Here is a 257,399-nt window from a genome sequence, read left to right as displayed (position 1 = left end):
CTCAGGGGCTCAGAGGGGCTCTGGGTCTCAGGGGATGTCCTGGGGGACTCAGAGGATGTCCCATGGAGCTGAGGCGGCCTGAGGAGCTCACAGGGGCTCTGGGTCTGAGGGGATGTTCTGAGGGACTCAAGGAATGCCCCATGGAGCTGAAGTGGCCTCAGGGGCTCAGAGGGGCTCTGGGTGTGAGGGGATGCCCTGAGGGGCTCAAGGGATGCCTCAAGGGTTTTTTTGTCTAGGTTCACCTAAACAAAGGTGAGCTGAGAAGTTTGAGGAACGCACTGTGGGGATGAGGGGCTCAGGGGGCTGAGAGTGCTAATTACCAAATGCTCCTTCCCTGGTCCCGTGTGGGTGGGTAATTGGAAAAGAGATCAAGAGAAACCCAGTGAGGTTTGATCCTTCACCAGCTCCTGGAATTATAAAATTGTTAAGGTTGGAAAAGACCTTTAAGACCATTGAGTCCCTCCATCAATGAAGCACCGACAGGACCAGCACATAAGCTGGGCATTCTTCAGCAAGCTTTTCTCTGTCTGAAGTTGTTGTAGGGTTTTTCCTGGAGAAGGGAGATGTTTTCACCCAGAGCTCCCACCAAAGCAAGGGGAAAACTTGGGACACCCCTGGGGGAGCTCTGGGCTACTTGAGAAAGAAGGGGAGATATTTCAAGAGCAGGGGGAGGAAAAAAAAAAAAAAGCCAAACCAATAAACCACTGTCTGTTGGAAATGACAGATTGGAGAGATATTATGAGGCAGGACAGCAGGATGCTTGGCTAGATTAAATTAGCACAAGGATTCTTTTATTTTTTTTTCCCCCTTTATTTTAGGAAAGTGAGTGAGAATGTGGCAGCAAAATCTGCCTGCGGATGAAAAACTCGCTCAGCAGCCTTGAAGGCTGAACATCAACTGGGTGTTTCAAAAGCGAGGGGGAGCAGGAAGCACTTCATCTCAAGACCCCTTCCCAGAGGGGGTTCACTGTGTTTTCACTGGTATCAAAGCCACACGCCTCAGCAACAACACAACAAAATCCATGGATGAGGCACAGACATGCACATCTCCTTCTGCTGCTTCACTAACAAAGCCTTTTGAAGTTTGTGGCCTTCCCGTGGCATTTCAGACTTCACTTATCCCAGCTCCAGCCTGCAGGCATCCCCCTCCCAAAATTACCACAGGAATAATAAAACAAATACTTTGCTGATAATATTCTCAACCCCAGAGGAAAAGATGTCACCTTAGTGTTCGGAGCCTTGCTAACAGCCACCCCAAGGAGATGCCATGTGAAACCTGTGACCTCTGAATATGAAATTTAGGGGGCTGAGAGTGGGGATAACAGCCCTGCAGCAGCCAGGAGGAGGAGGAAAAGGAGGAAGAGCCAAGCCAGCAGCTCGCTGCTGCACAGTAAAACCACCCCAGGATTTCTCTGCCCAATATCCTGTTACCACTTGAATCAAGACCTGGATGCCAAGCCAGCGTATTTTTAGCACATTTTGGACTTAAAGTGAAGGGAATGCTGGTGAAATACGCAGTACTGACAGCCCTGGAAAATCTTTATTCATCTGCAGCACAGGCAGCGGGGAAGGCTGTGAGGAAGCAGAGCAATCCAAAGCTGCAAGCTGAGCCCACTGGTCCCTCCAGCACAGCCTGCCCAGTCCTGTGCAGTCACCAGTGGCTACTGGAGAAGAGGCTTTTTCCACACTCTCTCAGAGTGGACAGAGCACGGTGGGGAGGAGCGTGATGTGCAGGGCAGTGTTGTGCTGCAGATTTGGATGGCCTGCAGCCTCCAGATGAGCTCTCTGTATCCCAACCAGGGCAGCTGGTGACGGGGCCATAGAAGAGGGGGAGAAAACTCAGAAAACACAGAAAATCTGAAGCCCACTGTGCTGGCCCAGGCCTGTGCTGTGCTTGCTCTGCCAATGTAACACTGGATCTGGGCAATGTGGGGAGCCCAATGGCACCAACATGCCTCATCCTACCTCCAGCAGTGACTGAGACCCATTGCTGCAGCAAAGGACTGCAAAGAGGGTACTTACACAGAGAATCACAGAATCATTAAGGTTGGAAAAGACTTCTAAAATTATCAAATCCAACCATTAACCCAGCAGTGCCAAACCCACCACTAAACTATGTCCCCAAGTGCCACATCTCCATGATTTTTGAATACTTATACGGATGGTGATTTCACTACTACCCAGAACAGCCTGTTTCAGTGCTTGACAACACTTTCAGTCAAGAAATTTTCCATCATATCCAATCTAAAGCTCCCCTGGGACAACTTGAGGATGTTTCCTCTCATCCCATTGCTGGGAGCAGACACTGACCCTCACCTGGCTGCACCCTCCTGTCAGGGAGCTGTAGAAAGAGAGAAGTTCCCCCCTGAGCCTCCTTTTCTCCAGGCTGAGCCCCTCCAGCTCCCCCCAGCTGCTCCTCATCAGACTTGTGCTCCAGGCCCTTCACAAGCTTCCTTGTCCTTATGAAGCAAACCCTGTGCAGAGTTTTCCTCCTTCCGCCCCCCTCACTTGGGACCTCACTGAAACCCTCCAGCACATTTTGGTGCCTCCCAGCCCAGAGCTGGCTGGGTGGATCTGTGCTGCCTGTGGCTGGCTGCTCTCTGAGGATGGGGCCGCACAGGGGAAGTGAGAGCTTTCCTAGCAGCAGAAGGTCCCTTTGGCGTTCAGGGACCAGCCTGCCAGAGAGCTCGCAGGTCCCTGGATGTGTGCCTTGGACAGTAGCTGGAGTTGCTGGGAAAGGCCAAGGTGACCACAAGAGATGTTCCCCACATCTCTTGGCCAGGAGGATGCACAGACAGCGTTCACATGCTTGTCATCAACGAGCTGGAACCCCAACTGCAGGAAACTTGGGGATTTTACAAATTTTTGTCAGCCTCGAGACAAATATCTCATCCTCCCCCCCCCATCAGAAACTTGCTTCTCTACTGCGCGTGTGTTTCGAGTTTCCTCATGCAAAACCTCGCGTGGGCGTTTGGATATGTAATGAGCACATAGTTCAGGATGAAAACAAGTTTCGTGGAAGAGCCAAGTAACGCCAGAAAAATGAAAGCAATACAAACAACAACATGGCACACAGCCATACCAGCCAGCTCGTGGGCCAGCCGGATCTCACGTCCTCCCCGGAGCTGCGGAGCCGATCAGCTGTTGGAAAAAGAGACCTTTAAAGACAAGCGAGAGAGGAAATAGCATTGGCAGCACAGGCCGCTGCATGTTTCCTTCCAAAGCAGGACAGAGCCAAGGACATTAGGCAGAGCTGTAACATTTGGGGTCTCGTTGCTCAGCCATGAAGCAAGGCAGAAACCTCAAGTGGGCTGCAGTTGTGTAAACTCCCATTGTTCAGGGAGCGGAAGCGGAGCGCTGGCCCGGCGGGGTATTGTCCTACCAGATTTTGGCGGTGCTCACCTAACCGAGCTCCTCCTTGCAAGGCCAGGGCCTCGTTTAACTCATGGTGCAAAGGGAATAAAACCTCCTGCCTGCACCAGACCCGAGCTAAGAGCTTCCTCCCAAGCCAAACACCTGCTGCCTCCCATAGCACCTTCAAAGAAAAATGTTTCTAACCTGTGGGCAAGGCTGGAGCAGGACCAGAGGGAATTCCAAAAGCTCCTCAAACTGGCCTCACTCATCTTCATCTCTCATTTTGATGACATGGTGGAAAAAAGTGGCAAAGCTCATTGAGACCCATTTCCTCTGGGGCTGCCATGCACATCCACACCAAAAAGGGATGAGAACGAGCCTTAAAACCAGATGATGTTTTATTTCTCCTCTTACAAAGAGGGATCATCTGTGCCTCCTTACAATGCAGTAAAACAACACCTCCTTCAGCATAATAAAATACCTCTTCTGATCTAGGCCCCAATCCAAGCATCTGCTCCTGGGCTAAACACTCCAGTACCTGCTTGAGTCCTCTTCACTGCCTCTTGCAGCATCCGTCCTTTGGTTGAAGGCTTAAATCAGTGAAAGACCTCACTGACAATCCAGAAGATTGAAAAGGGCCCAAAATGCCAGCGCCTCCGTGCACACATTGGCATAATTCTCTGCATAAAAGCCAGCTTTAAAAGGCTTGTTTTGCAAAGCACAAGTGTGCATTTTTTTCAAATCAAGGTCAGTAACTCAGCTTCATTCACTAGTCTCCAGCTGCAAAACAACATGCCCCAGACAATGGAGGAAAGTGTATCTGAGTCAGAAGATGCCTTTTAAGGGATGCAAGTGGCTCTGAGCCACACTGGGGAAAGAAGATCTCCTTGGTACCGTGGCATGCTCAGCCCTGTCTGAACTGAAATAGGGCACCTGAGGGCAGGGAAAGACAGTGAGATGGGAATGGTGGCACAAATCACACTCATACTCTCCATCCTTTGGTAAAATCACAGAATGGTTTGGGTTGGAAGGCACCTTAAAGATCATCTAGTCCCAACCTCACCTGCCATGAACAGGGATACCTTCTACTAGGTCACATTGCTCAAGGCCTTATCCAGCCTGGCCTTGGACACTGCCAAAGTTGGGTCATCCACATCCTCCCACTGGTGCACCAGTGCCACACCACCATCACAGTAAAGAATTTTTCCTAATATCTAGCCTAAATTTCCCCTCTTTCACTTTGTACCCATTACTTCTTGTCCTATTACTACAGTTCCTGATGAAGAATCCCTCTCTGACTTCTCTGTAGGCCCTGTTTGGATACTGAAAGATTGCTATGAGATCTCCACACAACCTTCTCTTCTCCAGGCTGAACAGCCCCAAGTTCCTTAGCCTGTCTTTGTGAGGGAGGTGTTCCTGTCTTCTTGCCAGCTTTGTGGCCCTCCTCTGGACTTTGCTCAAACACCATGTCCTTCTTTTTGGAAAATGCAGTTTTCCAACATCACGCCCATGCCACTCCCTCTGTGCCCACCGATGTGACGCGCCACCACGCTCAGCTCCACTCCACGCTCAGCACTCGTAGGAAGCAGACTAGACACTCCCAGCTGTGCCTCAGGCTAAAAATATTTACTCATCTCTTCTCCCCCAGGCAGGTGTGTTAATCCCAGGCAGGACTGCTCCCACAGGGATGCTCTTCCACGGCAAGCACTCGCTGCTCATTGTACACTGCAGAGCGCTGGGGTGTTGTGATGATTCCTCTGAATCACCCAAAGAGAGCTCTGTCCTGTGTTTCAGATGCAAAATGTGCCTTGGAATTCAATAGTTGCTATAGTGCCTAATTACACATTTTATGGCGTACTTAGTCACAATGGCTAGAGCTCTTGTTACTAGACTTGATCTCCTTCTGTTGCTAAAAAGCTCCTCTTTTTGCTAAATGTTTTATCTCTGCATTAGAAACAGTGTACTGCAGCGTTTTCTCCCTCCAAAAATATCCCAAATTCATGGAGCACCGGTCATCAATTTGATAGTAGCGAGCTTGCGGCCCTCTTTCTGTCTGTGGTGCTCCACCAATGCTCACCAAAGTCAGCTCAAATGACAGCAGCAAAACATTTCCCAGGATCCAGGAGCTCTTGAGCACTGGTACTGGCAGCACTGCTGTCTGTGGTTTGGAGACAAGTCACATTGTCTTCTTGGGGCATCCACACCTTTCCCTGCAGGCTTACAAAGAAGGGGGACTCCTTGGGTGCTCTTCCCGGAGGATGATTCAGCCCACCATAGTCGGACATGTCTTGTGTGAAGCTGGATCACTCTCCTGAGGTGCTGGTCTGTCTAAGCACGTTCTAGAAGGGCTCAGCTTCATTGTAGATGGCTGAGATGGGTAAGACAAGCCCCATGCTCTGCATTCCTACTCTAAACTGGAGGAATTCAATTGGAATTCACTGGAAGGTCACACCCCACCTAAGGTACTATGTTCATCTCTGGAGCCCCCAATATAAGAAGAACATGGAGCTGTTGGAGCAAGTCCAGAGGAGGCCATAAAGATGCTCCAGGAGCTGGAACAACTCTGCTCTGGAGCAAGGCTGGGAGAGCAGAGCTGGCAGTGTTCATCTGAAGAAGACAAGGCTATGGGAAGACATTAGATCTCCTTCCAGTGCATAAAAGGGCTCCAGGAGAACTGGAGAGGGACTTGGGACAAAAGCATGGGGTGACAGAACAAGGGAGAATGGGTTCCCACTACCAGCAGTCAAGGTTAGATGGGATATTGGGAATAAATTCTTCCTTTTGAGGGTGAGGAGGCCCTGGCACAGGTTGCTCAGAGAAGCTGTGGCTGCCCCATCCCTATAAGTGCTCAAGAAGAGGCTGGACAGAGCTTGGAGCAACCCAGCGGAAAGTGTCCCTGGCCATGGCAGGGGAGTTGGAATGAGATGATCTTCAGGATCTCTTCCATCCCAAACCATTCTCTGATACAGGCACAGGGATGTTCTCCACTGTATAGGACAGGATTGGTCTGTCCCCTATTAACCTCTTTTTGTGCCTGGTTTTCTTCACAAGGAGAACCAACCGAAGCACTTAATTGCCTACTTTCTAAGGAGTCAAGCAGGATAATTAACCAATGTTTGGGTAATGTGTCATAGGGTAGGAGTGCTAAGTAGTGTTCTGTCAGCAGCACAGTGGGAAAGTGAAGGACTCAATCCTGTTTTTCAGCCGGGAATGTCACGGTCTCCCCTAAGTCCATTGTTCCTCTTGACTGGTTTGCTGAGGGCAGGGAACTTGGGCAAAGTGTTTAAAGGAAGAGGATGTAAGGGGACAGCAGAGAGCTGTTTGTGGTCCAGAAGAACAGTCAGAAAAACTGGGTGAATTTTGGGAAGAGAAAACTACCAATGAAGCCAAAAGCAGGAAATATGCCTGAGACTGCACAGAAAATCCTTACGTTTATAAGTGTAAATATTCAACAGCAATATCCTCTGAGTAAAAAAAGTGCATCAGAGAAACTTTTCTTGCACTGCACTTATTGCACACAGGCAACACAGTGGGAATTATGGTACAAGGACCCATCTAACTCACCCTGGAGATTGAAGCAGACTCAGCCCAGCAGAGATTTCACATCTTTAATTTTTATTACTGTGCAAATTACGTTATGGATGAACTTCAAGCCCTCCTCATGTCCACTGATCATAATTGATGAGATTTCAATCTCACCTCCTTGAAGTTAAACATCTGAGAGACACTTTGGTTAATAGTTTGCCTTTCAGAGCAGTGCATTAGTTCTCTTGTGCTCCTGTCTGCTTAATTTAGAGCGAGTGGCAAAGAGTGGTGCAATTAAGGAAGGAGGAATCTTGGGCTGAAGCTCTTGGTGCTTTCAAATGACCAGCAGAACCTTCAGTGCCAGCTTGTTTTTTTACAGTAGCTGGAACAACATTTTCCATGGCTTACTGCTAATTATGCTCTGGATTTGCAAACAAAGGTTTTTAACCTATTCTGATTTCATATGAAAATTATAAAATTCAGTGCTCTCCCAGTGCTCTCTTAGGATATTCTGAACTACATCTGCAAGCCTGACTCTTTCCAGGCCAATCCAGGGAGGCACATTCTCCCTCTGCTTCTCTTTTAAACAGCCCAAGGTTTCTCACTCTCTTTAGTTATTTTCTCCTCTTGAGGACAGTCTCATGCTTTGATCTGTGCAGAAGATGACTTTTCCAGGGAGGCTGTTGGGCTCTCCCTGTTCACTGTGGCCACAGGCCACGTGGAGATGATGCCAGCTCCCATCCCTTTTCCTTGGAGTGGCTTAGCCAGCTGCAGACCATCTCAGCAGCTTCTGCCAATGCTCTGCATCCTGTAGAAACTTCTCACTTGGAATCTCCACAGTCAGGAATCCTCTCCACCGTGGGTGTTCTCTGATCTGTCACACAGAGATCCATAAGGAGCAGTAATGCCTGACCTCTGGAAAAGGAAAGCCTTCACTTTCCTTTCACTTCCCAGGCTGACAAGATGCAATTAAATGGCCACGCACATGAAACATCCACATGCCAAACCCACCAACCCATCCCAGCACTTCCTGGGGAGAGGTTGTGCCCAGTCTCCAGTCTCTGAAAAGCTGCTTTATTCCAGAGCATTGCTTCCTGTTGTGTCTGTTCCTAGTTTTGTAGGTGGAAATACTGGCAGCAGTTCTGGGAAGGGCAGGGCTTGGGGAAGGATATTCTTGTTCACCAAGGTCACCCTCCATGGCCATAGATGCTCCACTTCAGACTCTCTTTAGCACTCAGGCACTAGTGGAAAATAAGGGGAACATATTGCTCCCATGAAGAGAGAGGAATTTTTCTTTCACTTAAGAGAGAAATCATGTTCTATGGAGGAATAAGCATTTTCACTCAGTACAGGTCATTCAGGGATCTCAAGCTGCATTTTACTGTTGCCCCAGCAGCAAATCCACCCAAACAGACTCCTCAGTTCTGTCCAGAGCCCAACCCCACCCTCACCAAAAGGCTTTTTGGGAGGGGCTGGGGTGACACATGGTCCAGAGCTGATTTTTATCGACAGATCCAGAAATTCTCAGTTCATTGCAGGATAGTGCTTCCATTTTTTTGGGAAGAGAGGAGAGCCACATACCCAGCAGGAGGCTTGTTTTTAACCAGGCTCAGCTTCTCCTGCCTCATCAGAAGCAATTTCCCAGGAGCCACAGACAGGCGTGGACTGATGCCTGAACCCTCCACGCTCTGCTGATCCCTGTGGTTACATGGGTTTGCAATTTGCTTCCTGGGAAAAGGAGGGAGGCAACAGTCCTGTGAGTGCTGGAGGCTTGGGATGGACTCATGCTCACAGGCATCATCCCTGTGGGCTTGGCAGGTGGAGCTCAAAGGTTTGTGGGATGTGGGAGGGCCATCCCTGCTGCTTTCCTGACCTGGCCCCACATCCATGGATTGACTGTGGGGCTCAGGGGCCTCCCTACGTTGCTGAGAAGGAGGATGCTGTCTACAGAGATGCCAGAAGGGAAGGATACACAACACAAAGTCAGAGAAGAGAGACAGAAGTATAGCCTAAATCACCACATCCTTCAACATGAGCACCTGGAAAAACACAATCCAGGGAGTATCAGCCCAACATGTGCTGGAATAAAACAAGCTCCCTCCTAACCCCATTCAGGACAGGTTTTCCCTTGCTGTTTTAGACTGGGACACAGAACAAGATTCGAGTTTTGTCCTGAAGTGGTGATGCAAGCTAGGCAAATCCCAATTTCTCCTGGTTCTGGTGTAACAGGAAGGATACCAAAAGGCAGCTTTCCCTTCTCCAGTCTTGACACTTAGCAAGAGACTTCTCTTCCTGCACAGGTCATCCCACATCACCTGCTGGTGTATTCCTGTTTGCCCAGAGTTAGGTGTGGAAATTCAAGCTCCTTGGTCACTGCAGGGGGTGAAGGAGTTTGCTCTGCATAAGCCCCAGGTTAAGAGCCTTTGTGCAGACACCTTGTTCCTGGGATTTGTCTCAATGGGGCCTAAGTCTGGCTGTGTCCTTCTGCAAGGTGAGGCCCTGATCCCATGGGAGCTCTCCAATTCACCCTCTTATCTTCCCTGAGACCCTTAGATCTGCCCTTGGCCTTGAATCCAGTCATCTTTAGCAAGGATGAGAAATTTGGCTCCATGCAAAACTGAAGGAAGCTCAAGAGTGTGTTGTAACCTCGTGGAGTATGTTCCTACACATACCCCAAAGCTACAGATTTGCTTGTGATTCCCAGCTTGCTGTTTGTCCTGGATGTCTGGGGAGTACCTGTCACCCATGAGAGCTGCAGAGTTCTGAAAATGAGCCCTGGAAAGGCAGAACAGCCCTGCTTCCTCCAGCAGGACAGCAGCAGCAGACATGCCCCCCCCAAGAATACACAGCTCTGAGAGTATAAAAAATCACAGGTCTGGAAATGGAAAAGGGGAAAGCAAGCAGGTTTTCTGGAGAAAAGGGAAGGTAGGGGGATGAGCAACAATACAATTCTGAGCTGGGGGTTGATCCTACTGAGCAGTTAGGGAGCATTGAGGCTCAAGAAGTACCAGAGACACGGGTCTGCCTCTGGAGGACAAGGATTGGCAGATGTGTCCCTGCTCTGGCAGTGCTGGTAGGGGATGGCCACAAAACCCACATTCCCAGGCATGCTCTGAGCCCGGTGCAAAGCTTTCCCCTCACAGCACCAGCCCCACCAAGCTCCTCCCCAGCTTCCACATGTGTCCTTCAGTGCTGCCCCATCTGATGAAATGATGAAGATCACAGCACTGGGCAGAACTGAGGTGGCAGACCTGCCCATGGTGGCTGAAGTACCTCATGTCAAGAGTCATTCCAGCCTCCCACTGCTGCTGCCTGCTTAGACCTCGGCCTCCCCTGCTGCCGGCGAGCAGCAGTCACGGCTGCGTGGGCACCCAGAGTGCGCGGCTGAATGTGGAAGCAGTGAGTGGTTAAAAAAGAAGGTAATTCCAAGAATATGCTTGTGTGTGGTAAGCAAGGACAATGTGTACTCCAGACTGCTGAGAGAGTGACCTTTTAGAAGTGATGGAAAACCAGGCAGATAGCTGGGAACTTGGAAAAGGGAACGGAAAGAAGAGCAATCTTGGAAATTTTTACCTGACTTCGGTCTTGAGCACAGCAAGGGGGAAGGCAGGGAGTGACATCAATCTCTGACCAGTGAAAGGACGATGGGATAACAAAAGTTAAGGAGTAGGGCTATTGAGAATGCAGAAATTGAGAGATTTCTTATCATTTTGTGGAATGAGTAGATGTGGTAACACCGTAAGGCAATAAATCAACTCATCAGTGAAGAGTTTGATGTAGCATCTAACAAAGCCTTTTTATTTTTTATTTATTTTTAATTAATTCCTCTTGGCTTGCATCTGAACATCACCATGCAGGCTGAACATTGCAATCTGAAGGCCCTTTTGGGTGGCCACGCAGAATCTTGATTCCTCCCAGAAAAAGTTTGGGTGTTTCTGTTAAAGACCCCACCCCTCCACTGAGGCCAGCACTCTGCAGCCATGAAACCACTGCATTCATCTGCTTCCTCCAACCTCAGTGCAGATAAGACTCGACAAAACACCGCATCCTGCAGGATGGAGGCGGGAAGCGAGAAAGCCAGCGAGTGACTCATCCCAGCCTTACGGGCAGGAGTTGCCTGGGATCTGCGCTGTGCAGGAGGAGATCTGTGCTAGGGGCTTGCAGGAAGCTGGTGCTGGTCCTGCAGGAATCCTGGACTCTTCCCAAGGATCACTCTGTACTAGCATCATCATCATCATCATCATCATCAAGAAAAATCATAGAATTAATCATAGAATCATAGAATGGCCTGGGTTGGAAGAGATCTTAAAGATCATCTAGTTCCAACCCTGCTGCTGTGGACAGGAACACCTTCCACTATCCCAGGTTGCTCAGAGCTCCATCCAACCCAGCCCTGAACACTTCCAGCACCCTGGGCAGCCACAGCTTCTCTGGGCAACCTGTGCTGTAGCCTCCCCACCCTCACAGGGAAGAATTTATTTCTGATATCCAATTTAAACCCACTCCTGACAATTTGAATCCACTCCCTATTGCCCTGTAACTCCAGGTCATTGTAAACAGTCTCTCTCCATCTTTCTCGTTGGTTCCTTCAGGTACTGGAAGGACACAATTAGATGACCCCAAAGCCTTCTCTTTTCCAGGCTGAACAATCCCAACCCTCTCAGCCTCTCCTCATGGGAGAAGGCCTTCATCCCTCTAATCAGCTTAGTGTCCCTCCTCTGGACTTGCTCCAACAAGTCCATGTCCTTCCTGTGCAGCATGCAGAACTCAGCAAAACCATGTGCCAGTCACCACCATGTCCTTGTCTCCCTCTCTTCTCCTGCAGGACCAGAAGCCATCTCTGCTGGTTTTCCACCCGGGAAGAAGTGTCTTCAGAGAGGCTGCAGCAGTGGTTTGTGGCCAAAATCCTACGGGGTGTAAATATAGGCCACACTGCAAGAGAAAGTGGCTTTCCAACTGTGTGGCAAGAATGGTCCCTCATTAAGGAACCAAAACACGATCCATCAAGGCTGTCTCTTGCAACATGCCCAAGTCCTGATTATGGTCATTTTCCTCCCTGCTTCCACTGCATGCCTGGGAAAGGGCCGCAGTAATTAAAGTCTGAATCTCATTAAAACCCAGAAAGTGCTTGGCTTTCTGAGAATCCAATTATCACAAACGCTACGTAACGCCAGTCAGGGCACGGCTTGTTTTTGGTGTTTGGAATTATTTTTGTTAAACATACAAATATGGTGTGAAATCAGATTTTCCAGAGGACATTGCGAATCCAAAGAGAGCACAGTTATAAAAGAAAAACACTTTGGAGAAGGAGGGAGAGGCTGCAAGGAGGAGGAAGTGGGGGGAACATAATGATGCTGCTGAAGAAGGACAGAGCTGAGGTGCCAGGCAGCAAGGATGATGCATATCCTGTCCAAGGCCTCCAGGGACAATCTGTCTGGGTCTGCATCCCGTGGATGTGGCATGTCCCAGCTCCTGGCCGGTGACTTGAGGCACAGAGCAGTGGCCTGTTGTGGCTCAGCTATGTCCCAGCTGTCCATACTCGCAACACAGCTGCTTGGGTTTCACAGGGAAAGTCCTTGAGTCAATGGGTGCAGCAGGTATCCATGGCATGGGCAGGAGATGGGAAATTGCATGAGCTGGGCAGCAGGAGATGAAGCTGCTCTTCCTCTCCCTCCTCAGTATAGCAAGCCCTACAAAAATGAGTTGTGGGAAGCAGGACTCTGACACTTTCCAAGGAAATTGGTCTTTCTCAGAAGAGCTTGACTGTGGAAAAGGAAGAGATGGGGTCTCCATCCTTCACTAGGATGGGAGCCTTTCTAAGCACACAAACTGTTCATGTCAGCACACTGAGAACCAGTCCCTGTGGCCGTGCACCAACTCTGTGGGCCTTTCCCCAAACTCTGGTGGGCTGCAGCATCTCCAGATCCCATCCAAAACATCCTTCTCCTCTGCTCCCAGCTGATCCCTGCACTGTGACCCCAGGGTTTTGCCAACAGTGTGTGGCAGCATCCATGCAGCCAGAGGTTATGGAGCTGGAATTGGCAGTGGAATTTGGAATACCTGGCTTTGCTGCTGAGTCCCCAGGGGAAAAGGCACTTCACTGTTCTGTGCCTCCGTTTTCTCAGCTGTAAAGATGTATTAAAAGAATTTGCTAATTTGTTGGGTGCTGACAACCTCTGGCATCAACAGTGAGGAGCTCTGCCAACCTGGGGAAAGGTGCTGGTTTGGTGCAGAACAGTGCCATGGCTTTCATGGCACACTGTGTCTGCCATACATTGCACTTATGTAACATTTCTCAGCACTCAGTCAGCACTTCACATCTTTAACTAATTACACACACTCAAACCATTTACCAGCGTGAGCAGAAAAACATCCAATAATGACTGATCTGGAAGCTTTGGACTGATTTCCAGATTTCTTCAAGAATGAAAATTTGCAGAAGGTGAGAAATAGGGTTTTTATAAAAGAAAGATCAAACAAACAGATGTATTAAAAGAGAAAAAAAATTGTACAAAAAGTGTGTCTGCATGGAAGGAATTGCAGGGTGAAACAGCTGACTGCAATTCCTCATGGAAACACCCAGCCAGACCTCAAGCTGCAGCATCTCCAAAGTGCATTTAAAATTCACCTCCTCCTTCTTTTTGCAATTAAACACATATTCTTATGCACCTCGACATTTAAAATAAATAATGACAATTTTTAGCGCTGGCAATTAAAAGCAACGCTGTTTACATTTTAATGAGCTCCTCGAATGTGACTAGCTCAGCTTCTTTCAATCAGAAATGGATGGATTTAGAAACAAGACATCTTTGAATTCGCTTCAGATTTCTGTAAACAGTAGCCCAGCTCTGCTTTCAGGTTCTTGGGGTGGAGGGAACAGAGAGGCAATCTGCTGGATAGAGAACTCTGCACAGCTTTTCTTCCTGGTGGCAATTCTCTGTGGGAGTGCAGAAAAGGAAGTTTGTTTTGGAAGTGAGAAAAATAAAGCAAGGTTTTGTTCCAGGAGAACACAAAAATAAGTAGCATCTGTGCAGCTGGAAGTGCTGCATGTGGCTGTGAAGCCCATATTTACAGCTGCAAAATGCCAGGTACATTCTCACATCCTGGTAAGACTTCAGAAGGCATCAAAGTGCTACCAAGCTGGTTTCCAAGATGTATTTTCCACCCACCTTTGGCTTGCACTTGGAAAACCATTAATCATGTTTCGGCTCAGTGCCATCCAAGGGTCTTGATTCAGTCTAGTGAGAGTGGATGAAAACTTTACTGCTGATTTCAGTAGAAATAATTGTGTTGTTCCAGCCTGGGTGATACAGGTGGGGTACACTGAGCCCTAGGGCTCGACAGATCAACGCTGCTCCATCTGAACCTCCTCCAACAATTCCAGGGCAGCAAGCAGCCAGCTGGAGCTGGCACATCTGCATCTCAGATGCAAACCTCTTGGAGAAGAGGTGGACGTCAAAGAACCACTAGAAAACTTTTGCTGCTAAATAATTCCAGCATAAACAGCAACTGTGAATAAGTTGACAAAGCGGGCAAAGGAGAAGCAGGTTCAGAAATCCAGCAATAATAGGAGTGGGGTTGGATTTAGTGCTGCTAAGCAATATTCTCCTTCCTGCACCCTCACGCTGCTCAGTGACAAGGTGTCAGCATTTCTGACTCACAAAGAGACTCCAGCTTGCACAGGGCAGCAGGAAAGGCTTTGGAGGAGGGATGAGGATTTAATGCTCTTTTGGGGAAAGCTCTCATAGAATCATGGAATCGCCTGGGTTGGAAGGGACTTTAAAGATCATCTTCTTCCACCCCCCTGCCATGGTCAGGGACACCTTCCACTATCCCACGTTCCTCCAAGCTCTGTCCAACCTGGCTTTGGACTCTTCCAGAGATGAGGCATCCACACCTTCTCTGGGCAGTTTGTGCCAGGGCCTCCCCACCCTTATAGTAAAGAATTTCTTCCTAATTTGTAATCTAAACTTGCTGTCCTTCATCTTAAATTCTGCCCCAAAATCCCTGTTTCCCAGTGATTTCAGCCCTGGCAAGCTGGTAAGGGAGAGATCAAGAGGCACTGCAGCTCCTGAGAGATCTAGCTCTGAAAATTGCATTTTCTTTGTCTCTCTGCTTTAGTTTCCTTCTACAAGCAGCACTCCTTGGCATGGGGTTAATTTAGGGAAAATGCCCTGTAAAGACCAAGCATTGTCATGGGTTTGGGAGAGAAAAGACAAGTCCCTGTGATTTGAAAGATAATAGAGCATCCCTGCCATGGCTGAGGGTGTAAGGAGAAGGAATGAGGTATTTGGGGGTGTCTGGGGTATTCCCATGGGGAAATGACTCCTCTGTTCAGGAGAAAAAGGTTGTGGAGATCCTTCCTTGGGTGATTCCTGGTGATTCCTCATGGGGATGGCCTCTGGTGAGTGAGCCTCCAGGCTGGTCCCTGCCAGCCCCAGCATCCCATAAACCTGAGACCTTCCCTCACTGCTGGTCTCCTCCAGCCTCACAATAAGCAGATAAATTAGTGACACCTTCAAGGGCTTTGTGTTAACTCATGGATGCCGCGGGCTGGGATCTGCTGGGTGCATGCAGCCAGAATCACACCCTGGTACTGAGTCACTTTCAGAGAAATCCATCAACAGCCAGGCTCTGGGAAAGCAGAACAACCTGGAGAGAGCCAGTCCATAGGGAAATGCAGTCTGCAGGCTGACATCACTGCTCCTGTTTGTCCAGTGAGGTGATGACCACTGAGTCTGTGTGATTTAGCAATTATTCCCCATGGCAGGGCTGAGTTCTGATACTGAAATCTCAGTTTAATCATCACAGTGATTGGAGTGGGACATTTTTTCCCATTTTTTGTGCTTTCTGTGTAGCAGGGGTGGTATTTCAGGCAGAGATGGGCATCCCTCAAAATGCTTCTGCATTTGGAACTCTCATCCTTTCCCCTGGGTGATGAGTTTAGAAACAGTGGCACGAAACATGTCCCCCCACCTAGGCCAGCACAGGGGACATTTTACCCAAAGCCAGGAGCCTCACTGCTATTTTGGGAGCAGCCCTTGCCTGTGTCTCTCCTCAAGGCCCCATGCTCCTGGCACCCAAGGTGAGGACGCTGCCAGCAAGGACCAGTTCTTGGTGTGATGGGGCAGAGCCTGGAGGCAGCACGACAAGTGCAGGAGAAACCAGAGCTGTCACAGCTGGTTACAGCTGCCTGCCCTGAGCTTGAGTTGCTTTGAATCTTCCTTGGAAGTGGCTCATTGGGTCCTATTGTAAGGCTGAAGGACCACCCCAACCTCCCAAAATTACTGGGTTGCTCTGTCTTGCTGCTTCTAGGCTGCACTTTGCTTTTACATTTTCTCAGCCAATCCTCCACCCAGTCCCTGCTTCTCTCCAACTCAGCTGCTCACCCCAAAGTAAGCATCCAATGCAAGGATCCAAAGCATGCACTCATGTGATGAGTTACACTTTGGAAAACCTTCCTAAGCCTGCTTTCATCCAGACTGGAAATGGATGGGAAACCTTGGACATGCAGCTTGTGAAAGGAGTTCAGCTGGGCCACAGTGCGGATTGCATAAAGAAAGAAAAGAAATAAAACAGGGATTTGGGGGGTTTTAAGTCTCTGCTTGAAGGGACAGTAAAAGCCAAAGGTGAGGGAGAAGGCTGGAAAATCCCAAGAAAGGTTCTACCCAGGGCTGCAGTCCAAGAGTTTGTCCAACATAAAAGTTGTCCAAGGCTGAGTCTCAAGAGGCTCTTCAGGGATGGGGAGCCCTGGACAGATGTGCACTCCAGGATCCAGCTGTGCCACTGGACATGCTCCTCCTCCAGCCTTTCCTCCCCACCCCCCAGCTGCTCCAGCCCTTTCAACACAGAGCAGCATTGCTCCTTGGAGCAGATTTGGGGGCAGAATGATACAGCACAGACACCGTGGTGCAGACTGTCCTGTGCTGCTGGGGATGGTAACAATTACCCAGGGCACAGTGACGTTTCCAGCTGGCACAGCCCTCTGCAGGGTGGACATCTGCCTGTGGATGGAAAATACAGGGAGATAACCACATGGGAGCCTTTTGAGGCAGCTAAGAATTGCTGGGAGGATGACAGTGAGCCAGGCAGCAAAGCAGGTTGGTCTTCACTAAAGAATTAAGAGGGGATTTACACCCAAAAAGGAAGTAGGAAGGTAAGTGAGGAAGAAAAAGTCATTACTGACAAGCCAAAAGGGCCAATATTCTGAATGATCCTTAAAATCCTGTTCTCCAAGTGCAGGGAGAAAGAGGAAAAAGGCATTCTTGAGAAACTTTATATTTAATAAACCAATCTGTGTGGGTTGCAGACATTCAGTATTTATTCTCAGTTGCTAACAAGAGGTTTCTTCAATGAACATATTGATCCTTGGGTGGTTGCATTTTAAAATCCTTGGACAATGTGATCCTGAGAGGCAGAAGAAAGGAAACGAGGTGGTGATTTAAAACAAAGAAAGGGAGAATATAATTCTGGCAATCATCAGCCTATAAAAGTAGCAGAACAAATATTCTCTAAAAAATCATGATGAAATATTTAGAGCTTGGTTCTGTCCCCACAATAGTGTCAATGGGGAGAAAATTTGCAGAAGCCAGATGCTGAATAAAATTACCATGAGACAACAGTCAGACTCAAGGGATGATGGGCACAAAAAACTGCCAGTTTTCTTCTTTTCCAACTTTTTTGGTGCAAAGAGAAATGCTGTTAGAGAATGGCATGGCCAAAGGATGAAAGCAGTGCGGCCTTTTATGAACATGTGTTTTTATTTTGACTAATGTATTTTGCTCCTTTGTCTTAGGAAATACAAAAATTAGGGGAAAAAAAGCCTTGGTCTGAAATGTGGTTTATACAAACTGAAAACACATTGGGATGCAGTCAGTAATCCTGAACAGGAGTGGGCTACATGGAGCAAGTCCCAGTTACCAGGGCAGAACAAGAGTCAGGGCTAAAGATCAAGTTTCATTAACATCTTTGCTAATGATCTGGAAGGGCAATGCATAAAATGAGATACACAAAGGATGGTAAATTTGAAGCAGTTTGGTAAATAATAAGGAGTTGTCTCTGGTTTTCTTGAGAACACCTGGAAATTTCCACCCAATATCAAGCGGTGTTGAGCGCGCTGAAACATCTCCTCTCTCTGAGTGACATCTCCATTACTCACCACTTAGCCCACTCAGTGTCTCTTTTTAACCCTCCCAATTTACTTATGGGCATATTTCCCAGGTCTTGCTGCAGACCCAACCCTGGGCTGATATTTAGAGAGACATTTCTGGAGCAAACAAAGCAGCCCAGCACACGCAGCCGCCTTCTCCAGGTTCATTCTCCTTTCCCCACCTGCAATGAACACTGCTGGAAAAGATGATGATGATGAGCACTGTGCCTTCAAACATGTGTTCCACCCCGCTTCTCCTCCAGTGCTCTGACACAGCGTGGCTTAAACTGGTCCCCCCCAGCTGCCTCAAGGTCTGTGCTGGCCTCATGTTCCTCTGGCTGCCTCCTCTTTGCACTATTTGGGTGATTCATGGCTGTTGCTCAAGACCTTTCCATCCGTGAGGGCTTGAGCAACAGCCGTGAGTGGCTGGAGTGGCCTGATCCAGGTCCCTGGAGCACTGAGCCAAGCTCTCTGGGCCATCAGGAGACAGGGAGCAGCAGGGGACAGGGAGCTGGCAGCATCTGTGTCCTCTCTAAGCAGGGTAGAAGGACACAGGATGTTTCTGGGGAGGATTTCATGGCTTTTTTGTCTTTTCTCACAGAACAAGGTGGAAGGGAATCAGAGAATGCGTTACTCTCAGTAAGAGAACCAGGAGTCACTATGGGAAGAGACTCCTTCATCTGTCAATCTCCTGGTAAGGGAGAGAGGGAAGAGGTGAGGATTGCAGGAGAAGTGGTTTTCACCTACATTTTCTATGGTCCCAAAACCTCATTCTCTCTCCTGGCTGTGTCTGCCTGTGGCAGATGCCCTGGTCAGAGCAAGACCAGTTGTCCTTGGGGCTGCAGCACCGTGATCTCAGACACCAGCAGCATATCAGGAGCAGAAGGCCTGAAGAAGGGAGGGACATAAAACTTTGACACCCTCAGGTCTGCAGGTGTGGTGGGATCTGCTCCTCAGTAGGTGCATTTTGCAATTCCAGAGCTTTGATAAAACTTTGAACAGGAGGTAGGGGTTGCAAACTCTATCATCACCCACTGGAATTCTCCTGTGCCCCTGAGGTGGAGAAGAAAGAAACTTGAAGAGAGCAGAAATAATGGGTACAGTGACTGATATGGGGACTATGAGCAAAATTACCAGGGCTGGGGTCTGGTTGGGTCAGCTGTGGAGGCTGTACCCTGCACAGGGCAGGAGCAGGCAGTGTGGGGTAAATCTTTCTGGAGAGACAATATTTATCCAGTTTGGTTTGAGACTGTTTGAAGCCGCTGGATAATTTGCTCCCAAACAACCAAACAAACAGAGGAAAAAGAAATGCATGTGAATAGATCCAAATGTCTCCTTATGGTGTGGGGTTTCTTCCCTTCTTTTTTTTTTCTTAATGAAATTTGTGGATTTTATGTTTGCAGCACGTCAAGGCTAATTTAGGAATTAGTTTCTTTTTAAAAAATAGACGAGGGGGTGCGGGGGGTGTGGAAAAAAGATAATACATGGTCTTCATCCCAAAAGGCTGAACCTTTGGCTTTCCTGCCAGAGAAGCAGCAATCCCTAAGGTGGGAGGACAGGCTGTCAGCAAGGCCCTCCAACCAAGCCATGATCCTTGAGCAGGGCAGGAGACCAAAGAAAAATTCTGCCTCCAAGCACGGGAAGCAGGGTGGCCTTCCCAGAGAAAGCAGCTCTGGGATTACTGTCTGGTACCTCCTTGTCCCTCCCAGCCTCCAAGGGAGCTCCTGGCTCAGCAGGGACAGCACAAAGTGCAGCTGACCCTGTCCCCTCCCTTCATGCTGCTCCCCAGGCCATTCTGGAATTGGCCACGGGCACCTCGTTCTCTGACTCAGCCCTTATATTAAATTCCCCTTATATCTGGGGAATTTATGGCTTTTCCTTCCTGCCAGCCCTGTGATCTGACTGGCTTTTGGGAACCAAACAGGAGCAGGAGCCTTGCTGGCAGGCTGAGAGAAGGAGCTGCACCCAAGCAGGAAGCAGCACTGCCAGAGCTGGGGGTCCCCAGCAGGACTCTCAGCTGTGGCATCACTGTCCCCTCCACTGTGGGACTCTCACCATCCCCTTACCTATGGCATCACCATTCCTGGTGGGATCCATGGCATCAACATCCCCAGCAGAATGCAGAGCCAGGAGCAGGGGGTCTAACCCAAAGTGTTTCCCTGCTCAGGAAGGGGAACACTGGGCACAGCTGTGCTCCCACACCTCTAACACCTGGCTGGGATTTGGCTTTTGTTTTCCTTTTTCTTGGAACATCATCCATGAAACTAGAAGGAGGACAGGAGGCAGTGGGGGGATTGAGGCCATGGAAGAAGCAGATCTCCATCAGCCATGTGCTTCAGCACTGCTGGTACCCCCTTTGCTTCCACATTCACCCAGTGGGAATTGCTCAGGGCATCCCAAAGAGCCAGGGGCTCCAGTGGGCTGAGCAGAGCAGAGAGACCCGGGTTCTGCCTGGTGGACATCTCATTGCTCCAGGACAGATCCAAGTCACCTCCACAGATTCCCTAGAGCCAATTTGGGCATCCTGGCTTGCCCCCTGGAGGCGGCCCCAAGCACTTGGATGGAGGCAATGAAAACGATGCTGGCAGCAACAAGTGTGAGGATGAGCTGATGGAGAAGTTTTATCACCTTTGAAGGGAGAAATATGCACTTTTGGGATGTTGAATCAGCTCTTTTGGATAGATGGGACCATGCTGGACTGGGGATGGGATGAGCCAGAACTTAAATCCAGTGTCTAAGCCAAGGCATGTCCCAGGACGGATGCTCATCCATCCCAGAGCACTTTCTCCCATTAGGCACTTCAAAGTTGATGGGAATTTGGAGCAGGAACATCAGAGAGGTATTTTAACTCCCTGTGGTGAGGGAGGCCAGGCTGAGCCTGCTGTGGAAACTGCCATCCCTGTGCCAGGAATTATGTGCTGCATCCTCCTGGCATGGGCGTGGGGAAATGCCTCTTCCTTCCTGGCCTTCCTCTCCCCTGTCACCACCTCAGCAGGCTTTGAGGGCTGCTCCAACACGGGGTCTCTGCTCCCTGTGTCATTGCTGGAGCCTGGATGCCAATGAAATGCCATCAGGCAATGAGTTCCATCTCTCCCCTTCCCATCCCAGGAGTTTGCCCTTTGGAGGGTCTTGTAAGCAGCCCCTCCACACAAGAAGACTTTTCCCTGTTGTCTCCTGCACCAGTCAGTTCTCCCCAGCATCCTCACATTGCCTGTCACCAAGGCTGCCATTCTCTATTTAACAGCCCCACAGCCCCCAAATCCCTCTCCTCCCTGCCATGGAGCTGTACAATGACCTCAGTTGGGGAACTGATCCAGCACAGAATAACCTTGCCAATATATAAAACCCCTCCCCAGGCCCTGCTTGGACAGCACAGCTGCTGGAGAAATGCTCCTGGATCCTTTAGGAGTGAGGCTGGCCCATCGCTGCATCCATAGAATCACAGAATGGTTTGAGTTTGAAAGCACCTTAAAGATCCTCTGATTCCAACCCCTCTGCCATGGGCAGGGACACCTTCCATGAGAAGCAGCCCTGTGCTACTCCTAGAAGGCTTCAGCACACAGTGAATTGGAGGAATAGCATGGAACAAGAGCTGACCTCCAGACCCTGGAGCACCTGTGTGTAATCTTGGGAGCTGGGCTGCACAAGGTGTAAAATATCCTCTGTCTCATGGCTGAGCATTATTTTACCTTCTCGTGGATGCAGAGCAGCTGATAGTACATAATTAGTTTCCTGTCCAGTGTGCACTTATCGTGTCTGTGTGTTCTCTGCATTGGGTGGAGAGTTCATAAATCAAAAGCTCTCGAGAACTCTCCTGTCCCAAAGTGCTTTCGTGGGCAAGCAATCCCCAAGAGGCCCCAGAGCAGTGATTAATAGCACCCACCTCTCTGTTTGGGCTGGTTTAGGGCAGCCTGAGTTACTGTTCTTGCTGAGAGATTCGTAGGTTGGCACAACTTCTCACCCCCAGAAAGCTCAAGGCAGCAAATCCTGGTGAAACACCAGAGTCAAAAATAAGTGAATAAATAAAAAGTGCTGCCGGGAGCCTGATGGAGACCCCGCAAGACAAAAATTGTAAAGACAATCTGCAAATTGCCACTCTGGACCAAGCTGCGGAGGCAGCCTCTAATCACTAGCCTGATGTAGGGCTGCCTTAGTCATCCTTTATTGATTCCCTTTTCTGTGAATCATCAGCTCCTCGCGGGGAAGGGCTCTCCAGCTCCCCGGCTCGGAGAGACACAAATTACCAGGGGGCAGCAGCACGTAAACAGGAGCGGGAGAGCGGAGATGCCGACGGAGATGCCCTCGGTCATGTGCCCGGCAATTCGGGAAGGAGATTAGAGCTGCTAACCAGGGGGAAAAAAAAAAAAAATTAAATTTGAATTTTCAGTGGGAAAATGAGCCGGGTGAAAGGTAGCAGGCACGCAGAGGAGGCTGCTGGTCTTCTCCACGAGAGAAAGTCACCTCCTGTTCACTTTCCAGGGAGCAACAGGGAAGGGGTTTCTCCCTTTGATCGAGCACTCTCGGTGCTCTTATTTCATCAGGTGAGAGGCTCCTCGAGTCTGAAGCAGCGGGAGCACGTCGGGAGCAGTGATTTGAGGTCACCTACATCTCTCCAACCTGCTCTAAACCCCGTTGAGTCATCCACGCCCTATCACACCTGACCCATCCCTTCCCCTGCCCTTCCCAGGAAATTGCTCAGCCGCGAGAGCCGAAATTTCCTCTGCTTGCTCTGACTGTGCACGGATCAAGGGGGGCACTGGGGTGGGATTTGGACCTTCTGGGGGGGATCACAAGGAGAGCAGCCCTCGAGGCAGCTCCGGTCGGCTGTGCTGGCTCTGGCACTGAGCACAGCTGGCCTCGGGAGCGGCTGCGGAGCATCCCTGGCGCTCTGCAAATACAAACTGCAGCACCAGCGTCGCGGGGGGAGGAACGGCGGGTGCCAGCCAAAATCCGGGGTGCCTTCCTAAACGCCGAGGGCTGTGTCCTCGCGATTAACCCCCGGGACGTGGGAAGGGCTGGAGTCTATCCCTGCTCCAGCCTGGGTTCATTCTGCTGCCTTGCCGGGGAGGCAGATGCCGCTGCAAGAGCGAGGCAGGCGGCTCCCCTGCAATCCAGAGCACAGCGAAGGCGAGCAGGCGCTTCCGCTGCCAGGGAACGAGCTTGAAAGGGATCCAGCGGATAAAGAGATATTCAAAGTTCAGCTAATGAGTGAGATGAGTCACTGGCTCAACGAGACAAAGGTTAGGCTGGAAAATAAAAGCCCTCGCTGCAAGGAGCGGGGCTGGTGGGGATGCAGAAGGCAGAGGATGGGGCGTAGCTAAAAGCAGCAAGTGCTGACAGGGGCAGAGGGGCAAAGCAGCGGCCGTGGCTTTGTTGTGACCTCGAATTTGCCCCAGATTTGGCCCAGAATGAGTGTGGGGAAGCTGGGAAGGTGGCCCTGGATATTCAGGCACATTTCAGCTCCCTCCAGCAGTCAGCAGCCACTCCAGCCCCTCTCTGGGGTGAAGCACAGCTGTTGGGGGGCCCAAGTTGTTTGCAAACGAAACACAACAGCCCCTCCTTCACCACCCAGCCCTGATGAGATGGGACAGGGGATGGTCAGACCTCAAAAAACACTAATTAATCACTGGGAAGCATCAGTCTACTTCCAATGCTCTCATTGTTACCACTGTGCCCAGAGAAGAGAAATACTGTGGTAAATGTGGGTCCTGCTCCAAACCATCCTGAAAATGAGGACAGGAAAACCATCACCTTCCTGCTCCTTGAGGGTGGTACCCAAAATCCCTGTTAGAGCACCCCTGTGTCAATGCTGAGCAAAAGAGAGGAAAAGATCTTCTCTCCCCATGGTTTTTTACAGTCCAAAACCCAAAAAGCTGCAGCTTATAGACAGCACAGAAGGGATGTGTGTGGCATGGGGCAGGTGCAGTGCTGAGGGATTTGCTAGAGATCTTAGGACTTCATTTTTGGATGGGCTTTTATTTCCTTCCCAACTGGGCTCAGCCCGGGCCAGCTGAGTTGCCACCTGAACTGCTACAGTGAAGAAACATTCCCCTCCTCCTGAGAAAGTGAGAAAAAGAGAAATGGGAAAGGATGTCATGCAAATATTAAATTGACTGCATTAGGAAATTTTTATGGTCCTTAACATGCTTTGGAAGCCTTAATTAATCACACACTAGTTTTGCACACTCGAACTGGCTCTGCTTTGCCAGGTCACTGTCCCTCTGCCCACCAAGACCTGTGGGACAGGCTAGAAACAGTGGGATGCACATAAAAATTCCTGGCATGAGGGCTGGTGGTTTTAAACTGGAGGAGGCTTGATTCAGATAAGTCGTAAGGAAGAATTCTTTTACAATGAGGGTGGTGAAATATTGGCACAGGTTGCCCAGAGAGGTTGTGGATGTCCCATCCCTGGAAACATCCAAGGTCAGGTTGAATTAACAGGGACATCTTCAAATAGATCAGAGCTCAGAGCCCCACCCAGCCGGGCCTTGAGTATTTCCAGAGGTGGAGTCACCTCTCTGGGCAGCCTGTACCAGTGTTTTACCACCCTCTTTGATGTCAGAGCTAAATGTGCAACCTGGGAATGAATGTCTGAGCTGGGCTGCCCCTAAATGCATCACCTGCACTGGCAGTGTTAGAAAAGCCAGCTCAAAGAGGTCCTCCTGCAGCCCCAGGTGCTGTCACTGCCAGGAGCTGGACCTGCTGCTGTCACCAGAGCTGATGGAAGCACCTCTCAAGATGTGAGGAATTGGGTGGGTTGAATAGAGACAAATGGATGGAGTCATCAGGGAGTTCAAAGAAAATGGTGACAACTCAAATTGTTCTTAAAAATTATTTCCACTCTAGTAGTTGAAGGCTGCCACAGATTTCTCTCAAAAGCCCTACTGATGGAGAGTGACTCAAAATAATGCCTTCTGGTAATCAGAGTGTTGGCATTCCTCAGGCTGCACAAAGAGGCCATGAAAAGATTTCGATTAAAATAAAACAACCCCATGACTGATTGATGTTTACAAAATAAAAACGTGGTTAAAAGGTATACATGTGGACAGAATAAGGCTCCTCACACCAAGAATCCTCAGAGCAACTGCACCTCCTCAACATCATCAGTGGTACACAGGGGAATCCAGCCTACAGCATGGAGCAGCCATATCCCACAGGCTCAAATCCTGCCCCCACCTCTGCTCCTGTGCCCCTGTGCTGTGATCAAAGCCCTCCAACAGCTGCAGACTGTAATGATTTGGTTATTTTGGTCACTGTCCTACCCAGGGCTTAAATAATGTAGTAACAGAGTAATTGCCCAGAGAAGCTGTGGCTGCCCCATCCCTGGAAGTGTCCAAGGCCAGGTTGGGTGGGGTTTGGAGCAACCTGGGATAATGGAAGTTGTCCTTGCTCATGGCAGGGGATTGGAACTAGAGGGTCTTTAAGGTCTCTTCCAACCCAAACCATTCTGGGGTTCAATGATTCCATGAACGTGCACAGGGGGCTTGGAGAAAAGTTTCCTTGCAACAAAAAGTTTTGCCTGTGCATATTTTCTTGTGCATCTTGAGCTAATCCTTTCCCAGGGTGTTGCTGAGGAGCTTAATAATTTTATAAGAGTGAAAACCTACCAAAATACCCTATTTGTTTTCAACCATTGGTCTGAAGTGCCCGTAATTAAAGTGGAAGGGAAGGATCTTCTGCACAAAAGTGATGCAGCCAAGCCCTCAGCAGCTCTTGGTGCTGGAACAGCATCATCCCAGCTGTCCCCTGGGAACACCACGGACAAAAAACACCTTCTGAAAGCTTTGAATAAAACACCACTTGTAAGGACGTGAAATACAAATGGGTTTGTGTCTGTACAGCCAGAGTTAAAATGAGACAAGGAGGCAAATGAAAATAAACAGATCGGGGTTGAGAGCGATTTATGCCCAAGGGATGAGGTGAGGGCTGGACTTTGAGAAGTCAGCACTGTGTTTTTGCCATGGGCTTCAGGGCAGTGAGTGTTTCAACAAACATTTACCCTTTTGCATGCTTTTATCACACTTTTTTCCACCTTCAAGCACAACCTGGAGGAGACTGGCCTTTCTGATGATGGATGAAAATCCTACATTTGTGCCAGAGAGGCGTGAACAAGGAGGGGATCTGATGCAGGGAATCCATTCTGCATCATCTCAGGCACCTGGGAGCATTTAATTCACCCAGATGATGCTCCCAGGCCAAACAGGCTCATCCCTTTAACGTGACATTATCTCGTTGCTGCTGTGACTCCTGTTATTAGCTTGGAAACAAGCTTTAGGATGGATTGCCAAGGAGATAAATGGGAATACAGGGGTGAAATTAGCAGAGGGAGTGTTTAGGTTAAATGCTGAATTTTCTCCTGGTGGAAATACAGTAAGTTGCCTCCAGCATGTACACTTGGACAAGGCTGAAGATCAGAAAATAAATAGAACAACTCTACACTGGCAGGGATGAGGGCTGGGTGACCTGACATATCTTCCCTCTCTCTATGGTCAGAGCAAAGATTTTGCTTTAATTGGCTTTAAACCATCCATCTAAGTCACTCCCAGTACTCCAGAGCCTGAACAACAGCCAAGTTTTTAATATACTCATCCTCATGCAGCTCTGCAGGGATAGGAAAACACCCAAACCTGTTTTGTACATGGAAAACTGAGGCAAAGAGAGACCAAAAGCCTTAACCACAGCTTGCAGGGTGGGATGGCTTCACCACTGGGTGGGATACAGTGTCCTTTCCCAAGAAATGGCCAAAAGCATCATACATCCCTTAGGATGCAGAGAATGGCACTGACTGTGACCAGCTTGAGATGCTGGACCACCGTGTAGAGCAGCATTTCTTGACTGAGCTGGGTCTGTCCTGGCCAGATTTCAGGGGAGAATTTTCAGGTGCTGTCTGCAGTGTGAGTTCACCCACAGATGCCACATGGGCTAGAGTGTGAATCCTCTCTCCAGCACCTACACAACTCTGCCATATTCCAAAATCCTGAAATGTGCTCCACTCTACACAATGAACCAACCACACTCCAGCACTGCAAAAAAATACTGCTGGCAACTTATATGAAACACCTGGATCTCCTGTGAGTCACTTGGGAAGCATCTTCCTCTCAGTGGTGTATAGCAGGTCTACAACTGCTGGATTTGATGCCAATTTAGAGCTTGTGTGAGCCCATGCCCCCCTCAGCAAGGCCATCAAGGGTATTGATCTCCAGCACCTCCAGCAAACACCTGCCCAGAGATAACGACATCCTTCCTCCTTCCTTCAACAGAGCAGCTCTTCACTTGGATGTTCTGCATGACTTGATCCACTGCCAGGTTTTGAGCTTTGGTCTTCATCCAGGAGAAGCAGCTACCAAATTCATCAGCTCTTGCCTCAAAGTGTCCAGGCACAGGTTCCAGTGTTGAGCTGACGAACCGGTGGGACCCAAGGTTGGCCAAAGGTGACTCCATCATTAGCAATGATCCAGAGTGATGCATCAGCTCCTCTCCAGCCAATGGCACAGCAGAGGGGGGATCCCAGTTTTCCAGGCTCCTGCTCCACTGTGGAGTCGCTGCTCCTTGTCCCTCGTGGCCTCTTCCTTTGTGGTCACATGAAGGTGATGCCTTGGTGAGACCCCAAGGCGATGGAGTCACACTGAGCAGGGGAGGACTTTACTCCTGCCCTGTCTTTGCAGCTCGTCCAGGACAAGGGTCAGTGTCTAGAGATGAGTGACTGGCAACAAAACAGGATCATTCTGGGCAGTCTTTGCAAGTCAGCAGTGCCTGGGTTTTGGCAGGGACAGCGGGGACCAAGCCTGGCGCGGGAGCCGGCGGTGACACGGTTGGGTGCCATCCGCTGCAGCCCAGGGGTTGGACCTTTTCCTCTGCACAGTGAGGCAGGACTGTCCTTCCTTGTCCCAGCAGGACTGTGCCAGACTCCAGGGGAAGGGACAACATCTTCCCTGACTTTGGGGGGCAAACAGGAGCCTTCTGCTGCTCTCATCAGCCTCGGCTCCCTTCAGTCACCCGCTAAGGAGAGACGCAGCTTTACCTGGAGGCTGCTCTGTCACTTTTGAGGCCAACCTTAAAATGAAGCAAATCAGCCCCTGCTGCTGCAATTGGCATTTGTAATGTTATGATCTTTGCTTGTTGTGAGTTATAAAGGGGGTTCAGTGAGACACCCCACAGCCCACCCACAAAACCTGACCTTTCATGTAAATGGTTCTGTTTGTCCTGCAAACATGTCCGGGTCTTTTAACATGTCAAAGCCTGGCATCCATTCATAGGGTACCACACGTTGAGTTCACAGGGTAGTACAAAGTTAATCCCTACAAAAGCTTTTCATTCCTTGGGGAAGTACCTTCTCTCATTTCTTGCAATGGTCAGCTCAGAATCTGTGGCTATGGAGCACAAATCAGGAACTCCATGAGCAGTCCTGCCCTGGCTCACCAGAGAGCTCTGTGCAAGCCAAATCTCAAGGTCTCATTCTCAGTATTTTGCTCCAAATACTTCTTACAGATCTTGAACATCCTTCAGGGCTTTGTTTTTTGCCTCTGGCATGGTGGAACCCTGGGCAGTGGGGAGTCACCAAGGAGATGGCTTTGTTGGCAGATGCTCTGCTGCCAGCTCTCAATTTGGCCAAGGCATCCCTCTCTGTTGCAGTGATGTTGGTCCTGCATTTCCACATCACATGGGGAGGAAAGGGGTTGCAGACCTTGCAGGACTCTCAGGGGCCACATCTGACATGCTGGGAAGTACAAAAAGATGATGGCTTTTATTATCAAATTTTAGAGCTCTGGTACCCTCTAAAATGGCTTTATTCAGGCAATCTATAAAACATCAGGTGCCCTTTTTGTTCAGTTTTGTTTCCCTTAGTTAATACATTTATGAAAGTTTTTCCCTCCAAAGAGAGACCCTGCACTGGTGGGATTGCAAGAGGTGTGGAAAGACACAAAGTGTTTCTGTGCTTATCATGGGTATTTCTAATTTCAGTATTTCCTCATTGTCCTTCATCTTCATCTCTAAGATTATAATTTGTTGTTAGTTCCATAATTATTTTTTGTCTCCTGAACTCTTCAGAAACCCTAAGGAAACTAAATGGATTTTCTGGTATCTTTGATGGCTTGTTTGTTTAAAAGATTTTTTGGGGAAGAACAAGCAAAGCATGGCTGAATCTAATCTGGAAATTGGATCTTTCAGATTGTTCCCCTTCCTGCCTGGCACTCAGCTGAGCTAAGCTGCTCTCTGGAGCAGTTAATTCCACTGAATGATGGAGACATATGATTTTTAACTTCTAGGTAGCACTCCAGGATGGGTTAGTAAATCACCCAGAGCTTCCCACCAGAAGATGTATTACCTTGCTTTTAACACTGTGAACTCTGGAACATTCGGGCAGAAGTTTTCTGTGCTGAATGTTTTGTACTAATGCTGAGCCTTCAGCCAAAACCAGGCAGCCATTTCTAAGACCAGCAGTAGGGAAGAGTAAGATGTTTCTCCCCTTTTAAGAAAATATCTGTGGATTTCAGCTGTGGAGTGGGATTGATTGTTCTTTGGATTCCATCATCTTCAAAAATGGCCCTAGGCCAGCGTTCAGTGACAGCCACTGAAATCCCAGAGCACTCAAAGCCCACCAGGTGCCTTCCCTGCACCTGCAGAAAGAGCAGGAGTATCCCTGTTCCACCGGGGCTGCCAGGTCCATCAGCTCTGCGGGGCTCAGCCTGGAGCAGCCAAAGAACAACACTGATTAGCTGCTCATTAACTGAGCACAGCACATCCTGAGCACTAAATGAAGCAGCAGCTCAGTGCAAAAAATAGCTCAATTAAGGGCCATCAGGACTCACCCACACAAGGGGGATCGTTGCAGGTTGCAGGGATATTTTTAAGCCAGGGTCTTCCCAACTTTCATTTGCTCATCTTTGCTTGGCGAAGGTGTCTCGCCACAAAAGTGCATGGAGCCTTTTCTGCTGAGCTTTTCATCTGTGGCTAAAAGTACTAAAATTGAGCAGTGATTTCTTCTTTCCCACGCCCCAAAAGGACCTTGCATCCCCATGTAGGACAGACCCAAGAAGAGCCACACTCCTTCACCCACAGGAGCAACCACTGTCATTACTCCCAGTGGGCACCAAGGCAGAATAAATGTTCCAGCATCCCAAGCGCCTGCCCCGTCCCACCAAATATTTGTCACAGGTCCACCCGTGGTGGCAGGAGTAAGGTGACCCTGCCCTGGCTCTGCAGGGTCCCTGTGTCACCTCCCCTGCTCCCGTTTCAGGGTGGTCACACGGTGCTTACTCAGAGGGGCTGAGGTAACACCTCTGTCAGCGTGACGCCATCGCCTTCCCCGTAAAGCACCCTTCTTATCGCCTTCCCAGTCATGTTTTCCTGGCTGGCAGCCCAGCCAAGGGATATGGTAATCTCCAAACGCTATCAGGGCGATCAGCTGAGGCTGGGATATCTCCCTGTAGTGTTTGTGCTGATAGCATCCATCCCCGTGGAATCAAAGAGTCGTTCTGGCTGGAAAACGTCCTTAAGAACATCCAATCATGCAATCATCTAGGCTGGAAAAGACCTCTTGGACAATGAAACCCAATCATGAACCCAGCACTGCTGTGTTTACCACTAAACCGTGTCCTCAAGTGCAAACAGTCTTTTGAACACTTCCAGAAATGGTGATTCCACCAAATCCCTGCTCCAGTGCTGGACACCTGTTTCAGTGAAGACATTTTTCATAATACCCAAGCTCAACCTCTCCTGGTGCGATTTGAGGCTGTTCCTTCTCCTCCTGTCCCTGTTCCCCTGGAGCAAAGGCCACCCTGGCTGTGCCCTCCTGGCAGGAGTTGGGCAGAGCCACAAGGTCCCCCCTGAGCCTCCTTTGCTCCAGGCTGAGCCCCTTCCCAGCTCCCTGAGCCCCTCCTGATGCTCCAGCCCCTTCCCCAGCTCTGTTCCCTTCTCTGGACACGCTCCAGTCCCTCAGTGTCTTTCTCATCATCAGGGCCATCAAGACAAGACAAAGATTTCTGGCTCCCTCAGGCTCTCTGCCTCACCTCCTGTCATTCCCTTCCTGCTCTCCTCATGGCTCTCTCCTTTCCCACCACGCTCTGTCCCTTTTTGGTCTCACCACTGCAAATGGAACCATCCTGCTGCCGTGTCCTGGCCCTTCCAGGGTGGTACAGATGGGGTCTCCATGGGGTTCTTCATCTGGAAATGAATCCTAGGTACCAAGTGTGTTGTTGTCCTAATGCACAGCCCAGGGTTGATTTTAGAAATCCACTTTTTTCCCCTCTGGATGGCATTCTTGTTTCTCATGGGAGGTTTCAGTGTTGCTGACTCATGTAATTTTATTATAAATCTTGTGATATTTCATGCCATTGGTGACGCAAGGGTGGCCAGAGTCACATGGTTCTGTGACAAGGAGCTTTTATGAGGGGCAAAAATAGTCTGGTGTATTTGTGCCTCTCATGCTATGAGGGAAGCAGGAAAATATGCCCCCTAAAGGTTTGGAAAGCAGGCACAGAAAGGAAAGAAAAATCAAAACACAGCCTAAATCTGGATGGTCATTTAAAAAAATGCCATGATTTTTAACCTGCTGTGATTTTTCCTGGTGCTGGTTCACAATTCCTGCTCTCCCTAGAGCAGCTGCTGTGCTGGCTTCCAAGCTGTTCCCTGAAATGTGGAAATCCCCCTTACACAAACAATGGCACTGTTAGTCTTGCTGATTTTCTGGAAGCACAAAAACATGTTTGTTTTCATGATCCTCTGAGGGAATTTCCTCCCTGATTTGGAATTTGGGATTTTTATTTTTTTTTTATTCCTCTGAAAGCCATTTTCCCAGTTTCCAAGATCCTTAATAAACTACAATCACCAAGATTAAGAGCATTATGTGGCTGGCATCAGGCACAGAAACAGACCCTGAATTGTGATAGTTTTGGTGGAATCTGGCAGGAATTACTGAGTGAAATGATCCCTTCTCCTGCAGAGGGTGAGGGTGTGGAATTGATGTGCTCCTGTTTGGGATAACAGGTTGCCTGTGGTGGAAATTTTGCATCCATGGAAGCTCAGGCACCTGCCCCAAGTGCTGAACTGTGGGGGAAAGGCAGGGAGGACCTGCTGGCAGCATCAGAAGGTGCTGCTGGGGAGTTTGCAGGTTCATGGAAAGGAGGTTCAAGGGCTTTTCCCAGTCATGGCAGAGTCCCTGGTGCTGCTGGTGGCCAGCACATCCTGTGTGTTCTCTCCCATGGCAACACTGCATGGCTCTCAGCAGGAATTTGATGGAGGGGTGGATGAAGGGGAGGGCAAAGGACTCAGGTCACCACGTGGCTGGGTGGCAGGGAGGAACACGCTGTCCTCACGAGGAGCATGAGAGCATCACCCCTGGAGCTGGTGCTGGGTTTGAGGGCACAGAGCCCGTGGCTCCTCTGAAATGATCCATCCTGACACGTGGAGGCAGGAGGAAGAGCCCCTCCATGGGAAGAGCTTCTCCACTGGCATCCCTGGCAAATGCTCTTGTGGTTCCTGGAGCTTCCTGCTGCTGTTGCTCCAGCTGCTTCCGTGCCCTGGTCTGGGGAAATATCGGCAACACCAAATCCCGCCCAGAGCTCGCAGGGATGGCCGAGTGCCACCATGGAGAACAAACCCTGACCCATCCCAGGGAGGCTTTTGGGAGCCAGATGAGCTGCAGCACTTGGAGCTGCCAGTGCCGCCCTTCCTTCCTTTGTGTTTCACTGCCTGTGGCCACCCTGTCCCGGTGCCCCGAGCCTGGGTGGCACCTTGAACCCTCTGATCTGTGCCACGAACTCAGCAGGGCTGTGCAGACACTGAGCAATGCCCAGCCAGCTTTGGGACAGCACTGGGTGCCTCAGCTGAGGGATCTGGGCAGATCTGAAGGGAGGTTTGACCCTCCTGAGGGCTGCAGAGGTGGGGAGGGCCACGAAGGCTCCACGCACGTCCCTCCTGTGGGAGGAAGAAGCTCCTCTGCCAGGTGCACTTAAGATCTTCCCAGTAGGGAAGACAGCAGTTATTCAAGGAGGAAGTCTTTGAAACTGTACTCTGCTGCAAGTAGCTCAGACATCCTCAGTGACCCCAGGATGAGTAAGAAAGGACCTTTTTTTTTCCTAGAAGAGGTTGAAGGATATGTGGGATTTCCTAAAATCCTCCTATTTATGTGGCCATGTAGCTTTGATTCCAAGCTGCCAGGCACTCTAGCAGCTCAGCACATCCTTTGGAGGACAGAAACTGCTGTTGACCATGGTGGATCTTTCCACCACAGGTACTCAGTGGAGACCCAGGTGATGCCAAACATTTGCCAACATCCATTCTTAATCAGGCACCCACATCAGGCTTTACAAAACCATCCAAATCAGCCCTAAAAATTATTCCAAGGGAAGTCATCTCCTGCCACATCTGCAGCCTGATGGTGAGATTGCAACCAGTGCAGGAGGATGAGGAGCCCTCACCCCTTTTTCTGGCTGACCCTGAGGTGCTCAGCGCTGAACTGGATCCTGTTGGGCTCAGGAGAGCATCCCACAGAGGGAAGTGCAGCAGCAGCTGTGCCCTGGTGGGCTCAGGAGAGCATCCTGCAGACAGACACGCAGCTTTTCCCACGGCGGCTCCCCTGCAATGCTCCACCAGCGAGAGAGAGCTGCGAGGGAGGCAGGACTTAATTAGAGGAATCTGGAGAAAGGCAGATTTTGTCATGTAAATGATTCCTGTCATAGGACACGTTCTAAATTTGGATTCTGAAGCTGGGGCTGAGCAGAACAATCTCTGCCGTAGCGTGGCAGCTGTCAAAGGTAGGGAGAAGAGTAGAATGCCTACAGGAGTGATGGCTGGTGCCTTTTATTTCACTGTGGGGTGCTTTCAACCTCTGAGCACATCAAGTGATTTCATATTGCTGGACAGGAACGATCCTGGGAGACAGCTTCCATCATCCCCACTCCTTTTAACTAAGGTAGCCAAACCCCCAAGTCCGTGTGGGCAATAAAAGGAGTTGTTATCGCAGACATGATTTGATCCTGGATTTCCAAACCCCCAGGCCTGTGCTGAGGCTGTCAGCCAATATCACAGCCTGTTTCTGTTTAATATTTTCTTTCTGGGTTGCTCAGCCCCGCACAGCATCACAATGGGAGGCAGCACTCTCTGCTCAGCTCCACCTGCTAATGGTGCCTCTCACTGTGTTTTTCTTCTGATGCTGCACCACAAGGTACTTATTCCTTTAAAATAACAACTTTTAAATAAATTTTAAAACTCCCCAAAGTGGGTATGGTAGCAACAGATAAGGTTCCTGATAAGGATGCCTCCTGAGTGTGAATACTCTTGTGCCTCACAGGGTTGAGGCTCAGCTTGCTTGCAGGCAAAGGTCTGACCAGAGTTCATTTCCCTCTGGATTCCCTGGGGAGTCGCAGTCAGCCTGTAATCTTTCTTTTCCTTGCTGCTCCCCTTTGCTTGCTTTCATTAAACTTCCAAAAATGCTTGGAGAATCACAGAATGGTTTGGGTGAGAAGGGACCTTAAAGATTCCAGCCCCCTGCCATGGACAGGGACACCTCCCACTAGACCAGGTTGATCAGAGCTCCATCCAGCCTGGCCTTGGACACTTCGAGGGATGGGGCAGCCACAGCTTCTCTGGGCAATTTTCACTTCTCCATCTGTTAAATTCAGATGAAGATGCCCACCAAGTTCAGCAGCTCTGAGAGGCGCTGCAGAGGCAGGCGTGGAAGTGTGGCTCCAAATAAACAGTGCTCAAACGCTTCCCTTGCTTCCCTGGGAACCCAAGCTAACAGGGAACAGTAAAAACTCTCCTTGGAAAACAGCTGGAACAAATCCTGCTGAATGTATAATGTGGATAATGTTCCAGCATCTGGGAGAAGCGCTGAGAGAACCAGAGCAGAGCGGTAAGTGCATCATTCATAAGCACCAGCTTCTTTAACAAATGTGGCTCCTTATTATGCTCATGAATTATCCATGGAGGAATCACAACTCCTGATGGTGCTGGGTGCTTGCAGTCTCTGGGCTCAGCCGCGTGACCCTGCACGGACCAGGCACCGGCGCCGCTCTGGAGCTGATTCCATTTGGATGGGATCATTCTGGCTGGCCAGAAAGCATGGCTGCTCCTGACTGGCTGATTATTCCAACAGCTTCAGCCTCCATGTAAATCTCTCAGCTGCGAATGTTTAGTTGTAAATTTGATGTACAGTTTCTGTAAGCCGGTAAAAGTTCACCCAGACTGGCAAAACTGTTATTGAGCTAAAAGACCCCACCCACTCAAAACACAAATCTAGCAAATCTCCTGGAATATGGGAGGGAATAGAAGCAAAACACTATTGGCAGCATCTGCTGAAGGTTCTGAGAGGCAAAATACTACTGGCAGCATTTGCTGAAGATTCTTTGACAGATATCAGTTCTGTGACCCATAAAGCACATCCGTATCGTATTAAATCAAACACACCATCCTAATAAATCACTTTCAGGAGTAAAGCCCCTGAGGGAGAGGTCCAAAAGTCAGGCTGCTTGCTATGCCATCACAGACAGCAGCAGTCAGCCCTCCTCCTGCCCTCTCCATCTGCAGGGAGCGAGAAGCAGCAATTAGCCAGCCTGGGGGTGTGTTCCCTGCTTGGGCTGAATGACTCCCTGAGCCCAAAAAGTTCAGGTGTGACCCTGTTTGGTGGCAAACCTGGCTTGGGTTCAGGCAGCCAGCGGTGAATGGAGCTCTAAGGTCAAGCTGAGTTCGCAAAGTGGAAAAACCCAGCGGGCAGCAGCCTGAAATCACACCCCGAGTGCCCCAGTCCTGGAGCAGACATGTGCCAGGCTCAGGACACCAGGTCCTGGGCTCTGGCTCATCTCCCACTCAAAGACGTGGTCCTTATTTTGGAGACCTGATCCTGAGCTTGGCTCAGCTCCAGGATGGAGGAAATGACTCAAGTGACTCTTTAGCAGCAGCGGTGAAAAGGAAATAATAAAGAAATCCTTGAAAATGAAAATATACCATCATTAGCAAAGGACAGTGAAAATCCATCAGAGTTTTTGTGGACTTTTTCCTCAGGTGAACAACCAAACTCAGAGGGAAGCAGCAGATGGTTCAGATTCTTCCTGTACCTGGGACTGTAGGTATGGACCAGGATGGGCTGTGCAAGGAGTACAAACCCAGAGCAAAGGACTCACCTCACCCCAGGGATGGCTTCCACCTCCTGTCCTTGGCACAGGAGACAGCAGATGGACTCAGATCGAAGGACACATAAATGAATATGAGATCTCAGTGACAAAGCCATCTGTCTAGCCAAAGTCACCCACTTTTGTAGTCTGTGAGGCTTGGATCCACCCACTTGTGCTGTGGAGCCAGACTCTGAGCTCAGTAATTCTGCCTCTGGTGGAGTGTGGTGTCTCTTTTATGGGAGATGGATTGTACCCTAAGGGTTTGAACTTCTCTGCATTTACTGCAAACTCAGAGCAGGATTTAGCTGTTGTTTTGTCATCTATAGCCAACACATCCCAGGCAGACACTCAACAGCTCAGCTCTTGCCCCGTTAGAAATAACTTGCTTTAGTGTCTTGGTATTTGGTGCTTAAGTGATGGACAAGCAAAGAACTTCAGGATACTCTGATGACTTGACCCAATAGCAACAGGATTTGTGTTCAGAATTCTACCTCTTCTTACTCACTGACACCTGAACACCTCTTTTCCTAGACTAGGAAAAATTCATGAAAAATTTCACCACCAAAAGGCTGTCAAGCACTGGAAAAGGCTGCTCAGGGCAGTGGTAAAATCATAATCCCCAAAGGAATTTAAACTACATGTAGATATGGCACCTGGAGGAGTGGTTTAGTGTTGGCCTTGGCAGTGCTGGGTTAATGGATGGACTTGATGGTCTTAGAGGTCTTTTCCAACCTCAATGATTCTGTGATTCTGTACTCAAAGAGCTCTGTAGGAGCACAGTGAAATAAAGCCTTTGATATTTTGATGCAATGATCTGTTCCAGCTGGAAGAGAGGTGAAGTTCCCTGCTGTGCCACGAGTTTGCTTTTTTGGTTTTGTGTGCTTGGACGTGAAGAACTGACTGCTCACCCAGCCATTCATCCCAGCTCAGTGTTTCCTTTGAGATCCTGCACACTGGAAACTGGCAGGAACACCTTGAGTGCACTCGGGAGCACGGGGCTGAAGGGAGTAAACACCTTTTGGGGCATTAGAAAGAAACCAGCCAAGAAAACTCCCATTGTCTTTGGATTAGGCTGGCTTTGTGCAGCTTTTTGTGCCTGCATTGGCCCCACAAGGCTCCTGTGGACCAAACCCAGAGCCCCTGGTGTGGGGCTGGCTCCCTCCCTTCCTCCCCACCCGTGCTGCTCACAAGGACCTGCCTGACAAAATGAAGCTGCAATGTCTCCACCTCCATGAATCCCTAATTTCTGCTTAGTGAATAGCCCAGTGGGTAATAAAACCAACCACTTCTGCTGGTTTGTCCCACTGCATGGAGGGGGTTTCACTTGCTGAGGGATCTTGGGGCTCGGTAGGATTTTGTTTTCGTGTTGTTATTTTGAAATGTCAGGGCTACTTTGCATTTTCCTGCTTCAGGACACCAACAGGAGCCACCCCACCACCCATATGGGACAGGACAGGGAACAGGGAGCTGGCTCCAGCCCTGGCAGAGCCTCAGCCTGGGAGGGATGTGCAGAAGCCAGCACAGAGCCCGTGCAGAGCCCCAGTGCTACAGTCAGGAAAGGCGGCAGCTCTGCTTCCAATGTGTTTCCTCTGCTGTCCTCCCACCCGAGCTCCTACGAGCTCCTCATCATCATTTTTACAGCACAGCTGACAATTCCCTCCCATATTTTCTGTCCCTGAGAACTCTCTGTTCAAAGCACCAGCAAGAGCTGCCAGGTATTTAGACCGAGGGCTCACACAGGTTCCCCCTAAGAGCTGTTTCTCCACTATTTACCTGCTTCTTTTCTTGTGCAGTCTGCAAAGTACTTGAGGGAAAGACATATTCACCCTCTGGGCTGCTGGGCTTTTTGTGGAAAGAGCATCAAAAGCTCCAACCCTTCCAAGTTGTGCTGCAGAGCTTCTTGCGGAGTCATCTCTGTCCTCTGGCAGCGAGTGTCTCGTTAAAATCCAGGTTCCCATTATCTCTGCCTCGGCCAGCAGTGCTACAGGTGCCTTGCCAGTCCTGCACGTGTTTCCCCTGCAAATGCATCACTTTCCTCTGGCCAGGCTGATTTTTCCAACCCTTCCCACAGCCACTCATTGATTCTTTCAAGCAAATTGCAAAGCAAAGAAAGAAAGAGAAACGAACCACACCAAAACCCCCCAATACAATACAAAACACAAAACAAACACCCCAAGCCTCATCAACCTGTGTAGTTTGAAGCCAGAGAATACATTAAAAATTTCCATCATGGAAATTTCCTAGCTCAGCATGGAGATTTCCCAGTATATTAGACTCTTCTGTTTTTCAGGGCTGCAAGCAAAGAATGGAAATTTCCAATTACTGCATCAAAGGCTGCTGCTCTCCTGACAGTCTGCTTAGCAGGGGTCATCTTCTGCTCCTGTAGGACATTAAATAATTGAAGGGAGGGACAGGGAGGGTTTGCTCAGCTGCACCATTTCCTGCACGAGGCACGAGCATTTCCTCTGCTGCTTGGTGGCAGGGAAGGACCTCGGCAGCCGAGAAGGACCTCAGGGTCAGGATTTTGGGAAATGCTTCTCCCTCGTGCTGGCAGACTGGTGTGCAGAGGTGGGACCAGGGGAGTCTGGTCACCTTTGCCTTGACTGGAGCTGTCCAGCCCTTAACCTGTTGCACAGCTGAGTTCCCACCACTGGGATGCAGAGGCAGAAAACCTCTCTCTGCCAATGGATCATCACTTCTTGCTCCTCTCAGAGCACTGGACTGGGAGCAGAAGGGAGGGGGGGATGTGCCAAATCAAGAAGGGATCATACAAACCCCCCACTCTGCAGCTGTGCCCCACCAGCACAGGCTGCAAAGAAGCCTCGCTGGCCATTCCCAGCCAGGGTATGGATGCAGGGAGTCAGAAAGGCAGGAGAACCAGCCCTGCTCTCTTCTCCCGCCCCACCGCGGGGCCAGCAAAGCCCACCCAGCCCTGGTGCGGTGCTTGGCAAAGGGGGGTGATGCACTGTGGGGTTTAATCAGTTTGTGCTCGAGCTCCCAGCTGCAGGTCCCGCACACAAAAGTGCCAAGTAATGCCATTACACGGGGATTTTCCTTAACAAGTCTCGGTGCTGCAACACGAGAAGCGCTCCTCGGGATGATGCCATTAACAGTAACCAACTCATCTCCTTTGGCAAAAGCAGCGGGGAAGGAGGAAAGGGAGTGAGGGAGGAGAAATGAATACATATGAGTCCTAGGAGAATTGAGATTTGAACCCGGGGTCTGATTTTTCACAGGCCGTGTCTTATCTGTCTTTGTAAATCTGGCTCCGGGGCATTTAAAGGAGCTCTTTTGTACTAATGCTGCTTCTGAGCTCTGGTACTTACAGTGTGTTTTCTGTAGGTCCCAGCTCATTACAGAGGTAATCATGTGAGCCTCTTTATTTAAAAGGGAAGCTAGATCTGAATGTTCTCCAGACCCAGAACACCTTTTACGAGCACGAGTCTGCAGCAGTAACTGCCTGTACTTCTGCAACCTCTCCCATCCAAGACATTCAGAACCCTTTAAAAGCAGAGCTGGTGTTGTTTCCCTTAGAGTGACAGAGAAATGGAGAGAAAAAGGGGCTCCTCTCAATGTTTCTTTCTGATTTATTGGTAAAACATGATTAGAAGCTTGGTCTTGTAGGCTCATATAACTTCTCCACCCTCTCAGTTTTCAAATCAAGCCAGGCTGGCTGTAGTCAAGCTCAAGAGCTGGTATTTGTAGCATCTGAGAATCAACATGGGTCACTCAGTTGAAGAACAAAGTCAAATTAAGTTTTTTACGAGTTCATCTTCATAACACATTACAGAAAATGCAACTGCTGTTAAGGGGAACGTCAGCATGAGTCAGGTATAAGACAAGTTTCCTGCAGCCAGCAGAAAAAAAAAAAACATCACCAAGCCTTCTCAGAATTAAAGGAGATCATTTCTGACACAAATGGTCCTGCACCAAATGTGAGCCAACTGGTTCAAGCCTCATTATGACAGATAAAATTATATTTATCACGGGGCTGGAAGCTGGTGGCTGTTCACAGCCTCGTGAACATCACCTGCAAAGGCATTTGGTATGAACTAAGAGAGAACAGACCCAAAGAGAGACACAGCAGCTGGTGGCACAGTAGGTTTCCCAAAGCTGTGGAGAGAAATGGGATAAAACATTGAGATAGAGCCCCTTGAGTGGAAAAGGCAAGGTTGAGAGGAAGAGGATGTTTTAGGATGTCCAAAAAACTCAAGTGTTCAGCGTGGTGCTCATCTTGGGTGAATAGCCACATGAAAGCAGCAAGAAGAAATAAAAAGCAGAATCCAATCAGCAAAAAGCAGGGGTAGAAGGGGATATAGACACTGGACAGAAAGTGTCATGCACAAATTAATTAGGGGAACTGTAACTGTGAGAGGCAGCACAGGAAGGGCTGGGCTGGGGGGCACAAGAAAAACAAGGAGAGGCACTCAAGGGCAATGAGGAGCAAAGGGAATTCTTGCAGTGCAGGTGTTCAATCACTGCCAAAAGGGAAGAGGGCCACCAAGGCTCAGTGCCTGATGCAGCCGCCTGCTTTGCCTTTCTAAGCAGCTGATGGAGAGAGAAACCTCTCCTGGAGAGTGATTCAGTCACTCCAGAGATGGGTGGGATGAGTTGTTCTAAAACTGCTTCCCTCCATTGACTAGAGAGGGGGAGGCCAGACTTGGCTCACGCCGAACACCTGACGTTTTGGCAGCTAAAATTAGGTGAGATGAGTCTCATCTGGTGGTGGAACCAAGGAGGATATTGGATATCTACTACAGACAAATATTTTTAGATTAGCCATTGAGGAAATTTGCATCAAGTGGTCCTCAGGAGCTGCCTCCATAGGCCTCTGGATTGATTGTGTTGATAATTCTGCAAGCCTTGGCATATGGAGGAGCTCCTGAAGGCCAGGAGAAGGATAATCATGGAATCATCAAATCCTAGAATGGTTTGGGTTGGAAGGGACCTTAGAGATCATCCATTCCAGCCCCTCTGCCACCTTCCCCTGGGCCAGGTTGCTCCAAGCTCCATCCAGTGCTGATTGATGACAAGGCAAGCAGGACAGCACGAGTAATTATAGGCATGACAACAGTCCCATGCAAAACAGTGGACACACAATTCAGTCCATATGGTATAAAATGACAAGAATATAATCAGCATCCATCAAGTCAGTTTTGATAGAAAACCAGCATTTTTAACTGAGTTTGGCTTAGCATTCTTGAGTGAAATTACAGGTTTGTTTGATAGAGGCAATGATGACAGTACAAAATGCTCAGACCTTTGTCCTTGCACCCCATACTCCCTCGTTGGGGATATATTTCCATTAAAAAACTGGCACTGGAAATGAGCACAAATTATTATTTGCAAAATGGATTAAAAAGTGTTTGCCTGGCAGACCTCAAATTCCAGCTTTGGCTGGGAATTAGCACCAAATGCAATTTGGAAGGTGAGGTGTCGCAGGGATGAGCAGTCTGGTGGCAAACACAGAGTCACTGCTGCTGATGTGCCTCTTTCTGATCACGCCTGGTGGGATGGATGGATTGACTCGGGCTCCCCAGGCAAACTCTGCTCATTTAAATACTTGTTAGTGGCAAATTCTCCACCCAGGGAGAAGGATGGCTGGCCATCCCTGTCTGCTGAAGGATTATACTCTGAAAGGTGGGATCATCCAGGAGAGAAAGAGCTCACTGTGGTCTCCCAGTGTGAGACTGGTTGAAATGGTTGATGCAAACCCTCTGTAAGAAGCAAATCCTCCTTTCTGTGCACGGTGGGGAGCTCTGTCCTGCTCGTGGTTGTGAGAGGATGGTGGAAAAGAGATAAAAGGATCAGGAGAGAAATATCACACCCAGAGTAAGGAATGGAGCTGGGAAGGGTCTGGAGCCCCAGGAGGGGCTGAGGGAGCTTGGAAGGGGCTGAGCCTGGAGAAAAGGAGGCTCAGGGGGGACCTTGTGGCTCTGCACAAGTCCCTGCCAGGAGGGGACAGCCGAGGGGATCAGGCTCTGCTCTCCAGGAACCAGCAATGGGATGAGAGGAAACAACATCAAGTTGCACCAGAGGATGTTTAGATTGGATATTAGGGAAAATTTCTTCACTGAAAATATTGTCAAGCACTGGCACAGGCTGCCCAGGGAAGTGGTGGAGTCCCCATCCCTGGAAGTGTTCAAAAGGCATGTGTACATATCAGCTGGGGATGTGGTTTAGTGGGGAATTTGGCAGTGCTGGGTTAATGGTTGTATTTGATGATCTTAGAGGGCTTTTCCTGCTGTCATGATTCCCTCATTCTGTGATCAATGCCTTGGGGACTGGAGGCAAAGTTTTTGTGGGAATGGTCAGGAAGTTCTGGTTTTTTGCTACTGATAAGCTGGGCAGAAGTTTGCCCTTCCACAGGATGTGAGGGAGTAGGCTCTCATGTGCTCTTTAAACATCAAACAGTCCCAGCAAGACCCAATGACTCCAATGACAAGCTCAAAGAAGAGAAGAGCTTCAAAACCACAGAAGGAAACCTGATCTACCAGTGGTGAAGTGAGTGGTGTCTCCTTCCCTGTGTGATGCTTTTCTGGAGCACATGGGCATGTGCAGGGACCCCCAGGCTGGGCAAACCCAGGAAATGCAGCAGCTCATCACCTCAGAAGGGCCCAGCCAGATGATCTCACACCACTCACGACTCTGATTTGAGCCCCCCCACATCTCCTCCTTGCCAAGCCCATCTCCCCTCGAAGGAGAGCTCTGTGTCAGAAGGAGGAGCCCTGCAGAGCCAGCAGTGCCTCCTCTGAGCCAAGTGTGCAGCACTCAGTGCTGGGATTTGCTCCAGCCCTTGGGGTTGCTGTCCCGTCCCCGCTGCCGGTCACACGGCGGTGACACAGCCCTGAGTCACGCTGGATGCGCTGTGCACCCATGACTCCATCTGCCTCCCTGACCCACTGCTCCTGCACCAATGGGGATTGCAGGGTCTGGATGTTTTCCTTGCACCAGCTCAGATGACTTCAGCCACAATATTTCCCCAAATGCCCACGGCTGCTTTTCCTGCAGACACTTCAGCAGCTGTTTGGCAGCATTTTGTGCTGCTGTGTTGCAGACATCTTTTATGAAAAATCCTTTCCTTAGGATTTTTCCTCCTGAGGAGCTGAGAGGCCTCAGGAACAAAATGTAACCAATGGTTATCTGCTGCTGTGGAATGCAACAGGTGCATCTGAGATTGGTCTCATGTGGTTGTTTCTAATTAATGGCCAATCACAGCCCAGCTGGCTCGGACAGAGAGCCCGAGCCACAAACCTTTGTTATCATTCTTTGCTATTCTATTCTTAGCTAGCCTTCTGATGAAATCCTTTCTTCTATTCTTTTAGTATAGTTTTAATGTAATATATATCATAAAATAATAAATCAGCCTTCTGAAACATGGAGTCAGATCCTGGTCTCTTCCCCAATCCAAGAACCCCTGTGAACACGGTCACACTGCTGCAGCTGGGATGGTGGACAGTGACCACACCAGCAGTGAATTTTGGGGTTTGCAGCCTGTGGCAGGGGTGGTGACACCCCTGCTGGCACTGGTCTCGTTGCCAGCCAGGCAATTCCCCGTGACTGCTCAGCTCAGCTCAGCTCAGCTCAGCTCAGCTCAGCTCAGCAGGGATGAGCCGCGCCACCCACGGCCTGAGCGCAGCCTGGGGAGGCAGAGCTTCCACACAGGGATCTGCCTCAAAAAACACCTTCTCTCCCAGGGGTCTCCCACCACCACGTGGAGAACAAGACAGCTAGAGGATGGTGGCTTCACCAGGTGCATCTTACCAAGTGGGATTTGGCCTCCTCACAGCTTGCGAAGGAGACTTGCAAGGAAAAGGCAGGTGCTCCAGGAAATGCTGTGTGTGAGCTGGCAGTGATGCCCCTTGCCTGTGTGAGGGGGATCTTATAGAACACACCCTCCATTCTGTGTCCAACCTGGTTGGTGATAGCAAATCTGTGCACTTATTCCCCTGCACGTGCCTCAGTTTCCCTGTTTATAAAACCCAACTCCATAACCTGAGCAATACAATGAACCCCAGCTGCATCAGGTGGGAAAGAAATGTCCTGGCTGTGGACCACTTGTTCTTCCAAATCTTCTTCTTGGCTGAACCTACTCATTTTCTTAAAAATTGTTCCCTGTGAGGGTGGTGAGGCCCTGGCACAGGGTGCCCAGAGAAGCTGTGGCTGCCCCTGGATCCCTGGCAGTGTCCAAGGCCAGGCTGGACAGGGCTTGGAGCACCCTGGGACAGTGGAAGGTGTCCCTGCCCATGGCAGGGGGTTCAAACTGGACGAGCTCTAAGGTCCCTTCCAGCCCAAAACATTCTGAGATTTCTTCAGGCATCCTTTGGATCCTTGGCCACCCAGGTGGAATTTCTCCTCATCCTCCACAGTGAAGGTAAGGGGATTTTCCCCCTGCCCCATTCAGACAGGTTGTGTGTTGTCTCATTGGAGGCACCACCCAGCACTGTGGAGGATGCACCAATTTAATCCCATCATTAACCCCTCTAAATAATGAAAAGATCACTGAATAATTCAGTCTAACCTTTCACACTCAAAGGACAGTGTTTTATGGACTGCAACACATTTTCCAGACGGGCCATACTGCTCTCCTCATACCACTCTGGACTTCCAGGGACTAATAAATAAATGTGATATAACATAGGATGCCTTTGTGCCAGCCAGAGTCAGAGATTTAAACAGAGTCAGAGATTTGCCACATGAGTTGGCAAAAATTACTCCAGTAGCCCAAAAAAAGCATTGCCAAGGCTTTTTTCACGGGATGCCCAGGCAATGATGCAATCTAATGCTTCTTGCAGCTTCACTATATCACGCAGAGACAGCAAGAGAAGTGTGCAGAAAGTATCCAAAAGTCCTGGGCTGAAATCCCAGAAAATCTGGTGGCAGGATTTCCATCCATTTCAGTAGAGCCAGGACATCTCCCCTGAGAATTCCTGCTGGCTCTGCTGGGCTGTGTGTCCATTTCCAGCCTTTTTTTCTTTTTTTTTTTTTCTTTTTGCTGTTACCAATACAAAGGACACAGGAGCCCATTTTACTCATAGGGGTGTTGGGCAATGTAACTCACCCATTTTTGCATGGTGGGTGGGAATTACCTTTTTGAAGGGTCAAAATGACCTCATTATTCACTTTATTGCCTGAATTTCTGCCCGTGCTGAAGGGCAGGAGCAGATTCATGCTCCCAGGCCATGCTGTGCCTCCAGATGTGAGGTTTGTTGATGGAGTTCTGCTCCCTCTCCCCATCCTCCCTCATTACAGGCTTTAAACTGTGGCAAATTAATATGGATAATGGGATCAGAGGTGGGTTTCCCTGGTGTTTCCTCTTTTCTGCCTGGGGCACAGGTGAAATCCAGCCCAGTGGGATGCCTGGGCTGGGAACTGGACTAACATTGTGCCATTGTCACATAGGGCTCCATCTGTCCATCCATCCATCCATCCATCCATCCATCCATCCATCCTCTGGACAATTCATGGGTTCTCCTGCTCCACATTTTCTGGTCCAAAAGTAAAGTGCAAGCTCTGTGTATTTTTTTTTAAGATACTTCCATCATGCCAGTCGCTTTTGCTCCATGTTCATCCTGGACCTTGGGTTTATATCCTTCAAAAAAAAAAAAAAAAAGCAACAAAACCAGGGCTCAGACTGTGCTGGGGGTGGTTTCCTCCAGGAAAGACTCACAGATTTTCATTGCCAAAGTTGGGCTCTGTAGGAAAGAACCATTTCCAGGTGGTTTGGTTCCCCAGTGAAACTGGTGGTGGTTGAAAATCCCATCAAAACACAGAATTATAGAATCATAAGGTTGAAAAAGACCTCCAAGACCATCAAGTCCAACCTTTGACTGAAAAGACCAAAGGATGGTGGGGTGTCCTACGTCTTCTCCATAGGATGAGTAAGGGTGAGCCAGCTCCTCGTGAGTGTGTCATGCCCACATCTTCCTGAACAGCCAGGAGATATTTGTGTTTAAAGACTGAAATTTGTTTTCCTAAGCAAAAGAGAGCTCCTGACACAGCATCCCTGTGATCCCAAGACAACGGGAGAGGGCTTGAAGTCCAAAGAGGCAGAAGCATGGGAGAACTTTTGCTGCTGGATGTGTCAAAGGGGGGTCAAAGCCAGGAAGAAGGTGACATCACAGGTGCATCACACTGCAGATACAAGTCATGGGTAGGATGGGAAACCAGGGGATGAGTCAGAGCCAGCTGCTGGGAAGGAGACAACACTGGTGTGTGTGGCATTCACATTTTCTGGAAAAATCCCTTTGCCCAGGATTTTTCTCCTGGAAAGCTAAGACGCCTCAGAGAAAAAAGAAAAACCATAATCATCTGATTTGCTTCTCTTGTGTTTTGCTCCTTTGGAATGTGTTTGAAGATTGTTTACCACAGGTGATTGTTTCATTGGATTTCTGCTGTGCGTTGTTTTGACTCAATAGCCAATGAATGCCAAGCTGTGTCGGGACTCTGGAGAGAGTCACGAGTTTTCATTATTATCTTTTTAGCCTCTGTAAGTATCTTTTCTGTATTCTTTAGTATAGTTTAGTTTAGTATTCTTTAATATATTATAGCATCATAAAATAATAAATTAACCTTCTAAGAACATAAAGTCAGATTCATCATTCCTCCCTTCGTCTGGGGACAACTGCAATTACAATAAGTGTGCTTTGTGCTGGCTCTACATCCCCTTTGCTGTCTCAGGGGACTGCCTTGCTTGGGTTTACAGCTCAGTGTAATCACCCAGTGAGGTCCTGGAGCATTCCCTCTGGGGATGGACCCCTGGAGCAGGAGGCTGCCATCCAGCCCTGGTGGGATCTATCCCAGCCTTACCTGTGTGGTATCCTGTGTGTCCTCCAAGGTCCCATGTCCAATCCTCTGAGAGCTTCCACATCCCAAGTGAAACATGGGTGGTTTTCTCAGGAGGATCACAAGGGATCTGTGTGAACCCAAGGAACCAAAGGGAACCCCAAAGAGCTCACCAGCAGACCACTGCAGCGTTTTCCTGGAGAACATCTTCAAGGCTTCCTTACTTCCCACGTGCCAGGCAAGCCCTGGGCTGGGAAGTGCTCAGATAAGTTGCTGCAGCCCATCAGCTTTTTCATGTGGTGGTTCAGATCCCTTGTGTGGCTTCACCCCGAGCGCTCGGTCCTCGTGCAGCGCGGAGGCAAACACTGCCAGGAGTTTGTGAGTTTGAATATTCCTGGCTAGCAGGAAGCCAAGGCTTGGGTTGTTCTGCACTCAGGAGTGTTAGAGGAGCCCTAAATGGCCGAATTGTTACTTGTGCTGAAAGAAGCAGGCATGGTGTTTCCAATTATTCTTCATTTCAGACAACAGCGAGCTGTTTTGGTTTATTGGAGCAGCAGCTGGGTAGAGGAACAATATTGAGTAAACGATGCTGAAAAAGGCTCAGTGTGAGGCAACAAATTTTTCTGACACAGACCCAACCTTACTCTGGAATATTGCTGGCAAGTCAATAATAGGTAGGGCAGAAATCAATCGGGAATAATGTTGCAAATGAGGCAGGGAGCACAAAAAGTTCTTTCAGCACCGTAAATAAATCCCTGTTTGTTCGAACAAGTTCGCATTTATGACATGATATGGAGCTCCCAAAAGCAGAGATTTGGGCAAACAGGGGAAGATGTTGAGTTTATTAAGCAACAAGAAGTAGGCAACCTAAGCAGACAAGAAATAGGCAACCTCTTTCTTCTTTTCCTCCCAACAGTGTAGAGATGAAATATTAGGAAAAAAAAAATGCAAGCAAGGGTTCTGGAGCTAAAACATCTTAAAGAGAGATTCAGCTGGGGGGAGGCAGTCTCCTGCTAGAGACGATGCTCTCTGGGGCATAAAATTATTTTTAGGTTACAAACCTATGTTAAGATCCTATAGAATTTATCAGGAAATTATACCTCTCTGTCGAGCTCTTAGCTGATATTAAATCAGTGCAATAGAATTTTAGAGGTTATTAAAAACTCGGTAAAAATTAAATTATTCTCTGTTTAACTCTGCAGATTTTAAAATAACTTCTATAAAACTGAGTTACATTTCTATTGACTCCCACTGCTTTCTTTCCTTACCCAGTTCTACGAGATTTTTTCTCCATAAAGCTATATTACGTAACATTAAAATTGCAGTTGATTTTCACTTGTGAGTGGACTGTCTTTCAGCTATTTTAGTATTTATTAAAATGCACAACTTGATAGTACTAAAAAATCGGTAGCATGGCAGAAAAATCGCATTAAATATCCACAGATACATATGAAAAGAAACGTGATGTTAAAATCACTTAAAGTATATTGAAATTGTGGGCTTTAAACCTTGGAAGGTCTGGTATCATCTAGATACTGAAAAGACTAAGGGAGAATCAAACTGCAAACAAGGAAGGGCATTAGAAAAAAATCAGATTTTTTTTTAATGCATGAGACAGAGTAAGGAAACCTGGAAGGAAACTGGCAATCTTTCAGATCATCAGAGAGTAAAAGGGGCAATTAGGATGTTGCAGAGAAGAGAAATGATTTCTTTGTGTCTGTTTCCAATCCAGAGGTTGTCAGTGAAATACTTGTTCTGTGCTTGCTCATTGCATGTAATAAATCTGGGAATATTGTCAAAGAATTAGGCTAAACTCATACTTAAACATTTTGCTGGAATAACTGCGTCAGCAGAAGCCCATGTGCTTTTTATATTATGGCAGCAAAAAAGTCAGCATAATGCAAAAGACAGCTTATTCTGCTGGAGGGAGCCTGTTTACCCAAAATTAACAAAAACTGAAGTGTCAACAGAAGATAAGTGTGTGTAATATCCCCACTGAGGCTGCACAGCCCCGTGACTTCCAGGATGGGTCAGGAAAGACCTGCAGGCTTCAGTAGCTCCTTCCCCACAGAAGTGTCCCAGGCCAGGCTGGACAGGGTTTGGAGCAACCTGGGACAGTGGAAGTGTCCCTGCCCATGGCAGGGGGTGGAGCTGGATGGTCTGGAATGTCCCTTCCCACCCAAACCATTCTGGGATTCTGTGATTGGTGGCTTAAGGAGCAAGGAGCCAGCCTGGGAGTGACAGGAAGAGCCAGGCAGGAGAGCATGGGTAGGGTGCCTCAGGTCCCAGAGGTGCTCCCTCCCTGTGCTAGCCCTGGTCCTCTTGCTCCAGGGCTTGTGCTGTGGACCTCTCCTGGGGGCTTGGGTGTCCTTGGCACACAGGACAGGCTGGTGCACACTGGTCTTTCTTGGGTACAGATTTAGGACATGGCCATAGAATCACAGAATCATTAAGGTTGGGAAACACCTTTAAGGTCATCCAGTCCGACCGTTAACCCAACACTGCCAAACCCATCACTAATCCATGTCCCCACCTGCCACATCCACACCTCTTTTAAATCCCTTCAGGGATAGGGACTTCACCTCTTCACTGAGCAGATTGCTCCAATGCTTGACCACCCTTTCCATGAACAATTTTTTCCTAATATTCAACCTAAACTTCCCATGGTGCAACTCGCTGCCATTCCCTCTGCTCCTGTCCCTGTTCCCTGCAGCACAGCCCAACCTCCCTGGCTGTCCCCTCCTGTCAGGGACTTGTGCAGAGCCACAAGGTCCCCCCTGAGCCTCCTTTGTTCCAGGCTGAGCCCCTTCCCAGCTCCCTCAGCCTTCCTGGGCCTCCAGACCCTTCCCCAGCTCTGTTGCCCAGCTCTGGACACACAAAGAAGGCCCAGGAAGCAGGGAGCTGTTTTCTCAGTATGGGCACTGCTAATGTCCCTTTCAGAACATTCCAGGCCAAGCCCCATCCCATACAGTGGATTGAGAGATATAGGGATCAATACAGAATATACACCTGTAGTGCCTATTCCTGGTCCTTAGTGGACATTTTTGGATGTTCTCATGCAAACCACATCAACAATCCCCAAGAACAAGCAGGCAAGTGCCCGGGGCAGTGTCCCAGCCATGGTTTGTATGTGCTGGCTGTGCTGCCAAGTGCTCTGCTTTGGGACAACCCCAACCATTGAGTATTTCCTAGCACCTCTCTGAAGTGTTTATCTGGAGAAGTCATATGAGGGCACAAAGAGATGCTGGAAAAATAGGATGAACTGAAGAGCAAGAGGTTTTTAGGACTATTTCATGCACTTCCACATATTTTGGGGAAAATTAGCTATGAAGTATTAAAGCCATTAGGAAATACATGTGTTAATTGCATTAAAAGCCTGTGACAAACCAAAGGCCTGGAGCACACCTGGGTAATGGTGTACTCTGCTATGAAAGAGCAGAGGAGTATCAGCAATACTGGCTGTCTTCTCTGGCCCTGAGTCCAACTGGCAGCATCTGACCACCAGGATAAGCTCTTCCACCCTCCAGAACAGAGACCTCATAGTCCAACTGCCCAGCAGAAGAGCTCAGACTCGTGCCCCCACATGATCTGGGAGAGCATTCATTAGCCTTGGCCAAAACTAGACCAAGGACCACACTAAAAATTTAACAACGTGGGCAACGCTTGTCCCTGTGCCCTGATCCTGGTGTAGATGTCACTGTTGGATCAGACCAAGCTCCAAGCAGTCCCACAGACAAGCTCCTGCGATGCTCCCACACCCATGGGGCTGTTTGCAGCAAGCAAGTCTCCACCCAGGAGGAATTTGTGACTGTGGGATCTGTCTCACGTCCTGCAGCATTGCGCAAAAACAGGAAAGCCGTGCAGTCACCGTGGCTAAAAGTAAATTCATGATGAGCTAATATGTTTTGCTCTAATAGTAACATAGTGATGTCTGGTGCTAGCTCAATAGCCAAAAATGACTGGTGATAGTTACACCCTGTGCTTTGCACAGAACAATAAATAAATGATCCAACAAAAATGCCTTGCTCGGCTTGTCCCGTTTCCTCGCTAGGGTGCAGGCAGGAGTGCCAGTCCCAAGCTCCTCGAGCCAGGAGTTGTCATGTTTTAGGCTGAGACTTCCAGCATCCTGCATTTATCACTGTCCTCAGTAGTTTTCAAAAATCTCAGCTATGAAGCAACTATCCCAAGTGAAGATGACAGCAATAGTTGTGCTGGTGAAGGCTCAGCTTGTGCCCTGCGTGGTCACTGTCTACAGCCAAAGAGCTGCAGACATGCAGGGGAGACTTCTCTCAGGTTCATCAAGGCCACAGCACGTGTTGGGGACAGCTTGTGTCCCCCAGGGCTGCTGCTGAGTGGCCTGGTGAGGGTAGAGAGGCGGCCTTGAATTCCTTCAAGGAGCACCATGTCCATCCAGCAAGAACAGCGTGGTGGGATCCCAGCTCTCTCCACAAAGTCGAGTTTGTAACAGACTGGGGCTGCCCCATCCCTAGAAATGTTCAAGGTCAGCTTGGATAGGGCTTGGAGCAACCTGGGATAGTGGAAATGTCCCTGCCCATGGCAGAGGGTTGGAACTGGGTGATCTTTATAGTTCCTTCTAATTAAACTATTCTATAAAAGGGCAGCAAGCACCTGCTGAACTTTTTTCCCTTTGATTTCCAGCTGCAGAGCACTTCCCAAAGGAGCCAGGCAGGATCTGGCCCAGCAGGAATGATGTGGCTTTGAGCTAGTGCTTTTCACTTGTGCCTCCCAAAGCATTTGGCAAGGGGCTCCCCTCTCTTTCCTGTAATTGCAATAATCTCAGCAATGCACATAATGAGTCAGAGGTTTTATCATTACATACCTTTGTGCAAAGGACGTGGCACAAACCCGCCTATCTGCAACTCAAAATAATTTTCCCTCGTTAAGGTTGCAGTCATGAGTTAATTGCAGGAAAGAAAATGCAGAAGACTCCAGATGCAATCCCAAGAAATTGTTGCTGTCATTCATCCAGCTGGTCAAAATGTGACGATCAGGATCAGTTACTCAGCAACTGACCTGGCATTGGGCTCCTTTGATTTAAGGTCCCGTAGACTCACTTGAACTTGCAGGCAGAAATGAGTTCCTCTGAGGACAGATAGTCTCCTCTTGGAAACCTAGTATTTCTTGTGAATCCTGGAATTCCTTTGAATTGGAAGGGTGGAGTTTTTTCCACAGGGGAGCTGACTGCTTGTGAATCAGACTTCTGAAGAAAAAAAAATTAATTTGGTGATAATTTAAGATTTAGCTAATGCACAGGATGATCTTTTGGCAACAGTGTGATGCAAGCTTGACGTTTTCAGGTTATAAACCTCAAGCAAATAAAAAGAGAGAGAAGGATGGCTTCGGAAAAGTTCCATTGGGCTGTAAGTCAGAGGCTGTTCCACAACATTTTATCTCTGAAATGTCATGCTGTACTGGCCTCAAAGCAAGAAGAACAGACGGTTCATCTAATACAATTATTTTAGGATCCTTTCATCATAAGCAGTGTGCATGCCAAAATGAAAACGTATCATGGGAAAGCATTTCTCATTGAAGCCTGAATCTCCTCCCTAATGTTTATTCTATGTCATGGAGAACACTAGGGGCCAAATACACTCTGGGTTAAAAACGCTGGCATCAGTTCTTGCAACACAAACCTGGCAGGGATTCAGGATGTGACAGCTGAAGGAGGCTGCAGCCTCTCTTGTACCAACAAACCACTTGGTGCCCAGGGCTGGTCAGTGAGGAAGGGGGAGGATGAGGAGAAATCTGAAGGTTTGGTCCCCTCTGGAGCTGCTGGCTGGCACCCTGAATCATGGCCGTGGTGTCCCAAGAGCCTGCAAGGTGCAAAGTAGGTGGGTAGCAGCAATATCCTCCTCCTGTCTTGATATAAATCCCTGTGTGGTGGTCAATGTACCTCCTGGCAACAGCTCTTTGAATGCTGTCCTGGGTGGCAAATCAATCTCTTCTTCATCTTCAAGAACATCCTGAAGTCTTTTTCTTGGAACAAAAAAACCCCAAAACTTTGCTTGCTGTTAGTTGAGTTGGGGCACTGCAAAATTTTCTCAGCATGTTCCCATTTAGTGGATTATTTGGGCTGTTTTGTTGTTCCCACATTCTGGGCTGTTGTCTTTCTTCTTGCCAACACAATCCACCCATTTAACAACAGTGACACTGCACTTTGTTGCATTTAAATTCACCTTATTTCCTTGGCTTTCTCCTGCCGTGAGTCTGGAACTTCCACGTCATCTCCAAGTTTATCAGTGATGATTATTATCATTTCCTCTGGGTCAATCCCAAAGACACTGAGCAACCCAGGCTCCAAAATAAATAAATGGAAGACTTCAATATCTCCAGTCTAATTGAATTTCAAATTGCATTATAAGATCTCTTGCTGAAATAGTTTTTAATCCATTTAGTATCCCAGATTAGGTTTTGTGCCGTTTTCCTTTAATTGGGACTGTGTTCAGGAACTGTTCAATAACTTGCAGAAATCTAACTAATTTATAACAGGCTTATCTTTATTAACCAAACTTACATTCTCATTAAAAAAACATTCATTTGTTTGACATGACAGACTTTCCATAAAACTGCTCAGGCATATCAATCAGGTTAGGATCCTTTAATTCATTACTAATCACAGCCTATATCAGATTTTCTTTGATGCTTTTGGGATCAGGTTTAAACCAATGAATTTGTAATTACCTGGGATTTTCCTGTTATACAGTCTTTGGATTCTGCACAGAGTATCCTTACAAATTTATGCAAAACAGAACCAACATGCTGGGGCAGCTTTGTAATTTTGTTGGCAATCACCTGGAATGAGCAGGACAGCAACAGGACTGCCCCAGACCCACCCATACAGGATTTCAGCATCACAGAGATTTGGGGAGGGAAAGACCTGCAGGGATTTCCAGGCTCCTCTTTCACATCCTCCTTCCATCAGATTTCCCAGAGCCTTTTCCTGGAAAAGGAGAGGATAGAGATCCCAAAAGCTCTCTGGACTCCTGTTCTTGTTGTTAACTACTTTAGTTGTATTTTTTCCCCTCCTAATATCTAGTTTTAACATCATTTTCTGCCACTTGGGCTGGCTTTTTCTCATCCTATCACTGTGCAACTTCAAGAAAATCTGGTGTTGTCTTTTCCATAATTTCCTAGAGGCAGGTAATGACAGCAATAAGCCTTTTTATTTTAATAAGTTCTACTCTTCTGGGTCCCACCAAGTGTTCTCTGTGGGCCCAGGGCTGCCTCCAGTGTGGACAATTGCCCATCTTCACCAGTAGCCCCTCTGAGAGCTGCTTGTTTAATGCTCTCTGCCAAAATAGAAGATCTATTCACTCAGATATACTCACCCAGATATATTCACCCAGCCTCAATGCTCCCTCAGTCCTTGGACCTGCTCAGTGGAGAGTGCCCATGAGCCTGGAGAGCCTAAGGAAAGCCTTGAGCAAGAGTCAGCTGTGTGCAGTTAATGAGAGAGAAGGGGCAGGTGGATCTACATGGAACTGCAGGTCTCTGTGACCTTGCAGCTTTGTGTTCTTCCTTGTTTAGAGATGTAATCATTTTATGAAGAACAGTGACCCAGAGAGCTGGGGACTTACTTTAATATGTTTCATATAGGCCTGGGTTTGTTGTCTGATTTATTAAAAGATAGCAGCACAATTTTTGGTGGGGAAAAAAAAAAAGCCATCTCTGTGCTGGACACTATAAAATCTGAAAGGGTAAAGGGATGCTTCAATGCATGGTAAACTCAGACCCCTTAATTGCCTTTCCTAAAAGCCTGCTTGGTCTCACACTGAGCTGGAGAGGGGAGCTTCAGCAGGCAGGTGATCTCTGTAGGGCTTGCAGGAGCATCATCCTCATCCACCACCTTAAAAAGGGTTTTAATGAAGTCTCCTAGCTCTAAATGCATGCCCTGGGAAGAAGAGGGAGAGAGATGAAGGGATGGGAAATGTCCTCTTCCAATCCTTCTGGATGGAGAAAAAAGACAGGGCAAGGACTGGCATACTGCAGAGGTGAGCATGGGCTTAAGAGACAAACTCATTATTAATTAGATCTGCAATAATGAGCTAAAATGAATAATGGTGTCCTATCTGACAAACGAGCCAAGGGTGCTCTGCAAAGAGAGACTGCACAAAAACTGCCTTGCAAGCCCAGCAGGAGGGTGTGAAACTGTGTTTGGAGGCAGCAGAAGTGCAAAGGGTGGAGCAAAGTTCCTGTGGGACAAGGACATTGGAGCCCTCTGGGATTGCACTGACTAAAGGGAGGAGATTGCTGAGGACAGGAAGGTGGGGGTTAATTACGTTGAGAGAGAGAAGAAAATGATGGAACATCTTCCTCCAAGAAAAGGAAGGGGTGAGGGAAGCAGAAAAAGGAGGATGAACATCAAGCTGTACAAAGGTGGGAAACAAGACTAGGAAAATTATGTGTGCAAAAGAAGAGTGTGACTTTGGAGGACTAAAATGAGAAAGACCAGGGGCAAAATGGGTTTCAATTAGGAAGGGATATAGAGGGTGATAAAAGGGTGCTCTGTAAAGGTGTTGAAATAGGAGGAAGGCAATGGAAATTATACATAACTGAATTAATGGAAAATGAGAGAACAGAAATAACAATAGAGAAAAGACTGGGGCATTCATTAGTTTTTATGCTTTAGCTACGGAGGGAAATAAAATATTTAAAAAAAATATTATGAACTAGTATTTATCAGGACCACTTTTACTGCAGAGGGTAGGACAATCCAAACTAGCAAATAAACACCACTAAAATCATTCAGAGAAGTTCAGCAAATTCAAGTCAGCAGGACTGGATGAAGTTCCCCCTAGAGCACTTCAGGCACTGGCCAGAGCAATCTGACTCATTAGTAATTATCCAGGAGAGCTCATGGAGAAGGGAGGAGATCCCAGAGCAGGGCAGAAGGGCAAACACAGTGCCTGTCTTTAAAGAAGGGGAAGCAGGACTTGGGGGATTACACAGCAGCCAGTTCAGCGTGTAATGCAAAAACTGTAATACAATAAACTGTGCAACAATCTCTTTGTGAGCATTTGACTCACAATAGAAAAACATACAGCCAGTCAGACTGGATTTGTCATAGAGGAGTGATGCTAAAACCATCCAGACTCCATCTTTGAACCCAACAACTGTGTTGTAGAGTAAGGAAGATGGAGCATATGTCACGTATTTTCAAAGTAGCAGGGTTTTTAACACCATTTCACATGACATTTCCATAAGCTGACCAGGAACTATGATCTCTGTCAAATCATCTTAAGATATACTTAACAGAAAATAAATGTATTCACACAAGAATTACTAATTCCTTTCCTTTGGATTTAGAAGGTTTTCCAAAAGGGCTCCCTCAGGGTTTGCTCCTGGACCTGATTCTAATATTTTCATTAGTTATTTGGATGACAAAATAAAGACTATATAAATACTCCAGAGGATGTGTTCCAAAAGGTGGCTGGGAAATCAGAGTAACAGCATAAAATCAACCAGATTTGATTTAGTAAAGTAAAAAGCAACAAAAATATGTCAATGCAAAGTGGCAAAACTCTGGTCAAGCAGGCATTCAACAGAAAAAGAGCTGTGAGAGAGGCACTGGAGAGGACACAGCTGTTGCAAAATAAGGCAAATCTTATTCTAGGATGTATGAACAAGAGTGAAACATCAGAAGCAATGATTCCACTCTAACAAGGAAACACCAGGTGTGGGTTTGGATGCTGTGCTAGGAGAAGGTAGAAGAAGGTCATAGACAAATTGCACAGGGGCTGGAGGAAAGCAATGAGAATTATGAGTGGTTCAAAAAAATTGGAGGATCTTCTTTGCTTTTTCCAGAAGGGGAAAAACGTGTGAGAAGATGAAAACTGCCTTCTAAGGCAGCAGATACTTATAAAAAGGTTATTGACAATTGTTGTGGGTCCCACAGAAATAAATTGGCAAAGATTGTTGTTACTGGATATCAGGGAAAGAAGAAAACCCCACAAATTAAACCTAAAAGCTTTCAAATTCAGTGCAAATTGATAGGAATTAAAGTTTCTAAATTGGTTTGTAAGCATTCCTCTCTGGAAGTTGATTAGCTTCTCTCAGGGATGTTTGGATCCTGCTCAAGGCACTAAGGAGAATTCATGGACTTTCTCCATCTCCCCTGTTCCATGGCTGTCTCCTCAAGGCATAACAGGGCTTCCATCTTCCCCATGCCTGGCCAGAATGTGAAATATCGACACAAATCCTGTGTTTGCACTTTAGCAGAGCTTCAAACACTCTGTTGGTGTTAATTAATTATCCACCAACAGCAGGAAGCCAGTGATACCAAAGGCAGCACAGAGCTTCCCTGATCAATAACAAAAGCAATCCTTCCTCCTGTGCACTGCAGAGCTCCACCAATTCTCTTCCCTAATGCACCACAAGCAGAAAGAAGAGCCTCCTCTTCTGCAGACCTCCCACAGACAGCGTGTGGCTGCTGGGGATGGATGTGGTGCTGAGGTCCTCGCTCCCGAGGGCTCCAAAAATTCAGGAGTGAGCTGGAGGGCAAAGCAGCCCTGCAACAACACCCATTGCATGTCAGAGGAACAGTGTGTTCCTCATTTTCCCCTAAAATGAACATCTAATTTGTGAATAAAGGAATAATACATGGATAAAGTTTGCCAGAAGTGTTGTTCAAGAGGAGCAGGTGGTGAGGAAAAAGGAGGAGGACGTTTGCAGGCTATATTCCTATCTGGAAGAAATATACTTTCTCTGAACTCTAAGAAGATTATGAAACAATCTGCTGGATGTCTCTGGGTAGTGATAAAGAAAAAGAGAAATCAAACAAAACCAGGAGCGGTCTCATGGTAGAGTCCATTGTACTTCAACTAATGAAAAAAAAGGAGATATAGGAGCAGGTTTTTTTTAAAAAGAAACAATTATGTAATGAACAAGTGCTGGTGGACCTGAAGGAAAATGATACATCAAGAATATTGGGAATTTTAAAGTGAGAAAAAAGAGAGGGGAAAAAAAGGAAAAGAGACTAAAAAGGCAAGAGGAGGAACTTTAGATTTTGACTGATGTGCAGCACAGCCCTCGGGATCTTTGGGAATTTTCTGGTACTCTGAACATGTTGCCTTCTTCCTTCTTAGACTAGCACCAAGTTCTGAATGATCACATGGCAGGGATGGGTTTCTGTGGGCACCTTTTTTCTTGCAAAGCACTCGGCTTCCTCCATAAAAGTAGCATGACTGAAGACTGAACTTCTCAGTGTAGATGTGCAGCATGAATTTGAGGAGGGAAAGATACCCATTGATATTTTTAGAGAGGGCAACTAGTCAGTTCAGCTGGTCAGGCAGCATGGACAGACCCTAGGGCCTATGAATTTGCTGCTCTATTTTACCTTGAATATTTAACAAAGCCACGGTACCAAAGGTTTTCAACTTAAATATCACTTTATGGATCTTGTATGATGCTCACAGCCACGACTGTATGCTGGATAATTCCTGTTTCCAGGAGGATGACCAAGAATTCAATATTGTACATTTGGCAAATTTGATGCTCCTTAAAGGTGGGACCCCTTTGTTCACTGGGGAGATGAGGTGTGAAATCAGTGTTCTCTGTTCTCTGCACCTCTCTGCTGGGTCGCTGGGGTGGCTGCAGCTACTGCACTTCTCATGCTGCTGAGGAGGTGGATGAGGAAATGATCAGGGAGGGTAGGATGTGGTTAAAGCCTCAGTTTGCTAACTGGGGCTAATGTGAGGGAAACACACTATATCTCACATCCATTAAGGCCTCCAGCAATCACCTCCCACGAAGGCAAAGGAGCAGTGGAGAAGGAATTGTGACTTCCTGAGTCCCAGCAGCTCCTAGAGCTGTTCCTGTTAATATTCAATTATGTGCTGCCCTGGACTTAGAGCAGCTTAGAGCTGAACTACGTCTCACTCCAGCCCTGAGGCTCAGCTGCAGCAAACACAGCTGCAGGAGGCTGAGCCACGGAGAGAAACAGCCCCAAAACAGGGTTATCACACCTCCAGCTGCCTGTGCGGAACCAGCGCGTAGGAGGAACTGCTCCGTCCACCCCTGCCCTCTCCAGCTCCCCTCTCCAGGCTGTGAGACTTTGGGGAGCTGGTTATTCTGTGAACTGTGGCCAGGGTCATCAAACTCTTCCCCCTGTTTTTTACCCTAGGTGTGCCTATTGACCACAGAATGCTCTGCATGTGCTTCCTCTGCATCTCACACCACGCAGCTTCTGCTGTGGCTTTTCCTTCATCTCATTCCCACCCCCCCCTGAAGTGTGTCCCATCCTCATTGACCCACCCACCCTCTGATAAGCCCCTTCCACTTCCAGATCATGGTATTAACTTGACATTTGCAAAAGGTCACCATGTTTGCTCTGCCTGAGTGTTATATTGCTCACTCTTTTGTTGTTCTGCTTTGTAAGCTCTTCAAGGCAGAGGTTATCTCCTTGGGTGTGACTACACAGTGGCCAGGAGAACGAGGCCCCTGGTGTCAGCTGGTGTCTAACAGCTAAACCAAAAATAATAACTTGGTCATCGATGTGGAGGCTGGCTCCAATTTTATAGATTATTCATCAGAGGATAATGAATCTTAATTTAAATGCAAAACCCTTCCTTCCAGAAGAGGTCCATAAGCAGGATGACAACTAATGTCTTAATTTCAAAGACTACCAGCGTCAGATCCCTGCTGCATTTCCAGGAGTCCATTCGGACCGCGTGGTATTGCTGGAGCATATGCCATTTGCTGCAGGAACAAATGTGGGACATAAGGGAGGTGACACACAATACATACTTGGTGCATCCAGTTTATGCAGATGAAGTCCTGGCTTTTTTTAGCCTGGAGTTTGTCATGCTGGAGCTGTTTGTTGCATCAAACTAATTGCAATGGAGATGAGCGCGTGTGGTACGTACAGCGCCAGTGTCCCCCCTCCGGTGGCTGCTCCCAGTGAGATCAGCTGGTGGAGAAAGGACACATCAATGAATCCTTTGCTCTCAGGTGGGAGTGGATCCGATCCTGGCTGCAGTCCTAACCTGACCAGCATTCCCTAAGGTGGAGATGCAGGGCTGGAGCGCTCCCCATCTCCGTTAGGCAGCCGGGAGGGCTCCAGCCAAGGTAGAGACCCCGCGCCACCCATGAGGAGACACCCCAGGCTCGACTCTTCTCAAACACAAACCAATTCTGAACCTCAGCTGCAGCCAGGCTGTGCCAGAAAGGAAGATGGGAGAGTGGGGCTGTCAGATGCAGTAGCCTAAAGCCTGTGGTTGAGGCTGCTCTTCACCTGATGTTGGCATTGCAGAGGAAATGCATCCACGTCTGGAAGAGGTGCGCGTGGGGGATCTTGGCCTTTAGCTTAAGTGCCAAGAGCAACACGGCACCAGACTGACAGCTGTGCTGGCTCTAGGAACAGCCTGACCTGCTCCTCTGCCATGGTTTGTTTTGGGACTGACACAAAAGCTAAATCATTCCCACAAACAATACACAGCCAGCCATTCCCAGGTATTAACTTTTCCATTGCTTATAGTGATACTCCTTAAATTCCTCTATAATTTTGCCTTGAAAACAGCTCATTCCCTGAGTTAGCCAAGCTCTTCTGCTTCTCCCTGATATCCCTTGCCAGCCAGAGAAAACTGTACTGGGCAGGGGAGGGCAGTGCTGTGGCTCAGAGTCACTACACAGAGATTAATTGCCTGCAAGGGGTGGCTGCGTGGCTTGAAGGTGGATGCCAGCCTGGAGGCGTTAGGGCTGAGTTCTGCTTCAATTCCTGATCTGAGTCTCTCCCTCCTGCCCGCGTGCATCTCGCAGAAATATAACTGAGTTGGAAGTATCTGTTTCCTCCTAAATTCATCTGGAATTCATTAATGGGTTCAGAAGCTTTTGGGAGAGGGGGATGGACACGTACCTGCACAGAAAAGCAGCGCAGCAGAACCTTTATTTCCTTAGGGAGGCAGCCTAAAGAAATATTAGCATTTATTCTCATCTGTTGCTGAGCTTACGACCCACACAAATAACAGGGAATAGCGAGTGAGCAGCCGGCTGCAGAATGGGAACAGGGAAAATGACTCAGCAAGCTTGGCACCAATCTGGAGAAAATGCAGGTACATTATAACCTTGCTTGAGCATCAATCTCATCCGTGACATGACGTAGAAACAGCAGCCAGTGGAGATATTTGGATCTGATGGAAACATTCCTTCTGATAAATGATTTAGCTCTGCTCTTGCAAGTAGTTATATCCAGGAGCAGAGCAGGTGAGAAGCTGCCTTCATATATGTCAGCAAATGAGAGAAAAAGTTCAGTGAAAACCTCTCACTGCTTTATAAATATGCTTTTATTCTTCTGCTATCAGTTGACAAATAGCTGCTGAATTATAGTTTCATGCTTTGTTCATGTCATTCTCCCCAAGAACAGCATTTCCTGCTACATCACCTTAGAAACTCGATCAACAAACACTCTGCTCTACACGTAAACAAAGCTTTATTTTACCCCATTTTTGACAGCAGACAGCATTTTAGAAACCAGAAAATTTCGGGTTCTCTGGGCTATTTGCCTCAATTTCACAATCTGATTTTGGTTTTGAGGGCTTGTCAGCATTGTTTATTCCTGTATCTGTTGGAGTAGTGATGTTTTTGTGTGAGTGGCAAGGAAAAATATATTGCTGCAAATTGCTCTCTGGAATCAGACTTTCTTCTCTCAAGAGTCTAAATGAAACTGCACTTTCTAACACGTGGGAACTAAAGAGTGAAATGAATAGGAAAGAGAAGTGAAACAAGAAAACTCAGTGTCAACACCAAAAATGAATAAAAACAAAGCAAAGACAACTCTGAGAATTAAGCAGGATGAGCTTCAATACTCACCCTCCAATAAAATTTAGAAATGTTATCTCCAACAGAGCACCTGAAGAACTCTGAAGCAGCCAACTTCAGCCATTTCCTTGTGTAATAACATCATGTCCTGACCTCATGACAAGGTCTTTCTTTTTAACTGTGGAAAAACAAGATCAGAGCCCTATAAAGTTTTCTTACTTGGTTTCACTAGATGAGCATTTCCCAGGTAGCTGCTGTGAGCAAACAAATTAATACAACAGCAAACAGGGGATTTTATCTGGCAGTTTTTTAAAACCTGCACAGGAGCCCCAGCTACTGAGCCTCCTGTGATCTGCCACCACAGAGAGTCCATCAGTTAGGGATTAATTTTAAGGCAGATATTAAAGCCTATCACATGATTAAGGATTTTCCTATATGTGGACTTCAATGGGATGCTTTAAATCCTGTGTGTGTGCATGGATATGCACGTGTATGTGCACGTCGGTGTTTATTCACGGAGAGATGCAGCCTCAGGCTTCTTCAGGCCTTTCCAAGGAACATAAATTTAGGAGAGGGGACAGAGAGAGAAAGAAGAGTCATCTTTAAACTTCACATTTTTGAAAGCAAGTTTTTGAAGGAGACAGGCTGAGGGGGAGAGAGCCAAGATTGTAAAGATTTTATAACTAACAACATTTTTTAAGAGGAGACAGAATCTGTGCTCTTTTTTCGTGCAAGATCTTGCAATAATTTAAAGCAAATTTGGGAAATAGCTCTCTTTTGACAGAAATGCTTCATTTTCTTTTTCTGCTGGGCTGTAACCTAAAGCATCTTGGCTCGAGAAAATGAAATAAAGCTGAGCGATGATGCGCTGTCACTGCTGCCGCCGCCGCTCTGCCTCCTGCAAATCTCCCAAAATCGTGCACAGCTCTCCAGGTCAGAGCCCAGGAAGGCAGCAGTGCCTTCCCCTTCCAGTCTCAATCCTGCACCAGACAAACTTGCCCGGGGCTTTGTAAAACACGGCCAGGGTTTGCAGCGAGCGGCTCTGCCCGAGGTGCCGCTTCCAAGGGTTGGTGTGGAGAGGAAACTCTTCCCATGACACAGCAGAACAGCCACAGCAGCAGCAGCAGAGTAAAACAGATCAGTTCTGGCAGTACTCCTAAAGGACTACTTTAAATCCCAGCTCCAGCCTCTTCCTCCTTTAAGCATGATCGGAAGAAGGGAATGCAGAATAAAAAGAGGCTTAGTGAGGCAGGGAAATGAGGCCCAGAGATATGGGAAGCAAGGCAAATTGTAGCTAGGCTCCACAGCAGTGGGACAGCCTGGATAAATGGCAGAAAGGAGCCCAGAGAGGAAATTCCCCCAAAATTGGATGGGAAGGAGAGATAAACATAAACAGTGTGGAGGGTGGACGAAGGGAAGACTCTGAGAAGAAGTAAGGAAAGGAGGATGAACTGCTCCTCACTTCGTTAACTCTTTTTAGCTAAAATCATTAGGAATTTTTACAAAACTCAAAAAAAATTTAAAAACCAAAAAATAATACTAGAGATATCTGAAACATTGATCTGTTAGATATACAGCTCATTGCACAGGCACTGGAAATGAGTGGGGCAGAGAACAGGTATTCCAAGTCTGAGGCACAATTGGGAGAGCTGCCGGAGATGATCCACGGTCACTGCAGGACTGGGCCTGGGCTGGGGGGCTCCGGTCCCCTCCCGTGGCTGACAGCCATCAGCACCAACCCAGCAGTTAGGAAAAAGTCGTTTGTATGACTCCCTTCAAGAAAACGTGGTGGGACACTGAAGAAATTAAATCCCCAACTTAAAATTTACTGCATCTGTGGATCGGGTTTTTTTCATCTGCTGAGGGGCTGCTGGAAGCTGCAAAAAAGGAGTGAATGCGGGATTGCTCTTCCTCCTTCAGTTTTTAACGACAAAACTATGTCTCCCTTCTCAATCTAGCCCCTAAAGCCTTGCACTTGATCACCAACACTGACATGATGCCGCCAATTTGGGAGCAGAATTTGGGGGCCTCCCACAGGAGCCTTCCAGAGGGAAAACCCCAAGAGCCCCCTGCGCGTTGTCAGCCCGGCGGTGGGACCGTGGAGCTGATGGGCTTCAGCTCCTGATCCCAATTCCTGGGGGCTGGTGGAGAGAGAGCAGGGAATAAAACCCACTTCAGCACCGCAGGCGGAACAGCAGCCGGAGGAACGCGGCGCTGCCGCCGGCCGGCCCCGCACCCCCGGCGGCTGCGGCCGGGCAGCGGGATGCGCGGAGAACCGGGGGCTGCCCGAACCACGGGGAATTGTCGGCATCTTCCCTTTGCCTTTCCGTGAGGGCCGGCTGCTTGCTGGTAGTGTTGCAGTGGCCAGCGCACATCCCTAGGAGCGGCTCCTTCCAGCAGCTCGGCACAGAGCCGGCTGTCGGGAGCCGGCGGCGCGACGGGTCGGGACGGTGAAATCGCTTCGCTACCGACTGGCGGAGTTAAACGCGGCGGTAGCGACCACCGCATCCACCCCGCACGGGCAGAACCGCTCACATCTGCTCCTCCTCAGTCCGACACAAACAAGGGGTTTTCTTCGCCTTATTTTTAGTATTTTTATTTTTCTTTTGGTTGTTTTGGATTTTTTTGTTGCTGTTGTTTTTCTGCCTCTTCCAGCACCGGAGACCCGCCGCGGCCGCAGAAGAGCACCGGATCCCGCAGCCTCCAGGAGCGGGGTCCATCCTTCCGCACGGTGCCTGCCCGGCCGGTTATTCCCCCGTTATTCCTTTCTGCAAAAAGAGAAGGAGAAAAAGAAAAAAAAAAAAACAACCCAAATCCAAACATCAAATCAACCCGTAATAAATAATAATAGAAGAAGCAAGCGCAGCAACTTGCTTTAAGCAGAGGGCGGTAGGAGCAGGGAGCGCAGCCCCCCGGGGAGGGAAGGGAGGTAGCGAAGGGAGGGCAAGCGGGCACCGGCGGGGCTCGCAGCCCCCCGGGGGTACCGGCGGGTCCGGCGGCGGCGGACGTGAAAGTCCCCTTTAAGTTTCCATAGAGAGGCCTCCGGGTGTCACATGATGGACATGATATAACGAAACAACATCGTGGGGAGGGACGGAGGGAAGCAGTGGGGGAGCCCGGGGAGGCGTCGGGGAGGTGGCGGTGCCCCCCGACCCGCCCGCCGCGGCTGCACCTGTCTCGGCGCGCCGGGAGCGCGGTGTCCGCCCCGCTGATGGGGCTGCGGGCGGCACCTTCCCCCGGGGAGGAGGAGAAGGAGGAGGAGAAGGAGGCGAGCCGGTGGCGGAGGTAAGTTACCGGCGGGACCGGGGCGGGGGGCGCGGGGCGCGGGCGCGGTGTGTGCGCGGAGGGGTTGCGGGGTGTGAGTGCGCGGGGTGTCCGCGGTGTCCCCGCGGAGCGCCGGGCGTGTGCGCGCCCTCCCGCCCTCCATGTCCGCATTCCAGCTCATGTTGCGCAGATAAAATTCAAACTTGAGGTAAACACAAGCGGCGGGGGGGGGCGGACGGGGAACTGGGGGGGAGGGAGGCTCGCTCCATCCCGGCTCCATCCCGGTTCCATCCCGGCTCCTGCCGCCCCCTCCCCGCCGCTCCCCCCGCTCCGCACCCGCGGAGCCCCCGCGCACCTGGGGGAGCGCCGGCATCGCGCTGCTTCCCCCAGGGAGGGAGAACCGAACGTCCCTTTCCCCGCACCCCCGGTAGGACACGGCGGGTCGGGGGCGGGGGGGGGCCGCGGCGCGGCAGGTGCGCGGGGCGCTGTCGCGACATGGCGGGGGGGGGTGTGTGCGTCGCGACATGGGGGAAGCAGCCAAGTGACAGCGCGGAGTGGTGTGGGGGGAGAAAGAACGGGGCTGCGCCGCGTTGTTTTCCTCCGTGTTGCGTGGGTATCCCGATTAGAGCGGGCATAACAGCGGTGCCCCCCCCCCGATCCCGCTTTTCTCCATACGCATTTCCAAGTGCGTATGGAGAAAACAAGATGCGGAGCGGGGCGGGCCGGGGGGGGGAGGCGGGGAGGGCCGCACTGGCGTTCACAGCCCCGGTCCGTGACACAGGCGGTGTCGCCGCGGGGATATTTAAGCGCTTTAAGCGGGGCGATGATGGAGGCGGCCGAGGGCGCCCCACAGGTGGGTGCGTGCATGGAGAGGGGCCGAAGCGCTGGTCGTGTGGGGAACGCCGGAGCGGTCCCGCACTCCGCGGACTCGCGGCGGGCGGCGCTGCCGGGACTGAGAGTAAAGTGGGGTGCGGGGACAAGACCTGGCAGCCGCGGGTTGCTGAGTGGCGCAGCTCCGGGTGCCGCGAGCGGTGCGGGGGTGACGGCGGTGCCGCCATGGCGGGTGTGAGGGAGCGGCGCCCTCAGGGGGGTCCCGCGGCCCCGCCGAGGGCGGGAAAAGCGCGCGCGGCCCCCGCCTGGCGCCTCCTCAGCACTGCACCAAGGCGGCGGGGCGGGAGGGGGGGGGGGCAGGGGGGGAGGTGGCGGCCACGCCCACCGCGCCCCCCCGCCGGCCAATCGCCGGGGCGGCGCGGCGGGGACACGCCCCCCCCGGCGCGCTCCGCGCCCTTCCCTCCAATCGCAGCGCAGCTCGCCCCCCCTCCATCGCCCTCTTTCGCCCACCCGCCTGTTTGTTACGGTCGGGGCCACGTGCCGGTGCCTCGGGCCGGTCACGTGGCCCCCGGGGCCGGGGGGTCTGAGGGGGACCGTGGGGTCTGGAGATCTCCTGTGTTTGGGGGTCTAATGGGACCACGGGGGTCTGGAGCTCTTCTGGCCTTGGCGGTCTGACGGAACCGTGGGGTCTGGAGCTCTCCTGGCCTTGGGGGTCTGACGGGACCGTGGGGTTTGAGGGGACCGTGGGATCTGGAGCATTCCTGTCCTTGGGGGTCTGACGGGACCGCCGTGGGGTGTGGAGCTGTCCTGTCCTTGGGGGTCTGATGGGGACCGTGGAGTCTGGAGATCTCCTGTGTTTGGGGGTCTAATGGGACCACGGGGGTCTGGAGCTTTCCTGTCCTTGGCAGTCTGACGGGACCGTGGGGTCTGGAGCTCTCCTGGCCTTGGGGGTCTGACGGGGACCATGGGGATCTGGAGATCTGTCTTAGGAGGGGAGTATCTGATGGAGACCTGGAGACGTCCTGCTATGGGATCTGACAGGGTGACACTGGGGGGCCTGTCCAGGGGGGAGTCTGAATGGGTGGTCTGCAGCTGTCCTGTCCATGGGGCCTGATGGGGAGCAGGGGGGTCTGCGACTGTCCTGTCTGTGTGGTCTGATGAGGAACAGGGGGGCCTGCAGGTGTCCTGTCTATGGGGTCTGATGGGGAACAAGGGGGTCTGCAGCTGTTCTGTCTATGGGGGAACAGGAGGGTCTGCAGCTGTGCTGTCTGTGGGGTCTGATGTGGAACAAGAGGGTCTGCAGCTATGCTGTCTGTGGGGTCTGATGGAGAGTGGTACTGGCTGCCAGCTTGGGAAGAGCGTGAAGCCCCCCAGCCCAGAGGAGTCTGACTGGGCCTGACTCTGGCTACCTGCCCATGGAGCCTGAATCCCCCCTGGCCAGGGAATGTGGCCAGCACCCTCATGCCATTGCCCCCGGGCCCTTGCTCACCATGAGCGTCCATTCGGCCCTGGCCCCATTAAACCTTCTCTGAAGGGCCTGTCCCTGGCTGCTGTTCCTGTCATGGCCGAGCCGTGACAGCCTGTCCGTGGCTGGCTCTGGCCTCCGGAGAGGGAGGTGTTTCTCTCCCGAGGAGAGCTGTTTATGCCCAGTGATTTTTTTTTTCTATTTTTTTTTTTTTTTAAATTTCTTTCCCCTCCCTCCGTGCTCTCCTGCGTAAGCCACAGCAGCAGCTCGGTGTCTGCCCAGCCCGGCAGTGTCACGGCACGGCTCTTATGTAGGTGAAGCCGGGGAACGCTGCAAGGATCATGTGGAGCTCTCAGTCTCCTGAGCCTGGAGCTTTGAGCCTATTTATAGGTGGGTTGGGCAGTGTTCTGTGTGAAGGACTTGCTCCGTGTCCGAATCTGTGGCAAAACGAGGCGTCCTTAAGCAGTGGTGTTTTGGTTTTGGGTGGTTGTTCCTGGGCATGGGGTTTTGTGAAAGGCTCTGGAGCACGGGTTGTTAGTCGGTTATGTGGAGGAAAGGCGAGTCAGTTTGGAGTTAAGGAACGTGATGCCATTTTAATGCAACTTCTCGGGTGGCAGAGCAAACAGTAAGGGGATACTCGGTTCTAGATCAGCAGCTTTCAGCTTTGCAGGCGGTGGACAACTCAGGGTCAGTGAGAAGCCACAGAGGAAAGGACGTTGTGTTTTCTGTAGGCTTACGCTCATTATACTGTTTTCTGCACTGGATTTTGTGGCTGACAGGCTGGGAAAAAAATATGGAAATCCACTATTCTAGATCCCTGAGATGTTTTGGTTTAGAATAAGTGGAGAAAAAAACCCTCAACTGTGTGTTTTGTTGTGTATGTTCCTATTGTACAGCTCAAAAATGTAAAAATTCAGTGTATTTTTAAGAGTTACATAACCTTTAGTAACGTAGTGAGTCTCAAGTAGCCTTCAAGAGTTAAATAACAGCAGATCAACGAGGCTGGGTTGAGAAGAGGAAGAGAGGGTTTTATAATGGTGAGGACTATACACAGATATTTAAAACTGCTTTGGTGTTGCACTAGAAACAAGTCTTTGCTTAGGAGGAGGAGGTTTTTAATAACCTATAAATACAGAACATGAGAAGGAGGATAGAAAGATGAGGTTTGCAGTTTTATGCTGCTCTAGTCCGGTAAAAGGATCAGGAATAGTTTATGATATTTCACATTCTTAAGCTTCCCTACCATCTTGACTTTTTCAGTACAAGTTTTTGCAATCTGAAATGATGAGAACTTCCAGATATTGACCACTGTGGGTGAAGAAGGAAATCTGGCCTGAAAATAACAAATTCCAGAAAGGAGTAGGGGCACTGTAGTGGTGAAAGAACTGGGGTGGTGACACATGTCCTGAGAGAGAGAGAGAGAGAGAGCTGGTGCTTTGTGTTGGTTACAGGAGTAATTCGACACGGTGTTACCTGCAGAAAGATGTTTATACAGCCGGGGTGGTTCGTGCTGGCATATCCGTGTTATCTTTGTATTTTTGGGGGCAGGGAAAGAGCCCTGCCTTAATAGAGAGGAAATTGCTGGGGAGCAGTGGATGTGCTGGAGATGTGAGGATACCTGGAGGTGCGCACGCCTCGGAATTTGGAGCGTACGTGGAAGTGCTGCAATGGAATTGATGCAGCAGGAAATTGCTTTCTCTGTTTCTGTTGGTGAGATGCAGTTAACGTAAAACGAGCCCTTTGGATCCCCTATCCCATTTCTCTTTAATATAACTAAGATCATTTATCTTGTCGGGTGGTGAGAAGGGGGGAAAAGAAAAATACTTTTGTTTTGTAATTTGGTTCACCTTCTCTTGATCTGCTGTCAGCTCATGACAAGGCACAATGTGTGCTGCACACTGTGTTCCACTGAGCTGTTTTGGTGACAAATACAATGTATACAAAAAAAAGGGCTATGAAAAATAGGTATATTGTCAGTTTTTATAGAAACAATCCCCATTTTTCTCTAAGGTACACAAAAAGTGTCATATTAGGGTCTTATGCCTTGTCAGTTTCGGTGGCAAAAAGGTCGATGTTTTAGTCTTCGTAAGTATTCAAAATGCAACTGAAAAGGAAATATTTAAATGAGTGTTTGTATTGGTTTTGCAGTAGGAAGTAATAAAAGCTTTTGTCAGTTTTAATAAAAAGGGAAATGCTGAACTTACTTTAAAAATGCGATTGTTCATGCTTTATGAGTCTGTTATATTGTTAAAATTAAGAGGATTTCTTTAATCCAAGTTAGATTTTAATTGCTGTAATCAAGTGTTTACTATATTTCTTTTGTGTTTATAGATAAAAACACAGAATCATGTTTTTTTGACCTCGTGTATAGCATGACTGGCTGTAGTTCATGCCATATTTGCACGGTTTTTTTCCATAAACATCTTGCTCCTGGGATTATTAGTAGCACCAGAATAAGAGCTTGAAAATACTGTCACATAAAGGGTTAGAGCACTTGCAAACAGGAATGCTGAAATTCAAAGTTAAAAAAAAAAAAGCAGCCTCTCCCCAGCAGTTCTTTTTAAGTCAGTTTGATGATAATTTTTAGATCCCGACTCGTGGGTTTCTAAATGGCTGGAGATGGAATTAATGGGGTTGCAACTCTTTGTCACGAATTTCAGCATAAACAATATTTTTCTTTCGGCTTTGGATTTCATTTGAAATGCAGTGAAAAATCCCCTGTCCTTTTCCAGTCCCTCAGGATGCTGCACCTCAGCCAGCAGACGTAGTGTTGTTGTCTAACAGCGAGGCTGGAAATGGGAGTTGTTTGTGCTGAGTTTTACCCTTACCAAGGTCAGAGATTTCATCCTTCCTTAGATTCCTCATCTGGGAATTTAACACTTGCTCTGGGTCCTGATTTAGGAATTTTCATGAACTTCTTGGAGCTCTGGAAGGAATTTAAATGTCCCCATGTTGTTGTGCTTGTTCCCAAACGTAAGTTTGGAAATGCCTGAAATGGTGACGTCTGTGTGGCAGAAATATTCATGATGGTAATAAAGCAGTCAAGCTGAAAATCCAAGTTTCTTACATAAAACTGATTTAATTGGCAGGACAAACAAAGACGATAATTGGAATAATATTCCTGTTTTAAATAATTTTGGTCAATATGGGCATTGAAGTTTTCTTTTGACAGTGGTTTATGACTTGTGGGGAGTATTTTGGATGAAGAGAGGTGGTCCTACTCTGTCTCTCAGTGGTCTGAATTTCTATGCACTGTTACCTGAGAATTAGTTTTTCATAATTATGAAATATTAGTGAGCCCATGGTAAATGGGTTGTTTGGGTTTTTTTTTTTCCCAATTCTTACTGTGATAGAAATTTCTTACTTAAATATAAGCAAAGGAAATGGAGAAACAAATGCTTGAGAGGGCATTTATAACACCACTTGTAAGCCCTGATTTTCCAAACACTCCTCCGAATGTGTCTTGTGTAAGGAGCAGGTCCTATTAGGGAACGTAATTTGTGCAATTGTGTAGAAAATCAGCAGAGTTGGTAAATTCTGAAGCAGTTATCCTGTTTTTTCTGTCCTATATTTCAAATCCTTGCTCTCTTGCAGCCAAGCCCGGTGTGTGCTTACATGTGCAGAGTGCTGAACAGTAGTCTCATCTAAACAAAAAACTTGTGAAGTCAGCCTGCCAGTAATAGTGACGTGATATTATTATTTTTTTATTTTATTTTTCATTTGTGCCATCTTGCCAATTACCAGAAGCAGCAATTAGTTGTCTGGGGGGGGGGAAGGTGAGGTGAACAAGATGGGGGGGAGAGGGAAACCTTATAAACATAATTTTCTGGTGTTACAAAATTCAGTTATTTCTGCCCCAATTTACCTGTGAGCTACACCAAGATGTACCAGTTTCACTGTGGAGCCTGAAGTAATCCTTGTTTTTTGTAATAATTATTAGCAAAATAATAATATAAATATGATAATCATATTATTATATTATTATAATGAACATTGTCCACAGAACTTCTGCTACAGGAGGAGCATGTTTGGATCTCTCTGGAAAATATAATTTGAATTTGTGCTAATTCTTTTTTTATCTTTGTTGTCGTTGGGTATATTTTTTGGTAGCTTTCAGATTTTCGGAAAAGCAAGATGATTTTTGTGTTCATTTAATAGCATTGTGTGTGGAATTCCCCTGAAATGAGCTGTTTTGAATAACACCTGCATTATACACAGATTGCTGAATTTTAACACAACTTCAGTAGCTTCTCCAGGAGCTTCTGCAAAAATAGAGTTGTAAAATGAAGGCAGGTACTGGCCTTGAATAAATTCCAGCGTGCTGAGGAAACAAGGCAAAATCAAACCGAGGTTCAGCAAGAAAACAAGCATTTCCCCGGGTTTTATGCCGGTGATTATTTACATCAGCACAGGAGGGTGTTCACCGCTGATCAGGTGCTGCTGAGACGTGTCTGGAGCGGGAGGGATCCTTGTGTTTGGATTGTTGGAACTTGGGAGATTTCTTGCTACGCAGCAGCTCATGTGAGCAGCTGTCAGCTCTCCTGGGAGGGAGACGGAGCCTCCAGCCACCGTGTTTACTTCCAGCAGGAGGAGGAAAAGGACATTTCTGCCGATTATCTGCCTGTGTTTTGTAAACTGAAAGCGCTCTTAATGCTCCCGAGCAGGCTGTAGTTGCTGTATCATTCTGCAGCGTCGCTCCCCACCCCTTTATTTATTTTTGGTTTTAATTTTAGCATAACTTCAATGTTCGGCTGGCTATTGATGGATCATCCGTAGCTCTTGGGGCGGTCCTTACATCCTAATTTCTCTGGCTTCGTGGCGGTGCTCCAGGACCCTGGAGCGGTCGGGATTACATTTATCCCATTGATTGAGAGCAGGATTCCAAGTGTGGAAAGCAGCAGGTTTATTTTCCGCTCTGCTCGGGAGATCCGAGGGGAGGAGAAGCCGCGGCCGCGCTGGAGCCGCGCGGAGCTGCGGGCGCTCCGAGGCAGATGCCGGCGGTGCCTCGCTCGCTTCCATGGAATAAATACTCCGCTCCTTCCCAGGCGATTTTTCCAGCGTTGCCCTCTGCCGGAGGAGACCAGGGATTGCTGTGTGGGCTCCCTGGATGGAGTCCCTGGCGCTTCCTCGGCAGCTCCAGCTCCAAGAGCCCACCTTCCTCCTGGAGCCCCTGTTCCAGGCAGAGCATCTCATTCCTTCTCTTCTTCTGGAGCCCCTGTTCCAGGCAGAGCATCTCATTCCTTCTCTTCTTCTGGAGCCCCTGTTCCAGGCAGAGCATCTCATTCCTGCTGCTCCCTCCTCATCTCTGTCCGTGGGCATCTGTTCAGGGTGGTTGTTTGGATAAACTGAAAGCCAAACGCTGGATCCAGCATTATGGGATCAGCTGCTTCTCCAAAGGTTATTGTCCCGTCGGAGCCACAACTAATTCTGGCAGGGAGCTGTGCACCTTTCCCATAAAACAGCTTGCCTTTGGTAATCCAGATGGTTTTAGACCAATATTGATCTAAAAGTCAGTGTTTTGAATGTAAATGCATTTAAATTTGCTTTAAATTTGTTTGGTGTTGACACAGGATGAAACAATAATGAGGTTGGAGCAATTAAATGTACAAAATTTCACTAACACTGCCTGTATCTGCTGTTCTGATCAGCACAGCTATATGTTGTGGGTTTTCTTGGTTTTGGTTTTGTTTTGTTGTTTTTTTGGTTTGTTTTTGGTTTGGTTTTTTTTTTTTAGGTTTTTTGTTGTTGTTACTTGTCTGGGTTTTTTTTTTGTTCTTGGGGGTTTTCTTTGTGGTTTGTTTTATTTGGTTTATATTTATTTATTAATAATGATAATTATTATTGTAAGTTTTTGGGGGGGGTGAAATTTTATTTTCCTTTGTGTTTTTGTGACTTAGGAAAAGGCCTTCTTATTGTTTTTCAAGAAACTGTAGGTTTCCTGTATTGCTGGTGTTGATGGTAAAAGGAGTTAAGCAGGGCAGAGCTCAGCTGTACTATTTCAGTGGGATTTGAGTGGGGACCTCTGTTCTCCCAGTCCTTGTTAATGGAAGTGCTGACATTCACAGGCAAGTTCTTGCTGAATAGTGGAGCCAAAAAAGGCAGAGATGGTGACTGTGGAGAAGTAACCAGGAATTGTGAGCTGAAATGCTATTTATTTATTGAATAAAACTGAATTCCTCAAAAGCAGCCTTACTTCAGCAGCGAATGAGTCACATCTATAAGCAGCAATAATTTGTACTGGAGCCCAAAATTGTGTAATACAGTGGGGGAAAAATGCTGGTAGGGACGTTTGATAGGTTAACCCAGGCCTCCAGCATTGTGATGGGAGAGCAGCATCTGTCAGAGCACTCTTTCAATTACAGAAGCATGGAAAATAGATCCTCATTGTGCAGCCTGGATGGCAGGATCCAGCCCTTTGCTACTGCAGGCAGATGTGCAGTGTGATCCTGCAGCAGATTTCAGGCTCCAAATTGGAGCTCTCATTGCTCCATTTTTCAGCTTTTTTGTGCCCTTCCCCCTTTCCAGGATATAATGCAATCCCCTGTCATTTAAAGACCACTGGTTTCAAAAACAAGCTCTTGTAGCCTTTTCCTGTGAAGCAAATTTTATGTTCCTGTGGGTAAAGTTACTCTGAGAAGGTTTATGGAAGATTATTCTCCTGGTTGCCTGGATCAGGTAAATACTATAAACATAATTTGTCATGTCTAATGTTCTCCTGGTCAAGTTCTCTGTAGGATATATCTGGTTGTGTTTATCAGTTTTGTTGATGTTCTCTTTTGCAATTACAAAGTACTCCTATATCATGAAGAGGTTTAATTCTGTTCCAGATGCTTTGGGCTGATAAAGTGCTAATGGGTCTTCTGGCAGTTTCTTGTGAGATCAGTTTCCATGAAAAAATTGTATTTACCCAAAGTAAAGTCTGCTTTGGAACACAGGTTTGTGATGTGTGCACAATTCCTGGTAGAAAAGGATTGTAATTTGTTTTTTTTTTTCTAATTCTGCTACTTCAGAAAAACCTCCCTGGCTAGATGAAAACTGTAAGTCAGCTCTGAGATGCAGTCTCTTTGGTAGCTGTGTCAACATTAATTATTGTATAGCTCCAATGTGACGTATAAAGTGACACCTCTTCTGGCCTGCCACATTTCTCCTGGGCAAACTGTGCTTGGCTTATTTAGTTTTCATATTTGATACTTAAATCTTTGTAAAGATCTTAAACAATGTTGTTCAGCTGTTCATTGTTCTTTCTGGTAACGTGGACAGATATGCATCATGTTTTTGAAAGAGATTGCAGTGATTCTTTCCCAGTTCATGACTTTTCCCTTGAAATGTTCCTTCATGGTTGTGCCTGCAGTCAGTGTCTATCCTAGGACTTGTTTTCAGGCTGCTGCTGCCTTCAGGAAACAAAAAGGAGGTGACTAAGTCTGTCCTTTCCCTGCAAGTGGCATTTGTGATTTGTCTGTTTTCTTCACTTGTTTTTCTGTGTTTCCTGCAGCAGAAGGAGACTTTGCCTCATTCCTGAGTGCTGGGTTATCTTTGTGGTTTGTTGATTCTGGATATGCAAAGAAAGAATCTGCAAGAGCAGAAATTCCAGCAGGGAAGGACAGCAGTAGGGAGGTTCTCTGTTCATCCAGTTGCAGTCAGACTCCTCAGGTCAGCTTTCCATCCTGATGAGTGTTTTGTGCCCTTCTGCCCATCACTGCCACCAGGTATCCAAAGCACAGGGATGGGCAAAATCCATCCTGGGCTCTCAGCATGGGAATCCAATGTTCCCATGGATTGCAGCAGTGTGGCTCATAACTTAGGGGTTTCTGGAGTAGGAATGGGATTGTGGAGTCATAAAATGGTTTTGGTTGGAAGGGACCTTAAAGATCATCCAGTGCCACCCCCCCTGCCATGGGCAGGGACAATTTCCACCATCCCAGGCTGCTCCAAGCCCCATCCAGCCTGGCCTTGGACACTGCCAGGGATCCAGGGACAGCCACAGCTTCTCTGGGTCAGCTTTCCATCCTGATGAGTGTTTTGTGCCCTTCTGCTCATCACTGCCACCAGGTATCCAATGCACAGGGATGGGCAAAATCCATCCTGGGCTCTCAGCAGTGCTTAAAGCAACGTTCCCATGGATTGCAGCAGTGTGGCTCATAACTTAGAAGTTTCTGGAGTAGGAATGGGATTGTGGAGTCATAAAATGGTTTTGGTTGGAAGGGACCTTAAAGAATCATCCAGTGCCACCCCCTCTGCCATGGGCAGGGACACCTTCCACCATTCCAGGTTGCTCCAAGCCCCATCCAACCTTGGACACTTCCAGGGATCCAGGGGCCACCACAGCTTCTCTGGGCACGCTGTGCCAGGGCCTCCCCACCCTCACAGGGAAGAATTTCTTCCTATGAAATAATCCTTCCAGTTTTTTTCTCTAGGCCAGGGCCTGTAAGTGGGTGATTTCCCATCCTGTGGTTGTAAATAATGTTTTCCTGGTATCCCTACTGTGTATGGTAGATGGATGAAGGTTTTCAGTATACTTGATTTTAAGAATGATTTTCTAGCAGCCTTTCTTGCATAACTGACTACAGAATGAATTTCCCTGCTAGCATTTAGTTTAAAATGGATGAAGATTATAAATACATGTTTTTTCAGCTAATCTTACTCAGCTGACCCCTCTACTTCTACATTCTGTGTCTCTCAAGGGTTTTGTTAAGTAATATTGATATTAATAGTACCATCTACTGCTGAATCCCTCCTGTGGTTTATAAGAGCATATTTAAGTATTACATTATGTTAACCAGCTTCACTGGTAGCTCAGAATTCAAGCTGTTTGTATTTGCAGTTCTGCTGCTAAGTCCCTCATCTCCTGTGAGTGTTGTAAATAAGATTTAGACCTGTACAGAAGGAGGCCTGGGCAGCAGGGGCTGGGATTGTCCAGCCCTGCAGGGCAAGGGGATGTCCAGAGATGCATCCACAGCCACCTTTGCTCCTGGGGAGTTTAGGGTGTGTGGGTCACTGTCACAGGCACTGCAGAGGAGATGGGGAGGGGATTCTCTGTGAGAATCTCTGATGTCTGGGAGCACAGTGTAGAAACACAGAAACCCCAGCTGGGTAAGATTTAAAAGTCAGAGACTGTGAAGAAGAGACAAATGGCTAACATAGGGAGACCAGAGTAGAATCATAAAATCATTCAGATTGGAAAAGACCTTTAGGATTGAGTCCAGCCATTAACCCAGCGCTGCCTTGTCCACAGTTTAATATAAAAAGTCAAACAGAACTGTTTCCTCTGTACACAAAAATCAAATTTGAAGAGTTCATTGAACTTCTCTGTATTATATCTGCTTATTACTAATTCATGTTCCTAGTACATATTATTAGGCATTTTTGCTAACTTCAGGAGCCTATCAATTGACTTTTAGAAACTCTGTGTTACACTATTATATAATTATAATGTTATATTACCTGCCTCTTGGTGGGGAAGATAGCATCTCATGCTCAGCTCCAAGACAAGGCAGCAGTTCTGAGGCTCCCACTTTGCTGTCTCATCTTCCTGCATGTTGGATTTCTACTGGGAGCTTCCATAATCCTTCCAGCTGGCTGTGCTTCCTGTTGATTTGCTTATTGCTCTTCCTAATGAGTGCTGGTGTTCAACCTGGTTGTGTAAACACAGAAGGGTTTGGTGCCTTTTATTGAAAGAAACTTGGAATTGATGGAGGAATTAACTTCAGGGATGTCAAATGCCCGGAGCTGTGGTGCAGAAGTTAGTGCAGGAATAATGCATGGATCCTGAATTTAGATTTCATGGAAAGATATGTCTTTGTGTTGCTACTAGATTAATGTGTTGGCCCAGGATAATGCTGTCTTTTGAAGAGCTTATCTTTAAATGTTTAAAAATCTGTTCTTGTGTTTTACCATAAACTGATGTGGTCCAGCAGTCATCTGGCTCACATACTGGAAATATTTTGTTTTTCTTTTAACATGACTCATTACCATGCATTGGTAACTATGGTTATTTTCTCTTAAAGGATTTGTTCTCCCCTTTAATTATCATGTTTTGGGGCATTCAGGTTTGACTTATTACTAACGTAGAAATTCCTCCAGGGACTTCTAGCTTCCAAATAAATGTTTTAGGCTGCTTGCCCATAAAATTAGCAGTCCTTATTACTTCTCCTTAGTCTAAATTAGATCTTCAGTGAGGTTATGTTGCCCTAGTGCATGTGTGAATCTTACAACTTATTTAAGGTGTCAAAAGTGTTGCTTTTGGTGTGTTTGGGGGAGTTCAGCTGCTGGAAGTGCTCTCACTTGCTCAGTAGCAGTGGTGTGTGTTTGTACTGATGAAATAACAAGTGAATTATTGTGGCAGATGTTATTACTGATCATTTGGACTTGAAAAAACATGGAGAAGGATTGTCTATGTATTCCTGTTCTCAATAATATATTCCATTAATAGCTAGTGACAATTTCCCTTTCTCTGTGTATTATTATGTGTGTTCTTCTGGTTTCTCTTAAGAGAAGGAATTCTTAAGAAGAGGAAACCTATTTTTTTTTTGTTACTGTCAGAGAATTACAATATCTGTTTTTGTTTGCTTTCTGAAGGATGATCTTGCAGTTCCTGTTCATTTTTTTTTTATTGCTAAAGGGGTTATTTTAAATAGCAGAACTTTTGATTGGGTCAGTTTTGTTCATTATTTCTTCAGTATTGGATAATTCTCTTTCCCTACCTTGGTTTCCTGTCTGAGACACTTACTGCTGATGGTGTTTGTGATATTCCTGAGAATTAATGCTAACTGCTAGTAAGAATATTGAACTGGAAATGGTTTCCTAGGATTCTAAGTCTTGTCACTTGATATAGGAAGCCTGATGTTGTATAATTGCTGTATAATTTGTACTTTAAAATAATCAAACTCCATCTTAAGGATAAGGTTTTTTACTTCCATTATTGGAATTAGAAGAAAGACTCCAATTTTCAGAGCATCCAGGACCTTAAATGTCTTCAAATTGCCAGCCTAACATTTTGAAGAGCCATTTCATGCTCACTTTTTAACGATAATTGCAGAGTTTGCCTTATGCCTCTTTGCCTATTTATTACTCTATTGCTTTTATGACCAGGAACTATATCAGTTACTACCTCTTCAGTCAGGTAAGCAAACAAAGCCTCTAGTCTACCTTCAGTATTGAATTTTCCATTCTCCCAAACTGTGCCTGCTCTGCATTCTTGGCTCAGCTCAGAGCTGGCCTTGCACCTTGCCTTGCCTGCAGCCAGAACAGTTAAACCAGCATGGGGACACAGTGTCCCTCCCTGAGGATCTCTGGATTCCTCCAGAAGGTCTGTGGGGAGTTGAGCTCGCCGTGCTGGGCTCTGACACGCACTTGGAATGGTTCATCAAAGCACAAACATGATTTCAGGAACTGTTCCTAATCGTGTGCCTGTTGTTTGCTGCAGCTGAGGCTGCACGGAACGAGCGCTCGGCTCGCCCTCCATTTCCTGCCTCACAAACCTCATGGCCCTGCCTTTCATTTTGGAGCTGGGGCTGCCCTGCTCTGTCCCAGTGTGGAGGCTGCAGGTGCTGCTTCTGCTCTCTGCCCTCAGCTGATTCCTGCATGGAATGCTTGAGCACAAACCATGGATGGAGCAGGGGATGGCACAGCAGGAGCCTGTCCTCCTCCTTCAATTCTGGGAGGCAGCAAGGACCAGCAGCCACTGCCCTGTGACTCTGACACTGATCTTGGCTGAGAACTCAGAGTTCTGGGTCTAAGGCTACAGCTCTTGGTCAAACAATGTCCTTATTTCTTCGTTTTTGTTTTTGTTTTTTTTTTTTGTCCTCTTAAACTTGGGGCCAGTTCAATCTGCCAAGCACAGAACTTGCATCTGCTGCCATTCCTGCTACCTAAAACCACCCTTCTTTCCATGCTCCAGTGTGAATCCAGTTCCCTTAGGCAGGGCACACACAGTAATTAGGTGAATTTTCCAGGCAGCCATAAATTGGGGTCATGGCTGCTTTATTTAGCAGGTGTGTCACTCTGATGATCCATGGTCACGTAGTAATGGGCTAGGATTTTTCCTCCTTCACAATTTCCAAATTAAGGAGCTGTTCACCTGGTGGGAATATGTATTTTACCCAGGTATATGACTCCACATCTGCTGCTGTTGAAATTCAACCCACTTTTATTATCTAAGTCTATTTTTTAAGTTCTTTTTGTAGATTTTCCTGGTTCTCCTTTCCTAATTCAGTTTTATCAAAAGCCACAAACAAAAGCCAGGAATACTAGTGGGGGGAAAAACTTCAAAGCTTACCCCAACCTGGCAAATTTATATATTTATATATTCTTAGCCTCTAAACATATCCACCAACCAAGACCAAGACTAGTTACATGTGAAGAACTTAGTGCAGCCCATGTGTTGAAAAAAAATTGGATTTTTGCCTATTCTTTTTTAGCAAGATTCAAAACTGTCCCAGGATATATGGGTGGATTTAAAAAGCAGATCGTGAGGTCCAGTTCTTCTTGGAGGTGTTGCAGCTCACTTGGAAATACCCTGCTCAGTGAGGTAAACCAGAACAGATCCTGCAGATTTGAGAATGGAGAAATGTGGGATGTTCTTCTAATCAGTGATATAAGAGCTCATAAGAGAATGGTTACATTTTTCTGTTATTTGGGTAGAAATAATGAAGGCTTCAAATCCAAAATGCTTGGCTAAGTTCATTAAAGAAGGAACAACATAAAGAATGGAGAAAGGATTAAAACTGCTTTAAAAGATGAGAAGATAAGTAGATCCTGAAAGCCAGTCTAACACATGTCAGACAAAGAGAAATAAATTTCAAATAGTCTTCAGTCAATTCAAATCAGCAAAAGAACGGGGAAACATTGCTCTCATTGCAGATGATGGCATTTAATAGTTGGTTCCATCCTTTGTAAGGATGAGGAAGGGGTCATTAATGGACATGATGGTCCATTAATTACCCCTTCCTCATCCTTACATTAATTAGAATTAATGTAATTAATTAATTATTAATTAGAAGGTGGCTAAGAGGTAGGGACAGGTAATTTTGGAAGGGAAGGAAAAGGGTGGGTTGGTAGAGAATATATGGATTTTTGGTGGTTAGTGTGGCTGTGAGGAGTCACATCATCTGCCTGTTGGGGCTTGGCACAATGGAGTTAATATTCAAAATGTAAGAAAATCATTGAAAGGTTGTGATATTACAGATATTTAATCGTGTTTAACTGCTTGGATATGGCACGAGTGTTGCATTGATCTTTATTTTTAGACCTGTAAGAACCTGATTCCTTTGATCTGCAGTTTTCATTGTTGAGTGGCGTTGAGTGAATAGTGAACATGCTAAAAGAAAGAAGCAGTGAGAAAATACTGCTCTTTTTCATGTTGTCATTGTGTGGTGTTTACATGAAGCTGTGAGGTCACTGGCTTCCGGTACGAGCCGCTTCCTGAAAACCTTCTGCATGGTACATCTAAAAATGTACTTCTTAGAAAAACTCAGCTGATTGCTGTTTTTCCTTCTCATGCTGCTGCCTGACCACCTGACTTTTGTTTCTACTCCACAGTTTGTACAGCAGTGCAGGATAGAGATCCCCTGGAATGGAGGGTGATGCTGCAGGAGGCACAGGATGGGCTGGAGAAGGTAGCACAGAGAAATTGGGCTCACAAAAAACCCAAAGCAGGCAGTGGGAGCATGGAAACAAACACACAGTCTGACATGGAGAAAGTATTGACAGGCTCAGGCTTTAGCAAACTGTGAGTCATTCATTGGCAAGTGATGCAGTCAGGTTTGAAATAACGAGGTAAAACCAGCATCAGCAAAATTGCTCCATGTTCCTATTTTCCTGTTGAGTTTTAAGTATGTAAAAAACAATTAGTTACTTGCAAAACCTGTTGAAATTAAATCTTTTTTTTAATGCAAAGTTCTCATGCTGTTGGTGGCTTCTAAACCTGTATGTTTGGGAATCATGGAATTATTAGGCTTGGAAAAGACCTCTAAGATAGGAAACACAACCATTCCCTCAGCACTGGAGAAAAAGGGGTTCCCAAATGCCATATCTTCATGTTCTTTAAATCCCTGCATGGGACTCTAATATGTCCTAGGCAGCCTGTTCTAATGCTCAACAACCCTTTTGGTGCATAAATTTTCCATAATATCCAACCTAAACCTCCCCTGGTGGAAATTGCAGCAGTTTCTTCTTGTCCTGTCTCTTGTTGCTCAGGAGATGGAAGTAGCCATCAAATTTCTGTAAAACATGAAGGATTTGGCAATAATAAAAAAACCCCCAAGGATATATATGTGTATGTGATAAAGGAAACAGGCAGCCAAGCTTTATTACTCATCACATAGAACACAGTTTTGGATTGTATGACATTTATAATGTAAAAGAGTTGATTCCAACCAAAATGCCTTCTTTGAAGTGAAATATGGTCCTCATAGAGCAATATAAATTAACTAAACTGTGGCAGGTCAGCATGTGTGGGAACCAGGAAAGATGAAAAGCACGTCTGAAGGAATAATTAGAATTCTGAAGTAGTTTTAACAGAGTTATGTCTGTGTTTTTAATTTTTTTAACCAGATTAGAAGAAGTGACATATTTCAAAAGTATATGTATTTTTTTAAATAACAGTATAATCCTAAAATGCCTGGATGAAATATTAGAGTTGAATTTTTTTTCTGTTTTGTGGGGATTTTTTTCTTCATATTAATGAGCTAAAATACTACCTAAGGCTAATACCTAACCTAGCAGAGTAAAGACTAGCTAGAACAACTTTAAAGGAGTGCTTTTATTTATAACTGATCTAAGTGTTGCAGTATATGAAAATACAGATGTTCTGCTGTGAAAATGAGTGTTTGAACATCATGTGGCAGTTTGCAGGTTGAAGATAAATGTGAATCATTAATATCAAATCAGGTTATTTTGTTTGATGACCATGCACAATATACTGCAACTTGCCAGACTTCACAGATGTGATAACAATGGGAAATTCTTAAATACAAATAGTTCTTAAATTTACGAGCACTTTTAACACTACTGTGGTTTTAGCCAGTCGTCATGCTGTTTTATAACAGCTATAAACTCTATTTCCAGAAAGACACACTGCCTGTCAACCTAAAGTTGGCAACATTCCTGTGAATTTCCATGGTAATTTTATTGGTAATTAGCATTTGTCAATAGCTTGTCTGTCATAACCCTTACATTCTCAAACCTCTTCTATAGCAGTGAAATTCCTAAAATTCAGCTTTGTGGCTTTTGTCACTCCTGTAAGAAGAACCAGGGGTTTAAACTCCCTCAATGTATTCGTGTTCACGTTCTGTTATATTGATATTGTAGGGTTTTTTTTCCTCTCATTGTCTGGGTTTAAACTTGTAGCTGTGGCACCAACATCCTCATCTTCTGGTGTGTATTTTCTTTTATCCTGGGTCTTGGAGAGGATGCAGTGTGGTGGTCATAAGAATTGCAGGTTATCCCAAAAAGTTGTACTGGCTTGAGGTCCTGGTGAACTTTCAGTCTGGTAAAGCCCTTGATGATTTTTGCATTTCTCTGTAGGTTGGTGTTGTCATTCATCTGAAATAATCTGGGAAAGCCTCTTTAATTGGGTTTTTTTTTCAGTTCTTGGGTGAGTGCATGACCAGCTGACAGGTGGGAAAAAACCTCAGGTAGAGTTCTGTTTTGGATGAAATGCAATAACCTGTGATAGAAAAGGGCTCAGATAAAGTGACCTAAAGCCTTTGGCCTGCAGAGGTGTAGTCCAGCTGCGTTGTAGAAATGAAGTCCATGAATCTTCAGCAGTGATCACACTGGAGGAGCATTTGGGTTTATTCACATTTTAAAACTTTTGTCTTTGGGTGAAACTGTGACACATAGACTTAGCTGAAAATTGTGTTGGGGTCACTTAGTTTTCTATGTTGCTTAAAATCCTAAATCTTGAAGTACTTTGCACTTTGTGTGTTCTTCTGAAACATTAAATTGTTTTGTTGGCTTTACATTTGCTGTGCAGTAGTTACTAGTTATCTTTGCATCTTGATTTTATCCCCAGCGAATCCCTAGCATGCTGAGCTTGTGGGAGCTTTATTTGGATGAGTAACAGGGAGCAGTATGTGGCTTGGCAGCTGGAATTTCCCAAAATCAAAGCAGAATGAAGGAAATTAAGAGTTAAAGCAAGGACAGGAGCTTGCAGCAGTGGATCAGTGCAGTTTCAGATAGTTATCACTAGGAGGACACACAGACCGTGATATTAAAGAACTAATTGTTTATCTTTTCCTATTAACTGGTTTGGTACTGAAAAATTCTGTCTTGAATGGGTGCCATATAGTAATGTGTTAATTAAGATACTTGATTTTACTAGAAATTAAAAGAGGGTTGGGTAATGGGCAGAACTGGAGTGTGATGACATGAGGAAATCTCACAGGGATTACTTTGGTGGTGAAGCAGAGCACAGATTCTCGAGGGCATTCACCTGCCAGGAATAGGTGACATTTAGGTACAAGTGATCCCTTTTTTTACCATTTATTTTACAGCTTTGTGTTGCAAGGAATTCCTTACACCTTTCTGGGCAATGTTTGTGGTGTTTTCCTGCTGGTCAGGACACGGAGTGAGGTGGATCAGTGGCTGGGATTTGATGTGGTGTTGGCTGTAATCTTCATTTAATCTGTTTGTTGGTGTTTCACAGTGTTTGCAAATAGCTTTTCTTTTACTTGTCTATATGTGTTTACTTAGATTCTGATGTACAGTGTCTGTGTCAGGTTGAGTAATATGGAAATTAGTCTAATTGATTTAAATAGTTTGTAGACTGCCCATGTTGCTGAGGCAAGCTGTTACCTAATAAGGACTTTGGAATCTGACTCTTTCTGTATAGAATCATTATTGATATCACACATGCAGACAAAGATGATAACTGAAGCATATGCTTCAAATAAAATGACACGAGAAAATGAAAAATGGTTTCAAATTTGAAGTTACTGAAGGATGCACGGAAATAACACCAGATGGAGAGAAAGAGAAACTAAGACAGAGATTATTAATAAGCGTGGTGTGTTGCTGTGGTATAGAATAGAATCCTGCAGGCTTTCAGTGTAGAAATCTTGTTGTTACTTTGCTTAGAGTCCCTGTGATGTGTAAAAGTGAAAATGCATCATTTCACTCCTCCAAAGTAATAGTCCCTGAGGCTACAAAAAGTAGCACAAGCCAGTTCAAAGTCACTTTGGAAAATGTACTAATAGTTTTGCCATGGTAGATGGTCAAGATTGAACTATATCTTCCTGAAAAATAATATTTCTGGAATTAATGTGATTTTATATCTCTGGCTTCATGAACTATCACTGGGGGACATTTTCCTCAATATTGAAACTTGTTTCTGTAGTTCCATTTTGTCAGACTAAAAAGCAGACCACTGAATCTCCCTTTGATAAAACACATGGTCTGGAACTGTTGCATTGTTGCTTTGTCAAAATTTCTGTGTGTGAACGCCCTGGTTCACCTTCCCCTCAGCATCTGTGTCTAACACAGTTTAATTTTTCATTCATTTCTTTCATCTTTGCAGCAAATCCTGCATTTTACTTTTCCTGCAGGCTACAGTTCCTGTCCATCCATTTGTATTCCCATCAGTTCAGTTGACTTTATCATTATTTTTCGCGGAATCAGTCTCTACCTTCCAACAAAAACTTGGTGTTCTGTATGAGGCCCTCAATTGTTGGAAAACAAGGATCCAGCCTGGTTCCAAACTCTTGAGTTGAGGATCTCTTCTGACTCTATGCACAAGACTGGGAACTCTGTAGATCTCAAGCTTCAGCCTCCTGAGTCAATTAATTCTTCATCATTTGGGCTAAATTGTCAGGGTTTGTCAGGGCACTGTTGTATTTTCTGACCCTGCAGAGATTTTCTGTATTTTGCAGAACTTTCTGCAAGTCTGGAGTACGACCTGACTCAGCAAAGTAGTTCAGGTTCTTTTTGTTTACTGCAAAAGTTTTAATGACTGAGACTTCTCAGTCTGTCTTTCTGATTTTTAAAAAGACCTTTTAATCACTCATCCTAAAAATAGCCTGGAATACTCTAAACAGTAATTGATGTATGAGCAGAAACACTGTGTGATGTCATTAGAGGTCTGCACTGGTCTTCTGAATGATCTAATTTGAATTTTGGAAAATTCTGAGCATGGAAGGGGAAGATGAGACCTCATATTACTACCCAGAGGAAAGATGAAGATTCTTTTTAATTTTATGGGGAGAATGAGGATGAGGCTGTAACACTGAATCGTAGAATGTTAAAAATAAGGGTTGGGTTTTGTTGGGGGGGTGGGGGTAGTTTGTTTTGGGTTTTTTTCCCCAAAAGCTGTGTGAAATGCTGTGTGCTGAGGAGTTATACTAGATTACTGGAAGAAGAGAAGTTGATTTCAGGATGAATAAATATTGAAGTACATTTCTTGTTCATACTAGGGAGTAGTTGATGGTTCTGTCAGAGTGTTAACACAGAGAATAATTATAGTAACACAGAATATTTGCAGTGTTGTAGCAAAGCAGATTTTTGATTATTCAGACCCTTTAAATTAAAAATTGCTTTGTAAGTTTACATTCAATTACACACATCAATTTGATCAGGTTTTTGTTTTACAACAGAGATTCTTAACCTTTGACTAAAAACAAGTCCTGTGGAAGTCATTCAAGATAATCATTCAGATTTTGAGAGCAATGAAAACAGATCAATACTGACTTCTTGTTCTGTGAGTAGTAGCAAATTAAATCCTCATAAACTCAGCTGGGAGACTGAGGGATGGCCAGCTGGGGAAGCAGAGGCAGGATGGAGGGAGGCAGGAGGTGACAGCAGAGGGGCAGACGCTCCAAAAGGAGCAGTGCAGGTGGCACCACTGCCAGGAGGTGGAATTTGAGGTGAGGATTGGTATTTGTAGGGTAGCACATCAGGATCCTGTGTGCATTTACCACTAGGAGTGTACTCACACGTGAAATCCTAATTTTTGCAGCCTTTTGGCTCCTCTGTGACAGATTTGCCAGACTTGGTGTTTTGCAGCCCCGTGAGGTGTTGCAAGGAGCAGATCAGGGATGAATGAAGCAGCTTTGTGCCTTCATCCTCCCAGGTGGATACTGTGAGATGGGGAAAGGAATTCCTGAACAGGGGCAGGGACTGAGGAAGCTCTGACATGCTGAAATAGAGCTTTTCTCAGCTGGTTGCCAGAACTGCAGTGCTTTTCCCAAGTTCTTGTAGGTTTATTTCCAGAATATACCAAAGATGAAGCATCTATTTTGCTCTAATCAGAAGATCCCCCAGCTAATGGGGAAGGTTTTCCTTGTCTGCACAACTCTTTGGGATTTTCATGCTGTTGTTTCAGTGAATAATCACATTTGGTACTTGTTTGCCTTGGTATAGAAGTGCATTAGTGCTGGTGAAAAACTCTGTGTTTGGAACACTGTCTTGCCAAGATTGGCATCTTTTATATGGTAAAGGTGGACAGGATCAGGTCCTGTTATTGTAGCATGATTTGTTGTAGTTTCTCTCTAATTATGGCTGATTCCTGCTAGTCTGAGCCTAAAAGTAAGAAACCACTTTGGCATAACTAACAAAATTTTCAAGAAATCATCTGCATTTGGATTTCTGAAAATTCTAAGGATAAAGCAGAAATTCTAGAATTGATTTTACCAGCATAGCAAACAGTCAAAGGGTTATATCAACTATTCTCCAGTAGTAAATGTACTTTTTTGCTGTACTCAATATTTGGTCATTTTTACCCTCCTGCTTTACATTAAAATCTTTCTGTCCTTTTTTTGTTTCCACCCTTAAAGCTTTTTTTTTTTAAACTAAAAATGGTTTTAGTTGCTAAGTGGGTTTTCTGATTTTAAGTGCCACAGGTGGCAGCAGGACTGGGGTACTGGCTGAGTTTGGGAATGACAAAGAACTGTACATTGTGTAGTTGTCAATGTTAGAACGTGAGCTTTTGTTTTGACCTGAAGGATTTGTTTTTACAGTAAAGCAATTTCTGTGTCTTTTGTGTCTGTATTGTCATGTAAATAGTTCTGGGAGCTGCAGCAGAGGAGTTCATGCTCTCAGGGGCTTTACCCAAATCCATCTGTTGTTTTTCTTACCCAAATCCATCAGTTTTGATGGAGATGCAGGGTGCAGGAGGGGAGATCCAGGGTGCAGCAGTCACACAGAGTGCCTTGGGTGGCAGAGGAGTGTTTTTACACTTGTTTATTTAACTGTCTTACGGGAAATGGATGCTGCAGCCCAGTGGAGTTGGCTTATTGAAGATGAAAGGTAATTGAACCAACATGGGATTAAATAAGGCTTTTCCATCTCTCCATGTGACCTGTCTTAACAGCTTTTAACCAAACAGTGGAAAAGTACAGAGTGTGTCCGTGGCCATTTGGCAGTCAGTTTCTCCAGACACAATTTCCAGGGCCTTTGGTTGTTCCCTTCATTTGCTTTAGTCAGTTTGTTGAATTTGATAACAGTATTTGATGTTATTTGATAACAATATTTGATGTTATTTGATAACATATTCTTCAAGTTTGAATCGAAACAGAGAGTGGCAGAACAGAGAAGAATGAAGGAAGGTATGCACTTGAAAGAATAGAAATAAAGAAATAAATCACATAAATTCTTGTGTGAAAATGGTGGCTGGGGTCTGCTCAGTGCACAAGGGCTGGTCAAGTGGGGCTTTTTCCAACAAAAACAGTGGAAACTGATATCCAGAGAGAGTTTCCCAACTCCATTTATTCTCAGTTATCTCAGAGCTGTTGGCCACTAAGGGTGAAGCTTGCTCAGCTTGTTTAACCACAGGACTGATAAATTCCAGTGGAATTATGGCTCTGTGTGTCAGAGGATGCCTTGAAATTTCTTGGGAGAGGAAGATGACTGACAGAAATGGATCTGAACAGGAAAGGAAGGATGTTATTCTTGGTATTGTTCAGGGTGTTTTTCTCTTCTGTGGAATACAGTTGAATCAATAACAGGAATGACAGAGTTGGAGGCTTGGAAGGGAGTGCAGTGATCAGACCTGATAGTGCTTGCTTAAGGAATCAAACCCCTTGCTGACACCAGGTCTGTGTCAGTGAAGTGCAGGTTAAAACAGCCCAGGAGCCTTTCTGGATCTCAATGTGGCAAAGACTCAGTAATAGGTAATTTTCCTTTTGGGTTAGAAAACTTAGGAGTTGATTAATCTTTTTTTATTTTTTTTTTTTTTTTTTAGAGAAAGCATTGAGTTTGCTGGGCATATTTTCATGTTTTTTTTTTTTATTTTTGTTTTGGTGTTCTGCTTTGGTTTTCTAACCAAATGCTGAGTAAAGTAGTATTAGGTGTTTCAATCTTTCAATCTTGCAGGTTGTGTTATGTGGGTAACAATATTGTCTAATTACAAGACATAGGTCACTGACTGATGTAGAGATCAGGTGAGGGGAACTGCTCTATATTGTGAAGGGGAAAAATTGTGCTTTGCTATCTCCATTTAATTTCTGTTTCCTCCACTCACAGCATTTCAGTGCTGTCCATGTGTAGTCAGCATTGATCAAGCAGGGATCCCTCCATAGTGAACAGCTCAGACCTGGCTTTTTAAAAAGAGAAGGGATTTTCTTGTTTTTTAAAACATGTCCATTTAAAGAAGTTAAGTTAAGATAAGTTCTTGTCTATGTGTTGCATCCTCTCTAGGTATAAAATACTGAGCAGTTTCAGGAAATAAAATCCGATGTGATGGTTCATTTCTCTCATAGAAAGATGAAGAATCATCTTGTCAACAGAGGGAGGTTGTGGTCAGAGCAGGAGGGCAGAATGTCTTTGTCCTCAGTGTAATTTCTTTTGCTGATGACCACGGGGTCATTGTGTCTTTAATTAATATTCTGGGCTGGTGCATATAATTTTTGATACCAGAAGTAGAGATCTTGAAACCACCTAGGAGAAACTTAGAGTTGCCAACAAGATTAATCCCTCCAGACTCCAGGAACAGCCTGTCAGGGAATGACTGATCTGGGCAGGTCACTCTGGACTTTACAGTCAGTGGAGGGCTACCTTAAGAAGTTTAGGATGGGATTCCTCATTTTCTCATGGAGAGAGCTGGATTTAGTGAAGTGAATCATAATGAAAGCTCTGCTAGTTTAGGACCTCCTTTACCTACAGGGGTACCTGGACAGCTGGTACTTGGTGTGAACAATTGAGATAAATCCCAATATTCCGTGATTAGATTGCTGTGCTTTGTAAGAAATAAGGGTTTACTACAGATGTGGTGCTTTTCTGTGAAAATCTGTGGAATCCAGGTCTTTTGTCTCTCAAAATGAAGACAATATACGCCAAAATACACTTTTGAAGGCACAATTGAAAATTATCAACATCACACTTCTCCATTTTTAACTTATGTGTTGATTTAGAATCTTTCTTGAGTTGTAAGAATTGAGTCAAGCAGTTGGAGGGGAATGTACTGGGTTAGAATAAAATTAGTCTGTCAAGTGTGGATACATAATAGACACCATGGTGCTACCTTGGCCACTGTGTCATTAAAATCCCAGAAATAGTCCTGATGAGTTTTATTCTGCTCTTGTAATCAGACTCTGCAGTGCAGTTGACTGTAGTCTTAAAATACTTGTATAGATTGAATAAGAGGTGCAGAATTACAGGGCTGTGCTCTGATGTTCCCAAATGATTTCACCATCTCTGGACGTGTCACCTGCTGTTCAAATAATGGGAGGAAAACTAACAATTGAGTCATGTTGGTGAAATTAGAGATTTTATTGGAAGGTTTGGGTGGGCACTGAGTGCCCTGCTGAAAGGATTAGGTGGGATTTTTCCCACTTGGTGCTTGCTTTACACCCAGGTGTAAATGTTAGCATGGAATAGAACATTTCAGTTGGAAGGGACCTAGAGTGATCATCTAGTCCTGAGCAACTCAGGGCTTGCTGAAGGGCTGCAGCATCCAGGTCATTGATAAATACATTGAGCAGGGCTGGCCCTAGGGCTGATCCCTGGGGAGCACTGCTGGTGACAGTCCCCAGGCAGCTGGAACCTCTTTGGGCTCTGCCCTTCAGCCAGTTTGTCACCCAGAACTTGCTCACCCCACAGTGGGACAGCTTACCCAGAAGGGTGCTGGGAGTGCCAAAAGCCTTACTAAAATCCAGAAAAACTAAATCCCATTCATTCCCTGGGCAGTTGACCTTATTATATAGAGATATCAAATTAATTAACCTTGTGTTGATGGTGCCTGGCAGATGTATCCTTCAAAAGACCCTCAGCAGCACCCAGTATAATCCTCTCCATATTTTTTTCCAGGAATTGAGGTCAAAGTAAGGACTAACAGGACTAAGTCTTGTCCTGGTTTTGGCTGGGATGGAGTTAATTTTCCCTAGTAGCTGGTGCAGTGCTGTGTTTTGGATTCAGTGTGAGAATAAATTGATAACACTCTGATGTTTTTGGTTGCTGCTGAGGAGTGATTATTCCAAGTCAAGGACTTTGAATTTCCCAGGCTCTGCTGATGCAGACATGAGTGGGACAATGGCCCTGGACTGGCCAAAGGGATATTCCATCCCATGGGGCATCATGGCCTTGTATGTACACTGGGGGGTGTTACCCAGGAGTCAGGGGTATTTTGGGATGTGCTGGGCATCCAATCAGTGACTGCTGACTTGTGCATCACTTGTTGTCTCTCTTCTTATTATCTCCCTTCTCATTATATTATATATATATTATCATAATGATATTTGACTTAATTTAAATTATTAAACTGCTTTTATCCCACCCCATTTTTTAACTTTTCCCAGTTCTCCCCATCCCCCTGTGCTGGGAGCAAGAGGCTGTGTGGAGCTTAGTTCCTGGCTGGCATTAAACCACAACACTTTTTGGTGTAAATTCTTCTCAAATTCTTTTCTGCACAAGTGGATGTCTCTTGCAGATAGTTTAATTACCATGGATTATTTTAGGTATCATATTGATGACATGGGTGAGCAGAAGGAAAGGGAATGGGGTTGTCATGACTACTGTGATTTTTTATTTTTTTTTTAATTTTTGCGCTTCGATTTAAAAATATTTTTATCTCTAAATTTTTAGGGATAAGTAATATCCTTTGCTGATTGTAAATTACTGGTCATACTTCAGATTCCAGTAATTCTAGCAGAAGCAGTTTTTCAAGACATTTTTTCCTGGAAATCAGAAAAGGGTGAAGGGAAAAGAGCATTCTCTTGGCAACTTATATAAAAGAAAACTGGGTTAGCTTAATACTCATGTAATAGTTGAGTATAACTTACTGTGGTGCTCACAAAAGGGCTTGATTTGTTTCAAATCAAGTGATTTTATATAGAATTTTTACAGAATTTTTTTTAAATGCTGGCAATTTTTGCTTGAGCTAGTAAATGCCTGCAAGCTTGCAGCTACTATTACTAACAATAATTTCATTGTTTTATTTAAATCAATGTAATTATTTTTCCACGAGGAGATCTTGCAGAGCTCATGCCTTAGTTGTGGTCAGGAATGAGTTTCACTTGTGGAACTGCTTTAGGCCTTTAATTATTTTATAGCAGAGGGAAAACTGATGCAATTTTAAGGTATTTTCAGTCATTCAAAGGGTAAATGAACTTCTTCATGACTAATTAAGTAAATATTTCTCTAATGCACAAGAGTGGGTGTCTTTTCTCTTCTGGGTGTGTTCATTCTTGACCTTTGCATTACTTGGACCATGAACATGGTAATTCAGGGACAGAATTTCAGTGTTTCCAGCATTGATCATGCAGGGATCCTTCCACAGTGAACAGCTCAGGCCTGGCGTTTAAAAAAGAGAAGGAATATTCTTGCATTTTTTAAAATATACCCTTTAAAAAAACAACAAATAAATCCAAAAAAACCCCAAACCTTGCTTAGATTATCCCTAAACATACATATTGATGTGATTATTACCTACACAGTTCCCTCCTGAATTTGAGTGATGCCTCTGGCCTCCTTTATGTGCTTACTCAGCGACAGCAGTGTCTCTGCTCTGATTCCCAAGCTGCTTTTAGCTCGGGTTGGTGATATAACCAGATCAGTCCAAGCTGAAAATGGGTTCATTTGTCCTGTTTCTCAGCCCTTGCTGAATTTGCTGGTACATGAGTAGGCTGCCACTTGTCCCCCTGGCTTGCTCAGTCTCGTTCTTGAACAGTCTGGCTGTCAGTGTTGGAATTAAATGCAGAAAAAAATGATTTCTCAGTCATGCTTTGGTTGCTGGTATCTCTTAACTGGGTGGTTTTGTGCATGTACTGCAGGCTGATAATTTCAGGTATTAATTTTCTGAAAGACTGAAATGCTTTTTTTTTTTTTTTGGGAGGTAATTAGAAACAACATTGAATTTTTTTGGTTTTTTTGTGAAACCTAGTTAATATTATTGACTGATATAAATTATAGGATGAGGAATCTCCAGCAATGGATTTTTATGCTGACTGTGACAAGCAGCTCACTCAGCTGAGGAGCTTGTCTTAAATCCCACACCTGAGCTACTTAAAGGAGCAGATCTAAGCTGAGGCTGTGAATTTGCAGGAAGTGTAAAAGGACTTTAAAGCCTTGTGTTGTTGAAGATAATTCTGTGCAGTGTCTTCCTTTACAGTTGGTTTTTAAGGTGTGTAAAGCCAGAAGCATCAGGTGTGAGAAGTGATAGGTTTGGCTCTCCCAGCACTGCATTCCCATCCTGTGTATCCATGGCTGTTCCTGACCACTCTTCCCCAATCCACAAATACTGGATTTAAAAGTACAGTTTGCCCATGGTGGTGACAAATGCCACTTTCCTGGTCACACTGAAAGCAGGAGAGAAATGGAAAAAAATCCTGATTTTTTTTTTTTCCTCCCCCCTGCTTGTTTTATTTCTACTTCTCTGACAGGTGTTGCTATGTATGTCAAGGATCTTGTAGTTAAACGAGCACAGTCTTTATTTCAAAGTGAAAATAGGATTTTGGCAGAAGTTGGAAAATGCTCCTACTTGCCCTGGGCAGATTGTTTCTTTCCAGGGGGGGTGTGTGTGACAGAGGCTGGAAAAGAGAGGGATAAATGTGTGTGGGCACTGGCAAGAGGCCACACTGCTCAGGCCATGCTCTGTATCATCCCTCCCTTCTCCCATTGCCTTGCAGAGTGTACAGGCTCAGCTATATAAAATAATACATTTATTTCAAAATTGTGTTAAATGAGCTCATCTCAGTCACTCAGCAGTTATGAAATCCTGCCAAGTGCTACACGTCTTGTAAATTTAGAGGGTTGTTTTTTTTTTTTTTTAATTTGCAAAGGATGAAATACTACACAAGTTACTGAGGCAGAGAGAAGGCATCTTCCTTCACCCATAACATACTGAGGCACGAAGAGTGATGCTGAGAGCCAAGGTTTCTGATCTGACCCTCCTCCTCAGAGCTCCTGAACGTGAAGATTCTCAGCTCAACAGAGGCTGCCTGCTTGTGGCAGGCAAAATTATCATTTGCACTCACAGCTGAGGGTTTTGATGGGGTTGGTGACCAGCTCTAGCACAGCACAGCTCCTTTTCCTTCTCCTTTTCCTTCTCCTTCATCACCAGCTTGGAACCAGGAATGGGTGAGACTTCTGCTGCTTCCCTCCTAACGAGGTATGAATTCCAGATCAAATGTTAAGAGCTGCTTGTTTCTACGTGAAGAAATCAGATTCAACCCCTGGATTTGTTCCAGGCAGGGATAGCATTACATGTGACTCTTGTCTTTGAAACTGTTAAAGCCTGCTGATCTGACACAGCTAGGGATGGAATTAAAATATATCAGCATTTCAGAGATGGGAGGCAGAAGGAACTGTTGGGTAATTTAGTCTGACATTTAGGGTGTTGCAGGTCATTACATGTAACTGTTACTCTCTGTTTCGAGCTCAGTAGCTTATGTTTGACTGAAAAATTGAAAATTAACAGGCATCTGCTGAAAATGCTTTTCAGAAGGGCGGGCTGGCTTATTTGGGAGTTACTTAGAAATGAGGATTTCAGTATCTCTCTTAGTAATTTGTTCTATGGGACAAACAGTCTGTGCTTGCTTCTTTCTCTTTTTTTTTTCCCTTTTTTTTTTGTGTTTTGCTGCATTTCTGACTTGGATATGCCTAATTCTCTGTAGCTCCATGGGGATTTTAAGCTGGCATAAACCAGCAGAATTGCTGAAAGAAGCAGTTAGCATCCCCCAGTTCCTGCTGGATACCAGCTGGACCCTGGTCCTGGCTTGGTGCTCCTATAACCATGGGTGAACCCACTGCAGAACCAGGCACAAAAGCAGCAAAATCAGATTTCTCCAAGGTCAGTTCCATGATCTAGTTCATGGCACAGCTGCATGAAGGGGAATGAACAGTCAGGGATGAGAAATGGGTAAAGGTGGCTTCAGCAGCAGGTGGTGAAGCCACAGAGTTACTTTCAGCTGTTGGTTCTTGGCCCTTTCCTGATGGGAATAGTGGTGGTTTGTGTTGCCCTGCAGCCAGCAGTGTCTCTGGGTTCATTCTTCTGGTGTTAAACACCAAAACTTCACAACCAGGTGTGTGTCAGAATGCTGGAATGAAAAAAAATATTACAGTTACTTGATGTAGCAGAAGCTGTTCAAGTGTTATCTAGGTATTAACATTTACCTTGCTGTTGAGTTTTTAGTATCTGTGTTGTAGTAATTGGTAGATATACACAAGGGAAAAGGGCTTTGGATTTACTGGAGGGCTTATATGAGGCAAATTAGTCTGAGTGTTGGCAGGTAGAATGTGGAAATTCTCAGTATGTGATGACTGCTTTTAGTAAAGATTTTTTCAAAAAATAAACTCTGCTTTAAAGACACAAATTGGTGTTTATCTTAAGACCAGATGTTGAACAGTATTTAGTGCTAAACCAGGTGACCTTCACAATAAATAATTTTGTTCTCTCAATGGAATGATTATTTCTCTTAGGGAGAGCATTTAGTAAGAAATCTCTGTGGCAGCTCTCATGCTTTTAATACTTTATTGTGGTTTGTAATAAGAGGAGAGCATCTTCAGGCTGTATAAATCTGAGATTTGCATCATACTAACATGGTATCAGTTTATTGTGCTTCTTCTGTAGTCTGAGGAGGAGGAGGTTTTCTGAGATAGAGGAAGAAAGAGCTGAGACTGTAAAGACCAAGATCCAAGGACAGCTCAACCCCAGCAAGAGAGGATTGTGCAGTCCGGGCAAGGGAATGTCTATCACCACAAAACACTGTGGAGTTACAAACTAGAAATTCAGAATATACCCATCTCCTGGAGCATCACATACTGATGTTTTCTGTATAGATGGAAATAGATTTTTTTCCAGATACTGCTGAAAGTGTTGACTGATCTTTTTTTTTAGTACTGTCAAAATAATTTTTGTTGTTTTCATTTCAGTTTACCAGGAACTCTTACTGTAGTGAAAGTTGTTACATAACATTGGCCTGTATTTTCTTGCCAAAAGACTCCAGTATTGTTTAAGCAGAGGTGCTGAGTGGTTGATTCCATGTTTCTCCTGGTAGCACAGAGCAAAACTTCCTTGTATTTAAGACTGAAAAGTATTCAGTTTTCTTCTGAGATGGATTTGGTTTTGGATAATTTGTGAATTCTTTCAGCAAGAGTTCACCTTCACAAGTTTCAGCTGGTGCAGGTCTCACTTTACCCATGGGAGCTGCAGAACTCAGCTGTGCAGCCTTGTTTGCAGAGGAATCTTCTTTCCTCTTCCATTTTTATTCAGGAGCTCCTGACAGCCCAGGTCATCAGAGCTGTTGCCACCACTTGTGTGGGAACCCCTTTTTCCTGAGATCTGACCCAGTGTTATTCAACTCAAAACCATCTTTTTAAGTGACCATCTGATTTTGGACTGCCTTAATTGAAACTTCTCAAAGTTGCCTGGCCACACTTGTGCCAAGGATGCTCTGCTGCTGTACCATGACAGTATTGGGTTCATGGCTGGACTTGCAGGTCTTTTTCCAACCTAAATAATTCTGTGCTTCCCTTCTTTAGGTGTCCTGCTGCTACTGACTGAGCCTCCAAACTTTGATACCTTTCCTGCCTGTTTTACTTCCCTCTATACTTAATTTCTGGTTGGCATCTGATCCTGAGTAGTCTTGTCCCAGGCAGTGCCTTGTGACCTGTATTTTGTAAAATCTTCTGGTTGAATCTGTGGAAAAGCTTGCTTGGCTGAAACTTTTCTGGCAACCTGCAGTTTTTATAGGGGAAATTACCATATTTCTCATTTAAAATTCTTACTTTAGGTTTTTATTGAAGACAGCAAAGAGTGCCTTTTATGTTTTTGTTTTTGGTTGGTTTTTTTTTTGTTGTTGTTGTTGTTATTGTTTCTTTTTAAAAAAATATTTGTTTCAGTATTCATTGTGCAGATGTGTATTACCATAGTAAAGCTGTGAAGTAGCCAAGCTGTACTGATCTTCCCTGGAGGTGGAATAGTTTAAAAAGAAGGTTTTGTGGTCTGCTTTAGTTGTTTATACTTCAAAATAATTTAAGAGAAAGGTGCCTTTTTATTTACCAAGCATTTGCAAGTAAACCTTAAAAACCTATCACAGCAAATAGTAAATAATTTTCTTTACAACACAGGGCCTCTTTTTTCTGAAGAGATGGGATTCTTCCCAGCCTTCAAAGTTTTCAGAAGATTGCTCCTATTTTCTCCTTATTATGTGTCAAATTGTAAAACATAAAAAATTGTTGACAAGCTTTTTTAAAAAAAGATATCCAAGATTGACACCTTTTGCTAAAATACCATTTAACTTCTTTTCAGGTAGAAAATAATGGCTGTTAGAAGAGAAGATCAGTAAACAATGCTGAAATAAAAGTTGTTTGGGGTTTTTTTGGTTTTGGTTTTTTCTTTTTTTAATTTTTTGTTTTGTTTTGTTTTGTTTTTTAAGAAAGAATCTTAAATTATTAATTGCTTCTGAGACCTTAATGCAGTGGCTTTGGAGTTTTCCAAAAGGGGCAGTGGGACTTACTCTCAATGCAGTTTCAATCTGCTGTTGTATCTATAACTTATTACTGCATATATTATATATATATTATTATATATAATATAATAATATATATATTATATAGTATTTGAAACACTGAATAAAAATGAAGTTTTGTACTTGGTTCAAGCTGTCTGGGTGCCCTTTGGGGATGTAAAAGTACAGTTATCAAGGAAACATCAATTTTCTCGTTGGCTAAAAAAGGTGATTGTGGTTGTGTATCACTTCTATGCATCAGTTCTGAAGAATTAAAAAAAAAAACAAACTACAACTAGAGAAACCAAAAGCTTAAACTAATGGTCATCTGTCTCTTCATTGAGCTGTGACTGAAACCAAGAACAGGGCAAAGAGCTTTGCCCTAAGAAGTCGTGGCTAAAATGTACCAGACATGAACCAAACAGGAAATTCTGCAGAGAAAAAGGGGAAATAAGAACTTGGATCTTGTTAATGAAAGTTTTGGCAAGCTGACCTTTTGGGCCTTTTTGAAAACCCCAGTGTGGGATGCATCACGACTGGTGTTGGAGTTTCTTGGGTCTTTTCTCTCCACAGTGGGGGGGAAAGTTCCTTTTTGTGCTGTGTTTGCCATCAGGTGCAAGGCTCTGGCAGGAGGAGATGGAGCATTCCCTGCAAGTGTCTGAGGTATTTTTGGGAAGCAGCTTTTTGGAGGATGGGATGGAGACTGGTCAGAAAGGAGCCTTTGACAGGAGTGGAGACTGAGGAGGGCAAAACCAGCAGTCTCTGGAAATGTTCAAGCAGGGAAAGAAAGACTTATTTCAGGGATGCATAGGGATTTGTGAAATTAGGTTTTAATGGATTGAGAAGAAGTTTGGAAAAAAAAAAAAAAAGAAAAAAAGAAACCACAATGGACCAGGGGAGTTACTTAAAAGTCTTTTATTCATCTTGCTTTTAATTTTACTATTCACAAGTCCCATGTTTTATGTATTTTACTAATAACTTGGAGCTCTGGAGTTTACAGTGCTTTTAGTGTTTAATGATGCTCATTCTGAAGGAAGGAGCAGAGCTCTTCCATCACTCTCTGTGACTCAGAGTCCCAGAGCAGGGGTGGGAGAGGCAAAATGTGAACCTTGAGGCAGCCCTGGGCCAGGAGGCTGGAAATAAACCAAAAAAAAAGTGTCCTCTCAAGGCTGAGACAGAAGGTTTTATTTGTATTTTGAAGAGTCAGTAGAATTCTTCCACACAGGTTTGGAAAAGAACTGCAGAGTGAGACCTCCCTCTGTTCCAAGGGTTGGTCAGGAACTCAGCTGGTGGAGCTCCCATGTTGATCCAGGTGTGAGATGGATGAATGTTACAGAAAACAAAAGAAAACCAAATCTTTCATGGAGTCCATCCCATGGCTCCCATGCATAACCTTTATATAAAAAGAGAGGAAGTCTGAGCCCAAGAACCCAGACAGATCACCAGACAGGCAGAGATTAAATTGGGATTAAGAAGTTTGAGCAGGAGGAACATGGCAGAGAGAAACCAATGCACAGGTGGGGTCACTCACAGAAACAGAATGTCTGAAGAGTATGTGTTAAAATGAGCATATTTAACATAAATGCATTGTCTAGAAGTTTCCAAAATACATAGGAAAAAAGGGAAAAAAGCTAGCAAGAACTCTCTTACAGTCTTTAAAGTTATTTACTTAGTCTGAGATGACAGGATGGGGGGAAGAGATGCAGTGGTTTCATCACCTCCTATAGGTGAAGACTTCAGAAATCAGCTTGTTGAGGCATTCCTGTAGAAAAGTACAGGATTTAAATCAAGTTAGAAGAAGACTTGCAGCACAGTTTTTGACTTAATCTCAGGATGATATTGCTCTGAGAATAAGGCAGATGAAAATCACAGGCACTGGTGCCTGCTGAGAACTGGATGCCCTGGTTTTCAGAGCATCTCAGTGGGTTGGAAGGACTAACACTGGGAAATTGGTCAAGCAGCAGATAAAGTTCACCTGTGTGCCCTGTGAGAAAAAACCAAAATGGGATCAGGAGTGCAGAGTGAGGATGTGCTTGAGAGTACTGTTGAGATGCCTGAGGCAGGGATTAAAAAATCCACTTTTCTTCAGAGGAAAGAACCATCTGTGATAAAAGGGTCATTTTGAGGCTTTGGAGACTTGGTTTGCCAGAGACTCTTGAGGGAACTGGGGCAGAGGAGAGGTTTTCTCCTGCATTAGCAGGACATGCAGGAGGTGATAGCTGTCACTAGGAAGAGGAGAACAGAGAAAATGCTCTGGATTTTCCACAGCGTTTTAGAATGCCACTTCTGCAGGGAAAAATCCCCAAAAGATGCTTAAACCAAACCTGATGGGCTGAAAAGGAGGAATATTTCCCTCCCAAAGTATGGAGGTGGATGGCTGGATGGCAAGTGTGCCCTGGGCTAGTGGGATGAGGGAACTGGGGAAACTCGTGTTCATCCTAAATTAAATCCAGACAGGATTAAACAGGTCCCACTTCTGGAACTGCTGGGAACAAGGGAAAGAAAGTGCCTGGGTTTGTCACAAACTTTGTTCATAAATGGGAAAATGAGGTGACTGGAAGAGGTGTGGAGAGGGAAGCAAGAAAGGAAAAACTCTGGAACCCACCAGGATTTGCATTGTCCTTGGTGGGATTCAGTGACAGAGAGAAAGAAAATGGTTTTGGATTCTAATTTTTAAGCAAGCAAGTGACTGAAAAAGGCAAGAAAGAAGGAAGGACCTGCCCTGGAAGGGCAAAATGAGCACTGAGGAGATGGCTCAGAAACAGTTTCATTTCTCTTACTTCACTGTAGGTTTTTTTTCTGTGCAATAAATGTATATTTTGTCTAGTTGATTCTAGTAAAACTCAGCTCTGGAATTAACAAACATGCTCTTGTGTCTTTTGGGTGTCTCATCATGAATGGGTGGAAGCAAATCCACCTCTTACTCTTGAGGTGCTGCCAGGCAATTTCTGATAGCACAAATCCAAGCACTTATATATGAGTGAGGTCTCCAGAAATCACTGACTTGGACATACTAATCATATCAGTAAAGAGAGGTGCAGGAATGACCATTTCCATCATGGACAGTTCTAATGAAAATGATTTTTTTAAGTCTTATGTTCCCCTGTTTTTTGTTTAAAAAATAAAAATGGGGAAACAAAAAAGATTTTTGAAAATTTGAAATTTACCGTTTTGACCAGTAGCAGAAATTGTAAGAAGGTTTTGCTTTGGTTTGGTTTTTGGTGGTTTTATTTATATATTCATGTGCAAATTAGCAGCTTTTGAAATGATGAGAAATCAGAGAAAGAAAAGGAAAGTCTTTTGTGCTTTTAGACCAGCAACCATCCAGAGCTGGATGCTTTGCTGGGCTTCTAGATGTGTTTTAATAAAGAGAATTTTCCCAGTTTTTCAGTCCGAGTGAAGTTGGGAGCAATTTGCTGTATGATACGGAATACAGTGAATCAGCATTTGCAATGGCAGCTATTTATAGTCCCTCTATTTTTATTCAAAGCAAAACAATAGCACTGAATTTCAGGCAGTTGGACCAGACACTCAGGAAGGTCTCTTTGGAAGCTGAGGGGGGGAAAATAATCTCATCTTGCTGGATCTTGAGGGCTGAGCTCCGCCGGCATCTCCATTTCAGTGCCGTCCTCCAAAGGTGAAATCCGGGGAGCTGTGCTGGGGAGCTGCAGGAGCAGATGCCTCTAAAATGTGGGTTTTATCCACTCTTCAGGGGCTATCAGCATTCCTTGCATTTTCTGCTCGAAGGACTGAGCCATGTAATTAATGCCTGTTAATTTTAACCATCTCTTCCAGGTTTTCTGTGACTCTTCCACGTCCTCCTGCTGCTGCTGCATCCAACGTGGATCTGAATGCTGTGGCTACAAAGGCTTGTCACTGTCTCATGCTGGGTCCCTCACATCCAAGAGCTACTTGGCAGTTTCCAAGGCAACCACCTGTGGAATAATTAAAAAGGATGAAATGTTAGCGTGCCAGATCTAAGGAATTCTTGCCTGGAGAGAGCGTTTCACTTTCTTCACGTCTTGAAGAATCAAAACGTGCTTCTGCCAGCAAAGTTAAGGTAGTACAATTAAAAAGTAATGGTTTATTTTTCTGGAAGTTTTGAGGTGGAGCAACAAGCCTGATATGGCTGTATGTTGTACAGAAATGACCATGATTCCTTCTGGGTTAATATTTTGGGTAGGTTTAAATGGAAAATGCACAAGAAAGGTGGTGATGGGAAGGCAGTAATCAGCATTTTCTATTAGTAAAACAGTTGCATGGAGTGTTTTGCACTTCATGCCGTCTTCCCTCGGATGATTTTAAGCTGGGAAGGACTAAAATGGAGCATACATTAGTTGGAGCATAAATATAGGAAGTGCAGCCTTCATGCCAAGTACACTGAGATTTCTTTGGCATTCAGTGCAGTGATGGATATAAAAGGAATCTAGGAGTGGGCTCACTGCAAAATGACAGTCGGAATCAAGGCTTGATCTTTATCCCAGAGCTTAAAGGGTGGGCAGTGCCTAAGTCCATGCTGAACCAAACTGATAATCAGGTTTAGCTGCTTCAGTGAAGCAGCAGCTCAAACCATTTTGAAGTCACATATTCCCAGATTCAGAGCTGAAATTGCACGGTGGGGAAAAAAAAAACCAAATATTAAGCAAAAGAAGCCTGTCAGAATAACAAAACATGGCAAATTTGTTTCTGAAAGTTTGAAATGTTGCTTCAGAAATTGATGGCAGAGGTGTTAGACTTCAGATAACTGGAAAAGTTCTTCTCCAAGTATTATATGTTACTGGATGCATTTGCTTGTTATATCTTCCTTCTCTGCCAGTCATTCAAATATAGTTGAATAGAAAAATATTATTCATTTCTGACAATGGATAAATGGAGAAAAACCACATTCCCATTCTTCCCATAGTCCAAATAACTGCTCAGTTAAGTCTGGTTACCTTGCCTGATGCTCTTGTACAGTTAATTTTAGGCGTGATGCTTTTGTGTAATTTATTTTAAGGGGAAAAAAAAAGAGTCCTAAATTTTGAAGTAGAAATATTTGGGATGCCATCTGGGCTTTACATAATAAATTTTTCCTGCCAAAATGTTTGTGGGATTCTGTTGGGATGTGAATGGGATTTCACATTCCATCCCTTTCCACAGCACAAGAAGATCATTGTTTTTTAGATATGGTGGGTCCAAGAAGAAATAGGAATTGTGTGGTAGCAGCTCTGTGATCTGAGGGAATACAAATAGAATATATCCAGTAAGGACCCTCTCACCTTGTTTAGATGATACCTAATTTCAACAGCAAATATTTGCAGGTACCAACTGAGTACAGCTGCAGTTTTCCACCCTGATGCTTGATTTCCTGTCCATTGGTTGATTGTCACCACATCTTGAATGCCAGAATGGTTTTCTTTCTGCAGTAATTCTTCAGCCTGTTAATTCCTTTCAGTGTGGAGCTGAGGAAAGTGGGTTTTTTTTCAGGAAACGCTGTTGTCACATGTGGAAGGACTGTGCTGGCAAAGTGTCTGCAGCAAGCACAGTGAGGAGGATGCAGAATTGAGACACTCTGTAGGTAGAATGAAGGTAGTTGGTGTGTGTGGATCCAGATCCTTGATCTTTGCAAGCAGCATCAGTAACTCTCAGAGATGGAGTTGGGTACTTGTGAAGGAGCACCTGAGTGTATTTGTGGAAGCCTGATATAGTAGCAATCAGGCACAATAATGCAGGATTCCCAGGAGTGTGCACAGAGGAGTTTCAGCTTAGATGCTTCTACAAAACATCCCAAACTCATACAAATATCTCCATTTTTCTGTTTTACCTCAAATGCTGTGAGTGAGGTTTTTCTCATGGAGCTTCAATGTCCAGGTGCTGCTGAAGCCATTGGGAGCAGCTTCCTGACAGTTCCTATTGCAGACCCCCTTGAAGGGGATGACCTGTCTCTAAAAAGGTGCCTGTAGAAATTAATCCATCTTTTCCATGGATAGTTCTGCCTGGATTTAGATGATTTAGCCCAGGTGGCAATCCTTCCAGGAGCTTCAAGTGTGCAGTTAGATATATTTGTATATAAAATTAAGATTTTATATATTATTATAAATGAATATATAATTAAACCAATATATAATTAATTATAAAATTAATTCATCCATGCTTGTTTCTTTATATTCCATTCCTATTCCAGACTTTCCAGGTCTGAGTGGAGTTGCACTTGATCACTGGTACAACCCCCTTAATCATCCTCCTCTTCCCAACTCCGATATTCGACCCTGACAGTTTTCCCAGCCTTCATCTGCAAGCCTGTGGTTCAGTGTCAGGGGTAGTGAAGAGCCCCACAGAGTTTGTTATAACATAGTTTGTAAGAGAAATAAAAACAGCCAGGCTAAATTTAGGCAGCTGTGCTGTGTGAAAGAAAATACAGTAACAGGCAAAATTGATTTCTGATGTTTTTTATGTAGGTTACGTTCTAACAATCTTTATCCCTGGGAAGTTTTACAAGACTGAAGGGAGGGAGTAGGTGGTTAGAGGCAGTGATTTGTTCAATAATTTTATTTCTTAAAGTGATTCAGTGCCTGTTGACACAGAAGTTGTTTCTTTAGCCTTGGTTATTAAGAATTGGTGCTATATGCACCCAGAAAAGTAAAATTTTATTTTGAATTCTCTTTTCTGTGGCAGAAGAGTTGTTTTGCTCCATGCTGGAGTAACTTGGTGTCTTTTTGAGAAGAAAAAAAAAAGGGAAATAGTGATATAGTAACTCTTTCAAAGATTATTTTGATACAGTGGTTAATATTTTCCTATTTTTATACCATCAGGTCAACTGCATCAAGAGTCAGTTACAGTGTGATAGTCTAAAAGTGTCATTAAAATACCCATTAATTTTGTTAAGTGAATTAGGACTGTTTCCTGGAATAGGTAGGACTTTTCATCTTGTTGCTTGGAAATCCAGGTGATTTTTTGAAAGGGAGTTTTTCCTTCTAACAAGAAGGGGATATTCTAACAGTGTAGGGGAAGTTCAGGGAAAGAGCAATAAGCTCAAGCCACCTTTGTGGAAAAGGGAACTCTAATAATGCATGGACCCTTTTACTTAGGCTTGATTTTCCTTTGAGTATGAGGGAACTATTTTGCTGCACTTTGGTGGGTGGATGTTTTATGGGCAGCAAAGCTGCATTGCAGCTTTGATGCAAACAGAATTACCTACAGGGTGACAGACTTTATGTTAGACACCTGATCCCTTTTTCCCCTCCAGCTGCTCCTGCTGGGCATTTTGGATATGCTTTTCCAGCATAGTGCAGAGGATTTTCCCTGATAGACAACACAGAAAGTCTAGAATAGAATAAAAAAGAATAAAAAAATCTGACAACATGCAGAGGGGTACTGAAGGTAGGAGGAGAGAAGCATCTCTTGTCATTTACTGACCTAGAGCAGTGATTTGTCTCCAGCAGTGGCCACAGGTGGGTTATGGAGGAGCAGAGCAACAGAATGGGAACAGGATCCTCCTTCTGCACACCCTTCACTCTCCAGACATCTGTAGGACAGGGATGGACTGAGCTGGATGTTTTTTGGGGTTTTTTTTTTTTTTGCAGTGTTTACTGGATTTGTCTTTTGGACTTCATTAGTGAGAAGTAGTGGGGAGTGTAAAGCTCTGTGGTTCTCCAGCTTAACTAACACATCAGCCTGTTCAGTGAGGAACCATCTTCTTTTGTTAAATTTTGAGCCTGAACTCCATTTAAAATCCACTTCTTTCACTGGAAAAGGCTTAAGTAATTCATACATAACTATTTCCATTACAACCATCATTTTCTAGAGCTCTGCCTGCTGCAAGTGTTGAGTCAGTTCAAAGCCTGCTGACCTATATACATGAAATAGGGCCACTTGCCCCACCTCCACTCATCCTACTTCACACTTAATTTCATTGAGAGTCCTCATTAATTTCACTCCTGAATTTCATTTCAAGATTTTAATGTCCTGTGAGTTATCTGCACGCATTTCTTTTTTTGTTTTTCCTACTTATTTACTGCCTTTGCTACTGTGAATAACTTTACTATCATCAGCAGATGTTGTCATCTCACTGTTGAGCCCTTTTCATGTCATTTATGAATTCATTGAACAGTGCTGGGAACAGATCCCAGCTCAGATCCCTGTGGAAAGAAGAGCTGAAATGGCACCAAGTCCTGCCAAAAGCAGGGTGGGTTTGCCCACTTCTGCACGTGGCACAGCTGAATTTGTGGTAAAATCCCTGTCCTGTTTTGGTACACTTGTAGATGTGGAGTCACTGTGAAATACTTTGTAGGGATATATAATAATATTTAGGTTCAATGTCGTTCTTCATCACAGAATTGTTAAGGTTGGAAAAGACCTCTAAGATCACCAAGTTCTGCCCTCAAGCACCACCATATACACCACAAAACCATCTCCTCAAGTGCCATATCTATCCATGCATTTCTTGACTCCACCACTTCACTGGGCAGAGTGTTCCAGTGCTGCCTATTTGTTATTTCACCTTTGAAATACAGGGTGGGCAAGGGATTTAACTTTTTGGATGACTGAGGATGATGTTTAGTGTTTAAAAGGTCGACTGCTGCTTTGTTCACAGCATTTTTCATCTTCTGAGTTTTTAGTCTCAAAACCAACTTGGTTGGAACCTGCTGGTTTGTCACTCTCTGCATTGCCAGAAAATATTGAATAAGGGAAATTAGGTAACAATCAGAATCAATCTCCACAGTCATAAATACACACTTGTTTCAGATATTAGGTGTAGGAAATTGCCTGAGCAGTAAAACTGCTACTTGCTCTTGTTTTTCAACATTAACATAGCAAACATCTTTAATGTTAGTATAACTGGGCCAGTTTTAAAGGATCTGTAGAATGAAATAACTTTTCCAATGGTGTCCTGCAGCTGCAGCTTAGGGAAGTGAGAGTTGAGGACATGAAGAGTGCAGTGTTCCAATGTCCCACTGCTCCTTCCTCTTGCCACCTCTGTTCATTCCTGATTACTTCTGAAATTCTGTTTGCTTTTTCACTGCTCCTGTTGTCAACCATTCTGAAAACTGTATTTTCACAAAGCTATCTGCAGTGACTTCAAGGTCTCTCCTAATCAGGAAAAAAACTAATTTAGAACCCCTCATTTTCAGTGTGTAATTGGCTGCTTTTTTTCTGTATACAGGGCCTTAGAATTAATCTACTTGAATTTCATCTTCTGTTTTCTCTCCCAGTCACGCTGTATAATAACTAGCTGGAAGAAAAGACTGAGGATAACTGCTGTGATGCATTTACTGGTTTATCTGTAATAGACCTGTGACCTCACAGTGTGTCCTTTTCAGCATAATTTATTGTACAGTTAAATGAGAGAGGTCTAACTCCAGACCTGTACAGGAGTCTGGTTTTATGTGTGTGTATAAGGGTTTATGTTCTCTGCATGTAAATTAAGTGCTGATTAATAAGATCTTTCCTCCCTTCTGCTCTACAGTTGAGTTTTCTTCAAGCTTTTGTGAAGTTGATAATTTTTAGGGACTCCCAACATCCACAGAGCTCCTTCAGAGCCCTCCTGTCTGTGACCTGCAGACTGCAGTGCATCAGTTGGGATTTTTAATAATTTGGTTTCCTTAGAAATCTGGCTGTGTCCACGTGCTCCTGGCTGTGTAATTCCTGGTAGGCTTTGGCAGTGAGCAATGCTCAACTTCCCGCACAGGATCCTCTTTCCTGCTCCTCTCTGCAGGCAGGGGCCAGGGCTTGGAAGTTCCCTGAACTGTTCTGTCCTGAGCACTGAGTTCATCTGGGTTTTCATGTGGCAAAGAAGCATTTCTGAGGTTCTTTCCCCCTCCCCACAGCATTGTCCTGTAAAGTCTTTTATCTTCTGTCACCTACTGGCCTAGCAGGCGTTCTCATAAGCTTCGCCCTTCTGGTGCATTTGATAAAATTTCCTCTTAACACATCAGTTCTCAGTATTTTTTTCAGTTTAAAATTTTGCATTTAGTTTGTTAAAGTCTTTTTTTTTTTTCCTGGAATCACAGTATGACTTCTCTTTTTGAAGGACATGCTTTTGAACACTTTCTTAATATTGTTCTTCATTTTGTTTTAAGTTGCACTTACTCTATTCTTCCATATGCAATATGGGGTCTTTACCAAGCTGTCACCCCCTTAATACCTTCCCCTTTTTTTGCCTATTCATTTTAGTTTTCTTCATAGCAGTTTCCTTGTTTTACTATCACAGAATGCCTGAGCTTATTGAGGACCTGACTAAGGTCACCTAGTCCAACCCTCAGGCTCAAACAGGGATTTTTTTTTTAGTTGCACAGCTAAAAATAGAGAAAACTACTGTTTCAAGTACTGAACTTGAGTGCTTTGTAATCAGTAATGCAGCCACTCTTCAGCAGTGAAGATCCTGTACACAGGTCAGGACTGGGTCAGCTTCTGCCTCTGATGTGGGTTTTTGGAGTTGTTTGAAGGAGTGCTAATTAATGGTGTCTAAAAATGCAGTGTTTACATTACAGTGACTACACTGAGAATTTATCCACCTCCAAAATCCTGCAGTTTGGCCACTTTAATTTCAAGAGGTGATGTTTGATGCTGATAACTGTCAGGTACCTTCATGGGGCTGGGAAGCTCCAGAACCACAGAATGGTTTGAGTTGGAAGAGACATTAAAGACAATCCAGTTCCACCCCCTGACATAGGCAGGGACACTTTCCACTATCCCAGGTTGCTCCAGTTCCTGTTCAACCTTGCTTTGGGCACTCCCAGGCATGGAGCATTGTGTGGAACTGGGAAGTCTCTCTGTGCTGCTGAACTTGGTTTTGTGTCTTTTCTTCCTTACTGTGCTTTTGTTGGAAGGGAGAGGTTTAGAGCTTCATGGGCTCCCATGCACTTTGAGGTGCTCTTGTCAGACAAAAGGACATGAGAAAGTTTTTACCAGAAAACTTCTCCTTCTTGTGGCTCCTATCCTGCTGGAATAATTGGAGGATGCTGCCCCAGCCAGTGAAGTGGAATGAGCATTTTGGTTCATCCTTCTGTCACCATCTCTGTGTGGTCAGATGAGCTGCTGTCTGCATTCCCTGAGCTGTAGTGAGGGATTTAAGATACCCAAAATCCTCCTAGACCCTGTGCAGGTATTTGAAATGGAGTGAAATAAATCCCATCCTGGTACTTCAGTGTTCTGAACTGGCCAATGCTTTCACTTTTGGAGAGTTTTTTCAGTCATGATGGTTAAGAAAGAGCAGTTTGATGCTTGATTAAAAGCAAGGAGAAGGCTTGCAAAGTCTTTTTGGGTGAAATAAGTTACAGGTCTGTGGGTGACCTAAAAATATAAAATATGAGTGCAATTTTAAATCACATACAAAGGTGTTACAAAATAATGTTGATTGCAAGGAACAGCTTGATGTGACTTGGGTGCTTGATAGTTTCACCTGTTTTTCCTCATTCTTACATAAGTGAAAAGTTTGCAACTTGGGGATATACTCAGATGCTGTATTTCTAGCAGTACATATTCCATTTCAGAGACTATTTACAAAAGCATGGGGTGTCAGGAAAAGGGGGAATGGCTTCAAACTGAAAGACAGCAGTTTCAGATGAGATATTTGGAATAAATTCTTCACTGTGAGGGTGGTGAGGCCCTGGCACAGGTCACACAGAGAAGCTGTGGCTGCCCCATCCCCAGAGTGTCCAGCCTGGGATAGTGGAAGATGTCTCTGCCCATGGCAGGAGGTGGGACTGGATGGGCTTTAAGGTCTCTTCTTACTGAAACCATTCTGCAGTTTTGTGAAATGAGGAAAAACCCCAGCATACTCAACAGCAGAAACTGGGTGAGATTAATCTGCCTTTAAAGGTCAGGCTGAATTTGTGTTACCACTTTCTGTTCCTTCCGTATGGTCAGTGGCAGCATCATTTGAGCTGTTTCTGAGTTTTTAAGATGAGTTTCTGTCTGGACTTATTCACACACTACCAAGAAAAGGAAAACCCAAACCCAACCCTGAAGCAGGTCTTTTAAATTATTAGTTGTTAGTGGTTGTTCATCCAAATAAAGGACTGATCTGACTTGCTGGAAATTTTGTGGTGCTTTACCCTGGTTGTTACAAGATTGCAGGGCTCAGGTTTGTGTGGGTGAGTGGGCAGTCCTGCCTCAGTGTGCAAATACAGACTCCTCAGCAGCCTCTGCGTTGATGAACTTTTTCTGTTCTCTTTTGTTCTGTCTGTAGCTTCCTCAGTTTTGGGCTCTGCAAGAATGCAGACTGGTCGAAAAACTATGTAGATTACATAATGTAGGGCTGGGGTTTCTTCCAGCTGAGTGTTAGCTGATCTCAGTTTCTAGCAGGTTTGAAAAACTCTTCTGCCCACCAAACCTTAGAGCAGGTGTTTGCTTCAGCAGTGGCATTTGCTGATCTCTTTGTTATGTTAATTTGGGGAAAGACAGTGTTTTCTGGAGGTCTGAAGGATGCTGAGAGCTCGGTGTTTCTTTGTTCCCATCAAATAAGTGTGGATTGAATGCAAATGTTCAGGATGGTGTCAGGACGGAGAGGGGTGTTTTCAGTTCATGGCTGCCAAGAATTAAGGAAAATTAACACAAAATTCTTGTGGTTTGGGACAATGCTCACTGGAGGAATTGTCTGCTCCACAGATGGGGCTGTACAGAGTACTTGGGATAACTGGTTTGAAGCAAGGTTTGAGTACAATATGCAGGGGGATGTTTCACCTTCTTTAGATACAGCAGTTTGTAGTTACTTGTTGAGCACTTCTCAAAGGAAGGACCCCACAGTCCTTGCTCAGGCTGAAATCTGACTGAAATCACTGGGAAGATTTTGTTGGTATCAAGGCCTGAAAAAGCCTCTGCAATCAGTGAATAATCACCTTGGTGTTTACTCAGAGAGTTTGTTTCCTTCAAGTTGTCTATTTTCACCTTCTGTAAGGTCCCAAAGTTATTTCAGGAATGATGTTTCTGGTGTTGTCTATTTTAGGCACTTGATGTGGGATTTCAGACTCTGCTGAGGTGTTGGCAGGGGTACAACATGTGGCTGGTTTATGGTGACTCCTGCTCAGATTTGTGATGCAAATACCATCTCTTCTGCAGCTTTTCAGAGCTCTGTTTCCCCTGCAACTGAGGGTTTCACCTAACCAGCATTGTGAAAAGTGACATCTACGTTATCCCACTGGATTAAGATTAATCTCACCTGCATATCTGATTTTTAAAGTGAGATGAACTTTATCCAGAGTCTCCTAATTGCTGGAATAATTCCAAACAACAAGTAGTAAGATCTTATCTCCTTTTTATCATCATGGTTCTAAAGAGGGAACTTGAGCTTCCTTCATTGCTGTTATTTCTTGGTGTTCTGCCATAAAAAGCCTGTAACAGTCTAAAGATAATTGGGCAAAGGAAACTTAGTTCTGGATATGGAGGGTTTTTTTTTTGTTGGTAGAAGAGCATGAGCATCCTGAAGATTTAAGTGAAACTCACTGAAAAAAACCAACTTGATTTGGTATATAAGCAGTTTTTTAGAATGATGCTGCTGCTCCTCCTTGAAGCTCTTCCAACTGAGATACACACTGCCATATGCTGCTGGGATACCAGCACACGAGCTGGATTCAAATACAAATGAGCAGAACTGCAGTTTGAGGCGTTAGTTCTGCACAGGGACCCAAAATGGTTCCCTTTGTCACTCTACTAAACACCTAAAGTTAGTTTTACAACATGCCTGTGCAAAACATTTCGGAGGCTTTGGGTCTGAAATGAGGATGAAGAGGTTAAGAGGGAGTGAGAAGGAATTTTTCCAATTTTCTTGTCTTAATGTAGGGACAGGCACAGGTGATGTGATGCCACTGTACCACCTATAGCAAATAAAGAGAAAAGGGAGATTTTGTAAGCAGCTCAGAAAGCTTGGATACTTCACTGGGCATCCAGCTATCCTTTTCCATGGATAATCAGATTAATCAGATATTTGGTAGCTTGCAGAACTGTAGCCATAGCTCCACACTTGTCTCTACTGCTGCTCTTTACTTAAAATAGCTTTAAGACACCAATATTTAAGTGTTAGCTAGGATTTGGACTTTTTAATGTGTGTGTTAATCTTTTAAAATCTGCTTTTGTACTGTAGGAGAATTTGTGGATCATATAAACAGTTTTGTAATTGGGAGCAGATAGTTTACATACCTCATTTTTATGTTTTACATAGATACTTGCTAAGGAAAAATGCAAAGTTTCCCAGTTAGTCCTCTCCTGAAAGTTGTTTTGAGCCAGAGTAATGATGAATAACAATGAGCAATACATTAACAGAGCTGTATATTGCTGTCATTGATGGGGAAGTGCTCCTGCTGATTTTATTCCAAATGCTGATCCCATAGTGGTTGATACTGTGATCCTGGAAGGAAACATCTTACTTTAATTCATGTGTTTTATTAAAGCCATAGATACTTATTTTAATAAAAACATCAGGTACTTGTAATGTTAAAAAGGCTGGAAAACTGTGATGCAAACTAGTTCTCTTCTCTCCTCTCTTCTCTCTTCTCCTCTCTTCTCTCTTCTCCTCTCTTCTCTCTTCTCCTCTCTTCTCTCTTCTCCTCTCTTCTCTCTCTTCTTTCCTTCTCCTTCTTCCTTCTCCTTCTCTCTTCTCCTTCTCCTTTTTTTTCCTTTCTTCTCTTTCTTTCCCGGGATAAAGAAGACCTGACAGGAGTGCATGGAAATTATCAACAACATTCCTCTCCAAGTATTCAGGAGCAATTGGGCTACTGGTATTTCAATAATTGATAATTAATGAGAATTTATAAATAACACTTTGAGTTCTTTTTACGTGCCTGCTGGGTTTTTTTTTGGAAGGGGGAGAGGAATGTCAGACAAATTTCTGGCGTTTCTGTGCTACCTTGGAGACTATAAAATGTTTCATTATTGGCATATGAGATTCTTATGTAACTTGGTAATTCTGGGAACAAGAATTTTCAGAAAAATGCTGAGCAGTTTGAATCTCCTCGTAAAATTAGAAGATTTAAAACCACTGTGCTAAATACTTCTGTGATAAATTCCCCAGAAATACGAGTATTCCAAGCTCCTGGAATGCATTAATTTCTCTAGGATCGCATCCTTAAGGAGTTAAAATTCCAAATCCCAAGGAGTGAGCGACACACAGGCAGTTATTACATAAACCCAGTGTGTTTGCTTGTGCAGAATATTCAATTGGGATGCAGTGGAAGGTGAGGAATTGCTGTCTTGTGGCATCAGGAGCAGAGCTGGTGCTGTTCAGGATGTGGTTTGTGTGTGCAGCCCCCAGCACAGGGCAGTGGGCAGGAGGTTGCCCTGATCTCTTACTGCTGTCAAGAAGTTTTTTATTTGTTTTCTCCAAGTTCAAGGTCTGTAATTCTAGTGGGACGAGCTAGGAAAGGACTTGCCCTACTTTTTTTTGTGTAAAACAGCCTGGCTTATCTTATCCACTCTCTTCAGAACTCTTGTTATATTCCATAGAGAGGGCTTGATTGAATTTTTTTTTTTCAGCGTAAAGTGAAAATAGTGGTTTGTTAGTGTTCACACCTGCTGTGTGAATTTCCTGATTCTTAAGTGGATTAGAAATTGCCCTATTCCATTACCTTCTTGGGGGCACAGATAGTCTGACATAGGAATCCACTGATTTGGGATGACTCAGAATTAAAAATGAGTCAGTTATGCCTTACTCGGTTTAATTTTTTTTTTTTTGACTTACAGAATTAAAAATAAACAGAAGTTCAAAATCTATATCCTTTATTTCTTGTGTCAGGAAATGATCTTCTTCATTAGATAATTTCCTTTGGTGTTTTTCATTTCTCAGGGCTCATTTGTGGTGTTGGCCAGTTTGTTCTTTGTTCCTCTCCCCTCACGGAATGCAAGGTGTTGGTAGAACAAGTACATCTGAAAGTCTTATCTGTTCCTGGATGACTGAACTGGGTGTGCTGTGCACTTTGGTGCCTCCAAGTACTGTCTAAACTTCAGTCAAAAATTCAGGTTCAGGAGTTCCAGAAGGGGTGGCAGTAAAATGTGTTTGGATGATAGAAGGGCTGGAAAGAGAGGGCTGTGTCATGCAAGCAGCAAGCATGTCTTCAGTCACTTCTGTTAAGTGCTTTTCTGGCTAAACCAGTGTCCTCTTGCATAAATTCTCATCATATTCTAATAATACACAATCAGAGTTACCATTTACTTTCCCCCAAATTAAGGTCACACACTCTCTTTTTTTTTCCTCTCGTTATTTTCTATGTTACTTTTTGAGGTAATGAGGTGCAAGAAAAATAGCAAATCAGGTATTTTCCATGCCTGTATTTTTGCAGATAAGTTTACCAAGGAGGAAAATAATCTATAAAATGCTTCTTTCAAGGCAAGGGAGCACAGTTGATGTTGAGACAGCATAAAGCAGTAGGCATTATGTAGCAGTAACAATAAAATTAAACATGAAAATTAACTTCAATACTAACTTCAGGATTTTTATTTTTTAGTTAAAGGCAAGCAGTGTTAGGACAAGGGAATGGATTAAAGCTGAAGGAGAGTAGGTTTAGATTGGATATTAGGCAGAAATTCTTGGCTGTGAGGGTAGGAAGGCCCTGGTACAGGTTGCCCAGAGAAACTGTGTCTGCCTCACCCCTGGAATTTTTCAAGACCACGTTGGATGGGGCTTGGAAGCAACCTGGGATAGTGGAAGGTATCCCTGCCCATGGCAGGGGGTTGAAATTGGATCCTTTACATCCCAAATTATTCTTTGATTCCATGGAATTTTTAGCTTCATGTCTCTGTATCAAGCCTGCATGGTTCTCTGTGAAAGAAGATAAGAACTTTTCCTCAGAAGTGCATCTTGGAGTGCTCTTAGAAGCTCTGCCACCCCAAAACACCAATGAATGCTAAATATTTAGCACTGCTGTTGCTAAAAAGCAAGAAGTTACTTCCAATCCAAGCTTGTTTCCCTTCCAGCTGTAATATCTTGCTGTGCCTTTCTCTCCAAGGATGGAAGAGCTGTTTGTTACTTGTCATATTCACAAAGTACCTATGAAAACAAGGTCAGGGACTCATCTCCCTAATGCAGGAGACGTTTGGCCTGGCGTCACAGAGTCTGTATCCCAGCCAGACCCACTATTTTCCAAACTCTTCCCTGAACTCTTGCCAATCCCTTGGCGTCTCCTCAGCGTGGGTATCAGAACTGGACATGAAGTTCTAGCCTAGAACTCAGCTTGATTTGTTGCACGAGAACAACAAATCTGATGTCATCAGCCAAGCAAATCCAAAATGTGGATTTGCCCTGCACTGGCTGTCCCTACCAGGGTGATTCAGCCCTTTCCTGGGAGAAAGTGTCCAGGTCATGAAGGAGTAGCCTGAACTCCTTCAAATCTGGCTGACAATGATTTGTTTGGATTAAAATCAGTTGTTTGGATTAAAATCAGTTGTTTGGATTAAAATCAGTTGTTGGGATTAAAATCAGTTGTTGGGATTAAAATAAATTGTTAGGATTAAAACCAGTTGTCAGGATTAAAATCATTTGTTCCCTCAACCGCTGTCTCACTGTGGAGTGTTTACTGTTTGCCAATTCTTCAGTTATCCACAAACTTTAATACTTAAAAAGTATTTTTATTATTAATATGTAGATTGTGGAAACCCAGGGCACTGGGAATATTTCTGTGTCTGCTCTGGGGTACCCTGACCCCCAGGGCAGCACTGACTCTGACCCTCATTCATGGAGAAAGTTTCCCAGACTTCAAGGTAGATTGGAATCCACAAAGGTGTGAAATTGATTATAGAGAGCAGTGCAGGTGTATCACTTGGTGAGAAATTAAGTTTTTGGGATTTTTAGTCTGTTGTGGATGGAAGCAAGATGGAGGGCACAGGGTGTCATCCTGGGTTTCTGCTTCATGCTTCTTCCTTCTTCTTCATGGGTTTGGGTGGCATTTTGTAATTGGGCAGAAGAGTCCACATTGCAGCTCTTTGGGATCAGTTATTGGGTTAAAAGGGAAATAATCCAGGTGTCAGTTCTTAATTGGATAGTTTAGTCTTAAAAGCCCTTGTACCAAGAGATTGTTGGCCATTTTGTGCCTTCTAATGAAAAGCTGCTGTACTCACAGCAGTGAGACTGTTTTACTGATAAGAAATAATAAACACCTGTGTTGGAACACAAATTAATGTCTCAAATCCTTCAATCCAAACCCAGAAAAACCAATGACTGGTACCCCCACAGTAGATGGTTTACAAAATTTCCAGGGCCCAGTCCCAGGTCTGTTTCTCCTTCATGTCACCCATTGCTCTCATGGGGAAGCCACCATCCTTTGCAAGAAAAAACAGTTACCAGCTCTGGAAAAGATGAGAGGACTTGGGTATCCCAGGTGAATATTCTTACGGACAGAATGAGTCATTTTTGTGTGGACTTCTAACATGTGGGTGAGTGAATCATCAGGTGTTGAACAGATTAATTTTTTTTAAATAGGACATGCACAAGATAATGTTTTTTCACTGAGACAACTTGTAGCTGCCTAAAGCCAGTATTGCAGAGGCAGAAATACAGTGATGTTGTGTGCTTTGGAGCATGGTGCCTTAAGAGATGATCCATGAAACTTCAGCCCAGTGTTGCTTTTCATAGCTCTTGTTGTGCCTTAAGTGGCCTTTAAAGAATTGTAAAGAATAGAAGATTTTTGGTGGGGGGGAAATAATTAAAAGTTGACTGATAGTTGCGTAAGAAACTGAGCAAGAGTTTGTGATGTGCTTGTGTTACAAAGCAGCTGTAGGTGGGTTGTGCTTGTCTTTTCCCAGTGATAGGATGGGAGGAAATGGCCTCAAGTTGCACCAGGATTTTAGTAAAAGTTTCTTCACCAAAAGGGTTGTCAGGCCCTGTCACAGGCTGCCCATGGCAGTGGTGGAGTCCCTGTCTGTCCCTTGCTGTCCCTGGAGGGATTTAAAAGATGTGGCACCTGGGGACATGGTTTAATGATGGCCATGGCAGTGCTGGGTAAATGGTTGGACTCTGTGATCTTAGAGGGGTTTTCCAACCTAAGTAATTCTGTTTAAATTTGCACACCTCATGATGTTGATCCAGCATGTATCAAGAGCATGTGGAAAAAGAAAACCATGTCTTTGGTGAAGAGCTGTGCCCAAGGCCCATTTCAGTAGGAAAAGAAAAAAAAGAAAAAAAAAAAGCTAAATTTCTTAGATTGTCTAAATGTTGGGGATTTTTTTTTCAGTCCACAGCCAAGTTCCACTATCCAGAATTGTGCTTAGTGCGGGGTTTTAATGAGGTCTGAAAATGACAGAGCAAAACCATCTTCCTGTTAATGGCTGATTTAGGATAGGAAATGAAGTATGACATTTAGCCATGGGTTGGCAGGGTTGAGGGCTTCAGTGAAAACTCACCACAAGTTTACGTGAAAAACTGGTGGTTCTTTCCTAGAACTTCATTTAAAGGTTAGTTTTGTACCAGCACTGTGAGCTCAGGCAGTTTTCCTCAGGTTTCATTGGAAAGCATTTCTTAGTAGGTGTCCTTTAGAGGGTTTTGAAGGGATAAAAATTATTTTGGAGAGCATTACATGGGCAAAACAATTTTCTGAGCAGCACCACTTTTTACATGAGTCAGGACTACAGGCTAGAAACACATATTTTGGTCACCAAAGTAAATTTGAAGAGAGATTCATTCATTGCAAACAAGGATGCAGATGCTTTTAGAGCCTGACCAAATCCTTGTACGTAAAAGCATCTTCATGCTCCCAGACTTCTGAATATGGATTTCGTATAGAGTAGAAGGGTTGAACACCAGAAGTGCAATAATAATAAAAAAACACAACACCACCCCCACTCTTCACACCCCCCCCTTCCCAGCTGTCTAGCTCAGTGAATTTCACACCACGGTTGCAAGGCCAGAATGATTATGAATTAGGGTTAGCACAAAATCTAGCTATTTGAAAATTTTACAGCATTTTACTGTAATGTAAAGGCTAGAACTTCTCCAGAAATCAAATCTGAAAAAAGCACAAGGGCAGGGAGGTCTCACTTTGAAAACCCAATTCATTGTGACAGAAAATGAGATTTTTAACCTTGTCTTTCAATCAGAACAAATTGTGCCTTGTCCCCTTGCACTTTGCCATTTGAGTTCTCATCTGTTCTGCACTCCTTCAAGCCAAGATCCACATCCCCATTTGAAGCACATTAAAAATCTTGGGTATAATCAACATTTTTTGACTACTGGTTAATTTTTGATCTTTTTTTCTGAGTGTCCTTGGGCAAGGCTCCAGGCTGTCATGACCAAATTCACAGAAGGTGCAGGCTATGGTGAGGTTTTTTTGAAAGCATTACACTGTGAAGAGGCTCTCTGAGGGAGTATCTTTGTTGTGGTAGAAGTCATACAGCAGGTTTTCACTGTGATTGCAGCTTCAGCATAGCTCACTCTAATTTAGTTAGCCCAAGGCTATAACATACTGCTTTTCAGGATTCTAGAATGGCCATTAATGGGAATTTGCTGAGAGTGGGTGTGTATGCCTGAAGGGAAAGCGTGCATAAAAAATTAAAGCCTCCTGCTTATGATGTAGTTGGTATGTGCTGTTGTCCTTGATCTAACTTAACTGGGTACTGCAGGTGAGAGCAGCACAGCAGTTCTCTAAATAAGTCACTTCAGCCTTGAAGTCTGCATTTGATAAGATTTTGTTGGCCTCAGTAGTGTGCAGCTGGTTCTTACAAATGAGTTTTCATCTGTGTGCTCCGTTATTTACATCCCTGCATACAGAGAAGTGTCTTTGCTTTATGGATGGCAGAGCATACATGACTTTCAACTATCCTGTGGTTTTCAAATATCCTTGCCTACAGGTTATATTTCATTCTATCTTACAGTAATTGGTGATTAAGATAAAAGTCCAGTGCCCAGTGCATGACCCCTTCTTGCTCTGGCCAGTGTCACCTTTCCTTAAATTGGCTTTTTTCTTTACATATGAAAAGAAGGCAGGTTTAGATGGGATATTAGGAAGAAATTCTTCCCTGTGAGGGTGCTGAGGCCCTGGCACAGGTTTCCCAAAGAAACTGTGGCTGCTCCATCCCTGGAAGTGTTCAAGGCCAGGTTGGACAGGGCTTGGAGCAACCTGGGATAGTGGAATGTATCCTTGCCCATGGCAGGGAATCTGAACTAGATATTCTTGAAAGTCCTTTCCAACCCAAGCCATTCTGTGACTCTGTAATATTTAATAATACTTCTTTTTTCCAGACTGTTGCTATTCATGGCAATATCAAGAGGTAAAAATTCTTTTATTGCTGCGGAGGAGTATTTATAGACATAAGCTCCATCCCAGCTCCCTGCTTGCTGCCATGTTTTAAAGGAGGTGTGAGAGCTGTGAATGCATCCTTCAGGGTTTCAGGAAAGCATTGATGCTTCAGTGTGCTGAGCCAGAACACCTCATTTGTTAGGATTTAGTAACATCTCCTAGAGAGAAGTCAGAGTTCCCCAAGAAATCCCAGACAGAAAGGAAAACCAGTGTACATGCAGGAGAAATGGGGTGGTTGCCACTGTAGGTTTAACAATCTGCCTTAACTCTCCTGAGACAAAGGGAGGTGGCTTGGTGGCTCTTCTTCTTCCCACTCTTTTAGCACAGGCTATTCCTGTGGGATTGTAGGACAGGAAAACTGCTGTGTTCCACAAGGCACTTCCACACAGGGCTCTCTTATCCCTCTCTAATTATGCTCAGTGGGGCAGCTACTGCTGTTAAGGACATGCTGAACTCATGGAGAAAAAATTGCTAGAATTTAGCTTTTAATTTATTTGTCCTCCCATTTGGAGAGAACACTTAATGTGATTTCGTGTAATAAAGCAGCCACAGAGGTGATTTTTCTAAATTTAAGGTTTCCTTTGAATTTATTCTTATCTCAAATAGATTGGATTACTATAGGCTGTGTCAGCGTGAGTCACTTGTAAGTGCCTGTTAATCCAATAAATCTGAGTGGTTTCTTATGGAAATACTATTTTCTGATTTCTATTTATATGATGGTCCCTGGTCTTGTTGAATCCACACTGACTTCACTGGAAATATCTCTTTGGAAAAAAATGGTACAATTCCCCATGCTAATGGAAATTGCAGTGAAGCAGTAAAATGAAAAATAGCCTCAAGTAATTAATAAATGGTTTAGAAGTTCTTTGCATCACCTTGATTAGGTATTTTGTAGCAATACTGCCTGAGACTAAAAAGAATCATCAGAGGGTGTTGTTTTGTTGTGTTTGCTTTATAGGTTTTCCTCCCCAGTTAATAATGCTGTTCAACTTTCCATACTATATTTTTACATTACCCTGCAAGTTTTTTTCATTCACTTGTTGCCACTGCCCTACTCAGGGGTATTGGTGTTTGCATCACTTTGGGCATTAATTTCCCACCCATAACATAGTCAACTACTGAAAACTAAATACTTAAGTAGAGAAAAATAGCTGTTTTAAAATAACTTCAGCCTTTTTCTGTTTTACTTGTGCAGCAACTGGTATTCAGTGGCAGCAGAAGGCAAAAGCTTTGCTATGGTTTGGAATTTTTGCCTGGAATAAGAAGGAAAAAATCAGTATAAGATACGTTTTTCCAGCCTGAGACCAGTGTGCTTATGTACCAAGAGAGAGGGAGGGTCTAAACACTCCTAAAAGCTGTCTGGTAAAACCTGGTCCTCATTTGAGCTAGAAAGTGCAGAACATAACGATTTATACCATGCACTGGGAATTTCTAGTGCTGAGGTGGGGGGAAAAAATGCATTTACTGGAAATAGTTTGACAAAATTCAGTGTTTGTAACGCGTGTAACAGCGCTGCTACTGTAAGGCATCACAATTTTCATAATCTTAAATTTGCTCGTATGCACCAAGTTTCCAAATACCTTCCTCCTCTCTCTGTCTCTGCTGTTGAGTACGAGGGATGGGATGCTGAAAATCACTGGATCTTTGACGTGTTAAGAGAGGCTTCTGTGGATGTTCACTGCCTGCTTGGTGACACATGGAATGTTTATTGAGCCTGTGCAGTAAAATGCTGCTGAGGCAGCTGGGGCTGTAGTGGAGGAGATGAGAAATTTTAATCCCTAACTTGTGGCATTTTGCAGAGGCAGCTCAAGACTGTGAGGTTGAGATTTTGGATCTCTTAGTGGTAGTTGTTAATTGGTAGTGACTCCAGATCCTGGTTAATTGGGATGTCAGCTAATTCTGCCAGCTAAACATGTGACCTGGTCTAGGGGAAGGTCCTGGTCTAATGCAAAGAGTCCTCCCCATGGCAGGGGTAAGAAATAGAGGATCTTGGAGGTCCCTTCCAACCCAATCCATTTATGATTCTGTGATCTCTCCAGAAGATGCTTAAAAAAAATACAGATGTTTGAAGGTTTACAATGTCTAGAATAAAATCCCAGGAGAAAAGGGAAAACAAAGCTGTGAGTCACATTGATATATTAAAGAGAAGTCATTGGAAAAGCAGATACAGGGATACAGTTTAAAATCAGTGTAAAAGCATATTAGAAGCACAGAATGGTTTGGTTGGAAAAGACCTTAAAGACCATCTTGATCCACCCCCTTCCAGGGGCAGGAACACCTTCCACTATCCCAGGTTGCTCCAAGCCCCATCCAACCTGGCCATGGACACTTCTGGGGCTGGGGCAGCCACAGCTTCTCTGGGTAACAATTAGATAAGGTTTATATGAAATTCTAAGGTACAGAAAGATGGATAACCAGCATTGCTAAGGAACATGAAAAAACCCTTGTGAATACATTGGAAATTGGAACAAGTCGAGGGAAAACTCAGGTCTCCTTAGCAGAGTAAAGATAATAAATCAGAGATACCACACTGAATAAAACTGCTGAGTGTAACTATGTTTAATCATGGATCTTCTGAAGGAACCAAAATCCCTTTGGACTTGCTGTGGGAATAATTTTGGTAATTAACAGGTTTCTTTTGAAAACAGTGAATTGTGATTTTTCCCATCTGAGACCAGTGCAGACTCTGACATTTTACTGGAGAAACAGGTGTGGGCACTGTGTGTGGGCAGGTTGACTGAGAGGCTTGGATGCCAAATTTTTTAAAACACTGGTAGTTTAGGAATAAGGAATTTATAAGTATTTAAGTAAATATATTTGTTGCAGTGGATTGGACAATTTGGGTAAGGCCAAATTGATGCATCTGACCCAAACAGGCTGCATAGCAAAAAGAGCAATGTATGGAGAGATGCAAAGAGTAAAGCTGTGGTCTGAAACAAACCTGCTGTTTCCTAGATAAATCTGGTTTCTAAACCCAGCTTTTATTTCATACAGAGGTTAAAATTAAGTTTTTTCATCTAATAAAAGCACAGACCTGTTTCAAAAAAGGATTCTAAACCAAGAAAGGAAGGGCACAAATGCTTCCAGTACTGGGACAAGGAAGCATTTTTGAATTTGTGGCCAGCAATGTGGCAGAAATTGCCATGACGTGGGTTTGAAAGTACTGTTCCCTTCTAAACACAGACAGTAACCATAAAACCTAAAGAAGATAATTTTTTTGTGGTTTATGACCTTGTTGCACTCCCACAGGGTGGGAGAGGAAGGACTTTCACCCCAGGTACTTGGGCATGTGAATAAGGAAGGCCGAGTTCACCCTGTAGGTTTGCTGGTTTATATGGAATTACGGAGTTCTTTGGGTTTGAAAAGACCTTTAAGGTCACTTAAATCCAACCACCAGCTTACCAGCACCACCATGTTCACCACCACATGATGTCCTTAATTGCTAAATTGCTGTATCTTTTTTTTTTTTAACACTTATAGGATAGTGCCTCCACCACTGCCTTGGGCAGCCTGTTCCAGTGCCTGACCACTCTTCCCATGAACAAATTCTTTCTAATATCTAATGTTAACCTACCCTGGCACAACCTGAGGTCATTTCCTAAAATGAAAGGTTCAGTTAATAGGACATTTTAACAACAACAGCAACAACAAAATTACAGAGTCCGTTCCACAGCCTTTGTGCAAACCTGGTGTTCCCTACGTGTTGCATACTCAAATGGAATGATGTATTTCCTTTTAAGAGCAGGAGATCCAATCCCTGTGCCATTTGATGGGTTAGGTTTGGTGCTGGCTGCTTAGCAAACTTTGAGAGCACTGCAGAGAGGGAAGTAGGGGGAAGAAAAAACAAACCAAAAAGTAGTAGCAGAGAAGATGTTTTGGCAGTTAAGTAGTTCTCTTGTAGAAGAGTTGTTTCCAGGACAACAAGGTTGATGGAGTTACAAAGTGAGGTTGTGTTTTCTTTCCTCTTCAACTGGTTAATCAGTGAGGTAGGAAAACTTGCTTTGTAGGTGAGTTGGGTTACATGAGTTATATTTAGTCTGCACTTGATTGTCCATGTGGCTCTTTTCAGCTATTTAGGAGATAACTGACATGCATGGAGTCACATTTGCTTTGGGTTTTTTTTTAAGGTCATACGGTATTTTTTAAAATGACAATCTAGACTATTAACAGCTCTTTTTGGTATTTTTTTATGTGTTTGTTTCTCAGAGAAATAAAACAGCTTTGTTGCTTCAAGTTTCAAGCTCATCTCACTGGTGGGATGTGAGTTTCTTTCACTGTTTGCACAGAATTTTTCCTCTGTTGGTATAATACATATTTTTTTGTATATACTAATGATATACTGTCATGCAAATGAATTTGGAATAAATTAAAGTATTAATTTTCTCCCAGAGTATATTCAGCTGTAGGATTCCATTGTGAGATCTATTTTCAACTGGAGTTTGGAACTTGGAATAAGCCAGCACTGAATTAAATGTAGTTGCCAATTTTAAAGGGGCACAGCTCGCATAAAATCACACCCATCTCCAAAATATGTTGATCTATTTAAAATCTGGAGGAGTATGATGAAATCTGTACTTGTGTGGTTTTCCTTTGTATATTTGATTGTACTCCGGGTTTATTTTATTTTTTTTTGGTTTTTTTTTCCTGCACAACAACGTTTTAAGAAAGAAATGCCCTTTTTTTTTTCTTAAAGCCACAAATATTGGCTGTGCATTTTAGAGGCAGAAATAACAAAAATAGTGTCCAGGTCATTAGTGAAAAACACACTTCATAAAGCTCTATTGTTCTGCTAAATTAAATAGCTTCAAGTTTGACTGTGCCCCTTATAAATGAGTTGATGAGTTCATACCCCCTAATGATACATGTATTTATTTCATATTGAGATTTTAGAATTTAGGATTAAGAAAACACTTATTGTGCATAGTTTTCTGATGAATCAATGAGATGCTCAGCTTCATTCTGCATGTGTTGAGGTTCTTCTGAGGCTGAAGGTTGGATGCCACATGCTAAGGCCTGGTGGTCACTTGAGAAAAATTAAGTTTTATGCTCGAAATCCATGATCCTTTGTGGTTTTGGGAGAATGGCATGGCATAAAAGAGGCCATGCTCAGGTGATCCTGGTGATCACTGAATTATTTCTGTATCTTGGGGCTTTCTAACTTTTTGGAAAAGGAAGGGAAGCAGTTTGACAAATCCACGCTGGCATTTACTTGTTGCTTTGTTATCCCTTCCTGGCAGCAAACTGTAGCCAGACTCAGGATTCTTTCTGACTGGTGTCCTCCTTTTTCCCTCTTTCCATCTCTTTTTTTTTTTTGGCAAATACTTTTTTTTTTTTTTTTCCCCTTGCAAATTACCATTTTCAGCAGAACAAGAACTGCACTGACCTTGAGCGATGAGATGTTCTGGGCTTCATTTTCCACTCTGTCCCCAGTTATTTAGTTATTCCATTATCTGGAGCAATCCAGTTCTTCTTCATGGAGGTTTGAGTAGTTCTTCCAGGTCTCCACTTGGCCTAGTAAGGGAATGAGGAATTCTTTTTTGCTCCTTCTGCTGGAAGTTTGCTAATTATGTGGTTAAATAGAGAATGTAGCATCAGAGCATTCTTTTTCAGGACAATACTCTCATAGCTCTACTTAGATTTTTCTGTTTGTTTTTCTGGTTGCTTGCTCTTCTTTTGCTTCAATTCCCAGTAAGGTATGGATATAGTTTTTCTATTTCTGTAGATTTCTATAGATTTTCTATAGATTTGAGTCCAAAGCACAAAGCAGGACATAAGGAACAACCCTTCCAATATTCAACTCCCACTGAAGTGTCTTAGGGTGCCTGGAACACAGGGGTACCAGGTATGACCCCAAACCAAGAGGAAATCATCACCTCTCTGAATTAGGTGCTGGAGGCCAGCAAAGAACACTCACAGATCTGAGAGAACACCACAAAGATATCTTTGAGCAATAAAATCCTTTAAAAAAAAATGTTTATTCACTTTATCTGTGGCTACAAGGAATTTCTTTGGTCAACTCTGCAGTAGGTTTTGGAATTTTATTTCTAGTTTGTCAGTGTTATGCTCAAACCACCAAGCAGTCTCCAAGGTTCATCTTGATAGAGCAGTTTCAGGAATACTCTGGCAATCAAAATCAGAGAAACAGTCAAGAAGGATGGAAATATTTTCCAGTGTTGACTAAAAGCAAGCAGTAAGCTTGAAGCATTACTTAACAATGTAATGAGAAACGTCAGTTCAAGCAAATACTTTTATTTTTTTTAAACAGAATTTGTTTTCTTTGTTGTGTTGCAGAAAAAGAAACGGTGGCTGAGTTGCACAAGTGAACCAGGACGACGCAAAATTAAGTCAAAGAGGAATGCTCATTTTCCTATTTTGTAAGTCTGTTGGTCAACTTTACTATAAGGCATCCATTTAATTATAGAGGCCATTAGTTTTCCTCATTTCCTGGTTTGTGAGTGCAGTTTGTAGAACTGTCTGGGTTCCCTGTTTTTGAGCTCGATGTGAGGGGCACAAGGTGGATCTTTTCTCTGCCTTTGCCATTACTGTGTCAAGGCACAAAGGAGGTCAAGGCTGGGTTGTGTCTTAATTATTGTTGTAGCTGTGCTGATCCAAGGATGTGGAGAGGAGAGGTTTGAAGGCAAGAAGGGCTGGAAAGGGATTTTGGCCTCCAAAAGTTGTATTTGGCCTCCAAAAGTTGTATAGTAGTATTGTCTGTAATATCAGCTGGTGTAAGAAGAGTTTGGACCTTACTTTGAAGCTGTTGTATTTTGGCTGAGTATTTTGGAATACATTTAAAATGTTCACTTGGGTACTGTAAGAGTTCATGGTTTGATGGGGCTTGGAGCAGCCTGGTCTAGTGGAAGGTTTAGCACAAGAGTTTTTCCATTTTGGTCAAAAGAGCAGCGTGTTCTTCAGGGGTATTTTGCATAGCAAGCCTTGCAGACCATCCTTGTGATTCACTTGCAGTATTCAATAGCACATTTTAGAGAGAGCTGCCTCCAACTGTCTTGAACAGAGCGTGTTCTGTGTGGTAACAACATCTACCCTGCAGTTGTAATAACAAAACCCAAGGTGCTTTTACTGAATCTGGTTTCACACCAGCTAACAAGTGGACTCATTATAAGATGATGTGAGGTTTTCTATGTATTGACTCAATTCTAAAATACCTATAACTCTGCAAAATGCGTCTCAGCTTGTTTACTAAGCGAGAAGTGTATTTTTAATGCATAGGTTTTGAAATTATTGGTGACTCCAGTTTTTCCGACAGCCTTTGTGGGGTGTTTTAGTTAAAATTATTTTGTACTTTTGTGGATACATTTGATTTTATACCTATATCTTTATTTTTTATTTTTTTCTGTCAGAAAAGTTTTTAAGTAATTCTGCAGAGTTGCTTTTTATAGACACTCAATATTTAAAAAAAAAGAAAAAAAAAGTGGTAGAACATGTGTCAGGCATCTGCAATTCCTTCAGCATCATGTTTTCCACAATGATTTAATAGCTATTGAGTCTCCTCAAATATCTTTGTTTCCAAGACCTATTTTATGGTAATAAATCATCTTGGCTGTTAAATTCTTGAAATGATTCAGTAGGACAATCGTTTCCTTAGCACATTCCCTGAGAGATCATAGATAGAAATGGAAAAGTCTTTAACCAGGTCAGCTTTTTCCCTGCAATACATGTGGTCAGTGCTGGAAGTGATAATGAAGTTGCCAGCATTTGTTCTGGTGAACTGCAGTTGTCCAGTGTTCCCTGTTCATTTCTTGCTAATTTACAGTGAGTTTTCTGATAGAGGTACTAAATTGCATTGAGAAATGCTGAGCCAGATACAGAATAAGAGACTTGTCACGGTGTGGTGGAACTTTTAATTTTAAAAAAGATCTGTCTCAAAATTCATATAAAAATACCAGTGAAATCACCCAAGACTTCCTTAATTTCCTCTTCCATTTGCACCTGAGGGTGGTGCAGTCCTTGGGGTAGAGATTGATTTAATAAATTGTCAGATATGTGAGCATGGTTAAGTCATGATACCTGGTCTGTCAGTCTCTGTGGGGTAGTCATGCATTATGTAACCCCTTGTGGCTTTCTGACACCTTGAAAAAAAGACTCTTTAAATTGGTTATTGCTTACTGGGGGCAGGCAAGGAGGTAATTCAGCCAAGAGTAGGTGAGGAGTTTTCTGTACTAAGTAGCTCATCTGGAACATCACGTCTGTAAAGAAAAAGGATGTGTGGTTTTGGTCAAAACTCTGGGCATCTGGAGTTCAGGGAGAGAACCAGCAGGTTAGAGAGGGATTCAAGGAGAGATGGTATCCTTTGACCTAAAGTGTGTATCTCTGAATTACTGCTGGTTTCTTTCTGTGATGTTTTTGAAGTTGAACATCAGATATGGTTGCAACCTCTGTGGTAGCCCAGAGAAGCTGTGTGTGCTCCATTCCTGGAAATGTCCAAGGCCAGGTTGGATGGGGCTTGGAGAAACCTGGGACAGTGGAAGGTGTCCCTGCCCATGGGAGGGGGTTGGAACAAGATGATCTTTAAAGTCCTTTCAAATCAAAGCCTTTTTTATGATACTTGAATCATCCTTTCGGTTGCGTGCTGAGGACAGCAATAAGTTTTGGTCTTATTCACGTAAACATTTCCTTAAAATAATCAGGCTTTGTGATCTGGGGTTCTTGGTTCTCTTTCCTGCCTCAGAAAAGGAAGCAAAGCAGCTTCCCCAAGGTTTAGAGCAGATTAATGTATAAAATTAGATTAAATCTCTTACATTTGTTTCGGAAACGGAAGCCTTGTATTCCTACAGGCCTCACCTGCCAAACAGAGATAATTCCATTTTAACTGTGCATTTTCATCAGGTGCTTTTACTGCCAGGCATAAACCTTCATTTTTTCAGTGATGTCCTTTAAAATGATCCAAAATACCTTTTGTTACAGTCACAATAGAGAACAACCTTTGCTTTTAAAAGATGGGCTCCAAAATTCCATCTGCCCTGTAGGCTCTTGGCAAGAGTACACTGTGTCATGGCATTGTATTGATTCCAGTTGATGTTCTACAGAAAATAAACACTTGTACCATGCACACAGACGTATTTAGGGTTGGTGGAAGTATTTTCTGTCATAGTGCTGTTTGAATTTTTGGTTGGTTGTGTGAGGCTGGTCTTAAAAGGGACCAGATGATCAGAAGCTCTTTACTGGTTGAGGAAGCATTCTGCTAACTAATGAACCTTCCACAGAGTGGCTTTGTCATTTGTGTTTGTCACTTGTACTTGTGAAGTGAGGGCACCAGGGCTGCTTCAGGTCTCAGGCACAACAATAAATATTAATATTTTATCTCTTCATCAGTAAAAGCCCAATATCTGACCTCAGGATGAGCTCACTCCTGCCTCATCTCTGAGCAAGTAGGTATCTTAGAGCATATTCTCTTTTACTCTGAATGAGAAGGAGGGTTTGAAAAGAAAATCACAGACAGCCAGGGTTTGTAAAAAAGCCATTTTCCTCTTCAGGTGTCCCTTTTCTTTTGAGAAGGTCCATGGGTGTGGATGGCATGAAAGGAGACAAACCCTGAAGGGGTCAGTGAGGGGAGTAGCCATTCACTCAGGCAGTGGGTATTCAAAGAGAAACTCTCCATTTGACAGTGCTGTCTTCTAGATGACTTAGAAACATAAAAACACCAGTTGGATTTAAAAGAGAGCTTTTAATTTCTGTCAGACGTGAAAGTACCTTGTAAGTTTAATGTGTGCTTTGCAAAAAAAGAGGAGCTTGCTAAGATGAGTTCTTAGATTTCCTTTTTGTGCCTTGTCTCTTGGGGGGTGAGGTGGCTCCACAGAGAAAACTCTGGCACCAGCATGGACACTGAGAACCTTTCATGTGTCTTTTGTAGGAGCAGTCCTTGTGCCACATGAGCTGTGTGCTGGTGTGATCTGTGTTACTCACTGCTCTTCATGGGGCTAAAGGATGGTTTGTCAGTGTTTTGGATAATTGCCTCATCTCTGCCTGCAGTGAGGTTTATCTGCATCTGAACAGATAATACATAAAATGCATTATACATGATATTAGTGCAGGAAATAGAAGCATCATAAATATATATATTTAGTAGCATCTTAGCAATTTCAATTTTCATAGTTTCCAAGCAATGTTTTTTCTCTTCATAGGATGGAGTGCTGCTTCAAATCTGTATTTAGTGTGCCCATATGAAAAGAAATTTGGCTTTAGATAAAAATTTAGGACTTTCTTCTTTTTTCCTGTTTTCTTGGCTCTGAAATACCAATTCCTTTTATATTCTATGTGTACAGATGAGGAGATAATGGCTGAGATACCACATCAGTTAAAAGGAACGTCTAAGCAGTCCAGAATTAACACTTAAATCTATGTGGAAAACCTTGCTGGAGTGCAAAATGGATTTAGGTTTTTAAAATGAAAGCATGGTAGGACACAGAGATGGAGCCTGCAGATCTCTGTGTTGTTTTTGCTTCTCATCTGTTGCATAAGCTTGGACAAGCTGCTTTGCATTTTCCTGCTTCATTTCTCCTGTCAGAGATCTGTGTGTTTCACTTGCTGTTGGTAAAGCACTTCAAAATCTTGAATTAGTATTATCATGGACTTCTCTGAGCTTACTTAAAATCCATTTCCTTCTCACTTACGCTTTCCTAAGGACAAGAATAAATAGAAATTTCTTTTTTTCCCAAATGCTGTGGATTGACTGATACTCTGCAGCTGCTCAAGGTCAGATTTAACTGCTCCTTTCTGCTGTCTGAGCATCCCCTGAGCAGCTCCAAATCCAGAGTCCTGTTGGGTTCATTGTGTCTCCAATTCTCTTAGGGACATGGTCTGTCAAGAGGTGTTTCCTTCTTCATTGTATTCAGCAGCTTAGAATTTCCAAACCTCCTGGTGTAACAGACCTTCACAGGCTGATCTTGCACAGAAATCAGCCAGAGCCTGGAGCACTGTGTGTGGGTGGCTGACCTGGGTGATGCTGCAAACTCAATTTGTAGCCCCCAAAAGCACTGACAGGGTATCAATGATCTCTGCAGCATCCTCAGGTGTGTGGCACAGCACCTGAGCACCTCCTCACCTCCTGGTCCTCAGGAGTGCAGGACATGGTCTGTCAAGAGGTATCCAGCAGCTTAGAATTTCCAGGCCTCCTGGTGTAACAGACCTTCACAGGCTGATCTTGCACAAAAATCAGCCAGAGCCTGGAGCACTGTGTGTGGGTGGGTGGCTGACCTGGGTGATGATGCAAACTCAGTTTGAACCCCCCAAAAGCACTGGCAGGGTATCATTGTTGTTCTCTGCAGCATCCTCAGGTGTGTGGCACAGCACTTCAGCACCTCCTCACCTCCTGGTTCCCAGAAGTGCAGGGCTGATGTTCCTGTGCCTAACTGGGGCACAGTGAGTGTGAACCTCAGTGCAGGGAGACGTTCCTCTCCTCAGGTGCTGCTGCTGCAAATATGTGGAGTGAATTCAAGCAGGAATTAGAGGGTGTGGATGCAGTGGTTAACCAGGAAAGTGCATTGATCCTGCTCAGCCAAGTGTTGCAGAAATTTAGCTTGCAGAGTGTTAAATCACTGCTGTTAGAAGAAGCCCCTCTCCAGTGAAACATCCCTGCTCAGAAGCAGCTGCCACACTGCTGGGCAGCTCTGCCTGCTCCATTTAAAACATTACCAGCATCCTGGCAAGGATCCCAGGGACAGAGCTGAGGAAGTGGATGGTGTAAAAGCAGAACTGTTTGGGCTTTTTGTTCTGCCTCCATCCCTCAGCCTTGCTGGGACTGTGCTGTGACAGAGCATCTGCATCCCACGTCTGGAGACACGGAGAGTGAGCTCCTGAAGGGTGGCTGCTCATCCCTGGGCTTCCGTTCAGGGGTGTTAAAAGCCCTGCAGGCTGTACACAAGCGAGCTGTAATTTATTTTAATTAAATACAATAGCTGCGTGCACGCTGCAGAAGGGATAAGACAGGGATTCCCCACCTCTGATTTATCGTCTTGCTGTTTGGATTTCTTTGCCATTGTCTTCCCACTCACAGATTTACGCAGGGATGTCTCATCCTCTCCCTCCTGTGCTGTTAGCAATGGCATCTGTCTTTCAAAATACAATTTTTCTTAAATTTTTCTGTTGTTGAGAAGCCATTCTTGCTGTGTATAGCAGAGATGTCCCTGCCTTCCTGACACACACCTGTGCAACGTTTATTTTAGTCAGAGAGCTACAGGAAGCAAAGTCCCCATCCTTTGGAAGCCTTCTCATAGCTGATTTTTATTTTTTGAATTAAGGAGCTGGGAGTACCCACCCTGGGGCTGGCAGGCAGCCTGGCAGGAAGCTGGACAGACTGGCCTACTGGCCAATCTTGTTGCCTTTTATAGAGCTTTTTGGTTAAATCAGCACATTTCCACGCAATTGATGCTTTGCAGTGCAGAATTGTTGTATTTGGGAGAGTTTTGGCTGGCTCTGGTTTTAGTCTGCAGATTGTGACTTTGGGAGATGGTTCACTAATTTTAATAATTACTAGAGATGATTTTGTGAGGAGAGAGGAGGTGTTTCTATGGAAGAAAATAATTTTGGAATAATGCTTCTCAGCTGGTGTGAGGGATTGCACTGTTGGGGTAGGTGAGTTGGCTGGCAGCAACCTCACAGTCCCCATCCACAACTCTTGAACAACAGCTCTTTCTGATCAAATTGCTGCCCAGTGTTTTTTTTTTTTTTTGAATGGCTTACCTGGGGGAAATGAAAACCATGCAGGACCTGGATATCTCCCACCTCTTTTGGTAGGGCAGAGCAAGAGCAGTCAGTGGGGCAGCAAAGCCTGGAGGAGCAGCAGAAGCCTTTGGGTCTGGAGGGCAGCTCCATCCACACAGCCGTGCCTGCTGCTCCATCAGGAGTCGTGGAAGGAGTTGAGGAATGTTTGAAGGAGCTGGGGCTGTTTATCCTGGAGAAGAGGAGGCTTAAAGGTGACCTTATTGCTCTCTTCACCTTCCTGAAGGGAGGCTGCAGACAGGTGGGGTCGGTCTCTGACAGAACCAGAGGACACAGCCTCCAGCTACAGCAGGGAAGGGACAGGTTGGATATGAGGAGAAATTTTTTCACCAAAAGAATAATAAAGCACTGGAATGCTCTTCCCAGGGAGGTGGTAGAATCACCATCTCTGGATGTGTTCAGAAAAAGACTGGACATGGCACTTGGTGCTATAGTCTGGTTGAGGTGTTAGGGCATGGGTTGGACTCAATGATCTTAGAGGTATCTTCCAATCTCATTATTCTGTGATTCTATGGGACTCTGGCCTTCAGGTCATGGAATTGCTGGGAGGAAGCCAGGCTGCAGGTTGAATGATGTTGTCATTTTCTGGACTTCCTCAGCATCTCATGTAAAACCCCTCAAACCCACTGGCACAGCAGAACCATCAGTGCAGCACTTGAGACAGATCAGGCTGATCTTGAGCGCATTTTCTCTCTTAGATCTCTTCAATAAATGAATCCGCCTCCTTGGAAGGTTCTCTGGATTACGCAGCATTTTGAGGCTCTGAGTTTGCAGTGAATCACTGCAGTCCCGTCCCGCAGCCCCAGGAGCTGACGAGTGCCGGTTAGCCGCGCCCGGAGTGGCCGGTGGAGACCGCGGATTCCGCCACTGCCGGGTTCTCCGCAAGATCCCCGGGTAGCGGTTCCGTCTGCGGCCTGGGTGGCGCAGGCCAGAGCGGGACTACGAAGCACTGAGGCGAAGGAAGGAGAGAGCAGACACTGGTATGGCTGCCAAGATGCTTTATTGTCCCAGACAGGACCAGTGATGGTGTCAGAGAAGGACCTTTGGGGAGGCACTGATAAAGGGGATGGGCGTGATGGGAGGAGACGTGAGGGAACCAAAAAACGAAGCCCAGGGGAGGAGCGAGGGACACACCTGAACCAATAAGGATTGCATTGCACAGGGAGGGAAAAGGCTCAGGAGACAAATCATATCTTAAGTAAGGGATAATTGGCATAGAAATTTCTCGAAATAAAAGGGGGTGGTTACGGTGATGGACAGGGAAACTGGGCAGCACCAGGAGGGAGGAGATAAACTCATAAGGACATAAGGGGAAGGAGTAGGGGATCGGTCACCTTGACAGACAGGTCACTGGCGGGAAAACAAGGGACAAACAACTCAGGGACAAACCATTATGAGGGAGGAACGTGGGGAGGGTCAAACCATAATCTCAGTTTATAAAAAATAACCAACTTTACAGCAAAACCTGTATAAAACACACAAGGCTACAAATCACAAATTAGCATTTCCTAAAAAAAATAATGTCAAGTGAAATTGGTCTTTGCTTAAATTGTTGCTGCTTTCAGAGTAAACATGAATGTGACCTGGATTCTCAGAAGCAGCTCATGTTGTCGTGGCCTTAGAGTATTCCCTAGAATGGATCTGATGTTTACACAGACATAAATAATCATCTGTATAATTTTGCTGAGCCACTCTTAAATGGAGTGCCATCCACCAAGGGAGGATATATTTGGAAGTACAAAATACTTTATATGTTTGGGTTTTGTTGTTGGCTTTTGGAGCTCCAGTATTTGCACAGTCACTGTGTGAAAGCTGAATTTGTAAACCCCACTGGAGGAGAACTCAGATGATAACTGAGAGCACCAGTGAAAAAATAAATAGGAAAACTCTCCTATTGTGTAATTAGTTTGAGTAAGTTTAGTGGTTCTTGTGTACATGGAGTGTAACTTCACAGGATCCCATCCAGGTACACGTAAGTAGTAAGAGATAAGTAGTTCCTCAGAAATCAGAGGAAGTTTAATCTTACAAAACTTATAATAGGAAAGTGTGGCCTTTTTATCCAGAGGCTAAACTAGTTAAGCAAACATCTAATATTGACTTACTTCTTAGTCTGGTTTTGGGTGTGAAAAGTATCTCTACCCAAATGAAACATGCCTCTTTTTTAACTTTTGTTAAAAAAGAGGCATGTTTGATTTTGGTAGAGATACTTTTCCCCCAAAGAGTGTGTGTGCCATGAGCTCCTGCCTAAGCCAAGGGTGACTCTCTTAACTCCCTTTGTGCTTTCTGTTTTCTCCCTGTGCTCTGCTCCGGTGCTCAAGGGGCACAGGGAAGTTGAGGTCTCATAATGTGGCTGTTGTTAAATAAAACTAAACTGAGATTCAAGCCTTCAGAGCCTGCAGGAGTAAGTCTGCAAATTAGTTTTTTCCATACCCAAGACGCGTGAGTCAGATTTTGCTAAATGAGTCAAAGCTGTCCTCAGATTCGTTTAAGACACACTCATGGATGTGTAAATTAGACCAATATTAATACTGTGCACAGGAATGGCTTCTGAATCTATGTAGTTTGCACTGCCCTTGTGAGTGCCAGGGTGGACAGAGGTGATGAGGAGGGGCAGCAATTCAGGTTTGCCTGGGAGCCCAGGAAGGGTTGGGAATCCTCCTGCAGCACGGAGGGTGCACACAGGCTCCCTTTACTTCTTTGCTGCCCTGGGAGTCATCCGGGGCCTGAGAGGTGTTAATGTGGGTGTGCTCATCCTGGGTGATGCTGCTCAGCTCTGCCTTCCTCCTGACAGCCCCACAGACACCAGCATGGCCGTTGTCCCTGGGATTGAGAACTGTGGCAAAATCCTGCTCGGCTCATCCCTTGGGAGACGTGTTGGGCTTCCAGACACCGCTCTCACAGCAAGAGCAATATTCTCCTAATGCCTTCCTGGAAATAAATGCCTTCCCCCATGCTTTCCATTCCCGATGCCAACATTCCTGTGCATAAAGCTGTCCTCCCAGGTCAAGTGTCTGGAGCTGCCACCCTTCACCAGGATGTGAGTCCCGCATAGTTTGCTGGCTGTGTCATGCAGGAACACTCCCTTTCCTCAGAAGGAACTACATGGCCATTAAACCTCGAGCCACAGGAACCTTCCAAGTCTTAGTTTCTTCTTCTCTGTTCCTGTGTTTAACCCTCCCTCTGAGAAATCTCTCTTTGGATTGTGACTTTTTGACCGGGAAGTGAATTTGATGGCTCCGTTCTCAATCGTCGCTCTTTGACTGGCCACAGTCAACAAACATCCTAATATTGTGCTCAGAAAAGTGACTAATCCCTCCTGTGTTGAATGAACTGGTAGACAGGCATGCATTTATTTTCCCTGTTCCTGTGTGTAATCAAACTAAAAGGAATTTTTGAAATTTGCTTTTTTTCCGCAGTTCTTTTGGTGGGGACCCAGAGGAAGTGAGTGATAGAATTCAAATGTAGCAGTTGAAAGATTTCTGCCATTACTTACTTGTGGTACAAAGATGGGTTGGCAGCATCAGATACATGATATGCACAATGTCTTGTAGGTCCCTGGATGGTTTTAATTCTTCTATAACTCAAACCAGCACTGTGTTGTCTTCACTCTCAATGAAGAAAGTCATGTTTTTTGAAATTTATGTCGTTTAGATCATTCAGATCTTCATTATCTTTTCTAAAGAGTTTTGATTTATAAGATGATGATTGTAGAAGAGTGGAATTCAGGATTCCAGCAGCAATTCTGTCACTTTTTTCCCTCTAGTTTAATTCTGGCAAAGTTTTGTGAAGCACAGTGTTTAAAAGGTGTTCTGTACTTTTTTTACTCGTTTTCTGTCTCGTTCCTGACTTGTTCCATCTATGTGAGTTTGTGACTCCATTACCTTACTTCATCTCCAATCTGCCAGTAATTTCTGAGTTAATTAGCAAGAAGCTGACAGCAACAGGTTTGAGATTTTTTTTTGTGCTAAGGTTTCATTTTGGGAAACTCTTGTGTTCCAATTGGAGAAAGTATCTTTTGCCTGAGGGAATTCAGAAGTCTGCTTCCCTGTCATGCTGACCTGCAAAGCTGTTTCTCTCTCTGATGTTCATGTAAATTTTTTATTTCTAAGGAATTTAACAAGATTCACCATTGTCAGTTGCCTCTTTCTGACAGCTGCTCGAGAAGGTAGTTTAAAGTAAGTCTGTAATTTTTTGGCACCTGTAGCTGAGTAAGATAAACCCAGTCCTGATTCATACCAATAATCTAGTCACTGTTGTATGGGTGCAGAGTCTCCCAGAAGGTGTTTTGTGTACATGAGTGCTTTATCCTATTCCCTGCAGATGGTTAGGGATGCTGGAGTGATTCCAGAAAAGACAGATTTAAAATCAAAACTCACTTTTATTCAGGATTTTGCACCACTTCCTGGACAGTATGATAAACAGTTACTTGGAAAAAAAAAAGAAAACTTTTTATCTTGTTTGGAATCTTTCTTGGGGTTGCTGCCCCACATGCTAAAGACAGATCTGGCTGTTTTGATGTACAGGAAAATGCTTGAGGATCCGGTGTTTAAAGACTATGAAAAACCACTTTAGGGAGTACCAGTTGTATTTTCAACCACATACATTATTGCTCAGCTCTTTACATGAGGCATGTGCCATGTCTCCTCAGGCAGTACAGAGAAATCTGTCTTCATTGAATCTGTGTGTCATTTTTAAACACATAAAATAATAAAATGACATTGTTTTGAAACACCAGACAGTATCACAAACCCCACATATAAAATTCACCCCGTTGATTCATGTTTTGTTGCGACGCTGTGTGAAATAGAATTGAGGTTTCTGACCCCTAAGAAAATGAATTGCCATTATGGTTTTGTTGTCTGCACACGTAAAGTCTGTGTTTCACCAAGTGTTTGTCAAAAGGGAGTGGAGTCCTTCACTATTCAAAAGAGGGCATCACATTAAAACTGAGCTCGTACCACAGTGTATTTTTTTCTCTCTCCTCTTTTCCATTTTTGGGTCAGATGATTCAGGTTTTCCTCAGTGCTTTTAACCTTTTGCCATCTGACTGAGCTGCTCAGTGGACAGCAGAGCTGTGAGGGCATCACTGAAAAAAATGCCTCTGCTGGGAGAGCTCTGTTTCACTGTCTCACAATGTTTGCTTTCAGTTCTTAGCTCTTTGTTACTGTCTATTTTTCCTCAGCACTCAAGTGGCATCCCGGTAAACATTCCTATATTCTTTCACCTCTAACACTTTCCCTTCTAGTGGAGAAATCCATGTGTGAGATAGAGGGGGAAAAAGGATTTGTAGCTCATATAATTTACCAGCTCTTCATAGAAATGTAGACTTAATTGCTGGCAACAGAGCAAAAAACCAGACCATTACTGTTTCTTACTGTCATTTGGACAAAAATTTCCATACCTTGCTGGATGTTACATCATAAAATCATCCTCATACTTTGTTCCCCAAATAATAAAGTGAGTGAACCCTTTAACTTCCTTTGTGAAATGCAGGAGAGAATTTCCAGTGCACTTGTGGGCTGCCCTGTCTTTTAATATTTTGAAATCTATTTTAAAACATTCATAGGGGTGTGCAAGTGCACAGGAGTGTGCAGCACAGCAGTGATTTAGCTGGATTATTTGGAGGCAGAGTGGTAGAGATGGCAGAAATATATTTGAAAATACCCTCCAAATAGTTCATGTGGTTCTTGTGCAGTACAGAAATTCTTCACTGAGCAGACCTGAACCAATGATTGTGTTTGAAAAGCAGAGGCTAAATCATGATTTTAAAATGGCTTTACGTCCTCACGAAGACCAAGTATTTTATCTTATTTTGAACATCATAAATCTGCCCAAGGCAACAGAGTTAGAACAGACCCCCATTGCTGCAAGTGAAAGCTGAATTTGGTCCTTCTTGTTCTGTGCTTTTTACTCATGTGATAATCTTTCCATAAATCATATACTTGAAAGGTTTTACTTCCTCCTTTTACCAATCAGATCATGTAAAATGCAGATGAGCCCAGCTTCTGGTTTATTAAACATCAGCAGAGCACCCCCTCTAAATCCCCTTTGGTCACACCAGCCCTTTGAAAAGAAGACAGCAAGAATGAGACAAACTTTGACTGATAAAGCAGAGTTTTTTTGGTCTCCTCCCTTTCTTACTCTGACCTGCACTTTGCTTTCGCTATAAAGCGAACGTAGAAATGACCCTGTGGGAGTGGTGAAACTGCAGCACAGAAACAAAAACTATTTGGATTCACCCGAAAGCTGCTCATTCGCTTGCTCCTCTTTTTATTAACGGCTCCAAGCGTGCAGCCTGTCTTGTTCTGACTACGTGTCTGTCAGCAAGAGCAGAGGTAATTCTTCATGTGTCTCTTTCCTTTTAATAGTGCTTTAATTTTGCCAGAAAAGCTATTTATATCTTTATGATTATCTGTTATTTTAACTACTTTAAATATGTGCTTAGTGCTGCCTCCTTTTCCAGTATGTTTTTTTTGAGTAAAGAAAAGGGGGGAGTTTAGATTCAGAACCATGTTTTACAGGTGGAAATCCCAGCTGTCTTCACTGGAGGTTGCAAAGCAGCTTTCAGCAGACATCAGCAGCCAAAATTCAGTCTATAATAGGTTTTTGTTTTAATCATCCACGTCTACCACGATGAACATCTCTGTGTGCTGTTGGTGTTGCCAGCACTTTCGTGTTAGGGAAAGTACATTACTGTAAACTGATGAGCAAGTTCTTGTTGCTGTTTGCTCTGGCGGGGTGGGATATTTTTAGAAAGTCGCTTCAGAAGTGTAGAACTTCCTGATACTTTTTTTGTTATTTCTCTTTGGACTCAAAACGCGGGACTGGCAGCGATAAGTTCCGAGAGGATCGCTCTCCCAAGGCACGGAATTGTTCCTGGTCCTTGGCTGCCAGTGCAGGTTGTTAGAGTTATGAGAGCAGAGGTATGTTAACAACCAAAGAAAAGTTTGGTTTGGCTGGTGGCTGAAGCAAAAAAACCTCTTAAATATCACCGGGTAATTTCGTGCTCTTTAACGCCTTCGCAAGGTTTTTGCGTGAGGGAGGGAAGGAAGGAAGGAAGGACAAACGGAAATCCTTTAGATTTTGGTAGCACTACCTTAGATAGCCCCTTCTGGAGCTGTTCCAGAAATATTACTGGGTGTATTTCTATGTTCTTCACATGCAGCGTTTCCCGTTTAATCCTGGAAGGTCTTGGTTCTTCTGGCTTGTGTAGCACCAGCAAATGTGGTCACTCTGTGAATGTGTGTCTGTGTGTGCAAGGGGAAGTGGTGGCTGTGTGGGAAATGGCAAGATGACAGGTTTAAGGAAAAAAGGACCCTCTGGTTACGTGTCCTGATTTTAAAAGAATATTGCCAAGTGCTTAATGACATGTGTCAGTGTGGCTTCTGATGTTTGCAATAATTTTCATGGCTGCAGTACAGGTCAGTTTGTCTCAGAAAATGTAGATTTTCTGAAGTGCTCAGTGAACTCTGTATTTGTCAGTGCAAGGACTCGGAAGAACAGCAGTCAACTGTATTGAGCAGGGAAAATGTACATCAGAACTGTAAAGTTAAAGGTTAAAATTAGAGTTCTCTGCCTGTGATCTTGGGCACGTGATTGTATTCTTCCGTGTTGCAGTTTCCTATCTGGAAAATCGGGATTAATATTCCCTCTTGGTAGATGCGGTGCTTAGGGACATGGTGTAGTGGTGGACCTGGCAGGGATGGGTTAATGGTTGACTCAATGATCTTAGAGGGCTTTCCCAACCTTAATGATTATGCTTTTATTTCCTTACGTGAAGAAAACGGAATTAATTCGTTACTGTTGTTGTCTCAACATAATCCGTAGGAACCAAGCATTGTTATAGTCAGGAATTCTTCCAAGTGACCATAAAGATTTGACAAACAAGACACGATGAGTTACAATTAATGGTTAAACTCTATTCCTATAGCAGCTCATGCCAGTACTCTGATTGCTTCTGTTGAGTTGCAAGCTGATTAGAACCTAAAATTAGGTTTGTTGAAGAGCAAGAGGAGTTTACATGAAGGGTAGTCATTACCATCAGCTAAATAAGATTTTATTAAAATTAAAATTGTGCAGTAGTACATGGTAGGGGGGATTGGAACTAGGTGATCTTGGAAGTCCCTGCCTAACCTGACACCTTCAGTAACCAACCCAAGATAACAAAATTCTCACAAATATATTTCCTGGCATGGCAGTTGTATTCAATGATTAACTGTGTGTGGCTTTTTAAAAATTCTTTTTAATGCGTATTTCTCCAGACTTAAAAAATAACTCAGCTCTTTGAAATTTGGATTTCAGCCTCTTTGCTCAAAAGCTGTGAATGTGCTAACATACATTTACTGGGTATAAGAAGCTGACTAAGTAGAAATGCAGTGTACAGTAGATAAGCAAGGTGATGCTGTCTCTTCTTGCTCTATTTAATTTGGGATTTAAAGTGGTAGATCAGTGAATTGTTCTTTAAATATTTGTAGTTTTGCCACCCATTTCCAAGTTTTTAAGGGAGGAAAGGTTGTCCTCATTTTTGTTGAAAAATGGACATGAGAGGAGCAGAATTTTCCACTCCCTGGCTTGCTGGGTCATGCCTGGGGTAGACTTGGTGTCCCTGTTGTCAGTAAAATGAGGCTAATACATGAAGTTGCTCACAGGTTCAGAAATTCTTCACTGATTCTAAGCCCCTATGAAAACAAGAGATGGGAATTTACAATTAGTGCCAGTGTTTTTAACTGGCTTTTAGAACCAAAACTTTGCAATGAGTTTGCACCTACATGGCAGCTGAAGAACCTGCCTATTTTTTGTCCTTTCTTTCAACCCTCTGCTTAACCACAGCACACATCAAAGTATTGCCAAAAAATAGGAGCGTAGGAATTCATATTTGAAGAGCATTATCCATAGATGACTTCATGTTTATTCCAGTCTTCCTTATTTTGAGGTTCTGAAATGCTTTTGTAACTTTTTCCATTCACATTCCCTGCCTTGAACTGAAGCCATGTTGAAAATGATTTTGCATTCTCTAACGAAACTTCCAAAATTTACGTCCAGCTCCAGCAACGCTTTACTGCTATAGCCCTTTTTTTCCTAATCTGCAGAAAGGAGCAAATGGAAATGAATAGAAGCTGGCATGTTTCTTCTTGTGCAGTTTTATTGGTGTGCATGTTTGTTCATTTGTCTCTTCACTTGTAGAATTCCATGATCTTACAAAGTGGTTTGCGGTTTGGTCTGAATTGGGGAGACTTTCCTATTTTTCACATTTCAACCATTTCTGACATTTTCATGCGATAGAAACAATGCAGCAGAGGAGCCACTGTTCTTTTGAAAATAGCCATTAGATGCACTGGTGCCATCTCACTGCTTCGAGAAGATTTAAAGAGCATCTTGATAGATTTTTGAGCATATTTTAATGAAGATTTTTAGAAGCCCATTCATTTGTATTTCCATGCCCAATTGTCCAAAGCTTGCTAACAGGGATAGACATATCCCAAAATGTGGGTTTTATGCACAATCCTGATAAGGGTGCCTGCAGTTCTTGCTGATTTTTATGTGGTATATCTGGGTTGCTGCTCACCTACAGTCACCCATTACGTTGTTCTCGTGCTTTGACTTAAAATGGGGGAGAATCTGGGTGTATCCTGAGCAGCAACACGTGGAACAGGATTTGGTCAGACCTATGACTACTGGAACGTGGATTTGAGCGCGATGGCAAATCCACAGCTGTATTTTCTTTCAAAAGCAACACTCTGTGCTGTACACACTGTAACAACAATAATACTCTGAAGAGGTCACATTGATCCACAGTGGAGTTCACTGGTCCTCAGACTTCAGCTGAGGTCAGTAATGAACTAAAACAACCTTTCCAGCATTTGCTTTTCCTAGTAATGGTGCCAGTGGAGGAGCTGGGAACGACCTCCTGGAGTTTTCAGGGAAACTCATTGTTCACATAAACCCTGAGAAGGAATTTCCCTTCCTTCTTGGCCTGCTAGGTATGCAGTGAACCATACAGTTTGCTTTAGCTAAATACCATCTGCATTTTATTTTTGTTTTGTTTACTGACTTTCCACCCTCCAGAGTATCACTGTGTTGTATAGTCCACCTTTGTCAGCAGCCTAAGATTTGCTGCTGGTGTTATGCAAGTTGTTGGTCATGGAAAAAATGGAAATAGGTGTAAATTTCACCTGTATTGTGCCTTCAGGGGAACGGGCACAAGTGCTTTGGTTGTTTTGGGGCTGCAGTTTGCCTAGGGCACGTGTGGTTACGTATTTTGTCCCGGTGGACCTCTGTGTGCTGGGACCTGCACTCCTAGGAAGACATCACTCTCCTGAGGGTGGAAGTGGCTTCTTGGTTGTCTCTAAAGAACATCCAAAGCTGGTGCACTGCAAGGACAACCCCTGACCAGGATACCAGGAATCCTCTTTGGGAGCTGGTGTGCGTGGTCAGGCTGGTGACATCCGTGTGCAGAGCTTGGGGTGGTGACACTGAGGTGGCCAAACAGCAGAGCAGCCCTGTTGACTCTGGGCTTTCTGGTGGTGGAAGATTTGTGCAAAGACAGGAACTGCTGTGTACAGGCCCTCAGGTGCTGTGTTAGAGGAACAGGGCCACGTTGCTCTGGGATCCAGGCTGGATCCGTGCCTCTCAGAAATACCATGGCCAAGGCAATAAAACCACCCAAAGATGCCAGGAGCTGGCTTTGCAAAGAATAGTATTGTTATTGATAGTTTTTCATTAACTAGGTTACTCCAGCTTCCTGTTATCAGACATATTTGAGAGTTGACTGTGCTGTATTGTATCAGAGTTCCTTTCTCCTGCTTCATGGTCCAGAAGTTCGGCTTTTCTTTAGAGATAGCATTAAGGTGTTTATTCAGTATCCCTTGTGATCCAAACATGGCCACGTTGTTTGGAGACACAAATCTTCAGTATCACTGCGGTCGCTGTATGAACTTCCTCAAAGCTGGGTAAGATTGAACAATTGGTTAATTTTCAGTGAGCAAAATTTCCTTTTTTTGTACAGAACTTGCCTCCACAAGCAATGTGATGATAGGGCTGGCTGCATGACCACATTTAGTAAAACAGTCTCCTACCAAGGGTTCTTGCTGTTAAATAAATCAAAACACGCTATTTCACTGGCTGATTTGTGGGAAATTAAGTAAAAGTTTTATAATTGGAGCCTCTGCAAATGCTAAATAGCACATCACAATAAAATTGTTCAAGTTCCTTACATAAATTGTTTATATGCTGCTAATCCTTTCTTACAATGAAAAGAGCATTCAGGGGAGTTTTAGTATGGGGAATTTGTATAATCTTGTAGTTACTTACGCATTTGACTTTCATGGTTTGGCTGACAAACCTAGTGACAATTTTTAAACCTGAAGTTCCTACCCGTGCCCAGCTGGAAGTTTCTTGTATGGAATACTTTTCAAATCTCCTATTAGAACTGCAGAATAATCTGGATTACACTGACTCTGCAAAGGAAAGAGATTATACAAAATGCATTTTATTGTCAGTCTTTCAGAGTGAAATTTCATCCTTCTTGCAGTACCTTTGTCCCCAACATTCTGCTAACGATCCTTTCCTTTTCACTTGGCACACCAAGTCCTAAATCTTCGTTCTTGAATGCTTGCATGTTGAAACCTGGGAGAGACCTTCTGTAGCCTTAACCTTTCCTTGCCATGGAGAGCAGCCAGCACATAGCAAACACTGGTGGAGAGTTCGGGATGCGATGGCCAACGCGCGCTCGCTGTGCTGGGAGTGAAATCCCTGGGCTTGGCTGGAAAAATTTAACCCAAGAGCTCCAGATCCGTGTCGCCGCTTGTGGAGGAAGACGTGGAAGGGGACTGGTTCTCAAAGGATTAAGTTCTCAAGGTTTTAGGAGACATAAAGCAGCTTGGTTCACGTGTGCAGCGCTGTGGCCTTTAACACGTTACGTGTACGAGGGCTGGGGGAGGCTCGAGGAGAGGCTGAGCTGAAGTGGAGTGAAAACAGAATTAGGGCTGACCTAAAGTCTGCACTCAAACTCTGGGGAATAGAGCGACGTACTGAGGGCAGCACGGTTGGGTGGAAGTGCATGGTCAAATATTCCCTCAAACCCTCACATTTGGATGGCAAATAAGAACATACTGTCTCTTTTGGTGACCTTTCTTCAATTGTACCCATCTGGTTGCTCCATATCTCCTTGCTCTTTCCAAAGAGGAACTCACAGGGAAATAAATAAGGTATCACCAACTGTGCCAGTGTGAATTTGCTTATAGACATGTGAGCATGAATGGTGTTATGAAATGGAACAAGTTGGGTGTAGGGAATTTTCGGATCCCAAGATGGAAATAATTTCGGAGAAGTATAGACAAGTTTGAAGCATTACGAGAAGAAGTGAAAGTTGGTAGCCTTTTTTTTTTTTTTTTTTTTTTTTGCTGCCACCCAATTCCCTACCTTTTGGCAGCAGACAAGGGTTTTGTTTTGTTTTGATTTTTTTCTCCACGAGACTCAAAAAACATGAACAAGCCTGCATGGATTTTTATAACATGATACTCGCATCATGGGATCACAGAACAATTTAAGTTGGAAGGGACTTCATGAGGTCTCCAGTCCAACCTCCTACTCAGAGCAGGATAAGCTTTCTCTGGCATTTACCTGGTAATGTTGCTGCAAATGAAATTTTAGAAGTGGTTGTGATTATTTAGTCATTGTAGTGAAAAAATACCTGGCAGAATAAAGGCCACTGGTCAATGCTTTGGAAAGAAAATAGTTAATTTCCAAAAAGCAGGTGGTTTTGGGAGATGGAGGCAAAGAGGATAAAGGGAGGATCAGGCACAGGAATAATGAACTTACTTTAATGATGATGCAGAGTTGGGAGACTGTGAATGGTAGGAGGACGTGTGAGTTCCCCTGTTTCAGCAGAGCTGTGTTCCTTACTGGACTGCACTGGAATTGCTGGAAGAATTGGAGATCTGATAGGTCCTTATCTAGCAAAGTGTTTTATGCATGTCAGCAATCCACATGAAATTAGGATCTTGTGCACTGAGGCCTTAATTTTTAGTAACAGTTACTTCTGAAATTCCTCTATGAACTGAAAGAACGACAAGAAAAATAATAATGAAAATATTATAAGTCTTCTAAAAAATGGGATTTCCTGGCTTCATAATTAGACGTAGTGGACTGACTTCAGAGTCTGAGTAATCCCAGTTAAGACTGGAGACCATTATTGCTGAATTTAGATGATATTTGAGGTGAAAATAATGTGACACAAATGTTGGACCTGGAAAGAAGTGGAAGGCTCATTATTTTTGTGTAACTAATGGAGCTGAGGTACCAGCTGAGGCCAGTGGAGGGATGTGGGTACATGTGCTGAGGGAAGAAATTACATGACAAATCTTAGCAATATCCAGCACATTTGGAAGAAGAGACATTCAGATAAGCCCCTTTGCAAAGCAGGAAGTTGTGCTTGTTAAAATCAGTCCTTAAAATCAGTGAGCTGCAGGTCTCAGCACTGCTTGGCACTAGGGCTCGTCCAAGGAATATCTTGGCACAAGCTGGGCTTGACCAGGAAATGTTTTTTTCTGGAGCTTAGTGTTGAGGGGGAAGCAGCTTCGCTTCTCTTTGAAGGCATATCTGGGGAAGGTGTATCACAAATGACTCTACCTGAGCAGGTTGATAAAAGCATGTCTGGGTGACAATAAATGTTTTCAGCTTTGCCCTAAGCAGCCACTTCCTTTGAAGTTCCTGTAGTTCCATTATATGATGTTTGCAGTGCTGGGAGAAGTATATCAAACACATTTACAAGGCAGCTTCTATGTTACAGAGAACTCCCAGAAGGTGAGAGAAAAATCCTTACAGAAAAATGAGGACCCTGCTCCCCAGAGGGGATTTACAAGATAAAAATCTCATTTATCCCAGTGTGTTTAGTCCATGTTTTTCTGTGCAACCTGTCATTTCCCAATTTTAGGAGAAAACTGGGAGAAAATCTTTGTCCCTCCTAATTCAGGCTCAACCTGCAGAGGAATTTTACTTCTCTTTCCATAAACCCATCATGGGAGGGGAAAGAAAGAGAATATTGAAAACTGAACTACGACTTAGTTGTCAGGGCAGATAGAGTTAAAAGGGAGCATCTGAAAGAATGTGAGGTTTTAATCCTACATTAATTGTAGTGGTAGTGAGTAAAAATGGGCTGCAGAGTAAAGTCTTTATTAAATAATAGTCTTAGGTGTTGGTTTAAGTTGGGCCTCTAACATGTAGGAAAACTGACTGAGGGATGAACAGTGCAGAAGAGACTTTAGGTGTCTTCAGTCTTTCATACCCAGCAGAAACTGACAGGGTTTTAGTAGCAGCTTTTTTCTTCCTTTTTTTCCATTTAGTTGCATCTCTTGTTCTGGGAAGCGTGTTCTGTCATGGAGTTTTATCTGCAGGACAGTGTGCTTGATATCTGCTTAAGGTTCCAGCATGCTGTACTTCAGATCTTCCATGGACAGCAGCTTGCAGCAGCTGATATCCCTGTTATTGGCACCCAGACACAGCAGGAATGGGGTGGATAAAGGCGCTGTGGAAGCAGGAACCTGCTTCAGATACAGCCACAGAAACAGTGATGGGTAATAGCAGTGCAATGTTAACAAAATGTTCTTCTGTTAAAAGGCAAATACCCCTTCAGACCTGTGCTTCTGCCCTGGGAGACAGCTGCTGGCATTAACAGAGGGGTGTTGGGGCACAGGCAGTTTATAGGAATCTTATGCAACCTCCAGGTAAATGTTCAAACTGGGTGTAGCAGCCTTTACTGGATCAGGTGGGAGGCCAGGACTCAGGTGATGTGGAGCCTGCTTTTATCTTGCAAAGTCATCCTGTTATTTCAGCACAGCACTTACTTTCTCTGTGCATTAGCCTCCTGATTTTTGCAAAGTAAATCTAAAGGTTTCAGTCTGAACAGTCTGAGTGAGGAAAAACACAGGGGTGTAGGGATGGGAAAGGTGTGTTTGGCTCAACTCTGTTGTTCATCAGTACAAGGATAGCATGAAAGATCTCACGTACAGCAGGTGCTGAGGAATCCACTGAATCCATGTGGCTGGTTGGGGTAGGATAAACCACAATTTTATTCTTTTGTTTAAATTCTGAAAAGTGAGATTTGCCAGAGAATTCACAGAATTAAATGAAAAGGTTCCTGTGGAGGGAGATTGGGTAGAGCCGCAGGAATGTCAGCCATGGGAATGCTAAATGAGAATTGCAGGTAGGTAGGTGGATAAACAGGGACAGAAGCTGTAATTACTGCCTGCTGTTTGGAAAGCACCCTGGTGCTCTCCAGGCCTCCCAGTGCAGCCCTGTGCTGCCAACCCAGTGCAGAGGAGCCACAGCTGGCTGCCAGCGATTCATATCCATTTTGTGGAGTGGCTTTGAGATCTGCAGATGATAGAGCTGCTAAGTGTTGTTATGAATGATTCAGAGCTTCTGGCTCCTGTTTCCATACATGGATCATCAGCCTGTCTTCCTCTGCCATTTTAAAATAATTGTCTGAATGTCCTGAATATCTTCGAAGTAGCTTGAATTTGCACTCAGGCGCTGGCTTTAGAAGTGAAGTCTTTCATCTGATACACTTAGCTTTAATTTTGCTTCTTTAATGGGATTCTCTTTACCCAAATTTACATGATTCAGCTTGCAGTCTGTTGGAGGTGATGTTCTCTCCCAGTGATAAATTTGCCCGAGCATCTCCCAGTATGTGTTGGGAGACACGTAGGTAGCTGTGTGTGTGCCACCCGCTTCCATGGGCACAGCAACAATCGGGGGTTTGTTCACTTGTTGCCCAAACAATACTTGGGAAAAGCTCGTGTCCCGCCTGGCTGTCACTTCTGTTGTTGTACTTTGCTCTTGGTGACATCATTTGGTGGCAGCTAAATGAAGTTTATTAATTGTTGGATGCTCTTTGGCCGAGGATGTTGACTTTCTCTGGCATCCAGGCAGGTTTTTCAGAAGAAGCTGCTAATCTACCATAATGCAGTAATTCAGTTATGAGCTTTCGTGAGAGTGGACTGGGGCTGTTTTTGTAGATGGGAGATAAATAAAAAAAGAACTGAAAAGCTGGAGAGGGACTTTTGACAAGGGCATGTATTGAAAGGGGGAATGGCTTTAAACTGGCAGAGGGCAGGGCTAGATTAGCTATTATGAAGAAATTCTTTACTGCGAGGCTGGTGAGGCCCTGGCAGAGGTTGCCTAGAGAAGCTGTGGTTTCCCCATCCCTGGAAGTGTTCCAGGTAAGGTTGGACAGGGCTTGGAGCAACCTGGGATAGTGGAATGTGTCCCTGCCCATGGCAGGGGGTTGGAAGGGACCTTAAAGCTCCCCTCATTCCAGCTGGGGAATGAAGTGAGCATTAAAGTCCCTTCCAACCCAAACCATTGTGTGATTGTCTGAATTAGTTTTTCATTTCTGATTCTGCACCAGCAGGAGAGAGCTCAGAAATGACAGAAGTGCCTGCTGAGTTCCCAGTGAGCGTGGTGCCTCAGAGGCCAGTCCTGGCATGGGGAGCTTGGACAGACAGACACGCATGGGGCACGGCCAGGCCAGTGACGCCCAGGGACACGCAATCAGCTTCCACAGAAGGTGATCCCTGTGCTCTCTCCAGTTCTTCAGAAAGCTGTTTATATACTTGTGGTTGTCTGCTGAGGAGGAGAGCAGCAAGGTCAGCGAGGTTAAGGAAATGCTGGTGCTCATTCTCCTTATGCTGAGAACAAAGCTGAGTGGCCAGGGAGTTTCCAGATAAGATACATCAAAGGCAGCCGTGCTGCAGAGGCCAGAGAAATGTCATGAGTTTCAGCTCTGCTCGTTAATAGCCACGTCCTTGTGACTGTCCATGAGATCCATCCTCTTCACAGTCAGCTTTTCCATACAAGGGGGGGGATCAGCTCTTGGTGCTGTGCTAGAGAAAAACGGCCTCATCTTCCTCCCAGTATTTCCTTCCCTGACTGTGTCCTCTCCAAAAATGTAGATCTGAGGCAATAAACATAATGTGTGACATTGAGGTGGAGTCAGTCGTGAAAAATACAGTCTAGAGCTAGCAGTGCACTTTGAACATCTTGCCCTTAACCACAAGTTTATTCCTCCTTCCTCATAAAAATCCTTCTATTAACGTAAAAGGGTATTGCGTGATGAAATCCACTGTCTGCTCTTTAGGTTACTGTGTTTGCTTTCAAATTCATTCTTTTAAGAGGGAAATGAATCGGTTACTTTCACATTGCCCAAAGTTCTTTGTCCATCTCTGTGTTTTGGGCTAGTGCTACAAAATTTAGTTTAGAGATGTGAGGATGAAAACTCTTGGGAAAAAACTCTGAGGGGCAACATTCTTACTTAGGGTTTTCCATTTAAATAAGTGCACACATAAAAGTTTATGTATGTACTTATCTAAATCATTATCTAAAATCATTATCTAATCATTATCTAAATCATTATCTAAAAGTTCCTTTTTTTTTTTACAGTAGCTTAAAGCAGCATTTGAGAATTTGGTATCACTGTAACTCATCTGACAGGGCTGTGATGTTCCTGGCTTCCCTTCTGAGAGGGAAAACATCCCAAATAACTGCCTGGAATAAGTCAGATGAATCATGTCATGCAAGTGACAGTTTCTTTGCACTGACTTTAAAGGAGTTCCCTGTGACTAACCTCAGATATCAACATCTGTGCTGCAGGTATTTAAATAGAAGTGAGAATGATCCCACTCATGAAGTATTTTCCTTGCTTTCAGTTGGGATGCAGAGTAGTTCATTAGGAGGAAAATCTGAACCAGAATTCCAAGGATTTTCATTTATAGATGATCTACCATTTTCCCCCCAACAAAATATTGCCGTGGGGTTTGTAGTTACACTGAGGAATTTGTCTGGTGGAATACCTGTGGTCTTCATTTAAAAGCAGTCAAGGCACCATGGTATATTCCAACTTGTGAGAGGTTTAGCATCATCCACCACTAGAGAGAGGGATGATCAGAGGGTCAGAGCTGCATCCAAAGGGAACTGGAAAGATTCAGATGAGATTATTGCATCATTATGTTTGAAACTGAATCCTCTTGAGTTGTTTGTCCATTGAAATTAGAGGCCTTGCTGGAATATTTCAGCAGGATGCTACAGCCATGTGTTGATGTCTTACAGACTGGCTGGCAGAGCAGCAGACATTCACACTGAGATGTTCTCTGGTGTGCTTTGAGGAGTATTTGCCCAGCATGTCCATGCTGTGTATACAGGAGCATGTAAATGCACAAATAGTGCCAAACTGATGGAACAGGGAAGAGCAGAATTCCCAAAGAGTGTAGGATGGATGGTGCTATGGCAAAGCTTTCTTGTGCTGCCTCAAGATTGTATTTTGGTCCTTCAGTGAGGATGATGATGGTGAGGGCATTTTGGGCACTAAATCCTACATAAGGAAAAAATTTTTTTTTTTTGGCTGCAGTTCTGGGGCTGAGCTCTTCTTGTTTGGAAGAAGGAAGATGGTATTTTTTCTTCCACCCAGACAAGAAGCACTCTTCTGCCATTGTCCTTTTGGGGTCTATCAACATCTCTCTCTTTCTCCAGCTCAAATTGACAGGATTTTTTCCTTTTTTTTTTTTTTTTTTTTCCATTGACACGAGTGCCCATTCCAGAGACTGAGTCAGATGTTGAAGTGCTCCTAGTAAATTGTTAATCCCTGTCTATTGAAGCTGCCCACGGAGGGAATGTGGGGTGCAATGCCATGACAAGTAGCAGCTCCCAGCGCCCGCAATCGTTACGGTGGTGCTGAACTGACTTGTTCTTCTTTGAGGGAATGTTGCTTGCTTGCTTGGAATGTTGGTACATGCTTGTGCTAATGCACTTTCTAAGTGGGCTGAGTTAAATTAAGGAACTGGCAGCAGGAGGGAGCCAGGAGCCTTAAGGAAGTGGTGCTGCCAGGCTCTGGCATCCCTGCCAAGGCCAGTACACCAGGGCACATCTAGGCACACTCCAGAACGTGTCCTGCACAAGAGGTGACTTGCTCATGGGGCTGTGACTCAGTGTCATGGGCTGCTGTGTGTTTGCTTATCTGTCATGGAGGTCTGTGGAGCGGGAAGTGCTTGACATTTCTAGAAAAGTCACATCTTGCATGGGATGCTGTGGGTTGGCTGCTTTTTCCCCTGTTGTTTGGTGGTGCCCTGACTGTGTCCCTGCCATCAGTTTGTGCCAGTGTTGTGTTGGAGAGGCTGTGGATGGTTTTTGGTCTGTTGAGCTCTCAGGGACGTGCAGAGAGCACAGCATTGCTCAACGCACAGTGGAACATCGGTTGTGCACCCAAAGGCTCAACTCTCACCCCCCTTTGCCATTTTCCTCTTGTCTCAGCTCCCTCTGGAATTCAGATACTCTCCCAAGACATGAAGAGATTTACCAAGGCCACACTGAGATGAGAGCTGGAAGTGCTGGAGCTCAGCTCTCCTTGGCAGTCCCTCCCTCAGCTGGCTGGCAGACACTGCCTTCCCAAGCAGGCACATTTTTCCATGCCATTGTCTGCCTGTCCTGGTTCTGTGGCTCCTGAGATATCATTTTACCTGTACTTTTCCATCCCAGGAGGGGGATAGGCACGGTGTGATGCCGAGCAGAGACTTGTGATTTCACTGACAATGCCAAGAGTTTCAAACGTGCCATCTAGTGGTATGAGTTTGGAGCACTCAAAATAAAGGAAATCCCCCCAAAAATCCACCCTCCTCCAAATGCTCATTATTTCTGAAGTGTTCCCGTGTTTCAGGCAGAAAATGAGTGTTTATGGCCCCTGCTGCCCTGTTGGGGTTTCTGAGTGCTGGGGAACTGAGCTGTTCAAGGATTTCTTAATCAGAAGAAGGAGCAGGGAGTTTTTTAGTCTGTTATTTAAAGCATATGCTAAGAGATCTGTACCTTCATACCAAGAAAACACACTTCATGCTGCTGTTGCTTCGCATTGGAGGAGCTGAATCAACTTTGCAAACAAAATAAATCTTAAATTAAGATGCCCTTTACTGGTGAGGAGGAGAGAGGGAGGTAGCAGTAATGTGCTTGTCTGTATCTGTGCAACAATTTATTATCAGCACCCTGTTGTGAGATGCCTTGTGTTTGTGGACAGTACTAGGACATATTCCACCCAAGCTAATAACCTGAAGTACTTCCAGCTTCCTCCCCACTAAAGAAAAGAGCACCAAAATTGCAAGAGGCTTGGAAAAAAAACAATCAAAAAACTTTCTGAAATCCTACATTCATCACCAAGATAAGAATAGGCTTACAATGAGGAGTGTTAAAAGGCATGAGGTTTGTACCACAATTCTGGCATGTTCATGCAGTAAATTACAGTCTGAATTAAATCTGTCTTGGGTGTTTGTCTTTGCTGTTATCTTCAGTTCAGGCTCTGGCACAGAATTAAAGTTGCTCAGGTTGATGTTTATGTGTGCTTGCTGTTCCCAGGATTTTTACCTAGAGGTCATCGTGTCCTTTTCTCTCATTACCAAGAAACTTGCTGGCTGTTTGCATTGGATTATGTGATCCATCTGTTGTAGCTACCAGAGTAAGTCAGGAGAGCAATTCCATCCTGCCTTGCCTGCCCCTCACGTCATCCTTTCCATGCCAGGGTTAGAATTCAGCCATTCCTGTCAGCTTCTATAGCTCCAGAATGGATTTGTGAGCATGGCTTCTGTTCAGGCCCAAGAAATGCAGTCTAAAAAACTGCCAACCCTGGAACTGCAGACCTAAAATAATACAGCAGACACCTGTAGAGCGAGTAAGAAGAGTTAAGAATCTTCGAATTGCCAGCATGTGAAGTGGGAAGAAAAAAGGTATGGCAATAATAAATGGTGTCTTGGCTTGGGGTCTGCTTAAACTGCTTGGATAAAACACAGAAAGAGAATGAAGAAAAGAAATTAAAACATAGACTTCCAAATGCCCTGAGAAGCCCTTTTCTCTGTAGAGTAAGTGTCAGTCATCCCATTTTGAATCTTTTATGTGATTCGGGAGCAGTGGCGTGTTTCAGAAGGAGGGGTGAGAGGTCACTACTCTGCTCATAAATGTTCAGTATCAAAATTAGCATCAGTGCCAGTGCCAGGCTGTGGGCATAGGAGGAGAAAACAGAATTCAAGTCTCCCCCTTCCCAGGGAAGAGACTTTGCAATGGGAGGATGCAGAAGGATGAGTAGCATCTGTTTCCCAAAGAGAATGTTAGTGTTGTGCTTTGTGCTGAACCTCAGTGCTGGGTCATGAACCCCTCTGAAAAGCTGGGCCAAGGTATCTGCAAGGTCAGTCCTGTAATAATTTAATCTTAAGCAAGAGGAGGTTTAGTTTTGATCTGGTTTAGTCCTTGAGCTGCCTCTGCGTGGTAACACAAAATGGGACGTGGCCGCGGGGAAAAAGCCTTGGTGCTATCAATGAAGTGCTGTGCAAAGGGTATGTGCTAATCCAGTGGAGACTGATTTATTTATTTATTTGGATGTGGACACCTAAATGGCACCAGAGTGGCTGTTTCTGTCTCCCTGGCTCTGTCTGTGCTGTACTGTCCTCCCAGCCCACATCAGGCATAGATGTGTTCTGCCCAAACAGATTCTCTGCAGCAACACAGGGTGGAGACCACCATGAGATTTTAATCACAACCTGTCATTTCTGTCAAGTGGGGTTTTTTTGTTGGTTTGTTAGGTTTCGGTGGTATTTTTCATTTTAAAGCTTCTGCTGCTTATTACCAATTTAGTGGTTTTTATTTTGAGTACAAGAACTTGAGTTTTAAGACCTAGTCACATACCCAGCTTTTTGGTCCTGATGGCAATTTGAATTTGGAGGGAATTGACTCCGTGGTGATCCTGGGAAGTGTAGATTCTGCTGGAGCAGTGCCAGAAGCCTGCCTGGGGAGGTGGGAACCAAACCCGTGAGATGGCCTGACCTGTGCTGCATCCTGGAGGGTTTTTGGAGTGAGCCATCCCTGCAGGCACGCTGGGCTGCCCTGCCTCCTGCCAGGGCACAGGGATAATCTAACAGGTTTATGCTGTAGCCCACAGTTCAGAAAGCTGTGTTATTTATTAGTCAGAGTGGACATACCTGGCAGGAAATATTTGTTTGTACTAGTGGGAAGCAGCATTTGACTTTATGACGGCAGTGCAGGTCTTTTATTAGTAAAACTTAATGTGTAACAGAATAATTCCGTTGCACCTACTACTATACTGGCATGGTTTTGTACAAAATAAGTTTCTGTTTCCTTGAAGGCCTTATATAAGGCTTAAAACTGGGAATGAATCCAGCCTGTTCGATCACAATAAAGGAGCTGCTTCAGAACAGGCTCTTCTTTGGGAATAGCCGTAAACACATTTATATATAGGCACTGCTATTATACACAAAACTTGCTGAAGAAACGTTTCCCGAGATCCCGTGGTTTTACTGTGTGCCATGGGACTCTGCTCAGGCTAAACCTGTTGTAGGAATTAGGGGGGAGGTTTAAAACACAAGAGCATCTCTCAAATCCGTGTCTGCTGGCAGGGCTGGGTGGTTGAATGGCTGTAAAAAAAGGCATTTGATAAAAAGGCACGGAAACTTCGGCTGGCATCCTTCATATGCAAATGTAGGTGCTGTCCATGTTATATTTGGATTTCAGGGTTTTTCAGATCCATTTCAAGGCAATGGGTAGCAGCCTTATGTGGTTTGATGGCTGGCTTTCATCACCCATCCTCAATTATTATACATGAGATCCACCAGCCCCCTCGAAGCCTCAGTGCCTGCAGCTGAGCATCAGCACGGTTGGGAACAATAAGGGGCTGGCATTTGGGAGTTTCTTTCCCTTCTAATTGGGCAGGACCCAAAATTACTCCCCTGCACAGCTCACCCATCAGGCTCCTGTCTTCAACAGGTACACTTCCATCTGAGCAGCATGAGGATGTGAGATTTGGGGAGATTTGTGACCCGTTTGCATTCAGCATCGTTGGTTGTGTGCTCCGGTAGAGTTTTGGAGAGGTACAGGACAAAACATGGGAAGACTTCTGCCTTTGTGATTGATTTTTAAGGATAATTTGCCATTTTGTTCCTCGCCTCCTTCCTAATGAGCTGAATTGTTAAAATATGTTAATGTAAAGAGACACACGAGGAAGGGTGAAGCAATATACTGACACGTTGGATAATTAGATCATCTCCTGCGCAGGAAAAAAGTCAAGTACGAAACAGGAACAAGAAACGCTTCCCTCCCCCCCCTTGTAGAGGCACCAGGTCTGGCTCTTTCTGCATGCAGAAGCAGGTTAGACAATTAGATCTTTAGTATTAATTAATTTTTTTTTTTGGTGAAATTCCTGGAGATTCAAAGCAGCATTTGTAGTAACTGTCTCGTATTTGTCGGTTGCTTTTTTGGGGAGAAGTTGGGAGCCTTGTTTCACAGGGCTGAATTTGTGTGCTGTGTAATGTGTGATGAAACAAAAAATGTCTGTTGCTGGGACTGAATTTGTGAATGTTGTAAGTGGTTAATCAGGTCTTCTCAGGAAAATACTAGTGAATTTTGTCCTGAATAGGCATTAGATCAAGGGGATTTTGTAAAGAGGCATGGGACATTGTGGCTGCCTTTCTGCTAGTATTTGGTGTTTTGGCAAAGCTGTGCTTCGTATTTCTAATAAGACTTATTTCTTTGAAATAATAATTAATTAATATTCACTAAGATCCCAGCTCAGTGTGAACTGATGCCTGCAGGGAGGGCTGTGATGATACTCCACCTTTACTCACAGGAGTAAGCCCTCTCCATGGGTTAAGTTCACTTGTTTGATAAACATAACACTTTGCTTTTGTTCTCTTAATCACTTCCTTCGAAGAGTTAACTTCCTAAGCAGCCACAGATTAGTTCTCTCAGTTGTTTTAATTATTTTTCTTGTCACGCACGGTGAAGGTCTCGTGTTTGTGAAATGTCTTCTTTTATTTTTGTCCCCCCCTTCCATGGCAGCCTCCGTGATGCTGGCACTGAGAACCCAGCTGAAATGCGCTCTCCCTGCACTCCTGGCATTCATTTTTGTCCTTATTTTAAACCAAATTTCACTTTTTTTTGAATGGGAGTGCTACAGGACGTAACACTTTCCTTTCAGGGTGATCCCAGTGCTCCAGAACGTTGCATTCCAGTAAGGGGTACGCCAGAGGCTGTAGCAGTGGCTTCCACGTGCTCGCTGCTGAGTAATTTCCTTTTGTATTGCTGACAGGTGACTCAAAGCAGGAGGGAGCAGATGGCCACGTCGTTAGCTGGTGGCCACAGCCTTCCCAGATGAGTTTTGGAATTTCCATCAAAGTCGGGATTAGGCTCAGGATATGGCACAGAGCACCCCTGGGGAGTGTGGAAGAAGAGGAAACTCATTCATAGCGACTCATCTCGTGGTTGGGTGAGTCAGGGGTCTGCTGTTGGTGGTCACAAAGGCACGTGGCTGACGACACCGCCTTTGTGTGCTCTGCAAGATGCAAACTGTCTCCAAAAATTAATTCTCCCCGCTTGATTTGTCCAGTGAGTTATTTCCAGAAAGGAGTTACTGTATTTTCTGGAATGACTATTGTGAAATTCTTTCTCTCTCTGTTTTTTTTTTTTTTTTAAATACAGTGGGCAAGTTTTCAGCTGGTGATTTATCAACAAAGTATTTTACAGGATCGTAGTTAAAGGCTCATCTTAAAAAAGCCCTACACCCTGTGCGATAGGGAAAGTAAAAGCATCTCGGTTTCCAAGTGATGAAGGAATAACCGAAAGAGCTGGTTCTTGGAATAGTAGCTCCATTGGCAGTCATTGGTGATTTCCTGTGCATTTGCTGCTAGAATCGCTCTGTGATGTGAGTAGGTGGTACTAAAGGGTTATTACGAAACCAATTCTCAACCAGACGGTTTTGAGTCATGGTTGGGGAAGAGGGCTAGCAGCTCCGGAGCTTTCTCTTTGTTCAGGCACCGCTCCTGAAATGCACACCCGGGATATTCTGTGCCTGGGCACGCCAGGGGACAGGTGTGGGGTCACAAGAAGCGCTCTCCTTTGTGCCACTCCGTGCCAGGCACAGAGATGGGAACGTGGGGCTGCGAGGCGGCGCAGCCTGCGCAAGGTGCGCGCGGAGCACTTTGCCCGGCTGCCTTTTCCATTGTAAGTATTTTCTCATGGCTTTTCCCAGACGTGGGAGACAAAATGGAGTTGCGTCAGGACGGATGCCTGTGCCAAAACGAGGTGGTGGTTTGGAGTGGTTTGGTTCTGTTCTGGAAGCAGATGGGCTGCCACTGGCAGGAGACAGTTGGCTTCTCCATCAGGAAAAAAAAAAAAAGAAAAAAAGAAAGAAGAGAAGGGGTGTTTAAGGGAATTGGTCTGGCTCCTAAACCGAAGGAATTGTTGACCCACTGACTCAGTTCTGAAGCATTAGGGAAGCAGTCTTCCTGTGGTTTCTTTTGTTGGTGGCAGATTCAGAGCCCGGCTGTGAGCGTTCGGGTGTGAGCAGCAGAGCAGAGGCAGTTCTGGTACCTGCTGCTGTGGGATTTACTTGGTGCCAGGGAGGAGCTGAGGTGCTGACGGCTGAGTAACGCCTGAACTTTATTTCTGATGCTTCTCCTGATATTGCTTTGGTAAGTTCATGTGCTTATTTTCAGTGCTGAGATGGTATCTTGCTAAATGGGATTGAGAGAAAGCCCTTCAGCAGCTCTTTAAAGAGGTGCTTTCATTTGTTTTATTTTTTTCCACTGGAGCTTTTGCAGAAAGCACTGGCTGCCCTGCCACAGGTTAGGAGTCTGTGAATGAGGGGGAAACTTTCTTGATCAGGGTGGATTTGTTTCTTGACAGAAACAGTTTGAAACTGCTCTTCTCTCCCACCTTTCACCTACAAACCTCTGCTGATATTGGTGCTGAGCAAAGGGGATGGGCCAGAGCTCCAGCTTTGAGCTCACATCATCCCAGAGTCATGGCTAAGCTGTAATTTCCCTGTTACACTGAATGAACAAGGCTCTGGTCTTCTAGAATTTCACATGAAAATCAGATGTTCATCCCTGGAATTAAATCTAATGATACTTTTCCCTAAAACATGCCTAAAATAGAAACTATGTTATTTTTAAGTGGCTCTGTGAAATGCCAAGGAAAAAAAGATATCAATTAGTGGTTTCTCAAAAAAAAAGCCCAAATCATTAACATACTATTGGCTGGAAGGAATCACGTTGGCTGACAGAGCTGGGTCTGGAAGTTGTGCTCCCTGAATCTGCTGTCGACTCTGTTGCTGTATTTGGGAGGAATTCTTTGGAGGGGGGAGCTCCTTGGGCAAGTAGTTTATTTTTAGTTGTCGTTGAAATGAGGGCAGTGATATATAACTTCCCTTTGGTGATTTACCAGCATTAAGACTGCGTTTTCCATTTGGAGAGGATGCTGATAGGGGATACTGTAGCTCTTGGATTTCCAGAGCATCGTTTGGAATGCTGAGCTGATCAGAAAATGGGAAAAGCAGAATAGTGATTATTTACTCAGTCTTGCTCTGTGATGTGTCTTCTCCAAACAACACCTGTAGGAATTGCAGGTTCTCCACAAAGGGAGGGATCCACTGCTGCTGTTGTTTCCCTGGATGGTGACAGCAGCACACCTTGCCGTCCCAAACCTTCTTGTGTTGCCACTTACAGAGAGCACTCAGGGATATTTTTTCCCGTTTTTTTTCCAAAACATCTGCGGAGGAGGCTCTCTGTGCACCACACATCCCTGCAGAACACCAAATAAACCCAGTGGTTTAATTGAGGGGGGAAAAAAAAAGAAAAAGGAAGGTTCAGCATTGTACTGGGTTTCCTTTCCCTTCCTTAAGTGCTTCCTTTGGAATTTGGGAGAAGAGCTCAGGAGTGGGGAGCAGTTGTACCAAAGGCGTGGGAGGCCGGGTCAGGGAAGAGTCACTTGGTTGTTATGTGGGTGTGAAAAGCCTATGAAAAGGAAAGGGTGGAGGAAAATATTTTACTTGAATTAAACAAATCAAGGGGTACTATATGAATTAGATATTCAAAGATAGATTTTTTTGCCAAGTATTTTTGTAAATTAACGGCATTTGTATTTTTGTAAATTAACGGAAAATCATTTATTTAACCGTAACCTTATCAGAATGTTCTCTGAAGGGATTTTTTCTTTTTCCAAAAGAAAAAAAAAATCATTGTTTTCTTATCACTTCAGATGAAAAGAAAGGAAGTTGCAGATTTTTATTGCTGCTAAATTGTTAACTGTTAAACCTGTATTGAAGCAGCAGATCAGATTTCCTCAGGATCACAGTGAAGCAGTTCCATTTACTGAAAAATCCCAAGCAGGCCCTGTTTGAGGAGAAGGAGTCTTAGATCTTGAGTTCACTGCTGTGTATCCACCTGTGGGACAGGGAAAGTGCTGCTCTTGAAAATCATCTGGTTTGGGAAACAGGCTTTTACCATTGATACAGTGCACAGGGCTGGTTTTCAGCCAAAAAACTGAATAAAATACAATTTGAAACCTGATTTTTTTTTACATAGACTCACAGAATCATAGAATATGCTGAGTTGGTCATGCATGCAGTATCTCCTTTTAGTGGCAGCTTTGAAAATATCACCTAATATTATTGAATGAATCTAAATTATATGTTGCAAAGGTGATGTTTTTCCGTGCCTTTGGTTGTTATCTTGAGTTTTAAAAAAAGGCAGCACATGGAGGCAGGTGGAACAGCACTCTGTCTCTGAAAGAGAGTATTGTTCATTGCAGTAGTTAATGAAAGTCTGGATTTAAAAAAAAAGCAAAAAGCAAACAGGCAAACTGACAAAAATTAACCAAAAAAACCCTGCCTTCATCATAAATAGTATCTTTTGAAACACAAGCCATAAAATTGCAATGTAAGGAAAACACTTCACAGTCCAAAACTGGATGCACAGGTGTGTGTTGTGATGTCTTGTACCAAGTGCTTGATGTTTTAGGTCTGGGTAGTGTTTGGATAGTGTTGATTTTTACTGATGTCTGAGGGATTCCCATGTGAAAGTTCACAGGCTGTTGTTTGTTTTGTAAATTTTCAAGGCTTTTTTATGGCCTGTAGCTATCTGGAGTTTGCAGCTAAAGTTTGCATAGGAAATGGTGAGCTCAAAATTGGACCTGGAAAAGAGGAGCGAGGAGTCTTCCCTCACTCAGCTGGAATGGTAACAGCAACATCTAAAAAAGAAGAGGTAATTGAGGCAAATAAAGATATATGTTTTCCAACAGCATGAGGTATGAATGGAAGCCACTTCTATTGGTGCATTTTCAGGTAGAGTTGTGTGTGATGATCTCTGCTGTCTCGTCCCCTTGCTTCCTTCTGACATCATAAAATCACAGAATGGTTTGGGTGGGAAGGGACCCTAAAGAACATCCAATTCCAACACCCTGCCATGGGCAGAGACACTTCCCACTGGACCAGGTTGCTCCAAGCCCTGTCCAGTGTGCCCTGGAACATTTCCAGGGATGGGGCATCCAGCATTGGGTTTATTTCTGCTGCCAAACTGGGACACCTCTAGGCAGTGTTGTCGTGTCCTGCTGGGACTGCAGGTGTTCCCTGGTGCAGCAAATGGACATTGACAGGCAGTTTCACTTCTCAGCAAAGTTTGGGCACCTGAATTGTACCTTTAAGAACCCAAGTGGCTACAGAAATTCCCCACATGACCTGTTATTACAGGCTCAGGTGAGAGTGTACATGCAGTTTTATTGCCAAAACATGAGGTTGGCAGAAGTGAGTCATACGTGGGAAGATCTCAGCTTTGCTCTTTGATTTACTTTTATCCACCAAGTATAAAAATATTTCCAAGAATACAGGTAGGAATATGCTGTTCTCCTGTTAGGGCAGAGCTCTCACTGGCTCTTAGGTGTGTTTACATAGCTCATAGGATGTATTTTTGAAGCTTTAGTATAAAGGGAGCTATGTATACATTTTATCTAATCTTCTGTGCAGTAGGCATGAGCAGTTCCTGGAGAAGGGACCAGACTACAGGGCTCTGCCCCTACTCCTGGGAGTCTCTTTCTCATGGAGTCATACTTGCCCTCCAGGGCTTTCTCTTTATGGCTTTGTGAGTTTTGAATTCCTCTGAGCTGGCCCGGCTCCAGCGGGAGGGCAGAAAGCAGCCTCAGCCCAAGCTCTGCTTGAAGCCTGCTGGTTCAGGGACTTTGCAGGAGGTGGGAATTGCCCAGCCCTGGGAGAAGTGAGCTCTTAACCAGTGGGATACTCTCTCAAGGTGACAGTGTTGTCTTCTGTGGGCATGGCTTTGGGTTGCAGTGGTTGTTGGGTGTTGTTTTGCCTTTGGTGTTTCAGTGTGAGCAGAGGGTACCTGCTCTGCAGGTTTCACATGTGGTTTCAGGATCATCAGTTCCTTCCATGGCCATCCCTGATGGTCTTGGAGTGATTCAAACTGAAGAGCTCAATTTGCTGAGCTGGTTTGAAAAAGTGGTTTTTCTTCTCCATTTCTTTTCTCTTGGGAAATTAGAGCTGCTCTATCCCATGACATGACTGCAGGGCTGCTGGTGCTGATGGGGAGGTGGGAGGAATTCATGGCCAGAAGCAAAAGAGAAGGTGACACTGTCACTTAACAGTGACAGCTGCATAAAGTTCATCAGCATGTGCAGGAAACCTCAGCTTCCCTGTCTGTTCATAACAGTGGAGCTCAAGGAAGAGCTAATTTAACCTTTTTCTCCAAAACAAGCAGTTTGTTGTACATTCTTTCCTGTGTTCCTTTGGCATCTGGATTTTAGGTGTCTGCAACTAACTTCAGCATCTGTTCAGAGCAGAAGTACCTTAGAAAAAGAAAAGTACCTATGATAATACTGTGTAGTGCCAGAGAGGAGTCCATCCCTTGCTAAAATTTCTGGTTATTGATCATAGAATCTAAGGATGGTTTGGACTGGGAGGAACTTTAAAGTTATCTAATTCCAACCCTCTTTCCATGGGCAGGGACACCTTCCACTGTCCCAGGGTGCTCCAAGGCTCCATCCAGCCAGCCTGGCCTTGGACACTTCAGGGATCCAGAGGCAGCCACAGCTTCTCTGGGCACCCTGTGCAAGGCCTCCCCACCCTCACAGCCAAGAATTTTTTCCCAATATCCAATCTGAACCTTAAATCTTACTGTTACATATAAATATATAGAAATAAACTTTATAGAGCCTGATAGGCTCATGGCATTTATCAAACTGGCACTTTTTCATACAGCATCGCAAATTGTTCTCCTGGTCATACTTTTCAAAAAACTTCCCTTTGTCTGTTATTCCACAAATCATCTCCTGTTGTAATCAGAGTCAGGATAGAATTCCATTGGCCAGGGGGGAAAAAAAGAAAAGGCAAGATACCCTTGAATCCCTCTCTCTGCAGGAGGTTCTGGGGCAGCAGTAGTTTGGGCAGTTGGCTTCCAGCAGGCACAGCACAGTTGGGATTATAGGATTATATTTCTACATGCCTCTGCTTTCTACTCTAGTGCTTTGGAGTTTTTTCTCTTCTTCTATATTTTTCTCTCAATTTTCCTGATTGATTCTTACTGCAGTTGCAATAATCCATTTTTCTCACACAAACTCCTGTAAAACACCAGAGGTGCGCTCGTGCCCTGCGTTCTTCTGCGCCGTCTTCTTCCTGCATGTGTGTGCTTACCTAACGACTTGAAAATAGCAAACAAAGCACATGATCTGAGAAACAAGCTGGTATTTTACCCCGAGGGAAGATTTTCTCAGTGCACAAATCAAGAGTTAAATAGTTAAAAATGCTGTATAATATAGATCCAGCCGCTCTAAGGCTCGCTCGCACGTAGGAGCAAAGTTATTTGCATACGTAAATGTTGACACAGTTGAGCTCTCTGTTATCAAATCCACTGTCAAAAGCTGACCCCGGGCGTTTTGCAAGGAAGATGATGGTTGTCTCTTTAATGACATAAATTCTGTTGTGCCTCTTTAGGAGAGTTCCCCTCAACCCTGTCATTACTAAGCCCCTGCCAGTCACATCCCTACTGGCAGGGCTTTGATGGGAAGGAGCTGCAACACCCAGCTCCAAAGGCCTTCTTTTAATTGAGCGCTGTGATTATCACACACCAATCAGTCAACTGAGCTGCTGCAGAAGTTGGCCAGCCCTGTGCTCAGAGCTCCTATGGAATTACAGAATCAGAGATGTTAGAGATGGAAAGTGCATTAGATCATCCGGGCCATGGTCTTGCCAGTCAGTACATGTTTCCTGCTGCGTGGTTTTGGGTGGTTGTGGGTTTGTTGTTTTGTTTTTTTTTTTTTCCCCTGAACTTTATGGCTTGGGATGCTTTAAGAACTGGGCCTTCCACTTTGATCCTCTGGAATCTTTCCCACAAAGTTCAATGGCAAGATTTTTCTTTGCCTAATATGTGCCCTAATTTTTTCCATTTCTTTACTCCATAATATTTTATATTATTTCAAGTCTGCATTTTCATCTTTCAGTAATTCACTCGGGTGTTAACAGCCTGTAAATATGAATGGAATAGTATTATGTGCTCTTGAATATTAAATGTATCACTTATCTTAAGTGCTGCATGCTCAGTTTTTCAGGATTTGGGAAAATTCTACTGATTGAAGATAGATTTTAAATGGAACTGCTAATATTATAATTTCTCAGATGCATATTTTATTTTAGTATAAAAGTGGTCTGTTCTGGTGTCATTTGAGAAATTGTCGAAAATTACCTGAAAAGACCAATTTGAATTAGAAATGAAAATGTTTTTGTATGGAGGAGATAAAATTTAAGTGATTTTTAACTCCATTGTGGCATTTAAACTGTGAGGAAGCTATGTGTGCAGACAAGTCTGCAGAGGGCATTGCAGGGAAACCAAAAAAACTAGTTTTCTATTAGTGACAGAATTAGTGGAAGTTGCAGTCTAGTTACTGGAGTCTTCCCCAACCCCCCATCCCAGCTTTCCATTCAAATTCTTCAGAACTATTGTTCTTTTTATAGTTTTGCTTGTTTCTGTGGGATTTGGGGTTTGCCTGTTTGTTGTTTCTTCCTCAGGGCTTGCTCTTCATTCACTACCAGAAGCTTCGAGTGCCCAGGGAGGGTTGTCTCGAAAGTTTTCCTTTGCCTTGACCACTAAGAGCTAGATCCATATGCCCCCCTTAAAAAAAAAAAAAAAAAAAAAAAGCAAACTTCAGTTTTTTTATAGTTCAGTTGGCTATAAAAAGGACAAGTGGACTTTGTTTTTTTTTGCAGTCACCCCATGGGAGAAGGACAGGGTGGGTGGTTGGTGTGAGCTGGCGCACAGCCACGGTGCCTTGAGCCAGGCCCTTCAGAGCTGCCCTCTGGATATCATCCAGCACCTTTACCCCAGTCCTCTGCATGTTCCTGGAGCATTACCTCTGCTTTTATTTCCAGAGTACCCCAGAGGTTTGGAGGGCTGGGTTGGAAGCCTCCAGGAATGGGGTTTTGTCAGGGTTGGGGTGTGTTGGGTGCCTGCTGGAGGCACAGCATGCATGGATGTGACAGAGGCATGGCCAGCACTGCCCAGTTCTTATTCCTTCCATCCATCCATCCATCCATCCATCCATCCATCCATCCATCCATCCATCCATCCATCCATCCTCACTCTGGCCATAGAAAGTGTTTGGCTCATCCAGAAGGGATGGCAGGAAAGTTGAGCAGTGATGTGAGTGGAGATGGATTTTATGGAGCCTCATGCACGTGGGGAGCATGGAGCAGTAAGGTGCCTCCCCTCAAACTCTGGCAAGCTGGATGCAGGGCATGGGGATGGTGATGAGAGAGGCACAGGCAGGTGGGTCTTGGGAGGCAAAGTTCCTCTCCCTGAGTGTATTGGAGGTGTTTGAGGCTCAGGTTGTGTGACTGAACAGGGAGATGAATGAGGGATGTGCAAATGGGTGGGTTAGGAGTGAGTAAGGGAAAGGGTGAGTGGGTGGGAAACGAGACTGGCAAGTGAGAGAGGAGGTGGGAGGGGGTGAGTGCATGGGGAGGGAGGTAGCAAAAATTTGGAGTAGTGTTCTGGGCTGGCTCTGTGAGGATACCTGGAAGACTGGGAACAGCCACCCTCCTGGAGACAGCCAGAGGGGATGGGAGCTGCCACGGGGGCTGTGGGGTGTCCAGGGCAGCACACAGACCCTGCTGCCCTCTCCTGCTTCCCCTGGCGTGTGATTTACTCTGCCTGAACCTCACTGTGTCTGGGCATAAAGCAGTGATCCTCACCCTGGTCAGCTGGTTGCATGCTCCTGCTGTTCCTGCAGTAAGATGTCAGACCATAATGATGCATTTTCAGGTTTTTTTGGCTCTAACAAAACCCCAAACAGAAACTTTTAAACCTTATGGTTTATTGCAGCTTGTAGTGGGCATTCCCAGGAGCTGAAAGTTACCTGACTAATAAAAGGTGTGAAGGTGAAGGATATGCTGGAATTACAAACCTGCAATGCCTCAGCATAAAGACAGCTCCCAAACTTGAAATTCCTTTAATTTTAATGAAGGAGATGGGAAAGTAAAGTAACTTTAAATCATTACCAGACCCTGCCTGACAAGGTTGTTATTAGGATATTTAACTCTAAGTGCTGTAAGGTTGGATGTAGCTCACTGTCACTAATTTCTTCCTGTTTTTATTAATTACTATGGCAGAGTTACAGCCCCAGCTGTGACCTCTCTGTAGTCAGGTGCAGTCAAGCTGTTGTCCAAGGTAAGGTCTCTGCTGCCCTGTTAAGTCATATTAAGTTGTACACAGTCCATTCTCAATACTTACTGTAATAGAGCAAGTCCTTTTCAAGCCCAAATAGAGGTGAGTGACTGCAGGAAGTGACAGGGCTTGTCTGAGCTGCCAAAAAGGTATTTACTAAGGAATAACTTCATATGCAGTGTTCTGAAAACACCAGTCCCTGCAGGTTTTCATTGGTAGCCAGATAAGATGCCTCACCACCCTCAAAATAAAGAATTTCTCCCTAATACTGAGTCTAATCCTGCCCTCTGGCAGCGTGAAGTCGTTCCCTCTTGTCCCAAGTCCCTCTCCAGGTCTCTTGAAGCCCCTTTAGTCACTGGAAGGATCTCTAAGTTCTCTCTGGAGCCTTCTCCAGGCTGATCAACCCCAATTCTCTGGCCTTTCCTTATGGCAGACGTGCTCCAGACTTTGGACCATTTCATGGAATCTTCCTCATCTTGAACATGATCACCTGTTGCAAAGTATGTTTCCTATAAAGCTTGGAACTGCAGCCAAGACAGCTTGTACAGTACACAGTATTTACTCATTTTTTTTAATCCTAGACAAATCCAGAAACAATTTGCTGTACTTAAGCAGATGTTTCTTACCATTAAAACAGCCCAAATCACTTGCTGATGTTCAAATGCTGTAGTAACTGCAGAATAAAATCCAGAGGAACATGGGGTGTGTTTAATACAAACCTTTTGGGTTATAGATCTGTCAAACCCTCACATTTGCATTCCTTACCTAAGCAGAGATCCTGGTGGTGTTTACACGTGCTTTGGGAGCTGCAGGAACTGAACTGCCTTGTCAAAAAACTCTGCTCCCAATTGCCACCTGTGGCTCTGCAGGGACACAGTTAAAATATTTACAGTGGCAGGACTAACTAGAAGTTTGTTTATTGTTCTGCTTGATGGGAAAACTTAGCACGACAATTTTAAGAGTAGCGTGAGACCTCTGTGGAAGTGTGGACAGATTCTGAGTGCACACAGGGATGAGAATCTTGAAGTTTCCCTTCTGGCTAATTCATAGTTTGGTTTTGTCAGTGACAGGGTTGTGCAGCATTTGCAATAAGCCTGCTTTGTCTTTGGCCATTTTTTTCCATATGGGTGTGTTCTTCCTTTTCATTATGTTGTTTTTCTTTCCTTTTTTTTTTCCCTTCCCCAACACAGCCACTCCTTTTATTTTAAGAATAAACTAGCTGCTTGCTGAGCAGAAAAAACCCAAAGTTTCATATACACAGCAGTTCTGATCCGTGTAATCCTTTATTTACCTGCAGGGGCAGGTGCAGGGAGCTGCTGCAGGAATGGACTTTTCCAAGGCTTGGGTTACATAAGGGGTCAGTATGTTGTAGCTCCTACAGTGAAAGTTGTGAACAACATGATCAAAGGTGCATTGGTGAGAAATAAAACCTTTTGGCTTGGCTTGTTTCACTTCATTCTGCCCCAGAGAGTTCTGAGCCTTTCAGCTCATATTTTAACCACCCCACTGACATGAAGTTACACATCACAGGATGGCTTGGGTTGGAAGGGACCTCAAAGATCATTTGTTCCAGCCCCTTGCCATGGGCAAGGACACCTTCCATTATCCCAGGTTGTTCCAAGCCCCATCCAACCCAGCCTTGAATCCTTCAGGGATGGGACATCTTCTCTGGACAGCCTGTTCCAGTGCCTCACTCCCCTTATAGTGAAGAATTTCTCCCTGATACCAAATCTAACCCTGCCCTGTGCTAGTGGGAAGCTGTTCCCTGTGTCCTGTCACTCCATGTCCCTGTCCAAAGTCCCTCTCCAGCTCTCTTGGAGCTCCTTTAGGTGGGTGAAGGCTGTTTCAATGTCTCCCTGAAGGCCCTACATATTATCTTAAATTTGTTTCCTGCTGTTGTAAAATAGATTCTACTACTGGAGGTTCTATCTTCTAATGCTTTCATTACCCAGAGTTTTTCTTGTTTGTTGCTCAAGGGAAAGTGAGGGGAACAACTCACTTGATCTCAGCAAACCAGAAAGCAGCAGCTCATGGCTGTAGTGCCTGTGTAATGCTGAGATAGTGTCTGTAGGAGAACAACCAGACAGCTTCAAGAAACAAGATACACTTTTTAAAATTGCTTTGGTTTTTTTAACATGTTGAAACCATTTATATTGCTGCAAAGGGGTAGGGCAAGGAGGGTGGTAAAAAAATACATCACCCATCCCTTGTGATTTTGTGGTTTTGTCTGAATAATTTTTTTTCAATCCCCTACGATCAGCCACGCATTTCAGTTGTGATAGCTGCCCCAAGAACGTGGCTGCATGCAAGATGTCTCATTTGCCTAATATTAAAAATATGTGTGTGTAATAACATTTTTTCTAATGCTTCCCATCTGGAAGATACGTCACACACTTTTGCATTAAAATTCATAGCACCCTTTTTACATATTACAGTGCTTTGTGATGGAGACTGTGCATGGAGTTGTTAATTTGCAGTTCTGGGCTGAAAAATAGTTCAAAGCAGCTTGTTATTTACTGCCAGAGACAAGTTTGCACTATTTGTCTGTCTTAGTCAGTCTGGTAGAACCAATACATTTGTGAGAGGCAATTTGTCTGCTTAAAATGTTACAGTTCATTTACCAGAAGAAATGCTGAGCAACTAACACAGAGTGAGGTGTCTGAGGACCTTCTTCCTCCAGTCCTTCAGGAGATGCCTGGAAGCTTTAAGGTTTTGGTCTAAAATACTTCTATTTCAAATCATAGTGGTATCATAACATGAGAATTCGTGTCAAAAATTGCCTCAAAATGGTACAGCTGTTAAAAGATAATGATTGTGCCATGTGGATGAGCAAGGCTGCATTCTTTCCTGAGTAAACTTAATAAAATAGTTCCAAAGAAAAGGTGCAGGGATCTGTTAGGATTATAGTAGGTAGAAAAGGAGCTTCTGAGTTGCTTGTGTACTTTTCAGATATATTTAGTGATAAGAACTGCTTAATCCATCTCCATTTTCAGTGTATAACCATCCTTTGAAAGGCTTGATTTTCAATGAGTCAGGCAGCAGGAAGCACCTGTGTGCTTAATTCCAGCTTGTGGTGACATCTTCTGGATGCTGAGCACTGCGAAAACATTTCACCTGTTACTTGCACAGTTGATTGCAGGTTGAGTTTTTCTGTGGCATGATCCACAGTCAGTGTTGTAGTAATAGGACAAACCAGTCCAAATCTGCTGTTGCCAGGCTTGTTGTCTCAACTGCTTTAAAATATTTGCTTTTCAAAAGGCTTTAAAAACATAACGATGCAAATTTGACCTGTATCTATACCAGCATGTTTGGAAGAAGCCCATCAACTGATTTCCATCCTGGTTTCAGTGTCTCTCCACTTTATTATTCTGAGAAAATTTGATGCATCTGCAGCGTGCACGATCTGGTTTTCTGATATGCAGATGCACAGCCTCGCCTATCTCCTGGAATCAGTGTAGCAACCGCTCTTACAAACGCTGTGACAATGTACAGCCTCCTATCTGAGAACCAGATCAGACTGAAATTGGGACTTGGTCCAAAAAGCAAAATACTGCAGTCAATCTACTTACTGTGTCAGCACTCAGCTCCGTTTGTGTGCGCTGCAGGGAGAGGAAGCGGGAAATGCACGCTGGCATCCAGAGACGGATTCCTGAGTCACGGAGGATGCGGGGATGGGTGCCGGTAATAGGAGGTGCTGAAAGGTTCCCATTTTTGCAGACACTGTGTGTGGGCTAAGAGATGTTGCAGGAGATGTTCTGAGCCTTGGTGGCACTCAGGAAGTCACTACATGACACTAGGGATGGATGCCATGTGACTTCCCTGTTTACACTTGTCTGTGAAGTGACAGAGTGACCGGACTGTGTCACAGCCTTGGCCTCTTGTCATGACCCTTGTGGGGATTTGTGGAGTCAGGCCCTTGCAAAACCACACTTCAAGTGCTGATGTGTTCAGACTGGGGTGACCTCTTGCCTAAGACCATACATTTCCTTCCCTTCCTCCAGCCCTGCTGCTATTCTGGGCTGTGGGCTGGCACCGCTCCTGGTCCAGCGGGCATTGCTCCGGGGGCAGGTGGGCTTCCTGCTGCATGGCTCACCCTCCACTCTGCCTGCTTCCCACTTAACCCTCTCATTCCTCAGTCCCTGGGCTTCCCTCCTGTCCTAAAATTGCCTCAATCTTGGGAGAATCATCCACCCACACTCCTGGGAGAGGGGGACCCGTGTGTGCCTAATGCTGCTCGGATCGCACGGGAGCGCAGCATGTTCTGCACAGCAGCAGGGTCGTTTTGGGGTTGTAACACTAAATATTTCAAAAGTAATCACACTTCTAGAAGCAATTTAAGCACTCAAGTTTCTGGGTGAAAGCCAGTTGCCAGGGTTTAATCTGCACCCTAAAGTTCTGCTGGTAAATCTGACCTGGCAGGTCTGCCTGTGTACGGGAGGATGGCAAAATACCTTCCCTGATAAAGAGCAGTAGGACCCTCAATGTGCACAGCAAAAATAAAAACATTATAAAGGATTTATAAAGTTGTTACTGAATTGTAGATGTGCAGCAGAATCCATGGATGGGGTTTGGCTCTCATATAATTATATTTTTTAATAGTAAATTGGGATGCAAAGAAACTTACTGCAGCTGGAACTCTGTGCTGAAGAAAATCATTGGGATCCAATGCCAGGAAGTTTTCATGACTGTGATTACAACTTGTTGCTTGCACTTCCCACATAACTTTCAGTGTCAAAAGCACTTTTATTTATCCATTAAGCTTCTTTTTTTTGGTAAAATAAAATTTTTGGTTATGTTTTCCCATGGCTGTCTAGTAAGTACTGAGTTTCTTCTAGGGAAGCAGGGGGACAATATGTATTTTGAGCCAAAGTACTATGGCACCTAAGAAAATGGGGTTTCTGTTCTTAATTGCCAGTTTTCTTTCTATCTTCTGCCGTGTCTTGGTTTAAAAAAAAAATCAACAAGCCCATTGTGATGCTTTTGATTAGGCTTCAGCAGAGATAATAAAAGTTGTAGTGTCTCTTTGTGAAAGGAGTTTTTAATTATTGTTAATTGTACTTGCCAGCTTCATGTCTGAAGGGAAACGGAGGTGACCTCATCCTGAAAGTTGTCAGTCTCATGCTGGTGTCATTCACTGCCTGGAAAAGAGGTTGGGGTTTTGTTCCTTGTTGCTTCTTTTAATGAGGAGCTGTCCACAGGCCTGATGGGCTCTGTGGCTTTGGGAATGCTGTCCAAACTCTGCTTCAGTAGCAGGCTTGTTCCTGGAATGTTAAAGTGAGTTGTATCTTAGGGCATCAGCAGAGTCTCAGACCTGTGATGTGCCCATTCCAGTAACATCTCTGGCAGCAGCCAGTACAAAAGACTTTAGGGAGAGGTGATGGAGTCCTTGTAAAAGTCAATTATTAAAGATTCAAAGGGTTATTTCTGCTCTTTCATACTAGTCTTAATAACCTTGGGTGTTTCCATTCTCTATCTAAAAGTTTAATTTCTTAACCCTTCTCCAGTCCTGCCTTTAGCATATTCTTGTGAGGTCCCCACTTAACCTGTGCTTTGCATTTAAACAAATGACAAGAGAGATTTCCTCACCCTTTAGACTGCAAAATGTGCAGGGCAGTGGGGGTTGTATGTCTGGGGAGTTCCAGGGTATCAGGACAAGTCAGCATTCAGTTGTGGCCGTGATGTAAATGCCAAAATATTTACAATCATTTCGGTTCATTGAGCATCTCCGTATGTCGGGAGAAGGATGACGAGGATACGTTTTTGTCTCCCTTCACTGCTCTGTATTTCTTAAGCTGTTACTTCATTTCATCTCAAATGAACCCTCTCTGAAATACCCTGAACTTTTCAATTCCATTTCAGTTCACCCAGTGCCATCTGCCACGGTGTCTGCGATGTATTTCAGTCCTGACGAAATCCCCCTTCCTCAGCGGTACCTCCACACGCTGTCGTAAGGATGATGTGACAAGCGAAGCTGGCAAGTTGTTCCCACCTTTGTTGCCAATTATAAAGCAGTGTAAAGAGGCAAATTCTGACAGCCTGTGTCCTTAGAGGGGTTTGAATACCAAACTCGTAGTGAAATCATCAGCAGTGAGGCTCTTGAGCATCCCTGAGGCTCTGGGCTGGGCTCTCTGCTCACCTTTTGCTCAAGTAGTCTTTCCCTGACGTTCATCACTTCTTTGCCTGACTCAGATGTGCATTTAAAGCTGCTGATTATTCAGCAGCATCAAAACATTTACTTGTAGATACAGAGAGCACAGTTCCCTGTAAAGGGGAATAAGCTTTTTCAGCCGGTTTGTTTTCTAATCCTGGAGAAATCTGCAAGATCAGTGAGCCTGGTGTGTGTAATGGGTCTCTTCAGGGCTGCCAGATGTGTTGGGGACTGTGGTCTGGAACTCCCAGTTGATCTCATTCCTTTGCTTTCTGCTGCTCATTAAAAGATCTAAAAAGAATTAGAATCTCAGTGGTGTGAGATGTTCAGGCTGTCTGAAATGGTTTTCATTCTGCGGCTCCCAGATTTTGTTCAGGCTAAAGAGATGAAGTTTTCCTGAAGAAAACCACATTTTTCAGTAAAAACACTGAATTCAGGTCACCTGAGACTGACACTACTCAGTCCTCCTTTGCTGTCTTAAGGTGAGGATTGCAAGAGCAACTTAAAGGATTGTTCTGAAAACTATAGTAGTTAGTGCTTCTGCAAGCCTGCCAAAATACATACTAAATGCAAATATTTTTAAGCCTTTTCACCTCCCAGAGTTGTTTTGGTATTTTGTTCTATCCTGAACAGAAACACAGGAGACTGAGATCTTGTCTCATTCTCACAAACCAAATAGTGGCTTTTCAAAATACTCCTGGAATTACTGCTCTGTATAGTTGTATAGTTGTGGCTCCCAGGTTTCAAAATGGGATAAAGAACCTTTTCCCAGCAGGAATAAACACAACATAGCTCCTCTCCCATGCCAGACAAGCTTTTCATGGTGTGTTTTGGAAGTACATATTTCACATGGGCACAACTAGCTCTTGATTTAAAAAAAACCAAAATTACTTGAAACTACTCAGGGGCACAAATAAATGACTGCAAGAATACCAGAGAATTGAGCAACAGGCAAAGGACATGTTGTTTCCTTTAAGAATTCTGACTAGAAATGACGTCACTTAGATAGTTGGGATGTTTGTGAGCACTACAGGACTTGGAAAGGGAAAGCAAATCGGAAAAACACTGGGGAGCTGAACAATTTGTTTTGTTTTATGACTCCCTGGTCGTTTAATGAGGGAGCTATTACTCATGCGCTGTCACTGCACATCTAGAAAATTCCTCTGGGTTTAAAAACTGGCAGGGAAAAGTAGTTTCCTAAAAAACACTGAATTAATGAGATAAAAGCCATTGCTCAGGAGTCCCTCGCAGGAAGAGTTGGGGGCGGAGCTGTGCAGGGCTCCCCGTGTGTTGGAAATCTCTGCAGGGGATTTCAGAGAGCACACAGGACTGGCAGGGATTCAGGGAAGTGATGCAGCAGATATGCTCAGCATCTGGCTTTTAGGGTACAGAACTGTGGATTTGAGCAGATAAAAAACCCACAAGTTTGATTGGGGCATTGTAGCCAAGCCTTCCCCTCCATTCCTTTGCATCTGAAAATATCTGGGACTGGAGTGTTTAAGGAAAGAAGTTTGTGCTCATGGGCAATGATACAAAGCAATGTATTAATAATATTGACTCATGAAGTGAGGCCTGTTGTATTTAAGAAGAAAAAGAAGTATTTGTGGTGTGGGCCTAATTATCCAGCTTTAAATGATTTTTCATGGCTTCATAATCTGTATTCCTATGATCTGTCAGACTTCTGACTTCTTGCTTTGAGACTGCTTTGCTTTATAGACCTGTATGGTATTTTACAGTGCTGTACAATGCATTTTTACTTCACTTATTTGAGCTGGTTTAGCCTATCTTGTCACATCCACACAGGATACACATTATCCTCACCTTAACTGGAAACCTAATACAACTTTCATGGCCCTGAGGGCAGGATGAGGGTTGTTCCAGTTAGGTGTTGTAGTAAGCAGAGTGCTGTTCCAGTCTGGAAATGCAAGGGAATATTCCTCACCAACCCCCTGACACAATTATTCCCTCGTAGCAGAAGTTACTGTAATTCCTTTTGCCAAAAAAATGCTGATAAAGCAGAGGCTGTTAGGAGGGAAATCCATAAGGAGTCTGGAAAAGTGTGATGTAAGGATTAGTAATAGAATTAGCAAGCTGCTGTAGCAGTTCTGCTACAGTTTGTCTTAAATTACAACACCTCAAACATAATCATCATAATTCCTTGTCTCACTGCAGTGCTGTGCTGTAGTCTAAATCAGTTTTGTCTTCTCTGTTACTGTCCTTTTAACCACTTTCAAAATTCTTTTAATTACTCATTTTTCATCAAGATTATCACCAAATTTTCCATGCAGATACAGAAGTAGTTCAGGAAGGGTTGTGTATTTTAAGCTTCAGCCCAAAATGATGTTTAGCTGTGTCCCTTTGCACATGCACCATGTACCCTTTTCAGAAATACCCAGTACTGAGCTTTTACAGCACATAGATGCCCAGTTTATTGTATCCATGCTGGATTTTTGCCCTTGGGTGTGGAACTCAACTGCCTGGGCCAGAATCAGAAAATAATTATTAGAAAATAATTCCTACATGTGATGTGAAAAAAAGTCCTGGATCACAGGGCAGAGCTCCATTCCCATTCCTGAGACAGAAAGAGACTGAAAAGACTGGGGGGACCCCTGAGGTGTTGAGAGGGTGACAAGGGTGTGGATGTCATGGGATTTTGGAATCAGAATAAGCTCTGTAGAGAGAAACACTCCAGAGGGCCCTTGTTGGTGATGCTTCAGACAGGGATTTGGGCATCAGCTGCTCTGAGGTTGTGTGTGCCTGGCAGGGAGCACAGGGAAGCTCAGGTTTGGTGTGGAACACTCTGTTGGGTACCAGGAGCCACACAAACGATGCAGAGACGTGTTCAGCCTCACATTTTGCACCTGTGCTGCTCCAGTTTGCCAGGGTGGAGTGAAGCTGAAGGCTGAACAGCACAGAAAGGGGCTCTCCTGCTTTTCAAGTGGAGCTCCAGTATCCACTGGAAGGTTGGTGACCACCAGGGCCTCTGTGCAGCCTTGTTCTAGAAAGGGCTCTGGTGCTGGCATGGATTTTGGTGGATTTCAGGCTGTTCCAGGGCACTTAGTAGTGTTCAGGCTGCTTTTTTATCACAGGAAATTCTAGGTGAGAAGCAGGTTCCCTCACTCCAGCTGGGACACCTTTGGCTGTGGTACAGCACATGCTGATGGCCCAGCAGCTCCTGAATAGAAAGTTCTCTCACTCCAGAGTCTAGGCACCTAAATCCTGCCAAAATCCAGGCAGAGCTGGGACAGACCACGTGGCTGATGCCTGCAGACTGCAGTCTCATGGCAGGGGACACTGTGGACAGCCACATGTCCCTGCCCGGTGCTGCATCCCCATGAAACAGGACTGGCCCTCCCAGAGCTCCAGCCCTGTGTGCACTGCACTAACACAAGAAAAAATTTATGGCTTGTTAGTGAAACCTAACTTAATTTTCCTGTTAATGAAGCTGTAATTGCAGTCCATTACTGTGATCATGGTTCAGCTGATTCCCCTCCTTGGCTGAGGGTGCCTCCAGTGCTGTTTTCCCTCTGTGCTGGAAGGGCTGGTGAGTGTGAGAGGCAGATCTGACCTAACTGGGGTTGCTCCCACCTTGGCACTGCTGCAGGTGCTGCCTGAAACCTCCCTCCCAACACCATCCAGGGCTCTCCTCCCAGCTCCTGCTTTACACATGGCCTTTGGAGTGCAGATATGTTTAAGGGACTGTCAGGTTTTATATTTAAAGACTTTCCTCTTCTATTTTTTTCTAAAGCTTTACTCTGTCAAGGCCTGTGCAGCTGGCATTACACAGCACATACTTTATTATCCCAGTCATCACTTCAACCATTTAATCCTTTTAACCTTCACAGTGGCTACAGTAGGAATTATGGGGAGTGAATTTCCTCTTGAGTGAATTTCCTTGGCCACTGTTAAAACCACAAAGAAATCCAGAGTAGTTCCATGAAAAAAGGGATCTCTTGATGGGACTGTTTGCAAAGGACTGGAAGGGGTGAGAGAAATGAGAAGTCAGTCCAGCTGCAGGGAAATGGCTGTGGGGACACCACCATGGGCTGGCAGCTGCCACGCTCCTGCTCCCAACTTCCCAGACCTGTTCCAACCACAGAAAAGTTAATTCAGAACAGCCAGCCCTGCTGGGCAGGGAAGGGACCTTGCTGCCAGATGCTATTTGTGTTGTACATTATCTCCATAGGTTTTGCATCTGTCTTTCCTGCAGTTTTATTTTTTGCCTTCAAAATTCCCTTTTTCTCATTGTGTCTAGTAATTGAATTTGCAAAATACTACAAAGTGACACTAGGATGTGCCTGTTAACAGAGGAGAATAAATTAATTACACGCTGTGAACTAACTGAACTCATTTAGTAATTGATGAATTAACTTATGTGTTCAAACAGGAGAACTTGAATGCTGGCAGAATACACAGTGAAATCTCTCATTGACTGAATCACTAGAGGTTTTTTTAGGTTTCTTTTTCCTTAGTTTAGTAATGGCCACATTTTTAGAATTAGGAAGTTGTATCAGTCATGTGCAATTTAGGGTTCACCTCTCTGATTCCATCCTACACCACTTCCAGATTGACATCTGCCTCGAATTCATTGGAAACTTTGATGGTTCCAGTTGCTTTTTCTTAACCAAATATCAACACTAGTTCTTCATCCTTCCTTTTTTACACTGGTCAGACTTTCAACAGCATCAATCATGCTTCTCTTTGAGATTCCATCCTGACTGAATAACCATGGTTCTGGGGGTTTTGAGGTCTTGATCATATTTTTAATGTGCACAGTGGTGTTATGTTCTCTGTGTGCACATTCTGCATCTTCTTTCTTCCCAGATTTCCACTGCAGTAATGGATTTGATTATGCTCTCTCTTTCTCTGTAGTCAAGCTCCAGACCTGCACCTGTGTGCAGCATCATTTTGTTTTCCTTCCAGGATGTTTGTGTGGCTTGTACACGTGGCTTGATAGCAATCTGCTGCAGCCCAGTTCTGTATCAACAGAAAGGAGCTTTCTCCCATGCCAACCCTCTGTAAATGCCACAAAAACACCTTTGTGTTTAAGCCTCTATTTTAAAACTTTATCTTCCTATGATGCCTGCAGTAGAAAGGCTGTTAATCTGCCTTTATATCAGGTTTTATTGTCTTATTATTCCTTACACTTTCTCTTTTTTTTTTTAATGTCTCTCTTTCTTGCCTCAGGCAGCAAACTAGAAAACCAAGCTCATTTTATTCTGTTTTATATGAAGCTTCTAGATCAGTGTGTCTTGGTCTCTGTCCTGCTGCAGTAGTTTCCTTCCTTGGAAATCACTGGGAAGGTAAACACCTACTGCACAAACTGAATTTCTCAGGTCCCAGAGAAAATCAGAACTTGATCTCTCCTTTAATGCTCCAGTGATGAGATGCTGACCTTGTTTGCAGCTTCAAAAGGTGGAGCCAGTTGTGGGGAGGAGACTAAAAGGATCAGCAGTAATTTGGATGTATGTTATGTTTTCTGATGGACAGGGACATATTTTTCTAATGCAGCTAAAGTTGTTCAATGGATGTTGTAGATCAAAGCAGAACCAAATTTATTTTCAGAATCCAACAGCCCCTTTTCCCATGCCTTGCCTGGCTGTGTTCAATACATGGAGCATTATGTTGTCCTCTAATTAGCTCTGTAATTTCCATGGTGTGTGCCAGCATCAGTGTTTACTATTGAAGCACAATGTCTGCTTTTATCCTCATGCTGTGACTGTCCTGTCACAGAAGTCACATGCACAAACTGAGTAGTAGAAGGGGTTCAGGAGTAAGGACCAGTAAATATTCTAAGCTGTGCATGGTGGTGCAGGTGTGATGGATTGCAGCACTGCCAGGTGCTCACCACTTGATCCAGATGGTCCTTGCTCAGCATGCAGTGAGGATCCCTCTCCTCTCCTGGATCTTCCAGTCCTTAGCATGGCTAGCAGGGCATTGATCAATCCCTAAAATCTTGATTTTTACCATAACTGTGTGACTGCATTTCATGAGGGGAGGCTGAAGTGGAAATGCAAACATGCATTTAAATAAACCATTTTATACATTCCAGGTGCTGATCTCAAGAGGGCATCTTGCATATGCTAGAGGAATATGTTGTTTGAGGGAAAACCTGCTTATAAATCTGTGCAAATTGCAAGGTAAATAATTTCTGTTTCCAGTACCCTGATGGAGTAAGAGCTCTGCACTGGTTATTTTTCCTGCTATAAAGTATGTAGAATATAAATGTATCTGACATATGTATTTGTCACTGTGCAGCAGCAGAATGTAGGAAGTGAATATCTGTAAAAAATACTGATTTCTGCTTCATAGAATCCCAGAATGGTTTGGATTGGAAAGGGACCTTCAAGACCATCTAGTTCCAACCCTCTGCCATGGGAAGGGACACCCTCCACTATCCCAGGCTGCTCATTGCCTCATCTGGCTTCTTTGCTTCTTCAGCATAACAAGGAAGGTTTCTAAAGTGCTTTGTTTCACTCTGAAGATATTCCTGGCTTGGGTTTCAGGGTTTTTTTGCAGTGTCATATGTGATGGGAGGAGTACAGAATATTTGTCTTTCACTGAAAGGTCCTCTGCAGTGTGTTCCTGAGGCGTGGGAATTGAGCTGAGGTTAAAACTTGAAGTGGTCTGATTGAACTTCCTATCTTTCTTAATTGTTATCTGCTTTCTGTGTGATAATTTTAATTTCGCTTCCTCTTGGGTAATGGTGGAGTAGTCTGAGTTTGTGTTGTATCAGACAAAAAAAAACACAGACTAATAAAAGTTTTGGTGCTGTTTATTGTTATTTTTTAAAGATACAGAGGAGCAGCTCCTTCCAGGTCACTTTGCATGCTTTGACAGACAAAGTGCCTCGATGAAGTGTGGAGCAGTGCAAATTAATCAGTGCTGGAGATAAGCAGAGGGGCAGCAGTGCCTGGCTTTGAGAGCTCACTTTGTAGGGACAGGAGTGGCTGTGATCCAGCTCATGGCACCAGGATACAAACAGCAGGTGTAGCTTTGGAGTGCTTCATGACAGGGGCATTTCTGCTCAGGGCTGGGATTAGAGCTGCTATTGAAACTTATATAACAGCCACAGTGCCAGGGTGGTTGCTAAAAATGATGCTCATCACTCTTACGTCCCATAAGCTGTAAGTCAGAAGAACTATTTTAAGCTGAAGAAATATTTTGGGTTTTTTATTCTTAATGGCCATTGTTTTTCTCCCAGACCCCACTGAGAGGATTTTAAATGTGTCAGGCAGCAGTGCCAATGAAAATATTGTTTTTATAATGTAAGACTTCGACAATCAGCAGTGAGTTTTGTTGTGGGTGGCTGCTTCATTATCATACCCTCATTAACATACCTCAGCAATCAACAGGGAGTTAGATTTTTTTATTATGGCTGTCCTGTCCAGTTTCTAAAATACATCAGCTTCTTTCATCCAGCAAATGGAGATCTATTTGGGAAAAAAAAACCCCTATTTTCCTGCCTCTGCTGCCCCAAAGGTTGGTGTTCTGCAGAAGGAGCAGTCAGCTGCTATGGTGATGGGCACAGGGTGGGAATGTGGACAGAAATAGAGGGAGGCTGAAGCCAGACTGTTCCTGCTTCCTTATGGTTTCAGTAGCCCTCTCTGAATTGGATGGAGGCTGATTCCAAGGATTTCACAGGTTATTTGTGGTTTTCTGCCTCAGATTCTCACAATCAGCACAAAATAATACTCAGGCAAAAAAGAAGAGAGTGAGATTCTCAAATGGATAATGTTTGTACAGGATGTATGTAATTCCCTGCAGAGCAGCTTGTGCCTGTTGTGCTGGGATTTGGATGCACAGAAATCTCCCTCCTCCCATCCAGACTGAAGTCAGTTTTTGGTAATGCATAATTCATATCCTGAAGCCTTTGTCACAAAAACATCTTACTGCCTTTCCCCCAGCTTGATAAGCCTGCTTTTGTATTTTTAGGATTTCCTTCCCTGCTAATCCCCCAAATCAGCCTGGTGAGGTCTCAAAACAGAGTTCAGAGTAAATCTGAGACAACTTTTACGTCAAGGATGTTGCTGTGTGCAGCAGGTGATTCTCTGGCACCTGCTGTTCGTGGATTCTGCCTCCACAAAGAATTATTCTCCTGTGGCACCACTGCCACAGGCAGTGCACAAGTGGACTGCAGCTCGAGGGATTCTGCCAGGAGGTTTGGATGTATTTTGGATACATCTCACAAGGAGTGCCTACACACACATTTTGTTGGGAAACAAAGACAGCAATTTTTAATTTTTTTTTTTGTGAATTTTTGGTGAGTTCTAATCCAAAATTACTCTTTCCAAAGGGAGCATGATGCCTGTATTTAGTGATGGGTTAGTGGCTCACCTCGATTACCTGTTCTGACTGTGAGTGCTCTCAAACAAGTACAGATTGTGAGGAGTCATAACGTGGTTAAAAATCTGCGTAAAACCTGCAGGAAAGGAGAAAAATGATTCTCAAGTTGTGTTTTAATTCATCTCTTTGCAGAACAACACAATTCAAACAACTTCTGGTGTTTTCTTCTTCCAGATTCTGAGGACAAACCTGTCAGTAATGAATTGTTCCAGAAGTACACAGAGAAAGCTCTTGCATGGTAGAAGCTGTTTTTTCTCAGGTACAGCACATGCCTGCCCCTCCTTAGCATCAGTTGTTGCAAATACCTTGTAGCCATCAGGCCTTTGCTGCTCAAAGCTTTGAGGAGCTTTGAAAGTACAGAGATGAATGCATGGTGTGCCTGCATAATGGGTAAATTGGATGTTTCACTAGTGGCAAATGATTGCCTTCATTTGAGGGCTCTTTGCCTGTTCCAGAGGATTGTTCCCCAGATCTCTTCACTTCATGGCACTTCTCAGTGCAGCTAAACAAAGCCCAGGAAGGAATGTGGAGTACTGTTATCAGTGTAGGAATCTTTTCAGTAATGGTTTGTTATTATTTTTTCCTCCCAAATGATCCAAATGCTTTTTTTTTCTTGCTGTTTATATCAAGCCACCACACACCTTCTGATGATGTTAAATTCCAGCTGTGGAGGCTTTGATTGTTTCTTGCACGTGGCTCATTTTGAAGTGACAGAATTGTTCAGTGAGAGAAATTCAAATGGAAAAAAATCAGGCAAACAGGCCTGTGGCGAAGGTTGAGCCTTGTGTAAAAATCCAGTAAAACTTGAGTAAGAACCTCAAGAGTTCAGTGTATTGATTTTCTTGTGAAAGTTCAAGAACTGTGTTTCCTTGCAGGCTGAAACTCATCTCAACTCCTCATGACCAGCTGAGCAAGAGAGATGGGATTTGATGCTATCCAAGGTGTAATTCCACAGTTCATGTCTTCTGCTAGTGCCAGCTTAATCACTTTCTGCCCACTCCCAGCCATTCATTCCCAGCTCAGCAGCAATGCAGTGCCACCTCTTCCCTGACCCTGTGGAAAACCAGGTGACTGAAAATAACTCACTCAAGAAAAGAAACTCCTCATTTTTTCCCTCTGTATTAGAATCCTTTGAATGAATTTCATGGCCCACAGGCAGTCGTGTTGTACTGCTGAAGGTGACAAGAAATGCAGCATCAGAGGCAGCAGTGAGCACTGGAGGGTGTCCCAGTGCTGTGTGATCTTGCTGTCAACAAAAATCTGCTCTGGGACCATATCCTGAATGAAGGGCTTTCACTAGCCACGGGATTATTTATTGACCTACTGCTTTTCATTTATTTTATTAAGGAAGATTAACATCTTCTTGTTAGGGCAGGTTTATTTTTTTTGACTTGAGGAGATAAACCATCTCTGTGAGAAGTCAGTCAGCTTTGTGGACAGCCATGAATGTCAATAAAGTCTTGGCAAACACAGTAGGTATTTATTCAGCATTGCAAATTAAAAACATTTTTCCTGCTTGTTTAGTGAAGGGAACAAAAAAAGACAAATTACAGAGCGGATGAGCTCTCTTGATAGTTGGAATTCATTAAGCTGGTGGTGAAAACGCTGGGGGATTGATGGTGCAGAAAAAGAAAAGATGAAGCAGCTTTTCCCCAATAGCTGTGGCTTAAGTTCAAGTTGAAAATGACCAAAAACAAAAAAAAATCCCTTAAAGACATCTGTAACTGACTTCACAATCCCAGTTTCTGTCTGGGTAGACAGTTCTTTCTCACTGCAGTTTGTATTAATTGGTTTTTCAGTTGATGGATAATTTCTCAGTGGCTCCTCCATCTCCATCATGCCATGGGGTGTCTGCAGCAGCTCATAAATGAGATCCATGGCCAGACATTAAGTAGGAAGTTCACAGAGTCCCTTCCCACGGTACAGACAGAGCCTTTCTGCAGACTTGTCACTCTGTCATCTTCCCTCAGCTCCACATTTTATTATTAAAATTTAAAAAAAAAAGGATTTAAAAAGTTCCAGTAAGTTGAGCAGTTTGTCAGATGTGATGCTCTCACAGGACATTGTCTGCAGATTCTGGCTCTGCCTTTCAGATGGATCATAAAGCTGTCGTGAGTGCAGCTCTAACAAAATCCATTTACACAGCTCCTGTTATGGCAGGGCATGGAAAGGAAGCAGTAGGACTTATTTTTTAATGAATTTCCTGTACAGAATCATTAGTCCACCGTGGAAGTCTCTCCAAGTCACACCCAGTGCATGCTCTGTGTGATTATCCCTGACGAATGGGATAAAGTGGCCACAGCTGACACTTGGAGTCACAGACAGTTCTCATGTCATTCCAAGAGCAGGAATTCTGCACTTCATCATTAGAAGAGAGAGGGTTCCCTACTAAGTGTTTAAATGCAGCTAAACCACCTGTAAATCACTGGAATTATTCAACAGCAAAACAAAGCCTTTGTAAACTTCATTCTTGCAGTGCTGTAATTGCAGACAAAACTTTACTCATTCAAGTGATCCCATCAATGTCAAATAAAAACATGAATTATGAAGCTTGTAAGATTAGAGCTTAAAGTCACTGACATGTCATTCCCATAATTTTCTCTGGAGGATTACAGAACACTTAATTTGTAACTGCAGAAACCTAAGTGTAATCAGATGTTCTTCCATCTACAGTTTTTTTATCTAAGTCCTTGAATTCTGGGTTGGTTCTTTCCTGTTTCCCAAGTTCTTACTTGTAAATGTGAAGACACTAACTGCTCTGTTCTTCTTCTTCCCAGTTCAAGGAGGAAATTGCCCTCAGCTCTTCAATCATTAAATCTGGGAAGGATGGAGCAGTCCAGGATTTGAAAATGTTTTAAAACTTCCAGCACCTAATTAGAAGGAGGCATCTTGGAGCAGCACAATAGCTCTCTATCTGCAGTTCATTTGGTTTTCCAATTTAGAAATGACAGTTTACAGCCCTGATGCCAGTGTGTTTCTCATTACCCTGCTCTAGGAGCACGCAGAGTTATTGCAAGTTTTGAAAGATGCTTTCTTCAAAAGTACAAATGATATTAAATGGCAGGATTTGCTCTCTGGATAGCCACATGGAGAAACTGTGGTCTGCAACCATCCTAAGGCTGGTGGTAAAGGCAGAGCCAGGCTGTTGGACCTCAGCTTCAAATTTGTGGATGTCGTGGATGCAACTGCATGGAAAAGATGCTGCAGCAGGAATTAGCCTTGTCCAAGGGAGACAGTTGGTGAATTGTCCATGCTTTCCTTGTTTAACAGCTGGATCTCTGGTTTCTTGGGCTTTTCCCATGAGGATTTTCTTGGAGAGGAGTGTGTTAGCTGTGCTGCTGACAGATACCCCTGTGAGAGTGTCCACACTGGCTTGATTTTCCCTCTTCAGGAGTTGGATTCCTGGTCTGAGCTGGTTGGGTTTGTTGTCCTTGGGGTAAATGAAGACAGAGCTGTGTGTCAGCAGGTGATGAAACTTGAGGAACAGGTGTAATTTTTTTTTTTTTAATGTGGTTTTCTGCTTCCTGAAGAGGAGATTGAGAATATTTGCCTGTCCTCAGGAGTCGACAGATGGGGTCATCTTGCATGGTGGTTTGGGGTCTGGAATGTCAGTTCTACAAGGACTGGCTGAGGGTTGAAAAGGAGACTCAGGGATGCCCTTATTTACCTGAAGACCAACATTTTCCTGAGAGGGAATCAGCCTCTTCTCCCAGGTAACAAGGGACAGGACAATGGCAAACAGCCTCAAGTTTCACCAGCAGAGGTTCAGGTTGGACATTAGCAAAAATTTCTTCACTGAAAGAGTGGTTAAACACTGAAGCAGGCTGAGGGCAGTGGAGTCACCATCCCTGGAAGTGTTCAAAAAGCAAGTGGACCTGGCACTTCATGCTAGGGTTCAGTGAGCATGGTGGTATTAAATCAAAGGTTGGACTTAGTAATCTTGGAGGTCTTCTCCAACCTCAGTGGTTCTGTGGTTCCAGTCAGCCTAAATCAGCTCTCACAGGGCTTCCAGAGGCAGGTATGGAGCATACCCAGGTGCAACAAACTGTAGGAGGGAAAAAAAGAAGATGCTTCAACCTCTTGAAAACACTTCAGCAAGGCAAAATTCTGGACTTCTGCATGGCTGAAGGAAAAAAAGAGTTTGGTTCTGCCTGCCCTTGAAAGCAGCTTCATTTTACCCATTAGTGTTTTGTGAGCTCGTGTGGAAGAATCCCAGGCAGCTGCATGCTCAGGGCAGAGCCCGGGGCCACGGGCACAGCTCTGTCCTGCTGCTTCCTGCCTGCTCTGCTCCACACAGGCACTTTCTGGACAGAAAAGCTGCACAATAAATCCAGTGCTGATGTGGCCTGGCGTGGTGACAGCTCTTCCAGTAACTGCAGGAACTGCCTGCTTGCAGAGGCCCAGCCTGCTCTGATGGGTTGTTTTCCTTAAAGCTGTTGTTCTGCACCAGATGGGGCACACGGTGTCTTTGTGCCTCCCTCTGCCATGCAGGCACTTTGTGGTGCCTTCTGTGCCCCTGCCCAGGGGTGATGTGTTCCTTTCTGAGAGGCTGTGATGGACCTGAGTGCTTCCCAGAAGATGGCACTGAGAGCAGGGCTGGGCAAACACTCAAGACTTGCTCGACATCGCTCTGCAGATGGGCTTTGGGTCTGATGTTTGTTCTGCCAGCTGAGATGAGGGGCTGCAGAGAGCTTATGAAAAAAGGAAAAAAAATCTCTTTGAAAGGGAGTAAATTGTCTAGAACACACTTCACTAGCAGATTTCCAGGAAACAACCCTCTGTCAGACTTCTTAGAAGCTGTGCTGGCTCCAGGTGCTAAGTGCCAGGTCTGAATAGCCCTTAATCAACTCAGTCCTTAACGTTAGGTTTGGAGAAACACTTTTCCCCTAATTTGCAAATCCCACCTCAGCCAGAGCCTGCTGACATGTGGGCAGGTTTCCAGACTCTGCACACCTTTGGGATGAATATTCAGCCTTCAGGCACTTATGTTCAACTTCTGTCACATGCTGGTCTTGGTGCTGCTGCTGTTGAAATGAAGATCTGGTAACATCTTCCGTGTTTTGCTGTCACAAGAGGGAGTTTTGCAGCAGTGCTGCCCTTGCTGGTGTGTCTGGCTCTAGTCTTGCTGTGGGCAGAGCTCAGCAGACAGAATGTGTTAATAGAAGACAGCAGCACAAGCAGGATGAAGGTCCTTCATTCCTTGTTAAAGCCTTGTACTAACAATGTTGTTCAAGCTTGACTAACAAAATGCCTCTGAGTGACACTGCTGCAAGCAATTCTCTTGCTGTTGGTAGCCCTGTAATAGAAAACAGAAGTGAGCATTTGAGTGACTCAAACCAAAATCAAGGGTAAGAATAAGAAAAAAGCATCAACTGTTTTAACAGGAAAAATAAAAACCCGACGTGGCTAGGTATTCTTCTGTGGCATTTCCAATTTATTGTTACAGGAATATCCTCCCAGCTAGACTCAAGCTCCCTCAGGAAGCTGGTTTCATATGGTGGTTTAGATTTAACTATTCATTGTCTAGCACCATTTGAAATCAGTGTTCTTGGAGGAAGAATGCCTGCCTACATCAGGGAAATGGACCCTCGGGAGCCTCAGAGGAAAAGAAGAGAAAGTCAACAACACCTTTTGTGGTTCTGCCACTCCAGTTAACCTCCACCACCAAACAAAGTCCCTCAGTGGGTCTGTGACCCCAGTGACCCCTGGGAGAGCAATGCACAGAATCATTTCAAAGGCAGAAATTCTTCTCTCATCATGTTTATAATATTTGTGAGTGGTGAGCAACAGCTTCAGAACCCAAGAAGATTTTGAGACAGAAACGAGGCAAAAAAGTAAAATACAGAATTGTAACTCAGTATTGAAGGTGTTGATTCTAGTGCCCCAACTAGTGACAACTACTACAACTAGTTCATACAACATGCTGAGGAATAAGGAGAGAACTACATGTGCTCTAAATTCTTAACTCCAAACCTGTTTTCAGCCTTACCTAGATGTATTTTTCTTACTGCTCCATCACACTTGTAAATACTTTGTGCATGTATCATACAAGGCAGACAATCAAATTTGAAACAGGTAATTTCTGCATTGAAGCACTGGGAGTTCTGGATGCTGTTTGCATCCCTCCTGTGTGTTTGGCTCTTTGTTGTGGCATGTTTGGCAGATCAGAATGTGTTATTTATGTTGTGTGACAAGACCTGCCAGAGTGCAGGTTGGTGGTTGGATGTGCTCATGGAAATGGCCATCAACTGAGAATTAGACCACAGGTGCTTGGTCATACTGTCCAAGTCTGCTGAAATCTGGAGAAGTCGTTCAAGATTATATTTTTTTGAAGTATTTTACTATACTAAAAAATGTATCAAATGGTTGATGTTGAAAATTTTCACTGTCTGAACCTCTGTTTTCTCACCAGTGCCTTGATAAGAATTATATCAAGTATTTGGGGATTCTCCAGTGTGAAATGCTGTCTTCATCCTTGCAGATCTCCATAACCCCTTTAGAGGATGACTGATTTCTTTTGGTGTTCAGAGTCAATAATAATTTCTAGCACCATTTGAAATCGGTTATAGTGATTGGGGAATTGCACCTCGAGAATTTTCACAGAAGAGGCTCCAGAGAGAAGCTTTAATGGTATGAAAACAGGGAAGTGTGTTATTTTAATGAATGGAATTGCAGGAATGCTACAAGTTTAAACTCTGGGAGGTGGAGAATTGTAAAAATGTATAACCCAAGATCTTGGTTTAGGTCCTCTGTGTGAAGATGATCCTTGAAATGGTTTGGAAAACCTTACAGTGCTGGGAGGGAAGATCAAGGGAGATGGTTTTCCCAGTGTGGATTTTGGATCAAAGAAGAAGAACCCCACCCTGTTGGCTTAATGATCTGTCTGTGAGGTATGAGGAAATAAAAGGAGCAGCAGGAAGCCTTCCAATCTGCAGCTCCCATACTCTGGACGTGCTGAAAGCAAGATCTCATGGAGGTTTTCCCTGCCAGCCTGAGAGCTTCTGCCATTCTCCTCTTGTACACTCCTTACAGAGTAAGCCATAAACAGCCTGAGTCACCTCTCCAAGGGGGTTTAATATATATGAATTCTGAAATTTCAGCTGTTCAGAGACACAGCTGGCTGGAGGCAGAGTCAAAGGTGGGTCCTGTCCCCAGTTCCAGCAGGATCTCATTATCCATGAAGACAATCTCTGAAAATCATCCTTCAGTCAGCTGATCATTTTGCATTCAGCTTTTTGGGAGTTAATGACACCAACTAACCTACAGCAACACATCACACACCAGCCTGCAGCAAGGCATCCCTGTAGCAGGGGATGTTTTCCTGGATGTCCTGGTGAGTTCAGCCATGTACTGCTTGCTTTTCCCACTGTTCCATATGGGGTAACTAAAAACAAGGGGTTTTCTAAACAAGTGGAGCAACTTTTGAATATTCAGAGGAATTTCTAAGGTTGTGGCTGGTTGTTGGAAGCAAATTTTAACCTTTTATCCCCTCTAGATTTTTTTCTGTATATGAAAATATATTGAAAGCTGGAGAAGGAATTTTGGCAAGAAGAAGTGACAGGATAAGGGGGAATGGCTTTGAACAGAGAGCAGGATTAGATCAGATATTAGGAGGAAATTTTTCCCTGTGAGGTGAGGTTGGTGAGGCCCTGGCACAGGGTGCCCAGAGCAGCTGTGGCTGCCCCTGGATCCCTGGAAGTGCCCAAGGCCAGGCTGGATGGGGCTTGGAGCAACCCAGGATAGTGGAAGGTGTCCCTGCCCATGGCAGGATGGGTTGGAATGAGGTGGTCTTCAGTTCTAATTAAGATTATCAAAAACCAAAAGGGACTTTGTGATCTCTTTCAAGTCTCTGGCTTCCATCCATTGATGAAATCCACCCTCATGCTCTGTCTCTTTCCACACAGAGCTTTGAGAAGTGGTGAGCATTGTGTTTAGTACCAAAAACTGTAGCTTAAGCCCTTAAATTAATGGAACAAATTACTGAAATATGGAAAGCATAGACTGGCTTGCAGCATGGGGAGGTTGCAGCAGGATGCAGAGCTCCACGTGTTTTAGGGGTTTTGACAGATGTTCTTGTGCAGGTTTAAAGCTGTGCAGAATTAAGTGGTGTTGGAAGTGTGACTTGCAAGTAATCATCACGTTTTAAGTACATCCCCTGCCTAAGTAGCTTCCATGCAGACAGTTGCTTAAATGATTTCTTGTGGGAAGTTCTTGAAGGAGCAGAGGGATCTGTTTGGAGTTTTGCTGCTTGTGCTGTGAGTATAGGATCAAAATGTCTGAACTTCAGGGAAACTTGTTAACACAAAAACTAATCTTAAGGTTTAAACCAGTTACAAAGTGGTGCAGAAACAGGTGGAGAAGGTTAATAATATTTTAATTCTTTCTGTGGAAAGCCAAGACATTCTTTGCACCCTACAGTCAGAAAAATGGAGCTGCCAAGTGCTTGAGTCTCGTGGAAGAAGTGAGATTTTCAGACGTGAGCACTGCTGGTGGTGTGCCTGTGTGCTCACACACAGGATTGTGTCCTGCTCATGGTCAATCTTCTTTACAGCAACAGGAGCAGAAAGGATGAAAAAAGGAAGAAAATTGCCTGATGAAAACAGAAGCATTTCAGCTTGAAATATATCTCAGGAAGAGGGAGGCGTATGTAACAAGTTGTTCTGTTCTGGTGTGGGTTTTTTTTTAATTGATCCAATTTGCTCTCAACTTCTGGCCTTTTCAAAAAGTGAAGCTACTGGAAGACAGGTCTTCCCTGTCACATAGATGTGGGACATTTTTGCAATTTTGCAAAATGGTGCTTACAAAACCTGCACCAGTCTCAAAATGCCAGTCAGGTACCACAATGGGTAAGTTAAATTACTTGTTTGCAAATCTGCTCCATCCTCCCATTTACAGACCCTGCAGCAGTCACAAAATGCAATGTGCAGGGGGATTGTTTCCATGGCCAGAGAAGTTTGTCCCGTTGCCAGTGTTCTGGAATGATGCTAAAATGAAATCAACACTTGGACTATGCCAAAAGCAGCACTGGAAGTCAACTGCTTCTCCAAAAACCCTCTCACTTCTGGATTAGTATAAAATGTGCTGGATGAGAGGGAAAGAAAGATGATGTCTGTTGGGAAATTTTTAATACAAAAATATTTCAGGAATGTCTGACAGTGTACACGTTTTTTATTAATGAGTCCTGAAACCGCTTCATTCTACTACATCAAGCCAAAATTTCAATTGTTGCAATTCATTTGTCTGAAAATTTTGTGATCTTGCATCACAGTCTCAAAATGTTAGGCTTCTACATAAGGATGTTCTGTGAAATCCACTGTATATTGGGAATCTGGGAGGAAAATAACCTGATTGTGTTGAGCAGGGGCTTGGGGTGATAGTGAAAAACTGCTTTGTTTTCACAGCAAATAAATTGAGGGTCAGAACTATAATTCTCATTATAATTGATAAAATATTCAACATTAATTAATGGAACAAGCAGGCATAGGATGCTTGTGAAAGATTGGAACAGTAAATGAAACAAAATTGTGATATTCTACCAGATGCTCCCTGATTCCTTCAAGCCAGTTTGAGACTTCTTAACCAAAAATATTTGGGACTTCTTAACCAAAAATTGTGTGGGATCTGCTGTGTCCTTAGCACACATTTCCAGGGGCAGAAATGTGTGCTAAGGACACAGCAGAGGTATGAGGAGGAGGATAAATTCAGGAATTGTGGCTTTTACTGTGGGCTGGTTGAGTCCTGCTGGGACCTTTGCTAAGTATGAAGCAGCAGAGGCTTGTGTTGGCAGAGCTTTGCTGTGCAGTAAAACAGGCTGTGAGAGCTCACAGCAGTGTAAAGGTGCCAGCAGAGCAAATTCTTCCTTGTTTGGGTAATCCTAATGAAAATAGTGTTAGAATTTCTAGCTATCTGGTGAATCTGATCCAGTGAGGGCAGTGAAGTAACCTGGGTTAAGCTGCCTGCAGCAAGAGGTTGTCACTTTTCAGATATCACTAGGACAGCTCTGCTCTCCTGGTTTCTGACAATGGTCCATCAAACTGCTGGGTTCTCTTCTCCAGGTGCTGCAGGAGCATCTCCTCTGGAAGCATCCGGAACTTTGGGGCTTCAGGCAGAAAAGCTGGACCAGCTGTGTGCTCCCACCTCTGCTGCTGAGCAAGAGGATGTTCAGTATGGACTGGTCAGTGAAGTGGTTACAGACCCTGGGTCAGAAGATAGTCCCACTCAGCTCCTTGAAATAGAAGGCAAAAAATGTTTTTCCTGATGTCATTCTCACTCTACTGGATTTCCAGCAACTTTCCAAGAACAGTCCATGGAGAGATGTGTGGCTGCCTGCTCTGCTGTCTGGATTGCTGGGTATTTAAGTCCCCTTTATGTGCAGTTTCTGTCTGTGCTGCCTTCTCAGCATCATGTCTGTCTCCCCCAGAGGATTCTTCTCTGGAGAAGCTGCCATGGAAGCAGATGATCTGTCCTGGGGGCAAGTCAATAAAACCATTTTCTCCGTGTCAAAGAAGTTTTTTAAAGCCCCCTTGGCACCAAAAAAAAAAAAAAGGAGAGGTGAGCCTTGGGATCACAAAGATTTGAGTTCAGTATTTTGGTGCTTGTGAAAGTCAAGGATTGGTTTGGGTTGAAGGGACCTTAAAGCCCACCCAGTCCCATCCCCCTGCCATGGGCAAGAACACCTTCCACTATCCCAGGTGGCTCCAAACCCTGTCCAGCCTGGCCTTGGACACTTCCAGGAATCCAGGGGCAGCCACAGCTTCTCTGGGCACCTGTGCCAGGGCATCTCCACCCTCACAGGGAAGAATTATTCTCATATTGTTGCAGAGGGAGGATTTTTTGGTCTTTACTTCTCCAAAGCAATCAGTGTGTCAAGCCCTGTGTGACTCTGGCTGGATTCCAGCCTGGAAAGCCAGACACTGACCCTGATTTGGAGCAGCACAGCCTGGGATGGAGTGGCTGGGAAGGGGCATCAAAGCCCTGTGTGGAGGAGCCGGCTGTGACAACAGTTTGCCAAGCAACGCATGGCAGAGCATGGACAGCAAGAGGAATGTAAGGCAACTTTTTTAACTTCATTGCTTCAAATATCATCACTGTCTGTTCTTCTATAACATTGCTGCACAAAAACCCAGTGGGATTTATTTATAATTGATGATTTTACGTGGAAGACACTCCAATGCCACCGTGCGGATTAAATCCCAGAACAGACTGACAGGTGTGAAATCCATGAGCACAGGTGAGTGAGCTGGTCTGTTAGTAGCCTCCAGAGGACCACAAAGTGATTTCCTCAGGTTTTACCATGATATAATCTTCAGTCCTGCCTGTCCTTACTGTGAAACAGACTGGGAAGAGAATGGCTTGATTGTTCCCCATATGGTCCATCATTACTAAAAATACCATGGGGTGATGGGATTGTCTGCTGAAAGGTGCCAAAATCCTTGTAAATCCAAACCTGCTTAAAAATCACCTCTACAAAAACCTAAATTTCTCAGGAAATTCATGGGAATTATCACGGATTTTCAGGCTTCCAAATAAGTTGTCATGTAAAGACTCTCCACTATGTTTCCAGTGTGAGAACTGAAATCACAACTTGAAGGAAAGAGAAATTCAGTGCAAGTAAATTTTCAAGATTTCTCTATGCAAATCAAAATTCTAGTTGGAGAACTTTGGAGTGAAACAATGGTGTAAACCCCCCCCAGTTTTTAGTTGAGATTAGCCTGGAAATTTTAAGGCACTCATGAATAATTTATAAACCAGTCTTCCCACGGATGAGCAGCAGGACGAGAGCGTGGCTACGTTTGTCACTGTATTGAGATGTTTCCTGGCAATGGTGGAATTTTTATGGTGTTCTTTCTCATAATGGAGTTGTTGCTTAGCTTTTAATGTCCCAAATGTAAACAGATCTGAGGAAGCAGATCGTTAAAAACGTTTAGAAAGGGCGAATGAAAAAGTGAAGTTACTTGCGTGCTGCGTTCCAAGCAAAGCCTATAAATCACCGCCATCGGAATTCTCTGACAAGGAGCAAATGCTTTTATGGACTCACAGAAATGGCATTGGGAGGAATAGTGAAAAGATTAATATTTTTAAATTGTGGCAGAAGAGCAGAGGGAATAACCCGAGAGGTTTGAGAAGCTGTCCTGTGCTCTGCTTTAAATTTTAACACTTTGGTTTAACAAATTCAAAATCTGATCCAAATCTGCTTTGTCATCTTCAGCTCCACAGTGTCCAAAGCCATGGCACCAGCTGACTTCACTGCCTGGTGCTCCTGCATTGGCCAGGCTGGGAATGCTTAAATCCACGCAGAGGTTTTATGTGTAGGAGCAGCTCAGGAAAAAAAGTGTTCCAAAAAAAGGCAGTTTTCATTTGGTTTTCAACCCTCAAAGCTGCTTTCTAAACTCAAATTTGGGCTTGCAGCTTTTGAGCCTTCAAGAGTGGCTTCAGTGACCCATCGCCATGTCCTGGTGATGGGATCCCATGGGATGCAGGGGTGGAGGTGCCAAGCCCTGGAAGGCACTGGTGCAGGGGGATAGAGGAGCTCTCCTTGGCTCCCCTGGCCTGGCCGAGCCAGCCCAGCAGATGTGAGATGCTGCCTTGGCACGGGTTGGGCTCGTCGGGAGAGGCCGTGGGTGGAGAGGAGCTGGCAGGGATCCCGGGAGCCGCTGGGAAGAGGCTGCGCGGGGGAGAGCAAGCTCACCACCCACCTCGGATGAAATCATGGAATGGGCAAGTGTGAGGAAGGGCTGCTGAGGAGAAGGAGACCTAAAAAAAAAAAGGGGGGGACGGGAGAGGAAGGATGCTGGACCAGCGAGGAGGGTAGTTCCTGTGTGGTGGGTTTGGTTCTCACAGGAGTCACTTGTAACAGATACAGAGCCGGAATAAGGGCAGGAATTTGTCACAGGAAGGTTTGCTCCAGCAGCATAGAAAAGAACTTTGATACCCGACCCCTTTGATGGAAATTCATTATCATGTGTTTGAATGGAGAAATGATTGTTCTCAGGCAGGCTGTTGCTTCCCCAGTCTAACCTGTAACCAAGCTTGGACCGAGGAAGATGCATTCCTGGAGTGAGGAGAAGGAGGAGATCTCTGGAGCTGGCTGGTTTATAAGAGTGCCCTTAAGGGCTGCTGAGAAAGGGACTTTACTGTGCCACTTTCCTTAACCAAGAATGGGTGGCCTTGGTGTTCCCAGTTGGGTGGGCACATTGTCTCATCCTCACTGCAGACCAAGAAGGAGAAAGTCCAGTGTGGCTTCCTGTTGCACTTTGAGGCTGAACATTGCCCACTGTGATCTCCTTGGATTATTTCCCCCCAATATTTATCTGATTTATGATAAATTACACCACTCATGAGAGTAACTGTTTAAATCCAATGAGAAGACCTTCAGTGTCTGTGTTTTCCACATGGATTTGTGTCCAAGCTGCCTCCTCACAGCTCATCCCACATCATTTCTGGAGAGCTCCTCAGGCAGGCGAGGAGCCAGTGGAAAGGAGCGGGTGTCCCTGGAGTGATCAGCACAAGGTTTTGTCCAGTGCACCCACTGAAATACAGCCTGGATCTTCTGCTGGGTTTTGCTGGGTCCTTTTTATTCCTTGGAAACGCAGTTCAGGACGGAACTGTCACGCTCTGACTTTGAGGAATGGGATTCTCAGCACTTCTGTCTCTGCTCCAGCCAGTGAAAACTGATGCGTAAGACTCCTTCTCCCCCCATAACTCCAGTGGGTGCAAAGTTGTAACTGTTTCAGGAAAGATACAGCCAGAAAAAAAAAAACAAAACCACCAAAAAACATTTCCCTAGCTGATTTTCTTTTCCCAGAAAACCAGATGGATGAATCATTACAACAGCAGCTGTGACAGGGGACCAGACAACAGACTGAGCCCAAAGCCCAGCCCAGTCGAGGCAAGATGAAAAACTGTCCAAGGATTTACCAACCCTCCCTCCCACATCTGTTTAAAGTAGCAAGACTCCAGAATAAGGGCATGTGGATTTTATCCTTCCTCTTGCATCCTCCATAGCAGCAAGAGCAGCCATTGCAGAGACCAGGGTGTAATAAATCCATCAGGATCTAGCAGTGAGATCCAGTGAAGTAATGTGATGGTGTGGTCAGTGATGATCACCAAAACAGAATTACAGAATGGTTTGTATTGGAAGGGACCTTGAAAATCCCTTAGTTTCAACTTCCCAACAACTTCCACTAGACCGGGGTGGTCCAAGCCCTATCCAGCCTGGCCTTGGGCCCTTCCAGGGATCCAGGAGCAGCCACAGCTTCTCTGGGCAGCCTAGGCCAGGGTCTCACCACCCTCACAGGGAAGAATTTCTTCCAATATCCAACCTAACTCTGCGCTCTGGTAGTGGGAAACCATTTTCACTTGTCTTGTCACTCCATGCTGTTGTCCCAACTCCCTCTCCGGCTCTCTTGGAGCACCTTTAGGCACTGGACGGAGCTCTCAGATTTTCCTGGAGCCTTTTTTTCCCCCAAGCTGTCCCAGCCTGGCTTCAGATCAGAGGGCCTGCATCCTTCCAAGCATCTTTGTGGCCTCCTCCCGATTCACTGCAATGCATCCCTGGTTTTTTCTGTGTTGTGAGCCCCAGGGCTGGAGGCTGTTCTGCAGGTGAGATCTCACCTGAACAGGGCAGAGGAGCCAGAATCCCCTCCCTGACCTGCTGACCACACTTGTGAAGCAGCCCAGGACTGGGGGTGTGTCTGGGCTGCCATCAGCCATTGCTGGGTCATGTTGACCTCTTCTCATCCACCAACACCCCCAAATCCTTCTCCCCAGGGCTGCTCCCCATCCATTCTCCATACCTGTTCTTGGAATTGCCCAAGCACAATATCCAGCTCCTTAGACCAGAGGGAGCAGCCTGGAGGCTCTGTTTGTTTGTGCCAGGGTTTCCTGTGCAGGCAGAGTTATTTGTGAGATACATAGACATGCTCTTAATATGGCAGAGTCCTATGCGTAAAACTCATCAAAATAACCCCAGAAGTGACAAGGTTGAGACAGCATTTAAAAGTTAAGAGATGCCTGCCTTCAGGCTGCCCACAGAACCCCTGTGGGCATGTGTGGTTCATCCTTAATTACACTTTTGGGAGGTATTTTTTATTCCAGAGGACACTGCCCCGCTCCCTGCTCCCTGCACGCGATGCTGGTACTCACTTGCTGAAAAGCCATTCAGGGTTAGGGTGGCTTTTTTTCCTTCATCTCTGCAGCATCCGAGTGCTTTGGCTGGAACAGTTGCTCTGATGACATCTTCTTTCTTTTTTCTTTTCCCTTGGTGAGCCTCTATTGTGGTTTCTGCTTTACAAACAAAGAACCAGAGCACAGAGAAACGAAGGTCAAAGAATCTATTAATTTCGGGTGCCCGTTTTGAAGTAGCCAGTGCAAGATATTCAGGACTCTGTGTTCAAAGCGCAGATTCCTCTCATGCCTTTCTTTGTTTTCTTCCAACTCCCTGCTTTGTTCATTGCCCTCTTCCAACTTCTGCCTCTTGGGCGCTGTAATTACGACTTTTAAATTCAAATGCTGCTCTTAGCTTTTGAGTGTTTTCATCGCTGACTGAAAAGCTGTAGCTGAGCTCCTCTAGGCAGCAAATGTTCCCTTTCTCTCAAGGTAAACAACGAGTCAGGGAAGGTCACTGCAGGTAAAAAGCCACAGGTCTGGAAGAAGAGAGCAGGACATGATTCAAGCCAAAGTACTCATGAGCGATGTGGAGATGTCTTCACCTCTCCTACCCTCTGCGGCTCCTGTGAACCCTGTCACAGAGCAAGGGCAGCACAAAGAAGCTGGATCTGGGATAAAAAAACCTGGGGGTTACCTCAGGTGCTCAGGGCTTGGGCCCATTGCTGCTTTAGCAGAGGCAGCTATGGAGGAATTGTGTTTGGGGAAGCAGAGCAGAGCACGGCAGGAGTGGGAGGGCAGAGGGAAGCCGGCGGTACCCAGCGTGTGCTTCTTGTGTTGGGAGTAGCTTGTACTTGTGGGACTTGGTCAAAGGCCAGGAAAACCCTGAGGGTGAGGCTGCAGTGCTCCTCTTGAGATGTTCCAGCCCCTGGAGCCCTTGGGAACAGCAGTGCTGAACACTGTGTGCTCTCAGTGCCCCAGGCACAGCCGGATCCTCCGCACAAGGACACGTGTCCTGGGCTCCCTCCAAGCTGGAGCCTCAGCACATCCACCTTTCACTTCTGCTGCAGAGTCCTCTGGCCAGGCAGGCTTTGACTGACCATGTCCCATGTCTGAAAACACTCTCCAGCCTCAGCACCTCACACTTGGCTTTGGCAGAGGGAAGCAGTGGGGCAATGAGGGGGGGATTTGTGAGGCTGCATTAGTGCCTTATTGCATTAGTGCTGGTGAGTTTGCAAAGGATCTATCCCAAATGCAGGACAGGAGCTGGGGAGATGAGCACAGCACCGGTGAGCTGAGACCTCAGAAGGCCCCTGGAGTGTAGGTTTGAGTAGGAGAGAGCTGAGGAGGACTTGGGAGCAGGAGGAATGGTAATTCACCATGGAACAATGCCTGCATGGCTCTGAAGGGGACCTGGCACCCATCTGTCCAGGCATTTCCTGCTGCTGCAGGGGATTCCTGTGCTCCTCCTTGCTGCTTCCTCCACCTCTGGATCTCTGCATCACTGTTGCTGTTGGAAACACCAGTATTTCATAAGCTGGAGAGCACAGGGCTGCAGAGACAGCACAAAAGCAGCTTGAGGACACACAGAAGCAGGAAAACCAATTTTTTTTTTTAATCAAACTTGCATAGAAATGTTGGGTCCAAGGAACATCTGAAGTCCAGCCTCCCACTCTGAGCAGGACTGTAGCCAGGGTGTCAGCCACTTTCTGGCCCTAAATCACCTAAGTATGGGGGGTACAGGTTAGGTGGTCTGTGTCCCAGGGCAGCTGTGTCTCCCAGCAAGAGCTGGATGTGTCTCCCACATCCAGCCCCAGCCTCCTGTGTCCCACTTTGCCCCTGGTGCCTTTTGTCACAGTCCAGCACGACAGGGAGGAACCTGGCTGTGTTGTAGCCACTTCTTAGCCCATCATCAGCTCCTCAGGGCTGTGCAGGGCTTTTTCCCCACTGTCAGCAACATTTGCTCATAGTGAAAGCACAGAAAGCCTCCTTCAAACCCTGCTGTGCTGCCCCAAAACCAGGGCAGCAGCCAGAGCATCCGTGGGCACACCTGTGGGGGATGAGTCACCAGCAGCAGCATCTCCCATGGGACCCAGCCCTGTCTCCCACGCTGGGGCCTTCCTGTCCATGTGGAGGGGTCCAGAGAGCAGCTCACAACTCCCCCCAAACCAGACACCTCCAGAGTGCTGGACTGGGGAGATGTGAAGCCCTGGAGGGGGCATCTGGTCCAGATTTCCTGCTAGACCCAGCCCCATCCAGGAGACAACACCCAGAGCATCCTATCCTGCCCTTGGAGGGTGGCAGCAGGGTTGGGCCAGGGGAAAGAGCTGGACATGCCACTCGTGTTTTCCATGCTAGAACCCTTCCTGTGTGCCAGTTCGTGAGGATGAAGCTGTAAATCAGCAGGAAAAGCTTTTCAGTCATCACCATCCGGGGGAAAGAACTGGCTGGGAGGAGAGATAAGGGCTGCGTTGGTGGTCCTGCATTGTCTCCTTCCTCCAGGCTTCATGCTGGCGATGTAATTAGCGATTAATAGAAATATTTTCACTTTTCATTTCACAATGAATATGAGCAAGGCGAGCCCAGATGCAAATAGGAGCCGAGGCCCTTCTGCAGGGACCTCAGGGGACTCTGCGGCCACCCCACACTGAGTCACCGCAGCCCCCGGGAACCCCGTGCAGGACCAGGAGGGGACACAGGGGTGACAAGGCAGAGCTGCCTACTGGAAAAAAAAGTGCCCAGTTTGTTGGTTTAGTAAGGAGAGGAAAACAGAAGTTAATGCTGCGACCTAGTGGAGAAAAACCAGGCGTGCAGAGTCACGGCAGAGCGGATTCAGGCGAGGGGAAAGCAGAAGTTTGTGGAATTTGTGCCTGGTGGAGGCTGGACAGCAGAAAGGTGTGATAGTGCAGCTTATTTTTACAGGATTTCACACCTGGGAACATGGTTTGTAGCCTGGTGAGGTTTCCAGAAGGTGCTCAGCTTAGCCCTAAATCATCTGGGGGTTGGAACTAGATGATCTTTAAGGTCCCTTCCACCCCAAACTGTTCTGTGATTCTGAGTTTCTGTCTTCTCATGAAGAGGCTGTGAACATCCCTGTGTTCCCACATCAAACCCAGCACAACACCAATGTTGGGTTGGGTAAAGCTCTGCTCCCAGCAGTGGCCACTTGGGCTTGGATCTCTGCTCCCAGCTACTTCATCCAGCCCCAGGAGGAAATGGAATTGGAGAAGAAACTGTTTGCTGGGCAAAAATAGGGGGAAAAACAAGTCACTGGATGAGATGAATTGCCTGGTGCTTGCAGCTGTGTAAACCTGAGCTTGGCACAGTCTGGGATGAGATCCAATGCTAGAGCACCTGCACTTGGGAAGTGGAAAATCCCTAAAACACAGGTTTTGGGTCAATAATCACCCAAATGGGAGACACAAACACCACCTGAGCTAAGGGCTGCTGTGAGTGAATGCCAAACCAGGGCAGGGAGAGCATGTGGGGAAAGGCACAGGGATGCTGTGCCCAGGCTTGGGGTCCATGCTGCAAAAAGGGGGCTGGAAAATGGGAAGGATTTCAAAGGAGAGCCCCAGGAGTGAGGAAGAAATCTCAGAAGGGTGAAGCTGAGCTCAGTTTGTTACCCAAATGAGGAGGGTGGGTTTCAGCCCACCACCACTGTGTCCTGTGGTCCAAGGGGGGCCTTGGTTCCTCTGGTGGGTGGCCTGGAGAGCACCCAGGGACCAACCCTCTCTGCTGGCACCCCGCAGGAGTTTGTACATCCAGGAGGGTTTGAAACAAGGGAAGGGTCAGGGGAAGCTCCCTGGGACTGCCTGGGACACAGCCTCTGCCTGGCCAGGATCTCCCTTGTGCCGAGGGCATTGCAGAACTGAGACACCTCCAGGATTAAAGAACAGCTGAGCTGGGGGATTTGCAGACCCAGGGCTTGGCTTTGGGTGCTGCAGTTGGCATCAGGCTACCTAAATCCCCCCTCTCCACATCTCCAAAGGCAGCAGCTCCTTTGGATCTGGTGGTTAAAGCCACCCAGGACACCTTGTGCTTGTGGCATCACCTCAGGTAAATCACAGCTGTGGAATTTTATTCCTTCTGAACATGGAGGAATGAAGGGATAGGCTTGATCTTGCTCAGCCTGGAGCAGGGAAGGGGTGGCAGCCCTTCAACCAGGTGCCCAGAGGCTGGTGGCACCTTACCCTGAAGCCCTGCTCATGCCACATGTCCTGCTGCCCTCCAGCTTCTGGTTGTCACCGGTGGGGCATGCTGAGACCATTAAACATTGCATGGAGAAGGCAGCAGGGGAATTAGATGGAGGAATATAGCCAGGAGTAGCAGCAGGAGGAAAGTGAGGAGGAGGAGGAGGAGAGACTCTGAGGGAGCAGAGAGGAATTTACCAGCTTTAGGCAGCTGCAAGGAGCCCAACAGCTGGAAGCCAAAAATAAACCTCAACGGTGAATCAATTTGCTCTGGGGAATGGGTGAGCTGGGGGAAGCAGCAGCAAGGGGGAGAGGATGGGGCAGCTGATGAACTGAGTGTGCAGGAAAATCCACAGAGCAATGAATCACCTCCCCAAAAAGCCCCTTTTCCCGAAACAAGGCAGTGATGAGGCAGAAAGCACAAGAACAGAAAGAATTAAGAGGGAAAGGGAAGTTTTCCCCCGGTGAATAAACAGGCAGGGAGTCAATCAGGGAGAGGATAAATCAGAGTGAGCAAGCCATGGTGTGGGGCCTGGCTGCCAGAGGCACCTGGAGCGATGATCCCTCGATGTGTCCACCCTGCAGAGGGGCTGCAGGGCTGCCATGGGGACGTGCAGGACCTGGAGATGCTCCTCCAGAGCTGGTGCCAGTCCCCAGGTGATGGGAGCACAAGGAGGCTCAGGCTTGGGGAGGTGGCTGCAAATGTTGAGCTGGGCAGGGGAGGGGATGTTAGGCACTGCTGTGGGATGGGTGCTGGGTCCCAGGGACCAGGATGCAAAGCCCCCTAAGCTCCAAAACACATTTTTGGGGCATGGGATGAGGCATTTGGAGAATCACAGACAATAGATATTGGGATCATGGTTTGGGTCATGGAGCAACCTTTGAGGTTGGCTAAAATTTAATAGAAAGTATATTCAAGGCTCCTCAAGGAGGAGTCTACCTGTTAAACAGTGATGAGGAGAGCCTAGAAAAACTATGGAGAGAAACAGGTTTGTTGAAGAAAATATTTAGTGTACAGAAGTTTTGGAATTTAAAGTTAAAAAAAAAAAAATCTGTGGTGAGGCATCACAGAGATTGCATCTGGCAGAAGGTACAGATTTTTTTATTAGGACATGGCTGCTTTTGGCCACCATAGGAGAGACCCTGTGTAGAGCAAGGAATCATGATTTGTAAGTGAGTTTTGGGTGTTTTATCAGAAAAGAAGGAATTTGGGGCAGCTTTTTTTCCAAGCTGAGTGCCCCAGACACTAGACTGGAGTCCAGCTCTGTCCCTGTTCCATCCTCACCCATCCCCTCATCACTGCTCCATGAGGCTGTTTTAGGAAAAGGATGGTGGGCACGTGTCACCATGCTATTTTCTGAAAAATCCCTTTGCCAGATTTTTTCTCCTGAGAAGCTGGGAAGCCTCAGAAAAGAAATGTAAACAATATTATCTGATCACTTCTTATGTTTTGCTGCTTTAGAACATGACAGGTGCATCTTTGGTTGGTTCCATCTGAATTGTTTTAATTTAATGACCAATCCCAGTCCAGCTGTGTCGAGACTCTGGTCAGTCACAAGTTTTTATTATGCATTCTTGTTTTAGCCTTCTAAAATATCCTTTCTCTTTCTTTAGTATAGTTTTAGTATATAATATAATATAATATAATATAATATAATATAATATAATATACATATACATATACATATACATATACATATACATATTATATATATTGTATATATTATATATATTATAATATGTATTATATTATATAAATATATTTAGTATATAATAATAATATAATATAATATAATATAATATAATATAATATAATATAATACATATTATATTATATTATATTATATTATATTATATTATATTATATTATATTATGTTTATTATATTTATTATATTATATCAATGAGCCTTCTGAGAACTTGAAGCAAAATTCTCATCTCACCTTGTCCTAGAGACCCTCACAACACCACAAATGTTGGAAGGGCTTTGGAGCTGGGCTTGTGTATGTGTGGGAAGGGGTCATTTCTCCCACCATCTGCCCCCTCCCCGTGCAGCTGCTCTCCAAATCAGCCTTTCCCAGTATCCATCCCAAAGGTCTCCAGCATCCCAGCACTGTGCTGGGGAAGGGAATGTCCATGGACAGCTGTGGGCAGCTAACGTGGACACAGAAATTAAGATTGTTCACATGCACAGAGGAGCTTTCCCGTCAAGCTCTACACGCCTCAGTGGGGATGGAGATGCTCCCACTCCCATCCTTGGGGTTTGCTCCAATCCCAAGGCTCCGGTCTCCACGGGCTCCAGGGAAGAGCAGCGGTCCTGCTGATGTGCGGCCGTGCTGTCACTAGAGGGAAGCAGATCCATGAGCACGGGGCTGGGCTGGCATCGCCGCCGCTGCTGTGGCAGCCAGGGACAGTGTGCAGAGACACCCCGAGCAGCTCTAAGCTGGAGAAAGGGGACACCTTCGTCCCCTTGCGCTGGGCAGGGCGCCAGCGAGGGGCAGTGCGTGAAAGGGACAGGGAAAGGAGCAGCTGAAGGGATGCTGGGCTCTCCAGGGACACACTTGGGTCTCGTGTCCCCTCTCTGCAGCGCCTGTCACTGCTGGAGAGCTGACACTGGGGGCTGAAATGGGGTTCAGGGGCACCCCATAATGCAGGGTCGTGGCCAGCAGGGCTGACTGGGGACTTTGAGCACCGTTTGCTCTGCCGAGGAGGTGGCACTGCTCCTGGGGACAGTGGGGACAGCTCATCGGGCAGGGCATCCCCTGCCACCACCCTGCTGGGAGCTGTCACCCTCCTGGAATGGGTTAATGGGGTCTGGGGGAGGAGGCACGAGGAGGCACGAGGTGGCAGGAAGGGGACAGGGCCCCAGATTGCCCTTAGAGGGATGACCATGGAGGGGATGACCAGATAAGGATGACCCTGGAGGGATGACCATGAGAGGCTGACCATGAAGGGATCATCATGGTGGGGTGACTATGAAGGGATCCCATGAGAGATGACCATGAGAGATGACCACAGAGGGATGACCAGGTAAGAATGACCCTGGAGGGATGAGCATGGGGAGATGGCCATGGAGGGAGGACCATGGGAGGTTGACCATGAAGTGATGATCATGGGGGGTTGACCATGAAGGGATGACCATGAGAGATAATGAGGTAAGGATGACCCTGGAGGGATGACCATGAAGGGGTGACCATGGAGGGATGACCATGGGGGGATGACCAGGTAAGGATGACCCTGGAGGGTTGCCCATGGGGAGATGACCATGGAGGGATGACCATGGAGGGATGACCATGTAAAGGTGATCATGAAGGGGTGACCAGGTTGTGTTGGTGGTTCTGCTGTTCTGTGGACCCCGGGGAATGTGCAGCACCCACTCATGGAAGCCACACCACCCACAGACAAGGCTGGTCCCCAAACCAGCAGCTCTGGGACCTGGAGATTTTCTCATTTATGAAGATGAGCAGTCAAAATAGTAATTTCCCCCTTCGTCCTTGGAGATTTGGAGGATTCCCCTCCTCTCCTTGCATGCTGGGCTGGATCCACTTACACCCTGAGCTCTGCCATGGAACTGCCTTGGCCACAATTCACCTTCAGCCCATCCACACCTCTGGGGAAAGCTTTCCCCAAGCATTTGTCAGCTGCAGATCAGGATAATTTCCTGGCATATTTGGAAAGAAATGCATCCTGTAAATTTCTTCCATTTATTACTGCTCCTGAGAGATTTTTGATGCAAAGTCGACCTATTCACCAGCAGCTGCCAGGAGTTTAGTTCAATAACAGCTCTTGCTGACAGAGTTCTGCCCATGTCAGTACAAGCCTCAATCATTGTGGTTCTCCCAGTGCAGGTCATGGAGCCTGGAAATGCCAGGACTTGCTGCTTTGGCCAGCACAGCGCTGTGTCTTTCTGCCAACCTCATACAATACAGGTTAACTTGCTGTTTTTCTCAATGCCATCTCTCCTGCAGAGATGGTTTATGGTACATAAAAAATCACTGCAATGAGGAAATAGGTTTGTTTGTCTGCTATAAAGTGCTGGTTTGGAAACAGGAGATAAAATATTAGCTGGTATTAGATCTTGAGCTCAACAGCTAAAAATTATTGCCAGCAGGAGTGATTTGGGTGAGGAGGGAGAGACACATACGCAAAATGGCTCGCATGGGAAGACAGAGGAAAAAAAAAAGACTGCAAGGTAAAAATAGTTTTGTATTTTTTGTGTTTTGTTCCTGAGGAGTGGAGGCCACTGGAACTCCTGGGGGGATCATTGTCCACTGGAGCAACAGCAGGCTGGGTGATGGGTGCAAAAAGGCTGCGGTATTGCAATGGCCTGAAGGCAAAAGAACAAGAACAAGAAGTGTTAACGAATGCCTTGTTTTTAAAAGGAAGTTTTCTCCCCATCAGAGAACTTCCTGCAGCAAAAACAAGTGCAGCTGCTCCTTTTTCTTCTTTCTTTCTTTTTTTTTTTCTTTTAATTATTATTTCTTTCTTTCAGATTTGCTGTTTGAGAAGGAACTGGTTGAAAACTGGTTCTGTGGTGCCCTGTGAGCTGACAAATTCCTGGACAGATGAGCACGTGGCAAAGGCTGCTTCAGCCTGCATAAGTGGCCCCAGTCACCAGCCAAACCAAACACTTGAAGTCTAAATCAAAGCCCAGAAAGAGCAAATCAGTGCTTAAGGTTCCTACCAAATCTCAAAGTCCCACACAGCGGAAATCAATGCCATGGAATGCCATGACTATGGATAATTTCCAGCACCACTGATGGCTTTGTGTTCCCCTGTAGCTGGACCTCTCAGTAAAGGTTAAATCAACCTGTAATTGACCCTAAAAGCCAGAGAGACCAGCTTGAACACTGGCTGTGTCACTGGTCACCTGTTCCTTCCCAAGCTATGGACCATGGACAGGCCAGCAGAGTTGGTAGGGACAACTTTTCCATTGGGCTGAGTTCAGCCTAGGGACAGAGCTGATCATTTGGGTGATAACACATCCTCTGCACCCACAAGCTGTACTCTGGGACATTTTCTCCATTTTTATGGTGCCTCTGGAGCTGCTCCTTCATGACATTACCCCAGGTACAGAACCATTCTGTGAGTTTAAAGGGCACACATTCACTCCTGACATCGACTCCTTGGGTTTGCCACGCGTCTGATGCAATAACTTGTTTTGTTGGCTGTTTTCCTCTTTTTTACCAAGGTTTCTTGGGCTGCCTTTAGCAGCAGAATTAAGTAGCTGCATTCACATGTTCAGCTCCACTGAACATGTGAAGTTTCACAGGCAGCTGTAAGAGCTGGATTCAGGAATGTTGTTTTTTTATCCTCTGCTCTTTGTCAGGACATCTGGGTTCTCCTCCTGCCCTTGTCTCCTGTTACCCAGAGAGGATCAGGAGGACCTTGCAAGCCTAAGATGTCACCAGTACCTAAAAGTGTAAAGGTGGGTGTCAAGGGGATGGTGCTAGACTCTTCTCAGTGGTGCCCAGTGACAGGACAAGGAGCAATGGCCATAAACTAAAACACAAGAAGTTCCATCTCAACATGAGGAAGAACTCCTTTACTGTGAGGGTTGCACTGGAAAAGGCTGCCCAGGGAGCGTGTGGAGTCTCCTTCTCTAGAGATATTCCAACCCCACCTGGATGTGCTCTGTGTAACCTGCTCTAGCCAGGCAGGAGGGTTGATCTCAAGACCTCCTTTCCATCATGAAAGATTCTGTGATTCTGTAAGAAAATGTGAAAATTCAGCCAGGACTGTGCTGATGGACACAGTGCAAAGTAGGGACAGCAAGTCTGCTCCAACATCATTTTCACATGGAGGAAAGAGCAAGGAAAATTAGTCCAATGGGTCACTTTCCAGGGGAGAGATGCAGTTGAAGTTCTTCGATGCACAAGTGCTGATTTGTGTCAGTAGCTGCAGTTATGGTTATTTATATTTAAGGACACACCATGTAGCCAGACAAAAACCTATAGACTCATGATATAGACATGGACAACCAGGGTTAGGGTCCTGCCCTGTCCCCAGGACCCCCAGTCATCCCCTGGTACCTCTGGACACTACTCTGGAGTCCAGAGGATGCAGTGCTGAGCACACTGGGGCAAAACTTGAGGGCAGCCATTCAGCCAGCCCTTCTTCTCTGCCAGGTCTCATGAAAGGAAGCGAATTTCTGGCCAGAAAGCTGTTTGGAGGGGAGATGTCTCTTTGGGGCTTGGAGGGGAGATGTCTCTTTGGGTTTGGCCAGTGAGCCTGGCTGGGGAGTTGTTGTAGGTGTTGCATGGATTTGCCCATCACTGGCACTGCTGCAGGAGAAATCTGACAGCAGGGAATGATGGAAAACAGCCCTTGGCATGCCAAGGGGCTGCAGGGCTGATGCTTGCCTGCCAGTTCATCTCCCATCTCCAGGAATTATGGCTTTTTATTTGGTCCTACAGGGCTTTATCCACCCCACAGTGCCCACATAAAATTTCTGCTCTCTCCCTTTGGTGGCACCCCCCCAAAGGAACGGGGTCACACTGAGATTGCTCCCAAGAGTGATTAGGGATTGGAGCAGCCTGGCAAAGCCCCACACCAGGTATGGCTCTGTCTTGTAGGAAGTGACTGGGAATAATGCCCAGGGAGCTGCTGGAGAACACTTGACTGAGGCACCATCCTGCTCCTGGCCCCTGGCTGCACCCAGACATCTTTTTTAAAAGGAAAATTCCCGTTCTTTTGAACTCAAGTGTAAGAAATCTGACCTTCTCAACTTCTGCTTTTCATTTTTGCCTGGTAAGCATCTGTGCTGGTGACCCCACATGCTCCCAGTCACCAAGTTTCCCTTTCATGGCCAAAGCTCCTTGCAGCACAGAAAACACAGGAGAGAAAACTTCCCTCCACTTCCCATCCTTGGCCAGTATTTGCTCTGGGGGGTTCAAGTTGCCATTGACCACCAACAGGAGTTCACTGATGCTTTGGGAATCTGTGGAGTGGGAGACATTTAGGGGATTGAATTGCAAACCCCTTCTCCTCCTTGTTTGTGAGGGCTCCTGCTGTGCAATGGCACTTGGTGCTTTGGGGACAATTTCTAGGAGTGTTTGGGGACAATTTCTAGGAGAAAATGGATGGCTGTAATGCTGTTATCATCATCATGAATTTCAAGGTGGTATTTTTCCACCTAGAATATCTCTCTAGCTTGTTTTGATCCTGTTAAATATTAATCCCGCTCCCCCATGTCCTTAAACTCCTTTCCTGCTTGGAAGAGAATGTGAATTCAAGAAGGAAATGGTTTCCTCCATCAGCTGAGCTACCAGTGAAGGCATTGAACAGGACCTTGGGAGGCTGTGGAAACCCAGGTTCTTCTACTCTGGTGTGGACCATTAAAGGCCACAGTACTCTGGGAGCACTTCCCATCACTTCCCACATGTCAGAACCCAGGAAAATCCTTTGGCTGCCCTGGAGGGCTTGAGCCCCTGCCCAGGGAGCTCAAAGACCTTGGCACAGAGCCCAAGACCCCTGTGCCTTTGATTTAGCCCTTGGAAAAAACAATTACCAACCTTTATATGAAGAATTACAAGTCAAGAAAGTTTAAGTAGAATAATAGTTAGTTTGTCACAGGGTGAAAAATAGATTTTTGAGGTTTTTAGAATGGGGGCTCGGGGTCCCAAGATGGAGGAATTTGGGTGTGCCTTGTCCTTTTTCCTTCTCCTTCCTAGCCTCCATCTTCTGGGTGATGTTGGCACTTTTGGATTGGTTTAAGGTAGAAGCTCACTGTCTAACATAGGTGATAGGTATTGGGAAGTTATGGTAAATAATATATATGTAGTTTTTAGTATAAAGGATAACACTGCCCTGAGGTGGTCAGAGTGCCTCTGTCTGACCTGCTGAGCAACCTCAGCAGGCCAGAAGAAAGAATTTTATAGATAAGAAACAATAAACAACCTTGAGAACAAGAACAGAAGAATCCTGACTCCTTCTTCAGATGCCAGGCTGGGAAAAGAGACTCTCTAACACATCTCAGGGTCACTCTGAGCAGCAGAGATTCTGAGACCCACAGGTATCCCAACACATTGTGTCAGCCTCTGGTCTCTCAAACACTGCCACGGGAGACATGATCCAAAGTCTTTATAAAAAGAAGCAATATGAAATCATCTGTCTCTCCTTTACCCACAGGTCTGCTACCAGCTCACAAAAAGAGGAAATGAGACTGGTCTGAGAAAATCTGGTCTTTACAAACCCTCTCTCTCATGCTACTTTACAGGTGCTCGCAGAAAGGTGGCCTCAGCAGTTGTTCTGGAATTAAATGAAGCTCATCCTCCCAGGTTTATAGGTTCTGGGGTCCATCTTTTCCTTCCAACCCCTTATTTCTAAAGACAAGCATGACTTCCCCTCTTCCTTTGTGTGAAAGCATTTTCTTACCCTGCTCAAATTCCTCAAGTCAATTTTTAGCAGCTGTTTTTAAGCATTGCAGAGGAGTCCCTGAGACAGGCAAGGTGAAGGCACCTCCTGCTCCTGGGTACTCTCTGCTTTGTAGATGTCCCCATCAATAACCACCCTGTGCACTGAGCAGCACATTCAGAGTTCCTCCTGGTCATATGCTGATGGTCAGAGCACCTAAAAAGGGAATTTTCCATTGCTCCAGATCAGGTGTGAGCTGTGTTTGGCCTTTCTCATTTAGTCCCAGTAAGCTCAACATAAGGAGGCTCATCTCTTTGAAGCTGACCTGGTTTCTTTTTTATGCCACCCTGAAGCTGGGGTCAGTGAAGAGCTTGAGATTTATCTGGCCTGTAGTGATGCTTCTTTCCTTCACTTTACAGAACCTTCTTATAATTTATTTTATGTTAGGAACTAGTCAAGAGGACAGGCTTGTGTGTTCAGCTATAAGCATTTGCAAATCTGAATTTCAAAACTCTTCCAAAACACCTTTAAAGAAGAAAAATGATGGTTAGTCATAGAACTATTAACTAAGGAAAAGAGCAGATTTTAGGACCTGAAATAAAGGGAGAATTTGTAGGTTATTTCCCCTTTGGCCTGACTAGTGTAAAAAATCTTTTCAATTATTGAAAGCTGTCCTGAATCACCAACTGTAGTACAGGAAATGGCTTCAAATTGTGCCTGGGGAGGTTTAGATTGGATATTAGCAAAAAATTTATTCACTGAAAGAGTTGTCAAGTGGTGGACAGGCTGTCCAGGGCAGTGGTGGAGTCACCATCCCTGGAAGGATTTGAAAGATGTGTAAATGTGGCATTTGGGGATGAGGTTTGGTGGTGGCCTTGGCAGTGCTGGGTTAGCATTTGGACTTGGTGATCTTAGAAGGCTTTTCCAACCTAAATAATTTTGTTATAATGCTGACATCCTCCTCCTTGATGGGCTGATGGACAGAATGTTAAATCAACCTTTCAGCAATGTCAGTAGCTAACATGTTTAGGATTTACAATAGGAATAAAATAATAATCCAGCAGTAAGGGCAGCCAATGCAGTTAGGTAATGCAGGTAAGGATGTGCTGCCCAGGCATGTGGTGGAGTCTACAATAAAGAATTTTTTGTGAGTTGAAGGGACGGGCAGCTGCCAGGATTGGTGTATTCTGGATTGAACCTTTCTGGAGGTTGGTGGTGAACAAAGTGCCCTTTCCAGGATAATCTGCTGTGCCATTTGGGACACTCACAAGCTCCCAAGTGCTTCATGTTGGTTATATCAAGGTAGGGAGGCTGAGGCAGAGGACTTAGGAGTTTGCAATGGTCCTTTGGCAAGTACCTGTGAAAGCTGAGGTCAGAGCTCAGGAAACCCTGGCTCCCACCCTGCAGCTGGCAGGGTGTTGTTCATAACAGCAGAGACAAGCCAAAGGAAGACCAAGCCTGACTTCTCATAAAGAATTTTGCTTGTGTTCACAAGTTGAGTGCACACCATTGCGCTTTGCCAGCGAAACTCTTGCTGGCTGGAGTGGCTCACAGCAAAGATAAAGAGGTTTTCTGCTTCAAGGCAAGGATCCCATACAGCTGCTTCATGGGGCTTGTGTTGAGAGGAATAGTGGATTTGTCTTTACAAACAAGCTGTGGGTCTGCTGGTAGATAAAACTAGCCCTGGAAGATAAAAGAAACAATAGGAAGGATTCCACTGATTGATGAATGGAAAATGATGTCTGCTTTTACAAATAAACTTTGGGTTTGCTGATAAACGAAATTAGACATTGAGAGATGAAAGAAACAATGGGGAAGGAAAACCCCTAAATTCCATAAGAATTAAAAATTAAAAGGGAGGATTATACATTATTGAGAAATTTTTGGGAAATCTTCAGTATCAGGTGTATCGGGGAGTCTGTACCTCTCAAGTACCTCAGCCAATGGAGAAAGAAGAGAAATGTAGCCAGGAAATTGGGATAAAAAGGAAGCTGCATCCTCCAAAAATTTGAGAGATCCCAGGGGAATGCCCCACAGCCTCTCCCTTTATTGGAATAAAACCAGAAAGGACTCATCTGGCCGCTTTTGGACATAAGCCCCTGGTGTTTGTAGATTAATTTTCCTAACAGTGTCAATCCCCAGCCAAAACCAGGGCGCTGCGGTCTCAGCAGCCGCCGCGTAGGGGAAGAGTTGCGCCACTTCCTGCGCACAATCGCTGAGCACGGTCTAGAACAGGCAACCTCCTTCCTGTGCCAGGGTTGTTGACACTCTTCTGCTTCTCCTTAAAAAAAAAATGGCCAAAAATCATCCCTGGTTCCAGGAAAGCCTCTTCCCCATCTCAGCATGGTGCAGAACATGACGTGGCGGCCTGGCTCTGTTGCTTCTCCGTGCGACATCTTTGCAGTGCTCTGGGTAGGATGGAGTGAAATATATGCACTAAAAATAGTTGGGGGCTTTTGAAAGTGAAACTTGATTGCCTTGTGTTTTATTGCTGGTGTCAGTTCCTGAAAGCCTGACACCTTTGGGGTTGGGAAGATGGGACTTTCATGATGAGGTTTCTTCAAAGAGCATAGTCAGGCAACAAAATGTCTGGAGTTTTTATACCTTGTGTGCTTTGCCCTTGAACATCACCAGGCAGAAGGTAGACAAAGAAATTCTCCATACTGGAATATTATTTTTTCCTCAAACCTTATCAGTAAAATCATCTAACTTTATTACAACTAATTGCAAAATTGAAATTGAAAAATATTTATTGCAGTGTTTGTAACACACTGAAATTTGTCTTCTACAGCAAAGTCAGTCTCTGGCAGGCAAACCAATAAAATCTGTGAGTTTTTACCTGCCCTTAGTAAATATCATTTGCTTATCTTTGGGATGGGTTGTTTCTGCAGGTTACTTTGTTTGGATGGCTGAGGATAAAAAACATGCAGCCTTTTAAAGATGAGCTGCCTGAGTGGATACTAAATGAAAATAATTTATAGAATGAAAGAGTAGTTTGAGGGTAAATAATACCTTTAAGTCGGTTCCTCTGTTTTCTGAACGTTTGAGTGATTTCCAAGAGTAAAAACCAAAGTTCAATACACAATACAACACACAGAGAAAGAAACTCAAATTAGCAGAAGACTTCATGGTAAAAGCACTAACAGATAATGCCCAAGTAGCTGCAGGGCACCTGTGATCTTTAGGAGAGCAGAGCTCTGTAATGGAATAATCTGCTGAGCAGTTGCCCTAGGTTCCAATAAAGAGGGGTGTTCCCTGTTTTAATCCTGCAGAAAAACAATGTTTTGAAAGGTTGATATTAAATAATTGCATGGACTTTAATGGCAAGTTTGTGCCACTAACCTCATCATGCCTTCCAAATAATGCATCCACAGGGAATGGATGGAGGGCTGGAAGACAGAAGACAGTCTGCTCTGGAGACAGTCTGAGAGAGTTGGGAGTGTTGAGTCTGGAGAAGAGAAGGCTCCAGGAAGACCTGAGAGCTCCTTCCAGTGCCTAAAGGGGCTCCAAGAGAGCTGGAAAGGGATGTTGGACATAGGCCTGGAGGCACAAGACAAGGGGGAATGGCTTCCCACTGCCAGAGGGAAGGCTTAGCTGGGATATTGGGAAGAATCCAATTTGGCACAGGTCACCCAGAGAAGCTGTGGCTGCCCCTGCCTTGGAAGTGTCCAAGGCCAGGTTGGATGGGGCTTGGAGCAATCTCATCTTGTTAAAGGTGTCCCTGCCCATGGCAGGTTATTGTAATGAGATGATCTCGAAGTTCCCTTTCAATCCAAACCTTTATATGATTCTATGATTGTAATACTCAGGAACAAGTGTGACAGTGGTATGCAAAGAAAGGGTCATGTTCTCAGCACTGTTTCCTGTAGTACAGACTCCCAGGATACCCTGTTGGGGCTGACAATAGCAGCTCTGTATTTCTAAGAAACAGTTGTTATAAAAACCATAAAAGTATCAACCGTTGCATTTTGTGCTGATTTCTGTGATTTTGATCTACATCTGACTGAAAAACAAGAACCAGCACATAGAAACTGAGTGCTAAACATGGTATTTTCAATCTTCTTATTGCTCCAGCTTTGCCCACGTTGACCTGCATTTTGGTATTATTTTGAATAACTCTGCACATTTTTTTTTTTTTTTTTCACAAAACCAATGGTTGCATAAAGATTTGTCTTTTGACATTTGAGGCTGGACTTGACTCACACCAACTCCTTCTCCCCACCATTCTCAGAGGTGAAACCTCTGCCCCAACATCTGTAGCCAGAAAGGTACTTTTTTAGGATCATAGAATCATTCAGGCTGGAAAAGATCATTGAGATCCTTTCAGCAGATCTACCACCAATGCTGGATCAGACTGCTCAAGACTGGCTCCATCCTGAGCTTCATGTTGTCTCCAAGGTTTCCCACAGGACAACTGGATCAAATCCATCTCTTTGTATTCAGTACCTCCACCTTGAGGTTGATGGGTTTCTGGTTTAAGGTTCCCCACACCCAAATTATGATGGTAACATTTGCTCTTGCATTGTCCAAGCACAACAGCCTGCAGCAGAACTGGTGAATTCTGATTTTTTTCTACCAAGGCAACCAAGAGCTCCAATGAGGGCAACCAGGTATGGTCTAACCCCAGAGGTTAAACCGGCACAAACACCTCAAAAGCCCTCCAAAATTTCATTGTTATGGGATCTGCCTCTTGTCAGCCAGTCTGGATTTCAATTCCTCTCCTGTTAACCAGTTTTGCTGGGCTGGTTTCCTTACTTGTGACAGCACGTGCTTTTGCTTTTGTTTCTCAAGAATGAAACAGCCTCTCCTTAGACCTATAGCTGGGCTGTGGGTACTGCTGCCCAGCACTTCCCTAACCTCATCAGCTGCCTTCCCTGCCCAGAAAAGATCCCTCACTGAGAGCTGAGTCCTGGTAGTCAGCCCCTGGTGGGAAGGTTTTGTTCTAGGGAAGTGCCTTCATTGTCCAAGAGCTGGCTGAGGCGAGGTCTGAGCTGGCTACATGAAGATTTCTGCTTTTCATGTCTGGTTTGGTTTGAGGAAAATCTTGGCTCATCACTGAAGCATTTGCCTATTCTTATGGCTGATTTTCTCATCCTGTTCCAAGTTACCCCTGCAAACCCATCCACCCTCCTCCATGTTCCCATTCCTCTCTCTCCTACTTGGGAAATGAGATGCTGCCCGTGTACAACACTTCCAGAACCACAACAGTGCAGAATCCCACAAAACAAAGGAAATTCTGAGTTTTCTTACCACATTTTGTGACTCATCACATCTCGTTGACCTAGTGCTGGAAATACCCATCTAAAATTTCCACAGATGCTTGTTATGGACAGAGGTATATTTTTACCATAATCTTGTTCTCTGGATCTTTCTGAGTGAAAAGAAGCATAAAATCAGGCATCCATAGCATCCAGACTTAGGATTTTCTCACACATCCCATTGGCAATGGTCATTTCCTGTGAGATGGTATCTGCAGCAGAAAACCAAGTCACAAAGGAAGCATCACAGGTCCCCCCACCTGTTTGAGATAGGAGTGTTGCAGACTAAGGGGAGCCCAGAGAAGGCCTAAGGTGACTCTTGCTTCATTGCATCCATGAGCTGGTTCTTAGTCCAGCAGGAGGTCTGACTCAGAGCAAGTCACCTGCACAAAAAACTTTTGACTTCACTTCTCAAGAACCCAAATTTGCATCTAGTTCATGGCCAGTTTAGCATGAGCTCATTTTCAAACCAGGTGATCTTGTATCTGCTCTTTTGGGCTTGAGTAAGGCTTAAAACACACAGCTAACCCTGCCAGGAAGTAAGAAAAATAATCTCTGTTCTTTACCCTCTGTTGTCTTCCACAATCAGGTGAAACATCTTGGTCTGAGAACACTCAGACTGAATTGCATGAAGTGCATCCTTCCCTCTTGTTCCTTGCAATGCTGATTATTTGTTTGTTGTGGTCTCAAAAAAACATCCTCCCACACAGGTTACAAAACTCCCCTGAAATTCCTGCTGGATTGACACATCAAGAAAATGAATGAGGAGAAGCTGTTTGCTCGGAAGGTCTGTCCAAAAGGAAAGGGCTTTGGAAATCGATGGCTTTTGTATTTTTTGTTATGCTTTGGCTAAGTAATGTGATATAGACATCATGGATTTAGAGATGGCAACATAAAGTGGGACTCAACTCATGTAATGTTGGAGGTCAAAATAAGAGCTTGGCCCTCTGTGAATCCTCATGGTCACCAGAGAGGAAGAAACACTTTTAGAGTGTAATTCCCTTCATCTTCCAGATGTGAGCTGTGTCCTGGAAATGTGGATATTTCTTTTGTATTGCCTCTACAGGGAATGCTGAACCAGCCCTTAAACAGGGTGAATCCTGCTTAACCAAAACCAGAGCTCCTGGGACTACAAATCATTTAGATGGAGTGAGCCAGGAGCAAGTTCCTACAGCTGTTTGTTTGTGTTAGTCTGTCCTCAAGGGTCAGTTTCTTGTGAATTCATTATAATGAGGACATGTTCTTAATTAAGCCAGGATTTGAGTCTGCCACCTCCTACAACACAGCATTATCACATCTTTTCTGGCTGGGGGCAGTGAGCTCTGAGTTGCACCTTCAGAGGTGAAGGTTGATCAGCATTGCCCACTGCACACAGCTGGCCCTTCCTTCTGTGCCACATCCATGGGCTCCAGGGGATGCCAAGCCCAGCAGAGATGACCAAAGGCACAGCCCCTGAGCACGAGGGCTGCTCTTCCTCGTGAGCAACAAGGGTCTTCCTCTGAAGCCTGGTCTGACATATTTCCTCTTGCAATCAACAGCCTCATTTCCACATGGAGTCAGCCAGCAGTCAAACTGGAACTCATGTTGACGCAACTGCTAATTACCCTCGGCATAACTAATGTGCAGCAGCAAAACTTGTATTTATTGGAGTGTGGGGATGGCTGGTAGAGGAACCAAGTTGGTGCAGACACTGTTAAAAAAGATCAGTCTCTCCTTAGGGAAAGAGATGAGTGGCTGGGGCCTCATCTAGTTGCTGTCTTTTCCCCAGAAGAGTCTGAACCAGGATTCTGGAAGTGTGTCCTCCTCCTGGCTCTCTCAGGTATGTGCTGAGTTTGTTATGACTTTGGGCTATAGAAAGATTTAAAAGCGCAACTCTCAGGACCAGAGGATTTGGCCTATGTTGACATAATTTTCCAGGCAATATCTGAGTGTGGCAGGCCAGGGTGGGGTGGGATGGGTAGAAGATGGCAGATATGTCTATCAGAGGATCAAAGAAATGCTGTTTGGCAACATCAGCTGCAGGACTCTCATTCAGCTGTGTTTTCATCTGGCTGAGCCTTGAGTCACCTCTGCAATTCATCATTTGTCATTTCCCAACAAGCTGTTCCAGTGCTGTAGTAGGTGCCTAGAGGCAATTTTTATCCTGCTCTGCAACCTTCCAAGCCAGTCTGTGGCTGCTGCCCTTTGTTACAGTGCCCGGCTCTGCCACAAAGAGCTCAACTTTGGTGTTCTTGACCTTTTGAGTAGCTGCAGGCAGCTGTTGGGCTGCCCTTCAGCCTCCCTTTGGCCAGACTCAACAGGTCTGAATCCCTTTCACAAGGTGTGAATCCCTTTCTGAAGGTGTGTGCTCCCTGCCTCAGACCACCTTGGTAGCGTATCTGAGAGCAACTTCAAAGCACCCGAAATCTCAACGGCATTTGGGAGTCCACATACATGGTAAAATCCTAATATACAAACATTTTCCAGGAAAAAAAAATCAAAGGAGGCTTTATAAGCAGGTTGTGTTAATAAGTAATGGTATTTCATCCTCCTAAGAATGTATCTCTATGAAACCACAGCATGGAATAATTTCTATACAGACCAACATGTGATTGAAATTGAAGTGCAGTTATGACTGCTGCCACAGCTTCTGAGGAAGTGTGTTGTTATCACTGCATGGTGGAAAGAAAATTCCACAAATTCAGAATTCAGGCTCCAGAGCTGCATTAGTATGCTGGGACTTCCATTTTACCTGAGGAACAACTGCAGAGTGTGAGAGACCAGAAGGGAAGGATAATCCAGGTTCTTGTTAATAGATCCCTTGGGGTGGGTTAGAATGAAACAACACTGAATGACCAGTGTTTTTAAGAATATATGTATGTAAAAAGGTTTATTTCAGAACAATTTGGTTGTAATAGAAAGGAGGTATGTAGTAATTTTGGTTAGTATTATTTTTATTAATATCAATACTATATATCCATATAACATATATATATATATATCAATGTACTTATATATATCCATATTTTTTTTTAAATATATATCTCCATATATCTCTGTATATATCTATTAAAATATCACTTAAGGAAATATATAAAGGAAAAAAGAAAGAAAGGATCAGAGCAGAAAGATCTCACCCTCCATGGATCCAGGGACAAGATTTTATTGTTGCTATTTTGATGTCTGTTGGTTGAAGTGATGGTCACAGTGTTGATCCATCAGGTGTGGGGGGAAAATCCCCCCAACAAAAAGCCCAGTGAGTTAAAATATGCTCAGGCTGGGTGGAATGCCCAGCTACCTCACCTGGGGGGAGCTTTCAGTCCTTTGGTGGAAGGCCTCAGGAATGAGTCTGGGGACACATCAGGGGCTCTGTGATGGTTTATGACCTCTTCTCAGCTGCCTCTCACATCAGGGCAGCTGAGGCCTTTATGGCTCATCAGAAGGGATGAAAACCCTCAGGTGTGAATGTGACCTTCCCCAAGGGCAAGGGGTGGGATTTCTACAGCTTAGCCAGCTGTTTAAGGGAGTACAATTGCCGTGATAAAAACACTATCCTACCTCCACGGGGACTTCTCCCTTATCTGGCTGAAAACCTGCCTTGTAGCCTCCCGTGGTGGTTGTTCAGAGGTTTTGCCACGTGAGGATCTGAAAGTGAAAATAATATACTCATTTTTGGTCTCCAAAGCCGAAAGAAACTGAAAGAGTGTAACCACAGGGAGCCTGACAGCTCTCAGCTGTGAGTGTTAGTAGCAGGGTGGTGCTTCATTGGTGGCAAGGAGGTGACCTTTCTGTCACCTCAGTATTACCTGATCTGCATGCACAGGGACCATGGCACTTGGTCTGGTGGAGTTAATGTAACCAAAGATATCCAAATCCCACACCAACTTTTTCAGCTGAACTGTACAATATTTAAAAAAAGCTGTTGATCCTTGTGAGGAAAAAAATGGATTGAATGATTTATCTCCAAAATTCAAGGATTGCCATGAGCCAGCATTTGGAGTGTTGCATAGAAAGGCTTGAGGAAAATTGTTTAAAATGGAAAATGTACATCTGCTGTCTTTGGGGCGATTTAGTAACATAGTCAAGCTTTTATATCCTTACCTTTTCCTTGCACTTTTCTCCATGAAATTGATACTTTTCATATAGCTGTGGACAAGGGGTCTATTTTTTACATAGAAAATGTTCCTTGAGGGAGAGTTGCACTGCAGAGGTGCTTTAGGGTCACTTCTGGATACAGGGGAAGAATGGAAGAAGCAGCTATTGCCTTTTCTGTGAACCTCTAATCTTTGGTCTGATTGGGTCAGTGTTTACCCATCACTTGAAGCTCACTCTCATTTGTACACCTGGCAAAGGTGAACATGTGAATGCCCCATCCCTGGAAGTGTTCAAGGCCAGGATGGATTGGACTTTGAGCAACCTGGTCTAGTGGAAGGTGTCAAAACAGGGGATTGGGAAATGGATGATCCCTAAGATCCCTCCCAGTCCAAACCATTCCATGATTCTTTCTGTGATTCCATGAACATACCTGGCATACAAGGTGAGACCTGGCTGATGTAAAGAGTGCTGGCCTTGAGGTGCCTACACTCCCTCTCTGTACTCACTCACAGATCCTGCCTGTGGCCATGGGATCTTTGCTGCCCCTGAAGGAGAACAGTCCAGAAGAGCACAAATCTCCTCAATCCACCTGTCCAAGCAATGTTCCTGTTTCTTGTGTTTTGTTTTCTCATGTGCATTTTGTTTCCTCATGTGCATTTGGCTTCTGTGATTTACTTTGCCCTGAAGACCTGCAGCCCTCCACGTACTTAGTATCTCTTCAGCTATTCACTTCCTTTTTCCACAGGGACTGAAAACTCAGGAGAAGGCTTTGATGACATCTCATTTTTTTTCAATAGAATCACAGCATCGTTTAGGTTGGAAAAGATGTCCAAGATCATCAAGTCACACCTTTGATCATTCACCACCTTGTCACTCAGACCATGGCACTGAGTGCCACGTCCAGTCATTAAAGTAGAAACAGTACTGCCCTCTGGTTCAAAACCCCCCTTTAACACCACTGCAGTCATAAGAGCTGTTTCCATTTCCCTGCATTTGCTCACCTACTTCCCAGCTTGCCCTGCTTTACCATGAGGTGGGACCGCTGCATTTAGCATCTGACAGAAAGAAAACTGAAGGAGAAATCAGGAGAACATCCACTGGGAGAAGCCAGATCCGGACTTCAAAACAATTTCACTAAAAAAGTGCTGTAAATCCTGTTAAGTTTTTTTCTTACCATGATATGGAAAACTTACCAAAAGTACTTCATGTAGGAATTTCTGATCTCACAACTGTAAGAAGACTGGAGGATCCAACAGAATTTTTTACAAGTAGAAGAAATGGAGTTTTTTCTTATGGAACAGACCACAGGGGAGTTGGATCAGCAGAGCTCACTGAACATCTCTCATCCAGAAAGTACACAGATCAGGGCAACATGTAGGTAGTGCCTCCACTAACTTGAAAGGCAGAGAAGATCCTGTAAATAGGTACTGGAGCAGAGATTTTTATTAAAAAACAGTGAAATGTAAAACCATGAGCTCACAAACCTCAGGACTTGTTTGAGAGATTCATTACTTCATAACCATATCTGTTATAACAACCAACACATTATTACTGTATTCCTGGAGTTTTGGAATTGGAGGAAAATGAATCCAGTTTAGTTGTCAATGAATGAGCAGTGGGAATAGACAGCTCCTCTGCCAGCTATGTCCACCTGCACAGCCCATTATCAGCTCTCCCAGCTGTGTCCCTCTGCATTTGCCTTCCAGGGGAGCAAGAGCCCTTCACTGAAATCCTGCCACTATGCTGGGGCTGCTGCTGCTACAGGTGTTGGCCAGCTGCCTCTGGCTGGGACACAGCGAGGTGCTGAACTCCTTTACAAGTTGTCTTCAGTTCTTCTATGCACAGATTCCCCCAAATAATGCCCTGAATCCAAGGAACCCAGCCTGGATCTGTCAGCGCTTCAGGAAATCGTATCACTATGCCACCCTGTACGACAGAGACAAGAGGATTCCAGTGTACTCTGCTTACATCTACCACCCTGGACCAGGAAGCAGATCTAAGTCATGGTATGCTGAGCCTCAGGTGGGTGTCTCTCTTACAGCACATCACCCTCCAGCCACTGAGAAATGAGCTGCAGCATTCAACCCAACTTTTCTATTTCCTCCCACTTCCCTTACACACATGCACACATGTACACATGGACACATTGGACATGATTCTCTTCACTGAACTTCAAACATCTTCATCACATGATTTCTCTGACGCATCTGAGACATCAGCAGGAGCATGAGATGAATCACATCCCCAAGGTGCCCAGCTCTCTGCCTTCACCTGACAGGAACAGCAAATCCCATTACTTGGCATGACATGACAAAGTCAAATGCTTCCCCTGCCTGTGCCCTGCTGTGCTGGGTGCCCAAGTGATGGGGAAAAGGCTTCCAGGAGAGGCTAAACTTGAGGGACCAACAGTCCTGCTGGGATCTGATCCCCACTTTGCCCTCAGCTGTTCTGCATCCCTGACAGAGCTTGTCTGCTCCCAGTGAAGAGTCAAACAGGCTTTGTGAGTGGTGTGATAGAAGTGAAGAGAAACTCAGAAGGGGGTGAGATGGCCCAGGGACAAAGCCTGGAGGGAAAAGGCACTGGAGATGAGAGGGCCAGGTTAACTGTGCAGGGATTTCTGGAGTGACATTTCTGGCACTGCAAAATGAGGAGCATCAGTGTTGGTCCAGTCACAAGGGTGTGATCTCCATCCATGGGCAGTGACCCTGAGCACCTTTGGCTCAGGCTTGGTCCAGAAGGATCCAGCAGACAGGCAGAACTGCACAAGCTTTAGAGGAGACAAATCTCCTTCAAGACAAACTTCACTAAGACACGCCAGGCCTGGCCAATTAAGGAACAGAAGAACAACAAATTCTGGACCTTTCTAGGAGCAGTATAGGAGGAGAGTTTTTGGTGAAAATGTGCAAGATCATAATGTCCCATTCCAGAGGAAGGCTAAATATGCTTCCCTAAAAATGAACAACAAGTGTTGAAGTTATGAAAAAAATAACCATTTGTACTTGTTACTCACATGAACATGAGGAACTAATTTGGTCTTGCACCACTGCAGCCTCCTCGTTAGGGAGGGATAAAAACTTCTGTCTTTTTGTAGAATCATAGAATCATAGAGTGGTTTCTGTTGAAAGGAACCTTAAATATCATCTCGATCCAAACCCCCCGCATGGGACAGGCCACATGCCACCAGGCCAGCATGCTCCAAACCCCTCACTGGCCTTATGTTCCTAGACCCTGGACACAGGATACCTGAAAAACCTTGGATTTTGGTCACTTTCTCCAGACGCATTTTTGGAGTATTTAGTTTTCAGAGGAGTCTTTTGGGATTACAGCCTCCTCTCAAAAGCTGATGTTTTTTATTTTCATATCAATGATGCTGCAGAAAATTCTCCCTGGCCCAGATCAGCTCTGAGACACATTCCCAGCACTGCTGGAACAGATTCCATTCACAGTGAGATCTTTTTGCTTCCTGAGCAAAACTGTTCCTCCTTGAATGAACTGTAGCCCTCCCAGGGAAACCTCAGCTCCAGGACTCATTTCCTGACACTTCTCCCTGTGTATGGGGTTACAGGAGGCAAGCTCTGGTGTTCCAGGACTGGGGTACACCTGTAGCAACCCCACATAAAATCACAGAATCACAGTGTGGTGTGAGGGCATCCAGGGAGAGCCCAGGGCAGATTTGGGCTGTGGAGGCAGGAGGAAAGGGAAGTAGATTTGAATCACCAAAGTCACCTTTCAATCCTAGGAGTGGGGAATGCTCCTTGTCTCGTGCATCCAACCATGCTCCCAGCACGGGCTGCAGGCTGGATCACAAAGGTCACAAGTCAAACTCAGAGCAGTCCGAATCTGACCTACTTCCTCTTTAAAGCTTTTGTGTTCATGTGGGTTGGTCCATGTGTATGATTTTTCTCAGATTCATACATTTTCATACACTGAGATGACAATAAATGGAAGTTTGAGCATCAGAGCCTTCTGCTCCAGGATAATCTGTTTCATTACATGCATCCTCAGTACTGACACCTTTTCCCCTTCTTACCCTGTCAAGCTGATCAACCCAGCTTATTCCAGGGATATAGATACAGAGATGTCCATCCGTAATCAATACAAGATCACTCTACAGCAAATTGGCCAGAGTCAGGCTATCAACCAAGACTACAACAATCTCCAGGGTTTGGACCGTGGTCATTTGAGCCCCAATGGCCACCAAAGTGGCAACAACAGCAAGTGGGCTACTTTCACCCTCACCAACATTGTGCCCCAGAACAGCACACTCAACAAGGGCCAGTGGAAAGACTACGAGAACCAAACGATGGCTCAGAACACCCAGGGCTGTACAACGACCTACGTGATCACGGGTGCTGTGCCTGGGAACGCCTACATCTCCAATAACAGGGTTAATGTGCCCAGCCACATCTGGTCGGCTGCCTGCTGCCAGACCACAGCCAACAGGAGGACTTGGGCGGTCATTGCTGGAAACAACATGAACCGGGTGCAGAACCTCACAAGGGCACAACTGGAGGCCAACTTGACCCAGCTCTATGGGAGGGGACAGGTTTCTCTGTTCCACAGTGCCTGTCCACCCTAACGAACCTCATATCCTGAGTGGAAAAGGCTCATGAGCTTTTCCCACATGCCATTAGAATCACAGAATTCTTTGTGTTTTATGGGACTTCAAAGATCATTTTGTTCCATCCCTTTCCCTTTGCAGTGACACCTTCCACTACACCAGGTTGCTCCAAGCCCCATCCAACCTGGCCTTGAACACTTCCAGGGATGGGACAGCCACAGCTTCTCTGCTCACCCTGTGACAGGGCCTCACCACCCCCTCAGTATAGAATTTCTCCCTAACATCTCATGTAACCTTGCCCTTTGTCAGTGTGAAACCATTCCCTCTTGTCCTGTCACTCCATGCCCTTGTCCAAAAGCCCTCTCCAGATCTCCTGGTGAACTTCTAGGTAGTGGAAGGGGATTGAACTTCTCTCCACAGCCTTTTCTTGTCAAGGCTGAACACACTCAGCTATCTCAGCCTGTCTCCAGAACAGAGATGTTCTAGACCTTGAAACATCTTCGTGGCCTCCACTGGACTCCACTCCAGTATATTTTTAGTCCTTCTCTTGTTGTGGGCACCAGACCTGGACACAGCACTCCAGGTGCAAGGACAAGATTTTGGAAAACCTGCTCTAGATGACCCTCCTTGACCAAGGATATGGACTAGAAGATTTTGAGTGGTCCCTCCCACACTCAACAATTCAGTGATAATGTGATCCTGAGACATGCTTTTGTTTGCTTGCTTTTGAAACTGTACCTTGAGAGCAGCACCTGTGGTATCAGACAGGCAGAATGAGGCATTAGATATAAAGGAAGCTTTGAGCAGCCAAAGATAAACTTCTGTGATGCACTGTTTGGATACCTTAATTCTCTGCCCTGCTTCTGAAGCTTTTCTGCAAAATTACAGGGAACTGATTTGGGGAAATATGTTCAATATATTCAATGTATTCAATGTATTCAATGTCATAATCAAAAGAACATCACAGGACAGATCATTTACTACTTGAGTAGTTCACAATAAAAATTATTTGCTGCAGTGCTGGTTTGCAGGGTCATCTCATGTATAAACCACAAGTTCCTTCTTGCTGAAATTTCTACTACCAATAATGTCACAGTTCCCCAGACATCAGTGCTATTTGAGGCTGAAAGACATCCCAGTACCTTGGGGGCTGCCTCTGACTTGCTCACCCACCTCTGCACACTGGCTGGGGCTTGAGACCACACTCATCCTCATTCCTGCTCATCCCATGTCCACTGCTTCAGCTTTCCAGTCTCTGGAACTATGAGTGATTGACCAACCCCATGAATCCCACCTCCATCACCTCCTTGGGCTGTCCTGGGGACCTTTAACCCTGGCAGTACCCAGAAATGTCCTGTCCTCCACAGCAAGCTTGTGAAATACTTGGGAAGCCAAAAAGAAGAAGGAATCAGTTTCACAAAATTACTGAATGACGGAATTCAAGGTTGAAATAGACCTTGAAGGTCATCCTGTCACACCATCCCCTCAGAACTACCACTGTAAACCTTAAACCACTAATCCATATCACCCAGTGCCAAATCCAAATGCCTCTGAAACACCTCCAGGGATGGTGACTCCAGCACCTCTCTGTGCAACCTTTTCCACTGTCTCACAACATGACAGTTAAAAGTGTTTTTTCTAACATCTAATATGAATTTCCCCCATCTCATCTTAAAGCCTTTTCCTCTAGTCCTCTCACTACTGGCATGGTAGAAGAGACCAATTTCAACCTCATTACAACCTCCTTTCAGGCAATTGTAGAGTGCCCTGAGCCTGCTCTTTTCGAGACTAAAATCTAATCCTAACATCTAATCTATCTCTGCCTTCTGTCAGTTTAAAGCTGCTCCCTGTTGTCCTGTCACTCCAAACCTTTCTCAAAAGCTCCTCTCCATGTGAACCACTCTCAGGTACTGAAGGAGCTCTAAGGTCTCCCAGATCCTTCTCAGCAGAAGGCTTTGCATGAATAAGGGTTCTTACAAAGCCTTTGCAATCAGGCAAGGGAAAATATGCAGCCTGACCCTACTAATTGTGTTCTGAGAGGCTGCAGAAGAGCAGACTGTGAACATCTGGGTGTACTCAGAGACAGGCCAGTCAGTCAAATGCCACAAGAGATGTTCTGCCAGGAACAGAAACACATGTAGGTCCCCGTTCGTGGGGAATGAGGAAATGAACAGATAAGTCACCAGACCCAGTTATTTTCTCCTGACACATGATGCTGCAAGAACCTGGGAGAAATCCTGAGGAAATTGCAAATAGCAACTGTCACCCCACTTCAGGGTGGTCATGAACAAATCTCCTTGAATAATAACAGAAAACCTTTCTTTTCAGTGAAATTCCCTGTTTATGACAACGGGCAGATTTATGACCAGGTATACATTGCACTGGGACTCCTGAGGGATCAGCCAAGTGTTTCTCCAGGGAGAAGAAGAAAGGAACTCTTCAGCTGCCTGTTCTGAGACTCTGCTTCAAGGTAAGCTCTTGCTCCTTTCTCACCATTTACTCCAATATTTAAAGAATTACCTGAGCTTTGAAATAAATATATATAGGCAAAGCCTAGGTCAGAGTTGCTGAGTTCCAACATCTGCTCTCCAAGGAGCAAGGAGAGTTAATGCATGCACTGAATTTTGCAGCTCTTTAACACTTTCTGTAAAGGAGGACAGAAGGAATAATTTGGGAAAGAAACTCAAGCCAAGTCACCTGGAAAATTAACACCAAACTGTTCAGTAAGAGGGGGGGTGAGTTTATTGAGCACTTAAACTCCACCCATGACCTTGCAAGAGGCCTGTGGACAAACACAGGTGGCTGAACTTCTGGACAAACTCCCTCTAAACACTGTGGGAAATCTAACAACTCTGCCTACTTGGAGATCATATAGACCCAGCCAGTCTGAGACTGCAGCAGAGGCATTTGAGACTCCTCTGCCACTTTGGGGCTCGAGCAGAATCCTGTGCCACTCTTTCCCACGGTAGGCTGCTTTCTGTATATCTGATATTAAGTTAGACATTAAGTTAGTTAAGTATATTTTAAGCATGTGGAGGGGGTCATACAAAAAGACTTTTCAGGAACTTCTCTACTTGATTTGGGGCAGCTTTGGGCATGTTCTGCAGAGTACTGCAAAAAGTCACCATTTGTTGTTCCTTTTCTTAGTTTCCAGCTTACTGATCCAGGGTTGCTAAAGAGAAAATGGACCAGATGTCTTGCATCAGAGCCAAGGGTATATGTAGCTTAATACCCCAATGTCAGCTGAGAGGCAGGAGCCCAGGTGGATGATTTGGGGTTCAGTATTGGGTCTGAGTGGAAGAGCTGAGTGTCTGTGTGAACCTGGATGGGCCCAGAGAGCTGCAGGAAGTGCAGCATTGCTGTTCTTTGCCTGCCCAATGCCCCATGAGATTAAAGCCCAGCTCAGCATGGCAGGGGCTGAGCAGAGTCTGTGCCCAGGTGCAGGTGTCTGCTGTGGGAAGGTGCTGAGAGCAGGAGGGAGTGAGAATGGCCTGAAACTGAGTCAGGGAAGATTTAAGCTGGATATCAGGAAGAAGTTTTTCACCCAGAGGGTGGTTGAGCCCTGAAACAGGCTCCCCTGGGAAGTGGTCACATCACCACACCTGTCTGAGTACAAAACGTGTTTGTACAAAACTGTCAGGAACATGGCTGGATTTCTGGGGCTGTGCTGGGCAGGGCCAGAAGTTGGACCCAATGATCCTGATGAGTCCATTCCAACTCAGCATGTTATGTGATTCTATGAGATCATGTTTGGAAGTAGGGGCTTCCCAGCCCTGTTTTGTCAAAGGGTTTTTTTCTCCAGTGCCAGTGCAAAGCTGAGCTCTGAGCTCAACTGAAATAGGCTGGAAAAGGTGACCTTGTCCCAGTGCCATATCTCAGTTCCATGATAACTTTGCCATGAGAGCTGTTTAGGCATTGGGTGAGTTTGGAACACCCCTCAGACAGACTATGCCCCCACCATTGCCACCATCCTCTGGGCACCTAAAACCTATTTTAGATTTCATCCTCTCATGTGGAAAAGGGAGATGTACTCAAACCTTCAGTGTGTGTTCAGTCTGTTACTGACACATGAAAGCCAAAACCCTTCTCAGCCTGTTGGTGTCCTGTGGTAGGGACCCTTCACTGACCAGTTCTCTGGGTTGGAGGGTTTGACTGACTTGTTCAGGGTCACACACCAATCAGAGAAAGCCCTCCCGGGTCTCCACACCTTTACCCACTGCCAGAAACTGTCAGTGCCCCTGGAGGATTCACTTTAACTCTTTACAGAATAACACTATTAATAAAACTGTGACAGGTTGAAGTTTGAGGCTTGCCAGTGAAAGTATCTGACAGCAAAGAGATATTCAAAGTGAGATGTTAATTCAGAACAACATACTAAGAAGCTTTAATCCCTAGCAAAAGCTGGCTTGAGGTAATCATTCAGCATGCTTAAAGTAGGATTCTTACCCAATAGGCATGTCTAAGGGAGAGAAGGCAGGTTCAGCCCATCAACTGACCCCAGAAGTTACAATGCAGTCTTCCATAACTTCTCTCCATTTTTAATTCACTTTTATACTATTTCTTTACATTTAGATGATGTTTGCATGTAGTCATACATCTTTCTCAGTGAGAGGTTCTCATGCCTTGAGGGTGAATATCTCAGTAAAGTACCTGCAGTAACCTTGGGATGGGGATGTGCATCAGGTGAGGAATTTTGCCATGGTTGCTGATTCAGCAGCAGGACATCTTCATTTGTCTCCCATGGTTTTCAGTTGTCACACAGATTATCAGCTAGAAAACGTCACCAAGGTGTCTCCTCTGCAAGGGTTTTGACAGAGCCTGGCCATGGTGTCTCCACTCCACCTGCTGTTTAGGCCCACCTTAGATTTAGTCCTCCTTGTGTGTGGGAGGCCAGGTATGCTGACTGTGTTTCATCCAGGGAAGAGCAACTGTATTTTCTCCTGTAACACTATCCTTTTATCCCCAATCATCTCCCTGCACAACCCCACAGCACTGATGATTTTTCCAAATCCAGGAGGACAGAAGTTACCCTCTCCTTGGTCTCTCATAGTCCCCTCTGCATTTGCCTTCCAGGGGAGCAAGAGCCCTTCACTGAAATCCTCCACCATGCTGGGGCTGCTGCTGCTGCTGCAGGTGTTGGCCAGCTGCCTCTGGCTGGGACACAGCGAGGTGGTCAAGTCCTTTGAAACTTCATGTCCTCAGTTTTTTTTCCGGGAGATCCCCCCGAATGATGCCCTGGAGCCACAGAACCCAGCCTGGATCTGTCAGCGCTACAAGAACCAGTATTACTTTGCCACCCTGTATGACAGGAAGATGCGTATTCCTGTCTACTCTGCTTACATCTACCAGCCTGGACCGGGAAAAAGACCTAAAATTTGGCTGGTTGAGCCCCAGGTGGGTGTCTCTCTTACAGCACATCACCCTCCAGTCATTAAAAGCAATATTGAAATAACCATTTCTATTTTGTTCCAACCCACTATACACATGCAAATGAACACACTGGACAGGATTCTCTTCACTGAACTTCAAACATCTTCATCACATGATTCCTCTGATGCATCTGAGACATCAGCAGGAGCATGAGATGAATCACATCCCCAAGGTGCCCAGCTCTCTGCCTTCACCTGACAGGAACAGCAAATCCCATTACTTGGCATGACATGACAAAGTCAAATGCTTCCCCTGCCTGTGCCGTGCTGTGCTGGGTGCCCAAGTGATGGGGAAAAGGCATCCAGGAGAGGCTAAACTTGAGGGACCAACAGTCCTGCTGGGATCTGATCCCCACTTTGCCCTGAGCTGTTCTGCATCCCTGGCAGAGCTTATCTGCTCCCAGTGAAGAGTCAAACAGGCTTTGTGAGTGGTGTGATAGAAGTGAAGAGAAACTCAGAAGGGGGTGAGATGGCCCAGGGACAAAGCCTGGAGGGAAAAGGCACTGGAGATGTGAGGGCAGGAATGATTTAGGTGAAAATGAACCACAGAAGAAACCCATATGCAGTGTTCCAAAGGAAAGCTAAATATAAGGCACTAAATGTGAAATTAATTTCTGAAAAAAAAAAATTGCAGTTTGATTGCACTTTGAGTTCCTCATAGGAACTCAAGCAACTAATCTGGTATTGTACCTCATCAGGAGCAGACAAAAAACAGGATCTTGACACTCAGAGACTTCTGCTCTAGGGAAATCTGTTCAGTTATGCTCATCCCCAGTACTAACACCTTTTTCTCTTTATTTCCTGTCAAGCTGATTGGCCCAGCTTATCCCAAAACTATGGAAAAAGAGTGGACAGTCTTAAATCAATACAATGTCACCTTAGAGAAACTCAGCCAGAGCCAGGCTATCCTTCATGACTACAAGAACCTGACAGGTTTGAACCGGGGCCATTTGAACCCTAATGGCCACCACGATGACTACAGCAGCAGGGTGGCCACCTTCACCCTCACCAACATAGTGCCCCAGGATGAGAAACTCAACGGCGGCGCCTGGAACAACTACGAGCAGCAAACGATGATCAGGAGAACCCAGGGCTGTAAAACCACCTATGTCATTGTGGGTGCTGTGCCTGGGAACAACTACATTGCCAAGGGGAGGGTTAATAAACCCAGCCACCTCTGGTCAGCTGCCTGCTGCGTGGTGGACAACAACTACCTGAAGGCTTGGGCGGTCATCGCTGAGAACGACAGGAACCAGGTTGAGCTCCTCACCCTGGGAGAGCTGGAGGACACGTTAACTGAGCTCTATGGGAGGGGACAGGTTTCCCTGTTTGACAGTGACTGTCCCCGAGAATAAGCCTCACATCCTAGCTGGAACAGGCTCAGGAGCTTTTGCCATATGTCACAGAATCACAGAAAGGTTTCGGTTTCAAGGAATTTCAAAGACCATCCCTGTAGTCTCAGCTCCTGAGCCATGGGCAGGGACACCTTCCACTATCCTTGGTGGCTCCAAGCCCTGTCCTGTGCTAGTAAGTTTCTTTGTTATGAAATTGTGGTGTTATAAGTTCAAATTTGTTTGTTCCAGTTGTCCCCCATACATATTGGTTTGTCCCTGAGCAATGTCCACCCATTCCCCTGTCTATCTTCCTAAAGACCAACCCCTTATTCCAGAGTCTTTCCTGCCACTCAGGGAGACCCTGCCCTCCTCCTTTGTCCATCACAGAAATCCCACCTTTGTTTCCAGAAACTTCTGTGTCCATCCTGGATCCCTGGAATGCCTATTGGTCTATTTGGCCTGCTCTCCTCCCCTGTTGTGTCCCACTGGATGCCATGATGTACACCCCACCTTGTGCCCCCCCCCAGGTGTCTCACCATTGGTCCAAGTTTGTATCCTCCCTATGTTCCCTCCCCCATACTTATGATGCTGTTACCCTGTTGGAACTGTCGCTTGTTCCTGGATCCTGTCAGATTAAAGCATTTTGAGAACCTATACAAGTGATCCCTCTCTTTTCCTTCACTCTGGACTCCTTGACTCAGGATTCTAGCAGCAGCTGCAGAGAGCAGCTTTGGTGCCTCTGAGGGTGAGGCAGCCCTGCTTTACTGCCACCCAGCGTGGGGCAGACAGGGAGCAGCCACTCTTGGCACGGGCCAGGAGCTTGGGCTAGCTGTGGTCATCTCCAAGTGGTCAGCCTGTGTCACTGTCCAACCTGGCTTTGAACACTTCAGGGATGGAGCAGTCACAACTCTTTTGGACAACCTATGCCAGGGCCTCACTATTCTCACAGTAAAGAATTTCTTCTTAACATTTAATTTGACCCTGTCTGCTTTCAATTTAAATCCATTCCCTCTTGTCCTGTCACTCCATACCATGGTCCAAAGTCCCTTTCTCATTTAAAACCATTTAGATACTATAAGGTGTCCAAATTCTCCCAAGAGTCCTTTCTCCAGGCTCCCTCACCTTCAGCTCTCTCACTCTCTCTCCAGAGCAGATGTGCTCCAGGTCTTGGAGCATCTTTGTGGCCTCCTCTGGACCCCACTCCAACAGCTTTGTCACCTTCTTCTGTTGTGGATCCCAGAGCTGGAGGCAGCCCTGCAGGTGAGGACTTACCAGAGCAGAATAGATGGGGACAAATGGACTGTAGAAGGGAGCAAGACAACCCAAGGCTCCCAAAGACCTCTGATTCATTTCCAGGGAGGTCTAAGAGAGCAGACTTCACACGATATTTATGTTACATTAGGAAGTGAGAAACCTGTTTTCAGGTCAGGAAAATTCATATATAAAAGGATACCCTCTGCCACTTGCTTATAGAGTAGTTTAGGGACTAACATAACAATTTCCATGACAAGTGTGTAATTTACTAATAAAACTTTGTGGAATTTTACATATCTTCTGATTTTTGTTGTTCCTTTTGACCATGGACATTTAGGGATCTTGGGGGGAGTCCCTTTTCCTTGAAAATGGTTTTGTGGGCAAATGGGAGCTTCAGGCAAAGGTTAATAGAGAAACTTTCCTGTTGAGTCATGAGCTGCAGAAAGGACTCCCTGGCTTGGTAAACTCCTTCTCAGGGAACTGGATCCAATCTTAGCCCCAGATTTTGTCAATTGTTTCCATCTAGAGGATTATATAGATGTAATTGAAACTCTATACAACTTGTCCCACAGGTTTGAGGATTGCAAATTATGCATATTTATGTAATTATATATGATTTAGGATTATAATGATAAGGCAAAAATATGTTAATCGGAATTATTTTTTAGTTCACAGTATGGAAACTATAGCTATTAGTATAATAGCGTGCTCTATGAAGCAATATGGAAGCAAATATATTAAAGCAGTTATATTAAAACCAGCAAAAACAATTAAATAGAGATCATGACCATGATTAAATTGTGACCATGATTAAATCTCGTTGGCTCAGCCTTGAGAGGTGATCTTGAGAGGCATCTCCACTCCAAGGAGGAATCTCCACACACACACTCCAGGAGGGTGTGTGCCGGGTGTGCAAGAGCTAAAGGGAGCAAAAGCCAGTCTCTACTTCACATCAACAACAATGTTCAGACACTTCCTGGGAAGCAGGGCACAATTCCTCTAGAAGGGCCAGCATTGAAAACTCACACACACCCCTCCTTCATTCTCTCTCCCTTAGCTTATATATCTAAGCTGAAGTCATATGGTATGAAATATCCCTTTGGCTAATTTAGGTCAGCTGGCCTAGTTGTGTCCCCTCCCAGGATCTTGCCCACTCCCATCCTCTTTGATGGGGGAAGGAATGTCAGAGGGACGGTGTTGCTTTGCAGTAGCCAAAACACTGGTCTCTTATCAATACTGTCCAGCTACCAGTACAGCAATGTAAGGGCTCTGACCTTCACCTTGCTCAGTTCCAACACAGTCATTCACAGTAAAGTTTACTTGCTGCAGTGCTGGATTGCAGGTTCACCTCATCTATAAACCACAAGTTGCTTCCCACTGAAATTTCCACCAGCAGTAAAGTCACAGTGCCCATCCTTGCAGGAGGTTCAGTGTCCAAACACAACCAGAGGATGCCATAACACCTGCAAAAGTGTCAGCATCACACTCCACATACTTCTACAACAACTGAGCATGTAAAAGTGAGTCAGGGTGGCAACAGGTCACACAAGATATCCCCATGGCTCCTGCAATGAGACTGAAACTTTGATGTCCTTACTCTTGATCCTTTGGGGGTGGGGTCCTGTGCAACAGAGTCCAGCGCGTTCTGTGAGTTGAGGATTATGTGGGGTTGCCCCACTTTTCCCCTGGGAGGGATTTTACACTGGGTCATGCAGCACTGTGGAGTTGGAGTGACACTTTGGAGGTCTTTGATGGTTTATGGCCCCTTCTAATGATGTGAGCACTGTTGGGCCCTATCAGAAAAGAGAAATTTGCCACACCTCCAGCAGATCTGCCTCTTCTTGACCTACTTTTCCCTCATTCTGGCTAAACTCCAGTTTGTTTAAGACATCAGTCCCAGGTTAACAGAGACAAAAGGAACCACAGGACTCAACCAGTTTGTTTAAACCACCTTTTCTCTAACACACTTCTGGATATTTCTAGTTGTACCAACAAACTCATTTTTCTATTATTCCTGGACTTTTGGAAATGGAAGAAAATGAGTCCAGTTTTGTTTGAGTGAATGAAAGGTCATTGAAACACAGAATATTTTGGGTTGGAAAGGACCTTAATGACCAGCTACCTCCGTGCCCTCCCATAGGCAGGGACACCTTCCACTATCCCAGGTTGCTCCAAGCCCCAGCCAGCCTGGCCATGGACACTTGCAGGCATGGGGCAGGCTCAGCTTCTGTGGGCAACCTGTGCTGGGGCATCACCTCCCCACAGTCACAAATACCTTCCTAATATCCAGTCTAAACCTTCACTCCTTCCATATCAAGCCCTTTCAGCTTGTCGAAAGCTGCGTCAAGGGAAATACAGGTTGGACACTAGGAAAAAGTTTTTCACAGAAAGAGTGATGAAGGTCTGGAATGGTCTGCCTGAGGAAGTGGTGGAGTCACCATCCCTGGAAGTGTTTAAAAAAAACACTGGATGTGGCACTCAGTGCAATGGTTTAGTTTAGATGTTGGGGCATGAGTTGGACATGATCATCTCGAAGGTCCCTTCCAACCAACTCATTCTGTGAATTCTGTGAATTCTGTCCCAAAGGTGTGGTTTAACCCCAGGCAGCAGCCACGCCCCACGCAGCCGCTCCCTCCCTCCCCGACCACCGGGAACAGGGAGAGAACTGGAAGGGGAAAAGCTGGAACACTCCTGGGTGGAGATAGAGACAGTTTAACAGGGAAAGCAAAGGCTGTGCACACAAGCAAACACATCAAGGAATTCCTTCACCATTTCCCATGGATAGAAAGGTCTTCAGCCACCTCCAGGGGAGCAGGGCCCCTCACACTTATCTGGGAAGACAAAAGCCAGCTACAAAACCCACCACTCCAAATGCCCCCTCCTTCCTCCTCCTTCCCCTCACTTTATATCCTCAGCATGATGTCCCATGCTCTGGAATATGCTCTGGTCAGTTGGGCTCACCTGTCCTGGCTGTGTCTCCTCCCAAGCTCCCAAGTACCCCCAGCCTCCTTGCCAGCCTGGCAGTACAGAAAGCACAAAAGGCCTTGGCCTGTGAAAGCTCTGCCCAGCAATCCCAGAAACATCTCTGTGTTATCAACTCTGTGTTCAGCACAACTCCAAAACACAGCCCCACACCTGCCACTGTCAAAAACATAAATCCTGAACCCAGCACACCTATCAGCTCCAAACCCTTGTGCAAAGTCTGTCTGCAGCTCTCCTGTAGACTCCTAAAGTACTGGCAGGTGCTCTGAGGTATCCCCAGAGCCTTCTCCTTCCCAGGCTGCTGGGATGGAGCTGTCACACAGCCATGGCAACCAGGCAAGAGAGTATGTGTAGCCTGGCCATGGGCATGATGTTCTGGGAGGCTGCAGGAGGACAGACTGAATATCTGAGTGTATCAGAGTCAGGCCAGTCCATCCAATGTCCCCAGAGCTGTTCTGTGGGGAGCAGAAACACGTGTAGGTGCTGGAGCAGCAGCAGCTGCAGCTGGTGGCATTGAGGAAATGATCAAGGAAGCCACCAGACCCTGTTAGCTGACCCTGACATGCCATGCTGCAAGGCAGCAAATTTGGGAGAAATTCTGAGGAAACTAAAACAATGTCAACATCTTTCAGAGTGGCTGTGAACAAAATCCCTAAATAAAAATAGAAAACTTCTCTTTTCTGTGGAATTCACTGTTTACAAGAAAGGGCAACTTCATGACTGGGTGGATAGTTAACTGATCCTGACATACCATGCTGCAAGTCAGCAAAGTTGGGAGAAATTCTGGGGAAACTATAACAAACAACAGTCAGCACATTTCAGGGTGGGTGTGCACATACCCCCTGAATAAATATAGAAAACTTCTCTATTCTCTAGAATTCCTTGTTTATAACAAGGGGCAAATTTTTGAAAGGGTATATATTGCAGGTGCACTTCTGAGGATTCAAACACTGCTTTCTCCTGGGAGAAGACAGAAGGAACAGTTCAGCTGCCTGTTCTGAGACTCGGCTTGAAGGTAAGCCCCTTCTCCTTCCTCACCATTGATTCCAATATTAAAAATCTTTCCTGACTTTCTGGAATAAATATACATATATGGACAAAGGCTGGGCTGGAGTTGCTGAGCTCCAAGGAGCAATCAGAGCTCATATATGCACTTTAATTTTGCAGCCATTTAGTGTTTTCTGTCAGTCAGGAGGGCAAGGACAGAAGGAAAGATTTGGGAAAGAAACTCAAGCCAACTTACCTGAAAATTAACATCAAACTGTTGAATAGGAAAGAAGGAGGAATTTATTGAGTACTAAAACTCCAGCCATGACCTTGCAAAGAAACTCTGGACAAACACAGGTGTGGTCTGAACACCTGGGAAAATTTACTCTGAACCCTGCTTGAGAAATCCCCCAACTGCCTCTTCCTAAAGAGTATATAAACCTAGAAAGTCTTGAGACTGCAGCAGAGGCATTTGAGACTCCTCTGCCACTTTGGGGCTGTGAGCAGAATCCTGTGCCACTCCTTCTCAAGGTCGGCTGTTTTCTATGAATCTGTTATATTAGATATTACCTTAGTTAGATTTATTTCAATCTCATGGAGTGGGTCATGCAGAAGGACTTTTCAGACCCTTTTCTGCTTGATTTGGGGCAGCTTTGGGAATGCTCTGCAGAGCACTGTATAAAGTCCCGACTTGTAGTTGCAGTTCTCAGTTTCCAGCTCATTGGTCACCACATTCCTGATCCAGGGCTGGAAAAGAGAAAAAGGACCAGATATCTTGGGTCAGAGCAGGGCTGTGTGCAGCCCAGCATCCTGAATCCAGTGGAAATGGAGAGATGAGGGGCAGGGAGAAGAAGAAGACAAGGGCAAATGTGCAAGGTGACTTGTGAAGCCTTCATCTGTCCTGAGCTCAGCCCCTTGCCAGCCCAAGGTGGGCTTTGTGCTTTAGAGGCTGTGGCAGCTTTGTCTGCCAGGAACCCTTTGAACTGCCTGTCCCAGCTGCCTTATTGCAAATGCTGATGATATTAAATCTCTCCAAGGAGTGTCTGGCAATGCAAGGGGAAGCATCCCTGCTCTCCCAAACCTCAGCTGCCTCTGGAACGAGACAAAGCCCCTCATGTGGCTGCCATCATCCCAGGGAGCTTGTCAGCAGTTTTCTCATAAAGGAATGACCTTACTGACTGCTGAAAATCACATCAGCACTGAGAAAGACAAAACAAGACAGGTTGCTGTCCAAGAAATTCCTGCCATGCTGCCTTTGCCTGTACAGGGAAATCAATCAGCAAAGCTGAAGCTGGGCACCAGCAGGAATCCCAAGCAAGCAGGGCAAGGGCTGCCCTGCAGGGCTTGCACTGCAGCAGCCATTGTGCTGCTAAGATAGAGGTGTTATCCCTCATGCTTGCTGCTGCCATCTGCTTGGCCCCTTCCTTTGCTCTCTGCATGTGTCTGCAAGTTCAGAGTCTGGGCTTGGATAAGGTGGAAATGCAAGGTGAGCAGCAGGACAGCCATGGCCCAATGTCAGCTGAGAGGCAGGAGCCCAGGTGGATGATTTGGGGTTCAGTATTGGGTCTGAGTGGAAGAGCTGAGTGTCTGTGTGAACCTGGATGGGCCCAGAGAGCTGCAGGAAGTGCAGCATTGCTGTTCTTTGCCTGCCCAATGCCCCATGAGATTAAAGCCCAGCTCAGCATGGCAGGGGCTGAGCAGAGTCCATGCCCAGGTGCAGGTGTCTGCTGTGGGAAGGAGCTGAGAGCAGGAGGGAGGTGGGCAAAGGTGACCTTGTCCCAGGGCTGTGCCTCAGTTACAAGATCACTTGGCTGGGAGAGCTGATTGCAGTCCTGGTGGCTTTGGCTCCTTCCTCCTACAGGCTGAGTGCTCCCACTGCTGCCTCCTCTGGGCACCTAAACCCTGTTTTAGGTTTCACCCTTATTGCCCTTGTGGTTTTTCCATATGGAGGAGGACAGAAATTACTCCTTTCCTGGTCTCTCATAATCCCCTCTTCTGCCAGCTGTGTCCCCCTGCACCAAAGGCTGCAGGCCATGACCTGCTCTCTCCCAGCTGAGTGTCCCTCTGCATTTGCCTTCCAGGGGAGCAAGAGCCCTTCACTGAAATCCTGCCACCATGCTGGGGCTGCTGCTGCTGCAGGTGTTGGCCAGCTGCCTCTGGCTGGGACACAGCGAGGTGCTGAACTCCTTTGATAATTGTCTTCAGTTCTTCTATGCGGGGACCATTCCAAATGATGCCCTGAACCCAAAGAACCCAGCCTGGATCTGTCAGCGCTTCAGGAACGCGTATCACTATGCCACCCTGTACGACAGAGACGGGAGAATCCCAGTGTACTCTGCATACATCTACCACCCTGCTAAAGGCAAAAGAGCTAAATCATGGTTTGTTGAGCCTCAGGTGGGTGTCTCTCTTACACCACATCACATCACCCTCCAACCACTCAGGGATGAGCTGCAGCATTTAAATACCGACTCGTATTTCCTACTACCCCTCTAAACACACGCGAATGGACACACAGATGGGAATGTCCTCATTTTACTTCAAACACCTGCACCACATGGTTCCTCTGATGCACCTGAGACATCAGCAGGATCATGAGATGAATCACATCCCAAAGGTGCCCAGCTCGCTGCCTTCACCTGTCAGGAACAGCAAATCCCATTACTTGGCATGACATGACAAAGTCAAATGCTTCCCCTGCCTGTGCCCTGCTGTGCTGGGTGCCCAAATGATGGGGAAAAGGCTTCCAGGAGAGGCTAAACTTGAGGGACCAACAGTCCTGCTGGGATCTGTTCCCCACTTTGCCCTCAGCAGTTCTGCATCCCTGACAGAGCTTGTCTGCTCCCAGTGAAGAGTTAAAAAGGCTTTGTGATTGGTATTTGAGAAGAAATATGAGAAACTCAGAAGGGGGTAAGATGGCCCAGAGACAAAGCCTGGAGGGAAAAGGCACTGGAGATGAGAGGGCCAGGTTAACTGTGCAGGGATTTCTGGAGTGACATTTCTGGCACTGCAAAGTGAGGAGCATCAGTGTTGGTCCAGTCACAAGGGTGTGATCTCCATCCATGGGCAGTGACCCCGAGCACCTTTGGCTCAGGCTTGGTCCAGAAGGATCCAGCAGACAGGCAGAACTGCACAAGCTCTAGAGCCCTCACAAATGTCCTTCATACAAACTTCAGCAGAACAGGCCAATTGCAGAAGAGAAAAAGAAGCAATTCCTGTCATTGGTAAGGACAGAGTAGCAGGACAGCATAGGGGGAAGGTGAGCCAGAGAAGGAAGCCACATGCCCTAGTCCAAAGGAAGGCTAAATATGTTTCTCTAAAGATGAACCAAATGTTGTTAAAGTTATGAAAAAAATCATCTTTTCATCTTATGCATAGGAACTCAAGCAGCTAATCTGGTGTTGCACCACTGCAGCCTCCACATTCTCTCTTTCTGGAGCATCATAGAATGGTTTGTGTTGGAAGGAACCTTAAAGACCATCTCAGTCCAGCTCCCCTGCATGGGCCAGGCCACTTGCCACTAGACCTGCATGCTCCAAGGCCTATCCAACCTGCCATTTTCCTCCTGGACCTTGGACCCTGGCCTTCCAAAAAACCTTGGATTTTGTTGATTTTCTCCTGAGCCCTTTTTGGAGAATTTCCTTTCCCCAGGACTCTTTTGGGATTACAGGCTCCTCTCAGAGGCTGACCATTTGTAACTTCTTTGCAGTGATGCTGCAGAAAATTCTCCCTGGCCCAGATCAGCTCTGAGACACATTCCCAGCACTGCTGGAACAGATTCCATTCACAGTGAGATCTTTTTGCTTCCTGAGCAAAACTGTTCCTCCTTGAATGAACTGTAGCCCTCCCAGGGAAACCTCAGCTCCAGGACTCATTTCCTGACACTTCTCCCTGTGTATGGGGTTACAGGAGGCAAGCTCTGGTGTTCCAGGACTGGGGTACACCTGTAGCAACCCCACATAAAATCACAGAATCACAGTGTGGTGTGAGGGCATCCAGGGAGAGCCCAGGGCAGATTTGGGCTCTGGAGGCAGGAGGAAAGGGAAGTAGATTTGAATCACCAAAGTCACCTTTCAATCCTAGGAGTGGGAAATGCTCCTTGTCTCGTGCCTCCAACCATGCTCCCAGCACGGGCTGCAGGCTGGATCACAAAGGTCACAAGTCAAACTGAGAGCAGTCCGAATCTGACCTACTTCCTCTTTAAAGCTTTTGTGTTCATGTGGGTTGGTCCATGTGTATGATTTCTCTCAGATTCATATATTTTCATACACTGAGATGAGAAAAAATGGGATCTTGACCCTCAGAGACTTCTCCTCCAGGGGAACTTTCGCCATTACTCCCATTCCCCATTCTAACACCTCTTTCTTTTTCCCTGTCCAGCTCACAGGTAAAAGTAATCTCAAAGAGATGGAATCAGAGAAACGCCTCATAGATCAATACAAAATCTCTGCAGAAGATATCAAAGAGAGCCAGGCTGTATGCGATGACTACAAAGGACTGAAGGGTTTGGACCGTGGCCATTTGAATCCCAGTGGCCATATGGATAACGATGTGAGTAAAATGGCCACCTTCACCCTGACCAACATAGTGCCCCAGGACAGCGATCTCAACGATAGACAGTGGAGGGTCTACGAGGATATAAAAATGATTGAAAAGACCACGGGCTGTACAAGCACCTACGTGATCACGGGTGCTGTGCCTGGGAAGACTTCCGTGTCCAACGAGAGGGTGAACAGACCCAGCCACATCTGGTCAGCTGCCTGCTGCCTGGAGAACGAAAAGCCCGCAAAGGCTTGGGGGGCCATTGCTGAGAATGACAAGAACCAGGTGGAGGAGCTCAGCCTGGGGAAGCTGGAGGAGAAGTTGACTGAGCTCTATGGTAAAACGGTTACCTTGTTCAACAACGCCTGTCCCCGGCAATAAGCCTCACATCGTCATTAGAATAGGCTCGGTGGCTTTTCCCACAAGTCACAGAATCACAGAATCACAGAGTGGGTTGGTTTTGATGGGACCTTAAAGCCTTAAAGATCATCTCATTCTCACCTGTCTGCCATGGGCAGGGACACCTTCCACTACACCAGCTTGTTCCAAGCCCTCCCCAGCCTGGCCTTGAAGCCCTCCAGGGATGGGGCAGTCAAAACAGCTCTGGGTAACTTTTACTCATACCACAGCCTGCTCAGGGTGATTCATTTCTTTATAATATCCCATCTAACCCTGCCCTCCATCAGTGTGAAACCATTCCCTCTTGTCCTGTCCCTCCATACCCTTGTCCAAAGACCCTCTCCAGCCCTCCTGGAGATCCTTGAGGTACTGGACCCTCAGCAGTCTTGTCCAGGCTGAACATGCCCAGCTCTCTCAGCCTCTCTCCAGAGCAGACCTGCTCCAGCCCTTGGAGCACCTTCATGGCCTCCACTGGACTCCACTCCACCAGCTTTGTATCCTTCTTGTGCTGTGGGCCCAGAGCTGGAGGCAGCAGTGCAGGTGGGGCTTGAGCAGAGCAGAGGAGAGGGGGACAAATGTCCTGGGCAGAGGCTGTGCTGCTTCCTTCTCTGGTGTGTTTCCAGCTGTGTCCCTCAGGGCACCTCCTGCTCTGCTCAAAGGCCAAAGATGTGGGCAGAGCCTGCAGCTGCTTTGCTGCCCATGTCAGGAGAGAGCTCTGAGGAACGAGTCCTCTCCTCCTCAGCTGTCCCCAAGAGTGTGCAGCTGACTTGTCCCTCACCTCCTTAGCAAAGCTGTGGCACCAGGGCACCTCAGGGTGCCCAGAGATCCTGCCTGGAGATCTCCATGTCTGGAGATACCCAAAGCCCAACAATACATGATTCTGGACAACCTGCTCTAGCTGATCCTGCTGCAGCCTGGAGTCTGGACTAGAAGGTCCTGAGAAGTCCCTCCAAAACACAACAATTCAGTGATTCTGTGATCCTGGCACATGCTTTTGTTTGCTTGCTTTTGGAACTGCACCTTGAGAGCGGCAGCTGTTGTATCAGACAGGCAGGCTTTGGCATCAGATCCATAGAGAGCTTGGAGCAGCCAAAGCTGAATTCCTGTACTGCTCTCCTTGGACACCTTCATGCTCTAATCTGCCTCTGAAGCTTTTCTGCAGCTGGATGGGAAACTGATTTGGGGAAATGTATTCAATGGTTGTCAAAGATCAATGTGTGCCCCATCATGGATTTTGCAAGAGCTTACAATAAAAGGGATTTGCAGCAGTGCTGGATTGCAGTGTCACATCTTCTATAAACCACAGGTTGCTTCCCACTGACATTTCTACATCCAGCAGTAAAGTCAGGGTTCCCAGAGCATCCTTGCAGGACATTGGGTGTGCAAATGCAATCAGAGGATGCCGGAAGACCCAGACAAGTGTCAGCATCAGACACCAGTTATTCTCCTGTGAATGGCATGAACAAAGTGGGCCAGGCTGCCAACAGCTCATGCAAGCTGTGTCACTTTCAGAGGTGCCAGCTTGGGGCTGGACATCTCAGCTCAGGAGCTGTTGTTCATTGTCCTGCTGGGTCTCACTGCTCAGCCAGGACCAACCTGTTTGGGGGCTGCAGTCAGACACAGGTTGTGGTGGGTGTGCAGAGTGAGGCAGCCCCATGCAGGTGTCTCCAGGTGTGCTGGTGTCCCAGCTGTGACGGCAGCCAGCAGAGTTCCAGGCCTGCCTCAGCTGCATAAAGAGCTGCAGCCTGGGCCCCTGCAGCTGCCCTGAGCTTTGGAGAGCCCCACTGGGGCTGGCTGATGTGCTGCAGGATCCTGGGCAACAGGCACCCCCAGCTGGGCCAGCAGCCAGAGGCCAGGCCCATTCCCCAGGGGCAGCTCTGGGGGCTCTGCACAGCTGAGCACAGGCACCAGATGCCAGGGCAGACATGGGGCACGGCCTGGGAGCACCATGGAGTTCTGCTCCTCTTGCCTCCAGCTGCCATGGGCACAGCAGCAAGAGCCCTGCCTTGTGCCAGCGGGGCTGCACACACCCCTAGGAGAAGATCTTGCTTTTAGGAGAGCAAAGTGAGCACATCACTCTCACTGCCTTTGCTGGAAAGCTCCTGCCATGCCAGCTCCTCTGCCTGGATGGATTTTTTCTGCTGGGATCAAATGCTGCCACAGCCCCTGCTGGGATGAAAGCATCAGAGTGATTTCAGGCTGAGGCCCCTGTGCAGACACCTCTGCTGTACCTCAGGCTATGGCTCCCTCTGACTTGCTCACCCACCTCTGCACACTGGCTGGGGCTTGGGACCACACTCATCCTCAGCATTACTCGTGCCATGTCTCACTGCCCACACTTTCCAGGCTCTGGAACCAGTGGCTGCTTGACCAACTGTTGTGGTTTGACACTGGTCAAACATCAGGCACCCACATAAGCTGCTCACTCAGACTCCCCAGTCACAACTGGAAGGATGAGAGAAAAAAATTAATAAAGTATTTATGAGTTAAGGACTGGGAGTACACACTGCCAAGGGCAAACTTGTTCAATTTAGAGAGAGAACTTGATGTTTGTTACTAATGAAATCAGAGAACAATGAAAAGTAAAATAGCCCTTTTAAAAACACCTTTTCTTCCCCCAGTCTTTCCCTCTTCCCCACCAACAGCACAGGGAGACAGAGTGAGGGGGGCCTGGTCTGTTCATCACCCAAGGTTCTCTTCCTATGCTCAGGGAGAGGAGTCCCTGCCCTTCTGCACCGTGGGGTCCCTCCCACAGGAGACAGTTCTACTTGAACTTCTCCAGAGTGGCTCCACTCTCACTGGCAGCAGTCCAAGCAAAACTGCTGCAACAGGAGTCCCTCCCACAGGCACACATCCTCCCAAAACTGCCCTGGCCTGGGTCATCCTCCCATAGGGTGCATTTCTCCATGGACAGGCTGCTTCAGTGGGGGAGCAGGGGAGCCCTCTCTTCACCAGGTCTCCCAGTGGATCACAGCCTCCTCCAGGCATCCACCTGCCTCAGACTGGGCACATCCCCCATGGGCTGTGGGTGGATCTCTGAATCCCTCGTGGATTCCCATGGGCTGCAGGGGCACAGCTGCTTCAGCATGGCCTACAGAGGAATCTTGGCTCCAGCACCTGGAGCGCCTCCTCCCACTCCTTCTCCACTGACCTTGGTGTCTCCATGTTGTTTCCCTCACATGTTCTCACCTCCTCCTAATCTCTGGCTGAAATTCAAACGGCACGCTCCACTGCATTTTGATTTTCTTCTTAAATATGTTATTGCACAGGTGTCACCAACATCCCTAAATGGCCCAGCTGGGGCCAGCAGCATGTCCACCTACAGAGCCACCACAGATTGGGCCTGCTGGACAATGGTGGAAGCAGCTTCTCACAGAAGCCACCAATTTGGTCCCCGCATTTGCAAAAACCCAGCTGTGCAAAAGCAACACACCAAGCCCATCAGTGCCACCTCTGTCAACTTCCCAGGCCCTTCCCAGGACCTTCACCCCTGGCAGTAATCAGAAATGCCCTGCCATCCCCAGCAAGCTTGGAAATACATGGGAAGCCCAAGAGAGAAAAGGATCAGCTTGGACTCTGCCTTCTTTCATTCATGAGGACTGTTGCTTTCCATCAGGTCTATCAGTGGTGGCCACTGGGGAGGTGCCAGCTGCCTGGAGTTTCGCCATTGTGACACCCATGCACAAGAAGGGCTGGAAGGAGAATCTGGGGAATTACAGGTGTGTCCTCCTGCCCTCGCTTCCCAGAAGGGTTTTGGAGCAGATTGTCCTGAGTGTGATCACAGGGCACATCCAGGAGAACCAAGGCATCAGTCCCAGCCAGCCAGCAGGGCTTTAGGAAAGGCAGGTCCTGCCTAGTGAACTGTTGGAAGCCTGGATGCTGAGAATTTTAAACTTTCTGTGTTGAAAGGCACAGACCCTCCAGGGAATGCTGCATTTGACCTGAGGAATTGCACAAGGCTTCCAGAATTGACTGATAGCCCTGAAATTGCAGGTGTGTAATTTGAAGTATGTAATTGCAAAGGTTGAAAAACTTAGGATTTAACATTTTTGAATACAGCAATATATATAAAGCAAGGGGAAGATCTTAGGGTGCTGGCTAGTTATTCTTCACTATCTTCTTCACATGGCTTTGGGTAGTTTTATGTAATTTGTTAGAAAAGACTGCATTGTGGAATTTCAGTCATTAGCTTTTCAGTTAAAAGCAAAAATAATTTGGGTATCATTTCTCATTTGGATAGTTTAGCCTTAGAAGCCTTGGTGGAGAAATATAGGGAGTCACTTTGGATCTTGTAATTTCAATGCCACAGGACTCACAATTTGTAAGATTGTAACACAGATAAGAATTAATAAACACTGAACAGCAAACACAAGAAACACTCTCTCCTGCTCCTTTCACCCTGATCCTAACAATAAAGAAAAGAAAATAAGAACACAATAGCAAACCTGATCTCCTTTGCTGACCAGATGACCGGCCCAGCGGATGAGGGGGGAGGCTGTGGAAGTGTCTGCCTGGACTTCACCAAAGCCTCTGGCACGGTCTCCCACAGCATTGTCCTGGAAAAGCTGCCAGCCCAGGCCTTGGAGAGGTGCTCTCCTGGCTGCCTCAGGAGCTGTCTGCATGTCCAGGCCCAGAGAGCCTTGGTGAACAGTGCCACATCCAGCTGGCGTCCGGCCACAAGCGCTGTCCCCAGAGACCCGTGTGGGGCCCGGTCCCGTTGAAGATCTTTCCTGACGATCTGGATGAGGGGATCCAGTGAACTCTCAGCAAGATCACGCACGATGCCAAGTTTGGTGGGAGACTCAGTTGCTGGAGGGCAGGAAGGCTCTGCAGAGGGATCTGGACAGGCTGGATCCACGGGCCGAGGCCACCTCTGCAGGCAGTGCAGAGCAAGGCCATGGAGCTGCTGAAGGCCCTGCAGGGAAAGGCCTGTGAGGAGCAGCTGAGGCAGCTGGGCTTCTTTAGCCCAGACATGGGGGCTCTGAGAGATCATTTCTCTCTGCAGCTCCCTGAAAAGGGGGTGTAGCCAGGTGGGGATCAGCCTTTTCTGCTGGACAGCCAGCGAGACAATGAGAGGGCAAGGCCTCAAGCTGCACCAGGGGAGATTCTGGTGGCACATCAGGAGGAATTTCTTCACATAAAGGGTGATTGAAGATTGGAATGGACTGCCTGTGGATGTGGTGGAATCCCAGTTCCTGGAGACTGGATGTGGCACTCAGTGCCATGGTCCTCTTGAGCAGGTGGTGATTGCTCAAAGGTTGGACTCCACGATCCCAGAGGCCTTTTCCAAGAGAAAGAATTCTGTGCTTCTCCCAGGAAGCCAGCTTGGAGCTGAGCAGAGGGCTGCCCCAGCTCCACAAGCATGCTGCCAGGCACCTTTCATCTGACATGGCCTCTGCTTTCTGCTGAGCCTGCTGTGACTGGGCAGTAGGGAGGGAGCCCTTTGCTGAGCCCAGAGCTTCTCCATGCCCACGGTGAGGTGGGAAGCACCTGAGTTCCCTGGGAAGGTGCAGCTGCACTGCCATGGCAGGGTAATTTTGCAGTTTGCTCTGTGTCTGTGCATCTTTGGGGACAGCACTGGGATCCACTGTGTCACAGGGATTTCTGTCACTCGGGAAAAATTATTTTTGCTGGGAATAGTGAGGAGACATTGTGAACTCAAGCCACTTAAATGCAAAGTGTTGGATAAGGCAGCTGGCTTAGATCTTCTCCATTAACATCAAGGGTTCACTTTCTGTGGACTGAGTATGTTGCCATGTGTTGTCCCAAAAGAGAAGAGAATTAGGAGAATCCATAAAACAGGAGAATCAAGACAGTGACATCTTCTGGCCTCAAATTGATAGATCAGCTGGGCCAAGCTCCTTTGGTCCATCCAGAAACCAAACCTTCCTGTTAGGCAACTTTTATAAGGTTGCATTTTAAGCTTGCACCTCTGATTTCTGAGGAACTGCTTATCTGTTCTATATCTGGGTTGGTTTCTCTTACACTCCCTACAATGAGGTCCTCACTTCCTGTACCTGGGCAAAATGTCCCTTGCTGATGGGCAACAGCACTTTGGCACAGGAATATCAGCCAAGAAGCCCTGGGGGTCAGGTCAGGAGGTGTTCAGGAATGCTGCTGCACAAGTGCTGTGCCACACACGTGAAGATGCTGCAGAGAACATTCTGGACAACCTGCTCTAGCTGATCCTGCTGCAGCCTGGAGTCTGGACTAGAAGGTCCTGAGAAGTCCCTCCAAACCACAACAATTCAGTGATTCTGTGATCCTGGCACATGCTTTTGTTTGCTTGCTTTTGAAACTGCACCTTGAGAGCGGCAGCTGTTGTATCAGACAGGCAGGCTTTGGCATCAGATCCATGGAGAGCTTGGAGCAGCCAAAGCTGAATTCCTGTGCTGCACTCCTTGGACACCTTCATGCTCTGCTCTGCTTCTGAAGCTTTTCTGCAGCTTGATGGGAAACTGATTTGGGGAAATGTATTCAATGGTTGTCAAAGATCAATGTGTGCCCCATCATGGAGTTTGAAAGAGCTTACAATAAAAGGGATTTGCTGCAGTGCTGGATTGCAGGGTCACATCTTCTATAAACCACAAATTGCTTCCCACTGAAATTTCTACATCCAGCAGTAAAGTCAGAGTGCCCAGAGCATCCTTGCAGGACATTGGGTGTGCAAATGCAATCAGAGGATGCCGGAAGACCCAGCCAAGTGTCAGCATCAGACACCAGTTATTCTCCTGTGAATGGCATGAACAAAGTGGGCCAGCCTGCCAACAGCTCTTATGAGACACCTCCATTGATCCAGGAACAAGATTCCCAACTTTGATGTCCCAAACTTTGATGATCCTTTGGGGGTTGGGGTCATTGCATTGAACAGTTCAATGGGTTCTGTGAAGTCAGGATTATGTGGCATTGCCCCACTTTTGCCCTGGGAGTGGTTTTACACTGGGTCATGCAGCACTGTGGAGCTTGGGGACACTTTGGGGGTCTTTGATGGTTTATGGCCCCTTCTAATGATGTGACCACTGTTGGGCCCTGCTTGGTTCTGTCAGTTGGGCCCCATCAGAAAGGAGGGATTTGCCCCACCTCCAGCTGATCTGCTTCTTCTTGGCCTTCTCCCTCATTCTGACTAAACCCCACTTTGTTTAAGACATCAGTCTCAGGTTAACAAAGACAAACGAAACCACAGGATTCAACCAGTTTCTTTAAACCAACTTTGGTCACACACAATTCTTCTGGATATTTCTGGTTGTAACAACCAACTCGCCATTCTATTATTCCTGGACTTTTGGAAACAGAAGAAAATGAGTCCAGTTTAGCTGTAAATGAATGAATGGTCATTGAAACACAGAATATTTTAGGTTGGAAAGGACCTTAATGACCAGCTACATCCATGCCCTCCCATAGGCAGGGACACCTTCCACTATCCCAGGTTGCTCCAAGCCCCAGCCAGCCTGGCCATGGACACGTGCAGGCATGGGGCAGGCTCAGCTTCTGTGGGCAACCTGTGCTGGGGCATCACCTCCCCACAGTCACAAATACCTTCCTAATATCCAGTCTAAACCTTCACTCCTTCCATTCCAAGCCCTTTCAGCTTGTCCCATAGGTGTGGTTTAACCCCAGGCAGCAGCCACGCCCCACGCAGCCGCTCCCTCCCTCCCCGACCACCGGGATCAGGGAGAGAACTGGAAGGGGAAAAGCTGGAACACTCCTGGGTGGAGATAGAGACAGTTTAACAGGGAAAGCAAAGGCTGTGCACACAAGCAAAGCACATCAAGGAATTCCTTCACCATTTCCCATGGATAGAAAGGTCTTCAGCCACCTCCAGGAGAGCAGGGCCCCTCACACTTACCTGGGAAGACAAAAGCCAGCTACAAAACCCACCGCTCCAAATACCCCCTCCTTCCTCCTCCTTCCCCTCACTTTATATTCTCAGCATGATGTCCCATGCTCTGGAATATGCTCTGGTCAGTTGGGCTCACCTGTCCTGGCTGTGTCTCCTCCCAAGCTCCCAAGTACCCCCAGCCTCCTTGCCAGCCTGGCAGTACAGAAAGCACAAAAGGCCTTGGCCTGTGGAAGCTCTGTCCAGCAATACCAGAAACATCTCTGTGTTATCAACTCTGTGTTCAGCACAACTCCAAAACACAGCCCCACACCTGCCACTGTCAAAAACATAAATCCTGAACCCAGCACACCTATCAGCTCCAAACCCTTGTGCAAAGTCTGTCTGCAGCTCTCCTGTAGACTCCTAAAGTACTGGCAGGTGCTCTGAGGTATCCCCAGAGCCTTCTCCTTCCCAGGCTGCTGGGATGGAGCTGTCACACAGCCATGGCAACCAGGCAAGAGAGTATGTGTAGCCTGGCCATGGGCATGATGTTCTGGGAGGCTGCAGGAGGACAGAGTGTGAATATCTGAGTGTATCAGAGTCAGGCCAGTCCATCCAATGTCCCCAGAGCTGTTCTGTGGGGAGCAGAAACACGTGTAGGTGCTGGAGCAGCAGCAGCTGCAGCTGGTGGCATTGAGGAAATGATCAAGGAAGCCACCAGACCCTGTTAGCTGACCCTGACATGCCATGCTGCAAGGCAGCAAATTTGGGAGAAATTCTGAGGAAACTAAAACAATGTCAACATCTTTCAGAGTGGGTGTGAACAAAATCCCTAAATAAAAATAGAAAACTTCTCTTTTCTGTGGAATTCACTGTTTACAAGAAAGGGCAACTTCATGACTGGGTGGATAGTTAACTGATCCTGACATACCATGCTGCAAGTCAGCAAAGTTGGGAGAAATTCTGGGGAAACTATAACAAACAACAGTCAGCACATTTCAGGGTGGGTGTGCACATACCCCCTGAATAAAAATAGAAAACTTCTCTATTCTCTAGAATTCCTTGTTTATAACAAGGGGCAAATTTTTGAAAGGGTATATATTGCAGGTGCACTTCTGAGGATTCAAACACTGCTTTCTCCTGAGAGAAGACAGAAGGAACAGTTCAGCTGCCTGTTCTGAGACTCGGCTTGAAGGTAAGCCCCTTCTCCTTCCTCACCATTGATTCCAATATTAAAAATCTTTCCTGACTTTCTGGAATAAATATACATATATGGACAAAGGCTGGGCTGGAGTTGCTGAGCTCCAAGGAGCAATCAGAGCTCATATATGCACTTTAATTTTGCAGCCATTTAGTGTTTTCTGTCAGACAGGAGGGCAAGGACAGAAGGAAAGATTTGGGAAAGAAACTCAAGCCAACTTACCTGAAAATTAACATCAAACTGTTGAATAGGAAAGAAGGAGGAATTTATTGAGTACTAAAACTCCAGCCATGACCTTGCAAAGAAACTCTGGACAAACACAGGTGTGGTCTGAACACCTGGGAAAATTTACTCTGAACCCTGCTTGAGAAATCCCCCAACTGCCTCTTCCTAGAGAGTATATAAACCTAGAAAGTCTTGAGACTGCAGCAGAGGCATTTGAGACTCCTCTGCCACTTTGGGGCTGTGAGCAGAATCCTGTGCCACTCCTTCTCAAGGTCGGCTGTATTCTATGAATCTGTTATATTAGATATTACCTTAGTTAGATCTGTTTTAATCTCAGGGAGTGGGTCATGCAGAAGGACTTTTCAGACCCTTCTCTGCTTGATTTGAGGCAGCTTTGGGAATGCTCTGCAGAGCACTGTAAAATTCCTGACTTGTAGTTGCAGTTCTCAGTTTCCAGCTCATTGGTCACCACGTTCCTGATCCAGGGCTGGAAAAGAGAAAAAGGACCAGATATCTTGGGTCAGAGCAGGGCTGTGTGCAGCCCAGCATCCTGAATCCAGTGGAAATGGAGAGATGAGGGGCAGGGAGAAGACCAAGACAAGGGCAAAGGTGCAAGGTGACTTGTGAAGCCTTCATCTGTCCTGAGCTCAGCCCCTTGCCAGCCCAAGGTGGGCTTTGTGCTTTAGAGGCTGTGGCAGCTTTGTCTGCCAGGAACCCTTTGAACTGCCTGTCCCAGCTGCCTTATTGCAAATGCTGATGATATTAAATCTCTCCAAGGAGTGTCTGGCAATGCAAGGGGAAGCATCCCTGCTCTCCCAAACCTCAGCTGCCTCTGGAGCAAGACAAAGCCACCCCTTGCTTGCTTGCCATCATCCCAGGGAGCTTGTCAGCAGTTTGCTCATAAAGGAATGACCTTACTGACTGCTGAAAATCACATCAGCACTGAGAAAGACAAAACAGGACAGGTTGCTGTCCAAGAAATTCCTGCCATGCTGCCTTTGCCTGTACAGGGAAATCAATCAGCAAAGCTGAAGCTGGGCACCAGCAGGAATCCCAAGCAAGCAGGGCAAGAGCTGCCCCTCAGGGCTTGCACTGCAGCAGCCATTGTGCTGCTAAGATAGAGGTGTTATCCCTCATGCTTGCTGCTGCCATCTGCTTGGCCCCTTCCTTTGCTCTCTGCATGTGTCTGCAAGTTCAGAGTCTGGACTTGGATAAGGTGGAAATGCAAGGTGAGCAGCAGGAGAGCCATGGCCCAATGTCAGCTGAGAGGCAGGAGCCCAGGTGGATGATTTGGGGTTCAGTATTGGGTCTGAGTGGAAGAGCTGAGTGTCTGTGGGAACCTGGATGGGCCCAGAGAGCTGTAGGAAGTGCAGCACTGCTGTTCTTTGCCTGCCCAATGCCCCATGAGATTAAAGCCCAGCTCAGCATGGCAGGGGCTGAGCAGAGTCTGTGCCCAGGTGCAGGTGTCTGCTGTGGGAAGGTGCTGAGAGCAGGAGGGAGGTGGGCAAAGGTGACCTTGTCCCAGGGCTGTGCCTCAGTTACAAGATCACTTGGCTGGGAGAGCTGATTGCAGTCCTGGTGGCTTTGGCTCCTTCCTCCTACAGGCTGAGTGCTCCCACTGCTGCCTCCTCTGGGCACCTAAACCCTGTTTTAGCTTTCACCCTTATTGCCCTTGTGGTTTTTCCATATGCAGGAGGACAGAAATTACTCCTTTCCTGGTCTCTCACAATCCCCTCCTCTGCCAGCTCTGTCCCCCTGCACCAAAGGCTGCAGGCCATGACCTGCTCTCTCCCAGCTGAGTGTCCCTCTGCATTTGCCTTCCAGGGGAGCAAGAGCCCTTCACTGAAATCCTGCCACCATGCTGGGGCTGCTGCTGCTGCTGCAGGTGTTGGCCAGCTGCCTGTGGCTGGGACACAGCGAGGTGGTCAAGTCCTTTGTGAGTTGTCCTCAGTTTTTTTACTCAGGCCTTCCCCCAAATGATGCCCTGAACCCAAGGAACCCAGCCTGGATCTGCCAGCGTTTGAGCAACTCGTATCACTATGCCACCCTGTACGACAGAGACAGGAGAATCCCAGTGTACTCTGCATACAAATACAGGCCTGGAGCTGGCAAGAGACCAGATGTGGCATGGCTTCTTGAGCCCCAGGTGAGTGTCTTCCTCACAGCACATGACCTGTTTGCATTAAAAGCAATATTAAAAGAACCATTTTCGTTTTGTCCCAGCCCACTACCTACATGCATGTGGATACATTGGATAGAACTCTCCTCATTTTACTTCAAACCCATGCACCACATGGTTCCTCTGATGCACCTGAGACATCAGCAGGAGCATGAGATGAATCACATCCCAAAGGTGCCCAGCTCTCTGCCTTCACCTGACAGGAACAGCAAATCCCATTACTTGGCATGACATGACAAAGTCAAATGCTTCCCCTGCCTGTCCCCTGCTGTGCTGGGTGCCCAAGTGATGGGGAAAAGGCATCCAGGAGAGGCTAAACTTGAGGGACCAACAGTCCTGCTGGGATCTGATCCCCACTTTGCCCTGAGCTGTTCTCCATCCCTGGCAGAACCCTAACCCTATCTGCTCCCAGTGAAGAGTTAAACAGGCTTTGTGATTGGTATTTGAGAAGAAATATGAGAAACTCAGAAGGGGGTAAGATGGCCCAGGGACAAAGCCTGGAGGGAAAAGGCACTGGAGATGAGAGGGCCAGGTTAACTGTGCAGGGATTTCTGGAGTGACATTTCTGGCACTGCAAAGTGAGGAGCATCAGTGTTGGTCCAGTCACAAGGGTGTGATCTCCATCCATGGGCAGTGACCCCGAGCACCTTTGGCTCAGGCTTGGTCCAGAAGGATCCAGCAGACAGGCAGAACTGCACAAGCTCTAGAGCCCTCACAAATGTCCTTCAGACAAACTTCAGCAGAACAGGCCAATTGCAGAAGAGAAAAAGAAGCAATTCCTGTCATTGGTAAGGACAGAGTAGCAGGACAGCATAGGGGGAAGGTGAGCCAGAGAAGGAAGCCACATGCCCTACTCCAAAGGAAGGCTAAATATGTTTCTCTAAAGATGAACCAAATGTTGTTAAAGTTATGAAAAAAATCATCTTTTAATCTTATGCATAGGAACTCAAGCAGCTAATCTGGTGTTGCACCACTGCAGCCTCCACATTCTCTCTTTCTGGAGCATCATAGAATGGTTTGTGTTGGAAGGAACCTTAAAGACCATCTCAGTCCAGCTCCCTTGCATGGGCCAGGCCACTTGCCATTAGACCAGCATGCTCCAAGGCCTATCCAACCTGCCATTTTCCTCCTGGACCTTGGACCCTGGCCTTCAAAAAAACCAGATTTTCTCCTGAGCCCTTTTTGGAGAATTTCCTTTCCCCAGGACTCTTTTGGGATTACAGGCTCCTCTCAGAGGCTGATCATTTGTAACTTCTTTGCAGTGATGCTGCAGAAAATTCTCCCTGGCCCAGATCAGCTCTGAGACACATTCCCAGCACTGCTGGAACAGATTCCATTCACAGTGAGATCTTTTTGCTTCCTGAGCAAAACTGTTCCTCCTTGAATGAACTGTAGCCCTCCCAGGGAAACCTCAGCTCCAGGACTCATTTCCTGACACTTCTCCCTGTGTATGGGGTTACAGGAGGCAAGCTCTGGTGTTCCAGGACTGGGGTACACCTGTAGCAACCCCACATAAAATCACAGAATCACAGTGTGGTGTGAGGGCATCCAGGGAGAGCCCAGGGCAGATTTGGGCTCTGGAGGCAGGAGGAAAGGGAAGTAGATTTGAATCACCAAAGTCACCTTTCAATCCTAGGAGTGGGGAATGCTCCTTGTCTCGTGCCTCCAACCATGCTCCCAGCACGGGCTGCAGGCTGGATCACAAAGGTCACAAGTCAAACTCAGAGCAGTCCGAATCTGACCTACTTCCTCTTTAAAGCTTTTGTGTTCATGTGGGTTGGTCCATGTGTATGATTTCTCTCAGATTCATACAATTTATCCACTGAGGTGACAAAAAATGGGATCTTGACTTTCAGAGACTTCTCCTCTAGGGAAATCTTCTCCATTACTCCCAGTCCCCGTTCTAACACCATTTTTTCTTTTCCTGTCCAGCTTATAGGTGAAAATGATCTTAAAGAGATGACAAGTGAGATGACCCTCATGTACAATCACAAATTCACCTTAGACCAAATCAAAGACAGCCAGGCTATTCCTGGTGACTACACACAACTGAAGGGTTTGGACCGTGGCCATTTGTGCCCCAGTGGCCATTTGGAGACTATATTGAGCATGGCAGCCACCTTCACCCAGACCAACATAGTGCCCCAGGACAGGATTCTCAACAATGGCAAGTGGAACACCTACGAGTCTGATACCATGCCTGAAATGACCAAGGGCTGTAAAAACACCTTTGTGGTCACGGGTGCTGTGCCTGGGAACACCTACGTGTCCAACGGGAGGGTGAACAAACCCAGCCACATCTGGTCAGCTGCCTGCTGCGTGGTGGACAAAAACCCCACAAAGGCTTGGGGGATCATTGCTGAGAACGACAAGAATGAGGTGCAGAACATGACACTGGGGGAGCTGGAGGAGAGGTTGACTGAGCTCTACAATGCAACAGTTACCCTATTTGGCACTGCCTGTCCCAGGCAATAAGCCTCACATCCTCATTGGAAAAGGTTCGGTGGCTTTTCCCACAAGTCACAGAATCACAGAATCACAGAGTGGGTTGGTTTTGATGGGACACTAAAGCCTTAAAGATCATCTCATTCTCACCTGTCTGCCATGGGCAGGGACACCTTCCACTACACCAGCTTGTTCCAAGCCCTCCCCAGCCTGGCCTTGAAGCCTTCCAGGGATGGGGCAGTCAAAACAGCTCTGGGTAACTTTTACTCATACCACAGCCTGCTCAGGGTGATTCATTTCTTTATAATATCCCATCTAACCCTGCCCTCCATCAGTGTGAAACCATTCCCTCTTGTCCTGTCCCTCCATACCCTTGTCCAATGACCCTCTCCAGCCCTCTTGGAGATCCTTGAGGTACTGGACCCTCAGCAGTCTTGTCCAGGCTGAACATGCCCAGCTCTCTCAGCCTCTCTCCAGAGCAGACCTGCTCCAGCCCTTGGAGCACCTTCATGGCCTCCACTGGACACCACTCCACCAGCTTTGTATCCTTCTTGTGCTGTGGGCCCAGAGCTGGAGGCAGCAGTGCAGGTGGGGTCTGAGCAGAGCAGAGGAGAGGGGGACAAATGTCCTGGGCAGAGGCTGTGCTGCTTCCTTCTCTGGTGTGTTTCCAGCTGTGTCCCTCAGGGCACCTCCTGCTCTGCTCAAAGGCACAAAGATGTGGGCAGAGCCTGCAGCTGCTTTGCTTTGCTGCCCATGTCAGGAGAGAGCTCTGAGGAACGAGTCCTCTCCTCCTCAGCTGGCCCCAAGAGTGTGCAGCTGACTTGTCCCTCACCTCCTTAGCAAAGCTGTGGCACCAGGGCACCTCAGGGTGCCCAGAGATCCTGCCTGGAGATCTCCATGTCTGGAGATACCCAAAGCCCAACAATACATGATTCTGGACAACCTGCTCTAGCTGATCCTGCTGCAGCCTGGAGTCTGGACTAGAAGGTCCTGAGAAGTCCCTCCAAACCACAACAATTCAGTGATTCTGTGATCCTGGCACATGCTTTTGTTTGCTTGCTTTTGGAACTGCACCTTGAGAGCAGCAGCTGTTGTATCAGACAGGCAGGCTTTGGCATCAGATCCATAGAGAGCTTGGAGCAGCCAAAGCTGAATTCCTGTGCTGCTCTCCTTGGACACCTTCATGCTCTGCTCTGCCTCTGAAGCTTTTCTGCAGCTTGATGGGAAACTGATTTGGGGAAATGTATTCAATGGTTGTCAAAGATCAATGTGTGCCCCATCATGGAGTTTGCAAGAGCTTACAATAAAAGGGATTTGCAGCAGTGCTGGATTGCAGGGTCATGTCTTCTATAAACCACAGGTTGCTTCCCACTGACATTTCTACATCCAGCAGTAAAGTCAGGGTTCCCAGAGCATCCTTGCAGGACATTGGGTGTGCAAATGCAATCAGAGGATGCCGGAAGACCCAGCCAAGTGTCAGCATCAGACACCAGTTATTCTCCTGTGAATGGCATGAACAAAGTGGGCCAGGCTGCCAACAGCTCATGCAAGCTGTGTCACTTTCAGAGGTGCCAGCTTGGGGCTGGACATCTCAGCTCAGGAGCTGTTGTTCATTGTCCTGCTGGGTCTCACTGCTCAGCCAGGACCAACCTGTTTGGGGGCTGCAGTCAGACACAGGTTGTGGTGGGTGTGCAGAGTGAGGCAGCCCCATGCAGGTGTCTCCAGGTGTGCTGGTGTCCCAGCTGTGACGGCAGCCAGCAGAGCTCCAGGCCTGCCTCAGCTGCATAAAGAGCTGCAGCCTGGGCCCCTGCAGCTGCCCTGAGCTTTGGAGAGCCCCACTGGGGCTGGCTGATGTGCTGCAGGATCCTGGGCAACAGGCACCCCCAGCTGGGCCAGCAGCCAGAGGCCAGGCCCATTCCCCAGGGGCAGCTCTGGGGGCTCTGCACAGCTGAGCACAGGCACCAGATGCCAGGGCAGACACGGGGCACAGCCTGGGAGCACCATGGAGTTCTGCTCCTCTTGCCTCCAGCTGCCATGGGCACAGCAGCAAGAGCCCTGCCTTGTGCCAGTGGGGCTGCACACACCCCTAGGAGAAGATCTTGCTTTCAGGAGAGCAAAGTGAGCACATCACTCTCACTGCCTTTGCTGGACAGCTCCTGCCGTGCCAGCTCCTCTGCCTGGATGGATTTTTTCTGCTGGGATCAAATGCTGCCACAGCCCCTGCTGGGATGAAAGCATCAGAGTGATTTCAGGCTGAGGCCCCTGTGCAGACACCTCTGCTGTACCTCAGGCTATGGCTCCCTCTGACTTGCTCACCCACCTCTGCACACTGGCTGGGGCTTGGGACCACACTCATCCTCACCATTACTCATGCCATGTCTCAGTGCCCTTGATTTCCATGCTCTGGAACCAGTGGCTGCTTGATCCTCTCCATCAGTCTCTCCTTTATTAACTTCCATGGCTTTTTCCAGGACCTTTACCCTTGGCAGTACCCAGAAATGCTTCACAGGAAGCATTTGAAACACTTGGAAAGCCCAAGAGAGAAAGGAGTCATCCGAGTCACTTCAAAATCCCCTTTCTCCAGTACTGCAATCACAACAGAGTTTACGTTTCCCTGCATTCGCTTGATTTATTTCTTGGGGAAAAAATTTCAGCCTAGTCACCTTGAGAACTAACCTCAAAAATTTAATTAGAAGGGCCTGCTAGCATTGTGAATACCACAACCCCTCCCAGACAGTGCAAATTTCCTCTGGACAAACACAAATACTGGCATAGCTCCTGGACAAACTCAGGCAAAACCCTATTTGGGAAATCCCACTCATCTTCCTTCCTGGAGATCCTCCAAAAATAACCATTGTCAGACTGCAGCAGAGGCATTAGAGAGTCCTCTGCCACTCTGGCAGCAATGCCCTGCCTTCCACAGCAGGAGGTGAAATACTTGGAAAACACAAAATAAAGCATCAGCCTGGTTGCTGTGTTCCCCCAGGCTTTAGAGGTGCTTCTCCCAGGAAGCCAGCTTGGAGCTGAGCAGAGGGCTGCCCCAGCTCCACAAGCATGCTGCCAGGCACCTTTCATCTGGCATGGCCTCTGCTTTCTGCTGAGCCTGCTGTGACTGGGCAGTAGGGATGGAGCCCTTTGCTGAGCCCAGAGCTGCTCCATGCCCACGGTGAGGTGGGAAGCACCTGAGTTCCCTGGGAAGGTGCAGCTGCACTGCCATGGCAGGGTAATTTTGCAGTTTGCTCTGTGTCTGTGCATCTTTGGGGAGAGCTCTGGACTCCAGTGTGTCACAGGGATTTCTGTCACTTGGGAAAAATTATTTTTGCTGGGACCTGTGAGGAGACACTGCCACCTCAACCCGCTTCACTGCACAGTGTTGGATCATGCAGCTGGCTTAGGCCTTTTCCAGTAAAAGCAAGGGCTCAGATTGCATTAAATGAACTTTCCATTTGTCAAGTTCTGTTCTGGAGGAGAAGGAAACAAGAAAATGAAGACATTGGCATAACCTGGCCTCTGCTGGGCAAAACTCCTTTGGTCCACCCAGGAGTATCTTTGGCTGCTCATTGGGAAGGCAGCCTGGGAGTTGCTTCCTGGTGCTTTGCCATCCCCTGGGCAAAGCAGATTCCATCTCCCTCTCCTGGGTTGGACACACAGGAGCTACCAGATCTCTCTCATGTAGGCAGCAAATGTACTGTGTGTGGTTCTGCATGAAACATGTTCTGTTTGTGGCACTGGCCAGGTCAATCTCCAGCTGCTCTTCAAGGGAAAATGCCCAGCTCTTCATCTCACCCTGCAGGGAGAGGCTTTTTCCTGGCAACTGATGACCAAAGGCATGAGGGTCATTCCTGAGTCTCACAGGAGATCCTGCTGGGAGTTTCATGTCTTAAATTAAATGCTTATCTAGAAAAAGGAAAGATAAGACTACTTTCACTAGTCTAAGTGCTTTATCTTGCTGGGAGCTTTTAGAAGAGAGGACAGTTAAATTTATCAACACCCAAATATTTATTCTCACGTGTTATTTTCACATCCAAAGTCAGATTAAGACATTAAGTCCATATTAGATGTTTGCTTAACCATCTTAGCCTCTGGATACAAAGGCCACACTTTCCTATTATGAAAGATGTAATAAGATTAAACCTCCTTTGATTTCTGAGGAACTACCATCTCTTGTGTACCTGGATGGGATCCTGTGAAGTTACACTCCATGTACACAAGAACCACCAAACCTGTTCAAACTAATTACACAGTAGTAAAGCTTCCATAATTTTTTTTTTTTTGTTTGGTTGGGTTTTTTTACTGTTGCTCTTGGTTATTGTCTGGGTTCTCCTTCAATGGGATTTACAAATTCAGCTTTCACACAGCGACTGTGCAAATATTGGAGCTCCAACAGCCAACAACAAAACCCATACATATAAAGTCTTTTTGCACTTTCAGATATATCCTTCCCTTGGTGGATGGCACTCCATTTAAGAGTGGCTCAGCAAAATTATTCAGGTGATTATTTATATCTATGTAAACATCAGATCCATTCCAAGGAATACTCAAAGGCCACAACATGAGCTGCTTCTGAGAATCCATGTCACATTCACATTTCCTCTGAAAATAGCAACTGCTTCACATTCATGTCACATTCACATTTCCTCTGAAAATAACAACAAAAGAAGTCTGATTTTACTTGATATTATTTTAAGGACCTGCTAATTTGTGATTCGTTGTAAACTCAGAGCCTCAAAATGCTTCATAATCTAAAGAACCTTCCAAGAAGGCAGATTCATATATCAAAGAGAGAAAATACACTCAAGATCAGCCTGATCTGTCTCAAGTGCTGGATGCATGGTTCTGCTGTGCCAGTGGGTTTGAGGGGTTTTACATCAGCTGCTGAAGAAGTCCAGAAAATGCCAACACTGTTCAACGGCAGTACTGTACCTTGGGAGTGCAAGTTGGCATCCTTTTGTTTTTCTTTTCACATGAAGTTACATTTTCCCCCACTGCCTTCAGAAAATATTCAAAGCCCCAAAGCAAATGAAATTGTGTGATATAAATATGATAGAAAAACCTGCAAGCTCAAGAAAGCTGAACCCGTGGTTCTGAGCCGGAAATAAACAGGTTGCACTGCCTCCCTCCTTCAGGGAGTAAATTCTAGGAGCAGTGATTTATCTCTGCCCTTCCCTTGCTGGTTTATATGCAGGTGGAATTTATTGACTATGGCTACCCACTCTGGCTACACTTTGTGTCTAGGTAAACTCTGGATCTTAGATATGAAAAAAGATTTAAAAGCAAGTGTTTTTATCTTGATTTTTGAGAGGAAAAAAAGAAAATTTTTAAAAAAATGAGGAGAAGGTTTGGCTGCTAAGTCCAGTTTCAAGCATGAGAAGTCTTCAGAAAACAGCAGTTTAAGAGTATCAGACAGATTGTGATTATCAGTGAGCACAGGAGAGGAAGGCAGAACATGAGCCATTGACCACATGGTTTGGGAATGTATAAGCCAGCTCTTGTAAATACACATGCAGATACTCCAGGTTAACACATCACATCCTTTTCTTCTAACAGCTGCAAAAAACTTGTTTTAAGCAGCTGTACTGCTATAGGAAAAGGGGAAAAACACTTCCTGGGCCTTCATTGATTTATGGAATTGTTTATCCCAGAAAAAAACCCAGAAGGGACATGAAACATCATCCAGTTCCAACTCCCTGTCATGAGCAGGGACACCTTCCACTATCCCAGGTTGCTCCATGCCCTGTTGAAACTGGCCTTGGACACTTCCAGGGATCCAGGGGCAGCCACAGCTGCTCTGGGCAGCCTGTGCCAGGGCCTCACCACCCCCACAGTTAAGAATTTACCCCTAATATCCCATCTAACCCTGCTCTCTGGCAGTGGGAAACCATTCCCCCTTGTCCTGTCACTTCATGCCTATGTCCAAATTCTCTCTCACCCATAGGGTGAGAAGAACTGCTCTC

The 257,399-nt window shown here is 45.6% G+C and overlaps 3 protein-coding genes and 1 long non-coding RNA gene across 12 annotated transcripts; 3 read left to right on the top strand and 1 right to left on the bottom strand.

Annotated features, from left to right (window-relative positions):
* Positions 1-59,734: 59,734 nt before the first annotated feature.
* LOC129120122 (uncharacterized) lies at positions 59,735-66,126 on the bottom strand. Of its 2 annotated transcripts, none has more exons than XR_013182516.1 (3): positions 64,685-64,813; positions 60,799-64,468; positions 59,735-59,853 (listed from the first exon to the last, which is right to left on the bottom strand). It is a non-coding gene; the product is annotated as an uncharacterized LOC129120122 (long non-coding RNA). The 2 variants fall into 2 exon arrangements; XR_008534187.2 differs by lacking the exon at positions 64,685-64,813 and adding an exon at positions 65,948-66,126 and having other exon boundaries at positions 59,736-59,853.
* Positions 64,848-228,958, top strand: LOC129120120 (endonuclease domain-containing 1 protein-like). 6 transcript variants are annotated; one of them, XM_077179269.1, is made up of 7 exons: positions 64,848-64,985; positions 100,929-101,193; positions 124,622-124,704; positions 189,160-190,334; positions 222,978-223,119; positions 225,723-226,043; positions 226,888-228,958. In XM_077179269.1, the coding sequence occupies exons 6-7, from the start codon at positions 225,756-225,758 to the stop codon at positions 227,431-227,433; spliced, it is 834 nt and encodes a 277-aa protein (XP_077035384.1). In that variant the 5' UTR covers positions 64,848-64,985; positions 100,929-101,193; positions 124,622-124,704; positions 189,160-190,334; positions 222,978-223,119; positions 225,723-225,755; the 3' UTR covers positions 227,434-228,958. The 6 variants fall into 6 exon arrangements, with proteins under 6 accessions (XP_077035384.1, XP_077035385.1, XP_077035386.1 ...); XM_077179271.1 differs by lacking the exons at positions 64,848-64,985; positions 100,929-101,193; positions 124,622-124,704 and adding exons at positions 185,563-185,734; positions 185,849-186,437; positions 187,656-187,747; XM_077179270.1 differs by lacking the exon at positions 189,160-190,334.
* Positions 228,959-232,515: 3,557 nt separating this feature from the next.
* LOC129119812 (endonuclease domain-containing 1 protein-like) lies at positions 232,516-238,846 on the top strand. 2 transcript variants are annotated; one of them, XM_054632009.2, is made up of 3 exons: positions 232,516-232,663; positions 234,717-235,032; positions 237,016-238,846. In XM_054632009.2, the coding sequence occupies exons 2-3, from the start codon at positions 234,751-234,753 to the stop codon at positions 237,556-237,558; spliced, it is 825 nt and encodes a 274-aa protein (XP_054487984.2). In that variant the 5' UTR covers positions 232,516-232,663; positions 234,717-234,750; the 3' UTR covers positions 237,559-238,846. The 2 variants fall into 2 exon arrangements, with proteins under 2 accessions (XP_054487984.2, XP_077035390.1); XM_077179275.1 differs by lacking the exon at positions 232,516-232,663 and adding an exon at positions 233,097-233,166.
* Positions 238,847-246,282: 7,436 nt separating this feature from the next.
* On the top strand, positions 246,283-252,769 carry LOC129119300 (endonuclease domain-containing 1 protein-like). Of its 2 annotated transcripts, none has more exons than XM_077179273.1 (3): positions 246,283-246,590; positions 248,646-248,967; positions 250,933-252,769. In XM_077179273.1, exons 2-3 carry the CDS (start codon positions 248,680-248,682, stop codon positions 251,473-251,475), a joined length of 831 nt encoding a protein of 276 aa, XP_077035388.1. In that variant the 5' UTR covers positions 246,283-246,590; positions 248,646-248,679; the 3' UTR covers positions 251,476-252,769. The 2 variants fall into 2 exon arrangements, with proteins under 2 accessions (XP_077035388.1, XP_077035389.1); XM_077179274.1 differs by lacking the exon at positions 246,283-246,590 and adding an exon at positions 247,015-247,093.
* The last annotated feature ends 4,630 nt before the right edge of the window (positions 252,770-257,399 follow it).

This window comes from Agelaius phoeniceus, chromosome 5 (genome assembly GCF_051311805.1).
Source record: "Agelaius phoeniceus isolate bAgePho1 chromosome 5, bAgePho1.hap1, whole genome shotgun sequence".
Taxonomy (NCBI): Eukaryota; Metazoa; Chordata; class Aves; order Passeriformes; family Icteridae; genus Agelaius; species Agelaius phoeniceus.
This window is presented reverse-complemented; position numbering and strand designations above follow the sequence as displayed.

Bases quoted from the DNA above. Each gene is read 5' to 3' on its own strand.
- LOC129119300 (XM_077179273.1), top strand. From the start codon at position 248,680: ATGCTGGGGCTGCTGCTGCTGCTGCAGGTGTTGGCCAGCTGCCTGTGG. The intron at 248,968-250,932 runs GTGAGTGTCTTC...TTTCCTGTCCAG, and splicing joins CATGGCTTCTTGAGCCCCAG to CTTATAGGTGAAAATGATCT.
- LOC129120120 (XM_077179270.1), top strand. From the start codon at position 225,756: ATGCTGGGGCTGCTGCTGCTGCTGCAGGTGTTGGCCAGCTGCCTCTGG. The intron at 226,044-226,887 runs GTGGGTGTCTCT...TTTCCTGTCAAG, and splicing joins TTTGGCTGGTTGAGCCCCAG to CTGATTGGCCCAGCTTATCC.
- LOC129119812 (XM_054632009.2), top strand. From the start codon at position 234,751: ATGCTGGGGCTGCTGCTGCTGCAGGTGTTGGCCAGCTGCCTCTGGCTG. The intron at 235,033-237,015 runs GTGGGTGTCTCT...TTCCCTGTCCAG, and splicing joins CATGGTTTGTTGAGCCTCAG to CTCACAGGTAAAAGTAATCT.